This window comes from Mustela nivalis, assembly GCF_964662115.1.
Source record: "Mustela nivalis genome assembly, chromosome: 14".
NCBI classification, from domain to species: Eukaryota; Metazoa; Chordata; class Mammalia; order Carnivora; family Mustelidae; genus Mustela; species Mustela nivalis.
This window is the reverse complement of record NC_139033.1, coordinates 4,523,605-4,794,687: the sequence shown is the minus strand read 5'-3', so window position 1 is coordinate 4,794,687 and position 271,083 is coordinate 4,523,605. Positions and strand designations below refer to the sequence as shown.

The 271,083-nt window shown below is 44.0% G+C and overlaps 2 protein-coding genes and 1 long non-coding RNA gene across 27 annotated transcripts; 2 read left to right on the top strand and 1 right to left on the bottom strand.

Moving 5' to 3' along the window:
- Positions 1 to 28,836: 28,836 nt before the first annotated feature.
- PRKAB1 (protein kinase AMP-activated non-catalytic subunit beta 1) lies at positions 28,837 to 40,558 on the top strand. Its single transcript, XM_082699755.1, has 7 exons — positions 28,837 to 29,359; positions 32,916 to 33,079; positions 34,927 to 35,020; positions 35,304 to 35,418; positions 37,532 to 37,665; positions 38,845 to 38,913; positions 39,195 to 40,558. The coding sequence occupies exons 1-7, from the start codon at positions 29,201 to 29,203 to the stop codon at positions 39,270 to 39,272; spliced, it is 813 nt and encodes a 270-aa protein (XP_082555881.1). The 5' UTR covers positions 28,837 to 29,200; the 3' UTR covers positions 39,273 to 40,558.
- Positions 40,559 to 41,626: 1,068 nt separating this feature from the next.
- On the top strand, positions 41,627 to 55,005 carry LOC309848310. Of its 2 annotated transcripts, XR_014302952.1 has the most exons (5): positions 41,627 to 41,844; positions 47,260 to 47,557; positions 47,772 to 47,872; positions 50,280 to 50,451; positions 52,920 to 55,005. It is a non-coding gene; the product is annotated as an uncharacterized lncRNA (long non-coding RNA). The 2 variants fall into 2 exon arrangements; XR_014302951.1 differs by lacking the exon at positions 47,260 to 47,557.
- CIT (citron rho-interacting serine/threonine kinase) lies at positions 52,140 to 217,595 on the bottom strand. Of its 24 annotated transcripts, none has more exons than XM_082699754.1 (49): positions 217,315 to 217,595; positions 215,938 to 216,183; positions 210,616 to 210,757; positions 203,365 to 203,540; positions 198,568 to 198,669; positions 185,813 to 185,955; positions 184,994 to 185,087; positions 177,905 to 178,108; positions 176,324 to 176,477; positions 153,903 to 154,086; positions 136,243 to 136,348; positions 135,185 to 135,328; positions 133,712 to 133,831; positions 128,394 to 128,564; positions 128,101 to 128,151; positions 127,309 to 127,362; positions 124,388 to 124,528; positions 122,470 to 122,595; positions 119,009 to 119,104; positions 114,296 to 114,412; positions 113,238 to 113,347; positions 112,012 to 112,186; positions 108,042 to 108,239; positions 100,453 to 100,506; positions 93,302 to 93,499; positions 92,628 to 92,848; positions 90,029 to 90,164; positions 87,577 to 87,681; positions 80,274 to 80,414; positions 79,499 to 79,606; positions 77,642 to 77,804; positions 77,199 to 77,363; positions 73,841 to 73,978; positions 72,923 to 73,103; positions 72,148 to 72,239; positions 71,495 to 71,599; positions 71,119 to 71,288; positions 70,355 to 70,399; positions 69,819 to 69,899; positions 69,548 to 69,683; positions 67,375 to 67,514; positions 63,444 to 63,536; positions 61,823 to 61,931; positions 61,593 to 61,721; positions 60,937 to 61,017; positions 59,146 to 59,224; positions 58,833 to 59,012; positions 53,651 to 53,954; positions 52,140 to 52,609 (listed from the first exon to the last, which is right to left on the bottom strand). In XM_082699754.1, the coding sequence occupies exons 2-49, from the start codon at positions 216,031 to 216,033 to the stop codon at positions 52,586 to 52,588; spliced, it is 6,282 nt and encodes a 2,093-aa protein (XP_082555880.1). In that variant the 5' UTR covers positions 216,034 to 216,183; positions 217,315 to 217,595; the 3' UTR covers positions 52,140 to 52,585. The 24 variants fall into 24 exon arrangements, with proteins under 24 accessions (XP_082555880.1, XP_082555859.1, XP_082555858.1 ...); XM_082699733.1 differs by having other exon boundaries at positions 77,642 to 77,759; XM_082699732.1 differs by having other exon boundaries at positions 92,628 to 92,821.
- Positions 217,596 to 271,083: the final 53,488 nt, after the last annotated feature.

Here is a 271,083-nt window from a genome sequence, read left to right as displayed (position 1 = left end):
CATAGACAGTATGCAAATGAATGAGTACGGCTATGTTCAATAAAGTTTTATTTACAGATATCTAGCCCAGGGGCCACAGTTTTCCAACCTCTGAGAGAGGAGCGAGGAGGACCAGTGAAACCCACTTGGATTTGCAATGCCTCGGCCCTGGAGTGACAAATGTCCCTTGGGCTCACAATGTATTAGCTAAAACGAGTCACACAGTTCCACCTCTTCATGAGACAGAGGGAAATGTGGGGGAATCAATGGAATATTAGGATTTTTGCTTGCTCTGCCTTGCCATCCGATCCACTAAATGATTTCATGATTTAGACTACCAGTTCTGCGTCAGGGTAGAAGGGTGGCCACATATTTTTGGTATGGCCAACATGCTCTCATCTCATAAAGAGGCGGCTGCCATTGCTATCTCTCTCCCAATTTGGACGAATTTATCCTCATTTCTCAAGCCAGCTGAGATGGGTTGAATCTGCTACAATCACTGACACTTCCCATTGGAGGCTTGACAGAGGGCAAGGTCATGTGACAGATGACCAAGGCCCAGAAACGACAAGCCCAGATCCATCTCTGTCTCACTGTGTCCCTCCTGGCAGGGAAGATAAGGATTCTGAGACGTTCTTTAGCTCTTCAGCCAGAGCAACACAGTGAGCTGCACACCATTTCCCTCAAGCTGAGAAGGTCAGCCCCTTTGGCTTAGTTTCAGGAAAGGCTCACATGGTGGGCAAGGGAGGAAGGGGACACCCGTGAGCCTGCCAGATGGGCCAAGGCAACCTGGGCAGCCAAGAGGGTAGTGCAATGTCACAGGAGGTCAACTTCCTATCAGACAAGCCAGACCCGGCGGCAATTGGGACAGCTGGATGGGGCGCAGATAGGAAGACAAAAGTGTCACAGAGGAAAAAATAGATGTTTTAGACCAAAGAGAGAAGAAAAGGACAGTGGAACTTCAAGAGAAGCACAAGGTATCTCACCTACAAGACGGAAAATGGACGATGTTGACCTATGAAGATGGTCAGAGAGCAGATATGCACACACTCAACTTCATTCTTTAAGGAAGGCATGGCGTGCTTGTGTGTGAGCACGGGGCTGTGGAGTGCGGAGCTCAAGGTGTTATAGGTATTATAATGCAGGTTTAGTACCAGAAGTCCTGGGTTTCCCCCTCTGCCACTTACTGACAGTGAGACTCTCAGCCAAGTGCTAAACTTCCGTTTCTTCTTCCGTAAAATGGGGATTATAGTAGTATCCTTTGAACAAAGCGATCGTGAAGGTTCGTTAGATGACCAGCACACATACAGCACAGTGTCTGTTCCTTAGTTAGTTCCCCAAAAAGGTAAACCATTTACTAATGCTATTATTACTACTGTTACCAGTTATCAACCTGGCTGGGGGAGGACCTCAGAATTTAAGATGCTTTGTTAAAGCCTTGAGCTCAACAACTGCTCATGAGCTCAGTTCAAAGGATGGTGTTCCAGGGGAACGAGGCCAAGTCTTGGCCTAACTCCCAGGGACTTGGGAAGATACATACTGCCCAGATCAGTGTTGAGCTGGGTTCTAATAATAGCAGCTGACACTGACACAGAATTTAGCCCAGGCCAGCTACTGTCTGAGCTCTTAGGTGAGTTAATCCCCACTGGATCCCCACAGCAACCCCATGAGATGGGTATTGTGGGTATTATGCTCACTTTGCAGATAAGGAAAATGAGACATGCTTGATGTCTCACACCTCACACCTGGTTAGCGATAATGGCAGGGTTGAACCTGGGATAATCTGGCTCCAAGAGCTGTTTAAGCTCTTGTTTAAGCTGTGTTCTTTACCACAATGCCACACTGCCTCTAGGCCAATAACTAGTGTCCATAACAAAAATCAGTGGATAGTACTCGCCTTGTGGCTACCTCCAGAACTGATTTATATGGGGAGGGGGGGTATGGGGAAGCTTCAACTTGAAAAATAAAAAATGTGTGATAAGACAGCACCAAGGGTGGGCGCCTGGGTGGCTCAGTGGGTTACAGCCTCTGCCTTTGGCTCAAGTCATGAGCCCAGGGTCCTGGGATCAAGCCCTGCATCGGGCTCTCTGCTCAGTGGGGAGCCTGCTTTCCCCTCTTTCTCTGCCTGCCTCTCTGCCTACTTGTGATCTCTGTCAAATAAATAAATAAAATCTTAAAAAAAAAAAAAAGGCAGCACCAAGGGTAATAAAATCAAAACACTGCAGGAGGTACACAAGAAACATACATGAATGGAGTGGCCTGGTTGTGGAGCTATAGGGAGTGGTGGAGACTGTGGTGTTCCAGAGCATGGTTCAGCTGATTGTGACCACTTAGAATGCAGACCCCAGGAAGCCCATTTTTCAAAAAAACATTGGAAAGGTTTTTCATCTCAGATCTCCTGGGTTTTGGATCTTGGCAACCAATTCACAGCATTTAAGCATAGGATGAGGGTCAAAAACAAAACAAAAGGGAAAAAAATTACAAAACCACATTCCAGCCTGGACATTATCTACTTTGCAGTCTCTGGCAGGCAATGTGGCTTTCAGAGATCAGTATGTCCATTAGATACCATCCAAGAAGTTTCACAAGGGACCCAGAAGTCCTCATATGTGGGGACTTTCTCCATTCTTAATATTGTTTCCATCTGGAGACCAAGCATCAATGTGGATAAGCTTGGGACTGAGGTTCTCCTAACAATTGTAAATGATTGAGAGGAAGTCGCCCCTTCCATCCCTTCTTGCTAAGAAGCAGTGTTTCACAGCAGTTAGAGCCTGACCCTCATCTCTGGCTTCACCAGAATTCAAATCCTAGTCCCACCACACAGATCATCCTGGCAAGTTACTAAACTCTTGTCAGCCTCAGTTTCCATATCTGTAAAGTGAAGCTAGAATTACTTCCTCACCTGTATGGTTGGTTCTTTTAGATACCCTTCTCTCTCTGTTATCCAAGAAAACAAAAATGTTTTCCAGAGTTAGAATCCCATGGAGAATCTCAAATTTAAAGGCTTTGTCGTGTGTGTGTGTAAGAGAGAGCAAGAAACTAGCCCTTAGAGAATGAAATCAGTTCTATCTTCTTAAGACCAATAACAGGCGAATTTCTCAGTAATCCTTTGAAATAAAATTTCCCAACCCTGGGAGGAACTGAGCAGCAATGTGGAATTACTATGCAGAGGTTCCCAAACTTTGAGCTGCATGCAAGTTACCTGGGGAGATTTAAAAGAAGTGGACATCAGGGCCCCATCTCAAAGTACTGAAAGTCATTAAATCAGCAGTGAGCCCCAAGAATCTGCATTTGCCAGCTCCCCGTTCCCTGGGGGGCTCCCCCTGGGGAACGGGTCTGGATGCAGGAGGTCCCCACCATACTCTGCCCAACCTCCTCCCTCCTGAACCCAAAAGGAAGAATGTGCTAACAGCAAATAGCCTTTAACAGAGGGACCAGTCTTCATTTCCATCAGCAAATTCATCACCCAAAAGGTGTTATGTCTCACTCATTGGCAGGGAAGGGTGTCAAATTATGGCCAAGGAGCGGGACATACCCACGGAAAGGCTCTTTTGCAACAATCCTCAAGGCAGTCAAGGTTTCCGCTGAGGGGATCTGGGGAAGTCTGGTGTTAGCGGAGCCCAAGCCCAGATTTGAGGCAAAAAGCTTTGAGTAGGTAACTTTTCTGAATTTCACTCAAAAGAATTAAGTAAACACTGGCCTTATAAAAACTATGAGGTCCTGCCTTTATTTTATTTTTTTTAAGATTTTATTTCTTTATTTGACAGAGAGAGAGATCACAAGTAGGCAGAGAGGCAGGCAGGGGGTGGGGGAGCAGGCTTCCTGCTGAGCAGAGAGCCTGATGCGGGGCTCGATTCCAGGACCCTGGGATCATGACCTGAGCCGAAGGCAGAGGCTTTAACCCACTGCACCACCCACGCGCCCCGAGGTCCTGCGTTAAAAAAAAAAAAAAAATTTCTTCATCCTAATCAACAACACTGTAACTAATCCCAAAGTCCCTGCCTTTCACGAAAATTTCTCTGTATCCTTATCAAGAGAACTGCAACCCATCTCTTTTCCCCCAGATGATGGAAATTCCAGGTGGACAGACTGGGATCATCTTTACCCAAACTCAGAAAAAAGTCTCATTCATCCTAATTTCACAGGATATCTCTGCAAGCCATGTGGCGGTTGGAGCAAAGAAAAATAGTGTGTCGTGACATGAAATCCACAAGGACTTGGAATCATTGACCCTAAAACATTCAACAGCTTGGGATAGGAAGCAGTGCTCTCAGAAGAGAAGCATTCTGGTGCCGACTGAAGCAGAAATTTGCAGGCTCTCAAAGCCAGAAAATTCCCTATTCTCCAGCTGCTAGGGAAAGAGGAGAAATGAATCGCACAGAGCCCAAACATTTAAATATTGCTGTGCTCTCTCTATTGATCGAATCATTCAAGTTCCCTGCCTAAATCAACCTGTCTACAGGCTTTCGCTTTCTGCTGGTGTCTTGAGGATTCAAGCAAAGTGAGGTTGTTCCCGTCGTGTTTCCCAAAGTCTTGGAACCATCTATGACAGATTTAACTGGGATATTTGTAAAAAATGCAGATTCCTGGTCTCCAATCCAGACACCAAGTAGACCTGAAACTCCCCTCCCAAATAGTTTTAGGTATTCTGAAGTTCTAGAGCCATTCTTCTAGGGCCTCGCATATAATGGAGAACATTCTTGCCTGTGTGAACATATGTCACAAAACAGGACTTTTTTTACATCCTTAAGCCTGGGTAGAAGCTTCAGACCCTGCTGCTTCCTCCCCACTCCCTAGAAACTTTACATGACTCCCAGGTTTGTTCTTCCCTCTCTTCTCATGATCAAGCTTATGGTCACATATCTGATGCCTTATAGAATTCTGTGGGACTTCCTTAGCAGCAAAAACAGTTGACCATGATAAAGCTTGGATATAAGGTAGACGAGTGTTGCCCACCATAAATATGACAGTTGACATTCAGGGCACTTTTATCTTACTCAGGGGAGTGAGGTTCAAATGTCGGGACATCATAGGAACTTGGAGGATCATCAAAATTCATCTTGGAAGCATCCCTAGTGGGATGCCCTCTTAAGAGATTCACACCCTGTATCCTGGTCAGCCCAATACAGCCAATGTTCCCACCAGTGTTGGAAGAGACGACATCCCTTGGGTTGAGCATGGGCTCAAACAGCTGGCTATTTAGGGGTCATGGCATATGTTCAACACTGGAACCAGGCTCTAAGCTCACACAGAAGAAATAGGAATCAAATGCCCATCTGTGCTCGTGAGCACTGACCCTGGTGATGGCCAGAATCTTCAGCGCCATTTTCTTTTGGAGAAACATGAATGGTCCATTCACCATACGTTAAATGCATATACAATGCAACTCCGCTGAACTTATACCTCTGGATGGCCTTGTAGGTCTCTAAATAGCCAAGCATACACTTACCATGTATTAAAAATGCTTGTCTGTCATTCTTAGCAATGAAAGCCTTCGTGCTCCAAAGTTTCCATTAAAGAAGAATGTGACCTCCTAACTGGATTAAGGATCCCATGGCAGTCCCCCATTAGCCCACATAAAGTTAGCAGATGTTAACCCATTATGCACTGGTAAAGCTTAGGTCTTACAAACAAACTGGCATAAGTCCTTTGCTGGCCGCAAAATATCCTTCAGTTGCATTAGGATTGGAAGCAAGCATATGCATCAAGGTGGGCAAGAAGCAAGAAGCTGACCTTTTTGCAAAAACGTAAAAGCAAATCTATCTTCTTTCCTACATGATGGGTTGGAGTATAAAACTTCCTGCATAGTTGTGTCTTCAGATAATTCTTGTGATCTCATGATGAAAAATGGGGAACATTACCTACTTCCAGAAGTCACACCTAAGTCATCATCAACAATGGAAAGATCTTGGCTTTGAAAAGGTTATAAACTGGTGGACTCTGGCAAAGAAATCAAAATAACCATCAAAAAGATGTTTGACCTTCCCAGTAACCAGAACAATACAAGTAAAAGTGACAATGATACACTTCTTTTTTTTTTTTTTGGTCTGCCAGATTGAAACAATTAAAAAGATGGATAACATCAAGGTTAGCAAGAGTGTGCAGAATTAGATACAACACTCTTGGCAGAAGAGTAAACTGGGACAGTGTTTGAGAGGTCAAGTTGGATACGTGTATTAAACTTTAAAATCCATCAGCCACCCACTCAGCAATTCTACTTCTGGATATCCTCCCTAGATACAAGTGCACAAAAAGGATGTAGAACAGTGGCTCTCTTCCCTAGCTACACATTAGAATCGCCTGGGGAGCTTTAATGAACAAACAAAAAACAAAACAAAACAAAACAAGAAACAATGTCCAGGGCCCACCCTGAATCAGTTAAATCAGAATCTCCAATGATAGGGCCGGGCATTGGTAGGTTTTAGGGCTCTCCAGAGGATTCTAATGCAGACAGGGTGGGGACCAAAAATGTACAGGAAAGTTCATTGCAGCTCTGTTTGAAATAGGGGAAACCATGAAACCATCAATGGCCATTGATGGGGAAATGATTAAATCCACAGTGGTTTATTCATAGGATGGAATGCCACACTGCAGCTTACACATGGATAATCTCCCATACTATGGCTTATGAGGCCCCACATGATCTGGCTGCTGCCTCTCTGTCTTCATCTCCCAGCACATTGCCTCTCCCTCCCCCACTTCAGCTACACTGAGTATGCTCCTGCCACAGGGCCTTTGCACTTTCTGGTTCCTCTACCTAGAATGTCCTTCCTCCTAATATCCACATGGCTTGTTCCCATCTTTCCTTGAGATGCTTGCCCCTTTGTTAGCAGAGAGGCTACCACTGACCATCTTCTCTAAAATAGCACCCACAGCCCCGCCCTCCTTCCCCTGGTCCCCTTATCCCAACTTTACTTTTCTTCCTAGTACTTACCACTCCAGGAGAAACCAAATATATAATATAAATTATACATAATTTCTATAATATACTGATATATAATTATCCATTTTATATATTAACATACACATAATCATATATACTTTTATGGTCTCTCTCACCCTACTGGAATGAAAACCAAAAACACTTTCATTGCTGTCACTGTCCATAATAATAGAGCATAAAGCCTCAGGATGTTCACTTTGAAGCTAATCTGTCGGGTTTTAAATGCAGGTCCCACCTCTAAGTAGATGTGTGCTCTTGGGCACGTTTTTTTAACCAGTCTGTGCCTTAGTTTTCTCATCCATAAAGTGGGGATAAAACAGTACCTAGCCCGCAGAACTGTGAAGATAAAATTGTGCCTGACACAGTGCCTGGCACATGGTACTCACCATGTAATTGTGGGACACCTGTCCTCACCAGCATCTAGAACACTGCCTGCCATGTAAATATTTATTGAATAAATTAATGCATGAACATATATATCATATGTATGTTACATTACATACATGACACATACATACAGTATACGGGCATAACATTATCCCATTTAGATAAACGCACACAAGATGAATTTCTGAGTGCACACTTATGGATTTAAGTGCAGAAAAAAACACCTGGAGGGCGTACACCAAATCCTAACGGTGCTACTAGCCCGAGGAGGAGAATGGGGTTCAGAAACGCTCACGAAGCGTTTTGTTGCATCTGTACCATTTGTGGGGTTTTTTTTTTTTTTTTTTTGCATGCACCAAGTGTAAAAGTAAATATGTTTCCAGATAACGATGTTTCTCAAAAAGAAGCCAGTGCTTAGACTCAAAAACACAGATGTGCCGGACTTCTCCTAGAGAGAATGGAAGCCCTTGGGCCAAGAAGGCTTGGGCCTGTGCACGTGCTCTCTCTTTCTCTCTCTTTCTCACTATCTGTTTGTCCCACACAGAGCCTGAGAAGTCAGCAGTCTACTGAGAGCACGGAGGACAGACCTCATCCACACACACACCCACAGGAGTTTCCAAGGAATGGACCCTTGACTTCAAGACTGTGAGATCTCCTCCTCCAGCAATTTCCAGAGGCAGGTCCCTGGCAAATGAACTTTGAAAAAAAGAAAAAGAAAAAGGAAAAAATCTCCAAAATGAAGGAAAACCAAGTAGTACTGCTAGAACAGCCAGTCATTGATTAGAAAAAGAAAAGAAAAACTCAAGTCTCACTCTCTGAGTTTAGTGAAAGCCTCTGTGTCCATTCCTCTCTGCAGAGATGAGCCTCGGGAAATCTCAGTATTCTAATGGGGGGGGCACAGGGGGTGCAGATCTGGTGGGAGGCAGGAGGTCCTAGGAAGAACAACGGGTACGGGTGTCTGCAAAGTCGGGCACAAACACTTGCAGCATGTTTCAAGTTGTCCGACAGAGTGGAATCTGTGCTTTTGTTTTTCCTTTTATTTTTGCCTGTTGGATCTAGTGGGTCCTCCTCCCCATCAGCTGCTCCCCGCCACAACCCCCAGAGTTCAATCGCTCCCCAAAGAAACCAAGGAAAGGGCTTTTTGGCCTTTTGTCCTGACCTCGATCTTCCTACAGTCCCCTCCCTTGCTTGCATCCACCTCTGTTCCCTCACTTCACTTAAAGATTCTGAGAATGTACTTCATGGTCAATTCTAGGTATAGGAACACCTTTCCCTTTCCCAGTTTTGGGAATAAACTGGCTGTGTTTTAGGAATGTGCTTTTTTCAATCTCTTTCTCTCTCTCTCTCTTTTTAACAAGTCTCAAACACGATCTTTGATTTTCCCGGATGCCAACCTGGAAATGCCATGCACTGTATTTCCTTTTTGTCAAAGGTAACCCCTTCAGGTGTGATCGTACTGGTTTAATGATGCCATTATTCTGCCCGCCAAAACACGCCAACCCAGAGTTTCACAGAACACAAGGCATATAGCTAGTGGTACTCAAGATAATTTTCAAGACAGTTCTAAGACCCAACATTAAGTGATACCAATTGCAAAGTATGTTTCCCCTTTCCTAGTCTTGTCCAATGCTGATTGCACCAAAGAGAAAACTTCCATTTAGTGCTCATGGGTCCTCAACACCTTTCCATGACTTTAGCTCTTTTCCCTTCTTCATAAAGAAAGAGCAGGCCTCAGGTTCAAAGTCGAGATAGAACTTAAGAACATAGTCGTGTTTTCGTTGTATTTCTTTTATTAATCGCCTTCTATTTACCGTTTCCCCATAGGGATGGGATCTATTGTTTCTGTTCAAATACACTTACTTAAGGAAAATAAGTGTACTCAAAGAATATATCAAGGAGTTAACACAACGGGTGATATGTATACATGGCAAAAATAACTTCAAGAACTCATATAGAAACACAGTGGTAATGAACTTTCCTAAGCAAGAAAATGGCAGCTTATTCTAAGGAATAAACAGAGGCTGAGAAAACACTTGCATCCCGATGCCTTTTTGCCACTAACTCGCTATGTAAGCTGATTTTAGGCAAGTTTCTTAGCCTCTCTGTGCCTCGAGTTTCTTCACCTGGAAATGGACATAAAAACACCTGCCTACATACCTCAGAGCGTTGTTACAAGAATGAATCATCATCCTCGATGGGAATGCCCCTGGAGGGAGATTCTAAGTGCTATCCAAATACAAAGCATTGTTCTTAGATTACTATAAATCTCAGGCTGTTTGTTAAAACCCTGGACCCTAGCAAAACAATCAACGTTGATGGATGTCAGATACCGCCTGTCCCTTCACCTGGATGTCTGCCAGGAGCCAGCACTTGTCCCAGGAGGAAATGGAATCAGGGCCGTGAATCTCTCAGCACGCAGGGACCCCAGCCTCATTCCAGTGTATTGGGTCCTGACTTGTTTCAGACACCTCGGTTCTTGTCTGTTTGTGTTTGGGTCCCCGATCTTTCACCCAACTCAAATGAGAAGCGTTGCTGAGAGGCAGAATAAAAATGGTTTTAAGTAAGTCTGTTTACCATGGTGTGTAAGTTGTGTTTTCTTGGTGCTCCCAACCTTCTAGAGATTCCCATAACCACAGTGGGCTCCCTGTAGGAAGGAACACAGAGAAGCTGGGGGTGGGGCTCAGAAATGCCCTCCCAGGAGGCGCTGAAACTGTTCCTTCCACTTAAGTCACTAAAGGAGTTCCCTGGGACCCACAGGGGCCTGATTTTTGCTGGGCCCTCAGAACCCGGCAGAGAGCTTTCATACTGATAAAATAAGGTGAAGATCTTCTCCAGGGCTTCCTGCAAGGGTGAGATCATCCCTGCACCACTCCAAAAAGTAGTGAGAAAAAAGACTGACCAAGGGCAGGGGACACGTTCAGCAGCCATGACCACCCCCCCTCCCCCTCAAAAAAAGGCTAGACCAAAAAGTAAAGTTTACTGGTTCCTCTAACTGAAAATTCCAGAAATAACTTCAGGCATGGCTGGATCTCGGCACTCAGCATTAAGAAATTCTCCCTACCTATTTCTCATCTTCAACTTCCTGAGTTCATTTTGGTTTCGTGGTGGCTGTAACGGCTGCCAGAAGCTTCCAGCTTCTCCCACCAGCTCAGCAATGTGAGCTGTCATTCCCCTAAGAGCTACGGGGGTGCGGGGAGCAGGTATGATTCGAAATAATGCAAAATTGATTCAGAATGAGAACCAGTCCATCGGTACGGATACTAGCCATCAACAAACAGGTGTGGCCACCCTTTCAACACAAACAGAATCCGTGACCAAGGGAGTGTGGCACTCTCCCTGGCCTGGCCCGGCTCGTGACTCAGCTAGTATAACCGATGGTGAGGTCAGCTCTGCCCAAACTTTATGGATTGAGTGGGGAGGATGGTTTCCCAAAGGAAACCCAAAGTGCTTTTACCAGAAGAAGGAGAGACAGAAGCTGAGCAGAAGAAACACCACTGTCTGCATTTGGCATGCTGCTTCTTACAGACCTGCCCCAAACAAGGGCAGAAGCAATAGTCATTTCGAAACGTTTCCCCAGTCTGTTGTCTCATCCACTCCCTCGCCTGATCGTTATTTACAGAGCACCTGTTCAACCATGGGCCAGGCTTTGGAGATTCCAGTAGGATCCAGAGAGACCCTGTGAGGAGCAGACACATCGCGTCAACAATGCGGAGAAAACGTGAGGATGCTAAGACAGGCATGAACGGGGTTCCACAGTCACTTTGCAGGACGTGTCACTGGCTGCATCCAAGGCGAGCGGGAGCCTCAGGAAACAAATGTCCCTTTCCCACGGCTCTGTGCCTTGCTCAGGCTGATACGGCTACAGTCCTTGAAGTTGCCCTATCTTTACCCAAGAGTTATGGGCAGAAGCAGATGCAGACATAAATTCGCTGGCCTCAGCTCCTGGATCAGCAAATTATCTCTGGCCTACACTAGGACAGCTGCATTCAGCAAAACAGCATTATGCGTGTATCTTGATATGTAATCCTAGATCCATGCTTCTAAATATAAGAGACGGTTTTGGGCCACTGATTACAAAAAAAAAAAAAAAAAAAATTCTAAGACAGCATCCACCTTCATCGACTACTACCAATCCGTAAAAAACACTCATGGATGTTAGATATTTGAGCCTGGGGAGTTACGCTATAAAAACAGGTCCCTGAACCCACACACTTTGAATTCTGGTTTTGACACAGGCAGAAGGAGGCATCAAGACTATCCAGGCACCACCCACCGTTCCTGGGGAAGCCACAGAAAGAAGACTTCCCTTTCCAATACAGATGTATGTATTATTTATTCTGAGGGAGATTCTTTATCGGGGGTCAGGAGAGGGAAGCAGAGCTGCCGTTGTGTATTCCCCTGGGTCAAGCATCTGCGTTTCATCTGTGTACCTGGTTGGGCCGCCACACCTCGGATGGGCCGCCAGGTCAAACGTGGGACGGTCCCAACTCTCGTCCCTCTTCCGGTCTCAGCGCCCGCTTGCCTGGTTCACTGTCACACCATGGCTCACAGAGGGGCCCTGCCCTTTTAATTTTCTGAAGCTGTCTGCCCCTGGCACTGCCACCAAGTGTCGCTTCCCCCGGGGTGACACAGAATCCTAAGTATGAGGACTGGGTGTACTGCAGAGTGAATATACTGAGAGGCCCTCGGCGGGGGGGTGGGGGGTGGCAAATCCTGCCCCTACATGGGTAACTAGTGGCCTGATAACCAGCATGACAGAAGGCCTCGCACAGGTCTCAACAACTAGTAGGGAAGGTAAAGAAATACTTCTCAAGCCACTCCCAAAGTTCATCTAAACCATTATATTAGTTTTCTTATAGGTCTCACGTGTGTTCTCATTGTGGCTCGGCCTAAAACAAATACTACAAACTCAGTGACTTGAAAACAGCCCACATTGATTGCCCTACACTTTTGGAGGTCAAAAGTCTGAATCAGGGGCGCCTGGCTGGCTCAGTGGGTTAAAGCCTCTGCCTTTGGCTCAGGTCATGATCCCAGGGTCCTGGGATCGAGCCCCGCATCGGGCTCTCTGTCTTAGCGGGGAGCCTGCTTCCTCCTCCTCCTCTCTCTCTCTCTCTCTCTCTGCCTGCCTCTGCCTACTTGTGATCTCTGTCAAATAAATAAATAAAATCTTAAAAAAAAAAGAAAAGTCTGAATCAGTTCTCACAGGGCCAAAACCAAGATGCCAGCAGGGTTGCACTCATTCCTGGAGTTTCTCAGGAAGAATCCATTCCCTTGGCTTCTCCTACCACTCCTGCTCCCTCCCTCTGCTGCAGCCCCGCCCTGGCCTTCTAGCTCTCTCATGCACTTGCCAAGATCATTCCTGCCTCAGGGCCTTTGTATGTGCTGTTGCCTCCACTCAGAACACTGATTCCCAGATTCTCTCTTTCTCTTCCTCCAGGTCTCAGCTTCTCCGAGAGAGCTGCCCTAACTTGCCCTCCCACCGCCCCACCCCTAGGGTCTTCTATTGGCACAGTCACACAGCCCCAGAGCTTGTTAGATACAGTCATCAGTTGTATAATTATCATTTAATGCCTGTCTTTCCCAGCAGACTCTCAGCCCCTGGAGAGCAGGAACACTGTTCACATTTTTCACCTCTGCATTCCCAGGACCTGGCACAAAAAAGGTTTTCGGTAAGAAGAAATAAATAATGAACGAGAATGAGGGTGTAGGGAACAGAGAAATGGAAAAAGAGGACAGAAACAAAAGTTGCTCCAACACCTAGGTCTTATTTTTACATTCTCTGGCGGATTTAAACCTCCTTTTCAAAAGAAGATGTGACTAACCAAGGGACTGGTTCAAAGCCCCGTCCCAAAACATCCTCGTCGTATTCCTTGGTCACTCATCATGATGGTTTGGAAAGAGGAAGTTATGACAATTCACGTCACCCAAAAGTTATTTCAAGAAGATACTGACCCTAATGAAGATCCCCAGCTTGTGGGTGTCTGTGGACCTTTCCCCAAGGCCCCCTTTGAGGCTGGGCTGCCCCCTAGTGGAAGCAGTGGACAAAGGCACCTAAGGTGTTCCCTTTGATGAATGGTACATTCTTTCTGTCTCTCTAACCCTCTGCGCTCTGCAAGGAGATCCCGAAACAAGCTGGAGGGAAATCACACAGCTTTGATAGAGAAAAGAAGCAACAAGCTCAATAAAGTGGAAACGGAGCCAAGGTTCTTTAAGATCTGACATTGGGCCAGGCACCGTACTAATAAGCACTCTGTGTCATATCATCTTTCCAAGATCCAACTGAGGAAATCACTCTTGACTATCCAGTTCGATAAACAAGGAAACTGAGGTGTAGAAAGGATAAGTAACTGACTTGCCCAAAGCCCCATGACTAAAAAGTGGTAGAACCAGGATGTGAACCTTGGTGGGCTGGCCCCGGAGCCTGGGATCCCAACCATGACGGTCCTTGCCCCTAGTCACTGCTTCAAAGCACTAAAGTCCAGTCTGTTGCTTTTGAACCAGATCCTTGACTGATTTCTAGGATAATTTTCAGGCTAGCTCACTCCAAAACTTAGCTATGGCCACAAAATTCTCAAAAGCAATGTAGATACCAAAATTCACATCTTTGTTCCTTAAAAACATCAACGGTAGACAAGATGGTAAAATGCCAGGGCGCCTGGGTGGTTCATTGGGTTAAGCCGCTGCCTTCGGCTCAGGTCATGATCTCAGGGTCCTGAGATCGAGTCCCGCATCAGGTTCTCTACTCAGCAGGGAGCCTGCTTCCCTCTCTCTCTCTCTCTGCCTGCCTCTCTGCCTACTTGTGATCTCTCTCTGTCAAATAAATAAATAAAATCTTAAAAAAAAAAAAAAAAAAAAGGGACACCTGGGTGGCTCAGTTGGTTAAGCAGCTGCCTTCGGCTCAGGTCATGATCCCAGCGTCCTGGGATTGAGTCCCACATCGGGCTCCTTGCTCAGCAGGGAGCCTGCTTCTCCCTCTGCCTCTGCCTGCCATTCTGTCTACCTGTGCCCGCTCTCTCTCCCTCTCTCTGACAAATAAATAAAATCTTAAAAATAAAAAAAAGAAAAAAAGGAAGTGTTTTCTTTAAAAGAAAAAAAGAAAAAAAGATGGTAAAATACCTGGTGATCAAGGAAGGTAAAGTCTGGCTCAGTAGGGCTTGTTCTTCAGTTTCTACATTCTGCAGTTCTAAAACTAGCTCTTTTGCCCCCAAGATACTGTTTAACCATTCTTAAAAAGCAGGTAACTATAATAATAATATTAAGGCATGATGTGCTAACTACCAAGGATTGTACTTTCACACAATCGCTTTTAACAACCCCAGATATAAACACCATGATTAAGTCATCTTTGCCTCTGAGGAAACTGAGGCACAGAGAAGTTAAAGGGTTTTTTCAAGGTCACACATTAGCTAAGTCTGAGAATTTGAGCCCAGGGAGTTTGATTCTAAAATCCATCCATTAATCACATTAACCCAGATTAATCCATTAATCACAACACCGGACTAACTCCCATAAATCACAAACCAGCTCTCATAGTTTTTAGTTCATAACTAAGAAAAAATAACAAAACTATGTTTCACACATAACAGAATAAAAGGACTTCATTGCCTATTCCCCACTTTCCCTAAATAGCCACAAGCTTGATATAAATTTGTATGGGCTGACCTTTTGGAAAAGATCTGTGTTCGTTGTGACACATTTTCTGTTTGGAATCTTATTAGATATTAAAGAAACTCTGAGGGGAGCCTGGGTGGCTCAAGCCTCTGCCTTCGGCCTGGGTCATGATCTCAGGGTCCTGAGATCGAGCCCCGCATCAGGCTCTCTGCTCAGCAGGGAGCCTGCTTCCCCCTCTCTCTCTTTGCCTGCCTCTCTGCCTACTTGTGATCTCTCTCTCTCTCTCTCTGTCAAATAAATAAATAAATAACTTTTAAAAAATAAAGAAATAAAGAAACCCTGAGGTCTCCACTCTATCTCTAAAATTGATTTTCTATATTTGATGACTGACAACCATAGAAGACAAAACAACTACGAGCCCACTGCCTGTGAACAGGAGCTCATCTGTTTGGCTCATGTGTGATTTGGAATGCTGTTGGCTGCAAGCAAGAGAAAATCCAGTCAGCTACCACAGAAAGAGAAGTTACTCATTCTCACAGTGGGAAAACTGCAGACAGAGAGCAAACTTTAAAGTTGATTTGATCCAGCAGATCACAAAGTGAGCAGACTATGGCTGTTTCTCTTTGAGTCTCTGTTCTGTTCTCTTTTGTGTATAAGTTTTTATTGTCAGACTGGCTTCCCTTATGGGAGGAGCTCCTCAGGCTAAAAACTTCATCAGTGTTCCAGAAGATGGAAGGCTTCTCTCCCTCAAACCATCTGATGAACGCCCCACATTTGCACTGTAGGGCCCTGGCTGAATCCAGATTGCCATAGGTCTGGGCTACATGCCCATTCCTGAAGCAACTATGGTAGCAAGAAGGGTGAGATTGTCCAGTCACAACCTGCCCTTGGAGTCACTCAGTAAATATTGGCTCTTACTAATTTTATTATTGCGAGAAATGAGATGTTTCCATATGCAGGTAAAGTAGAAGTAGAATGACCAATAGTGAAAGCTGGTCCGGCTCAGTCATAAATACACAAACACACAGCACAATAATGAGATGTAATTTTTACTAGTCAGAATGCTGAACAAAATTTTAAATGTTATGATGCTCAGTTTTTTCTTTTAAAGATTTTATTTATTTATTTGACAGAGAGAAATCACAGGTAAACAGAGAGGCAGGCAGAGAGAGGAGGAAGCAGGCTTCTCGTGGAGCAGAGAGCCCGATGCGGGGCTCGATCCCAGGACCCTGGGATCATGACCTGAGCCGAAAGCAGAGGCTTTAACCCACTGAGCCACCCAGGCGCCCCATGATGCTCAGTTTTGAAGAAGGTGTGATAAACAGTCATCCCAAACATAACTGCCACCATATTTGGCAATTTCTAGCAAATGTTTTAAAGTATGTACTCTTAGATCTAGTGATTCTATCATTAGGAACTCTTCCCACTCCTTTACTCACAAAACCACACTAGGATATATAGATCGGGCAGTGTTATTTGTGAAAATCCAAAATGGGAAAAAAAAATGTCCACCAATACTGATTAGACTTCTGGTTTCTGATAATGGCAGAGTAACGTACATTGGCTAATCTCCTGTCAATAGCAGCTACCAATGCTGGATAAGCCTTTTTTTTTTTTTTTAAATGAGAGGTTCTTGAGAACAACCAATAGCAGGCAAAACCCGTAAGCAACAGAACCCTTGAAAGAAGAGAATTGTCCACCTTTACCTGGATTTTCCTTCAAGGGGTCTCCAAGCCCACATAACTCACAGAGAATAAATGTCAAGCAGAAAGCAACAGTTTTGCGGGGCTGAGGAATCACAGGTTGGTGTTTGGGGCTCTTGGGCTACCTCAAAATTGAGGGGAGAAATCCCAGAAAAGATAAGAACCATAGAGAAGGGACCCTAAAATCTGAATATAAACTCCTCTCAAATCCTTGGCTGACCCCTTAACTGCATATGTGGAGCCCAGCAGGGAAAAAAGAGAGAGAGAGAGAGAGAGAGGAGAGGGAGAAGGAAAAGGAAAAGGGAGAAGGAGAGGGAAGAGGAGGAGAAAAAGAAAAAAAAGACAGTTGGAAAGCTTAAGGAACTGAACAGAGATTTTAGCAGATCCTCAGGGCTGGCAGGCAGAGTTTGGAGTTTAAGTTCCACCAAATGAGAGAAGATTGGTAACCCCTCAGTAGTTCTACTGAAACTCTAGAAGAGTCACACTTAGCCGTAAAGACCATATCTAAGGACTAAAGTCTAGAATGCACAAAACCAAAATAGACTCACCTGAAAGAAGCCTAAACCCATGCCTCTGCTGGATAAGTAGGGGTCATCAGTAATTTAATTTCACTGCCAGATAAATCAAAACCCAACACTTTTCTGAGGAAGATAACAGAATCCAAGTTCACTACAATACATCATAAACAATGTCCAGAATAAAGTTTCAAAATCACTGAACATGTGAAGAAACAGAGAAGTATTATCATCAAGAGAACAAACAGTTAATAGAAACAGACCAGAAGGAGAGAGAGAGAAGAGAGCAGTAAAAAAAATTTTTAAAAGAAATACTGACTTAAATGTTTCCAAATGTCATTTAAAATATCATCCCATATATTCAAGAGGCTCAAAAAACTCTAATATGGAAATAGTTAAAGAAAACCAAATTGCTGGAAACCAAAGTTAAAGAATAAAATCTAAAAAGCAGCCAGAGGGGGTAAAATAGATTATATACATGGAAACAATGATGAAAATCATTGACTTCTCATCAAAAACAATGGAATAAAGAATACAGTGGAATGACAACTGTAAAATAAACAACTATCAAGCTCCAGTGAAAATATCCTTTGAGTAGAAAATGAAATAAAGACATTTTTGACCAAACCAAAGCTGAAAGTGTTGGTTTCCAGCAGATCTGTAGTACCATAAATGCTCAAGGAAGTCCATTAGGTTAAAGGAAAGGAAAGCCAGATGGAAATTAGTATCTATGGAAAAAAAATTAAAAGTTCTGGAAATGTTAGATGTGTGAATAAATATAAAAAACCATACTCTTCATCAGAATCTCAACAGGACTTTTTGCAGAAACTGATAAGCTGAGTCTAAAATTTAGATGCTATAGCAAAACCCCAAGCATAGTATATTGTTTTAGCTGTTCCAGTTATTTTTTCTTCTTCTCTAAGGGCCTATCATGTGCTCTCCTCACAAATAAAATCTCTGCATCTGGGAGAAATGGAAACAAACAAACAAACAAACAAACAAACAAAATACAACCCAAGCATAGCTAAAACAATTTTATAAAGGAAGAGCCAAGTTATAGGACTCATACTGTCTGATTTCACAACTTACTATACAGCCACAGTTATCAAGAAAGTGTGATATTGGTGATAAGACAGACACAGAGATTAATGGAATAGAATAGGCTCCCAAAAGTAGACCTGTATGTATATGTCAATGGATTTTCACAAAAGTGCAAAAGCAATTTAATGGGGAGAAAATAACTGTTTTCAACAAATGATACTGGAACAATCAGACATCCACATGCCAAAAAAAAAAAAAAAAAAATGAATCTCAACCATGCCTCACATGGTAATATAAATTGACTCAAAATAGATCATAGATCTAAGTGTAAAACCTGAAATGACAAAACTTCTGGAGAAAGCATAAGAGAAGGTGGAGAAACTAGAACCATTGTGCACTGCTGGTGCAAATATAAACTGGTCCAGTATGGCAGTTCCTCAAAGAACTAAAAATAGAATTACCATATGATCCAGCAAATCCAGTTGGGGGTATACACCAAAAAGAACTGGAAGCAGGGGCTCAAAGAGGTACCCACACTCATAGCATCAATAATCGTAAGAGCCAAAAGATGGAAGTGACACAAGTCGACCAGTGAATGGATATGCAAATGAGGTATATACACATCATGGGATATTATTAAGCCTTAATCAAGATGGAAATAACTGGGGCACCTGGGTGGCTCAGTGGGTTGGGCCGCTGCCTTCGGCTCAGGTCATGATCTCAGGGTCCTGGGATCGGGCCCTGCGTCAAGGCTCTCTGCTCAGCGGGGAGCCTGCTTCCTCCTCTCTCTCTGCCTGCCTCTCTGTCTGCTTGTGATCTCTCTCTGTCAAACAAATAAATAAAATATTAAAAAAAAAAGATGGAAATAACTTACAACCTGGATAAGCCCTGAAGACATTATGCTAAATGAAATAAGCCAGTCACAAAAACTCACTTGCAGGAAGGAGTCAAATTCACTGAGACAGAAAGTAGAATAGTTAGTTGCCAGGGACGGGGCGGGGGAGTTGGGGGAAAGAGGGAGTGTAAAGGTATGGTTTAACAGGTATAGAATTTCAGCTTTGCAAGAGAAAAGAGCTCTGGAGATAAATGGTGGGGACAGTTTTGCAACAATGTAAATGCATGTAATGCCACCAAAAGTACACTTAAAAATGATTAAGGGGGCACCTGTATGGCTCAGTCCATTAAGCCTTGGACTCTTGATTTCCACACAGGTCATGACATCAGGGTCAGGAGATTGAGCCCTGCTTCAGGCTTTGTGCTCAGCTTGGAGTCTGCTTATCCCTCTCCCTCTGCTCCTACCCCCGCTCTCATTCACAAATAAATAAATAAATGAAATCTTTTTTAAAAAATCAACAAAAAATTTGTAAAAATAAAAAGAATGAGGGGCGCCTGGGTGGCTCAGTGGGTTAAAGCCTCTGCCTTCGGCTCAGGTCATGATCCCAGGGTCCTGGGATCGAGCCCCACATCGGGCTCTCTGCTCTGCAGGGAGCCTGCTTCCTCCTCTCTCTCTCTCTCTGCCTGTCTCTCTGCCTACTTGTGATTTCTGTCTGTCAAATAAATAAATAAAATCTTAAAAAAAAAAGAAAAAGAAAAAGAATGACTAAGATGGTAAATTTTATTTTATTCATATGTATTCCTCATTTTTTAAAATTTTCTTTTTAATGAGCTTTTTTAGTAATCTCTACACCTGACATGGCCCTTCAACTCATGATCTCAAGATCTAGAGTCAAATACTCTATCAACTGAATGAGCCAGGCACGCCATGGTTTTTTGTTTGGTTGGTTTTTTTTGTTTGTTTTTTGTTTTTTTGCTATACTTTATGACTTTATGACTTCCCAGTCACTGAGAAGACAATGCACCTACCCAGATTAATCTCTTCTGGTAGAAAATGACTTGCCTGGACAATGCAAACCAACCAGTCTGGAGCCCATACTCTGAACCACATCCTCTATCTGACTTTTACACTCCAGAACGCAAAAGTCTTCTGCCCTAAATACCCCAGGGCCCAGTACCAGACAACCAGAGACCATACCTACAGTCCAGAGCTCACCAAAACCAACATAAAGACTTTTGTACCTGCTTTCCCCTCACCCCCACTATCTGTGGCCAACCTGAGTGGCATGCTGTATCCCCTCCTCTTGGAAACTGAGCGGGGTATTTCCATGGCCATCATCTCCTGATCTGTTGGCCTACCCGCACATGAATAAGTCCAAAATCCTCAGTACATTTTACAGCAGTATATTTTAGTCAGTTTTTAAAAGATAAATAATTTTTTAAAGTATTGAGTAAGATTGACGTTTCAATTATGGTACATCTATGCTACCACAGTTTGGTATGGCAGTTAAGGAGGCAAACTCAAGAGTCAAATTTTCTGGGACGCCTGGGTGGCTCAGTTGGTTAAGCAGCTGCCTTCGGCTCAGGTCATGATCCCAGCGTCCCAGCGTCCTGGGATCGAGTCTCACATCGGGCTCCTTGCTCCGCAGGGAGCCTGCTTCTCCCTCTCCCTCTGACTCTGCCTTCCACTCTGTCTGCCTGTGCTCGCTCTCGCTCTCTCTCTGACAAATAAATAAATAAAATCTTTAAAAAAAAAGAGTCAAATTTTCTGCATCCAGATCCTGGCTCTGCCACTTACTAGCCTTGTGATGTTGGGCAAGTTACTTACACACCGTGCTTCAGTTTTCTCACGTGTAAAGTGGGGGTAATGATAGAATGCACCTCTTAGGGCTTTGTGAGTTTTCAATGGGTCCAAACAAGGAAAATGTTTAGGTGAGTGCCAAGTATACAGCAAGTACCCTATAAAGCACTCTATAAAACTATTACTGTAGGGGCGCCTGGGTGGCTCAGTGGATTAAGCCGCTGCCTTCGGCTCAGGCCATGATCTCGGTGTCCTGGGATCGAGCCCCACATTGGGCCCTCTGCTCAGCAGGGAGCCTGCTTCCCCCTCTGTCTCTGCCTGCCTCTCTGCCTACTTGTGATCTCTCTCTCTGTCAAATAAAATAAATAAAATCTTAAAAAAAAAAAAAAAACTATTACTGTTATGGAATCTGCAGCCGTTTAAAAATGAGACAGATCTGTATGTGCTGACATGGAAAGAGACACTAAGGGAGTAGAAATTCCCCACTGTGTCAATTTTCTAAAGGGGAGTCATATAAGCAAATACTTCTTTTGGAAAATGTTACACGGTAACTAAACAAAATATGCCCCCCAAAAAGTGTACTAGAAATGGGGGGAAGGAAATAGAGCTCTGGTAGAAGGTGTAAGGGGAGCTTTTTTTTTATTCAATATCTCCTATACTACTTGACATTCTTACGATGTTTGTTCATACTTAAAAATACAAATATTTAATTTTTTCAGAAGACCGTGGGACTTTCTCAATGTTCTTTATTGCCACCTAGCGGATGCTTGGGGGTATTGCCTGCCATAATCACTGTCATCAGGTTAAACTTATATAATGTAATACTCCTTCTTGATTTAGTATCTTACATCAAGCAATTCATAGCCTCCAATTTTCAGATATAATGAGTTGTGTAACAGTAACAAACACAGATACATATTATAAAAGTCAATAGATGCTAAAAAATACTTTGATTTCCTTTATTGAATGATCATTCTGGCTTTATGTTTATAATCTTAGTTAGACCCATTGGCCTAACTCAATTGATCTCACCCTGTACCCAATTATTTGTCCACAATGCCTAAATTTCTACATAAGTATGGTCACCTGGATCTGAATACGGATTCCATGACGTCCTAGCTGTGTGATCTTGAGTAAGTCACTTGGCCTCTCTGAGCTTCAGTTTCTTCTGTAAAATACAACTGATAATAATAGTAGATCCCTCAAAGGACTCTTGGTGGCCTTATGAGTTGATACATCAAGCACAATGCAAGCCACGTGATAGGGGTTAGTAAACAATTTTCAGTGGAAACACCTACAGACTTCAAACTTCTTCTTAATTGAAACCTCCTCCAGGAAGCCTTCCCTGACTAGGTCACATTCTTCTCACAAGGTTACATTTCTCCTTCCTAGAATTTATCACAGAATACTGTTGGAGTTGTTTGATTAATGTCCATCTTCTCTAAGAAGATCATAAGACTATCAGAAGAGGCCTGGGTCTGGTTTTACCCATCATTCTATCCCCAACAGTACCACAATGCCTGGCAGACAGTTGTGCCATATATAATTATTGACAAAGAAATGAGCCAATGAAATTAGAAAACTGAAAACGTCTAAAATATTAAATGTTAACTACAACAGGTATCACAGACTGGTTAGGGTCTGATGGGCAGAACAGGAGGCCTGGACCAGACGGGCCATCCTACAGGACAGCGTACATAAAATAAACTGGGAAGAGAATAAACTGTTCACCTCTAACATTTGTCCTAGGACCAGCCCTGTTTTTTTCAGTCAAGGTAAAATTCATGTAACATTTAATTAACCATTTAAAAATGTACAATTCAGTTGTATTCAGGACAGTGTCCTGCAACCATCATCTATACTAAGTCCTAAAACACGTTCATTGCCCCCAAAGAAAACCCCATCTCCATTAAGAAGACACTCCCCATCCCCTCTTCTCTCAGCCCTAGGCAGCCACAATCTGCTATTTCTAAGGATTTACCTATCCTGGATAATTCATATGAACAGAGCCATACAATATGTGGCCTTTGTGGCTGCCTTCTTTTACTTAGCATAATATATTCATTCTTTCTTTCTTTCTTTCCTTCCTTCCTTTCTTTAGATTTCATCTAACCACTTGAGAGAGGCAGCACAGGGAGCAGTGGGAGCAGCAAAGGGAGAGGGAGAAGCAGAATCCAGGCTGAGCAGGGAGCCCACCACAGGGCTCCATCCCTGGACCCTGGGATCATGACACGAGCCCAAGGAAGAGGTTTTACCAACTGAGCCATCCAGGTGCTCCGACTTAGCATAAAATGTTCAAGGTTCATCCTCCTTGTAGCCTGTGTCAGTACAGCTAACCCTTGAGTTAACAGCAAAAGCCACAAGGCGTTTATCTACAACCGCCCACCTTGGTCTCCAGCTTCCCAATCCAATGTGACTGGCAGAGACTGCACCTGCTGGCCTCTGAGTCCCCAGGAAGGTCCGCCAATGCCCTCGGCAGCCACTGGGCCAGGACCCCTGGGCAGGGCTGCAGGTCGCCCCTGCGCTGATGACGGAGTGGGGGGCATTCGGGTGGAACACCCCGGCCTGTGAGCTGGAGGCTCTGCTGAAGCGGAGGGACGCGACCAGGGATGGGGCTGGGCAGGAAGCCCCGAACCCCTCGCTGCCCTTCTCCTCCTGGCGCTGGGACTCGGGGCTGAACCAGTCACCGTCCCCTCCTACATGTGGTTGCAACCCCGAAAACTCGCACAGGCCAAGCACTCATATGTCGCCATGTTGCCGCAACAGCCGAAGGCCACCAGCTGGTGTTGCACCTCCAAGCAGAGGGGGACAGCTTTCCTCTGCCTCCGGGTGCTGTCGTTACCAAGCCAAAGCCACCAGTCTGTAGACACCGCCAACCTGAGGCCAGGCACGGAGGAGCCGCTGCAGAGTACCACCGGGCTTATTGGTAGACTAAAAAAGGGCAGGTCGGAAAGTTATACCTGGATTTTCAACAGGGCGGGGCAGAGGGTGGGGCTCCTGCCCCCAGCGGTTCAAAGGTCAACCGTCCTTCTTTCCTTTTTATGCCAGAGTAATATGCCACTGTATGGATTACCCCACAGTTTGTTTCTCCACTCTTACCTTGATGGATGTTTGCATTATTATTGTGCATTTTGCAAATTATTTGCAAGATTAATATTTGCAAATTATTATGCATTATTATTGTTATTGTGAATGGTAAGTGCCAATCCAATGTTTTTTTAAGCCTGCGTGGTCTGTCAGATCATGAAGAATGAAATATCAGTGCCCTGGACCAGAAATGAGGACACAGGGTGGGTCCTGGTGATGACTGACAGCCACTCACTAGTATAACTCAGCAAGCAACTTTACTCCCTCAGCTGTAACCCAAGAGATTGAACCAGAATTTTTGTGTAAGTTATTTATTTGGAAGGTGGGTCTGAGTATTTAATTAGGAGATGATCCCCAAAAGTGACAAAGTTAAGAAGGGAAGAAAGCCAACAAATTTAGTGTGCCTTTAGGATCACATTATTGCACCGGGCAATTAGGGTTGGGTTCCACTGGGGACCTCTGTATCGACACTCTATGGAATAAATCTTAGAGCTGTCTCACCCAGTGGACAAGGGAACTGGGGTATCTATCCACTAACTCCTGTCTGTCACTGGTGAGCACCGTTCACAAGCTATTCACTCTGTGACCCCTTTGGCCTCCCATTTGTGCATGCCAAGAATGCCCTAGATGGTCCTGAGACAGAGTCATGTGTGCTTCCAGTAGGAAACTTTGGGCATACACGCCCTCTGCAGATGAGGTCCAATGGTCATCAAGGATGCATGTTACAGGGATTATCAAACTCTGATCCTCAAATCCCTGGGAGCTCACATTTCATTTTATTTAGGGTTGTTTTTTTTTTTCTTTCAGGAGCTCACATTTTAATTAGAAAAATACAGCCTTCTCTTCTTCTTCTCTTTTTTTTTTTTCCACCTTAGTTGAATCTTTGCCCGAAAACTGCTTTAGTTTGTTTCAATCATCTTCCTGGAAAAGGAAAGCAATATACATCCTTTTCTCCTCCATTCCTTCAAAATTCTTTGAAAGGCAGCAGACTCTGGCTGAACTTTATTAAGACAGATGTATTACCTTGAGCTGGGCACTACTTCCCTCTAGGTCTCAGTTCACCCTTAAAAAATTTTTTTTTATTGAAAATAAATAAATTTCAATTTTTTTAAAAAATAAAACAAAGATATAGGAAATCACACAAAATTAATGTGTGGCCTAGTGAATTATTATAAGGAAAATGATTTTATAACCTCCACCCAGGTCAAGAAATAGAATTTTGCCAGACACCCCACAAGTTACAAAGAGGCTATTTGCCCATTAAGGTCTCTTCCCTGGGAGTCTACACTTCTAAAACTGACAACTCTTGTGTTTTTATAATCAGCTCATTCGTAAGATTCAGCCCTATAGCCAAATTCTATGGTGTTGCCAAATATTGATCAATCCTTATGTGAATAAGATAACATGACTCCCACATGTAAACTTTCCCCTGAATTCCCACTTATTTGGGAGTAAAATCCAGAAATTTCACTTGGGATCACAAGGCCTAAAAGATCAAGCCTTTCCTCCTGTTTTCCAGTTCACTCCAGCCACCTCTATGTTTCTCCAGCATGTAAAACTCATACCCACCTCAGGGCCTTTGCCTGAGATGCTCCTCCCAAACTCTTCTCCCATCTGACTCTTTCTTATCATTATAGTCTCAACTGAAATGCCACCTCTTTAGGGAGGTCCTCAATGACAACTCCATCTAAAGCAGGGTTTTAGGACTCACATAAGTTCATTTGTTTCTTTCACAGTAGTAATCACTCTGAAATTATCCAGCTTATTTATGTTTGTGTGTTTGTTTATGTATCTATCTGCCATGCAGGGCCCTTCAGCTTTGCAAAAAGGATTAACATTGTCTGTTCTGTTATTCCTTGATCCCCAACACCCAAAACAAAGCCTAACATAAATTGGCTCTCCACAAATATTTGTGGACCCAATACCACAGAATGAACTCATTCTCTCTCTCTGCACAATGACATTTGCATCTCAGTAGGGAGAGGATACAAGGATATCTACTGAAAAAGATGGACAAGTCTGCCAACACTGTCAGTGTTATTTACCATCACCTAGGCAAATTTCAGAAGGCCTCATAGAAATCCAAGGTAGACCAACTAAAAAGCAAGCTTATGGGTACCTTGGTGGCTCAGTGGGTTAAAGCCTCTGCCTTCGGCTCAGGTCATGAACTCAGGGTCCTGGGATGGAGTCCCCCATCAGGCTCTCTGCTCAGCAGGGAGCCTGCTTCGCCCCCACCCCACCCCACCTCTGCCTGCCTCTCTGCCTACTTGTGATCTCTGTCAAATAAATAAATTTTTTAAAATACTAAAAAAATAAAAAGCAAGCTTACAACTCTCTCCTAACAGCTCACACACACTATGATCTGTCTTAGTCTGCTATAAAAAAGTACCACAGACTGAATGGCTTAAACAACAGAAATTTACTTTTCCTAGTTCTAGAGAGTGGAAAGTCCTGCGTCAAGGGTCTGGCTGGGTTTGAGCTCTGCTGAGAGCTCTCTTCCTGACTTGTAGATGGCTATGTTGTCCTCACATGGTCTTTCTTCTGAGTGTGCATGGAGAGAGAGAATGGGAAAGTGGGGACATCTGGGACCCATGCTTTTACTGGGTTATCCTCTCTGAGCCAGAGCAGAAGTATTGAAGTTTTCTTCATGCATGAAAACATGTGCATAGCTTAGATAAAGGATCCACAAGTTTTTTTAAGAGAACCCAAAGTTCAACGTCCTCCTGGCCATGGCTTCCTCACTGCTTAATGAGAACAAGAAAAACAGCTCAAAGAAAGTATTTAGGGTTATGCACTGGCTGGGTTTAAGTCCCTTCTGGGCACCAGTAGAACCCCTTCCCTACCTGAATTCTTGCCTTTCTGTGAATCTGTTTCCACCTTTACTCTGTAGGTTCCTTTGGGGCTGGAATCTTGTCATCTATTTTTGTCTTTTTAAAAAGATTCGTTTTTAAATTACAAAAGTAGTACATCCTCACAGTAGAAAAAAATTCAAGCAATAAACAAAAAAGAGAAAGTCCCTTTTGATCAGGCCCTGTTTCCAATCCCTCTCCTCTCCCCAGATGGGACGACTATTAACAGTGTGTTATATATATTTCCAGAACTTTCTATTCACAAGAATAATGATGCCAATAAATGTGCTAACGTTTGTTGAATGTTTACGGAGTCAGGTGCTATGCTAAGCACTTTCCGTGCATGTTCTCAATTAATTCACAAAACAAGCCTATAAAGTCTGTGTTATTCTATTTCCTGTTTCACAAAAGAGAAAGCCAAGGTGGTAGTTACAAATGTGGTAAAGCCAGAATTTAAACCCAGGCAGACTGACTTCAGGGCTCATGCTCTTTACCCTCTAGTCTTCTGCCACTTTCTTTGGGATTTGGAATGTCACAGACACTTCTCCATAGTTACCCACAGAATTCTATTTCTTCCTTTTTAAAAGTTGCTCAGTATTCTATAAAATGAATCTATTTAATTCATTTTGTCATTCCGTTGACACAGGTTTTAAACATTTGCGGTTTTTCATGACTTATTTCATCAAATCTAAGATTCCATTGATTGTCAGAAGCACCTAGTTTCAGAGAGATTAAAATGTGAAATAAAATATGTATTTTTTAAAAAGTGCATCTTAGAGTTAATGTAATACGGCATGAGAGACCCTGCTGCAAATGAACACGCATCCATATAACTGGTATGCGTCTTCAGAAGCTCCCTGGAAGTAAAATTGTGCACTAAAATGTAGGTGCATTTTTTATTTTGATAGATACTACCAAATCCCCTCCAGGAGACCATTTGTCAGTCATCTGTCTTCAACTTACTTGACAAATGCCTGGCTCTTTGTAGGTATCAAATAAATGTTGGCTCAGTAGACAAAATGCACGAGCTGGCCCAGCAAATACCAAAGCGTTTTGAGATATGCAAGAAACAAAACACAAAAAAACAAGAACAAAAAAGTCCCACCACCACCAAAAAAAAAAAAAACCCCACAACAGAGACTGACAGCAAAATTAGAGTATTTTAGGACCACAGTGTATACACAGTTTTTGCTAAAGCACTGGCCACAATAAGTGACAAAAGCTAATAAGTTAAATAATGTCATACAGAATGAGGTGTCCAAAGTGATTATAAAATGCCTTACAAAATTATCTATCAAAAGGCTGTGCGCTCCAGTTTTTAAAAAAATACACTAATAACTCCAGCATTTTATAGCCCCCAATACTAGTGAGAAATTTCCAGAACTCTTACGGTCTGCCATTTCCTCAAACACCTGCAAGATTACTTGCATCAGAATCACCTGGAGTGCTTATTAAAATGCAGACCCCACTCCACAGAGCTTCGGAATCATAATTTCCAGGGATTAGGGCCAGAGACTGTGCATTTTATGCGGTCGGTGCCTCTGAGGCACTCAAAAGCGTGGGAGCTAGCGCATGAACAGGCTTTAATAGGATGAGTCTCTTAATTAGATCAGCACTTTAAAGGAGCTCTTTGGCTGTCGAGTACGGAACCAAGTGGAAGTGGAAGTAGGCAAAGATAGCTAAAATAGGGCGCCTGGGTGGCTCAGTGGGTTAAGCCTCTGCCTTCGGCTCAGGTCATGATCTCAGGGTCCTCGGATCGAGTCCCACATCGGGCTCTCTGCTCGGCGGTGAGCCTGCTTCCCTCTCTCTCTCTCTCTGCCAGCCTCTCTACCTACTTGTGATCTCTCTCTGTCAAACAAATAAATAAAATCTTAAAAAAAAAAAAAAAAAAAGACAGCTAAAATAGTTAATGGCATCCACTCATTCCAGCGCGGGGAGAGGGGCCCAGACCGCCCGCGCGCTGGCACGCCCCCTGTCGGCCTTCAAGCAGCCCGGCCTGAATCCGGTTGCAGCAGCCGACTGCGACTGCGCGCTCCCAGGCCGGCGGAGGCCGCCTCAGGGAGCGCCAGCCGCGCCAATCTGGACCGGAAGCGGAACTGAGGTCGAATTAGACTAAGGCGCTTCGCCGGCCGCCCCCGCCGCCCCCACCCCGGATCCCGACTGACTCGCAGACGCGCCGGAAGCGGAAGTTGCTAAGAGGTGGGGGAGTTGTTGGGAAAGTCTCGGGTTATATTCGGGCTTCTCGGACTAAGTGCGGTTGGGTAACAAGTCTCGTCCTTCTCGCCCGCCTCAGACCCGCTACCGGCCCGGACCCGTCGCCCGAGGGGAGTGGCACTCGGGGCTCCGACTCCATCCCGGGGTCCGTGTGACCCGCTGGTTGCCGTAGTCCCCTGCCCCTTTCCTGGAGCGAAGCACCGTCGGGCTTGCAGGTGTCCCCGCAGACCCTCGCCATGGGCAACACGAGCAGCGAGCGGGCCGCGCTGGAGCGGCAGGGTGGCCACAAGACGCCGCGGAGGGACAGCTCGGGGGGCACCAAGGACGGGGACAGGCCCAAGATCCTGATGGACAGCCCCGAGGACGCCGACCTCTTCCACTCCGAGGAAATCAAGGTGAGGGGGTGGGGGAATCCGGCTCCCCTTGACTAATGTTGAGGGGAGGAGACCTCTCCCAGATTCCCCGCCACATCCCCTCCAAAACTCAGCGTAACTGGGAAGGAAGTGATCCTTAACTCCGTGCACTTAAAAAAGCCAGATGGTCCTGTAAGAGCCCTCATAGTAATCCAGGAACCTGTGTCTAATTACCGATGAGAAAGTCACCCCGAGGGAGGAGGAACTGATTTCGTTTAACATCATTAAGGCGAAAGCAGCTCTGGGACAGCGTTTCAAATTCTTAATTAATTAAGATCGTTGAGCTAGCTGCAGGTGAGCCTCAGTCTCTGCTCTCCTCGTAGGTATAGTTAGTTTCACTGCTTTGAGAAATTTTTCCTCACCTTTACGAAGACTGACACTTGTTGTAGGATCTGGCTTTGCAGTTTGTTGTCGATTTTGGAGATAACCCAGAGCACGTGTGTAAGCAGAAAGTAGAGTTACACAGCTGACTGCTGTTTTCCGAGGTGTTTCATTCTAACTGAAACTTTGGATTCACCAGGCTACTTTAGAGCAGACGTAGAAAACTCAATCCGCTTTTGGAGGTCAGCGGGTGAGCGAAGTGTCAATCTGAAAGGGGGGCAGCCAGGTGGTACTCACGTTTTCTCTCCTATTGTGTACATATGGCTTCAGATTTAAAAGAGACCAAAGCAAAAATTTTTCAGGCCATATTTGGAGATCCTACCCTAGTTTGCTTTAATTCATCAAAACTTTGAAGATAAGCCTCCATGTTGCATCACCACTTCCTCATATCAGGGAGATCATATGATAGTTGTCTTTCCCTGCTTGACTTATTTCGCTAAGCTTGATACGCTCTAGTTCCATCCATGTTGTCGCAAATGGCAAGATTTCATTTCTTTTGATGGCTGCATAGTATTCCATTGTGTATATATACCACATCTTCTTGATCCATTCATCTGTTGATGGACATCTGGGTTCTTTCCATAGTTTGGCTATTGTGGACATTGCTGCTATAAACATTCGGGTGCATGTGCCCCTTTGGATCACTACGTTTGTATCTTTAGGGTAAATACCCAATAGTGCAACTGCTGGGTCATAGGGCAGTTCTATTTTCAACATTTTGAGGAACCTCCATGCTGTTTTCCAGAGCGGCTGCACCAGCTTGCATTCCCACCAACAGTGTAGGAGGGTTCCCCTTTCTCCGCATCCTCGCCAGCATCTGTCATTTCCTGACTTGTTGATTTAGTGGGTAGGAGAAGAATGAATGAAACAAGATGGGATTGGGAGGGAGACAAACCATAAGTGACTCTTAATCTCACAAAACAAACTGAGGGTTGCTGGGGGGAGGGGGTTTGGGAGAAGGGGGTGGGATTATGGACATTGGGGAGGGTATGTGCTTTGGTGAGTGCTGTGAAGTGTGTAAACCTGGCGATTCACAGACCTGTACCCCTGGGGATAAAAATATATGTTTATAAAAAATAAAAATTAAAAAAAAAAAAAAAAAACTTTGAAGATAAGCCTTGGGGCGCCTGGGTGGCTCAGTTGTTAAGTGTCTGCCTGAGCCTGGCATTGGACTCCCTGCTCAGCAGGGAGCCTGCTTCTCCCTCTCCCACTCCCCCTGCTTGTGTTCCCTCTCTCACTGTGTCTCTCTCTGTCAAATAAATAAATAAAATCTTTAAAAAAAAAAAAAGAAGAAAAAAAAAACTTTCAAGATAAGTCTTGATTCCTGCTTCAGCCATATGCCCTTTAGCTACCTGATGGGGTTTTGTGTTTCCCACTCCAGGGCCCACACCTGGGGTCCAGAACCACGGACACTTAGTGGTTCTGGCAGCTGATAAGTGTTGTGGTAGATCCTAAGAAAGGAAGACCTGATCCTTTAAGGACAGTGCAACAGAGTAGGTTTGGGAAAAATCAAGGTGTCTCCCAGCCCAAAATATTCTCTGTTTGTACCTACGCGTTAATCATCATTGCCCATTAGGCTAATTGCCTGGCAACTCATTCCACCTTTACTCATATATTTTCTCAGATGTTGGGCTTGGTGATCACATTATGATCTTAAATCCTCACTTGGATCTTGGCTTTAGGTCTAACTAAAGAATCTTACTGAGGCTTATGTCCTGGGGTATGCACTTGCTTTCTGAATTTGTTGCATTCCTGAGGACCTGTGTGCAAAGTGAACTTTAAAGAATCCTGTTTCCCCGGTGATTTGATATCCTTTTCTCCAGAAATAATTGTGGCCCAGGAGGGCTATTTAAGACACCATAAAAACCAAACTACTCTCTTCCAGAAATGTCTGTTCTATTGCTGTTCCAAAGTTCCTAGAAGAGACGTTCAGCATCTGTGGACAATGATTTTAAATAGTGTCCATTATCACTTCCTCAGAAGTTACAGAAATGATGGAGCAGAGACACTGGATTGAATGCTCTATACTCCCCAAAAAGTCATGGATTATTTTTGCTACACTAATTGACCGTTTTGTCTGTGGTTACTTATCACCTTCTCAGTGGCAAGTGCTTCCAGTCTGTTATTCTTTAATCTCTAGATCTTGTTCAGTCTTAAAGAAAGCAGGCATCATTTAAGATAAACTCTGGTCAGGGTGCCTGGATGGCGCAGTCAGCTAAGCGTCTGCCTTTGGCTCAGGTCATGAACCCAGGGTCCCGGTCAAATCCCATGTCAGAATCCCCGCTTAGCAGGGAGTCTGCCTCTCTCCCCCTCTCTCCTTCCTCCCTCCTTGTGCTCTCTCTCTCAAATAAATAGTCTTAAAAAAAAAAAAAAAGACCAAAAAACTGGTCAGTATTTGAAATGAAGGTCTTGTAGGCTCATTCATTGACACCTTTAAGGGTCTCCCCCAGCCTTGAACTCCTGTTCTTTTAACATCTTTGGCTTACGACTAGGAAATATGTAAAAGATCCAAAAGCACATACATTTCCCCTTGAGTTGGATGTGTTTATTTCTCTCTTAATTTGAAATACTTCAGATACACATCACTTCCCGTGCTTGGAAGCTATTGTTTGCCATACCGAGGGTCATTACAGAATGACCCAGTGCCTGGACAGCTCTTCAGATACCTTTTTCCCTCAGAATCTGGATTTGTGAGTTTTCAGGTTGACAGCTCTGGAATTGTCTTTAACAAATTTCCGTGTACTTCAAATCTTGTTAATTAAGGGGAGAAAATGATGTTTATCTATCTGTTCTTGAAGTCATTGCACCTGCTTCCAAGCAAGTTCTGTAGTTTCTACTAAAATTTTGGTGTAGGTCTCTTTAATAGCAACAGTATTAACAGCTAATAATTATTAAGTAGTATGTGTCAGACACTATGCAGAGCCATTTCAGTGGACCCTCTCAGTCTTTCACAGCAACACTAAGAAATAGTTCCTTTTGTTATCTCTGTTTTCCAAGTGGAGGAGCCAAGGCCCAGCCATTAAGTTAATGAGCTTGAGTATGAACCTAGGGAGTAATCGCTGCCTATTGAGAATGAATTGTCTACCTTAGGGTAACTGGCCATTGTAGGGAGCTCGCTAATGGCTTCCTGTCCCTGAGTAAACTGTTCCATTTCTAGGCTCCAGAAAAGGAAGAATTCCTGGCTTGGCAGCATGATCTGGAAGTGAATGATAAAGCCCCTGCGCAGGCTCGGCCAACAGTATTTCGATGGACGGGGGGCGGAAAGGAAGTTTACCTATCTGGGTCCTTCAACAACTGGAGTAAACTTCCCCTCACAAGAAGGTAACTGCCTGGACAGTATTCACATATTTGTCTCAATCCAGGGATTCTGTGGTTTCTAAACAGGGAGTAGAAAGGGATTTTTTATAAAATAGATGCTGAGGGGCACCTGGATGGCTCAGTGGGTTAAGCCTCTGCCTTCAGCTCAGGTCATGTTCTCAGGGTCCTGGGATCGTGCCCCGCTTCGGGCTCTCTGCTCAGCAGGGAGCCTGCTTCTTCCTCTCTCTCTGCCTGCCTTTCTGCCTACTTGTGATCTCTTTCTCTCTGACAAATAAATAAATCTTAAAAAATAATAATAAAAAAATAAAACGGGGGGCACCTGGGTGGCTCAGTGGTTGAGGCCTCTGCCTTTGGCTCAGGTCATGATCCCAGGGTCCTGGGATCAAGCCTCACATCAGGCTCTCTGCTCAGCAGGGAGCCTGCCTCCTCCTCCTCTCTCTCTCTGCCTGCCTGCCTACTTCTCTGCCTGCCTACTTCTGATCTGTCAAATAAATAAAAATCTTTAAAAATAAAATAAATAAATAAATAAAACGGATGCTGAATGGAAAATAATTTTGCTTAATAATTCACTGGGTTCACATCTCACACCCAGTTAGTCTCTAGGTTCAGAGCACACTTAGAAGAAAACATTTCTCAGTAACAAGTATTTCCTGGACATCTTTGACTTCCGGGTATGCAGCTATGTGTTTGCTTAGGCAGGACTCCTCCTGCAGAAAGAAATCTATTCCCCATGCAGTGGAGAGAGAGCCCTAGGCTGGGAATCTTCAAGACCAGGATTTGAGTCCGCATTGGCTGGGCTAACCTCTTAGTGACACCTGAGTCCCAGTGTTTCTATCTGTAAGAAGGGAATTTTGGACAGATCATCTCTGAGGTTCCTTCTGACTTTGCCTCTCTGTGTATTACTTTTGTTTGGAAGGTACCTGTTCTGTAGGCGTCATTAGCAAGACCATAGTAAAACGTGTGATCAGGAATCCTAGCATGGACTTCCTTCTCAAGCTGTCACTGAGAAAGCTTCTTCACTAGTGAGTGTTCTTGATGAAACAGAGGGAGAGATTGTCCCCTGCTGGGCCAGGCCTGATTCCTGTCCCAGACCACTTGCTTTCCCAGGGCTGATGTCAGATTAGCAAGGAAACAGCATAGTTACAAGTCTTATTAAGTCTGAGGAACAAAACAGAGAGCTTTCCTGGAACCTTGTCTTAGTAGGGAAGCAGGTTTCTTTTTTTTTTTTTTTTTTTTTTTTTTTTTTAAATTATTTATTTATTTGAGAGAGAGAGTGAGAGAGCATGAGAGGGGAGAAGGTCAGAGGGAGAAGCAGACTCCCCATGGAGCTGGGAGCCCGATGCGGGACTCGATCCCGGAACTCCGGGATCATGACCTGAGCTGAAGGCAGTCGCTTAACCAACTGAGCCACCCAGGCGCCCCAGAAGCAGGTTTCTTTAGAGACCTATCTGGATCCTGTGGAATGAGTCCCATCTCCTGCCCAAGGCAGATCGACAAAGACTAAAACTTCAGTTTTCCCTGGAGCTGCTGTCCTCAGCAAGAGGTGTTTTGCATGCAAGCTGAAAAGACACGTGCCCAGTTGTGGATCTTTTGATGGTGGGAAGGCGGGTTATTCCTGTACTTAGCAACATGAGTCCTCCAGGAAACCCCTTGCATTGCTGCTTCCTTATAGCTTTTCTAGATGGATCATTCTCCTGACTTGTCGCAAGTGGTTAAAAGTGTTTATTCCTCCGCAGCTGGACTCTTGGTTTCCACAGGGAAAGATCAGGTTTTGTTCAATGGCAGATTTCGTCGGTAAACTTAGAAGGGCACCTCACCCAGCTAAAATCCCGTGTCCTTTTGCCCTGCAGCCACAATAACTTCGTAGCCATCCTGGACCTGCCTGAAGGAGAGCATCAGTACAAGTTCTTTGTGGATGGTCAGTGGACACACGACCCTTCTGAGGTACTCGTCCACCCGCCCTTGGTCCTCTGCCCGCCTGCACAATCCAACCAGACCGCTTTCCCTTATCAGTTGGGCCAGGTCCCTTTGTCCCGCTGGTAAAAGTCCCTGTGTGTGGCTGAGCTAGATAGCAGTGCTGATTGTCAGACGTACGGGCAGACTTGACGGAGAGGAGCAGATTGGCTAGCCCGGAGATGAGACCTTCCAGCCAGGAAGTCTAAATTTTTTAAAGAATAACTCCAGAGACCTTCCACATTATGATTTCTGCCTGTCTGTCTCTTCCCAGCCAATAGTAACCAGCCAGCTTGGCACAGTTAACAACATCATTCAAGTGAAGAAAACTGACTTTGAAGTATTTGATGCTTTAATGGTGGATTCCCAAAAGTGCTCCGATGTGTCTGGTATGAACACAGTTATTTTATACCACGTGTGTGCAGGTGGGGGCCATGAGTCCAGAAATCCTCTTCCTTCTCTTGCCTCTCACTCTTAAGCTCAAACTGCTGCCCAGTCGGGTGGATGTCTGTAGCTCCCTCAAGAGCCACAAAAGTAATTCCTAACTCTGAGGTCAGGTGGTTGAAATCCAGCCCCAAGGGAGCTGGAAGTCATTTTTTTGGTCATCTTCAGTATTCAGCAGGTCTGCTTAGCCAGAGAGCAGACCGTGGAGACGGAGCCAGAGCTTGATCGCGTGCCCGGGGCAGGGCCCATGAGGCCCTGGAGAGTTGTGTTGGTTTGGTGATGAGCCAGCCCAGGGAAAGCCTGCCGGCTCCCTCCCACTCCAACCCGCTTGGGGTGCCCGCCTAAAGAGCTGCAGCCTGACAGGTGATAAACGGACACCTCCGTGACCTCATGTGGTGTATTAGCACCTTCTCAGAATCCCTCTGGGGGAGACGGACGCTCATCACAGGGAACAGGATAACTGTGTGACCTGCTCAATACCAGCCTCATACCATCTCCCAAGAGTTAACCAGTCATCGAGCTTTCAGTAAATTGCTTTCCATCCAAATCCACAGGAAGAAACATAATATGTAGAATTCAGAGGCAGTGTGGTGTGTTGTAATCTATAGTGTCCGTGCCAGCTTCACTGCCCCTTCTCGCAGGGCCTTAAATAATTCCTAGACCCCATGGGAGGCAGCAAAAAGATTGCCCTGGATTATACCTGATAATCTAACATGATGGGTTCAGTTCCCTTTACAGGATGATTCTTTGTTGTTCCCTGGCTGGGCCTGGGGCTTCTGCCACCAGGATCTCTTACTCTTATTAGTTCAGAAGGCACAGCGGTAAATCGACCATGGCGGGTTTGCTCTGGCTGAAAAGCCAGCTTGTTCAGTAGGAATTGGAAATCCAAAAATAGCATTGTCTCTAGCTAGCTAGCTAGCTAATCTTTTTGAGCAGTCATTTATTCCTTTTTTCAATAGGTGGGAATTAGGGGATGGAGAAAATGCTCAAATATCCCCTTGTTACTGTAACTTAACATGAGGCCACATACCAAAGCTTTTATTCAAGTTTCTGCAGCATAGACCACCTGGGGAAAGAACACTGCCCCCTCACTGCCAGCAAACCAGCATCAGGCTCTGTGTGGATTTCGTATTTAGATACTCACTTTCTTGGATACATCTTTACTCCTAATGACTCAGTTTTCTGCACTTAATGCTTTTCTATTTCCTACTGTCCTCTGGTTGGGTCGTGTGAAGGGAGCTGTACCCTAAAAAATGACATTAAGGGAACTGGCAGAGCCAGAGTGCATCAGGTTTATTCTGGATGGCCCTGAGGGTCAGGCGACCAGAACCTGCCCCCAGGTGTCCTTTGAACAACCTCTCAGTCCCTTCCAGCTGGCCCGGCATTGCTAAGTGAGCTGTCTCTAATCTTATGAAACACTGCCCTTCTAGAAGCTTCTTAACATATCTCTGTAATCGAGACACTCAAGTAAGAGTTTGAAAGGAACCTGAGAGTGGTGGAGTCAGAGGATCCCTGTAGAGATCAGGTTTTCAATTTTTTATTTTTGGTTTTAGTTTTGAAATGTGCCCGTGCCTTTTGTAACCTGTTTCTGCCACCCAGTCTATGTACACAGGCTGCTTTATCTTCTTTTTTATATTCTGGCTGGTGGTGCTCAGACCTGTGGCTTGGCTGCTTAAGCCTCACTTGAAGCCCTGAGCTTCTTGGCGGTATTTGCCAGCCCAGCCCAAGGCAAGAAGCATTATTCTGCAAGGGCGTGTCCGGTTGGGTTACTGTGAGCAGCCTCCTTGTTAGTCTGACCCGGAATCACCAGCTTAGCCACCACCACTGTCTGCTGCCGGGCATCTGAGCTCGCTGCTGAATGTAATGCCAGTCCCCCAGATTCCAGAAGGGTTTTCTCATTGCCTCTACTCTTCACCCAGGGGGGCCTGTATATTCTTCAAGGGAATAGAAATCTTCATTGAGGGGACAAGGAAAACTAGATGATGCCACAAATTCAGCAAGACTGCTTCTAAAACTCATAATTTTCAGTGTAAATATCCTGTCATCATCTCCCAACAGAGCTGTCCAGCTCCCCACCAGGACCCTACCATCAGGAGCCCTATGTCTCAAAACCAGAAGAACGGTTTAAAGCCCCACCCATTCTCCCTCCACACCTGCTTCAGGTCATCCTGAACAAGGACACGGGGATTTCTGTGAGTACACAGGTGTCTGCCAGCATGTTCGTGTTCCAAGGCTCCCCTTTCTGACCACCTCTTGGAAAGCAGTTGATAAAAAGGTCTCCGGGTTGCCCATCGGTGTTAACTGCTGGGGGACCCCCCCCCCCCCCGCTGTGGAAATGGGCTACGAGCAAGATGTTCCCCAAGTGTGGGTGCTGCTTTCCCATCACACGAAGCCTTTCTGAGCTTGTCTTCCTGTGTCTCACTCCTGTCTCAGCCCTACTTGTAAATCATGATGAAATAAATAGCTGCCCCTTCTCAGGAAGCTACTGAATGGAAATCCTCCTCTGGCCCCACGTTTTAGAATCTAATGGAAATCACCACATTGCTTTCAAAAACATTAGTGCTCCTAGATCCAGATTTCAGGAATCTGGGTAATTTACATTTTCTCTGATATTATGCATAAAGAGAAGTGTATAATCTCCTGGATCCAGAAGAGCACCCCATTATTCCCTTGTTAATTTTCCATTCCATTAAAGTAGATATGTGCAGCATGGCCCTAATTCCCAAGAATCTGGGTGTTCCTGTGCTTTGTCCAAGCCACCCCTTAAAATTCACATGTTTATGAGGTGATGAAGTAAGCATGACACTCTCTGGAGGTCACGTACAAGCGGGTACACGTGCACTGTGCTGCAGAGCCGACCCAGGCGTGTGCGCGCAGCCCCCCACAGTGGCCATGGCTCAGTCCCCAGAGACACCACGCTCCCCCCTGCCCCCCCCTTTATCCATTTCATTCTTTGTGCTCCTGAATATAGACAGGAGCTTGCAATCCACTGCTCGGGCAGGTTTAGTACAAATTTATCTTGCTGCTTTCTCTAAAAATGCACTCAGTGGACAGCTCTTCCTTCCTGCCTCCCTTTTTATAAGAGGACAGAGCTGTGACCCACACTTTAGAGGCCAAGGTAGAGCCTGAACAAGACACATACCAGTGCATCCAGTAGGCATACAGGGAGCTGCCCTTAGTTGAAGCAATGAGGCATGACCCCCCGGACCTCATCTGTCCTCTTAGATGAGCCTTTCACTGCCCAGCTTAAGCAGAAAGGGGTATGAGAGCCTGCTTCTTTCCTTTGGATACCCACTGTTGTGAAATAAAGGGGGAACCTTCTTCATTTCCAAATCCTAAATGCTCACCATCTGCTTTTGTTCCCCCCACAGTGTGATCCGGCTTTGCTCCCCGAGCCCAACCACGTCATGTTGAACCACCTTTACGCACTCTCTATCAAGGTAATGACATGTTTGTCTCTGGTAGAGCTGTTTCTCCGCGTACTCTGAGGCCCCCTAGCAACAAAATTACCTGGAGTATTTACCTAAGGAGTACTTACCTAAGTACTTATCTGGAGTACTTACCAGCTTCTGGGCCCTTATGCAGACCCACAGGCTCCAGTTCTGAAGGCAGAACAGGACTCTCTTTATTAAGTCCCTTTGAAGATTCTCAAACGCACACACACTAAAGTTTGAGCCCTTGACTTAGTCCTGCCTTTGATAATTTCCACCCTCTTCCTCAGGATGGAGTGATGGTGCTCAGCGCGACCCACCGTTACAAGAAAAAGTATGTCACCACCTTGTTATACAAGCCCATATGAAGAGCTGGGAGCCGGCGGTGGTCCCCAGGGAACGGTGTGCACCCCCAGCCTCCACGTGTGCATGCTTTCCACTAGAGGGAATGGACTGTAAATTTTTCATTTCACATTCTTTACAAGACATTTCATACCCGCTGTAGTCCTGCTTGAAGGTTTGTTCCAGGCGTGGCAGCTCCCAAAGCGCCTCTGTCTGTAACAGTCCTCTTGGCCCACAGTGGCTATGAGCCTCAGGGCTCACCGGAGCGGAGAACAGAGTGAGGGGACACAGAAGGTCTGGGGCCCCCACACCACGGTGCATGAGGACAGGTGCAGTTCTGAACAGACATCCTCTGAGCTGGTCGTGGAGATGCTTCTTAAGCCAAAAATGAAGCCCAGACCCTTTGCTGGTAAAACCTGGGAAACCGGGACTGAGGCCACACATAATATCTAATCACAAGTGTCTTTGAGGCCATCCCCTTGTCCCTGTCGAGGCCTCGAGCTAACAGCAACAACTGGTCCTCTGAAATCATAGCAATAGGTTGTCTCCTGTTCTCTGCTCCAGGGAGGTATAATTTCTCTAGAAATTAGAACCTGTCTGATTTCCAGGTGAAGATTGACAATTGTTTCTTATGCTTATGTGTAGTAAGTACTTTTGTTTTAAACCAGAGGTGGCTGATTCTGTGGCCTTAGGGCAATTTTAAAACCACCCCAACCAGAATATAGATGATGTGAACTGTATTCAGCAATAATCTGTTTTCAGAACAGACTAAAAATCGCTGCCATATTTCTCCATTAAGCCAGATGATCTGAGGACTGACCACTGTTAGCTGGAGTGTTGTCCAGCTTTTTATTCTAATCGTAACAAGGTGACAGTGTTACTATGAAAACTTTGGAGAAGCACCCTACCCTAGCCTGGCCGCCTTGCTCAGGACCTCCATCTCTACTTAGCAGTGAAGGCAGTCGCACTTGCTCTTGTTTATTCTGGAAGGAATTTAGAACTTCTCAGCAGCCTTCTAAATTTGTGTCGGGAAGACATCCTTTGGACCAAAGCAAACCTTTTTACACTCGGCGTGGTTTCCAGGGAGATGCTGCAGATGTGCCCATTAGCACAGGTTCCTGTCCCCAAGTCCGCAGAAGCTGTCATTACACCCTGCGTTCCTGCTGGGAGATGGAGGAACGAGCTCCCTGGTTTCCAGTATTTATTTGGTAAACCTGAGTCTGGGATACCCTTTTTTTGTTACTGTTTTCCAAACTGAATTATTGTCACATTGACGTACAGGTTTCAATAAAGCTTTGTAAAGATAACGGGACGTGCACTTGGAGGAAGCTTTGATTTTCTTTCCGTCATTTGGAGAAGAGACTGGAACTCTTCAGAGGTTTACTCAGCACAGTGTTTTTTCAGTTTTTATCTCATATCAGCACTCACTGAAAATGGTCACATCCTCGTGGTACTCTGGGGTGAGTGACAGGGCAGCTGCAGCTGCCCCCAGGGCTGAGGAACATTCCCTTGACCCACCCATTCTGCAGGTAGCATTTGGAAGGCTGCTAAGGAGCCCGTAAAATTGAGCTCCTTTGAACCAGTGAGTCAGGAGGGGAAGCTAAGGAGAGCCGACTGCAAAGCCTCCCAGTTTGGGCAGGTTGGGGGCATCCTCAGGTCGGAGGTTTTGTCGCCTCTTGCACATCAGTAAGCACCACGAAGCCTGGAATCTTGACACCTGCTTTGGAAGATACCAGGACATTCTGGAGTCAGAGTTGCGCCCATCAGCTAAAAGGAGCTCTGTTTGTTCTCCCAAAAATGATGAAAGATTACAGATGTGCTTTTAATAAGCCTTTCCTTCCCAGGCATCAGAAAACATTCAATAAATTTATGAGAAAAGGGAACCTCAGTCATTTGAGGTGGAGAGTAGCGTAGAAAGCATCCCTACGTCGGTAATTAGCTAGCTCACTCTGAAAACCCAAGCAATGTGGGAACCCTAGACTTTAAGGACTACAGAGATTATTTAGACTATAGAAACATGCAAAACTCCTCTTTCCAAAACTGGACAAGGTATTTTTAAAATACAATTGAAAATACATACCTAAGCTCGAAAGTATGAAGGGGATCTATTCAAGCACCAAAAACATAGAGACCATTGCCATGTTTGGCAAGCTGTGGACACAGCCCCTAGGTCCGTGATGGGAACGGAAGGTGGCTGGTGGTGGGGCCCCTGTATGAGTTGGTCCAGAACGGCACTGCCCTTTCTGTGAGGGGGTGGTTAGAAAATCTGGCTGCTAGCCTACGTCAGCTCAGAGGAAGCCAGCAGCCCCAGGCTGGGGGGAAACAGCATGAACTTGGATATCTAATGTAAAAATGAATTGGGAGTCAGGAAACCCTGTAAGAGCCCTCAGCAGCCCAGTGGCCACAGAGGACTCCCGAGGGAGCCAGCCCCTGTGGTGGACATGTGGGCACAACCACTTCCTGGAACCATGGTCTCTGCAGTCTACAGCCGTCGATGCATCTAAAAGACTTCCATTTTCTTTAAAAGGTAACACAAAGCAAGTCTCCTGTGGTTTAGAAGATTGCTCACAGGCCCAAGTGAAAGACTCCAAACCCAAGGTAATGGAAATTATTTCACAGATGTGGGAAAGGAGACGCACATCACGGGGGCAAAGCCAAATGTAGAAGTGAAGTGTCCTATGACCCAGGCAGGGCCTTCTCTATTAGCAGTCCCATGATGGGTGAGGGCTGGTGACATGGTTAATGCTTAACCCAAATTGCTTTTTTCTTTTTTTAAATTAACATATGATGTATTGTTTGCTTCAGGGGTACAGGTCTGCGATTTATCAGTCTTAACATAAGTCACAGCACTCACCATAGCACATACGCTCCCTAATGTCCGTCACCCCACCACCCCATCCCTCCCACCCCCCTTCCCTCCAGCAACCCCCAGTTTGTTTCTTGAGATTGAGTCTCTTAAGGTTTGTCTCCCTCCCTCGTTTTGTCTTGTTTCATTTTTCTCTCCCTTCCCTTATGATCCTCTGTCTTGTTTCTCAAATTCCTCATCTCAGTGAGATCATATGATACTTCCCTTTCTCCAATTGGCTTATTTCACTTAGCATAATAGACTCTAGTTCCGACCACATTATTGCAAATGGCAAGATACTGGGCTTTTTTGATGCTACATAACAGTCATGTGTGTGTGTGTGTGTGTGTGTGTGTGTCCCATCTTATTTACCCACTCATCTGTTGATGGACATCTAGGCTCTTTTCATAGTTTGGCTATTGTGGACATTGCTGCTATAAATATTGGGGAGCACGTGCCCCTTCCAGAGTGGCTGCACCAGCTTGCATTCCTACTAACAATGTAGGATTCCCCTGTCTGCATCCTTGCCAACGCCTGTTATTTCCTGACTTGTGAATTTTAGCCATTATGACTGGTGTGAGGTGGTATTTCATTGTGGTTAGGATTTGTATTTCCCTGATGCCGAATGAGGTTGAGCACTTTTTCATGTGTCTGTTGGTCATTTGGATGTCTTTGCAGAAATGTCTCTTCATGTCTACAGCCCATTTCTTGATTGGATTCTTTGTTCTTTGGGTGTTGAGTTGGTAAGTTCTTTATAGCTTTTGGATACTAGCCCTTTTTCTGATATGTCGTTTGCAAATATCTTCTCCCATTCTGCCAGTTTCTTTTGGGTTTTTGACTGATCCTTTTGCTGTCCAAAAGCTTTTGATCTTGAAGTCCCAGTAGTCCATTTTTGCCCTTGTTTCCCTTGCCTTTGGTGATGTTCCTAGGAAGAAGTTGCTGCGGCTGAGGTCGAAGAGGTTGCCATATGTGTTCTCCTCAAGGATTTTGATGGGATTCCTGTCTCACATTGAGGTCTTTCATCCATTTTGAGTCTATTTTTGTGTGTGGTGTAAGGAAGTAGTCCGGTTTCTTTCTTCTGCATGTGGCTTTACAATTTTCCCAACACTTGTTGAAGAGACTGTCTTTTTTCCATTGGACATTCTTTCCTGCTTTGTCGAAGATTAGTTGACCATACAGTTGAGGGTCCATTTCTGGGCTCTCTATTCTGTTCCATTGACCTATGTGTCTGTTTTTGTGTCAGTACCATACTGTCTTGATGATTATAGCTTTGTAATAGAGCTTGAAGTCTGGAGTTGTGATGCCACCAACTTTGGTTTTCTTTTTCAACATTCCTCTGGCTATTTGGGGGTCTTTTCTGGTTCCATATAAATTTTAGGATTATTTGCTCCATTTCTTTGAAAAAAATTGATGGTATTTTGATAGGGGTTGCATTAAATGTGTAGATTGCTCTAGGTAGCATAGATATTTCACAGTATTTGTTCTGCCAATCCATGAGCATGGAACGTTTTCCCATTTCTTTGTGTCTTCCTCAATTTCTTTCATGAGTACTTCATAGTTTTCTGAGTATAGATTCTTTGCCTCTTTGGTTAAGTTTATTCCTAGGTATCTTATGGCTTTGGGTGCAACTGTAAATGGGATCAACTCCTTAATTTCTCCTTCTGTCTTGTTGTTGGTGTATAGGAATGCAGCTGATTTCTGTGCATTGATTTTATATCCTGACACTTTACTGAATTCCTCTATGAGCTATAGCAGATTTGGAGTGGAGTATTTTGGCTTTTCCACATAAAGTATCTATCATCTCCAGAGAGTGAGAGTTTGATGACTTCTTTGCTGATTCAGATGCCTTTTATTTCTTTTTGTTGGCTGATTGCTGAGGCTAGGAGTATAGTAGTATGTTGAATAGCAGTGGTGATAGTAGACAGCCCTCCTGTTTTCCTGATCTTAGGGGACAAACTCTCAGTTTTTCCCCATTGAGAATGATATTCACTGTGGGTTTTTCATAGATGGCTTTGATGATAGAGGTATGTACACTCTACCCTACCCTGTGAAGAGTTTTGATCAAGAAAGGATGCTGTACTTTGTTAAATGCTTCTTCTTCATCTACTGAGAGGATTATATGGTTCTTGTTCTTTCTTTTCTTAATGTATCACATTGATTGATTTGTGGATGTTGAACCATTCTTACAGCCCAGGAAGAAATCCCACTTGGTTGTGGTGAATAATCTTTTTAATGTACTGTTTGATCCTATTGGCTAGCATTTTGGTAAGAATTTTTGCATCCATTTTCATCAGAGTTATTGGTCTGTAATTCTCCTTTTTAATGGGGTCTTTGTCTGGTTTGGGGACCAAGGTAATGCTGGCCTTATAAAATGTGTTTGGAAGCTTTCCTTCCATTTCTATTTTTTGGAACAGTTTCAGGAGAAGAGGTGTTAATTCTTCTTTAAATGTTTGGTAGAATTCCCCTGGGAAGCCATCTGGCTCTGGGCCCCTGCTTGTTGGGAGATTTTTGATTACTGCTTCAATTTCCTTACTGGTTATGGGTCCATTCAGGTTTTCTGTTTCTTCCTGGTTCAGTTTTGGTCATTTATATGTTTCTAGGATTGCATCCATTTCTTCCAGATTGTCTAATTTGCTGGCGTATAGTTGCTCATAATATGTTCTTAAAATTGTTAGTATTTCTTTGATGTTGATTGTGATCTGATCTCTTTTGTTCATGATTTTATTAATTTGCGTTTTTTTCTCTTTTCTTTTTGATAAGTCTGGCCAGGGGTTTATCAATTTTATTGATTCTTTCAAAGAACTAGCTCCTGGTTTCATTGATCTGTTCAACTGTTCTTATGGTTTCTATTTCATTGATTTCTGCTCTGATCTTTATTTCTCTTCTCCTTCTGGGTTTAGAGTTTCTATGCTGGTTCTTTCTCCAGCTTCTTTAGGTATAGGGTTAAGTTGTGTTTTTGAGACATTCGTTCTTGAGAGAGGCTTATAGTGTTATGGACTCCCCTCTTAGGACCACCTTGGCTGCATCCCAAAAGATTATGAATGGTTGTGTTTTCATTTGTTTTGATGAATTTTTTAAATTATTCTTTAATTTCTTGGTTGACCCATTCATACTTTAGTAGGCTGCTTTTTAGCCTCCATATATTTGAGTTCTTTCCAACTTTCCTCTTCTGGTTGAGTTCTAGTTTCAAAGCAGTGTGGTCTGAAAATATGCAGGGAATGATCCCTATCTTTGGGTACCAGCTGAGACCTGATTTGTGACCCAGGATGTGATCTATTCTGGAGAATGTTCATGTGCAATTGAGAAGAATGTGTATTTGTTGCTTTGGGATGGAATGTTCTGAATATATCTGTGAAGTCCATCTGTTTCAGGGTGTCATTTAAACCCCTTATTTCCTTGATCTTTTACATAGATGATCTGTCCATTTCAGTGAGTGGAGTATTAAAGTCTCCTACCATTATTGTATTATTGTTGATATGTTTCTTTGATTTTGTTATTAATTGGTTTATATAATTGGCTGCTCAAATGTTAGGGGCATAGATATTTACAATTGTTAGATCTTCTTGTTGGATAAACTTTGTTTATCCAATCTGTATCAATCAGTCAATCTGATACATTCCATATCTGTAGGTATGAAATAGTGTCCTTCCTCATCTCTTATTATAGTCTTTGACTTAAAATCTAATTTGTCTGATATGAGGATTACTGACCCAGCATTCTTTTGATGTCCATTAGCATGGTGCTCGCTTCGGCAGCACATATACTAAAATTGGAACGATGTCCATTAGCATGGTAAATGGTTTTCCACTCCCTCACTTTATTTTTTTTTTTTTAAAGATTTTATTTATTTATTTGACAGAGAGAAATCACAAGTAGGCAGAGAGGCAGGTAGAGAGAGAGGAAGGGAAGCAGGCTCCCTGCTGAGCAGAGAGCCCTATGCGGGACTCGATCCCAGGACCCTGAGATCATGACCTGAGCCGAAGGCAGCAGCTTAACCCACTGAGCCACCCAGGCGCCCCACTCCCTCACTTTAAATCTGGAAGGGTCTTTGGGTCTAAAATGAGTCTCTTGCAGACAACGTATCAATGGGTCTTGTTTTTTTAGCCAGTATGATACCCTGTGTGTTTTGATTGGGGCATTTAGCCCATTTACATTCAGGGTAACTATTGAAAGAGATGAATTTAATGCCATTGTATTGCCTATAAGGTCACTGTTACTATATATTGTCTCTGTTCCTTTCTGGTCTGTGTTACTTTTAGGCTCTCACTTTGCTTCGAGGACCCCTTTCAATATTTCCTATGGGGCTGATTTGGTGATCACAGATTCTTTTCATTTCTGTTTGTCCGGGAACCCAAATTGCTTTTGAATAAAGATGTATTCTTCCCTCCGGAAATGTATATACAGACGGATTTATAGAGCCAAAGATAAGGCCTTCACATTCCTAACATGTAAAACGGTATTGGGTCAATAGGACCATATGTCAAAATACTGAAACCAAAGATCAAAGGACCCAGGCAAAGCTCTTCCCTTCCTCTGGCTTCACTTATGGGTATAAATGGGAGGGAGGTCAACAGTGCTCTGAAACCAGATCAAAGCCTAACTTCTCACTGGAGTCTGCCATTCCCCGCTCCACCCCTTCCCAGCATGTCAATGCTGGAATGAGATTAGGGATGTTGATCCAGTTCAGGTGACCTTGGGCAGGTCACATAGCCTTTCTTCGCTTGATTTCCTCCCCTGAGAAATGAGAGGGGCTGGACTAGCACTAGATGATCTTCGGGCTCCTTTAGTGTTGGGAGCTCCAAAGCCTTTACAACATGGCTGGGATACGCCACAAACAGGAAGTCAGGAGTCCAGAAAGGAAAAAATGCCGCCCCTCAATTCGCTCAAATAGGAAACTTACAAACTCCAAAAGCCAAGATTAAAAAGCCAAAAACATCACAGTGATCTCATTCATGGTTGAGGTCAGAGACAACCACTTAGGGAAGAGTAAAATGTCATTTGGTTCGACTCTCATTATTTCTAGATGCACAGTTTAATTTCAGAACATGCATTCAGTTTTCCCAGTACCTGATCCTCCACCAGTGTTTACGAACAGTTTGAATGAATTAATGAGGATTCAACTCTATAGACCACTCACATCTCCAGCCAGCTTTTTTTTTTTTTTTAAGGTTTTATTTATTTATTTGACAGAGATCACAAGCAGGCAGAGAGGCAGGCAGAGAGAGAGAGGAAGGGAGGCAGGCTCCCCGCCAAGCAGAGGGCCTGACATGGGGCTTGATCTCAGGACCCCGGGACCATGACCTGAGTCAAAGGCCTCAACCCATGGAACCACCCAGGCGCCCCTCCATCCAGCTTCTAAAGAATCCCTCCTTAGCACCTCTCTCAGAGAGAGAAACAAGGAAGGAGGAACAAGCCAGAGCCTTCTAACCCAGAACACCAAGGACAGTTGTCTTCAGGAGAAAATAAGTAAGTTACAAGCACATGTGCATCTCTTCTAAAGCCTGAGTCATCCTTCCTGTTGTAATAACATCTGCAGGGCTTCCTGAGAGCCAGCAATGCGGTGAATCAGACCCTCGGAGAAGGTCCGAAAGCTGGAACAGCCAGAGCTCCCAGTCTGAGGGGCCTGCTCTGTTTCTGGTCGGCTCCCACTCATAGTCTTTTTTGTCCTCTTTGTCCTCAGTTATGGGCCTTTGCCTGGATGAGGATGCCAGCCCTCATCGCAACCTTTTCTACTGCCCCTGGAATGAATTCACCCATCTCATCTGGGAAATTGTGTGTACTGTGAGTCAACTTTCTTCTTCTTTTTTATGGTTTTCTGAAAGACAGCCTGAGCTGCATATAATATTAAGTCGTTTTCAAAATTCTTTCTTCTACCTCCAACAAGCCCTTCCGGGTAAACAGAGTTCCATTAATCATTGACAGACTCAAAGGAAAGCCAAGTGATCAACACTGTACTGTATTTCCACTACCTCACCCTCCCCAGCTTTGGAAAATAAAGCAATATTTGATTAGGCAAGTGATAAAACACTCATATAAACATTGTGTGCCTGGTGCCACAGTCTCTGTGCTGTAGACATCATAAGCACTGTTTAAACTGCCCAGAGAGAAATCTGACCAGGACAGGCTAAGGTTTCTCAACCTTGGCACTATTGACACTGGGACCCGATAGGAGCCTAGTGGGGGATGAGGGCTGCCCCATACACCATCGGACTGGCTAGATGCCAGTCTTGACCATCAGAAATGTCTGCAGACATTGTCAGATATCCTGAGGGGAGGGGAGCAAAGTGCAGTGATTTAGAACCACCAGAATAGGCCAATTCAGTGGTTACTAGGAGCCGAAGCTTAGCTGTTCCCACCCCTGTAGGCTTACTCTTAATGCTTTAGACTTAAAACTGCATGGACAGTTGCTAGAGTAAATCAGATTCAAGAGGCCCAGTTCTGAGGAAAAACTTCAGTCCCATCAAACAAATTTTATCTCTTTTTGGCCTAAGTCTCCAAATCCTAAAGTTTCATGGTCTGAAATTTGCTATGCAGTCAGCATCTTTAGTCTCATGAAAATTAAGTTGTAAGCACAGAACACATGTCTGATTCTGTTTAAGAAATGGGAGAGGTGGGGCGCCTGGGTGGCTTAGTCATAAGTGTCTGCCTTCAGCTCAGGTCAAGATCTCAAGATCCTGGGATAGAGCTCCGTGTGGGGCTTCCTGCTGAATGGGGTGCCTGCTACTCCCTCTCTCCCTGCCGCTCCTTTGTGCATTCTCTCTCTCTAAACAAAATCTTGGGGGAAAAAAGGAGTGGTGGCAGTATAGAAGGTTGGGCCTCATTTTATGGTGGGCTGAGTAATTGTCTGTTGTTTCCTTGGGGTCATTCCTTAGGGTTCAGAGAAGCTTTCAGGAACATTCCTTTTGGAACCAAACTGTTTATGCTTTTGAAGTATTCCATAGCTGTCAAGAATTCTCATTAACTGAAAAGGTTGGTTGATATTTAATAGACTTTGCCCAGTATTGTAAGGAAAGAAATGTTCCAGCATTTTTACTTGTTTCATCTTCTGAATTATTTCCCTTTTTATTTTATCTTTTTAAAATATTTTATTTATTTATTTAACACATTGAGGGAGAGATACAAGAGAGGGAACACAAGCAAGGGGGTGTGGAAGAGGGGGAAGCAGGCTTCCCCTGAGCAGGGAGCCCAATGCAGGGCTCGATCCCAGGACCCTGGGACCATGACCTGGGCTGAAGGCAGAGGCTTAATGACTGAGCCACCTAGGTACCCCTGAATTACTTCCCTTATTGTTAGGCCCTTTGGCATGTTTTTATCTCTAGGAATAAAGCAGAGCAGAATTGCAACTATGGTTCCTGTAACAAGCCATGTCAGATACGACCCTGCAAGTAAGATTGTGACTGTGGTCAGATTACTTCATTGAAAAATAAAAATCAAGAGGGTAAAAGCAACAGGAACCATGAAAGAAATCACCATTTGCCAAAACTAATGTTTGTCCAGATCAAGCAGAGTTTATACTAACAAGCTAAAAAATCATGGAAAAAATCTACCGCACAGACTCTAAAAATCCATCTAGTTAAAAATAGAAGTATTTACATTTTAAACTACCTTGATCTGAACTCCTCCAAGGAACTCTACATGATTAAAATCCCCAGGGCCTTATAAGAGATGAGAGAGATTTTAAGGTGACCTGTTTTCTTGGTTAGCTGCTAATATTATAGAACTGGATTATAGGTAATCCAATCTCAAGCCTTTCAGAATGGCCTGTTTGCATTCGGAGCTCTCTAGTTCCGCAGTCCTATAAAGTGACCTACCTGCCAAGTTCACGGTTCACTGGAAATAATGACTAAACTTCAACAAGGTCTCACACTTGGAAGAGAATGCTGCCAGTCCGCTTGACGCTAGGAAAGCAAGTGTGCTTGGAGCTCTGTGTCCTTCCCTGACCCCAGAAAAAAAACACCTCCGACCCCACGAGAAAAGGAAGCAAGGTCCCATGCCACGATAACAATCCTGTGGTGACACAGGCCCAAGACTTAGGTTTTTGTGGTCTCTTAAGAAGAGGTCGTTGCACAAAAGCAAACATTTTAGATCATTGCTTTATTTCACTATTGTTTAACAACAAAGTTCATTCCTCTCCAGGTGGATCTTGAATTGTTCTTTTGTGTTCTTTTCCTCATCCTGAATAAAAAAGGTAATGAAGAAAAAGCCTGTACTTTTGGAGACCTAGAATCTTACTTATGCTAATAAGCTTTTGACTGCGGTTTCGTGGTCCGGTATTTCCTGCTGGCATCTGGGTGGTCCCACGGAGCTCCCCACCCTCCAGTGAAGATGGCTGTCCACAACTACCACCGTTGAAACCAAAGGTAAGTGTTGAAAAATGCACCTTTTACAATAAAAAAGTAGAAACCAATTCAATTTCCTTTTTTTTTTTTTTTTTTTTACGAATATAAAGTTTCTTGTAAATATGTACAGTCTTTTGAGCTAGTTCTATAGCAGGAAGCATTTCACAGATGAGACACACGATATACACTTTCCAGGCTCAAGAAGCCCATTTCTCATGGAGATCCTAAATGAAATGCCAAGACTGAAAGACCAATTTTCAGTGACCTTTCCAAATACTTGTGGACCAAGAGACAAAAACTTCAGCAAACATTCAGTCTGATCTGCCCTGGGGAGGGGAGGGATGCAGCATGACCCCAAAGACGCCAAGCAACGCATGAAACAACAGCGTGACACCTGCCAAGGGTGTAACAACATGGAGGGAGGGACACAGGCGTTCCAAACAAAGCACTTAGGTTAAGAGACAAGCAGGAAGGAGCTGGGATTTGGGCCAGGTTGCAATCTGGAAAGTGATCTGAACTGTGGACAACGTGGGGTTGCAATGTGGTCACGTTCACCTGCGGTGGTGGAAACAGGTCTACCTTTCAGCCTACCTAGGATGTGCCTTGGTCGTTCGAGGCATGCCTAAGAGTCACGCAGAATCTGAAGCAAGAGGTGCCTTGTGGGAGATTAAAGGCAGAAGTAAGGCCGCTAGTTAGCTTGCCAACTGCAGAGCCTCTGGGTTGCTTCTTGACCAGTTGCCAGGAATTTTGCCTTCTGGTAGCGGGCGGCAAGAAACCGTGTGAGCTGCGCGGCACCTAAGGGAGGACCTCCCGACCCCGGCAGAGGCAGAGGAGGGGCCGCAGCGCTCTGGAACTTCCTGGTCCTCGGCTAGCCCTAGGGAAAGGCTCACTTGGGAAGTCACAGTTTTGTGGGGTAGAACCGTGCTGGATGTTGTGTGAACACAGAGTCGTCCACGAGGGAGTCAGGGAAGCGTGAGGGTGTGAGGTGTGGTTTGCTGAAATCCTTCTCTGGTCGTAAGGCTTGAGCGTTTGGTTTTTTTGTTTGTTCAGTGCTACAGACTGCAGCTTGTTGTGGCCAGTGAGTTGGCAAGTGGTCAGAGGGTCTCGATTCAGCGGGAGCTATGGTATGTACTAGTACATCGGCAGAGCAACCCAAGGGGGGCAGCCAGGTCGGGGGGCAGCACATGCAGTGAACCGCCATGCAGAACTCCCGGACGGGTCTCTTCGCATCCCAGGGTGGGGAACAACGCACTGTCGTGGACAGGAGGTGGGCACCCCCGGTCCCCTCCCGGACCCAGAGACTCATTAATGCTGGGCTCCGAGCAAGTCTATTGCATGCTTTCCTGGCCAGAGCTACGTGGAAAGCAGGGACAGCAGTCTGGGGAGATGACGCTGAGGGGCAGGGAGGGAGAGCTACTCGAGGTCCCTTGGCCCCAAGTCACTGCCTCCGAGCTGAGGCCCGATGACCTCCGTACATTCTCAGCTGGTGGGAGGGGAAGTCGTCAAGGCCATAAAAGGCAATGAGAACAGTAAACATTTGGCTAAGATGTCACCCTGGTCAAACAGGGCCATCTGCGCGGATGGACTGGGACAAGAATGAACCTATATGAGCGCAGGAGGTTAGCCAACTGGCGGGGACTCTTCCACGATACGTTTCCGGAGCAAAGACCTGATGGTGTGATCTAGCTAAAAATGACTACAACAGGAAATACATTGCTATTCAAATCTATTAAGAATTCTGTTGTCTTTTTTTTTTTTTTTTTTAAAAAAAAAAGAAAAGAAAAAGAAAAAAGGAAATCCAACCAACCCTAGGATCTTAAAGTAGCTATTAAATAGGATTCTAACCACATCGTAGTTAGTGCAGGTTGGTTTCCTCTGATGAACCGGTACAGGCTAGAGCTAGGTATAAAAGTTGATGAATGCTCTGAAAGAGTAACAAAGTGCACAGAGGATGACTGCAGGAAGGCGCTGGCAGCTCGGAAGAGCTCGGCCCCTGCACCCCCTGGATGCAGGCTGTCCGCACGGAGGCGGGTCTGGGCCCAGCTGTGCCTTGGGGTGGCTGAGCAGATGGGTGCCGGGGGCCCCGTCAGCGGAGTTCCTTAGAGTGGTGTTTTCCTGCAGGTTAAGATGAGGAGTTGGTTTTCCTGGCTGAGATTTACACTGAAGACTGGTCCCAGACCTAGGAGCAAAAGGAGGAGTTTTAGCTCAGGGGGCCAAGAGTCCCTGGGCTTGCCCCGCACGATCCCAGCAGGACACGTGCCGTGCGTGGTCTCCTTGCGGCCGGTAACACCGAGCGCCGCCCAGGCTGGCACCAGTGAGCAGAGCCATGCTGCGGAGCTTGGGGTTCATCAGGGAATGAAAATCACAGAAAATTCTCCCAAGCTTTGGATGGATCTCTGTTAAACACACATATGCTGGACCCTTTTTATCGGTAAGTCAGAGGGGCTAAGAAGAAACATTGACAGGCTTTTCCTCCTCTTGATTGGCAGGGGTCCCAACTGTGACCTACAGGTGGCATGAGGAGAATGTGATCCAGAAAACCACCCCCCTCCGCCCCCCCCCAGGGACAGAAAGGTGACTGTGCTGTCCAGAGGGGGCCCCTGGAACTGGCTAGCCTGCCAAGGAGGCACCAAGCACTCAGACCCACCCTCTGCTTATGGGGAACGCCCCCCACCCAACCTTGGCTTCAACACCTCCTGCCATCTCTTCATTCACTAACTTTAAAAGCTACATAGATAATACATGCATATGGTATAAAGATTTCAAAAGGCTCAAAGTTCTAGAAGGCAACCACTGTTCCCAATTTCTGTATAGCCCTCCAAACTAATTCTTGACGTACGTGTGTATCTGTATATGTGCCTGAAAAAAATAAGGCATGAACTTTGTGTGGTACACTACCATTTCTGTTTAAGAAGGGAAGATATATATACATATTTGCTTATATGCATAGAATATCTCTAGAAACTGCTAACACTGGTTGCCTCTGGGGAAGGGAATGATCTACCATCAGGTAGCTGTTCCATTTTGAGGTACACATGTAACATCATGCATTTGCTTAGAAAGGCCTCTTCCGAAATAGGTTTACTTCCTGAACTTGCTGTATGTCCTGAAAAATCAGAATTATGAGTGTCCCTCCCCCCGCCCCCTTTTTTCCCAACAGTGGTCCTGAAGGGCCCTCAGCTCCCTGGGTCACTCCCCTGGCCTCAGGATGGTACCTCACCTTATTGACCTGGGAGAGTGGGGTCCTCACAGCTCCCACAGGCAGCCGGCCCCGGCTGCTGTCTTCAAACAGCCTCCCAGGGGAGCGCTCCCTCCTCGTGCTGAGCATCCGGCCTGGCGACTTCTCCCGCTCCAGGGGGCGGCCCGGAGACTTGTCCCTGCGCAGCTCTGTCCGCCCCTCTCGGTAGCGGTGGGGTGTGCTTGGCTCTCGTGGGTGGCTGGGGCCTTCCGGTGGGGGTGCCGGGCTAGAGGCCACACGCTTGGTGATGTGCTCGTTGTATGTTGGTGGGCCTCGCTTGTTGGGGCTGCGGGCAACAGGGAAGGGAGGTGTGGAGCTGAGAAGTCATAACCCCAAAGAAGCATCTTTCTCCTCTGAGCAGCCCCCAGGCCCTAATCTTTAGTAGAAAAGATCCCACCTGGAGTTCTTGGGGCTTTTTGTTTTCTTCTGGTGGTGAGGACAGGAAGAGAAAGATGACGACAAAAGAAAACCAACTTCCTGGTCTCAGTGCAGGTTTTTACTGAGTACCTACTGTGTGCTAAGCTCCTAATGTGTTCTGAATCTTTAAATCATCTCGTAACAGCTCCACAAACTAGGAACAAGCATGACCCTCACCGTTCAGATAAGAACGTGAGACAGACTGGGGGTTGGCCTGCGCTAAGAAGCTGACACAGGTCAGTTTGACATCCTAATCCCCACCTTGTAATCCTACCGACCTAGTATTCTGCAGACCCTCGAAGGCACAGAAGGAAGTCTTCTCTTACGGGCTGAGGCTACTACGAGACCCTTGATACAAGGGAGCAATTTTGAGAAAGCCTGCACTCATCACTGCCAGCAGCCCTATCTGTCCCCCTCCTGGGCCTAGTGCTCGGTCACCTCTCTTTCCAGGTGGCTTTCCAAGCCTCCTTGGCACCCAGTGCTGAGGTGAAAGGTGTGGGGATCAGACCGGACAGAATCAGAAACCTGAGCAGGACAAATAAAAATGGTACAGTTGGCACAAACGTGTCCCTGGCCCCAAAGGTTGATAGTAATAACCAAACAACTGAAAACACTGCGCCTTTCTGTATGGCCCATCCAGCCTCCACCCAGCTCCAGCTTGGGTATTTCAAACGAAGATTTCAGCAAATACAGCCCTAACCATTCTCTCTGAAGAAGCAAGATCCAGAACAGAACTGAGTCAATTCCTTCCCACTCTAATGAGCAGAAAAAGTACTCAATCCTCATCACCTCCGCACAATCAGGGCTAGGAAAAGGGCTACTTAAAATGGGTACATTTTATAGAGAATATTATTTGGAAAACATATTTTGATTGATTGGGGCTTTATCACAGAAAATAAAGTAGAAATCAGGAAAGTAAATGTATCCTTGTTATTTTTAAAATCTAAATTACAATTGGAATTTCATGCCGATTCTAAGAGTGAGCCAAGCATGAATCACATACTGATTTATCTTGCTCTAATTTTTGCAACAAAACAGTATGCTAATAGGCTCAATGACATACTTTCCATCAATGTTGGACTTTTGCAGTAGAGTCAAAGTCATTTCTTCAAAACTGTTTGAGAGTGTTATTGATTTTCCCAGAGGCCTATCTTAATCCTTGATATTTAAATCCTTCTCTTTGAAAGGTGCCAAACTTCTTGTTGTTGTTTCCTTCAGTTTTTGACCTAACTGCCAGAATCAGTTTTGTCAATGCCCATAATTAGAAACAAGAAAAGCAATGACACCTACTGGGGGAGGAGAGACTCTGTAGAGCAAGCTTGAGGGCCAAATCCAGACAGATGACCCGTTTTTATAAATAAAGTTTTATTGGAACACACCCATGCCCATCTGGTTATGCACTGTCTATAGCTTTCACAGAATAATACCTGAATAATTAAGAGAGGCCATATGGCCCACAGAGCCAAAAATATTTACTACCTTATTTTTTTAAAGATTTTTTTTTTATTATTTATTTATTTGACAGATCACAAGTAGGCAGAGGGGCAGGTAGAGAGAGAAGGATGAGGAAGCAGGCTCCCTGCTGAGCAAAGAGCTGGATCCCAGGACCCTGGGATCATGACCTGAGCCGAAGGCAGAGGCTTTAACCCACTGAGCTACCCAGGCGCCCTGTACTATCTGTACCTTTACAGAAAAAGTTTGCCTATTCCTGCACAATGGTGAAACAGAAAGGTGAGTAGAGATAATTTGATAAGTGATCAGTTCATTGTGAAGATTTTCATGTGACTCTCTGGTTTCCCTGTGCAATTCTAACTATGAAGATTCCAGACAACATATCCAGAAAGCCAGAGCCGCCCCCCCCCACCCCCGTGCATGCTACATGTCCAGTGGAAAAATTTAAGGTAACTGAGATTTCAACATCTTGAAATAAGGCTAATATTCCCCTCTAGTCATGTCGCTTTAAGATGTGGGAGACAAAAATAAATAAATTTCAAGAGGAGAATTACATTAAGCCTATTTGTAATGGAAGGGAAATTATAATGTGTGTCCACAGAGGCCCATCATAAAGCAAGTGAGAAGGTACTCAGTGTCCAGGGGAAGAAGGATGTCTCTAGGAAGACCATTTGGAATGTCAGCTTAGATTAATGGAATGAAAGAAAATACCCATCATCCTAGGCCAAATGGGCAATCTTCCATCTCTGTATGCATTAGTGACCAATGATCTCCCGTGCCAGTTTTATGGGGTTTTTGTTTGTTTTATTTTGTTTTTGCAAAGAGTTACATTTCCTGCTAAACAGACCAGGTCAGTGAGGCCTTGCAGTGACTCACACTCAGCCAGGCCAGGCCTCTGCATCCTGACCTGCCAAAGCAATCTACTATAAGAAGACCATTTTATAGGCCAAGAGATAAGCAAGGACTAACTGCTTATTTTCCGGATGTGTCTGGCCACAGCAGGAAAGCAACAGGACTGTCTCTGCTTCTCGTTCACAGGCACTGGAGAACCCCTTTCAACCACAGAATAAGCAACTTCTTACAGAGAAACTATTTAGTCTCAAAAGAAAAGTGCCTGCCCTCATATTAGTAAGGCAGTAGAGGAAAAAAAATCAAATTACAATACTTTGATTTGTTCTTGACATATTTGGAAATTACTTAAAGAAAATCTGGACATTTGCAGGAGAGAACTATAGTCCTTTGAGCATTTACTTCTGAGGCAGGGTCAAGCCAAGAGTTAGGAACTGCTGGTTATTTCTACTTCTGGCTTTCTAGGAAGTCCCTGGGATTAAAAATTACACTGACCACATATTTAGACTAACGTCTGTATTTCTCCTTTTTGGTTGTTTTTTGTTTTTTGTTTTTTTTTTTTAAAGATTTTATCTATTTGACAGAGAGACAGAGATCACAAGTAGGCAGAGAGGCAGGCAGAGAGAGAGGAAGGGAGCATGCTGAGCAGAGAGCTCAATGCGGGGCTCGATCCCAGGACTCTGAGATCATGACCTGAGCTGAAGGCAGAGGCTTTAACCTACTGAGCCACCCAGGTGCCCCTCACTCTTGTATTTCAACAGAAGAAAAACTATTCATTAGGACACAGTCTCAAAATATTAGATTTATGATGTTCTTTTCCAAGACCTAAGCACCTTCTAAATATTAGAGCTAGTTCCTCCATCATGTTGAGAGTCCCTTAAGAATAAAATCATCAGTGGATCCCCATCCCCAGACACTGTGTCCAGCACATGGTAGGGCTCCACAGAACTCTTTACAGGGTAGACACAGCAGTCCAGAAAATTTAAATCCTAGGTCAATTTAATGTTCCCCTGGGTTAAATCATCTCAGAACTTCTCTGTACACCAAGAACTTAGAGTTACACATCTCAAACCTGTCCATCAACCTGGATCTGGCTCATAGACCTCTGTGTCAAGACAAGATCAGTCCCACTTCCCACGCACTGCTGGTAGGATTACAAATGAATATACTTTAGGGAGGAACACTCAGCAACATCAATCAAAATTACAAATGGACATTCGATGTTGCCCATCAATTTTTTTTTCCAGGAATTTATCGTACAGATAGATTCATAAGCATGCCAAACGACATAAGCACAAAGTCATTTAATTTATTACAGCTACTGTCTGTGAACCACCTAAACATGCACTGATAAAGGAGCAATTAAATAAAGGTCACATGAAGGCATAAATGCTACACAGTCATTAAAAACAACAACAACAATGAAGAAATCCTTCTGATACCAACCTGGAACAACCTCCAAGATACATGAAGGTCCGGAAGAATATATGCAGGGTGCTATCAGCTATATTACAAAGGGGAAGAACGCTTCCAGAATGGTAGAGTAAGGACTGCCGAAAACCCTTTCCTCCATAAAAGCAACCAGAACACTGGCAACGAGTGTCTAAAGCAACTTTTCCAGAACTCCGGAAATTAACCAAAGACTGGCAATGACTCAAACAGCAAGAGCATTTATGTAAAAAATAGCTGAACCTCCGTAAGGACAACAAGCTTTGTGACATGTTAACGTGACCTCAACATTTTCTCTCCAGAGCTGCGGCAGTTTTGAAACCATCAGCCCCGTAACCACAATAGCCACAGTTAGCATCAGGACTGATGCTCCCCACAAAGCCGCAGCCCCAGCAAACAGTTCCCGTCTGACCTGACGCAGGGCTTCCTCGTAAGAAAAGCCCTATCCCCAAATGTTCATCAGAAACAATCAGCAGCAAGTATTTAACCTGGCAAATACTTAAGACAGTGTGATACCATTTGGGGAAGAGGTTGGCTAAAACACTCAAAAGGCGATCTGGGAATAACATGTTGATAAGGCGTTTTGAAATGGTCCCATATATTTGTAGGAATCTAGAAAGCCACACACACACAGGCAAGGCCCTCAGGAAAAATCTGAGAAGGCCTCAGTCTCTCAACTCTGGCTGACTTTGAGCATTAAAGTTTGCCCAACACACACACACACACACTCTCCCTCTCTCTCTCTCTCTCTCTCTAGTGATCCATTCTAGTGCCACCAAAAACACCCAAAAGAGAAAGACCAGACATTTGTGCTCACCTTCTCTAAGAGGGCATTTAAAATTTCTCCTGATTCTCGAGAAGGACTGAGTCAGTGTCATGCTATATAGCTCAAAGAAAGGAGTGGCTTGAGCTTGAAGACCTTTGACCAGCTCAGCACAATTTCCTTCTACTTTACACAACAGCACTCTGCCTCCTGTAACGAAGAGAAGGATGGTACCTGCGGGAGGTGGACGGGCCCCGGTGGTGGTCAGTGCCGGACTCCTTCACGAGGTTTCCTTTGCAGCAAATGACCCTTAATTTATCCTGGTATGACGAGGCCAGGTAAATCGCTCCTGAGGAAATTGCAGGGCCCAAGTAGCGTGGGTTTGGGATTTCCAAATACGCTCGGGCAGGAGTCCTAAGGAGTTCCAGATAAGCGGTTACATTCAGGTTACCTCTGTTGCTGAGTAGCATGGGAAGAAACAGACACTGGGCCCTGACCCCCAACCCCAACAGCTGAGCTTTCTGAAGCCTGAAAGGGCAATGCTTACCCCAGAGAGGAGCGTGCCTGGATCTCAATGACTTCAAGTGAGTTGAAGTGGGTCACAAACAGATAGGGTTCTCTGTAGGCTGCATGGTTACCCCAGAAGAAGAGCATGGAACAAGGAAGGTTTAAAAGAGGAAATCAAAACCAGGCTGCAATGCCACCTTCGACCCAGCAATTGCACCTAAAATAATTTAGCCTACGCATACACCCGTGTGCCAACATAACGAGGTGTGTCCAAGTTTACTGCCATGTTGTCAGAGCAGACGATGGGAACCAAATCCAGGGTATGTTTTGGGGGTCAGTTAAATAAATTATGGTACATCTGAGGGATTCGGCACAGCTGTAAAAACTGCATGAAGCTCTCTATGTACTGATATACTAAAAAACCCTGAGGTGTGTTTTACTTAGTGTGTGAAGCAAAATTCAGAATAAATAATGTGTAAAGTGTGGCAACACATGGGTTAAAAAAAAAAAAAAAGTGTGTGTGGGGGGGTAAGAATATATTTTCTTATGCATCTGTATTTGCACAAAGCACTGGAGGGATAAAAAATAAAAGTTTTCCCCCTGCTTGGGTGAGTGGGGACAGAGAAGTGGGGAGACAGGTTATATGGGTGAGATTTTACATTGTATACCTTTGTAAACTGTTTAATTTTCTTTTTTGAAAATGTGCAGAATTAAAGACTGAGTTCAAAGATAATTAAATATCTCTCATCTTAACACTATATGTTTATATCACAGTATCAATGAAGCTCTAGGATCTGATAGGAGGCTTTTCTGTCTTAAAAGGAAAAGGAGATTATCACTATTCTCCCTTGTGGTAAACTAGACTTTGGTTTTGGACTATGAGTCATGCCTCCTGGTACTCAGGCCTGGCGGAGCCTCCTTGCTTTGAATCTCGGCTGACCCCATGGCTGCTTTAACCAGTAGGTTATGGTGGAAGCAACAAGCCCTGCCAGCTTCCGCTTTTGCACTCCTGGAAGATGCCCATGTGGAGAGCAACCGAGGCCTCCAGCCCCCAGGCCCCAGCCCCAGCTGAGTTCATACCAATTGGCCACCATTTTGTGAGACCATTTTGGATTTTCTAGTTATCCCAGTGCCCCCACTGGTACCACGTGAAGCAGAATGGCCCAATCAAGCCTCAGCATCTTGGGCAATAATAAGTTATTGTAGTCTTGTCCATAACAAGTTCTGGAACTTGTTAGGCAGCAAGAGAGAAACCAAATAGCCTTGATGGGTATTTTTACCATAACAATGTTTCAGAGCATTTACACCAATATGTGTGAACATATTTGTACATACGTGTGTTTATGTACATGGATGTTTTTGCGTGACCCAGCAGCTCCACTTTCAGGGCTTATGAGCAGCAGATTCTACTTGACAAGTGTGCAAAGATCAGTGCAAGATGTTCATCACAGCAGTGTTTACACTTAGGGAAAGAAGGAGCATGACCTACTTGCTCTGCCTGATAACTGATGAAACTGACATGTGTTCAGCTATCCCACGGGATACTCTTTTATTTAAATCTTGAAATGATTTAAATAAATTCACAAGGAACGCTCTCCCTTCTTCCTGAGAACCTGACAAATCTTTCACAAGGCTGGTGGATTTGGCTTATGCAGTTTTTCATCAAGCATCAGCATCTTTGCCCTGAACCCTGGGACTACAACCTGTGGCACTTGGTGTCTAACATAAACCATAGGCATAGTGTGTGAGCCAAAAAGGATTCTACCTGCGGTTCTTTCCTAGGATGTCAGCTGCTGGCAGAATAGAGCCCTCCATACCTTGCTTCACTTACCGAAGGCCAGAGGTAAGCGACTCCACTTGAGATCGTCTGTGCGGCTACGTCTTCCGTAAGAATCCACGAACACCCCAAATTCTGCAAGGAGTTGCATCCCAGGGGCATCAGCCCAGTCAGAGGCAGCAGTATCAATGACACCATACACTTTGCCAGAAGAATAAGGGATTGAGCCCAGGGGACCACCAGCCACATTTAACTGGATCATTAAAACCTGAGGACCTTTGCTGAGCCACATCTCTCAGAAATGTGTTAAAGAAAAGTGGAAGAGATAGGAAAAAAAGAGCAAAGGAAGGAAGAAGAAACAGGAGACATGAAAGAAGGGAAAGGAAAGAAACAGAGACCGAGACACAGGGAGGAAGAGACAGGAGGACCCAGAGATTGCCTGTGGGGACGGGGGGGGGGGTGGGGGGAAGGAAGAAGGAATAAAAAAGAATGAAGAAAAACTTCCAAAAAAAAAAAAAAAAAAACAAACAAAGCCCACAAGAAAGAAGGAAAGGAAAGGGAGAGAAAGCAAGGGGCGGAGAAAGAAAGAAGCAGCTGTTCTCAGGAAAGAATACCGTGGAGCCGGGCTAGGTGAGAGCCCTGATGGGGGTCGGGAAGTCCTGGCACCCGCACGCCCTCAGGGCAGCGGCCGGCAGGGAGCACAGACTCACCGTGGAAGCAGAGCAGGTACTCCTCCCGCTGCCCTGCGCCGTTCACCTGCATGATCGAGACAGGGAAACTGTTGGAAGAGGAGGCAAACACAGCAGGCGCCAAGGAATGGTCATTCTTATCCAGGAATTCTGTAAAGGTAGGTGAGAAGTGGGGCATCAGGGAGAAGTTGGTGGCCAGAGCAGAGTGTGGGCTGGTGGTGGGGGCGGGGCGGGGACGACTTGGGCCCTACCCTCAAGCGTGTACTGCTTCATGTCAATTTCGTAGAATTTATTGGTTCCAATGAGGATACTGTAATTGGTGAAGTGGATGCAGCTGCAGGGCTCTGAGGTCTCTATCTCCTAAGACAGAGGGTAGAAGAAAAGGATGTGAGTTAATACACGACAGCCCCAGGTCCATTGCTCTTCCACTTCCCCGAGCCTTGGAGATGGTCACCTCTGGACTTGTTTGTGTTCTCGGCCACGCAAAGCGCAAACACTTCAATCCTTTCATGCCCCCTATGAAGACTAATAATCCCTTTGCTACCTCTGGGTTCACTGCAACTCCAGATTAAGAAAATATCAAATGGCAGCCAAAAAGAGTCACAGATACCATTTCAATGAAAAGTTTGCATTCAACACCAGATCTTTAAGAAAATAAATTCTTATCTGAGGAAAAAGACTGGAAAACACAGGGCTGGTTAGAGGGAGTTGTTTTAGCTTCCTTCTTTTTGTGAGCTACATTTTACCATGAACCTATATTACCTGTATAATTATTCTCTTCACCATTGTTGTCATCTCTATTAGTGATCAGCTTTCTAATTCCCCTTGTTTTCAGGCCCATCCTAGTATTTTCAAAAACCTAAGCATGCTTATTCAAAAGAATTATAAAAAGCAATGACTTCTGAGACTTTTCCTAAAGCTAACAGTTCAAAATCTAACCCACACTACCACTACTGCTATTTACTGAGGACCTGGTAAATATGACGAAACTTTTAGGCAGCATGATACAGTGAAAGGGAAAAATCAAACCTCAATTTTGGTCTCAACTTCCCAACAGGACCTCAGCCGGCCTCGATGGTCTTACCTGAAAATTGGCGATTACCACGCCTGCATTTCAGAACTGTTGTGAAGTGTTTGGAAAACAGCCAGCTTGGTCTCTGGTACCAGGAGGTGCTCAGTAAAATAAAACAAACAAACTGCCCACCCAGGATGAAACTGTTGCCCTAACACATAATGACCCTTATATAATCATCCCTCATTTCACTTGAGACTAATCAGGAAGGCACCGGAAGTAAATTACGCTTACAACAGGTGGCACTTTCTTAGTCTAGGGACAACGGCCGGCCTCTGGAAACGAGGCCAATAACCTAATGTGCAACTTGTCCACACTGTAGTCCCCTTCCCCCCCCCCCACTGCTCTGCTCCAAGGAGAATCAGCTCTCTAATTACATCTAGGAACACAGCAAGCACTGGCTTTTCCAAAAGTTATTAATAGAAATGTCTAGGATCTGACAAAGATTCTGATAAGTGTCGCCAGGGACTGCTAGCTTCTCGGAGAGATCGCCTTCCTTTTTCGTGCTAATTTAAAAGTGTCTCTTCCACCAGCCTGCTTCCTTTCTCTCTTAACAAAGGGCCGAATCCACTGGGCTGGCTGGAGAGGCAGCTCACAGACAGGAGAAAGACAAGGAGAGGAGAAAAACTGCAGCTCCTCAGGGCTCTGGAGCTTCCTCCAGGAAGGAAGGGTGTGTCTGCTTGTCTGTCTCTCTCTCTGGAGGTCACCCAGGCTGAAGGGACCAGGCACACACTGTTCCCAGAGACAGCACACTTTCCAGCCCAGGCCAGGGCCCAGCAGGCCGGGTGCCCGGGACTTACTTTGCGAATGCAGTACTTGCTGAGGTTTTCGTTGTAGCGGAGAATGACAACTTTGCTGGGCATGGCTGCACAGATGCAGAGCCCGTTCTCAATCTGGAAAGCAATCAGGGAAACAGAGAAAAAAGAGGGTCACTGGTGTGACTGCTGACTCCACAGCAGAACTAGGAACCTAATGCCAGTTTAGAGCAGAGCCCCTCCCCCTTAGTACTACTGACACGAGACCAGGCAATTCTCTGTGGCCAGAGGCTGCTCTGTGCGTTGTAGGATGTTTAACAGCAACCCTAGGCTCTCCCCTCTGGATGTCAGTGGTACAACCACCAGTTGTGACAACCACAGATGTCTCCAGACTCTGCCCAATATCCCCTAGGGGTCAGAACTGCCGCTGGTAAGAACCACAGATTTAACAAAGACCTGGTAAAGGCCTCCGGAAATCACCTGACACCACACACATTTGGTGTTCCTGTGCCTTCTGCTAGAGACAGAGCCTTCTGACAATCTTACCCTGAGGGAGGAGGAAGGCAGTAGAAATTACCTCAAGAATTTAAGGATTATGGTTCAAAGAGAAAAGTTCTTAGCTAAGATCTGTATACGTAGAGTTCTCTTTTTCTAGAATGGCTAAATCACTCTTACTTTACCTCCCAGTACCACGTCTCTGTCATTTCACTAAGGGCAAAAAGAAGCTTCTCCAATCAGTGCCAACATGAAGGTCAGCAGTTAGGGGTGGGGAGTTTTGTGTGTGTGTTTTGTGTGCCTAAAGGAAGCAACAGAAATTTCACCCAGTGAGAGGACATACAGTTTTCAAGGTCAAGGTGGAATGAAATGGGATGGGAGAGGAAAGGAATACACAGGAAAATGGGAAGTGTTAGTAATATTCCAGCTCTTGGTGTGGGTAGTAAGTTTGTGGATGTTTATATTATTAGATGTTATAATTTTATAATGTACCTATTTTTTAGTAGTTCCAACACTGTAAAATGCCCATTTCTAGGTAACTCATCATTCACAGAAAAATTTTAAACTATGTGTAACGATAAAAATTTACAGTAAGATTGTAGTAAGAGGGAAAATGTATGGCCTTAAAGTGCTTACCTTAGGAAAAAAGACCTGAAAATTAATTAGCTAAACAAGAGATTAGAAAGAGAATAGAAAAAAGCCAGAGAAAACTCAAGGAAGGAAAAACAAAGATTAAGAAAAAAGCAAAAATTAATGATAAGTAAGATAATAGCAAAGTAAGAATCAGTACAGCCCAAAGCTGCTCCTTTATAAAGATTAGTAAAATCACTATAAAGCTGATGAAATTAAGACAAATAAGAGATCCAGAAAAAGTAATATTAGGGATAAAAAACGCACAAAGAACAAAAAGCAGAAAAAAGGAGAGACAAAAAAAAAGAAAGAAAGAAATGTTCTCTTTAAAAAGAATTGTTAAAACTGAAAAAGAACATCTTTCCTTCCCGGGCCCCTATCCGGAAATCCTGGGTCCATCCAGCATTGTCCTTTCCCCAGTCCCTAGAGGTTCAGCTCCTCCAAGAACCCTTTGCAAATCCACGCCTTTCTAGGCCAGCCATCCTTCTTCCTTTATATTCTGTCCTCTTTTTATTGTTGCCACAGTTAATCCCAACCATTGTGTAAGTGACTAATAAATAATGCCATCAGCCCCACAGCCAGAAGGTTTCAGAAACCAAAAGTCCTCAAGAACAGTGGCCAAGGCCATAGCCAAGGTCAAGCTCCCCTCAGGAGGTTCCTGTGGCCCACCACACCCCTCCCCTGTTGGTCCTCCTTCACACAACACAAACGCCTCTGAAGGCTCGGTCAAGTACACGGGAGGCGCTAGGTAAAAGCTGGCTAAGAGTAACTAAATCCCAAATACCCAGTGAGCAGTCTTCTGAAAAGGGAAAGGCAGTGGCTTTCAGCAGGAGAACTCCAGCAGACTCTGGGAATCTGCAAATGCTTGATTCAGGTTTCATTAAAATTATCTATGTTCACGTGTGTGCACCCACAAATGCTTTTAATTTTTTTTAATAAAAAATTTTCCTGGGGCGCCCAGGTGGCTCAGTGGGTTAAGCCTCTGCTTTCGGCTCAGGTCATGATCTCAGGGTCCTGGGATCGAGTCCCACATCGGGCTCTCTGCTCAACAGGGAGCCTGCTTCCCCCCTCTCTCTCTCTGCCTAGTTCTCTGCCTACTTGTGATCTCTCTCTCTGTCAAATAAATAAATAAAATCTTTTAAAAAGTTTCCTTACAGCAAAGGAAACAGTCAAAAAAACAAAGAGGCAACCCACGGAATGGGAGAAGATATTTGCAAATGACAGTACAGACAAAAGGTTGATATCCAGGATCTATAATGAACTCCTCAAACTCAACACACACAAAACAGGTAATCATATAAAAAAAAATGGGCAGAAGATATGAACAGAGACTGCTCCAATGAAGATATACAAATGGCTATCAGACACATGAAAAAATGTTCATCATTATTAGCCCTCAGGGAGATTCAAATTAAAACCACATTGAGATATCAACTTACACCAGTTAGAATGGCCAAAATTAACAAGACAGGAAACAACATGTGTTAGAGAGGATGTGGAAAAAGGGGAACCCTCTTACACTGTTGGTGGGAATGCAGGTTGGTGCAGCCTCTTTGGAGAACAGTGTGGAGATTCCTCAAGAAATTAAAAATAGAACTTCCCTATGACCCTGCCATTGCACTCCTGGGTATTTACCCCAAAGATACAGATGTAGTGAAAAGAAGGGCCATCTGTACCCCAATGTTTATAGCAGCAATGGCCACGGTCGCCAAACCATGGAAAGAACCAAGATGCCCTTCAACGGACGAATGGATAAGGAAAATGTGGTGCATATACACTATGGAGTATTATGCCTCCATCAGAAAGGATGAATACCCAACTTTTGTAGCAACATGGACGGGACTGGAATGAAATAAGTCAAGTGACTTATTATGCTGAGTGAAATAAGTCAAGCAGAGAGAGTCAATTATCATATGGTTTCACTTATTTGTGGAGCATAACAAATAGCATGGAGGACATGGGGAGATGGAGAGGAGAAGGGAGTTGGGGGAAATTGGAAGGGGAGGTGAACCATGAAGAGACTATGGACTCTGAAAAACAATCTGAGGGATTTGAAGTGGCGGGGGGGGGGGAGGTTGGGGTACCAGGTGGTGGGTATTATAGAGGGCACGGATTGCATGGAGCACTGGCTGGGGGGGAAAAATAATGAATACTGTTTTTCTGAAAATAAATTAATTTAATTTAAAAAAAATAAGTTTCCTTAAAGAAGCAGGCAAGCAAATGAATATATGTACCAAAATCAATATGCTATTAGCTACCAAAGAATTAACTTGACTTACCAGGAACTGACTTTATATTATATAAATGTCATAAATCAGAATTTGCAAATTTTTAGTAATAAAACATTTTTTCATCAAGTTCGGATGTGGGGTTCTAGGTTAGATTAAAAAAAAAAAAGACTAGGGGTGCCTGGGTAGCTCAGTTGATTGAGCATCTGACTCTTGATCTCAGCTCAGGTCTTGGTCTCAGCAGCCATGAGTTGTGCTGGGCTCCACTCTGGGTGTGGAGTCTATTTTTTTAAAAAAATGAAAATAAAAAAGACTCCATCATAAACACACACACACACACACACTCACGTGTACACTCACTCATACACAGTTTTTTTGAACTGGGGTTCATCCTTTCAGTTTTGTTAATTTTATCCTCATTTTTCTCTGACTTTATAGACTCAAAGCCTGTGCAAATTTCATGGCTATACAAATTGTTTTGTGTGCCTAAAGAAGACAACAGAAATTTCACCCAATGAGAGGAGATAAGAGTTTTCCAAGGTCAAATCAATGAGCCCTGTCGGAAGGAGGGCAGAGCCGATTTCGAGAACACTCCACCTGTGGAGGCCTGGAGGAGAGCTCACCTTGCCGGCAGCAAACAAGTGGCAGCCCTTAACGGCCTCGAACACGTTGGGGGAGATGTCGGGCTGGGCAGGAAGGTGAGCCTGTGCGAGGGACTGCTTCACTTTCTTCACGTCAACAAGGCACAGAGCCCGTTCTTCTCCTGCGGGGGGAGGAAGAGCCTCGAGGTCAGTGTGAGGCAGGGAAGGCAGTTCTACTTCTCCTCCCAGGTAGCCACGCGGGGCCACTCAGATAGACATATTTCCACAGATCCTGTGTACATGGTTCAGGTCCAAGTTTGAGAACAGTGAAAAACATCTGGCCTCTTGGTCAGGATTCTGGGATGAAAAAAAAAAAATTGCCGACGTTGGGGCACCTGGGTGGCTCAGTTGGTTGAGCGACTGCCTTCGGCTCAGGTCATGATCTCAGAGTCCCCGGATCGAGTCCCACATCGGACTCCCAGCTCCATGGGGAGTCTGCTTCTCTGACCTCTGACCGTCTCCCCTCTCATGCTCTCTCTCTCTCACTCTCTAAAAAAATAAAAAAAAAATAATAATAATAATAAAAAAATTTAAAAAAAAATTTGCGGACGTAAAATCAGAGGGCATGAGCCGGACTTTTAAACCTACTCCCCACCAACGCGAAGAGGAGGCTGGGTTAGGCACATGGAGGGGACATTTTGTAAAACAACAGGCTTGGAGGTTTTTCCAGGATGTCAATGTCATGGAGGACAAAAATCCATTCCAGATGATAGGAGACTAATGGGACACTATTAAATACAAGGCATGACCTGGGGCAGGATCACACCTTCGGGGGGAAAAATACTGGAAAGGACATTATTGGAGCCACAGGTAAAATCTGACTCCAGGCAGCTTACCAGACAGCCACATCACAGCAAGGGTTAAAGTTCTTGAACACAAAAACGGTGCCATGTGCCACTGGTGGTGGATCCGAGCCCCAACATGTTTGTCTAAACCCATGGAAGGAATATAGCCAAGAGTGAACCCTAATGGAAATCAAGGACCCAGGGTGACGATGTGTCACTGCGGGTTCATCGGTTATGTCCAGTGCACCCCTCTGGTGGGGATGGGGACAGTGGGGGCAGGGGGCATCCGGGAACTCTCTGTACTTTCTGCTCAATTTCGCTGTGAGCCTTAAACCACTCTAAAGAGTAAAGTCAGGAAGGAAGGGAGGAAGGCGGGGATGGAGAGGAAAGAAGAACGGGGAGGGAGGCAAGCGATCAGAAGGAAAGGAACGAGAGACAAAGAGAGGGAGAATGAAAGACCAAGAAAGGGGCGCCTGGGTGGCTCAGTGGGTTAAAGCCTCTGCCTTCAGCTCAGGTCATGATCCTGGGGTCCTGGGATCGAGCCCCGCATCGGGCTCTCTGCTCAGCGGGGAGCCTGCTTCCTCCTCTCTCTCTCTCTGCCTACTTGTGATCTGTCTGTCAAGTAAATAAATAAAATCTTTAAAAAAAACAAAAACAAAAGCAAAAAAGACCAAGAAAGGCCAGTTCCTGACCGCATTCTTTTCAGCCCCCAGATCCATCCAGTCACATCTGAAACAAGACCTGGCCATGGACGTTTTTGAACACTGAACCAACAAATTATTGTTTTCCCTTTAAAAAAAAAAAAAAAAAGGACCACCAATAAAGAGAGAAAAGGATTTTGCCATGGTTGTGAAAGAGAATGCTCTCATTCTTAGCTGATATGCTAAAGACTTTGGGGTCACAGCTGCAAGGGACTCTAAGTTCAACAGTTAGTGTGTGTGCATGTGTGTTTGTAGAGGAAGAGGGTAAAAATATGACAAAATGTTAACAGTGGGGAACAGCCCAAGGGTCTCCAAGGGGTTCCAGAGAAATAAGAGGACACACGCTAACAGCAGGCAAGCTCTCAGAAGTCCTGGTTCTCGGTGGTGTTGACGTCACCATGATGATGGCATCAAAGGGTCTGTCATTAATGAGACTTTGGAGGCTAATTGCTCTTCACTTGGCATAACAGCTGCACCGGCCACCATGGGAATGAATCTGAGTCGAGAGCGCCATCAGCTCCGGCACCGACAAGGACCCGAGGAAAGAGCCACTTTGGTTGCCATCTGCCACCAGGAAGGCCTAACTTTGTGTTTCAGAGGCAGGACACTTGGCTCTCAAATAGTTTCCCTTGACAATGAAAAGAAAGTGCCACGCCCTTGGCCAACCACCTGCTATCATGAGGAGCTTCTCCAGGTCCTTGATGATATAAATTTGGAAGACTGCTCCGATTCCTGGGACGTGGGTGAGGGAGTTTTTCAAGACATTCAGAGCGTACAGCCCTTCCTCAGTGCCCACCAACACCACCTGCAGGAACAGAAGTCCACAGGTGGGGCCTGAGCATAACCACGTCCCCACAGCCACCCTGCGGAGCAGAAAGAGCAAGAGCCCTTTCTCTCGTGACCATGGGGGTGACAGCCTGGGTCCAGAGGACAGCGGTACCTGGTCGCTGAAGGGCAGCGTGCAGTTCATGTCCAGACGGTCATCACCTTCCAGTTTCAACAGAGAGTTTCCGAGCAATTTCTTTTCATATTGGAACCAAAAAAAAGAGAGAGAAAGAGAGAGAGAGAGAGAGAGAGAGAAAAGAAAAAAAAAGGACACAGTAAATTTGAACTGTTCATGACCAAATCATCCAGAGAGACAAAAGTAAGAATGGAGAAAAGTTTGGTGCCAGGAAGAAAGTAAGGTTCATCTGGAAAATGCCAGAAACACACATTTGCTCTCGGCCTGCCCCATATTCTGATCTGAGTTACTGGTATCTCTGGGGCAGCTGGTAATTAGCATGAGAGTTACGCCTCAGCTTAGATGCGGAAATAAATGAGTGAAGTAGACATTGAGAGATCTTCTGCGGTAGGAGAGACACTGATGCTACATGCAGAGGGTTAATAAGCCACGTGGAAGGCTCCTTCCCCTCCAGGCAGCAGCCCAAGGACAAAACACAGCATCAGCAACGAAGCAGCAAGCCTCTGAATCTTTACCTGAGCCCACGCAGGCAGAAGCTCAGAGGGAATATGGTTGCAACCCTAGTGTACACATATTAACGTGCATTTCAATAAAAGGCTCACACAGATAACCGCAGAACAAGTCATCAAAACAGGTCCACCCAGAGAGCCGAGCTCCTCCCCAAAGGCTTATGGTTAAGAAGTCTGCGCTGCAAATACTGAACGTGTTTACTAGGAGCCCAGTGTTTGGTCTTTGGTGGAGAAAACACCACTGAGCACGGAGCCCTGTTGTATCCTGGAACTTTCCAGGAGGAGTGATGCCAGTCAAGGCACACCCACGGCTCTGCCGTCTTAGGGAGAAGTAGGATCCCAAACCTGCCTACAGAAGAGCAGATCACGTGGAAGCTATGGAGAAGGTTATGAAAAGCCCTCCCCGAGTTGGCATGGTTTCGGCAGACCTCTGTGCTGCTTCCTGGCCAAGTGCTTGCAACTCAAGTCTTCAAATAAACTCATCAGAGTAAACAAGAGAGAGGATCGCCTTATGAGTACATCTGCTGCCATGACCAAAATCCGTCACGCCCCAAGACGTGACTCCCCCATTCTAAAGGGCTGTAGAGGGAGGGCGTGTGATGCCAGACAAGCCAGCGCAGAGCCCGTCTTGGTTCCGAAAGCGTCCCAGTCACGATAGTCTCGGACCATCACCCTTTGGGGAGGCAGCGACAGGGCTCCCAGCACTCAGGTCAGTTCCCACTTCAGCCCGTGTCACAAAGACAAGCTCCTGCACCCATCTTCATACTCACAGCATCGGCTTCTGCTTTTTCCCTAGAAACTCTCCCACCTGCGACAACAGACTCTAAGGCGGTGACCCAGCGCTGTTTGTCGGGGAAGCTGGGAGCCAGCAAGTAGAGCGTCCTCCCGGGCCAGCAGGTGGTGTGTGGGTGAGACTCCATCTTCAGTACGTAGGGAACATCTAGGGGATCGGACAGAGCAGGGGTTGGCTGTGGCTCTCCCTCAATCCCAGCGGGAGGGATGTCCCTGGGGTGTCAGAGATCCCCCGCCAAGCACGCAAGTCCCAGTCCCCACTAAGACGGCGAGCCGAGGAGGGTGGCCCCTTCTACCCCTGCTGCTTGAACAGACCCAGCGTGCCCCCTGGCGGGTTCTGCTGCTTCCCCTCACCTGCTTTGGCTGTATTTGCAAGCTCAGAAGCACCAACGGCGCCATGAATAGATACATCCCCGTCGGGAAGGCACAGCTCAAATTCTTCCACCGGCCTCTGTCCAGCTTGGTGCAAAGAGGAAGGGCAGAAAGAAAACCAAAAGAACAGGAACAAGAACAAGGGGAGAAAAGAAGAAGAAAGAAACAGAGAGAGAAACACAGAGAGAAAGAGAGAGAGAGAGAGAGAGACAGGGCGAGAGAGACAGTATGCGTGGAAAGAGAGGCGCACGAGAACAAAGGAGGAAGGAGGAAGGTGTGCAGAGAAGGCGGAGAGGGAAGATAAAAACAAAATAAAGTGTGTCAGATGAGTAGCACAGTCAAATTTCGGATGACGATGCGGATTTATGGGTTAGTTGACTGAGGCAGAAGTTCTCTGAAGGTGTATTAGCAGGTAGAATCTTCAGGGCAGCGCCCTGCGGTTCTTCAGAGGGGAGACCTATAGACGTGAGTATCGTACCAATAACCTTTAGCCAAGCCATTCGCTTTTTAATTTTCAAAAATGGAAAACCGTAGAAGGCTTGCAACGCAGCCCGAAAAACAAAGCCTTCACGCCGGGACTGGGAGACCTGGGTCAACCACGTGCAACGAAACATCCCCCTGAATTATTAATTTACCTTCTCTGGCTTCATTGTCATAAATGAGGACTTTGGATCCCTCCAGGACAATGTACTTCCTGTCCCAGCCCTGCTGTCCTCGCTTGTTATTCCTGGGAAAACAGGGACGCACAAGAACAAAGGTGTGGAGTCCACAGCACAGTCGCGGGGAGGAGGAGGTGGCGGTGGGAAGACCGAGACGGAGTCCTCGTTAAGAGGCTTCCCACGGAAAGCTCGGGAATGGGAGCAGCCAGGGCCGTTGTGTCAGGGGTGGCAAAGCTTCCTTCTACCCTTGTAGGTTCTGTGGCTGGCCCAGGAATTCCACAGGTAGCAGATAGATGAATGGGGAAAGAAGCATACATTTTTTAATTTTATATGTTCCTGGGAGTCTCCCCCAGACAAGGAAGACCCCAAAAGTGGAGAGGCCTACATGTTTGTACTCTGGCTTGAACAAAGACTAGTAAGTATGAAAAAGCAGCTAAAATGTTACGGGAGGCAAAAGGGAGATAAGGAACTACTTTAACAAGGGTTCTTTGCAGAGTTCTCTCTGCAAGGCTTGAATCCCTGTCTCTGGTGATAGATAATATTCCTTTCCTCCTGGAAAAGGGAGGGCTGCTTTTACACAGGATCGTATCTCCTACTTTCAGAAAGAGAGAGGGGAGGTCAGACTGTCCTTCTGAGACTGACGGTTTGTCAAGTGCCTTTGTCTCCAAATAACCCTTATTCCCAAGTGGACTATGTTGGGGTGGCGTCCTCCCCAGCACCTGCCCCAGCCCGAGGCTCCCTGCCACAGTACCTGGGCACCTTCATCCACCCTTCCAGGTGCAAGCCGCTGCTGGGCTCCTTGGACTGGAGACCTGGGGAGTTCATTTTGTCACGGCAGAAGGCCTCGGTAAAGTGTGTGGCATACTCGGCTGGCAGGCCACAGGTGGCGGGCAAGCACGTGGAGCACTTGGGATGGCACATCACCTGACATTCTGGAGAAAAGCAGGGAACAGCCTGAAAACACACCCTGGCAGATCCTGGCCCATGCGTCCCTCTCAAGTCCCAGCCAGGCCCCAACAGCCAGGTAGTCCCTAAGCGTTCCCAGGAGCCAGGCCCAGAGAGGAAATGAGGGAGCCAAGTATTCTTGACACAATGTTTCCCGCTTCTCCCCAGGCCATCACAAAAGTATGTAAGGGACCTGTTGACACAGTCCAGCTAGAGCCAGCACACAACCTAAAGGTGGGGAGAGAGCAACCTGGACAAAAACAGGGGGCTGGAAACCAGCAAAGCCCAAGGCATTTTGCATAGGGCGGTGGAGACATGAGCTGGAAACACGGATAAGCTCATTCCCTTAAGGGGGGAAAAATAGTGTCCTCCCACTGAAACTGAAAGCTTGAAAATGAATGTACTACAGGATGAAAAATTTCAAAAGGAAAAACACAGGGGCACCTGGGTGGCACAGTGGGTTGAATGTCCAACTCTTGGTTTTGACTCAGGTTGTGATCTTGGGATCATGAGATTGAGCCCTGCGTCAGACTCCACGCTCAGCGCAGAGTCCGCTTGAGATCCTCTTTCACTCTCCCTCTACCCCTCCCCACTCTGTTCCCTCTCTCTCTCTAACATAAATAAATAGATCTTTAAAGAAGAAAGGAAAAAGAAAAACAACAACCCACCCCCATGAGTGGAGACATGCAGGTGCCCACTGCGCATGCACAGCCACTGCTCTTACCAAGACATTTGGATGCCTGGCGCCCAAAGTGCACAGTATCCAGACACACAGCACACTTTGTGGCTCGCATATTCAGTCCTACGTTAAATCGGTGAGGAATATTGTGGTGCATGCGCTCCTTAAGACGCCGACTGAATTCTGAAAAGTTTGAAAAAAAATTATTAGGTTTTACAAATGATCCCATCAAGAAAGTTAAAAAAAAAAAAAAAAAGGAATGGGAAAGAATATTTGTAAATCATCTCTCTGACAAGGGACTTGTTGCTACAATATATAAAAAAGCTCTTGCAACTCAATAACAAGAAGACAAATAACCCAACTTTAAAATGGGCAAAGGATTTGACTAGATATCTCTCCAAAGAAGATAATGACCAAGAAGCACATGAAAAGATGGTCATGAGTCATTAGAAAAACACAAATCAAAAGCACAATGAGATTCCACTTCACACCCCCTTTGATGTCTAGAATCAAAAATGCAGGGGGACACCTGGGTGGCTCAGTTGTTCAGCATCTGCCTTCAGCTTGGGTCATGATCCCAGGGTCCAGGGATCGAGTCCCACTTTGGGCTCCTTGCTCAGTGGGGAGCCTGCTTCTCCCTCTCCCACTCCCCCAGCTTGTGTTCCCTCTCTTACTGTGTCTCCTCTCTCCAGCAAATAAATAAATAAAATCTTTTTTTAAAAATGCAGGAAACAAATGTTGGTGAGGATGTGGAGAAATAAGAACCTTCATACACTGCTGGTGGGAATGTCAAATGGTGTGGCCACTCTGGAAGACAGTTTGGCAGGCCCTTGAAAAGTTAAATTTAGGATTACCCTGCAATGGTAGAGATGTAGCCACAACATACAACATTTACAGCAACATTATTTATAAAGGCCAAAAATTGGAAACAACCCAAATGATTATCAGTGGATTAGGAAACAAGATGCACTCTCCATACAATATAATTTACTCAACCGGAGCAAGTGAAGAACTAATAAATGCTTTAACATGGCTGAATCTTAGAAGGATTATGCTCAATGAAAGAAACCAGACAAAAAAAGCATCCGGTAGGATCTCACTTATGTGAAATGTCCAGAGTAGCAAACCTGTTTGGCTTGGTGGCTGCCAGAGGTCAGGCAGAGGAGAGAACGGGGAGTGTCTGCTATCATGTAGCGTGCTTTTGCGGGACAGAAAAGTTGAGGCCAAAAATGTCCCAAAATTATGATGTGGTGGTTGTACAACCCTGTGCACTTGATAAAAAACATCATACGCTTCAAATGTGTGAATTGTACGGTATGCAGATTTATCTCAATAAAGCTGTTAAAAAGCCATTACAGCAGATTAGTTACAGAGTGTGAAACTACTTTAACACTAACAGATGCATCTAGATTTATAGAACTCAACTTCAAATCTTCATTATCCAGTTATCAGGAGTTAAGTGTTTTTAAATAACAATCTACTGACAGAAGACAGGCTATAAGAAAGCAAAGATGTTTGTGGGCCTAAGTAAACATATGTTTTTAAGTCAAATGTTTACAGGTGCTTTAATCACAGAAGTTTTGTTTTTCAGATGAACCTCATATGTGGAAGTTTTTAGAATTCAGTTTAAAAATCAGTTCTTGGGACACCTGGTTGGCTCAGTGGGTTAAAGCCTCTGCCTTCGGCTCAAGTCATGATCCCAGGGTCCTGGGATCGAGCCCCGCATTGGGCTCTCTGCTCAGCAGGGAGCCTGCTTCCTTCTCTCTCTCTGCCTGCCTCTCTGCCTCCTTGTGATCTGTCGAATAAATAAATAAAATCTTAAAAAAAAAATTAGTTCTTAATTACAGAATTTCTAGTTATTACATACATAAACTGACTGAAGAATTCTCTCCTCATGTCCTGTTCTTTCATGAAGAGCCTCCTCTGGTGAAAAACTCAATGTGTAAGCCTTAAAAATTGAATTCTTACATTTATATACCAGTCTGTTAAAATAAGAAGGTTGCTTCCTGCAACACATCCCCCAACTTAATAAGCCCCCCTCTCCACAGTGACCTAATTAAATACTGCTTTAAACAGCAAAGCTCAGGACCCAAATTTCTGAATCCAAATTCTGCACAGAACATGGCCTCCATCCTTGATCAGAAAACCCTAAGGAATAAATACACGCGCGCACTCTGGCCCGGTCAGTGTGTAGCACACGGGAAGCAGGAGCCTGGGACCCTCAGACCTTCGCCGGCTGCTGCTCTGCAGAGCCCAGGCAACAGACACCACGGCCAGACAGGTTTTCTTCCCCTGTGTTACCATCACCATCACGATGCGTTTAAGAGTAAAGCTCTTTGATTCAAAGTGTTACGGAAACATAGGAAATAAGACGGCATCATCGCTGGAGAGAAACCAATGTTGAAGAAAACCCACCAACACACCAAAATGCCATCGAGATTTGCCACTAACACCCGTTACACTGTGATACTGTGATGCCACCCTGAAGCTCTGCTCTATGATCTCCTGAGACCTTCCAAACCACCTTCCTTGGCCTTTTTTTTTTTTTTTTTTTAAAGCGAGGCAGTTTGCCACAGGCAGCGCCTCATTTGGGTGCGTCTGCAGTCTTAGGGGACACCTGCCTCGCCAGCCAGATCAGCTGAATCAACCCTGGTGATCAACAGGGTGACAGATGTCACAGCCAGATCGCCCTCACAATCTAACCTTTTTTTTTTTTAAAGTCCTTTTCCTCTCTAGGCGAACAGAGTACTTTTAAGTCCACAAAGAAAACTTCTTACACTGTTGGTAAGAATTTAAAATGGATCAAATCTCCGACACTCAACATGCAAATAATCTCTAACGCAAGGAGTCCTTTCCCCAGAGCTAACCCTGCGGCCGCAGCACCCGCAGAGGCGCAGGATTCCACTGCAGGGCGCTCCTGAGAGCGCCCACTGCAGACTGAGCAGGGGCTGGTCTAACGGGTGAGCCACGTACCCATGCCAGTGACTACCATGTAGTCCTCTCAGAGGACGAGGTCCAGGCACAGGCATTCATAAACAATCTAAGATAGGATTTTAAGTGAAACAAAGGTGTTTTGCAGGGTACAGCATAGAATGCTGTGATATTTACAATAGAAAAAAGGGCTGAGGAAAATATGCCTATTTTCTCATACTCTTTAAATATAATTATATAAGACACATGAATACCATGACATGTGCCTATGTGCACGAACTGTTGCAGGAAGAATGCACTGGTGGTCTCCAGCTCAGCGAACTGGCCTGGGACGGGGGAGAAGACAGACTTCTTACTCTTCAGCATTATCACCCTTAATATTATTACTTGTCACTTTCACGATATGTCTGCATTATCTTAGTCGACTAAAAACGATTTTCAGCGGAACTCCGGTGGCTCCTTGAGCACGTACCCTCTGGAGTGGACGACTCCTTTCTGCGGCTAGATGGTGGGGCCAGCAGGCTCATGGCACTGGGCTGGTGCTCGGGTGACCGCACGATGGCGGACATGGCGATCTGCTGCCTCGCGGTGGCTGGCGTAGATGGGTGTGGATGGTCTGTGGCCTTCCGGTGGGCAGCTGGAGAGAGACCAGTCCAATGTCTTTTGGTTAGCTGGGCCACCAAGAGGCCAAAACCAAGCGGACTGCCCCTGGGCTGTCTTTCGAGGACCCAAGACCAAAAGAACATGCATCATGCCGAACGGGCAATGCCGAGGACGCTGTGACTCGTTCAAACTTGGGACGTCTGGACTGAGAGCTTTCGGGCCACCAAGACAGATGCTGAACTAGTATGACCAATCTGCTTCAGGTGGGTCCTCTGCCTTTCCCCACAGACCCGGCATAGCGAGTGCCCCTACCTTCCTCCCGAGCAGACCGGAGCTCGATGCGGGTCTTCTGAAGGGCTTCCTCTAGCTCTGCGCAGCGAGCTTTCTCCTTCTCCAGAGCCACCTTCAGCTCATTGTACTGCAGAGGAACCTGTGTGGGCAAAGCAGGGTCCTCTTTCCGTCGACTAAATAAACCCTAGCAATGGAAACAGAGATATCTCCTAACTCCTGGAAACTGGCACTTGAAACTAGCTAAAGGAACTCTGACTCAAGAGGAGCAAACCACGAAAGCCAGGAGCATACTCACTGTAAGCGGATTTAGTAAAAATGGCATGTGAAGGGGGGAAAGGGGAGACTGAGCCACAGCCCATTCCAGCCGGCTGGAAAAAAATAGGGTTTCGCAAATTTTCAACAAGAGGGCTCAAGATGCTTGAACTGCCACCACCTCTTCCTTTAGCATTCCCAAGAAGGAGAGCCATTTCCTGAGTCTTTACCCTCAAAAAATGGAAGTGGAGGATGGAGTCAGGAGGGATGGTTCGGAAATCACTCTTGCTCCGCGTTTGTCTCATGATGCTTAGTTACAAGACACAGAGATGAGGGTTTAAAAAAAAAAATTTTTTTTTTTAAAAGGAGACCAAAAACCTGACTAGTAAAGTGACATCAAAACAAGGGGCCTACTCAAAAATTAAAAAAAAAAAAAACAATGCAAATGGAAAACACATACTGGACACGGAGGAAAAAAAAAAGGAAAACACAGGGAATAATGGGACTGAAAAAAAACCAGAAATCAATGGAAACACCCTAACTACAGCACATGACACAGTCAGATAACAATCGGCTGTTAAAATAAAAAAAGATTCAATATCATAAAAGAAGATTAAATATCGTCAGCATAACAAGCAGAAACACGGCAAAGAACATTCCTTCCCGGCAGCCCCCAGAGGAGGACACTGCTTCTGAAGGCTGTCCTCGCCCCTCATAGTGCAAACAGCACTGGCACCACAGGCCCCAACTGCCTACCCCAGCCCCCTTTCACGTAATCCAAGTCAGAGGGGGGCTGCCACTGCTCCTCTGGGGCAGGAATGCCTTTGGAAGCAAACTGCAAGCTCCTTAGAGACCTTTTCCAGCTGAGAACACCTAGCCAAACCTCCTGGGGTTGGGGGCAGGGGGGCTCGGTGGTTTAGGGAAGTATGTTTTGGGTGTAGTAAAAATCTTCCCAGGTGCATCTACATAGAACCCTGTCCACAATTGGATTTTTTTAAATTTTCTTTTTGGTCACAGTTTTTCATTTGTTTATCACAATTTTAAAGGGATGGAGCGGCCCTCAGTGGAGGGCCTAGCTATCTAGTCAGGCACTGTAGGCAAGTCACCTCAACTCCCTGGCTCCCGGTGTCACACAGGCCTTTGTCAATCAAAAGGACTGGGCTGGGTAATTTCGAGTCTTTTCTAGAGCCCTGTACCTGTGCCCTAAGAATCCTTCAACAGAACTGAGGACCCCCCTCTCTCTCTGTCAAATGCCGAATCCATGTCCTGTAATCTCTATAGTCCTGTACCTGTGACCTGCTAATCTTTCTGGAATCTTGTACAATGACCTCCATATAAACCTTTCTCTGTGCTGCCCACCCTCCCACATCCCAGCTGCTTAGGAAATCAGATACAGGCACTATAATTTTAAAGGCCATGAACACAGAGCAGTGTGTTACAGTCTTGATTAATGACATCCCTTCTGTAAGGACTGTTCTATCTCAAAACCTCTTTTCAACCCAGTATAAAACAAGAAAATGTGCGTTTTGTTTTCTTTGATGTTTCTCCAATTATCTATCACAGTGGTATCTAATGAATCACAATGGCTGAGCAAAAACTCTCCACTTTTCAAACATGAGGACCCACCTTTTTCTTCTTAGCGGGCTGGTCCATTTTGGCTTGCAGAAAGTCAATGAGTTTGGTTTGTTGAGAAATAGTACCTTCCATTTTCACCTTTTCGTGAGAATAGAGAACCTAAAAATTCATAAAAACAAAAATAAGCTCAGCCCTCGAAAGAAAGATGCTTTTAAATTTGGTACTTAAGGGGCGCCTGGGTGGCTCAGTGGGTTAAGCCCCTGCCTTCAGCTCAGGTCATGATCTCGGGGTCCTGGGATCAAGCCCCACTTCAGGCTCTCTGCTCAGTGGGGAGCCTGCTTCCCCTACCCACCCCGCTCTCTGCCTGCCTCTCTGCCTACTTGTGATCTCTCTGTCAAATAAATAAACTAAAACTTAAAAAAAATTAAAAAATAAAAATAAAAATAAATAAATTTGGCACTTTAAGAAAATATAAAAACTAAGTCACGAGGATACTAGCTTATGAAAATTCAACACAGACCACACTGGGCCAATATTTACTTACTCACTCCTTTTCTTATGGCCAAAAACAAAATTTAAAAAAGGACTGATAGATGGATATGCATACGGGGGAAAAAAAAAAGTCAGGGGTTAATATTAGAATCTCAGAGCTGGTATTACAGGTATGCTCTAACTTCTCTGAAGGTATGGAAATTTTCATAATGAAATGTGGGGAAAAACACGCAGTATAAAGAGATCACTCTGATCATTTCACCAGGTGGCTTTCGGCCATGACGCTTTGCATCCGCAGACAATTTCTAAGTAAATTCCCTCTGCCGGCTCTCACCTGAATGTTTTCTAGCTGGTATTCCAGATCACTCCTTTCCGTCTTCAGCAGATCCGCCCGGTCCAGAGCTTCTTGCAGCCCTTGAGTCAGACGGAAGATGTGGCTCTTCTGCATGTCCATCTGCTGCTGTAATTTGGCTTGCTAGTGGGGGGAAAGGCCAGAGTCTCGATACCACGGACAATATAACTCATGTCCCCACTGTTCTTGTCATCAAACTAATCGCAGGCTTGGCGCCAAATTTCGGCTTCTGAAATCATCTCGTTCCAGAATTGCCGACTGTTTTCTGTCCCCGACAGACGTGTGGCACAGTTAAAAAGAATGTGCCCCAAATCTTGGATGGCCAGCAAGTCACAGGATCCCCACTGTAAGAGGAAGACCAGGCCGCCGTGTCCGCCTTTCCATTCGGTTACAGTTAAGGACACGTGGCCCATCTGAGTTGACATCAAAGATGCTGTGAATTACTGCCATGACAGCTAAGCTCCAGTCTGCCTTAGCTTTGCTTTGTAAGGTCTCAGATGCTATTCTGAGAGATCGCTTTGTTCAGGCAGTGTGGATGTGCAAAGGGGAATCATGTCACCTCTCATTTTAAGGAGTACCTCCTCAGGGTGAGGGACCCCCAACCAGGACACAAATAGCCACAATCACAGGAGATGCTTCTGCAGTATGGGGAGGAAGAGGAAGAGCCCAGATTCAGCACAAGAATCAGTAAAAACCCAGGGGGCCGGTGGAGGCAGGGGGGATCACTTCAGCGTTTTGGAAATAGTTCTGTGCTGAAAATCTCTCCGATTTTTATAATGGAAGTCAACCAGAAAATAAGGCAGGCTATAAAGATGCTGGTTTTATGGCTCTCTTTCCTAAAATGCTTCTGTTTCTAAAAAAGCAGGAGAGAGCAGCTACCCTGATGAGACACCACCTGATGTCATCTGACCCTGGGGTGACAATCTAACCACTGTGTAGGTGGGCCTATTACCCCCTCCCGTGGTGGCCTAGAATCTCTGCAGACTCTAGGACAGAGCTCCCCAGGAGAGTAAACACGGCCATGGGCATTTTCCGACAGGCCACAGCAAATCTTCATGTCCTCAGCCGTAGAAGGCCAAAGGCCACCAACAACTTCAGACTTGGTGACCCTCTTCATTCCATTCGCTTCCTTCAACCTATGTTTTTTATTTCTCTTTCCATCTCTACTCCTCAATGGCCCTTCCTCTTGAGGGGAAGCGGATTCCTTGAGGCATCACAATGTGGTGGGATGAATGTGCGCTTTGGAATGCTACAGACGCTAGTATGAATGAGGACTCTAACATGTACCAGTCATAGGACCATAGGGCAACTCATATTGGCTCTAGAAGCCTTGGTGTCTTCATCTGAAAGTGGGTATAATGATCCCCCTCACCCTGGCGACTGGGCAATGTACTGAGCGCCAGTGCCCAGTGCCCAGTGTACCATAGATGCTAAAATCAAGGCATTTTAGTAGTCTTTCTCTCTTCCATTCCCTCCATCCGGTTCAGACTCCCCTCTCCCTACCCCACTGGCTTCCCTGTGCAGACCTCCTCCACCAGCCTCCCCTCATCAGTCCTCCATAAAGCAAGAGATACTGTCATCAACCAGAGACCACCTGGCCTATATACCAACCTGGAATTTCTGACTCAAACCACAGAAACTCCTAAAATATTGTGGGGGGGAGGGGAGCAGAGAAAACAGCTAAAATTACCTCTTAAAGGGAGCTATCAGTCCCCTACAGCGCAAGTGATTTCCGCAAATTACCCTCTTTAGTTTCTTCCCACTATTTTAGGACAACATTAATTACTAGGCAGGAAGCAGAGAAACAGGAGCTGGGGACAAGAATTGGTTTGGGGACAGCCGGGCCCAAAATATTTCTCTAGAACAAATGCATCAACTGTCCGTTAGCTTTCCAAGAAACAGGCTGCTTATTTACTATAATAAAAAACAAGTAAGAGTGGCAGGTTGGTGCTCAGCGGAACATTTTTTCAAAACCGTTTACCTGCTTCCCAGAGAGGAGCAAATGGGGGCTATTCCCGGGTCAGGGTCCGACCGGAAGGAGAGGCTTAGCTCTGTGCTTCCATCTGTCCGACAGCCTCACAAGGGGGACAGGAGACTGGCAGGACGCACGGAGGAGCTGGACCCCAGAACCAGAGCACCAGACAGCCCTGGTGGCTGAAAGGATGGATCAAAACCAACTAGAGAAAGTTCAAAAGGGCAGTATTTTTAAAAACACGGACTGATAGGGGAGCCGGGGTGGCTTCGTCAGTGGTGAAGCCTCTGCCTTCGGCTCAGGTCATGATCCCGGTGGCCTGGGATCCAGCCCGGTGTGTGTTGGGCTCCCTATTCAGTGGGGAGTCTGTTTCCCCCTCTGCCTCTGCTCCTCCCCGCCCTGCTCATGATCGCTCTCAAATAAATAAAATCTTAAAAAACAAAAAACCAAAAAAACAAAACATTGACTGATAAACATAGAATATAAAGATGTTTATTCAAAAAAAAACCCCAAACCTATGGGACAGTCAGTGGGTATCAATGATGCAACAAAGGTACCCAAAGAGCCCAGGGTAATTGGCAGAGGTTTACAGAGCTTGGAATGGAGCTGGAGATGTCCCACAGTACTCCATGTTGTTCAGACCATGTGGACTTCTAGAAAGTCTCTTTGGAAAGATAAATCTATCAGAAAAGAACATTTCAAACTTGGAGGGACTTGAAATGTTTCTCTTAGGAAAGGCAGGGCAGTCTGGAGTGGGAGAGCGACTTAGATATCTAAGTGACCATCACAGAGATAAAAGAAGTAGTTTTCTCATAGAACTGTCACATAGGAGCCAATTCATGGAAAGTATGCAGAAGGGCACCGGGCACATAGCAGTTGTTAAGGAAACATTATTTTTTAAATTATCCATTAAGTAATTTGATCACTAATCAGCATTAATCTCTTTATTTTGGTTGGAAATATCAGACTGCTCTATTTTCAAATGTTTCAATGAAATAGAACCAGTGGCTGAAAGTTACAAGCTTTAGTTCAAAATGAGACAGGACTTCCTGAGAATTAAATTTACTGGAAAAAGTGGGTTGGCATATCCAAAAACACTGTGCACTCAGGCCGAGGTCCAACCAGGTGCCCTGGTGGGGAATGTTGGGGAAGGGATTCTCTCTGCCTTAAACAGGTTAATTTGACCAGAATTAGCAAATGGATTTTCATCTTTGTCATTACTTCCGATGGACTGATAGCAGCTGTCAAGTGCCATGTGAAAAAAGGTTCTGAAGCCATTTGGGGCCCAAGAGGAAAGATTTAAAAGAAATGTCCATTAGCAAAATCTGCCAGGGGCAGGGATGAAGAGGACAATGGAACAAGGGCTGGAATTTGGGTTGCATGACATAAAAAAACTCTTCCCAATTCTGAGGCCGAGATTCTGGCCCCCTTTACAGGTCCCTGTACCTCATGAAGAGGATACTTGGGTTAAATGAAGAAAGAAAGAAAATTGAGCAAATACAAAATGGGAAGAGAGACAAACAAGAACAAACTGATGGCTACCAGAGGGGAGATGAGTGGGAGGATGGGAGAAATGGGGGATGGGGATTAAAGAGGACACTTATCAGATCTCTCTCTCTCTCTCTCTCTCTCTCTCACACACACACACACACACACACACACACACACACACATTCAACAATATCTCTTGATTTCAAGATGCGTTATAATCAGATGGTCTGGTAACAGAACAAGGAGAGACATGTAGATGACTCTATAACAAGAAAAGTTAACGAGGAGGGCACCTGGGTTAACCCATTGCCTTCGGCTCAGGTCATGATCCCTGAGTCCTGGGATTGAATCCCATATCGGGCTTCCCCTGCTCTGCAGGGAGCCTGCTTCTCCTCTCCCTCTGCCTCTCCCCCTGCTCGTGCTCTTTTTCTCTCTGTCAAATAAATAAAATCTTAAAAAAAAAAAAAAAAAAGAAAGAAAGAAAATTTAATGAGGAAAAGAATCTTTAACAAATGGTACTGGACTAACAGGATAATTCTATGGAAAACAGTGAACCTGTCCTCTCATACCATACATAAAAATTAACTCAAAATACTTCCCAGATCTCCATATGAAAGCTAAAACTATAAAACTTCTAGGAGTACAGAGAGAAGAAACTATCTTCAACTTTACGGTAAGCACAGATTTCTTAACTAGGACACAGAAAACAAACCATTTTTAAAAACTGATAAATCTGACTTCATAAAAATTAAGAACATTTGCACTTTGAAAGATACTGTTTTAAAAGACAAAGCAAGCTACAGACTGGGTGAAAGATTTACCATCCACATATCTGGCAGAGTTAGTATCAAAAAATCTTTGGGGTGCCTGGGTGACTCAGTGTGTTAAAGCCTCTGCCTTCGGCTCAGGTCATGATCCCAGGGTCCTGGGATCAAGCCCCACATCAGGTTCTTTGCTCCATGGGGAGCCTGCTTCCCCTCCTTCTCTCTCTGCCTGCCTCTCTGCCTACTTGTGATCTCTGTCTGTCAAATAAATAAATAAAATCTTTATAAAAAATAAATAAGGGGCACCCAGGTGGCTCAGTAGGTTAGAGCCTCTGCCCTCGGCTTGGGTCATGATCCCAGGGTCCTGGGATGGAGCCCCGCTATTGGCTCTCTGCTCGGCAGGGAGCCTGCTTCCTCTTCTCTCTCCGCCTGCCTCTCTGCCTACTTGTGATCTCTGTCTGCCAAATAAATAAATAAAATCTTTAAATAAATAAATAAATAAAAATCTTTAACAACTTTACTCAGAAGTAATTACCCAAAAGATCTGAACGTACACTTTCCAAAAGAAGATATATGAATGATAAAGACATGAAAAGATACTTATCATCTTTCATTATTTAAAAAATGCAAATTAAAACCACAATGTGATATTGTACTTGATACACTAGAAAGACTAAACAATGCCAAGCATTACAGTTTGGAACTGCTGTTGGGCATGCAAACTGAAACAACCACTTCGTTATCAACCTATACGTGGGATCCAGCAATGCTCCTTCTAGAGGAATGAAAACATATCTACACAAAGATTTGCCCACAAGTTTTCTCAGCAGATTTATGTATAATAACTAAACACTGGAAACTATTCAAAGAATCATCAACAGGGGAGCGGATAGATTATGGTATACCCATACAATGAATTACTGCTTAGTAATAAAAAGCAATGAACTGCTAGTGCATTCACCAACACAGACAAATCCCAAAAAACATGCTCAACTAAACCAAAGAATTGAAGAGCGCTTGGGTGGCTCAGTGAGTTAAGCGTCTGACTCTTGGTTTCAGCTCAGGTCATAAGCTCAGGGTCACAAAATGGAGCCCCAAGTTGGGCTCCAACCTCAATGGGGAGTCTGCTTGAGATTCTCTCTCTCCGTATCCCCTTGCCCCTACCCCACTCACACATACTCTCTTTCTAAAATAATCTTTAAAAATTAAAAAAAAAAAAAAGAATTCAGATACAAGGAGTATATATAGTATGACTCCACTTCTAGGAAATTCTAGAAAAGAAAAGCTATCAGTAGTGACAAAGATCAAGCAGATCTGTGGGTTTCTGGAGCCAGGGTGAGAAGGTATTGACTAGAAGAGGCATAGGGAAATTTTTGGATGATGAAAATGTTTTATATTTTCACTGTGTTGATGATTAATCAGGTGTCTCCACTTTAAAAAAAAAAAGTATCAAAAAAAAAAAAAAAAAAAGAACACTCAGTTTAAGCCCTTGGTCACATGGTTATAAAGTGCAGAGCAGGCCCAGGGGTCCTAGCCACATCCTGAACGATGAATATCATTCTTTGTTTCGTAATGGTTTCAACTGTCAGTGAAATCTGCTGCAAACTCAGTGTCAGCCAGATGTCTGTGCTCAAAACTCTATCTGCGAGGTACAGACTGGGAAGCTGGAAATGTTCTCGTGTCGTTTGGAAGTGAGAAGGAGGGGACTGAATCAGGATCCCAGCCTGCTATTCCAAGACTTGTCACTGAGTCACCATGTAACCTTGGACCAAAGTGTCGAGCTGTCAGAACCAATTCTCTTCCTTCGGAAGGAAAATAGGACCAGGCAACATCACTGATTATTTCTGTTCTGTTTCCAGCATGTGCCTAAGTGGGGGCGTTTGTCTACTCATTCCAGATAAAAGACCATCGTTCTTTACTTGGCCACCAGGTAGATCTTTAAATTTTTATGACAGCGTTCTTAACCCTGCCTTTGGTGAACTTCCCTGTGTGTATATGATTAATTTTGTTGTAAAATCTTTGTTGTGGTACAATATACATAAAATTTACCATTTTAACCATTTTTAAGTGGACAGTTGCTCAGCACCAAGGACATGTTCGGTGTTAGGCAACCGTCACCGTCATCCATCTCCAGAACTCTCCCAAACTCCCACCCATTTTTTTTACAGTCTCATTCTGTAAAATATTTCATACGCACCTGCGAAATTTTTACCACTTTTCAAAGTTAATAGCTTAGCAATGTTATTTCTATCAGCAGGGTCCTTTGGGAGGCATCATATAATAAAACCTCAAGTAACCAGAAAAGGCGACCTGGTTAACTGAACTATCAGGTTCACTATGGGCTAAAGAGAACACTCTTGGAGTCCTGTTTCTCATTAAATGTCTTTAGAAAGTATATTTGTCCTGGTTGGTCAGTTCTAATGAACAAAGCAGAATCATTAGTGATTCAATATATAAGGCAGGGCTTTGGCTGGGAGTGGGAAGTAGTCATCAACTTAAACAGAGACTTTCAGATTTCTGCTAAAAGGTCCAGGAAATAATACAAGGGATGGGTTCAGGAGCTTTCCATTCTATGTCTCAAACGCAGGGCCTAACTTTTTTTAACTGAATTAAATGGATGATCAAAAGTCTTCATGACATTTAGTACATAGCATAAATCTGGCCAAGTCCCTGCCCTGTGCATGAAGCCAATGTGCACAGATGTTTATTAGCCCGAAAACCAAATACACTTTAGATATTAACTCTAAAAGCACAATTTCACTCAGTATTCAGTCACCCGTCTATTTAACAAACTTCCATTTGGCACATACTCATTGGTGCTCAACATTCTTTTAAGCACCACGTGAGCAGATGCAAGTGACAAAGATCTTTTGGCCTTTGTGACACGTTCTTTGAACATGGTAAATGCCTTCAGAAAAGTATTACATGACCACTTTACTCTTTCTTGAAAACTCAAACTTCAAAACAATGATGTCTGATCTGGATCTGACCACTTAACACATCAATTTTCACCTTCAGAATTCCACTTGGCCCGGTTTCTCAGGTGTCACAGACTCACCTCTTCCAGAAGCCTCTGTTTGAGCTCCCGTTCAGTCTCCAGTTTCTGCTGTAAACTGCGGGCGTTCATTTCAAGCATGGCATGTTTCTTCTCCAGGTCATTGAGCTGGGCATTTGGAAAAATTGGCCATAATATTATATTTAGGAATGTCAATGCTGATGACTTTTGCAAATACCCCCAAATTTTCACATGTAAAGAATCAGGTTCTGAAAATCAGAGTATAAATATTGTTTTCTAGGAGTGCCTGGGTGGCTCAGTTGCTTGAGCGCCTGCCTTTGGCTCACGTCATGATCTCAGGGTCTTGGGATTGGGCCCCATGTTCAACAAGGAGTCTGCTTCTCCCTCTCCTGCTGCCTCTGCCCCTCCCCGACTCATGCTGATTCTCACATGCCCATGCTCTCTCTCTCTTGAATAGATAAAATCTTTCAAAAAATAAGTGAATGAATAAATAAATATTGTTTTCTAAAAGTATAACACAAAGGTCCATGTCACAGCTAAGCCTTATATGGGGATAGGGTTATTTCTAAGGCACGGGTCACATAAAGAGCTATGACAAGTTCTAAGACAAGGATGATCACTTTGACTGAAATTAATTAAGTAATCAAATGCTGAATGCTTACTATTTGCACAGCATGATATCAGGGCTCTTAGGGATGAAAAAATGGACAAACTCTCTTAAGAATCTTACATAAAGTCCAAAGGCAGAGAGCAGCCCATAACTAGACATGTACACAAAAAAGGATTGCTTTGTCATGTAATATTTTTGATAAAAGGGGTATGGAGAAGAGAAAGTCTTCCTGAATTACCAGTTGTCTAGAAGAGATTACATCAATGTCTGGAGTCCAGTTTGTTTTTTATTTAAAGTGAGTTCTGCACCCAGCGTGGAGCCCAACTTGGGGCCTGAACTTACAACTCTGAGATCAAGACCTAAGCTGAGATCAAGAGCTGGACACTTAACCGAATGAGCTACCCAGGCGCCCCAATATCTGGAATCTTAAAGGATGGGCAGAACTTTGCTATGGATACTCTAAGAACAATCCAATAGAAAAAATATTCAAGTTCAATCACAAAAGTGTCCCTTTACCTCTAAATAATATACTAATTTCGTAACGGGTTAAAAAAGAAAAAAGTAAGCCAGTATCAAGGAACTCCAGAGTGTTCCTGAGTGGCAAGCTGTAGCCTTGAATCCAATAATTTTATTTCTGTGAAATTTTATTTTTGTAAGAAAATAATCATGGGTATCCATAAAGATTTATAACACCACAACAGAAAATTGAAAGAAGCTCAAAGTTCCAACACAAGTAGAATGATTAAATGATTAAATAGATATTTCCGTGTTGTTGAGGTTTTTTTTAGAACTACACATTCAAAACACTCATCAGTCAGTAACTGAGGAAAAGCCCCTAGTTCTATGGTGTTTTCTTTTTGAAGCTATAAATTTGTTTACATAATAAGAATCTATATTTATTCTGATAGATCAGTGGTGGATTGCCAGTCATCTTTTCCTTTATTTCTCTCAGGTTTCTAGATCTGTCACAATGACCCCAAATAGTTACTTTTAAAATCATGAAATAACAAAGAGTTACACAAAATACGAAATTCAGATTCTTGCTTTATTTTATGCGTGTGTTTGTGAAAAAGCATGTGTGTGTGTAAGCCTGGGTCTATACATGAAATTTCTTTGATCTGCATTCTTGTTATCGGGAACACTGGAGCATCTATTTGAAATCTCTTTCAAGACTTAGATAAACCTCCAGAACACGGCACGTGCCTATTTCCAAAGTAGAATACTGAGGACTCACATGGCCATCAGGACTCACCCTGGCCTCGGAACAGAGAGAGGCCAGGCTGCCCACTGTGGCAGCAACGGAAGGAGCATTAGTCCTTGCCACTGAGCACTTCCCAAGAACGCTCAACATTAAGGCCTGCGACCAACCCAGAGATTAAATCTCAAATCAGGTGCCAGAAAATGAGAAAGCAGTGTGGCCAGATCAGAATCCAGACCTCAGGGGCCCGGATAGTCACCTACAGACTGTGACACACCAGTCCCCACCACGCCTCCCACACTCTCGCCAACCCAGGAGGCCCATATGGAGCCTGACCCTGCGATTTGACAGGACAGAGTAAATGTGCATTCGTGAAATATGCAGACCGTGGATTGCACCTGTCCATGGGTCAACTATGCCTTCTAAAAGAGGGAGTTAGAGGCAACTGGGTGGCTCAGTGGGTTAAAGCCTCTGCCTTCAGCTCAGGTCATGATCCCAGGGTCCTGGGATCGAGCCCCATGTCGGGCTCCCTGCTCAGCAGGAGTCTGCTTCCTCCTCTCTCTCTGCCTGTCTCTCTGTCTCCTTGTGATCTCTGTCAAATAAATAAATAAAATCTTTAAAAAATAAAAAATAAATAAATATAAGATGGAGATGCCCTCCTAAAAGCAGAAGGGATGGGCGCTGACCTTGTCGGAGAGGCTCTCAGCCTTCAGCTTCTGCTCCTTGAGGGCCTGCTGCAGAGCGAGGATCTCAGCCTTGTGCTCCTTCACGGCCAGCTCCACCACCTGGCGGGACTCGGTGATCCGCTGGTCGGCCCGCGCCCTGCCAGGAGAGCACAGGCCCATTTCAGAAGCCCCCCAGTCACCAGTCCAGAAGGAGGAAGTGAGCCCATCTCTGATCTCGATAAGCAACCGAACAGGTTACCGGCTGGAGAGAGGCCCAACCCAGATTCTCAGTTCCAAATTATGACTTACTTTCTGACTGCTTACAGAGCGAAGATTTGACCCACTTTAGACCTTGGGTAAAAATACTCTTAATAGTTAAAGTTCCTATGAGTACTCACTTGGAAAGGCTGAAGGGGAAAAGGCAATTTTCCAAAAACAACTGGACTGAATGGGATGTCGCTAGACTGTCAGAACCTCCCCTGGGAGCAGAAATGGAACGAGGTCCTCCGAGGAACCACAGGAAAACTCAATCAAAGAAACGTTTCCTCTCCTTAAAGTCTAAGCAATAAGTTATATGTTTGGGGTGCTCATTAGGAAACTGAAACTCGAATCTGATGAACGTATCTATAAATAAGGTTAGAAAATAGAAAAAAACAAGAACTAAGCTAGAAGAATTGCTGCCGTTCCCCATTTAAGTGTTGTGTTTTGGTCCTTCCATACCTGGGCTTATACAGTCTCCTGTACTGGCCTGCGCTCTCCTCCCCTACCTCCCCTACCTCCCCTCCCCTGCAAACCCAAATCTTACTCAGCCTTCAAGGATGAACTCAAAAGACCACATTCTCCCTAAAACCTTGCTCAACTTCTCCTCTTGCAAGGAAGCTCTCCTTGTTCTAGATCCAAAGCATAAACGTACTCCTCTCCTGGCACACCCCACTCTCTATTTGAGGTGGTAAATACCCGAATGCATAATTCATCTTCTCCATGAGACTTGCCTCTTGAGCAGAAGAATTAAGAATTATATTTTACTCATCTCGGTATCCCACGTAACACCAAAATAGAGGGGCGGGAGGGTGGGGGGAGAGAAGAAAAGCCAAGATCTTTCACAACTGTCCCTGAAAGTACACATGAAATGTCTTCCTAAGCACAGCCCATAATTATACCTTCCATGTGGAGTTGCGTGTTTCTTGATGCTGAAGTCAGCTTCCGACCCTCAAATTGGTCTCTGCAGCACGGAGAGGAGCTGCACTTGAGGGCAGAAGGGATGGGGTCTGCGTGAAAGCGACTGGAATATACCATGAAGGCTCCGGGGAAAGAGGAACAGGAGGTCTTAAACCCGCAGGCCGTCACCTGGGCAAATACCGCGCGGGAGGATATCCAAAATATGAGTAGGTCTACCGGTGTCTCTCGAAGTGGAAGGAGTCTCATCTTTTGCCTCCAATCTTTTCTAGTGTAAGTGACTTAGCACACATTAAACATCCAACACATTTGGCTGAGTCTACCGTACTGTGGTCAAGTCGATGTGGGAAATGCCAAAATGAGTCCAATGCTATCCAACTAAATGTTTTGTGAGAGATGTTTCCAGGCATAGTTTATCTCGGTTAAGGAGATCAGAGGATCCCAGGAAGGTCAGTCTCAGAGGAAGGTGATATGAGTGAGGTTAAGAGGGAAGGATACAATTCATTTGTGCACACATGGAAGTCATGAGCTAACTCCTGCGTGCACAGTGGAAAATGAGACCTATTCTTCAAGACCATTTATTTCTATCTGCTGGTAAACTGTCATAATAGACCCATTTTGTTAGAACCAAACACTCTGCAGCTGTAAAGCTGTCATAACCAATCTTCCCGTCGGCCATGTCTGCAGTGTGAAAGGCACCCCCCAGGGGTAGGAAGTATGTGACCAGCACTATCATGGCCCCAGTAGGAAGAGGATTCTGACTCGAAATGAAAATGGGAAAGCAGAGGAAAGATCCTGCTTGAACTTATTATTTCCTACTACGAAAGAAAAAAGCTCAACTGTTCTTGTAGAGAAGTTGTTCTTAACCAAGGTTAATGCTGCCCCCTTGGGACATCGGACAATGTCTGGAGACATATTTGGTGCCACACTGTGAGGAAGGGGTTGTTACTGTTATCTGGTGGGTAAAAGCAGGGATGAGGCTCACATTTTTACGAGGCACACGGCGGCCCTCACAATAAGGGATTATCTAGCCCAAACCATCAGTAGTGATGAGGTTGAGAAACCCTGGTCTAGACAGGTGACTAGCTTTACACAGGACCGGGTTTAGAATGGAGATGGTCTTGCTACATGGTCACAATGATAACAAACGCAAGATAAGAGTTTCTGCTAAGGAAGCACTGAGCTATTTGCCCTGCTGACTCCCAGGCCTCCACATGGGGTAAAAGGACACCAGCTTTCAACATAGAATCCAAGGGACACTGGCCATACTTCCAACTAGGATGACGACCCACCGTGGTTTGCCCAAGAGTCTCCCAGCTTTAGCACTGAAAGTCTTGTATGCTAGAAACTTCTCTCAGTCCTGGGCAAGCTGGGACTCTTGGTCACCCTGTTCCTAATGCTCAGGTGATCCCACAAATGGCTTTCTACAAATAGGTAGTCCCACCTGCTTTGCTTTTCGGTGTCCAGCATCCTCTGTAACTCTCGAACCCGACACTCAAACTGGGACTTCTCGTCACCAAGGACGCTCCTCCACGCCTCCCACTGCCGCTCTTTTTCCAGCAGCTCATCGTTCAGAGCTTCCAGGTCCATGACCTGTTCTTCCAGCATCGTGCAAGTGGTCTTCAGAGCCTCCATCGTCTGCAAATCAGTACCACTGAGTTGTGCCTTGTATCAAATGAGGATTTCCTGGATGTTACTTTTGTTGGATCAGTGTCAGCAAAGTACAAGTTTCTAACTACAGTCTGAAACACAGTTTCTATAGACCCAGGGGACCAGACAGGATTGGATAAAGGGCCATTTCTGCCACCATCTTGAAGAAAGAACCCAAAGCAAGCCAAGGGGGAAGAGACTATGCTTAAAAGTAAAGGGACTCGCACTAGGCTCCCAGAACATTCTATTTTATTTTTACTTTTTTAAAAATCCAAATGAAGAGGACAACACACTTCTAAAAGCTACTTTTTCCAAACCCCCAAGCCCTCAAAACAGACATGGTGATGAAAAAGAGCCCATTTAATAGACAAGGCTCAGTCTCGGATGCCTTGGGAGAGGTATACCAGGTGCCCGCTCTAACAGGATCCAAGTGTGCCAGGGATCCCTGACACTGCTCACTGCCCTTACTTGCTTCTGGCTGGTGAGCTGCATCTCCCTCTCCGTGATCTCACGGCGAAGATGATCCACTTCGCTACGGAGCTGTGCTATCTCATCGTTGGCGCCGGAAGCCTCGTCGAGTTGTTTGGACAAGTAGAAATTTTGGTTGTTGAGCTCAGCATTGTCCTCGGTGAGCTGGTTTAGCTGTTCCTCCAGGTCTGTGATTACCTAAAGAGGAAAGGAACCCAGTTCTGCATCGAGCAAGTCCATTTGAAATGGGAACTGCTACTAGAGCCATTGATTTTAGAACCTACGTGACACTAGCAATGCACGTGCCACTTCCGTTGGCTCAGCCAACCCCAGCTGCCAAAGCCGAGCTCCCATGCCCGCCCACTTAGCACTACCACACATATGCTGTGGCGGAAAAAGAAAAGTCTCTGATTCTTTCTCACTCAGGAACCATCTGGAAGACATGGCAAAAGCAGATCAGTCAAAAGTGACTGTCATATGGAAGTGGCAACTTGAAATGAGATCAAGGTAATGGACAATAATATAATGTGGAAAATGCAAGCCAAGGACAGGCGTCTAAGAGAGTAGCATCGCAATCAGCTAATTAAACAGACGGCACCATCCACAGGACATTAGAACCGGAGATAGTCTTAGAAAGCAAAATGAAGTTCTTATCGAGGAGGACTGACTGAGAAGGACACTGAGAGTTATTTTAATACCTCGGCAATAAATTTAATTTCATGCAACAAAAGGGAAAAATTTAAAGGAAGCTCAGAATAATCCTGAAAACATTGTACCATGGCATCACTTTAATGGTTTTTATTATACAGTTAGCTATCAAAAAATGGGAAGGCATGTATATGAAATTGTCATTTTATTGAGAGATTTAATCTGGCTTTGCTAAATTATTTCCCTGCTCAATGGCAGAATGACTTTGATTTCAGTGCATTTAGCTTCCCTATTCTCTTTTCCAAGGTTCAGTATCAGACTTGCAGAGAGCTATTGTATGTAAGATTTTCGAAGTTTAAGGGCAATTTTCTAATAATAGTTGGAATGAGGCACACAGGCAGTAAATTAAATTTTATGTAACAAAAAGAAGTAAATTAAAAGGAAATGCCTTGAAGCCTACAGTTTATTAATTGTTTCCAATTTCCAAACCTAGAGTATACTTAGTTTAAGAAGTGTTGCCACTCTTTCCATGACTAATTCCCTATTTTAACCCCCTTTGATTATCAATTTTTAAAAAATCTTCCCAGGCACATAGAATTAAAGAGCATCAATTAAGGACACTTGTGCAATGTGGTTCAGAAAACAGAGCTTTTCATTTTGTTAACTGAGCTGATAAGCTTTTAATGTAGTTAAGTCGTCTAGGAATCTGTATTTTAATGTTAAAAGCCCTGTTAACTCCTAATGTATTGGTTTGAGGTGCACCCTTGATTACAAGATGGGGAATGAAGGTTATCTGGTTGGGTCCTTGGCTAGGACTCCTTCTTTATCATGGAAAATGGGGGAGAAAAACTCTAAGTTTGTCATTCCTAGTGGGTAGCTATGGCTCAAAGGGATCCTTGGATCACCCTTTGGGTGACATGGTTAAATCTCCTAAAAGCAGAAACAAGGAATAAACGATGCCCGATAGTTCAACTGGTCTCCATCTTATATGTAATAAAGCCATTCCTTAAGATCGTTTCCATGCTGGACTGTAAATGCCTCCATTTAACTATTATGCTTCCTTCTAATGTCCCTGCCTGTCCCCGACCAAAAAAAACAGAGGCAAGCTGGCCTTGGAGCTTGGAGTCTGAAGCCCTAAATCCTGAACTTTGCAGGGCTGGGGTCTTCATTTGTGGTATGGAGGTAAATACTGTATTTACTACCTCCTCTGTTTCTTTCTTTCTTTCTTTCTTTCTTTCTTTCTTTCTTTCTTTCTTTCTTTCTTTCTTTTTTTTAATGTTTTGAATGTTCTTTCATACTGCTCTACCTTAATGTAGACTGTGGAATACAAGGATACAAGAGATAAAAAATTAATGACCAAGACAATGTTTCATTTTAAAAATTATCATGGTGCCTCTTGCAGAGCAAAGAGACTACAGAAAATCTGCTCACATAATACACATGTGGCCAAAACAATTTACTCGCCACTCGAAGATATACCTGAGCCTTTGGGTTCTCACTCCCATTTCTCTGATTTATGGGGGGAAAAAATTGCAATTTATTATTAGCCCATTTCTGCTAACTCTTCTCCCTTCAAAACAGATTATAATGTGCTAAGGAAGAAATGCTTGAAAAGCTCAATGATGTGCCAAGATTATGATTCTCACTTCATCTGCGATGGGCCCACTGGAGTGGGAGGCATCCTTCTAGTCCCCTATTGTCATCCAGTTCTCAAGGGGTCTCACATCTCTGATTTCTACTTACAGTCTGTGGCTGTTGGTTCTATATTCTACCCTCTCTATTTTGCCTGTTTGTCAAGAGGAGGCTTACGTGTTTGTGTGAAGCACCCAAACACTCATTAAAGCATTTTAACTCATCCAGACTTCTTATATATTCCTTCTGCCCAAGCCATAATATGCTTAGCTTGTGATACTATTTTGAGGTGTTGGCGTTGGGGTATTAAGTATTAGCATTAGACACCCCCACACCCATCCACACACACACATTATTGGGTTTACAGATATTGAACTGACTTGGGACACAGGCAGAAAATTAATGGTCTCCACAATTCAAAAAAAATTTTTTAAGTATTATGATAGGCAATCTGTGATGCTGAACCAGGGAATGTGCAAGGAGAATTCTTAGGTCTCCCATGTGTCCGTGGGTGTATCCTCACTACCTCAAGGGCAAATGATACGTTCATTCTATTATGAGTTTGTTAACCTTCTAAGCCTAAGGATACAGGGTAAAGAAGAGAAACTGGAAGGCTGACTCCATCTTAGCAGTGAGAAGAGGAGGGAGACAGCTTCCTAATGCAGGGCCAACAGAGCGCTCTTCTATGCTGCTTCTGCAGATAAGAGATGGTGATGCAGTTCTAAGAGGAAATAAGGATATCAAAACTGATCTACTGTCAGTGTCCAAAAAAGAGAGACAGAGAGAGAGGGAGATCTATTTGGGGCTATATGCTGCTTTTCAAGGAAACCTGACAGTTCTGAGCAAGAACTCCACCTCTCACACCTGACGGGAAGACCAGCAGAGAGAAGGTTACCAGGTAAATGTTCAGTAGCACTCTGGGGGGTAAAGAAATCAGCCAGATGTGGAGCATCAGGCTAAAAAGACACAGGGCTGAAGTCCTACCGGAATGTCTGGTTCCTTCTTGAAGGCAGCTATTTGCATATTATTTATTTTTAATCTTATAGCTGACAGATTGATTCATAATTAAAACTGTGTCATATGTTTGCCCACCAACTCCCCTCCAAAACAGACTTAGGTAGGGCTTTAGGTGCCAGATTGGATCAAATCCTTTTTTTACATCTCGTCAAAATATAGAAATGGTCTGAGCTGGAAAATCTTACTGCTCATGAGCTTTTTAAAAGCTGCTAACTGGAAGCTCCTATCGTTGAGTTATTACAGGAGTTCCCACCAGCGACAAAGATGACGTCTCTGGGCAGGGACAATCTCAGATTGAGCCAGTAAGAAAGAAACACCCATCAAGCCCTCAGAAGTGTCTTTAAGGGCCTTTGAAGTTGAAAAACTGTAACAGGGGTCTCTTTTGCTGCCAAATGCTGTCCTAAAGCAGTGGTTTTCAAACTTTTTAAAGGGGCAGACCATTTCCTAAACAAAAGAATATGTTGTAAACCCAATATAATAAAATATTAATAGTAACCCATACTTTTTAGCACTTTCTATGGACCAGACCCTGTGTAATCACTTGGATGCTTCATCTAATTCTTGCAGGACGCCCATGATGTAGGCATTAGCACCAAACTTCTGATTCTGTGAATTAGTGTCTCCTAAGTTTTACTGTTTCTGAAATGTGAACATATATTGGAACAAAGCAGCTGTGTCTCTGCCCTCACCAAATCCCTATAGAGTAGATGCATAAATGAATTATGCATCTAATAATTGATGATATATTGGAATGGGGAATACACAATGTCAGGCCATTTTACAGGTGAACAGATGGAGGTGTGGATATTTAACATTACAGAGGTTACAAAGAGGCCAATTTCGAATCAGAACTCAATCTGACTCCAGAGTGCATGGCTGGACCACAAGCAACCCAGCAGCTCTAGCTGAAGTATTGGGTGGGGGGTCACTGTTTTGGGTTCTCCCTTCCACTGGGAGAGGTCCCAAGTCTTCTCCACAGAATGCCAGAAGTAAGTAAAACAAGGATTAGAGGTCACCACTCCCCCCTCAAAAAAGCAAATGTGAGGGATCAAGAGAATATAAAAGTTACATAAGAAAATAACTAAATTCTCTCACATACTGGCATATTCTATTAAAAAACAAACCTCTAATTTTTAAAATCTGGGGGAGGGAGGATTACCAAGAGGCAGATGGAAACATTTGAGAGTAACAGATATGTTCATTATTTTGATTGTCTTACTGGTTTCACAACTGTGTACACATTTCAAAACTCTTGAAGTTACTCTACTTCAAGTATAACCTCAATAAAGCTATAAAAATGTTTCTTAAAAAAGCTCTTATGAAAATGAGGCATTCTCTCTCTCACACACACACACACACACACACACACTCGGAATATTACTCAGCCATGTAAAAAGGATGAGATTGTGCCATTTGTGACAACATGGATTGACCTCGAGGGTATTATGCTAAGCGAAGTAAGTCAGACAGAGATAGACAAGTACCACATGATTTCACTTACATGTGGAATCTAAAAAACAAAACAAATGAACAAACGAACAAACCAATAGCAGAAGCAGACCCACAAATACAGAAAACTGATGGTTGCCAGAAAGGGGAGGGGGGTGGAGGGATGGGTAAAATAGGCAAAAGGGAATGGAAGATACAGACTTCCAGTTCTGGGATGATTAAGTTGCAGGGATGAGAAGTACAGCATAGGGAATATAGTCAATGGGATTATCACAGCATCGTACGGTGACAGATGGTAACTATACTTGTGGTGAGCCTAGCATAATACATAGAGTTGTTGAATCACTATGTTATACACCAAAAACTAATGTAATATTGTGTATCAACTATACTTCAATTAAAAAAAAAACTGTTATGCCAAAAGACTAAAAAAAGAGAAAACTCCAGATGAAGGATTAACGATGTACACATTTAAAACGTATCCAAGTTTATATTAGGAAAAAATAGTAATATAAAAAAAATCACGGTCATAAAATGAACTATGTTTTATTCAGTGATCATTTATGAGCATGTAAGTAATATAAGCAAATAACTTGTGCATTAAGAAAAAAAAAGAAATGGAGACAGTAAGATACTGAAAAAGTGGGGGCCCAAGAGTATAGAAACAGAACACATCAGCTTCTCAAGGAAGAGAGGCAGAATGGAGGAAACTGGGAGACACTTGTAAGGCGGGCCTACCACTGAGGCAGCCATTGGCACCGGGAAATACTGACCAAAAATCCATCTGCCGGGTACCTGCTAGAGTCAAACAGAGCATATCTCGTGACCTACTAGCTGCCCCACTCTTGGGTATATCCTCATCAGAAACAGGTGCTTGTGGCCACCAAAGGACTCATGCAATGATGCTTCCTGACAGCTGTGTTCCTTACGGCAGCAATTTGAATCCCACCAGCAGTAGAACTGATAAATAAACTCCAGTTCTATGTGTCTGGGGCAACACTACATCATAATTAATGAAAAGAAACAGATTCTTGACAGACTCCACCACATGGACAAACGCCACAGATAACTCAAGTCAAAAAAAGCTAAGTCCAAGAAAACATACCCTCCATGACGCCATTTGTCTGAAGTTCAAGAACAGGCCAAACTGATCTCTAGTATCAGAGGTCAGAACTGTGGTCACCTTTGGGCAAAGGATGCTGATAAGAAGGGGACATGAAAATGTTCTGGATCTTGACCTATGTGGTGGCTACGCAGTTGTCTATATGGTGTAAGAACTTCATTGAACTGTACCCATAAGATTAGTGTACTTTATGCATTTTACAGTGTGGATTTTGTAACTAAACTAAGGGGGGAAATCATACACTCTTAAGACTTAATGTCCCGGGACGCCTGGGTGGCTCAGTTGGTTAAGCAGCTGCCTTCGGCTCAGATCATGATCCCAGCGTCCCAGGATTGAGTCCCACATCGGGCTCCTTGCTCGGCAGGGAGCCTGCTTCTCCCTCTGCCTCTGCCTGCCATTCTGTCTGCCTGTGCTCGCTCTCCCCACCCCCTCTCTGATAAATAAATAAAATCTTTAAAAAAAAAAAAAAAGACTTAATGTCCCATTTATAAGAGGTGAAGAGGAAAGAAAGAGTTCATTACAAGACAATAAAAGATTTATGTGGGGAGTATGGTGGGGTTGTTTCTGGAAATTCACAGATACAAATAACACAAATGGAGACAAGTTCACTGAGGACTAAGGAGGTAATAAAGCCATGAAAGTACCAAAGAAAGGAGGTGGAACCATGAATAGGATAACAACCTGTCTTCTGAAAGGGGGCCTATTTCAGTCCTTTGTTCTAATGGGAAACAGAGTGAGCTTCTGCTGACCCTACCCCATCATATAACCTGTGTATGATGCTTCTCCATTCACAGAATTTAATTCTCTCCATGTAAATGACATCTCCCAAAGAGCCACAGAGTTTCATTTTGCCCAATAGGAAGTTAAAATTTCTAAGTCCACAGAACTTCTCCAGCAGCAGGCTGGAGAAGCCTTGCGAGGCAACCACTCCCAGCGTCTGCACAGTGTCTGGGACCAGCCTTAGAACCTTCTACACTGGGGCGGAGGAGGGAGCTGCCTTGGGACTTTTGTTGCAGCTACTGAAGCCTATGCAATGAGAACCATTTCCACCTTTTCAACCATCCTTCCCCAAACATAAAGAATGGTTTCAAATTTTTTAAACTGGCAGGAACCCAAGAAACTGGCATTAGCTGGGGCTCAGGAACTCCAAATCAGTTTGACCCCATTACGTGCTTCAGGCTGAGAGTCTGTAAGAGTCAATTGATGTTATAAGAAATGCTCGCTCTTCCCTCTTGGTTTTTAGTCTCGTGTTATTTTAATCACCTTTAGATTTAATACTTACAGTACAGCTGTTACGAAGGGCATCAAATTTGCGTTGGATTTCATCTCTATGTGCCTAAAAGGTAAGGAGTCGATTAGAAATTTTTCATAGTGTAGGATACAATTCTACATGCTTGGGTTTTATAAAGAAAAGAGCAATTTACCTAGAAAGACAAGAAGGTTGTTGCAGCTGCCCAAACATCTGGTTTTCAAAGAACTAATTAATTAAGTCATGTCCAACATCAGAAATTAAAGTTACAGGAATATATGATGTTGTGTCGATAACACTTGACTACTTAGAGCACACATGCATGCCCTGTACAAATATCTTAACATTCATATTAATGCCCAGGGGCTTTGTAAAAAAAAGAAGAAATTCAAGGAGTTAGTTTTTACTCTTGTTTCTTTGTTTATTCCCCATTCTTAACCTTTCCCTCTTCCTTCCAGTTGGCCCCTCCCTAGCCTACTCCTTGAGAGACACACACATGCATGCAGACAAACACACACACACACACAGGACAAGAGCCAAGACAAACAGGGACTTTTTTGTTGTTAATCAAAAGCTGCTGAGATTCAGAAATCTGACATTGACCTTCAAGTAAGAAGAAGGCCTTCTCCAAAGCAAAGCTGCTCTGAAACAGCAGCATTTCAGAATGTTCAGCTGACATTCAAGGACTTTCTGAGTGCACCTGATAGGCCAGACCCTGTGGTGCCATACAGCATAGGTGGAATTACCATCATTCACTGGGGAATGAAAGAAAGTTAACAAGCACATGATTACAAACAGTGACAAATGCTATGAAAGAAACAAACAAGGTACAAGAGAAAAGGAAAAGAGGGATGGAAAGGACCTTATGGGTAATCAAGGAGGGCTTCTCTGAAGAGGTGACATACTGACACCCATAATATGATGAGGAGCCAGCCATACAAAGAACAGGAAAAGGCAGAGGGCAAATATCTTAAAGCAAGAAAGGGTTTCATAATTCGCTTAAAAAAAAAAAAAAAGAAAGGTCTGAATGGCTACAGCAGAGCTTTCAAACTTCAAGCTATGACCCAAGGGCAAACATGACAAATGGTTTTTTTTTTTCTTTTTTGTTTTGTTTTGGTTTAGTCAATGAAATGGAATAAACACAACAGAACAGAAAACAGTGGGATGCAGATGTGCCCTGGATAGTGAAGTATTGTTATAGGAAACTTTTATTTCAAATACCATAATTCATCAGATTTAGGATGCTGTCAACTATAAGCCATGGCAATTTTATGTGACATTAAGTAAAAGGTGCTGTTGACTAAACTGTGACATTAAGTAAAACAAGGTGCTGTTGACCAAACTATGACATGTCCACATGTTTTTATGTCCACATGACTAAAGAGTCATATACCAGATATGACTGTAAGATGCATCCTGATTTTAAATACCTTAGAATCAACGAACTAGAGTATATAGATGCTCCCCTGTATTAGATTGTAAGGTAAACGTATTTTTGGTGGGTAGCAGTCAAACAATTTTCAGCTAAAGCACAGCAAAAGAAGGGAAAAGTCACCCAAGATGATGGTAGAGAGGCAGGCAGGGACCAAGAATCTTAAATGCCCAGAATGGAGTTTGGGTTTCAAGCAAAATACCATTAATTGGAAGCCAAAGGAGATTCTCAGTAGAGTGAAATGATCTGATTGTCATTTTTTGAATGCTGTAAGAACTGATCAAAACAGGACTGAAGGTATAAAGGAGTAGGGAAACTACTGAGGAGGTTGTTGCTGTCATTCAAGGAGGAGATGATGGTGGCTTGGAGTAGGATGGTGGCAAAAGATGGAGAGAAGTGGATGGAAACACAGGTAATAAGACTTGCTACAGATATTGGAAAATGAAGGGAAAATGATGCCCTCGAAAACATTTGTGACTTGAGAGACAGGGTGGGTTGTGGCACCACAGCTTAGCTATGAAAGTCCAAAGAAGAATTTAATTTAAGGCATGGGAAAAAGTGATTCTTCTCTTTAAAAAAAAACAAAACAAACAAACAAAAAAACTAGTCTCTGTTGGGTCTATAAGACAACTAAAGTCAAAAATGTTAGAGCAGTGATGTATCCTCTAATATATCTATTTTGCCATAAATATTATAAATTTGTAACAGCAGATAGACACTGCAGAAAAAAAAAAAAAAGACTACTGAGCTTGAAGACACAGCAACAGAAACTACCCAAAATGAAACACAGAAAGAAAGACTTAAAAAAATGAACAGTGTATCGATGTGCTGTGAGACAACTTTGAACTGCCTCATATGCATGTAACTGGAGTCCCTGGAGGAGAATAGGGGTCAGACAGAAAAGACATTTGAAGAAATAATGGCCACCATAAACCCACCAATGCAAAAAGCTCAAGGAACCCCAGGCACAAGAAACACAAAATTAAGCTAAACCATATTATCAAACTGCTTAAAACCAGTAATAAGAGCAAAAGCTTAAAGCCCGTCAGAGAAAAAAAAAACAAGTTATATATAGAGAAACAAAGAGAAGACAGATTCCTCACCAGGGAATGAGTGGGGGAAGGGGGAAGGGAGGGGGCAAAGCAAGTTAGAAGACAGTAGAATAACATCTTTAAAGTGCTGAATGGAAAAAAACAACAATTGGGTGCCAGGGTGGCTCAGTGGGTTAAAGCCTCTGCCTTTGGCTCGGGTTGTGATCCCAGGGTCCTGGGATCGAGCCCCATGTTGGGCTCTCTGCTCAGCAGGGAGCCTGCTTCCTCCTCTCTCTCTGCCTGCCTCTCTGCCTACCTGTGATCTCTGTCTGTCAAATAAATAAATAAAATCTTTAAAAAAAAAAAAAAACAAACAATAACAAAACCCCAAAACCTGTCAACCTAAATCCTATACCCAGCAAAAATATCCTTCAAAAATGAAGGTGAAGTAAAAGACATTTTCAGATATACAAAAGCAGAAGGCATCTGTCACCCACACTGTAAGAAATGGTAAAGAAAGTCCTTCAGGCAGAAGGAAAGTGACAACCAGAAATATAAATCCACACAAAAGAATGAAGAGCACTGGGAAAATGGTTTAAAAAAATAATTACAAAAACAGACTCACAGACTCATAAATAAAAAGTTATCATCAAGAATCAACTCCCCACATCATCAGTCTGTATTTTTATGGATAACTTATCAGACTCTTATTCCCCCCCCCAAATCAATCTGCTTTATGCTCAAGAATAATATGAGAGATTTATTGATTTAATGGGGCATGAATACCATTTATCCAAAGTAGGAATATCGCACTACTACTGAAATCAAATGGCAATCCTCTTTGAAGGTAAAATGTAATGGAGTACCATCATTTTGGCTTTTGATTTATTACTGACTACATTTTGTCAAAATGTAGACAAAATGTAGAACAGATCCTGTTATGACTGCTGGAAATTCTATAAGCATTTAACAATTACTGAACTGATCTGAGCAAGAAAATGTCAAGAAACATGTTTTATGTTTCTTTGAAATACGTTGTGAAACAAGGGCACAAAAAAGCTAAAGTTTACACAATAGTGTGTATAAAGATAGTAAAATGTGTAAGATAGTCTTTAGATACTCTCAATGAAATATCTGAGTGTTCACTAGGTATCAGGTGCTACAGAGAATAAATATTTACACTCTTCAAAGGACCCTGAAGAGCTTTTGTTTATGTGCGTTACATTTATCTATATTTACCACTTTAGAAATTAAAATGGAGACTTTTTTCCCAAATATTTACTCTTTATTTCTTTTAAAACAACACTGCTTTGCACCATCAGTGCAAAGGCTAACACAATGAAAAATGCCAAATGACATATTAGTATTATTATGAAAATAATCTGAATTTGGGGAACCCTCCAGGGAGCCACCAATCTCAATTTGAGAACCGCTGACCTTAGGGTTGGGAGGCAGTCAGGGAGAATGCACAAGCTGCATCCTGAACACTGGAAAGGCACTGTTTTTTGAGGAGTACTTATGTCTTCATTAATGTTAAAGAGAGTTACAAGAGGAAGAAAGAAAGGAGGATTATAATGCAGTCTTGATGAGAGAGAAGTACCTGCAGAACCAGAGAAAGGAAACTAATGTTTAGACGTCTGACCATCTTCTGGGATTCATGATCAGGGTTCTAGGACACTCGGGCTTCCACACATCCACCCCTTTCCCTGTGAATGCGGGTACCAAGCAAGACTGTCACCTCCTATGCCTTAATTTTAGATCTTGCTCATCGTGCCAATGGCTTGCTTAATTAAATACAGACATTGATAGTTATGTAAAACAAATCAGAGTATGCATGACTCATGATTTTAACAAATCAGAGGACAACATTGTGAACCCATGGCCATACCATGCTGGGAGGGTTCCTTTCATTGGTGTCTCTAGCTTTAGACTCTTGGTTACTCAGCATTAATCATTTAACCAAATCAGTAAAAGAACATGATGGCAGGGACCCAGACATGAAGAGAGTGTCCTGGGGCCATGCTGGTATACACAGAGCCTACTACGCCCAGGGCCTCTACCCTATGACCCCGATCCAGAGTGATGTATCATATCAGTGTGCAGAATCGATTCTCTTCCTTAGATAAAGGGATGGAGTCTTAAAATCCTTTCTTCCACCAAGAGGCAATGAAGCACTGTAAAAGCCTGGCGTTTTGTTTCAATACGACTCTCCTGTTGGCCTCCACCTTGATGCATTCTCAGCTTTTGATGGCCAGTGACTCTCTAGGCAAATACAACGGACAGGAGTGGGTAGCAAGAAAACATCAAGGAGATCACAAGCGGCTTCCCAGCGGGCCCGGGCACCCTTCTTCAATGGAGACCATTGACTGAACTGTGCTTCATCTAATTGCTCCAGGGGCAGAGGCCAGGGTAAGTGCTCCCTCCCCTGGCTAGGAGATGGCAGCCTTTTAAAATTCAGCAGTAATAGCCCATTTGATTATTCATTCCTTTTAAATGATAAATCAACCTGTTAAGAAGTTCACAAACCTCCTTGATCATTTTAGATCCACCTGATTTAATATGGCGGATGTTTCTGTGGGGCCTGAACAATGAGACAGAGTCAGGGTACCGCACCTGTGGCCATGTCCTCTTCCTCTCGGCAAAATAAAGTCTCCAGCACAAATTCAACAAAGCCATCCAGCCGCATGCAGTCCATAACCAGGTTTATAAAACAGAATCAAAGGGAGGGGAGAGGAAAACCCACAGCCTCAAAACTGGACTGAGGCAAGTTGATATGGGATTTGGATTCTTGCATGACAAGTTACAAAACTGCAGTGAGACTTTTTTTTCCTGCCCTCCCTTGAAAAAGCCCTATTTTCCCAGGCATCTTCATCTGCAAGAGTGGTAGGGCTCTAGTTTCTAGACTCAGGGAGGTTTGTTTCTTTATTTTTTTCATAAGAAGATGCTCTGAGGCAGTGATCTCATCGGACTAAATTAAGTCGTGACTTGCTGCTGTGAAGGCTTCCAGCAGCCATTAGACACAGCACATTCCAACCAGAAGCAAGACAGGATTTAAAGACTAATTTCCCCACAGATAAACAGCAGTGACACATACTCTATTTTATATCCTCCTCCTTCTGAATGGGCAGGATAAGATGCATGCCGACCCCCCTCCCTCCCAACTCCAACAGAGCAGTGAGATAAATGTGTCCTTCTCTTCTACTCAGAAGTAAAAGGATTTGAGGGATTACAGGCCAACCCCCAGGGGAAAAAAGGCTAAAGACACAGCACTAGGCACAGGGCAAGGACTCATTAAGTATGGATAAGATTAGTGATGTCTCCTTCTTCTTTCAGAGCGTGGCTGGTTTGAACAGGGGGAGAAGATATTAATATACAGTGCATTCAGTTTAATAGTAGCTGGATTTTAGATGCCTCCTTAAGCAGCTAAGAAATGCTATCTGGCTGTCCCTCTCCCCATCCACCCAATTCCAGAAAGCACATACGCCTTCTTGGCATGCATTCTTTTATATTCATTTCATTCCTACCTCCATATTTTTCTTCTCTAGACTTATTTTCTCTTGGCCTTTTCCTTCTTATTTTATCTTGTTATACTGTTTTGTTTCGAAATGGATTCAGAACAGTTTGGAAAGATACAAGGCAGAGGATAAATAAAGAGATATCGTGACTGATTCTTTTCCAAACCATGTATTGGGGGCTCATGGCATAGCACACAGTGAGTGTTCTCACTGAGGAATTAAGGTTGCGATCAATAACAGACCTTGGCATAAGTCCTGGAAAATCAGAGATGCACTTACGCCTTCGGAATTACCCTGTATCCCAGAATCCTGGAAGCCTCCGTGTTCTAGACTAGTCCATAAAGACCCTGGCACTGAGATCATGCTCCCAGTCGGTTCAGATAATGCGCTTCCCAAAACCAAGACTGGGAGGTAACTTCTAAGAATAAGACCGTTTTTAAAACATACATACATATGCATTACTTTTGAACAGGATAAATCATAAGCAACGACTGTTCATGGCCATCTGTAGAAGTAACCCCACTCTACATGCTTAGAGATGTTCACTGATGGAAATGAGGACCGTATCCAAGATGAATCAAAGTGAGTAAGGCCCCCACCTAGGTACCTGATTTTAGAAAACACAAAACCCAATCAGCTGCATTGTGCCCTGCCCACAGAAGAGGGTACCCTGACCAGCAGGCATGACTGTGCCTATCCACTTGGCAAGTACACTGTGTTACTATTAGCAATGGATCTGCTTGGCTGCTACTAGCCATTAAACTCATTCGGTTTTCTGTGCCAAGTCCAGGTCCACCACGCAGCCTTCCAAGAGAAATGAGGTTTTTAAGGAGACTTCTCTGAAGGACAAAAAAAATGGGAAGATGAGCCAGCCATAGCATCCCAGTCAACTTGGTGGTTGTATTTTCCACTGTGAGTTGTTAAGTTGTCATTTTATATGTAAGACTGTCAGTTTTGTTAGCCTGGGTCGGTCCCCATGAGAGGGATCAACCATGGGAAACTGACAAAGTCATATTTTTAGACTTCCAGAAAGAACCAAGGTCTAAATCCAAGGACACCCTCACATACCCACCAAGTTCTACTTCTTTAAACTATGGTTTCAGAAAGAGCAAAGAAGCCAGGTCCTTCTTAGAGAAAAGAATCTCTCATTCAGAACAATCTTTTCCATCCAGAACATACTAGATGCATACATAAGACTTGAAGGAAAATTTACAGCTAAAAAAAAAAAAAAAAAAAAAAAATGTAATGCAAACGAGGTTAACCAGTACAAAAATAGAAATGTGGTAGGAAGAAGACTCAAAGATATAAGACTATTATTTTTTTAATGATCACTGAAAACTAAGCAGAAGATTCAGGTAAATGACCTCTGGTTCAAACTAAAATTTTAAATTTAATGACAATTATTTTTCAAAGAGGGAAGATACCTAAAGAAAGGAGGGACTTTTCCAACATGCTAAGGAAAGGTCAGATGTTAACACTAATTCTCACGAAGGAGAATTCTCAGGGAAGCCAGTTTTCTGGCCCGTAATCCTCTCTGGGGAGATTTTTTGTCTTGGGATTTCTCTGAGTGAGCACATCTCCTCAGTGCCACACTCGTCCCAACTGAGGTCTGGAGGAGCCTGGAGGGACCTGTCCGCGACCTACCGTGAGTGCCTGGATCTCCTCTTCCGCTTCCGCCGTTGTCTCTTCCAGTTCCGTCTTGGCCTGGCGCAGCTGGCTCTCCAGGGCTGCCCGGGCCGCCTGCAGGGCCGTCAGCTGGGACTCGCGCTCCTGCAGCGAGAGCTGCAGCTCTGTGAGCTGGCGCTTTAGCTCCAGCTTCTGCTCCTCGTGCTCTAGACTGACCTGAGAGGGGCAGGAAGAGACACACACAAATGCTCAGTGGACCCCAGCTGGAGACAATGCAGCTCACTAGTCGGATGAGCTAACCCTGGCTAGCAGAGACACAACAGGCTGTTCAACTCACATCTTCAGTGTGATCATGGATTCAAACTCCCACTGCCCGGCTGCGACGGAGAAAAGTGGATCTGCTGTAAAACTGATCTGACTTTAGGAGTCTCAGAAATGACCGGGAGCAAGAACGTGTAAGAGAATGGCTGTACAAACCAAACTTTCAAAGGTCTGGGGAGGCTTCAAAGGAAAAACCACCCAAGATTCCCGAGTGAAAATTGTGCCAATTATTCTTATTAGAAAAGCATTTAAAAGTAAATGGCTATAAATGACATCATATTGGTAACAGGGACCTCTTTACGATTGGGATGAAAATTCTAATTTATTTTAAATGTTCCTGCTCTGGAGTGCCCGGGTGGCTCAGTTGGTTAAGCATCTGACTCTTGGACCATATGATCTCATGGGTCATAGGATCTAACCCTGGGCCAGGCCCTGAGCTCAATGGGGAATCTCATTGAAGATTCTCTTCTTTTGCCCCTCTCCTTGAGCATGCACTCCTCTCTTTCTCTCTCTCTGTGTCAAATAAATCTTTAAATACATACGTACATATATACTCCTGCTCTGATTTGTTCTAATTAGGTAGCCCACATTAATGTCACATTATGAAGGAATCATTCTTCCCTCCATCTGCCCATCTGTCCTTCTATCTACTCAATGTTTCATCCATTCAAGAAAAATGTACTCAGCAACTTCCATATAAAAATGAATTTGAAGATGAAAGTTTCTGCCCTTGAGCTGGAGGAAAAGTGAAAACCAACCATTACCGTATACGTGGTCAAGGGTAAGAGTCAGAAAATGTGGGGATGTAGAGGGAAGACGGTGGAGGGTAAAGGAGGAACAACACTGCATGTGTTTATTGAAGAATTTCTAGGAGCCAAACCAGCAAATAGGAAAGAAAATTCCAAGCAAAGGAACTAAGACATCCAAAGGCATGGAGATGAGGGAGACCCTGTTGACGTAACCAACACTGACAAGGCTGTTCTGGCCACTGGACTCTGTGCCAGTCATTAGGGATGTCAAGCAAATAAGAAGTACCTGCTGCCCTCAGGAAGCTCACTGTCGAACAGGGGCTGCCGACAGGTACACAACGTGATGACCTAAATACACAAGGCCCTGGGGACACAAATGAGATGTTCCATCCCATTTTGGAAGGTCAGAGAAGGGTCCCTGGAAAAGGTGACACCCAAGTCCCAAAAGCTATAAGGGTGAAGAGAACAAGGACTTATAAAAGACAAAAGATTAAGCCTAGAGAACCAACAGGATTTGGGATTAATTTGAGGTGGGGCAAGAGACAAAGGACAGAAGGTGACACCTGAGCTTCTGGCCTGGCGAACTGCGCAGGGAGACCTCTGCCACGCCAGGGAACACGAGAGGAAGAGCCAGTGTAAGAAGAAAGGTAGGAAATTCCTGCTGACGTACTGAACTTGAGCAGCAAGGGAGACATCCAGGTGGAGGTATCTAATGTCTACTGGGACAATGGGTCAGGACCCATGAGAAAGGTCTGGGCTGGCAATCTCTGGGAGCCCTTGGCCAATCAGTGGCAGGTGAAGCCAAGACTGAGCTCTCCCACTAGCGACAATGGCGGCGACACGACAGCTGCCAAGGCAGTCCTCGCTCCCAAGGTGCCAGGCACTCTTTCAGCTCATTCCACCTTCATAACAAGACAGAGAGGGAGGCGCCACTGTCGCTGCCACCCTACACAGCGGCACGCTGTGGCACCAACAGGGTACATGACTGAGCAAATGTCACACAGCTCCACGGTGGCAGGGCTGGCTTCGAACCCAGGAAATCCGGCTTGAGTCCACAGCTTGCTGTTTGTCTTATTAAAATGCCAGCAGTCAGAGCAGGCTGCGACTCTGTCAGTGAGCCAAAAAGCTCCCCTGAGGCCACTTGGCAGAACCAGGGGTGGCAGGGAATGGTGAGTCGTGCAGGGGTGGGCGAGCATGAGGCTGTGCAATGACAGGAGGGCCCCAGAGCCCTGCACCTGCGCAACTCCACACCCCCGGTTAAGGAAGAGCTCACGCTGCACGCACAGGGTACAGAAAGCCTCAAAGGGGAATCAAACCGGAGGCTTGATCCTCTGTCCCCAGTCTCGGGGAGCAGCAGGCAGCAAAGAGAAGGTGGACCTGCCTTGTTATATTTAAAGTTAAGCTCCAGAACTCCCGGGAGTATGACGATCCTGAGCTTCTTACCAGCATTCTAACTCTCTGCCACCTTTCTCGGCAGTGGGGGGGGCAAGCTGTATAGATTCAAGGGGAAAAAAAACAACTTGCTCCCTCAGGGGCATTTTCGCTGCCCAGATGAGCGACAGATGCAGGGCAGGTGCCGAGCTAAGAGAGACATTTGTGGGAAGGGAAGGCAAAACAGCTAGTTGGTGTTCCCACGCTCAAAGAAATCAGTTATTTACACTCACACTCTTAAGGCTGACACTACGGGGAAATGTTGTTAAACTTACAGAACAGTAAAAGTATAGCCTGGATAATAAAACTGAAACCACCACCTAGGGCTTTTGGACAACCCAGAACAGAACCACTGTTGTGGGAGTATGAGAACCACCTGGAGATTTTTCAAAAGGCAGATCCCTGCTCCCCTCATCCCCCCACATCCTAGTTCATTCAAAAACGCTGAGAGAGGAAGAGGCCCAGGAATCCGCCTTTCAACAGACACACGAGATGATCCTAACAGAGGGGTCTATACCTGGACCGGCCCTGAAACACACAAGACAATGCATCTATTTTGGTTTTTTCCTGTCCTTTGGAGGACTGGCCTCATTTTCACACTCCAGCACAAGAACCACGGGCTAAACTTGGTTTAGCCCTCAGACCTCTGTGTGCTTCAGTCTTTTCCTTTACGAGAGACCATGTGCTCTCTGAAGAATCCCGTCACAAATCCCGGACCAGTTCCCACTAGGCTGCAGACGCTGTCTTCCCACCTAGCTGGGATGTCAAGCTTCCGGCAACCGCTCTCCCAATCTCCTCTGTCCAGCCAGCTAACCCTGTGCGCTAGGCGACAGCCCCCAGCATCAAGGATGGGGTCTGTCATCGCCACCACGGAGACAAGCTACTGCCCGGCACACCGCAGGCATTTAATGAATACTCAGTGAGTACACGTTCCGGCACAGCTTCAATCACCCTCGACGTGTCTGCCACCAAATGTGCAAAACTTGGCTACCCTTCCCAGCTTCCTTAAGTCTCTGAAGAGAACCACCTTCCATTAAAACTGTGATTTGTCTCTTCTCTTCCACTAGGAGACCGCTGCCACTGTCAGCAGGCCACCGGATGGTGGATCCCAGGCACTAAAGCCCGAGCATGGACTCAGGTACGTGGCCTGCGCTAAATCTGGATGAGGGAGGAATCACTCTGCCTGCAGTTTGACAAAAGCACCGATGCACATAATCCTCCTGTGACCCTCAGAGGGATCTCCCTCATCGTGGCCATTTGGCCAATGAGGCAACGGAAGCACGGAGAGATGGTAGGCTGCCCAAGGTCATGGAGCTCGCAAGAATTAGAAGTGGAATCCTCCCCCAGATCAGGGTGGCCCGGTCTGCACACTTCACCACCACGCACAGTGCCTCTTGGGTATATGCTGACGGATGCTTGACACCTGGCAGGTTTCGGGGCCCCCGACCCCCAGTGAATCCTCCTGGGCGAGGGCCCCTCACTCTCACCTCCCTCAACCTTGTCTCCAGCTCCAGCAGCCGATTCTTGTCACTGTGGTCTTGGTGGCTGATTTTCTCCAGCTGCTCCTCCAGCTTTCGGTTCTGGGCCTCCAGCTTCCCTGCCTGTGTCTCCAGGTAGAACTTCTGTTGCCTGAGTTCTGAAATCATCTCTTCCTGGGCCTTCCTGGTGGGGGTGGTGGAGGAGCCAAGCAAAAATCACAGTCTCATTAGAGGTGAGCACGTGCCCTCAGCGGGCCGGACAGGAACAGAGTGAGAGGAGTGTCTCTGTTAGCAGGCGTGGCCATTCCCAGGTGGGCTCTGTCCTGATCTGGCCTCGTGTGCCTGATCCCAGCATGGGGACCTGGAACCCATGTAGCCCTCACTGTTCAGAGGCCCTCCTCTATGGGATTCAGGAAGGTCAAGGGGAATGCAAGAGACAATAACATTTCCTTCCTAAGGTAGACCCCCCCCCTTTCTTTGAGCCTGTCTAGGGGCAGAAAGGGGCCTCTACAGAGTACAAGAGTGCCCCAACAGCTCACGGAGTTGGTTCCCCGGGGCAAAAAAGGGCAATGAGGGGAAGAAATGCTGTTCCTTCCACTTCTCCATAGACCTTGCTCCAAGCCCCACCAGACTGCTCACAAGTATCAGAAACTGGAAAAGACTCAAAGACCAAAAAGCGGCCCACTGAGTTGGTTTAAGTAAAAATGGGAAGGTTTTAGAAGATCTCTGAAGAGAGGTACCTAATTTGAGGGTGGGGGGGATTCCCAGAGATGGTAATTCTTTGGGGGAGAAGATTAAGACACAAGCACTCCTGGAACACAGGAAGCCCTTACAAACCTCATGTCCCTGGGCCTAACTTAACAACAGCAGGATGGAGGAGGGTCAACCAGACATACACAAGATCACCTCTGGCTAATCATGGGAGGCAAGTCTGGGGAACAAGGCCCGCAGCTCTCCAAAAGCGAACTATAAATAGCCCTCATTAGAGAGAGCAAAGCACTCTGTCATCTGATGGCAATTGGAAGCATTTGAGAAAACCTAGCTCCAAAGAAAGGGCATGACAGAATGAGACCACTTAAGAGAGGGCAAAATTACACAGGTAGAACAGGGTTCTGGAACAAACTACAGAAGTAATTAAATCTGCTCCGGCTTCATCAGACAGAAGAACGAAATTTCTGCCCCCAGAGAGAAGACCGATGTGTAATCATGCACGCAGACGGCACGTGAGTACTTACATGTTCCTCTGGGTGAAAAGACTGCTGTTCGCCGCAAGTTTGTTGGCTTCTGAGAGTTCCACAATCCTCTGTTCCAGGGATCTGATCTTGGAATCCATAGCATTGATCATCTGAAACACAGGGAGGGCCTTTGAAATCTCACACACAGACGGTTTTACCAGAAGGAGATTAATGGGGGCCGTGGGGCCAGGGTCAAAGGCTCCCCTTGAAATTCAGGCTGTCTGACTAGAGGTACCAGGGGAGTCAACTGCTCTGTAGCCTGAGGGTCACAGGCCTTACTGCCCAGACGGTGGTGCTCAGTAGTTTCTCAGAGATTACACATCCCCACACTACCTAAGTGGCCTGCGTGAAAACCACACAGAAGCACCAACTTAGGAACTGGACATTCTGTGAGTAAGCAGGCCTGCGTCACGTGCATGTGGCCTGGGCCTGCCTGAGCCTCTAACTTGAATCTGCTAACTTCTGTTTCTCAACACCCATGGGGCTCTCATTTCACTACTGTCCTAGATTCTCTACATCAAAGTTTTCTCAACCTAATATATTATAAGAATCGGGGAGGAATCGGGGGGAGGTGCTAATTAAAAGTTCTAACTTCCCAGGACCCTCCCTTTGAGATTCTGAGGCTCAGAGTCCCTGTGGGGTCCGAGACTAGGGGTGGATGAATGAAAATCCCAGGTGAACCTTATGAGCAGAAAGTTCCTGATACCCGGGCCTACCCAGGTGAGAAAGGCAAGAGCGCAGAGAAAGGAGGCCTGTAAGAAAGATGTAGAGCCACTGGCCGTCTTGTCAGGCAGCACTGTGAAGGGCAACGCTGATGACAGACCAGCATGAGTCCTTAAAGAAGAGCACGAAAGGCAAAGTCGGCCACCCTGAGCCACCACCCCTGCTGATTTTAGGAGATGAGGAGTTGCAGAGGGCTTGCTATAGGCAACAAACTCCACAGGATTAAACAGGAAGAATAATTCATCAGCAGGAATGGACTCTCCTTGGGTGTGTGATTCTGGGCACGTTTCACAAGCCCTCCTTGGAAAACTGGCTTTGCGATTCCTTATACCTACCGCCTTCTGCTCACTGAGAATTTTGCCCTTCTCGTGGGCCTCCTCTTCGTGTCTCTGCATCAGATTCTCCAGAGTCTCTTTATCGGCCAGGTCTTTCTTTATCTGGTTGTCCAACACCTATGAGAAACAAAAAAAGTTACTGTCCTGAGTAGCAAAGCTGAGCAGGGAAGGCTAACTGGGGGTTTTTGGGAAAAGCAGGAGAAGCAGTGAAGAGGCCAAGAAAAGTCTGGGGCAAAGAGAGGGACTAGGAATCTGCTTATGAGCCAGGACAAAGGCAAGAAATCAAGCATGACCATCAAATGGCATGGAACCAGAGGACTTGAACTAAGAACTTATTTTAAAATCAGCAGCCACAGTGGGTTAAGCCGCTGCCTTCGGCTCAGGTCATGATCTCGGGGTCCTGGGATCGAGTCCCACATCGGGCTCTCTGCTCAGCAGGGAGCCTGCTTCCCTCTCTCTCTCTCTGCCTGCCTCTCCATCTATTTGTGATTTCTCTCTGTCAAATAAATAAATAAAATCTTTAAAAAAAAAAAAAAAAAAAAATCAGCAGCCAAAAAGACTCAAGAGGTATATATCCTCAGTGGAAGTAGACTCCAGAATGAGAGAAAAAAGATCTGTCTCGAGATCTTACAATGTACAGATGTTACCTGGGGACAACTTTCTCGTAGTCAATGCACCAGTTTTCAGAACCCTGCTCACTCTTAATCTGTACAGAATTAATCTAGATATTTCTAAGGCTGTGTACGGAGGGACAGAAAGCTGAAGACCGAGGACGTCTGTGCAACCAAGGCTGATGTTCAGAAACAGACAGGGACGAGAGGATTCGGCCCACCAATAAAGTAGGTGGAGAGTCAATAGTTTGAAAAAACAACATAAAAGAGAGAGAGAGAAAGAAAGTGCCCTTTTCCTCCTCCGTTCTTTCCTCTGATCCAGCTGGGAAACCAAAAAAAAAAAAAAAAAAAAAAAGGCGCTGGAGAGAGAAACCTTCTCCCAGGGGAAGAGAAATCATGTGTTCTCGGGGCTGAGAACACCACTGCAAGCACCTACTGTTCCCAAGGGGAAAAAATAAAACAGTAATGGTGTCACCAACCACCAGCTTGATCTAATGTTCTGCGAGGCACACACAGCCCTCCCAGCTGCCAAAACAACAAGTAAGAAAGACAGACAGGGGGGAGAAAAGGAAGACAACATCATAACTTGCCCAAGCCTTTGACCACAGACCTGTGTTTCTCATCACAGAGAATCTACTCTGCCTTTTCTGAATGGCACCACCTGCTTCCGATACTGGGAAGATGCTGAAAGAATTGGGGTCACAGAGGGGACTGAAATCTGCCTTTCCCACAATGTCTATTGTGAAGGGACCTTCGTGGCTCATGGGGACATGAGCTCCTAAAAGGAGCCAGTCAGCAGGGAGGGGGTTCACATGAGAGAGAGGAAAGAACAGATTTCAAAGAGGGCTTTAAACTAGAACTGACTGATGAAAAAAAATAGATTGAGAGTCTGTGGAGAACAAAAGGTGGAGGACAGGTCAAGGGAGGAGGGGAGAAGCTCAATGGGATAAGTGGCCTATTCTCTAGGATGTTGGGGCGTGATTCTAAAATTACGAACAAGAAAAGGGCAGAATCTAGGGTATGACCATGATTATTACTAAAATGGCCTTAGGGAGGCTGGAACAGGAAGCACAAGGCAGGACAGGTTCAAAAGCAATGGTTTCATAAAGATTCCAGTAGGGAAGACGGAAGAAAACAAGGCTTTCCGTGGCATTCCCTAGGATCTATAAAACAAAGTTCTTTCCATCTAGAAGGTTATGGAGACCACACAGTACCTGGACCAGGTACGCTCCTTTTTATGGGGTGCTAAAGCAACGAAGCACATTTTCAGGGTGACTCGTGCTCAAAATAAAACCTCAACTTTGGGCTGTTATGGATACCAACAGGAGTTAGAGAGGAACAGACCTCTATCAACAACACACACACCTCCGCTTTAATAGGGCTCAACTGGCAGAAGGACGAACAAGAAGAAAGATGCATGAGAGGGAAGCAAGGAACTTGAAATGAGAGAGCCACTGTAGACATTTATATACCAATTTAAGATGGAACACAGCTTATGGACAGGAAAGTCAATATATTCACCCAAATTACAGAATAAATTTTATGCATGGCTATTTTCATCATGCAAGTGGACTACTGCATATATTCTTGTAACATTCTGGAAGTTGGTTTATTCTAAAGATCAAAGTTGGGAAGCCAGTAAGAATTCAAAGGATCAGTATAAAAAGTTTAAAAATATACTTAGTAGGGGGTCACACTACAACACTTTGAAGTCACTTCTGGGTTATTTTTCTGTTTTTTTTTTGGTTTTTGTTTTTTTTTTGTTTTGTTTTGTTTTTTAATGAAAAATAATCAGAAGTAACACCAGGGGTCAAAAACAAAACAAATTTAAAAACCCTACAAAGGTCCCAGGGGGGTGATGATCATAATGCTGTGTGGGCATATATATGTTTGGTTCTCTAAAAAAGGAACAGAGGATACCAAAAAAATCTATAACAGGATAATCACAAAAATTAAAAGCCTCCTATTAATATTTAGGGGAAGGGGAAGACATACTTAAGATGTAATCACCAATGTCTGACTCTCGGGAACAAGAGAATTGATTAAAGGCTTGGTCCAAAGTCATAATGAAAATGTGATGGATTTTAAAAGGAAATAGATAAGTTGGCATTTTTGCTGATCATTGAATTTATTGATAATAACTGAATTGAAACAATTTTAATTATTGAAGGAATTTCAATAATTGGAATAATAACCGAATTTAGTATTTTATACAGTGGGCTAGATTATTTAGGCCAGTCTTTCTATGGAAAATCATTTAAAATGTTAGATAAAACACAGAAAACATTTTTCCCAAAATTGGCAAGACAGTAAGAAATTAGAGACAGGGGGTGCCTGGGTGACTCAGTCATTAAGCTTCTGCCTTTGGCTCAGGTCATGATCCTAGCATCCTGGGGTCAAGCCCCACATCAGGCTCTCTGCTCAGCTGGAAGCCTGCTTCTCCTTCTCCAGCTTCCCCTGCTTGTATTCCCTCTCTCACGGTCTCTCTCTCTCTCTCTCTCTCTGTGTCAAATAAATAAATAAAATCTTTAAAAAGAAAGAAAGGAAGGAAGGAAGGAAGGAAGGAAGGAAGGATGGAAGGAAGGAAGGAAGGAAGGAAGAGAAAGAAAGAAAGAAAGAAAGAAAGAAAGAAAGAAAGAAAGAAAGAAAGAAAGAAAGAAAGAAAGAAAATTAGAGACTAAAATTCTAAGTGAAAGCAGAAACCTAGAGAGTTTAGATGGGCATAAAACTGTTTTTAACTTGAGGTATTTGCTGAACCAAATAAACTTGAACTTCACTTTTAATAGCTGTAAAGGGTAAGAAGAGAGAGAAGTCTAAGCCCAGGGCCACCCTCAAAGGGGGCACATATTTCCATTCAAAGCCTCAAAGAATTCCCAACAATAATTTTCTAAGGAAAATGAGCAACTGACCAAGCACACAAGAAGACAGCCACCATGAAAAACAAGAAAGAGAAACAACAGAGCAGAATCAGACCTTCAAATACATCAGATACTGGAATTATCAAATAAAGAATATAAAACAACCATGCTGATGTGTTTAAAGAAGTAAGAAAAGCTTAAAAATGAATGCAGAGAATAGAAAATTATTGTCTTACATAATCTAGTAAACTTGGGAAGGAGCCAAATAAAATGTCTAGAAATCAAAAATACAGTAACTGAAATTTAAAACTCAGTGGAAGGGTTTAATAGCATATTTGACAGGTAAGAATTAGTAAAGTAGAAAACCATCCAGAACTTACCCCCAATGTGCATCGCGAGATAAAGAAATGGAAACTATGAAAACAAAAAATCATATGTGAAGCCCATTCAAACTCTCAAAAAGGAAGAAGGAAGGAGAAGGGACAATATTTGAGATTCAGTGACCAATAATTATCCAGAACTGATAAAAGATACTAATATATTTTAAAGTCCTATCCAAGCAAGATAAATAATCAATCTGCATTTAGATATATCACAGTAAAATTTTGGAAAATTAAAGATTGGGCAAAATTTTAAAAGCAGCCAAACAAAAAAAGAGCAATGACTGTCAAAGAAAGCAAAGGTTCAACTGACAGCTAACTTCTCATTAGAAATAATAAGTCAAAAGACAATGGAGTGACACCTTCATAGCGTGTCCTAAAAAGTAAGTGCCAACCCAGAATTTTATCCCCAGGCAGAACATCTTTCAAGAATGAGTATGAAAAAAATATACTTTTAGACCCGCAGAACCGGGACCTTGTCACCAGCAGGTCTTCGCTAAAGAAAGTCCTCAAGGATAGACTTTAAACCAAAGGAAAAGGCTCAGGTCTGAGATGCAGAAAGGAAATTAAAGCAAAGAATGGTGAGTCTGTGGCTAACTTGAAATTATCATGGAATGAATGACAGTGAGGTGAAAAACACATTAAAAATAGAACAGAGATTACTAATTAAAATATATATGTATGTCTTTTTGAATATCCCCCACATGGGTTAATATCTCAACACCTCCCACCATGGCCTGAGGACAGCCTTTACCCCAAACAGGCATTGGGTCTAGCAAGAAGGAGCCCAAAGTGTCCCGGAAGAGAGAAAAGCTAGGTCATGCCAGAGGGAGAATGCCAAAGAAAATCAGAAAGTGTGTTTACTTTAATTTTTTCCTCGTAGTGCTGTTCTTTCTGTTTCAGGTGCACCTCTAGGTGCTGGGCGGAGACCTGGGCCTCGCGGTGCTTCTCCTCCAGCTCCTGGACACAAAGGAACAGACGGTCAGGTGTGCAGAGGGAAAGACATAGTTCAAGTGTGTTCGACATTCACGGGAAACATGACTTTGGCACTGGCACCACAAGCAACAGGCACATGTTCCTTCATGACTAGCCCTAAGGCTCTTGGGAAGGAAACCACCACCAATCCTTGGCCCTGGGGTTTCCGGGTCCAAGTATTCAAACACATACACACACAGCTGGGGGGCTGGGATCAGAACGCTGTCAATGTGACAGGTCAAACAAAGGCACATCTTCATCTGTGCACAGAGAATGGACAGTCACAAGGCAACATTTGAAAGTTTAGTGCAGCACAAAGCCCCTGTCCACTGCCTTGAGCCTCAGGCCATTTTCACTGTCATAACAGCCTTAAATGAAAATAAGTAATTTCAATTTCTTTTAAACTGCAAGTTATTTTATTATGATAAAAAAAAAATTTGTATTTTCCTGATTAGCAACATGATTGCTCACCCTAGGATGGAAAGTAAAGAAATGTTACAATTCAAACACTTTGAGGGTTGAATGATTTTTGTTTTAACTGACTAGTATGTGGAGAAAGTGAGTATCTGGAGATGCTCCTATGGTATCATGTTTATAGGCTACAGTGCTAATAGGAGCAAAGTAGAACATAAAATACACTGATAATAATGACCTAAATATGTATGCATATATATTAAAGATGGGAAGAGAATTTGGAGTGATATAAATAGTTCAGATTTAATATTCCCTTCGTTCTAAGATTTCTGCTTTTAAACAAAATCGTTATTCATTTGAAAATTATACCAATTCATTTGCCAATGGATTATAAACTGATCTTATAAAAGGCAGCATTCAATCTACTGAAACATTCTCTAAATGCAGATCTCTGCATCCACATTAATTCTTATGAATCTGGACCCATTAGTTAATTACTAATATCAAAAGTCATTATCCCAAGTTTTCATCTCTTCACAGTTGTGAAATTTTTCCTTCAAGTGGAAGTAATTATAAAAATTTTGAAGAATAAGGAAATTATACAGGATATGTCGTTAAAACAGGGGAAAAGTAGTTTCAGATTCACATGCACATAAAATGTTACTGATTAAGCTTTTGAAATTCTAAAGCCTACAAGCATTGACTTTGCTTCGGGGGCCAGTAAAGTGTTCAATTTTAAGAACAGGTGCACAAGATCTATTGCAGTCTAACAGATGTGATCTTGAAACGTTGAATGTAAACAGGATTTTAATTAATAAAAACATACTTTAAGGGCTTTATGTGCACTAAAGGATCTCCTGCAATGACTTCTTTCATTAAAGCAAAAGACTTTGCCATAATGAGAATGCCAATTACCTGTTTTGAAAAGGTCTTATCAGAATAGCAAATATTTTAAAGCAAATGACATTTTGGGATCTGTTTCCAAGCACCATCATCATATGGCAGTAGTAAGGACCCCCTTCTGCCCACGTCCTGGGTACTTCACAGTCTAAGCACAGGTTTCTTGAACAAAAGGCACTTTCCAATAAAAAAAAAAGGTAGTCAGGCAGGTGGCAAGATACCCTTCAAACAAAGAAATCTGTTTACTTTTTCTTTAGGTTAGAAATCGCTTGATAATCATCTTGTCTGAGTTTTGGTCCTCCTAATAGAGTACAGGAATGGAAAGCAGAGTCTATAAACAGGTAAAAAAAAAAAAGAAAAAAAAAACTCAGATCCCTGGACCTGATGACTTGAAGACCCAATTTCTGGTCTATATGTGAATGGAAGTTAACAACACAGAATCCAAGAAGGGAGAATGCTCTACTCCTACATTTTAATTGCAAGCAAATCTTTGGAAAAGCAGATATTCTAAATCTGACTTCTTGGTGGTTTGGCATTTTTTGTTGTTGTTGTCATTTTTGTAAAACATTATCTTTTCTCTATGTATCGGATCAAACTCTTCAGTCCTGTTATGCAAACATGGTTCTTCACTGCTACATTTCCAGCTCCTAGAACAGTGCTTGGCACATAGTAGAAGCTCATTAAATATTTGTTGAATGAATGAATGAACACATCACCATTAAACAAAGAAACACTTTGCAACCACAAGAGACTTAACCACTTCGTTTGCACCAAGCAAGGGACAGCGGTGGTGGGATCTCAGTAGGATCTAATTTTACTCACGGTAAAATTCACACACTTGACAGTCGCCAAGAGAAACTTTGATGATGGAACAAGAGAACAGAAAGGGTAGACTAACAGTCACATTTGCCTTTGTGTGCAGACGTATATACAAAGACTGTGTTAAAGCAAAACAATTCAACCAATTTCTCTTTCACCTGTTCACTCAAGAGCATCCATATCTTCATGAATATATGCAAACACAGGTAAAGTTTTGAAGGGTTTGGGGTTTTTTGGTGGGTTTTTTTTTGGGGGGGGGTGGTATTAAGGATAGGTCTGTAAGTTGGCCATTCTTGAGTTCATATAGTCGCAGGTGACCCACTTCCCAGAAGTGATATAGAGAGACACAGAGAGAGATGCACCGGCCTGCGCACCACCTCGCCTCCTTACAGTGGAAAGAAACAATCAACCACTCCAGGGTCTCTCCTAGGGGCAGGGAGAAGGGGGCTATGAAAAGATTCCACGTCATCGCTAAGACTCCCACGCGTGGCACACATTCCTGGCTTTGGGACTGAGATCCAAGGACAGTCCTTTAAAAGTTCACCTGCCTAGGACAAAAACCTCACCACATCCGCAAGTAGCACCCAAGCCGGGCTTCCTTGATGAAGTTAATTTGGTCACCAGAGCCGAAAACAGAATCATGAGGCTTTACAAACCTAAAAAAAGACTTGCTACATCTAAGGAAATTAAGGGGGGGAAATAATACTAATAACCAACTGTAGCAGAGAGAGTGAGTGGGTGAACGCAGATCTATGACAAATACTACTCTGAGAAAAACAGCCCTGCATGACTAATTTCTGTCTTCTCCAAAAGCAAAAATCTGGGTTTGGGTTTTAAAGGTCTAAAGCCCCACCGTTTTGCAAATTGCCATCGCAACGTTAACAGCCATACAAAACTCTGCCAATAGAAGTACATCAATGCTCCTGTAAATATGTATTGGAAATGACAGAGGATGCACGTTCATGTTTTAAAATGTCAGGCGGTAGCAAACAGAGCGGAAAAGTAATATTTACGGATCTGTTACCGGTGCCGAGACGTCCAACATTTGGTTACTCGAGCTATCCTAGCATGGGGCCGACACTGAAGCCGCTTCTCTCCACTCACCTACTCGGTGATACCTCCCCTGGGTGACGGCGTTCCGTTCCTCTTTTCACCCCCTTCCCTCTGTGACCTCTAACCTGTTGTCTTTTAACTTTTCAGCTTTTGTTCCTGCTCACCAGAATTTTATCAGCCATCTGCTGGATCTGTTGGGATTTTGTCTGGATGTCATCCTTCAGTCTGTTTTCTCTACGCTCCATGGTCTCTAGCCTCTTTACCTTGTTCTCCAGAGAATGGCGGCGTTCCTGTAGATCATGAATCAATCAGAGAGTTTTAATGGAGTAACCGCTATGGGCACAGCGCCTGCACCAAGGGAGAGCGCCCTCGAGAAGCATACGCGCAAGGCAGGAAGAGAAGTCTTGGGCGCCCGAAGCAACGGTGAGGAAAAGATTCTAGAATCCAAGTACTTGGTTGTGTTGGGTTACAAGAGTGCATTCATTCATTCAAATATTTACCAAGCACCTACTATCTGCAAAGTATCACACTAGGCATCACGGAAAATACGGAGAGGGAGCCGACAGAATTCCTGCCCTTGGGAAAGATAAGACAAACACAAAGAAACATAATAGAGGTTAAGATGGGTAAGGGCCATACAGAAAATCGGGTTCAGAGGGCGGTGGGAGGTTGCAGGCAGGAGAAAGTCCTTTTCGCCGAAGGAGCCAAAGGGAGAAGTCACCGAGATGTGAGCTTTGGAGAGTGCTGGGATACCCAGGCTGGACTGGGGAGGGCAGGAGGGGAGGGTGGAAGGCCCTTCAGACAAAGGCCGATGCATTAGCACAAATATGGAGGCGGTAGGGAGCTGGTGAGGCCGCAGGAGAAGCCTCCAGCCGCTAGAGCACAAGATGAGTTAGGGGGACAGAGGAGAGAAGGTAAAAGGGAGCACTAGTGGGTCGAATGGCGCCGAGTATCACGTACCAAGTTCAGGGGTGCACACAGGACACAGGAAAGCTCTGAAAGCTCTGGGATGGGGCAGGGGGTGCTGATGAGTCTCTGGCTGAGGCCAGTGAGTCTTATGTCAAACGAGCCAGTGGGGAGGAAGGGAAGATGGAAAGTAGAGGGCCCCGAAATGACTAAGTGTGCTCAGCTAAGGGAAGGAAGGCCTGGACTGTGAGGAAGCCCACAGAAATGGCAAGTAGGGGTGAATGGGGGAGAGAGTGTGGCTGGATTTATAGGACCGAATGGCAGGGAGCAAGGAGGAAAAGACGATGTCAAGGTTTCAAGCCTGGGGTGACCAGATGAGTGACACTGGTCCTGACTGGCATGAGGAGATTAAGAAGGGAGCCCCACTCATGGGGGAAGATACTGAGTTCACTCTAGATTTGATGCACCCGCCAGCACCAGGGCAGGGGAAGGCAGAGGGCCCGGCAATGTTGGGGGGCAGGGGGAGGGTTAAGTCAACTACGATCTGTTCTCTGTGACAATCACCAAAGTGGTGAGGGAGGTGGAGGGGAGTCGGGGGGAAGTGTTACTTTTTATTCTCTGTTCTTCAGTACTGTTCAAGTTTTCTACAATAAGAAGACACTCATGTGTTTCCTGTATAATTATATCAAATATTTCAGCAACAACAACAACAACAAAGAATTGGAGGGAGAGAAAAGGCCCAAAACATGGGTCCTGGGGGGGCCATCGACACACAGGTAACATCTGAAGCCTTGAAAGGTAATGTTATTAAGTCTGTGGGAAGAGGCAAGGAAAAACAGGGATGCGGAGGGAAGAGAAAGAGAAACTTGAGGGAGAGTGTTATAGTTCACGGACTGAAACGTGAATCCCCTGCAGGTTCCTGAGGCCAGAGGAAAATGAACAGAAAAGCAGTGTTCTTATCAGGACATCTTTCTACTTGAAGCTGCTGTGACCAGTCTTTTCTTCCCCTTTGGGGAAAAACACTGCCAAGCCTCTCAGGTTCCAAAGGGATTCGCAGAAGGGAAAGCGGTTCCGCAGTGTCTTCTTCTCGGCACGGCCCAAAGCTGGTCGGCTGCTCGCGGGCGGCCACGCCGGGACCCAGACTCAGTCCAGCACGGGCTGAGGACCCCTGCTCACCTCGGCCTCCACCAGCTTCTTTTTTATGCCTTCGGAGGAGTCCTCCCGGTTCTGCAGCTTCTCCAGCTCACGCTCGGCCCGCTCCTTGGCCTGGCGGATATTCTGCAGCAGCTCGGTGGCCTCTGTGCTGGCTTTTACAGCCTACCCGGGGCGAAGGAACAGGAGAAAGAGGGCCAAAGTCATTCACATAAAAAGATGCTGGTGATCTCCTCAATGGGAAAAGTCAGGCAATACTGAGTGTATACGTACAAGTTCGATTTTCAAAACCCATTCACATTCACTTTATTCTGCATTTCCTCTCCATTAAAGTGCATATATATATGCATACATGTATATATACACACACACATATATACTATATATTATAATATGTATTATATTATATATAATGCATTCTAAATTCAGTGATGTTTATATATATTATATTTAGAATTTAGAATGCATTATATATAATATAGAATTTAAAATGCATTATATATAATACATATTGTAATAATATAATAAATATTATTTATATATGTGTATATATATGTAAACATCACTGAATTTAGAATGCATCGTACAGTTAAAATGGACAGCAGTTTTTCCTTCTTGGGGTGCACAGATAGAGTGTCTAATAATCATTAGTATCTTCGATTCAATGCAACATAGTAAATGCAAACAGAAAGGCCTAGCAGGACTTATCTACCCAGGTGTGAATGTATTTACCCTCAGAGCATTAAGTTTCTCCTTGTTTAGGGGCACTTGGGTGGCTCAGTGGGATTAAAGCCTTTGCTTTCGGCTCAAGCCATGATCTCAGGGTCGTGGGATCAAGCCCCGCATCCGGCTCTTGGCTCAGCAGGGAGCCTGCTTCTTCTCCCTCTCTCTCTGTCCACCTCTCTGCCTACTTGTGATCTCTGTCTGTCAAATATATAAATAAAAATTTTTTTAAAAGTTTCTCCTTATTTAATTATCTCATTTGCTAACTTTCCTACGGGGAATCTGTACTACTTTTATTAAAAAAACAGGATAAAAACTGTAAGCTTTTCTTCAACCTATCAAAGTCTGTAACAACCATAGAGTTCACTGGTAATTCACAAATCCCCGCTTAAAAAGAAAACAAAAGAAAAAGCGACACCTTTTGAAGTTAATTTTCGTTTGGATCCTAATGACACTGCCGCTCTTACAGCATCATAGCACAGATCTGAGAGTAAGAAACCAACAGTCTCACACTTACTGGCTTTGAATTATAATTTTAAAAAGTCGAACTTCAAGAAAACTTCATCTTTGAGACTAGCACTGTCCAACATGGGAGCCACTGGCCCCAGGGAGCACTTGCAATGTGACTAGAAAATTTATTTTTAATGTAACTTATGTTTGATTCGTTTAAAAACTGAAAGAGTATAAATGTTTTAATATCAGATACATGCTGCAATGGTATTTTGGCTCTATCGAATTAAATAGACTGCATTATTCAAATAAAATCACCTGTTTCTTTCTGCCTGTTTAAGGTGGCTACTAGAAGATTTAAAATTACACCAGTAGCTGACACTCGTGGCTTGCATCATACTTCTGATGGAGAACACAGTTCTAGATAGAAACGGGTATCCTCATACAAACATCTAGCTGAAAGAGGGCTAAGAAGGCTTTCATTGGCCATCTCCAGGACAGGTGAGAAGGAGGCGGATGACTGGATGACAATCAAAATGTAGTCTATCCACACAACGGAATATCACACAGACTCCAAAGAGAAGGAAACTCTGCCCCACGGTACAATGTGGAGGAACCTCTAGGACATGATGCGAAACGAAATGAGGCAGTCACGGAAGACCTAATGCTCTATGACGCTACTCCTCAGAAGGCTCTAGAGCAGCCCAAATCACAGAACGAGAACGAAGAACAGTGGTTGACCAAGGGCTAGGGGGAGGGAGGAAGGAGAATCAGCAGGTCAAGAGTTTCACCTTTGCCAGATGAAAAGGTTCTAGAGATCCACTGCACAGCAACGTGAATACATTTAACACGACCAAACTCTATCCTTAAAATGGTTAAAATGGCCAGGGTGCCTTGGTGGCTCAGTTGGTTAAGCATCTGATTCTTGGTTTCAGCTCAGATCATAACCTCATGGGTCCTGAGATCGAGCCCCTAGTCAGGATCCATGCTCAGCAGGAGTCTGCTTAAAGATTATCTTCCCCTCCCCCAACTTGCAAGCACAGCACAGATGCACACGCTATTTCTCTCTCAAATAAATAGATAACTCTTTTAAAAAAAAAAAATGGTTAGGATAGTAAATTTAATGTTGTATGTTTTTCACCACAACTTTAAAACAACAACTACAACAAAAAAGAGTACGAAGAGGCTCTATTAAACCATGCTAGGAAACACAAGGCCGTCTTTGCTGGGACAGGCATATCTCAGAACCATGTCCGTTCTGGGCCATGCATTAGCATTTCCAGAGTTCAGCCAACGGGAGGGTCATTAGCCCCAACTATACAGGATGCCTTAAAACAAACCCAACCCCTCCCCCACCTGGAGATGACTCCCCAGCTCCCCCAGTCTTCGGGTGGACAGTTTCACACTGAAAGCCATCTGGGCCATGAACAACACCTGCTTCTCTTACAAATGTGCAAAACAGGGAGCCTGGCCCTCTGAAGGGAGAGAAGCTGGCCTCTTGGCCTCATGGGTTCTGTCATAGTATAATTAGAACTTTTACTTGAGAGTCTCACACAGCTTGGGTTTTTAAAAATAAACACAGCTGACATGTGTCAAAAAGAAAAACTATATTCAGAACTCTGATATTTTCAGGTAATAGCTCACTCCCCCTTCATTTTCCTCGGTGCAGGCTGACTAATTCTGTCTTTTTCATCTTTTGGGCTCCAGGACAAGGCAAAGAAAAGTATTTGGAAATGATGGGTAAGTTCCCAAAAAAATCACCTCGGGCTTACCTTTTCCAGCTTCTCTTGGAGCTCCTGAATTTTGAGCTGTTGCTCAGCATTGATCTATAATTAAAATTCCGGGAAATAAAGCAAAAAATAAGGTGGCATGAATGGCTGGCTACATTTAGTGCAGTGCTATTGTCTGAAGGTTTCTATGGGGTCTTTCTGTTCTGTTTTCCAGCCCCCACTAATGGAGAGAAAGAATAGAGACCTATCAGAGAAATCTTTGAATGTCCCCATGAAAATCTCCATGCTACTTTCCTAGAACCAATAATACAGAAAGGGCAAGAGAATCAAAGTTGCCCAATGTCTTAAGATTATAGAAATTTTCACCTATGTTTTATTAGGTGTCTCAGTTAGTATGTTACTGTGATCAGACATGATAAAAAATGAGGTATCTTTCATCCCTATAACAACAGTTAAAGCTAAATGTGGTTGCCCAAAGATTGACAGTCAAAATAAACCTGCTAGAGAGTTCTCTATCCACTGCAAGAGTATTGTTAACCAATGTCTGGCAGTGAAGAGTAACATTTAAAAGATTATCAGGCCTCTGCATGGCTCAGTCAGTTGAGTGTCCTACTCTTGATTTCGGCTCATGATCGGTTCTGAGATGGAGCCCTGCATTTGGTCTCTACACTCAGTCCGAGTCTGCCTGTCCCTCTCCCTCTGCTCCTCTGCCCCAGCCCACCCCCATTCCCATATGTGTGAGCTCTCTCTCTCAAATAAATAAATAAAATCTTAAAAAAAAAAAAAGTTTACAGATTGTCTACCAAATATAGCAGGACCAGTAATGGAAAATACCTTCTCCAGTTTGGAATAATCCCCCACTTCAGGCTTCCCTTGATCCTTAGCCTGTAATTTAAGAGATAAAACATATTTTCTTGATCTCTACAGCCAAATGATGATGATGATGATGATGATGATAATAATAACTACATTATCATCTATTAAAAAAAAAAAAAGACCAGGAGCTTTGCAGAGTACTCCCTTATTCCCCAAACATACACTCATTAAGCTAGTATTCCCTTGATTCTTACTAAGATCAGCCAGGAGTTCTACCCCAAAAACAGCCTTCTGAGAGGCGGCTTGGCTACCTTCATTAGTTTATGCTGACATTCTGTCGCTTTCCGCTTGAACTCTTCAGCAGCGAGCCGAGACTCTCTCAACTCCGATTCATAGAGATCACTCCGTCTCCTTGCCGAAACAAGGTCCTCTTCCAACTGATTCATCATCAACCTCATTTCTTCCACTTGAGCCTGGTACTCCTAAAGAGCAGGCAAGGGGAGAAAGGCAAACTTTAGAACTCCTTAAAAAAAAAAGTTAAAAAAAAATAAATAAAAGGCTAGCAGTGAAGACAGAAGACCATGGACCATGGGAGGGAAGACGCACGTTGAAGACAGATTGGCAGGGTGCGGTCCTAGAGAAGAGATGGATCAAAATGGACAGAAAGGAGAGGTGTAGGGAGGGTGAGGAGGGAGATAAGTATATTAAGTCTTTAACTTAATGTAGGTAGGAGCACCTGGTTGGTTCAGTCGGTTGAGTGTCAGACTCTTGGTTTTAGCTCGGGTTATCATCTCAGGATCGTGAGATCGAGTCCTACATCGGGCTCCACACTCAGCATGGAGTCTGCTTGGGATTCTCTCTCTTTCTCTCCCTCACCCTCTACCCCTCCCCTCACGTGCTCTCCTGCTCTCTCAAATAAATCAATAAAAATCTTTAAACTGTTTTAACATAGATTATGTATCATTAGTGACACCATTTGGAACATGTGTACCTGTATCTAATAAGAGCTTTTGAGCAAATAATACCATACAAGCAGCACAGAACCTGAAGGCGTTTGCAACCCAGGAGAGCTTAAAAGGGATGTTCTTTAAACAACCAAGATAAACTGCTTACATGTAGCTTTCTTCCAAGGGTAATCATTTATATAGATTTGTCCTTTAGAAGTCATGTGCTCCTAACACAATTAGACATGGTACTAGTTTTAAAATTAACCTTTCAGATGGCGCAAGGGGGTAATTGGAAATCTCGGTGGAAAGAATCTTGGAAGGTGAAACTCATCATGTCGGTTTCTGACCATTAATTTCTCTGGGACCAAAACTGAATGATGGACTTAACATTGCTCTTGAATGCAAGTCACCCTGAAATTTGGAAGAGTCAGAAATGCTGGCTCTGGTCAAAATAACTTGTGAGCAAAACTCCAGAGAAAGAATTATCTTGTTCCTTCGAGCAAACCTTTAAAGTGATCCAAACAGCCTGACCTTTTCCAAAATGAATTTCTAAAATCAAAACAGAACATTTGAATCGGTTTTTCAAAATTGGATTTACCAAGAGAAATGATTCTGAAAACTTTGGGGCAAAGTATAAAAATATTCTGTTAGCAAAATCAAAAAGCATATGCATATGGGGATTATGAATGAACATGTATCCAATCCAAGGTGACTCAGGGTGGGGGGAAGGAATTAAAATGAAAAGAATAAAGAATTGAGTCAAGACTATCTTTGATATACACAATATACAGTGAAAATCTCTAAGATCTGTTCTCCCAGGAAATCATTAAAGAGGTATCAATTAAGCAAGGACATGTTTTTAACCGGTAAAAATAATAGATTTTTTAAATAATAGGATCTAAAGCAAACCTTTCATCCAACTGTAATAGGCAGTCCCTCAGGAGCACACTAAAGTGGAGGTAATGTTCTTAAAGAAAACTAGATAGTTTTCATGCAAGGACACTTCTCTGTATAATTGGGAGATGAAAATAATGAGCCCTGAGTGCAGCACGGTCTCATTTCGCTGTGCCCACCCATAAGCATACTATTATTGAAGGTCAGTCCCAGAAATTGTGGGGTACCAGGCTGTCTGTGGAGTGCACACAAAGTGGCTGATGCTGGGTTCCAGAACCAAAGGTCTTCACAACCTGCTTACAGTTATCTGAACTGAGACAGTGGAACATGAGGCCGGTTATGTGAAATGACGCATCCTTTACTTGAATCCTTTATTTTCTGTCCCTTTAGGCCAGGGTTGGATTATGACTTTTGTGGCTCTGGGCACTGTGCCTCCCTGGATCCCCTCCTCCATTAAAAAAAAAAAAAAAAAAGCATTAAAAATCATATTTTATGGGGCGCCTGGGTGGCTCAGCCCATTAAGCGTCTGCGTTTGGCTCAGGTCATGATCCCAGGGTCCTGGGATCGAGCCCTACATCGGGCTCCCTGCTCAGTGGGGAGCCTGCTGCTCCCTCTGCCCCTCCCCCTGCTCATGCTCATGCTCTCTCAAATAAATAAAATCCTTTTTAAAAACTTATATTTTACAATGGCATTCATATAGAGACAAAAACATGAGTATTATCTGCAAAAACAGTTTCTTTGACCTAAAAGCTCACTGTTTTTCTTCTCACTAAAAACAAGAACAAAAGACGTGTAAGCCTTTTATGGGTGCCTTAAAGTACTGCTGGCTTGCTCACAGGAACAAACCCTAAGTTCTAGAGGAAGCAAAGAGCTGAGAGAAAATCTTGGGCATCTTTTACCCTCAAGCTCCTTTTTCTGTCTGGAATTTCTGTCGGCAAGAGGGGTAAGTGATTTTTGTGTTTTGTCAAGAGCAAGGACAGAGTGTTGTTCTTTCCCCTCAACATTTCTCTTTCCTGAGCTGTCGGCGCCCACGGGGAGGAAGGCCAGAATCAGACAACATCTCTATCAGCCATCTGAGCTCTTAGGGTGCCCAGCTTGCTACAAGCAGCAAAAGGAATTCTACCTCATCTGTTGAGTCACTGTTATAATACTGCCTCCTTCACGGAAATCCTCTAAATCCAACAGCTGACCAAATCCCTGCTTCAGGAAGAGTATGAGAGAAAATAACTGGGTCTGTTTCCAAGGAGAGCTGAGAGACAGCGGTCGCGTCTTGGCATGGGATGGACTGTCAGTCAGTGCTGAGTGGGATCAAGATGGGGAACCGCAGACACCCATCAAGGTCTGCCCTAAAGTATGTCTTCTGAATGGAGCCTCAGAGTTTTGTGGGAAGAAAGACATACTCTACTCCAACAGAAACCCCAAAACGCCAACACCTTCTGCGTTACTCAAACTTCATTTTCCTTCCTGAAGAAGGGTCAAGGTTCATCAGCCATCCTAGTAATGGTACATGAATCGAGCAATCACCTGAGACTCTTAGTTGTTTCTATCATGAACCAAATGCAAACACTCTTTAGGGGGTGGCTAAGCAGAAGCACAATATTCAGAAAATTAAAAAATGAATAGCTGTGCAGAAATTAGCTTTGGAGAGAAAACGTGGGGGGAATAAATGCCAACTCTGGGAGGAGTCGACAAATCGCAAACTGAACCCTAGGAGTCTGCTGAGAAGCAGGAAATGCTTTTTCCTGGACTGCAGACATCCTGGTCTCCCAAAACTCACCAAAAGCCAATTTAATAAATCCGTCTTCCGATGAGAAAGAAAATCAGAAGCGGAGAAGTTTTCTGCCCCGCCCTCCGCCCCGGTGGAACTTTCAGCAGTCATTAAATCTAAAACTCCACATGTATGCCAACTGTGGTAGGAATCATCAAAGACTTCTCTTTGAACTCAACCACCAGCATGTACCTTTTCAAAATGTCCTGAAAATTCAGTTTCTATGGAAGTCATGGCCACCAGCTGCTCCCTCTGGTGGCCAAATACGGCTTTCATTTCCCCCAGGATGTCCCCAAAAGCAAATCTCCAAACACATTGAACTAATGGGAGAAAAAGAATCCTGTCCCTTGAAACTTTCAGGATGAAAACCTAAGTTGATAAAAGGTACAATGAGTCAACTGTCAGAGCAGATTTTTCCAATTCTATGTTAACCTTCAAAAATCTCTAAGATTGTGACCCCGTGGCGCAATGGTAGCGCGTCTGACTCCAAAAATCTCTAAGATTAATATCCGTGTTCAGAACAGATTGCCAACATTACCTTTGCAGGTTTGTTTATAATGTCTTAGTCAAGCAAGAGGATAGTAACTGATCAGTTTCAAATAGTAAGGTGGTCCACAGATTGTACCAACAAAAACCCTAAAACATTCATTCTTTCTTTAGGGAAAAGTTAACAGATCAAATGACTTGTGGGAGTCTCCTGCATTAGCCCTCTCACCCTTCCCTCCCCACAATGGCTAAGTCTGTGCTACTTGGGGACAAAAATGTTCATTCCCATCACTGCTTCCATTAGATGTTCTGAAATGAATGGGAGTTGCCAGGCAGCTGATAATTCAGCTCTCCCAATCGTTCACTGCCATCTCTTCTTAAAGTTTCTATTTACAGTTTCTTCAAAGGACCAAAAAAACCCATGCTAAAAAGGAAACAATAAAGCAAAATAAAAATGAACCATCCAGAAAGAAAATCCTTATAGAAAGGAAAAAAAAAAAAGAGAGACAGACAGACAGAGAGTAAGTAGGCTTTTTAAACATCTTGATTCTCTTTTCTGAACACTCAGTGGATGGCTTTCTGCACTCAGATTTCCCAGGTTAATTCTGATGTGGCCTTTGCCTCTCAAACGCTTCTTCTCTCCATGTATATACAATTTAAAATATGTAACATCCTGGCTTCAAAGCGCCTGGGTGAGTGGGTCAGTAAGTTAAGTCTCTGCCTTTGGCTCAGGCCATGATTCCCAGGGTCCTGGGACGGAGACTCCTCAAGGAGTGTGCCCCTCCTCTCATTCCTGCTCTCTCTAGCTCTCTCTCAAATAAAGAAATAAAATCTTAAAAAAAAAAAAAAAAGGAAGAAAGGAAGAAAAGAAATAACCTGGCCTCCCTCAAAAACTTAAAGTGCCCCTGAAAAGCTATAACAATATTAATTTTTTTGATGGTCTAAAGCAGAGATAGGCAAACTTTTTCTGTAAAAAGCTAGATAGCAAGTAACTTCTGCTTTGTAGGCCATATGGTCTTTGTCACAACTACCCACCCTTGCCACTGTAGCATGACAAGCAACCATGGACACTACATAAATGAATGGGCATGGCCGTGTTCCAATCAAACTTTATTTATGGATGCTGGAATTTGAATTCTACATAATTTTCACATGTCATGAAATATTCTTCTTCGCTTTTTTCCCCCAACCAGTTAAAAATGCAAAAGCCATTCTTAGCTCATGGCTGTGGAAAACGGGGGGTGAGCCAGATTCGCCCCACAGGCCACAGTTTGGCCACTTCTGTTCTAAAGCTACACCTTTAATTGAAAAGAGTGGCCATGATGGGCTGCAGACTTCAAAAGGAGCTAGAACAAGCACTCCACCATTTATATAAACCGTGGAGAATCCACAGTTTCCAAATGACCTACATAGCTCTCTCTCCGCCCCCACCCTCCTTCCCTCCCCCTGCCCCTCCCGAAACACACCTCCCCTGGAATTAGAGGTCCGAGGGGCCCCGTGGCCCAGCAGCCCCGTGGCCCAGCAGCCGTCATACCTGCTCTTTGATTTCCTGGAGCTTCCGGCTCTGCTCTCGGATATCATGGAGAAGCTGCAGTGCTTTGTCATCCTCCTGGGACACCTCCATCCGTGCTTGCTCCAAACTTCGCTTTAAGCTCTGAGGAAAGCAAAAATTTTAATAGGGGTACCCTGTGGTTCCTGCTCGGTTGGAAAAGATTCATTAAGGGAGCTTGCAAGCTGCTTCGCAGACACCAAGACGCTTTCAGGTGACGGAGCAAAGTTGATAACTTCCAGTTGGTTGCTGGCTCCGGCTTTTTTCATCCTGTAAAACCCCTCGGGTTCAAGAAACATCATCTCAACCTCTGTGTTCTCTCGGGTCCGGCCTGAAACTGCAAACCAGCATCAGAACCTGCCTCCTACCTCTGTCTACCTCTCCTGGCAGATACTTACTTGTGTGTTTGGGATTGAAAACCAGCAGGATCCCTTAGCCTTTCGTTAAACCACCACTGGGAGGGCTACGAAGACTTTTCTGGAATATCGGGGATTAGAGGACTCCCCGGTATAGATCCCTCTTTCAAAGTAGCAATGACTTCCTTCTCGCCTAATTGCCATTTAAGACCCCAAGGAGTCTAATTCCACCTCCTGGCTTACGTTTTCTGGACACCTTTCATCCATAAGTTTCCCTCAACGCTTCAGTGGCACTGAAATACAGATCTGAAACACATATCTGAATAACTTCACCCACCACTGAAAGGCAGCCAAATCTGGAATGGAAACATAGCAGTTATTCTTAATCAGCCACGTTCTATAGATTTCCTCTCCCTTGTGAAAAAAACTGGAAAAATGTGTGATTCAACTTCTTAAGACTGTTTAATTGGCCACATTAAAAAAACACCTGAATGAAAAATTTAACGAGACAATGGAGAAGACAGTCTACTCTTGTGAGGGAAAGGAATTAAAAAAAAACAAAAACAAAACAAATCCAAAAAAAGTCATATGGTAAATAATGCGTGAGAGCCTGGGTTTTTGTTTTTTGGGGTTTTTTTTTTTTCCTTTTGTTTTTTACAGGCTGAGTTTTCTCATTGCTGCACTGGTTCTAAGCAATGGAAAAGAGATCTCGGGCAGATTCAAAATACATGTTCCTGTGCTCATTTAGGAGTCGGGCTCTTGAGGCTACGGGTGGTGGACGAGATACAGGCCAGAGAGGCTGGGATGAGAGGCGCTCGGCCCCTTGGCCGCTCACCACAGTGACGTCGAGGCCCGCGTCCAGTCTCCGCAGCCTACCTGGACTGCTGGAGCCCGGTCCTCACTGTTCTGGGACCTCCCGCCTGGCTCTGGCTACCCTGCCAATCACACAGCTTGCCTGGGAACACTCCCTCCCTCTCTCTCTCTCTGTCTCTACGCTCTGCCATCGGCTGTGATGTGCCTCATGAAGCCGTCACAAAACAGGATGAGACACACACAACAGCAAGGCCGCCTCCAAGGGAAGGGGGCTTTGGGGAAGGCTCACACTGCATTCTGTGATGTAGGTGGCAAGGTCCTGCTCCAGGAGGGATCTCTGAGTCTCAGAGGCCTTCAGCTCCACCTCCTTCTGACTAAGAACAGCCTCCACCTCTGACACTCTCCGATGTAACCGGGTCATTTCCTGCTCCATCTGAAATAGACACATCGACAGGTTAAAAGGGCCCGTGGAGGTCCGTTAGGAGCAATCAAATCTCAAGCAGCCTCCGAAACCACCTGGTGGCTTGGGCTGACACTAAAGCGCCAAAGGTTGGGAAGGAAATACCATTGCTTCTTCGCCCGGGGGGGTGCACAGTTCTTCGTAAGGAAAGTCACCAATGCTAAGTCACTCCTCTCATCCAAGACTCGGTTCACACTTGGTCACTTCTCTAGCCCAGTGAGCAAGGAAGCCACAATCACCATTTTTCACCTGTATGCTTTTTGGGTTTGGTTGGGTTTTTGGCACGCGTCACTTTAATTTTATCCCAAATCCATCTTGATCCCCCCCATCTCCTTGCAAAGATCTAGAGGACCAATCCCGAACAGGGCAAGGAGATGTGTATTCGTCTGCACTCTTAGAGGAGTCCCAGGCAAGGAGTGGGTTTTAGGAGCTTCCAGAGAGCTGCCCTGGGGCAGGAACAGTGAGCGTTAAGAGACGTTGAGCATAATCAACACAGTGGCCGCAGTTACATAAGCAGGAGGCTTAAAGGACTAAGAAGAGAGACTTCGCATCACTCAAAGCAGATGGGAGGCATCGCGGCCACAGGTGAGGACCCACGCCACCTGCCGGAAGAAGCAGACATCGGGCTGGGTCATGCTGAGGAACGGGCCGTTCTAAATCCAGGGCCTCCTCTGGTTAAGATTTAAAGGATTGACGGCAATGTCAAGGCCTGAATTCATCTCCCTCTGAGCTGCTGGAGGCGAGACTTCAGTGAGGGAGGGAGCGCCTCGCCCGCTCGGTATGGGTCAGGTGGCTCAGTGCCAGCAGCGGCCCCGGGCGGCTCCCTTGACATACATTGACGGGAGGATCCTGGAGCAAGGAGGGAGGCCGGCTGCGGAAATAAATACCTTGTGACACTTGTCCTGGGAGTCTTGCAGCTCTTTGCTTTTGATGAGAAGTTTCTTTTCCATGGAGCTAGTCTTGGCAGGGGAGTCCAGACTTGACACGACAGACCTAGATAAGAAGAATGCCAGCGTCAAGGCGGTCAGCAGGTGGTTCGGAAAAGCTACTTTCAGAAACTGCGGCAGAGATAAGGGACCTGCCAGGGTTCTGTGGCCATCCACAGAGCTGGTTCGAGAAGCTTCTGATGACCTCAAGGCCACGAGGCAGAGAGGTGGACGGAAGCAAGAACTCTGGCTGACCTGGGTGTAAACTCAGTCGCCATGGACCTGAGGCAACGCTTCAACCTCTCCGGGCCCTGGTTGCCGTATCTGTGAGATGGGACAATGAAGGGACCTCTCACAGAGGGGAGCGTGAGCGTTAAACACACGGCGTTGTGCCTACCTGGCTTCTTTCACCTACTCATGGAACAGATACCCACTGTGCCCTTGCTCTGTTCCAGGTACTAGAACAGCTACGAACAAGACAGCCAGGGCCCTGGCCCTCCTGGAGTAGAGCGCAGACAGCATGCATCAGGTAACCCACAACCAAAAAGTTACAGACGATGCCAAAGAAGGACACAGGGGGCTATGGTGTGAGAGAAGGAAATGGGTCAGGGACTTGGTCTAAGCAAGGGTCCCCAGGAAGGGCCTCTCTGAGTGGTGACATCTGAGCTGGGACCTGAAGGATAAGAAGGTACTAGCCATCCAAGTTCTGGAAGGAAACATGCTCCAGGGAAGGGGACTAAGATGCAAAGGCCCTGAGGCGAGTGAGCTTACACTGCAAGACCTAACAAACATCATCAGTAACAATACTGATCAAATTATTGGTTCTTCTAGCCCCAAGCTAGCCAATTTGGTTCTGTTCCGTTTTATAAAAACAGCTAAAGCAGGTGGCTGGGTGGCTCAGTCAGTTAAGTGTTTGCCTTCAGCTCACGTCATGATCTCAGGGTCCTGGGATAGAGCCCCACCTTGGGCTCCCTGCTCTGCAGGGAGTCTGCTTCTCCCTCTCCCAACTCACATTCTCGCTCGTTCTGCTCTCTCTCTCTCAAATAAAAAATTTTTTAAAAAAATAAATAAAGACCAAAACCCCAGCTAATGCTTATTATGGTGAGCCAAGTAAGTCCCCCACCCCTAACTTGTCTGTCTCCTGATCCCCGGAACCTGTGAATCCATTACTTGGCACTGAGTCAAGGCACTCAAAAGGGACTTTGCAGAGGGGCTAAGGTAAGAGTTCTGAGATGGGGAGATTATCTTAGATTTCTGGGCAGATGTGATGTTATCACAAGGGTCCTTCAGAGACAAAAGTAGAGGAGGGAAGGCAATGTGACAGCAGAAGTCAGGTGAGGGTCAGAGAGAGAGAGAGAGAGAGAGAGAAAGAGAGAGTCAAAGATGTGAAGCTGCTAGCTTTGAAGGCCGAGGAAGGGGCCCGGAACCAAAGAATCTAGGTGGCCTCTAGAAGCTGGGAAAGGTAAGGAATCAATTCTCCCTTAGAGGCTCCACAGAGCACAACCCTGTCTACACCCTGGTGTCAGCCCAGAAAAACTCATCTTGGATTCGGGGCATCCAGAACTCCAAGGTGATAGTTCATGCTTTTTAAGCTACTTATTTGAGGCAACATGTTACAGCAGCAATAAGAGACTGGTACGCTTCCTAAGCACGGACTACACACAGGGCTCCAGCCTGAAGCTAGCTGGGTCTTAACTCTTTATCCTCTATCATTCTATGAGGCAAGCTGCCAAGTGGCAAATGATCTCTGCTGGTCTCTACGGAGAGCTGGAGGTGAGGACAGGCACACCTCACAGAGTGCCCAGGATGGCATCATGAAAAGAATGCAGCATGGCCTCCCGAGAGGGGGCTAGAAGGAGACCCTCTCCACAGAAAGGAGGCGCTTACCCATACATGTATATGTCACTCACACACTCTGCCTCGTCCCGAAAAGCAGTGAGTTAGGGGTGGAGAGGACACCTCTTACTCAGGGCAGCTGCCCTCAGGGACTGGCACCCTGGGCATGAACCCTGGGGTGGGTGAAGGGTAAGAGGAGAGGAATAGCCAGCAGAGTTCTTGGGCTCAGAGGGACATGTGACAGAGCCCACCACCGTCCCACGTGCCCATTTTTGTTGCCTTGGTAACAGGGTTGCAAGAGCCGGTCATCGGTGAGCACTCACTTCTTACCAGCGAGTGAAATTCTGCTCTGATGCCCCAAACTACTTCCTGGCCTACATGAGGTCTGTTTCCTGCAGCAACTTAGCCCTCTCTCCCTGGCCCAGTGGCAAGGGCTGGCACGGCAGGGCTGGCCGGCTGGCTGTACCCCATGACGGCTCCCTACATTCATGCTGCAGTGGACACCCAGAGGCATGCTGCTCTGTTCAAAATCTGACTCAGCCACTCAGGGAGCCTCAGTCTCCTCATCTGTGAAATGGAGATAATTCTCAACCTATTTCAAAGAGTTCTTGTGAGGGTTAAATGAGATCAGCCAGATATCACCCTTGGTGCAGCGCCTGGCACATTATAAGTGCTCAATAAATGTCAACCATGGCTACCATCATTGTCATTTCTATCATCACAACCCATGCAACAGTGTAAATAAATGCTACATGCCTCACAGGCCTAGAACAGTTGTTTGAAATAGTAAAACTCGGGGGGCTGAAAGTATTCCGTGCTATTATTCACATTAAAACAAATGTTGATTGTTCACAGAAATGGCCAAGAGGGATTGAAATCCAGAAACAAATTTTTTGACAGCACTTTGGGCAAAAACTTTTAATCTAGTTCTAGAGCTCTCACTAGCCTATTATCTATCTAAAATCTAGCCAAAACCCACACACATGCACACTTTTTCTTTTTAATCTGATATGAAATGCGTTGCTTGGCATGACCTTGGGCTGCCTTTGCTACTTCCTATATTCCTCACTTCTCTGTGTTGGGTAGGCTAAAGAAGGAGACCCAAAGCCCCCAAGGAGGGAGGGATGATCCACACATGGGGTCCCCGGTCCTTTAGTAATCAGGAGACACCCACATGTCACTAAGTTACACCCTGACCTAGGTCAGCGACAATAGCAAAGGCCATAGCTCTTTGCACCTGAACACAGCACCTTCTAGAAGAACGATTACAGGGGGTGCATGATGTTGGGGTGGGAAGTGGCCCCAAGACTTGATAACAAATGAAGGACAGGATCCAGCAGTATTTACTTTTTAAAGTGCGTTGCTGTAGGTATAAAAGCTGATTGCTTATTCAAAAAAAAAAACAAAAAACAACAAAAAAAAGCGTTTCTAGGTCACTCATTAATGAGGCCCAGAATCAAGGGGATATGCGCCCCCCACCCACCTGCACTCATGGGAGACCGTCAGACAGCTCTCCTCGCCTCCTAAGGTCCAGGTCCCTCTTTTTATTTTGATAGCTATTTTGATGCTTGACAAATGTTCAGTGTTTAGAAGTTCTAAGTACAGAATTCAGTAAAGTGTCAGGATATAAAATCAATGCACAGAAATCAGTTGCATTTCTCTACACCAACAAGACAGAAGAAAGAGAAATTAAGGAGTCCATCCCATTTACAATTGCACCCAAAACCATAAGATACCTAGGAATAAACCTAACCAAAGAGGCACAGAATCTATACTCAGAAAACTATAAAGTACTCATGAAAGAAATTGAGGAAGACACAAAGAAATGGAAAAATGTTCCATGCTCCTGGATTGGAAGAATAAATATTGTGAAAATGTCTATGCTACCTAAAGCAATCTACACATTTAATGCAATTCCTATCAACGTACCATCCATCTTTTTCAAAGAAATGGAACAAATAATTCTAAAATTTATATGGAACCAGAAAAGACCTCGAATAGCCAAAGGGATATTGAAAAAGAAAGCCAAAGTTGGTGGCATCACAATTCCGGACTTCAAGCTCTATTACAAAGCTGTCATTATCAAGACAGCATGGTACTGGCACAAAAACAGACACATAGATCAATGGAACAGAATAGAGAGCCCAGAAATAGACCCTCAACTCTATGGTCAACAAAGCAGGAAAGAATGTCCAATGGAAAAAAGACAGCCTCTTCAATAAATGGAGTTGGGAAAATTGGACAGCCACATGCAGAAAAATGAAATTGAACCATTTCCTTACACCACACACAAAAATAGACTCAAAATGGATGAAGGACCTCAATGTGCGAAAGGAATCCATCAAAATCCTTGAGGAGAGCACAGGCAGCAACCTCTTCGACCTCAGCCGCAGCAACATCTTCCTAGGAACATCGCCAAAGGCAAGGGAAGCAAGGGCAAAAATGAACTATTGGGATTTTTATCAAGATCAAAAACTTTTGCACAGCAAAGGAAACAGTTAACAAAATCAAAAGACAACTGACAGAATGGGAGAAGATATTTGCAAACGGCATATCAGATAAAGGACTAGTGTCCAAAATCTATAAAGAACTTAGCAAACTCAACACCCAAAGAACAAATAATCCAATCAAGAAATGGGCAGAGGACATGAACAGACATTTCTGCAAAGAAGACATCCAGATGGCCAACAGACACATGAAAAAGTGCTCCATATCACTCGGCATCAGGGAAATACAAATCAAAACCACAATGAGATATCACCTCACACCAGTCAGAATGGCTAAAATAAACAAGTCAGGAAATGACAGATGCTGGCGAGGATGCGGAGAAAGGGGAACCCTCCTACACTGTTGGTGGGAATGCAAGCTGGTGCAGCCACTCTGGAAAACAGCATGGAGGTTCCTCAAAATGTTGAAAATAGAACTGCCCTATGACCCAGCAATTGCACCACTGGGTATTTACCCTAAAGATACAAACGTAGTGGTCCAAAGGGGCACGTGCACCCGAATGTTTATAGCAGCAATGTCCACAATAGCCAAACTATGGAAAGAACCTAGATGTCCATCAACAGATGAATGGATCAAGAAGATGTGGTATATATACACAATGGAATACTATGCAGCCATCAAAAGAAATGAAATCTTGCCATTTGCGACAACATGGATGGAACTAGAGCGTATCATGCTTAGCGAAATAAGTCAAGCAGAGAAAGACAACTATCATATGATCTCCCTGATATGAGGAAGTGGTGATGCAACATGGGGCTTAAGTGGGTAGAAGAAGAATCAATGAAACAAGATGGGATTGGGAGGGAGACAAACCATAAGTGACTCTTAATCTTACAAAACAAACTGAGGGTTGTTGGGGGGAGGGGGGTTGGGAGAAGGGGGGGTGGGGTTATGGACATTGGGGAGGGTATGTGCTTTGGTGAGTGCTGTGAAGTGTGTAAACCTGGCAATTCACAGACCTGTACCCCTGGGGATAAAAATACATGTTTATAAAAAAAATAAATAAATAAAATAAAATAAAGAAGTTCTAAGTACAGCAATTAAGAGCTCTTCAGAATAAAGCTGCTAAAGAAATCTCTCTCTCTCTTTTTTTTTAGGATAAATAAAAATCACACCTAAAAAAAAAAAGCTATGGTAAGAATGCTGGTACTGAACCCAGACTGTACCTAAGGCTGGAGGAATGGAGTAGGGGTAAAGGTCCTCACGGCTTTCTGGAACTTCCCTGGTCTTCAACCGGGCTGCACATTAGAATCGCCTGGGAAGATTTTATAAAATACTGATGCAAGGCAGTGAAAATATTCCATGGGATACTATGATGGTGGGCCCAGGTCCTTACACATTTGTCCAAACTCATAATCCACACACTAACAGTGAGCTCTAAGGTCAACTGTGTGATGATGATTGTGTGCCTGTAGGTTCCGCAACTATAACGAAAATACCCTCTTGGTGGGAGATGTTGATGATGGGGGAGGCTGTGCCCATTTGGGAGTAAATAGGAAACCTCTACACCTCTTGCTACTATCGCTGGGAACCTAAAACTGCTCTCAAAAATATAAAGTCTTATAAAAAACAATAACAACAACAAAAGACCCTGATATACAGGACCCAACTAGACCAATTAAACCAGAGACTGACTGGGAGAGGAGGCCGGGCAGCGCCATTTTATTAAGCTCTTGGGTAATTCTAATGTACAAAAAGGATTGAGAAGCAGGATGCTAATTAGAAGAAAGCACCTGCAATTTCAGGTCTAGGGATTTAAAACTCATGGTATGACTGTCCCCAGCATTCAGCTCGAGGTGGCATTTTGGCCAGGCCACTTGGTACTGGTGCCTTTTGGTCACTCCTTGAGTGGGGACACAATTCTGAAGTTCATCATGGTGGACTATGAATTTCAAGACAATGTGCAGATTTCAGACAGTGATTAAAGATATTCTTACCCTTATTTTTAATACGTCACTATGCCATTTCCACGAATTACTTCTGTAAGAGAAACATACTAGGGACAGGTATGGCTCAACATATTTGTATTCTACTTATTTCTCATGTAGTCTCCTAGTTAGGAAAGTCAGAATTCCCATTCTCAAACAAGCAGCAACGTAGGAGAGAGAATTAATGCCACTACCTTTTTCATCAATAATAGTGTCCATTCATTGAGACTTAACTACGCATCAGGCACTATACTTGTTATAACTTTATGAAACTTTATGAGTTACAAGTTACGTCACTGAACTCACTCAACAATCCTGTAGGATGGCACTGAAGTTAAGGGAATGGCTTTTTCCTATGGCCTCTACATGCTCCTACCCCATTACAATGATGTGGGTGCCGGTGTGGGGCAGCAGAACTAGGTTTTGCTTCAAAGTTGGGTTCTGCAACCCAAGGCCATAGGTTCAAATCCTGACTCTGCTACTTCTCGGCTGATCAGCCTTAGACAAACCCAAGAGAAGCAACCCAAGAACAGCGCTGCAGAGACCCAGAGGAGTGAGCTTACAGGAGAAAGGGAAATGGATCACTCAAAGGAAGGTAACTTCTATCTGTGACTGGCTGAGGGCAATGCTGGAAGGGCAGCTCAAAGGCTGAGTCCAGTGCAGTCCAGGTGCCCAAGAACTTCCATTCAGGTCAGTCCATAGCCACCTCCAGAAACAGCTCAACGCACACACAAGAGCAACTCTTCCTCCTTCATTTGGTGGCTCGAGGGGGGGTAATTAAATAGGAAACAGTACAGACTTCAAGGGCCCAAGCTGGTTCATGCTCGGGGCTCGATGAGATGCAGTACAATAAGGATGCTAATAAAAGAACATGCAGCCTGCCCACACTTTGCTTGCCTACTCCTCCCGGCCACATCTCTGATACACAGCCAGTTAAACCCATGGAGAGAAAAGGCACTTCTGAGCAGCGGGAACATGCAGCCAGCCGCCCACACACAGCAGTGCTGTCTCTTCGAGCACGAAGCCAAGTTTGGGTTTTCCTCTTTTTTTCCAGCTTCTATTTTCTAGAAAAATTTACTCTGAAATCAACATCTCTTCCTGATATACACATCTGCTTTATAATTACAGGGGCCCAAAAAGTATTAATAGAGGTAATGGTATATGACACACCAAGGGAATGTCGGGTGCGGTGGGTTCTGCTGCAGCGGAAAGAGTATTTGCTTAAAATGTGTTAGATGTGACCTAAAAATTGCTTTCCATGTAACTTCAACATTTAAGTACAAATGATAAAATATAGTTTTCCCGGTGTCTATAATAATCCACATGACTCAAAAAAATTCCTTAATAAAGCTACCAAGAGAATGCTTCCTAGCTGAAGAGGAGATAATCCGTACTTCCATCTTCAAGGAAGCCTATGCATTGAGTATCTCTGGTCACTGCTATAATAATGAAGATCATGCTTAAGCCATCAAGCCAACCATTTATTCCCTTGGGAAGAGGAACCTGAGACTGCAGAAGATACCACCAGATCCCAGAGGACACAGATCACAAATCACAGATCTTCTCGAGATAACCAAGAACAGATACTTGAGTCTAAACCCAGGGAATCAAAATTAGCTCAGCTGAGGGCCCTACCTTAATTGTGGCCAACAGCACTAAAAATACATGCAACAGCAAGATGTAATATGGTGCAAAAAATAAAACACTCATCAGCATTCTGTTCCGAAAATATATTGGCTTTTAAGATTGAGCATTCTGAAATTTATGAACTAACTTTATAAGCCCATTTAAAAATACACAAGTGGTGTCCATCATGAACACTTGGAAATATTAAAAATACGGCTCTACTAAACTTTCAGTGTCTAGCTAGCTTTGGGGCACCCTTACGTACCCACTCTCTCCCAAACACACACACAGCAGTGGTCTCCGGCTGAATTAGAGCATTTGCTTGGAACGATTAATATGTAACTCTAGAAGCATTTATTTAAAGTCACATAATTAATGGAAATGTAGCTACTGGTGGGACTTCTCACACAGTCCGCACCTCTAAGCCAGTGCCCCGCTGTGTGGGTTAATGCCATACTTCCTCCTCCTTCCTGGACAGCCGCAGGGGCCTAACTTATCTCGTTGAGTCCAGTTCTTACTGCCTTTCCATCCACCACACTCAGTCAATGAGAACCACACGTATCACGTCCCCACTCAGAATCCAAACCTGAAGGCCCATCCAACCTCAAAACCCAGCTCCCCATGTGCCCAGAAGCTCCACCCTCCGGGTTCTGTGCTCACTGGACACCTGCAGGCTAGTCCTGGCCTCAGGGATCTAGGTGGTCATTCCCCACCCCAGGTTCTAACTTCTTTGCAGCCCTCACCATCATCCGCAAATCTCTTATTTATGAACTTATTTATCCTCTGTCTCCCCCAACAGAAAGCTAGCTTCTTGAGGGCAGGGACCCTGTCTGTCTTGTTCAGTTATGCCGCAAGGCCTAGAGCAATGTATTTGCGGAGTGACTGAATGGGTGAATGAATGGTATGCCAAATATTTCTGTGCCCCAGGCAGCCTCAGTGAAAGGTCACAGTGGACAAAGGAATCCAAAACAATTAGTATGCAGAATCAATGCTGGCACGATAAAGCTTTCTGGCCCTTGCCTGGGAGGTGCCCAGATATACTGGTTCTAGGACAGCAGTGTCATGATGACACACGCACTCTTCCCTCCAGGGGACACTCAAGCACTGGGGGATGGGTGGGAGTACGTGCCACCCAGGTTGGGCATAACCCATTTCCCCAGCACCAAGTTCCAGACCCCACTGGAACTAGATCCCACCATAAGCCTCGAGCATGTTTTATGGAAGGAACCGGTTTAGCCAACACATCACAGACTCCATTCAGAGTAAAAAATTGGATGGAGATATTAGGACATCTGTCAGGAACCCCACGTGGAGCCTGATTGTCTCAATGGGCAGAAACCAGCAAGATGTCTTTATAAACTCTAGCAGGGACAAAGGGAGAATTGAAAGCATCCGTCGGCCCATCCTCACCCCAAAACAAGAAGAATGTGAAACGACACTCACTCTGCTCCAGGTGCTAACACCACATATTCCGTGTGCTCCCCCCAACAAACCTAGCAGGTAAGTGCTCTAACAACCCCTACTCTATACATGATGGGATTGATGCTGGGAGAAGCTAAATGCCTCATTCACGCAGGTGGTGAGCAGCAGAGCCTAGATGGGAACCCACATCTTCGATTCCAAAGCCTGGGCTTTTAAGGAGTGTACCATAGTTTCTGCCCCAAAACAAAGAATACTTATGTCAACTCTAAAGTTAAAAGTTGGAAAAGTTGGCCATTTTTTGCCACATGCAAGGTGCATGAACTTCAAGAAGTAACTCAAGCTTTGGGGCGTCTGGGTGGCTCAGTTGGTTGAGCATCCAGTTCTTGATTTCGGCTCAGGTCATGATCTCAGGGTTGTGAGATCAAGCCCTGCATCAGGCTCTACACTCAGCATGGAGACTGCTTGGGATTCTCTCCCTCCCTCTGCCTCTGCCCTGTCCTGGCTTCTCCCCCAAATAATAAATAAATCTTAAAAAACCCAAGCTTCATGATCAGTTTCCTTATCTGTCAAACAATGGGTGCTTCTGGGTTTAAGCAAGAATGTCAAGCGCTTGAAATAGTGCCATAGTGAATTCTCAGCAGGAGCCACTCTTTCGCCCTTATTATTAGGCGAGCCCGTAGGCCCCACACAATCCAGCCAAGTCACAACTGTTAGAGGCAGGACAGCACAGTGCTCCTGGAGCCAGGGATGGCTCTAAGTCTTCAATGTGTTACTACGTGCAAGAAATCAGGAAAAGAACTCAGTCTGCCTGAGGCTCAAGTGTCCTCCTCTGGAAACAGGGTTAATACCTACTACCGCGCAGTGATGGCCAGAATGGGAAGACCGAGTGAGACAATGCATGTAAGGCACTCAGCACAGCTCTAGGCACACAAGAAGTGCTCGCTAGAGGACAGCCTCCATTAGCACTTGTGCAGAAGGAACTGGCATAATCCCTGGCCACTTACTTCAGTGTACTTCAATTTGACAAATGTTCTTTGAAGACCTGCCAAGGGCAACGCACTGTTTCAGGCAAGAGGTGGAAGACATGATGGTCCCTGTCGTCAGTGAGTGTTGAGCAGTGTGCCCAGACACAGGGGAGGAGGAGGAGATATGAATGAAAAGGAAGGCTGGGGTCTTGGCATACCAGGCTTGAATACCAAGTTCAGGAGCGGCCATTAATTCTGCGCACACTGTGATGCCATTGAAGGTCTGAGTAGGAGAATGACATCATCCAATTTGTGCTTTGGAAGAATTCCACCCTCTGTGGAGAATGGATCAAAGCTGGGAAAACTGGAGGCAGGGAAATTGGTTAGGAGACTACTGCATAAGTCCAAGCAAAGCTCTATGAGGGGTGGCAGTAAGGAACAGAAAGAAAGGCATAAACGCAAGTGTCATCCTAGAGGTCCAGCTTAGAGACAGGACCTGCCAAATGATGGGCTAAAGGGGGAAGATGGAAAGTAGCTTCAGATGACTCTGTTTTCTTGTCTAAAAGGGTTGGGAGAGTAGTAGTTTGATGAAACAAGGAAACCAAACTGGCACCTACTGGCTCACTGAGTGAGCAAAGAAGCCTGTCTGTGTTGGGAGGAAACAGAGGACAGGGACATTGAGAAACTGCTAGAACATCCTGGCCACAATGAACACAGGGCACACAGGGAGGAAAGTCAAGAGGAAGTGAGAGTGTAAGTCATATAAGCAAGACCAAGCTAAAAAGGCAATTCCTGGAACCTGAGGAGATGGTACAGCATTTCAAGAATCCAGAACAGAAGACAACAGCCAGGAAGCAGTGAGACTGGCAGGCAGAGAGGTAGGAGGGAAGACCGAGCTTCCACAACACAGAAGAGAAGCAAGCACAGTTTCAAGACACACGTGGTAAATGACGGTATCACGTGGCAAGGTGGGGATCACTGGCTTTGGAGTTCGGGTGGAATCAGTGGCTTCTCAAACAGCAGTTTCCATAAGGTTGGAGAGATTGGAAAAGAGGCACAGAGTGAAGGCTATTCTTTAATGAAGCTGGTCAGAGACAGGAAGGTGACGGAGGTCAGGAGACAAAAGACAAGTAAAACGGAGAGAATGGCGAGAAATTCACTTAGGCGAAGGAAGAGGTGCCAAACTGGCGCAGAGCTTGGGAACACATAGCACCACTTAGTCAATTACTGTCTTCTTAAGGGAGCCGAGGCAACCATGCAAATTAGCATGTGTAGGCCAGCAAAAAACGCACTTGACAGATCTTTTGGAGCCTAATCTTCAGGATTGGGCTAGGCTCATTTGGATTAGATTTCCTAAAGGTATCTTTAAGATAAACAAGAAGGCGGCAGAATGGTCCTGCCAGGCCCGCGAGGCAAGCACGTACAGTCTAAATAGAGAACAGAATAAGGCAAGTAGAACAAGATGTGCTTGACTAAGGGAAAGAAGAAATTGAATGAGAAGAGAGAACCCAACACAACAGACAGAGGCAAAGATCCGATATCTAGTCTGGATGATGGTAAAAATGGAAGAAACACAGAGACCTGGAGGACAGGAACCATGGGCCAGAGCTAGTTACAGTTGTTTGTTTGTTTGTTTGTTTGTTTGTTTTTTAACATATTTGGGAAGTACAGAAGATGCATACACTTGTGTACTATAGCACATTCTGTTACTGTTGCCGACTATTTAAAAAAACAACAACTCAAAAGACAGATGAGGCTTTTTGCAATAGGGATCTGGAAGTAGCAGGGACAGTAACAGACAGCCCTGGGTTGGACAGGGAAATAAATACAGTTTTTAAGGGAAGACTTCCCCACCCTTCCAAGTATTTCAGTAAAAGAGAAGTAGGACCGCTTCGAGAATTCAGGCCATCTTCTGCTGGAATAAGCCATCCCCAGGATAAATGACAGAAGGCAGCTGGGAGTATAAAACATAGATTTGCATAGACACGGATCATAGAGTCATCAACAAATTGAAAGCTGCAGCCATAAAAATGATTTGGACCAGTTCACCAAATGCTTATTGAGCACTTTGCATATGATCAGCCCGAAGCCTCGGTAGAGAGCAAGGTCAACACAGTTCCCTCAGCTCACCAAGCTTACACTCAAGCAAAAAAACTTCCAGGAGAGAATAACTACTCATGTGTTTATGTGAGCACACACACACCCCAGGGAAGAATCTCCAAATGAGAGGAGGCAGAATTTTTTTTTTAAATGCAAGAGCTACATCATCTACCTACTCAAAAAACTTGCAGAGATTGAAAACAAAACTCAGCAATTAGACTGCCTCTCAGCTCTCATTCCACCCTGCCCCAACCCCACTGCTCATCATTCCCCACAATGGGCCTCTACTTCCGACAAGCATGTAAACCTGGGGACCCCACACAAATTCCCTAATTTTTCCTGTCGGCAGCACTGATACCTAGCGGCATAGAACGGTGGCTAACAGACTCGAGCTGCCACAGCATCTGAATTCAACTTCTAGCTGAGAGGTTCAGAGCTACATGATCCTGGGGAAGTTGCTTATCCTCTCCATGTCTCAGTTTCCTTACATGTAAGATGGGAATAATGACACTATCTTCTTTGTGGGTCATTGTGCAATTTAAATGAGTTCATCAGTGTAAAGTGCTTAGAACAGAGCCTAGTATAGTGATGGTGCCCTGTATGGATGGGCTGTTGTTACCACTTGAACCTACCTGAAATGCTCTCTACGTTTCTCTCCCCTCATCCAAATCTACTGTTTTCTAAAAAGCCAAATATTTTACCTCCAATTAGTGTGCAAACACACTCAGTCTCCAACACAGGTATTTACTGATGGTCTACCATGTCCTATGCTCCAAGGGAACCAGGATGAATCAGACCCAGCCCAGCTCTTGAGATCGGAAATGGAAAGACATTCCAGTGAAGATCATCACTGGAGGTGCCTGGGTGGCTCAGTGGGTTAAAGCCTCTGCCTTCGGCTCAGGTCATGATGCCAGGGTCCTGGGATCGAGCCCCACATTGGGCTTTCTGCTCAGCAGTGAGCCTGCTTCCCCCCTTCACTCTGCTTGCCTCTCTGCCTACTTGTGATCTCTCTCTGTCAAATAAATAAATTTAAAAATCTTAAAAAAAAAAAAAAAAAGATCATCACTGTAACTTGGCAAGAACTGTGAGTTAACATTACCCATTAAGTGACCCTATCAGGAAGGCTGCCTTCCTCTCCTGACTCCTCAAACAGTCAGATACCCCATTTGTACCATGATGTTCTTTAGGAAAGTTGTTTGCCCTGTGTCCTCTGGACTGTTTCACACATATATGCCTTGACCTGTTCAATTTGATGGAAAGGCACCCATTCTAGACTGGGCCTTCTAATTCTATCCCCCAATCCACTCCGCCCCCACAACTGCATTTTACCTGCAAGTATCTGGCCACTGCATATGAGCTTGTGGTCGGTCAGGATGTTTAAGCTTCTCTAGCAGAAAATTCCTGGGATCTGGGAGGTTGGGTTTCTGCTCTGGCACAACTGGACTACTTAATTACTGCTGAGGTCCTTCCATAGCCTTTTGGTATAAACAGAGGGACACTAGACACATACAGACCAGCAAACTAGCAATAACAAAAATAATGACAGTGAACATTTACTGAGAATTTTCCATGTCCCAAGTCCTAGGTCAAGTGCTTTATGGGTTTCATATAATCCTCCCAAAAGCCCTAAGAGAAAGGGATCATTCCCCCCTGCCCTCACTTTGCAGTTGAGGAAATGGGCACGCAAAGGTTCGCCGACAGAGCAAGGAAGAGGTACCAAAAACTGGTTCCCTGAAAATCTGGGAAGCAATGGTGGAAGTCATTTTTTGTTCCTCCACCGTGTTTAGATGGTTGGCTCCCAAATGAAACTTCCGATCACCCAGAAGGAAAAGAAAGAGGCCTGAGCCAAAAGGAAGAGAGAGCCCCCCTTCCTAAAAAAACAGCCTATTCAGACACTGGCATCCCACATATTCCAACCTCATCGAGATCTCTTTGCTCCTCCAAGATTTCCTAGTTCCCCAAAAGCATCAAACCAGCATGTGTAAAACTAACACAAAATATAAAACCGACTGGTTTTTCCCTTCTAGAGTTTATACTGAAGGTTTGCAGAAAGGCATGGTTTCAGCCAGGGCTTAAATGAGACAATATCTCCAATCTAGGAAGAAGAAGGGACCTAAAGAAATGTACCTCTGCTGACAGGGGAGGGAAGGGAGCTGGGATCCATTTTATTTTTAAACCTTTAACATATTGTAAAATTCAAGCAAACAGAGGCTCAGAGAAACACCCAGGCATCCAGAGCTTGGGGATGTGGCCTGGGTTATTGGCAGTTAAAAAGAAAGAGGCACGAGACAGAAACTCCCTCACTCCAGCACCAGCTTCGCCAGAATCCCACCCCAAAGACAACCAAAACCGGTCTTGTCGAATCTCTCCTGCTCCCTCCAACTCAAGCTGCGAGCAACGCCCACGATACTTCAGACACAGAATGCTGAGATCAAGATTCTTGCTAAGCTTAAAATAATGATGCGCTCCATGGCGGGCTTAAAAACTGTCTGGGGTCCCAAAAAAGGATCCTAAAAAGCAACGAACGATCAAAACAATTAAAATCATTCTCACGACCAGAGCCTCTGTGAAAACTCCCCATTCATTCAGCTCCACCTCTGAACATTTCATTCAGTTTGCTGGTAACAGATCTGGGGTCAATTTCCCCAGCGCAGCACCCAGCATCTGCCATCTCCTCGGCAGTGTGAAGAGTGAGTAACGGCACAGGTAATCCCTGTGTGTAAATAAAAACCTGTGATTCTGAGAGTGGGGAGGGGAGAAGGAGATGTTTGGTAAGATGCAGCAGGTTCCCAGTGGCACCCCCCGAAAATGCCTCCTCCCACCTCTAAATGAATTTTGTCTATATGTCCGCAGAACTGCAGAGGCTTCTGATTAATTTTACCACTGCCTCTTTTAATGAATTTCTAAATAATGATAATGCCATTGGTCCAGGGTCATCTACATCCAACAGGTGGAGTGGATTTCTACAAGGATGCGGTAGGCTTTTACCCGCAGGGCTGCCCATGGCCGAAGAGCCAAATCCGACAGCAAGATCACATTCAAAGACACGGGATGAAAGAATTTCTTTCTGATTCCAACCCCAAACTGCCAGGGCAAAGAAATTAAAGTTCCCCAAAAGCAGGAATACTCCAGTCCCATCTTCCAGGTAAGAAATACGTGCTTTTGTTTGTGTGGACTTTTTTTCTTTTTTTATGAGAATCTCATTCAGCATTCTGTTGGGGCACGAGCAGACGCTCGTGTTGTGCTCTAGAGATGTATTGTGAACTATCAAAGGTAAAATAGCCTATCTTCAAATACAATGAGCAGTATAAACACAATCTGGGGGAAAGGATCATGAGCAAATTATACCAACAAATATTTATGGAGTCCCTGGGCCTGAAAACTGAGATGTCCCCCCTGTCAGAGAGCTCCCTAAACTGAGCTTTCTGTGAAGGGCAGATGCAGTTCCAGGCTTCCCGTGTGATAAGCCATTCATCACACACTGCTTCAGATTGATTGCAATGGCTAAGATCCCCCACAGCATTCCGCCTTTGCCCTGAAAAGCGAATTCCCTCAAATCCTCCCTAGTTTTTCAGATCAGTAGCACCCCAAGCAAGCTTTCATTCTGAGCCGGCCAGCCCACTGCTAACCAGAACTGGAACTCCCCACACACCTCCCTCCAGTCCAACGTGTGACCTTCAGGGTGCTGCGCGTGTCCACGTTAAGTTGCCCACCAACCACGCGTCCTTTAGCGCCGGGCCTCCACTTCTGCCCTGTTCTTCAAATGCCCTACTGGGCCATTTCAAATCCATCTGATGGCACATTCAACAGCTAGTTAGCTCTCTGCCTGCTCTCCTACCATCCAGACTGTTTTTGGAGTTGCAGAGCAAATAAGCCAGAAAGGCACAGCCAATGCTACCAAAATCCAAACCCGGATGTTAAACCCAGAGCCCAGGGTAGAAGGAAAGTAGGACCACCTCAGCATATTTCAATACAAAAATCTCTCTCCCATTCACTCGCAGCCCACTACCTTATTTCATCTCAAGCGCCCAGTCCCCCAACGATGGTCTGAAATCTTTTGAGGAACATCAGTGTCAAAATAGCACCCATGGGGAGACACCATCCAAGAACCAACGCATGCCTTCAAATCGATCTCTGAACAGGCACACCAAATCGGGAATGGATGCTGCCAAGGAGAAAATCAAATTCTGCTTGTCTCCTAAGTGGGCAGCAACTAATTACCTAATGTTACCCCCACAGCCTCCAAGTGAGAAAGCCAGGGCATCGGGGGGATAACACAGCCGGTCCAAGACCTTCCCGGGGAACTCGTGCCTCTGAACGCAGAATGTCACAGGATCACAAAACGAAGCAAGACACGGAGCTCCTATATCCACAGAAGCTACTGCGTTTTATAGAAATGCCCGGAGGCTGGAAGCCAGGACCCTCCAGTCCCGGGTGCGGTGTGAATGCGTTTTTCATGAGCTTTTTCAAGAATGGAGAAAAGACCTGTCATGTTGAGAGGTTTACAGTGATGTTTCTACTTCCATTTTCTAGGCTCCGGGTTGGTTTGTTTGTTTTCCCTGTGAAGCCCAGTTTCTGGGAATCAATGGCTCGGCTACATCGCACTCCCTCTCAGTGGCTCTCGGTAACGGGGCTCTCTCTGGCCGCCAGCGCTCCGCCAGCTCAGAGCAGCTCAGCTGCCAGATCCCCGATCTCACAGCAGACTTCGAGTGGAGCCGAGCACCATCTATCTGTTAGAGCGCTGACAGAGCCACTTGCAGCTCGGCGAAGCCCATCAGGAAACCTTTAGCTTATGAGATCTTGTTCAATACAGCCAAGACAGCAACCTCCACCCACCCACCTGCGAGATGGAAACACAGAGGGATAAATAGACGGACGGCTCCTTTGAACCCTGCACGTTTCTCCTTCCACCAAGGATCTGCACTGCCAGATATCCCCCACTCTTTCCTCCCCTCGAAAGAACACCAAACACTGAAAAACTAACCCAAAGTACCCAATGGACGATTATGATGCTGGGGACAGGAGGAGGAACGTTAAACACAGCAAAATGAGAATATGAACCATCCACCCCACCAAAGCCCAGACAGGTAAATTGCTTCCCAAATGCAGGTTGATTAACAGCTTCCCTTCACTGCACTGCCCCCCCCCACCACCCACCCACCACCACCACCACCACCTTTGGGCTCTCTATGCCTCACATCAGTACAGGTCCTTAGAAAGTCAAATCTTCACTTACTCAGATCTACCAAGAATCCCCAGTGCCTTGCTATACGAAAACCCCACAAACGGCAGTTCTTCGCCCGAGAAACCTGAGAGGTTCAGCTGGCACGGAGAGGATGAAACCCACGAATTCTTCTCTGGTTCATCAAAATTGGAGGTGTCATCATCAGACTTGAGGGTGGGAACGAAGGGGGGAGGAGCTGGTTGGAGAAAAACAAGAAGAGAGGGAGAGAAAAATTCAGACGGATTCAACACTGTTGCGGAGAAAATCGTCCTACTCCTTCAGCCTTAGCGATGGCACTGCAGCGCCTGCTTTCAATCTAGCTCACACAGGCAGACCTCGGCTCTTACAGCAACAAGAGATTAACCCCTTCTCTGCCAACATGGCCACCAACTGGCAGACAGACTGCCTTCCCCGTTGGGGTAAACTGAAGGAGAAACTCAAACAGGTCACTTGATGGTACGAAAGCACTTTGGAGAACTCGTGGGAGCCAGCTGCTCCTTCCTGATATTTCCAGAACACTTCGACAGAGCATCAGGCTGGCTCGTGCCAGAGTGCCAACCAATGCACACCTATGTATTTCCTCCTCTGGACAGCTCCAGATCATTAATATTTAATGTTAGTCACAGAAATAAGATGGCATGTCTGCATTTCATGGATTAAGCGGGATGACAGGAAGGAGCAGGAAAGAGGACCTGGGAGGTATGTAACTCATGTTAGGATAGCACTGCAGTCTGGCTCATTCATAGCCAGAAGAGTGTGCTCAGAGCTCTTACCAACCACTTTTTTTTTTTTTTTTTAGTTCATTATCCCTCCTCCCCACCTCAATCATGCCGCCCAAATCCACCGCAGTTTAATCAGCATAATGAAACACCAGCCAAATAAAGTTCTTCCCGATGATTTACAGCATCCCAGCGCACTGATGGTGTAAATGCACCGATGGCCGTATGCGTCCTACCTCGTTAAGGCATGACTCCGGGCTAGGAGCATCTTACATCTTCTCCACTTTCTGCAGACCTACTACACTCTCTCGGTCAGGGAGGAGGACACTCGGCCATCAGTCACCAGGAGGCTGCCCATTGTGGTGGGCTCCAGGGGGTGTAGCGGGCCAGAAGCGTTGCCATGGCTGCAGGCTGAGGCGTCCGTCTGTGGCGAGCCGGCCAGTGGAGTTGGCGAGCCGGGCATCACAGCCCCCGCAGTGCAGGCTTCATGCTCCCCACTCGGTGCGTGTTCTGGCTTTAACCCCACCTGGCCGCCTGCGTGGCAGGGGCCACTGCTGAGCCAAGTGACAGAGCAGCATGAGTCACTGCCGGAGCTCGCTACAGCGCCCCCTAGGACCGTTGTCGCAGCCGGTCACAGTCCAGGCTTCCTTTTTAACTCTTTGTTTTCTGAACTAAGCTGTGCACCAGATAGGAGCAGCAGTCTGGTCTCTGCTTACTGGCTCAAAAGAATTTGGCTATTTGCAAAGTACCCCGGTGACAACCACATACAAGCGGCCACACTGGGGAGTGAATGGAGAGGTGAAGGGGTGGTGTGGGGGAGGGGGAAAGGAAGACACAAGGAGGAGGTCTGGCTGCTCCTGGGAGGTACAAAGGAGCATTCACAGAGCTTCAGGTGCACGGAGATGAGGTGAGAGACTGAAAACGTAAAATGCACTACCAGAAATTCATTTAACACCTCTAAGCTCTCAAGAGAATTTAAATCTTTCCTGGTAGGATCAGAATCTACTTTCTTAATACTTTAAAAATTAGCTGATGGAAAGAAAAATTACATTGAATGCTTCAGCCCACATCCCATGTGTACTTCCACCAACATAGCTTCAAATCCAATTGATTTCAATTACCCAATACTTCCAACCAACATAGCTTCAAATCCAATTGATTTCAATTACCCAATACTTCCTTCAAGAAAAAAAAATTAATGGAAATCATATTTTATAAGAATCAGAAAGAGAAGTTTTCCATCTCAAAAAACTCAGATAAAGACTGAGAAAATGTATGGAAATTCACAGATGATATGAATATGGAAGCATTATGACTGACAGCACATTACTTTGGAATCTGAGTGGGTTCAAATCCCAACTCTACCACTTACCATCAGCTCTGTGACTTCAGGAAAGTCACGTAACCTCTCTGAGCCTCATTTTCAACACAGAGATAACTTCCTCAAAGGGCTGTTGGGAGGTTTAAAAAAAAAATCTATACAAAGTGCTTAACATATTCCTTAGCACACAGTAAACACTGTATAAAAATCACCTATTATTGTTATTCCTCACATGAGATCCATGTTTCCGACTGATCCTGCAGTTAGTGAAGACTAGTGAGATACAATCTCACTGCAGTTAGTGAAGACTAGTGAGATATTCAATCTGTGTTGAATATTCTTCTTTCGTGCTCAAAGCAGGCACACACTCCTGTGGATGTTTGTATTTATCATATCATCTCCTTTCTAGCAGAAGTTTAATTCTCTTTCTACTATATACTAATTTATCTTTGGAAGACTAAAATAGAATCCCATTTCTGAGTGAGGAGTATGATTAATATAGGGGTAGGAGCCACTCTCTGTGAAAGAATTATGATTTAGAAATTCTGTACTATAAAATAAGATTTCTCTTGAAAACTCCATCATGCTGAAAGCTAGCCCATATGGTCGAGATTAGAAAAAGAGCCAGACAATCTTCAATAGAAGGAAGGAGAAATCAACATGAAATACACCAGCTGGTAACAGGTGAGATAGTCACAGGATGGAACAAAAGCCAGGGATATAAACCTCTAGACAAGTAGTCAGTTGAGTACAACAGGAAAGTCTGAAAAGAAGGGCTTATGGGAGCACCTGAGTGGCTCAGTCAGTTAAGTGTCTGATTCAATCGGCTCAGGCCCTAATTTCAGGGTTATGAGATTGAGCCCTGCATTGGGCTCCACACTCAGTCAGAAGTCTGCTTAAGAGTCTCTCCTTCAGCCCATCTCCCTGCTCACAATCTCTCTCTTTCTTTCTGAAATAAATCAATCTTTACCCCCCCAAAAAAGGACTTATATGGGCCATATCTGTGCAGAAAAAGAGCCATAGCCTCAAGCCAAAAAGAAATGGGCAAACTGGAAACTCTCTACCACCAGAAAATGACCAGGATGCTCACATTTGGCCAGGACCCTTTAGTGGGAAAAAAACAGCCAGAGATTAAGACTATAATCCCAGCTAGCATGTCTGCATTTATAGTATCCTGTATAGGGTAGGAACTACAAAACAAGAAATCAACATCAATACTGGCCCAGGATCACTGAGCCCTTAGGGCCCTGGCAGACACAAAAGGAGAACATCTTATGGAAGCATTTTCACAATCCAGGACACACAGGACAGACAAAGCAACAGACACACACACACACCCAGTCCCTACTAGAAATCAGTTCACCAAAAAAAAAAGTAAAAACCAGGAACTATACATAATGAAGAAAAAGAAACCACCCAAACTACACGGAGGATCATCATCATATAAAAGAAATGGGAAAATGAGCCTTCCAAAAACTGCAGATAAGGGGCACCTGGTTGGCTCAGTGGGTTAAGCCTCTGCCTTTGGCTCAGGTCATGATCTCAGGGTCCTGGGATCGAGCCCCGCATCAGGCTCTCTGCTCAGGGAAGCCTGCTTCCCTGCCTCTCTCTCTGCCTGCCTCTCTGCCTACTGTACTTCTCTCTCAGTCAAATAAATAAATAAAATCTTCAAAAACAAAATCAAAAATCTGCAGATAAAAGAACAATCTAAAATGGGCCATAAAATAATTTGATTTAGTATCAAGGTAAATGAGTAGAAACTCTAATAAAAGAATAGAATACTCTGGAAAAAGGACCACACACATTTAAAAGGAACCAGACAGAACTTTAAAAATGAAAAGCATTGTTACTGAATTTGAAGTTTAAAACTCACTGGGTACGGGCGCCTGGGTGGCTCAGTGGGTTAAGCCGCTGCCTTCGGCTCAGGTCATGATCTCAGGGTCCTGGGATCGAGTCCCACATCGGGCTCTCTGCTCAGAGGGGAGCCTGCTTCCCTTCCACTCTCTCTGCCTGCCTCTCTGCCTGCCTCTCTGCCTACTTGTGATCTCTCTCTGTCAAATAAATAAATAAAAATCTTAAAAAAAAAAAAAACTCACTGGGTACATTAAATAGAATATTAGACACAGCCAAAGAGAAAATTAGTGAGGCGGCAGTTAGATATGAAGAAATCATATAGAACCATACTTTTCAAAGTGTGATCTGTAGACTGGCAGCATCAGCATCACCTGGGAGTTGGTTAGAAATACAGAATCTCTGGGGCACCTGAATGGCTCAGTGGGTTAAGCATCTGCCTTTAGCTCAGGTCATGATCTCAGAGTCCTGGGATCGAGCCCGGCTTTGGGCTCCCTGCTCAGTAGGGAGTCTGCTTCTCCCTCTCTCTCTGCCCCTCTCCCCACCTGTGCTCGCTCTCAAATAAATACAATTCAAAAAAAAGAAGAAGAAGAAGAAGAAATACAGAAATCTGGCTCTGTCCCCCATCCACTGAATCAGAACCTGCGTTAAAATGAGATGTGCAGTTGGAGAAGTGCTCATATGGAATGCAGCATAGAGACAAAGAGACCAGACATGAGAGGTCAGGAAACAAAGAATTAGAAGGTTCAATACATATCTTAACAGGTGCACCAGAGAGAGTAAACTAGCTTAAAATCTGGATGTCATATTTTGAAAGGACTATGTGAAACTTAGTCAAATCCAAGATTATGATATGTGGCCACATCTATCTTTGGGGGCTAATTCTCCTCCTTCTTATAACTTATGGAAAATATTCCTTTTCTGACCCTCACAAAATGTAATTTTTCTGGGGCAGCTTGGATGGCCCAGTCAGCTGAGCAGCCGACTCTCAGTTTCGGCTCAGGTCATGATCTCACAACTGTGGATCGAGCGCCACGTCGGGCTCTGCACTCAGCGCGGAGTCTGCTTCAAATTCTCTTTCCATCGCCCTCCTGCTCAATCTCTCTTTCTCTCTCAAATAAATAAAATCTTTTTAAAAAACATAATTTTTCTTCTTTACAAAAGGTATTAATAAGTCGTTGGATTTCAGTCTATGTTGCTGGATATACATGATATACCTGGGAACATAGCACAGTGCCAAGCACACTGTAGGCACACAATAAATATTTGCTAAACAGATGTGTAGAAAATGACTCTTGAAAAGAGAGCACCTAGCATAATAAAGGCCACGAAGAAACTGCTCGATGTTTGAGTTAAATGAAGAGGCTTTAAAAGTGGAGATTGTTCTGTCTGAAAAATATGTTAATGAGTGCCTTTATTAATATTTTCTGATACAGTATTATGAAATCATCTCACCCCCTATACCCACCACGTTCAATAATGACAAATCAGAAGTCATATATTAAGATCTACTGTTCATTGGCAAAAACCATTAGGAAAAACAAGAAAATTTAAAAAAAAAAAAAAAGAAGAAGAAGAAAGAAAGAAAGAAAGAAAGGAAAACAAGAAAATCTTTTCCTATGTATTTTTTTTAAATAAATCAGCCTGTGCTTGAGGTCACATTAGGGCACATTCCCCATAGTGGCAAGGGCTATGCAAGCAAGTTCTGGAGTGTTTCCTGCCCCCCTCCCCCCCGCCATCCCCAATCATAAGATAGATGGCAGAACAAGGTTTTCGGAAACAAAGAGCTATTTTAGGAGCTTTAGTTAATCTCTCTCCTATAAATTCTATCTTTTCTTTAATTCTGACATTCATTAGAAGATTTTGGGGGGAAAAACATAGTGCCTTCAAAAAAAAAAAAAAAAAAAAACAACGGCAAAAAAACAAGGAAAGGAGAAGCAACTGTATTTGTCCTCTTGGCCCTACTTATCTCTGACATGTTCCACTGACATGTTCCATTTACCCCATCCCACTTTTAATTTTTCAGCATACCACACAAACGTTGATATTACAAACATAAAAGATTTTCTAATTTTGGTATAGTGTTTATCCCCCGCCTTCCCCACTGGAACACGAAGTCCGTGAGGGGGAAGATGATGCCATGTTCACCATTACACCCCTAACATCTGGCTGTCCTTAGTCAATGTTTAGCATCTATTCTGTTAAAGGAATGAATGAATAACAAAAACCTTGGATGTGTGATAATTTCTTAAACCTAATGGGCTATTTCGTGCAATGTGCCACTTTAGGAGACCTAGAGTACCCGATTTAGTCATGAGGAATTGGCACATTAAAACACAAGTACGACAACAAAAAGCTGAGCCTAGATATAGCTCATAAAACCCCTATGATTTTTAATCATCACTGTGAGTTACAGACACCGGTGCTGAGTCGCGTGTGGCAGAAACGCAAGATGAATAAAAGCCAACACAGTGTCATAAAGGACAAAGGCACATAAATAAATATTGTGTAATGATATAATGAATCGGGACTGTGCCTGGAACACAGTGGGCATCCGATATTAAATCAAAAACATTTTCGGCTTCATTCTGTCTACCATGATGTCCTGTACCTTAAAAAAAAAAAAAAAAATTTACTTAATCCAATGTCATGTTCAAACCTAAAAGGAAGACAGCCAGAAAAGTAGCAGTCCTCCAGTTCCTTAAATTCTGAAGCAACCAATGTGATCGCACTTATCCGTGGTACAAAGGTAGGACTGCAAAGTAGGTGAAGAGGAGGCTATTTACGTCATCTAGAGGTCAAGGTGTGGGTGTGAAAAGCAGAGATGCATAAATGGAATGCCAGTAAGTCCTGCCGAAGAGGACACGGTGAGTTTTGTGTGTTCCTGTGGGAAAGTGTCACAGAGGTGATTGAATGTCAAGAGTTGGATAAAAGGTATCTTGGCCGGCTGGAGTGGAGAAGAGTACCACTTTAGGAAAGCCACAGAGCAACAGCCCGAGAGAGCCGTGGGTAATAAGGCTGGGAAGGAAGCGAAAGAGAAATCTTGGCCGGACCTTGAAGTGGGGGATCCCTGGATTGAATTGATGGAAGGAATTATTAGAATTTTAGAGCCCTGGGTTGGTGTCAGTGCTGGAGACCACGGCTGCAGGAGCGATGACTGGAAGAAGTCAATGCTAGAGACCTCTAAAAAACAGGTCTATGATAGTCAATGCGACAAATTCTACAGTAAGGAAGCAATAATGGAAACAGAGAGGATGTGGATCAACAGGAGGCAGGCTATGGAAAGAAGGGGAAAATTGTGACAACTGACACAAGAGCAGAGCTTTTAGGAACATCAGTGCCCAGCTCTTAGGATGGGAATAGCTCCGAGAGAAAGAGGTTGCAATTGGAGGAAGAGCAAAAGATCCAGGATCAGAGAGATCCTGGGAATGAGCCAATAGAATAGGTTAGGGGATAGGCAAATACAGCCAGTTACTAAATATACGTAAATAATCCAGGCCATTGGAACGGATTCTATTCCCCAGAGCCTCAGGCAAGTTCTTTACTTTCTCCCTCTGGGTAGGAATTGATCAGGTATAGCTCCTCCAAACAACACATTGTGTAAGAAATACAAAAAGAAGAAAAACTAGACCCAGTTTCTTTTTTTTTTTTTTTAAGATTTTGTTTATTTATTTGGCAGAGAGGCAGGCAGAGAGAGAGAGGAAGGGAAGCAGGCTCGCAGAGAGCCCGACGTAGGGCTCGATTCCAGGACCCTGGGATCACAACCTGAGCCGAAGGCAGAGGCTTTAACCCACTGAGCTACATAGGCGCCCTAGATCCAGTTTCTGATTGACTTAAGTAAATAATATATTCCCCCATGCCTTTGCTTCCCAAAAGAGTCATAAAGAGCCTTTAAGGTGATGCTGATTTGGCCAGTGATCAATTTTTACAATGGTGTCTTCAAAGGAGATGAATAAGGAAGTTAGCATCACTCAAGTGTGCTTTAATCAATCAATCTCAAGAACACTAGGGTCTGGCTGCCAATGGCTAAAAGCAGGTACCTTCCCTCTCTGGTGGCAGATTCGAGATCTCAGCGGAGTTGTGCGCTCGGTCTGAATCTTACCATTCTCAAAAGCTATGTTCCTCCTACCAGGCGGCTTGGCATCAAGTCTTTGGCAAATGACTGACGTTTTCACACAGATTTATACTTTGAGATGTGCTTTCTCTCAATTCTGCCTCATACTTGAACCAGACTTCTAGTAGTATAGCTTTACTTTGTCTGCCCCCCTCCCTCCGGGTCTGGGTCCTCAGCAAAGCTGCAAAACACCTACAAGAGCTGGAAACACTCCGAAGAGAGAATCCTTTCCAACCACAACTAGTCATGACGGCCAGGTTAGGTCTGGATCTAGCCAGTGTGGGGCCCATGTGGAGGCCCCCCGAACATACTTAAACAACAGTGAAGAAGCTAGTTCCTCAGCGTCCATTCCCTAGGACTGGTCTGCTCCTTCCCCCTTGAATTACCTCCACCCAAGAACACATCACATTACACTTGTTCTTTGCTGCCCTCAGGAACGTTGTAGCATCCTTTTCTCCAACATTTTCAATGTATTTTTAAATATTATAAAATATAAAATATTAAAATATTCCACACGCACAGAAGTAGAGAGGTGGTAAAATGAACTCCCACACGCCCCTTCCCCAGCTTCAACAACAAGCAACTCCCATCCCATTCCAATCCCTTCCTGCCTTGTTCGCGCGTTTGTTGATTATTAAAAGCAGAGCCCAGCGCTCGTATTGTTTCACCCAAAACTACTGCAAGAGATAACTGTAAGCAGCATTTCTCAACTGTGGCACCAGGGACATGTGGGAGGGGAGAGGCTCTGCTGTAGGGGGCTGTCATGGGTCTTCTGGGTCATTTAGCAGTATCACTGACCTCTCCCCAACAGATGCCAACAATACCTCAAGTCATGACGACCGAAAATGTCTCCCGACATTGCTAAATGTCCCATGGGGGGGCAAAATCACCCCCAGTTGAGAACCGATGCTCTAACAGATAAGATCTTCCAAAACACTATTACCACAATACCTTCATCACATCCAACAAAATTAATAATAACTCCATAACATTATCTAACACCGTATTTGTGTTTGATTTCTCCAGTGGTCCCCAGAATGTCTCTTTACAGTTGCTTTCATCTCAATCAGGTCTAACTAAGGTTTACAAGCTGATTTGGTTGGTGTGTCTCTTAATTTGTGACAATGATTTTCTTTTATAGTCATTTATTGGGGGGCGCCTGGGTGGCTCAGTGGGTTAAGCCTGTGCCTTCAGCTCTGGTCTTGATCTCAGGGACCTGGGATCAAGCCCCACATCAGGCTCCCTGCTCCGTGGGGAGCCTGCTTCTCCCTCTCCCGCTTCTCCTGCTTGTATTCCTCTCTCACTGTCTCAATCTCTCTGTCAAAATAAAATCTTAAAAAAAAAAATTACTTTTTTAAAAAAAGTGATTTATTGGCCTAAGAAACTGGATCACATGTCTGTAGAACTTCCCACATTCTGGACTTGGGTGAGTGAGTGTATTCTCGTGACATCATTTAACATGTTTCTCTGTCCCCCATGTTTCCGATTAACTAACCAGCAGTTCAGCGAGGCCATTCCTTACATTCATATTCCGTTCTTATGGCAAGAATACTTCCCAGTATTCTGGATATGTCGTCTCCTTAATGCATGACATGTCTGCTTGTCTCCCATCCTGTGATGTTCAGAATGATCCATGGGTTCCAATGACATCAGCCTGATCCCTCCACCATAAAGTTCTCCCTCTTTCACTTAAAGGTTTACAACCCATTGATAAGCATTGCCATGGGCCATTATTTCATGAAGGGCTGCAAAATGGTGGTTTTCTCATTTCACCATTCCTTCTACATTTATTAGCACATCAACAATTTGGTTACCCTGAAATACAGTTCAAATAGGAGGGCAAAACAAATGCTTGGTTCTTTCCTTATATTTAGCAACATTCAGAGTAATGACCTGGAGGCCCTTAGAACTGCCAGAAATGACCGGTGAGATTTCTTTTTGAGTTATCATTAAGAACTCATAAGTTGTTAGATATTTGTGGTTTTTCAAGCCACTGTGGTCTTTTTGGTGTTCATACTGTCCCATCTCAGACAACGAGAAGCCCCTCTATACTAGATATTTTTGCCAGAAAAGTCAAATCAGAATCTATTTTTAGCTTTTGGAACTACCTTCCAGTTTACAGGGGCCAAAAGAACAAGCACCACCAACATCCCTTACTGAGGAAGTGAAGAGACAAAAGTGGGGGTATTCTGTAAGCCAATGACCGTACTTCCCCATCAAGCCAATGGCACAGAAAAAAACAATATACATGTAGATAGGTGCGTATATATGTTTGTGTGTGTGTACACACATATATTTTTAATTTAAAAAATTTAACCTTATCTCCATTGCTGACTATAATCCAAGCTTTGAGTGACTTTGAATCCAACTACTAGGGGTATTGGCAAGATGCGGAGGAACTGGATCGCTCATTCATTGTTGGTGAAAATATAAAATGGTACAACCACTATAAGAAAGTTTGGCAATCTCTCAAAAAGGGAAGCATACCCCTATCACACCATCCAGCCATTCCACTCCAAGGTACTTACCCAAGAGAAAGGAATGCTTATGTCTGTAGACTTGTACACAAATGTTCATAGAAGCTTTATTTCAAATAACCAAAAACTGGAAACAACCCAGACGTCTATCAACAGAGGACTGGACAAACTGTGGTATAGCCATACAACAAACTACTTCTTAGCAGTAAAAAAGAATGGACTAGGACACATGCCACGACATGAGAAGAATCTCACATTGATTACGCTGGATGAGAGCTGGGCAAAATAAGTACGCCTTGCATGACTTAATTTATATAAAGTTTAGAAAATACAAGCTAAACTACAGTGACAAAAGGCCAATCAGTCATTGCCTGGGAACAAAGGAAGGAATGGGGAAGGGTATTGGGAAAGGGCTTCAAAGGGACATGAAGAAACTTCTGGGGATGATGGACATGTCCATGCTCTTAAGTGTCATGATGCTTCACGGGTGTATACATGTATCAACACTTAAACTGTGCACTTAAAATACATGTGCTCATTATACATCTGTTATTCCTCAATAAAGCTCTTTCCAACCATTGGGAAGTGCGAATATTTGGTCTCCCTCCTTCCCTGGTCTGCAGAGCCTCCAGTCAGGCTCCTTTGCCCCATGATGTGAAAGCACTGACCAAACACACCAAGCCTCACCCATCTGCTCACTCCTCCCCCAAGAAGAAGGAGTTAATGTGACTCATCAGAGCTGGACATCACCGGGCGAGGCTTTATTGGAAGGCAGGGTTACTGTGCCTGGAAAGCAAAGATCCAAGCTTAACACTTCCTGTTTCACCACCTATGTCCAGACTTGGCAGGAACTCAGTTAACTGATCGCTTTCATCCTTCTTTTTTTTTCCTTCCTCTGTCCCACCGTGACAAAGCAGCTCTGCCCATGAGGGAAGACCCTCCGTTCTTCTCTGGGAGGATGGGTAAATGTCCTGGAGCCCTGCATCAAGGGTTATCGAGTACTTGCTTCACCAGGAATAAAGCAGATATTTTCATCCACATCTGGCTATCAGTTCCTGGTGTGTATCCTTTGTTTATCAAAATTCTGAAGGACAGGAAGAGTGGGCCTTACACCCCAAACTGCCAATACTGTACAATGAATCTTTTTCTTTCCATCACCAGGGAGCAACAGAGTTGGTCACATTTATTTTCTCTGAAGTGAGACACTAGAAATTGTTTCCAGACCCTTGGTTGTGAACCACCTGGACCTCCTGCTCTTTGTCCTTTGGCTTCTTAATCTCTTTCGATTCCTGCCAGCCACCTTCTTAGTCCTATCCAAGCTTCACACTCAGAAAATGAGCGTAAATGCAATTGCCACACTTCATAGAATTGACTGGAAAATTAGGTCCTGAATATAGTTCCAGATGTTTAATATAATTCTGAATCTTTAGCCAAATCATTTCCCATGTCTGCTTGGTTATAAAAGGTTTTGGGGCAAGTGGGAACTTAAGGGTCAAGGACTCCAATTTATGGGCTTTCTAGAAAAACCTATTTCCCACCTTCCCCCAGGAAAGGCATTAATTTATCTCATCTAGAACTGATTTTACTAAACTAAAATTTAGCATTGCACTGTCGGCTTACACTAAGAGGCACTATAGGAAGCAGTCATAGGGGAAGTGCAAAAGGGTGGCTCAGTCAGTTGAGCATCTGACTACTGACCAGTACAGAATCAGTACAATCAGTACAATTACCCCAGGTCATGACCTCAGAGTTGTGGGATTGAGCCCCATGTCAGGCTCCACGCTCAGAGGGGAGTTTGCTTGAGATTCTCTCCCTCACCCTTTCCCTACCCCCAACAAAGCTCTCTCTAAAATAAATAAATAAATCTTAAAAAAAAAAAAAAAAAAAGGCGGCGGCAGCGGCAGCAGCACTCATATGGAAATCTCCAGAATACATATGGGAGGAATGAGGTCCACAATATCACAAGGAGGTCTCATTTAAGGGGAACCCAGTGATGAAATTCCTCGGGGCTTGGTATCCAGAAAATCAAGTCTTTTCTGAGCAAACCATTCTGGATTTTTTTTTTCTCATGGGACTGAGGCTCTCCTACAGTTGACCCTTGAACAACATGGGTTTGAACTGCGGGGGTCTACTTACACATGATTTTTTTCAATAATTCAGCACAGTACCGTAAATGTACTTTCCCTTCTTAACGATGTTCTTAATAACATTTTCTTTTCTCTATTTTACTTTATTGTAAGAATACAGTATGTAATACATGTAGCATACAACATATGTTACTCAACTGTTTACATCATCAGTAAAGCTCCTAGTCAACAGTAGGCTGTGAGAAACTTTGGGGGAGTCAAAAGTTATGCACAGATTTTTGACTATGCAGGGGTCAGTGCTCCTAACCCCCATGTTGTTCAAGGGTCATCTGTCACTGTTCATATTTTCCTTTTCGCTTTGGCCGCTAGGAGGCTAAGAGTCCCAAAACTGTCCTTGTCCAGCAACCTGACCGGCACTTCTTTGCTTTTACCTTTAACCCTGACTTGTATTTCTTTACTGGGATACCCTCTTCAACCAGATTCCTACACTTATTTATTTTTATCCTTTTGATATTGCAATTATCTCTAAAATAAGCCATCTCAATTTATCTTGGAATAAAATGAAATACTGCATATTTTTAACATCTCTGGATGTAGCTGCTAAATGCAGACTAGAGCAGGGAAATCCCATAATCCTAATTTATAAGCATTTAGCTCTTCATAGGCTGTTTTCTCCTATCAATAACTTACTTTCTAAAAACAGAACAATCCCCCAAGAGATACATATATATACTCGCCTGTATAGCCCTGTAAGCCTGTGAGAACTACTGACTACATGTCTTCATTATTCCTTGTTTATGTTGGAGCAGAGGGGTGCCCACATGCTCCTGGGCTAGTAAGTTGAATTCCTGCCATCACTACTACAGCATCCCCCCCCCCTCTTCCTCTCTCTCAGGCTGATCCCCCCACAGCCCAGCTCCCCTTCCTCACTGCCTTCTGCCCCTCAAGTCACAGGTCGTTATCCAACAGAGAGATACATATCAGGGCCAACAAAGATGAACAGAGAAGCACATCTACCAACCTCCAGGAACAAGCATAGAAAACAAAGCATGGACAGACACCTGCTTGAATGAGAGAAACCCCAAACAAGCAGACCTGAAAAAGGTCCAAACAAGCCAACACACACACACACACACACACACACACACACACACTTCACAAGCCATTGAGATAATGCTATTGTAAAAGCAGACTGCTAAAATAAATGAATGAAATAATTCAAGTTAAAACCATAAGGGGTTTTCGTTTGCAAAGAAGAGAACACTGCTCACTAGAAATCAAGGCCAGAGTGGCCAATTCAAAGGATAAATATGTTAGGGCATAAAAAGATTTCTTCATTTATATCAATAATGCAGGAAAATCAGCTGACCATAAAAATTCCTGATTTCTTGGGAGGCAGTGTAACTATGTTGTGAAGAATACAGGCCTTACTTGTGTCTATGTTGGTATAGAATATTCTGGAAAATTATATAACTGACAATAGTGGATCGCTTTAGGGAGAAGCCCTGGGCATAGGGTGAGAAAGAGACAATTTTCACTGTTTAACCTCCTGTGTCATTTGGCTTTTTTTTTTTTTTTTTTTTTTTTACCATGGACTGTACTAACTTTTCAAATAAATAAAAGCAAAGAGAAGTTGGATTTGGAGAGACCTGAATTTGACTTCTGCCACTGCCAAGTATTGGCTCCGAGACCTTTGCCAAGAGGCTTCATCTTCTTAGGCCTCAATATCCCCACCTGTACCATGAGACGAATGATAGCACCCAACTCACAGAGCTGCAGTGAGTAAATGGGACAATAATACACATAAAGGACTTTGCAGAACCCTTGGCACATAGTAGGTGCTCAATAAAATGCATGGCAATATAATACAAGCCTAAAAAGTTAATGAAGAAAACTGAATCCATCCTTAACTGAAACCAAATATGGGACACAACAGTAAGCTGGGGGTTGGGGGCAGCGATGGGGTTTGGAAGACATATCGATGCCTTCTTAGAACCATCTATTTGCTATCAGCAGATGAAGATCCAGTTAAGCCACCATCTTGAAAGATAGAAAGGTTGTAAAGCCCATCTGAGAAAAAAAAGCTTTCAATTCCTCAAAAGCAGAGCCTCAAATCCAGCATTTCCAAGCAGTTCCATCTACCGATAGAAGTCCTCAGCCAAAAAGCAGTCTCCCCTTATCCTGGGGCCAGAGAACAAAATGAGGAGGAAGGACCCTACAGAGATGAGCAGGAAAGTCTAAGTCTGACAGAATGAATTTTCACCTCTTCCAGAGCTTTGCAAATGCTAATATGCCCAGGAGTCTTATTTCTGGGGATCTTATTAAAGTACAGCTTCTGACTCAGCAGGTCTGGGGTGGGCCGAGTCTCTGCATCTCTAACAAGCTCCCAGGTGATGTCGAGGATGCCGATGCTGCTGGTCCGCCACCCGCACTCTGCACAACAAAGTCCTCCTGACCCCAAACTATGGTTCCATTGCTCGTTAGCAACAGCAATCTCGAGTGATTCTAATGACTGCAATATTCTCTCTCCCGATAACAACCAGGCCGATTCTTCTAAATCAGTGGTTCTCCAACGGGGGTGGAGATGGCCCCCAACAGAAACGGGCAATGGCCAGAGACATATTTGGTTGCCAAGTTGCACAGGGGAAGGCGCTGCTGACACCTATGATAAAGGCCAGGGGGCTGCTAATATCCTGCAATTCACACACCAGCTCACACCATGAGGAATGATCTGGTCCCACACGCCTTCAGTGCAGAGATGGGGAAAATATGAAGCGAGATCTATCAATTCACCCCAAGACTATATAAACCCCAGGTTTGGAAGTGCATCTTCAATCCAACATTGTTCTTTCATAGGCTAGTTCAGAGGCCCGGGGAGGGGAACAGATTGGCAGGAAGAACTGGATGCTGTATATGGGGAAGGGGTCACCAGGTCATAGTCCATATTTTGCTTAAAACTAAGCCCGTGTGGGGGCGTGTGGGTGGCTCAGCTGGTTAAGCGTCTAACTCTCGATTTCAGCTCACATCACAATCTTAAAGTCGTGAGACTGAGTCCTATGACAGGCTCCACGCTCAGCAGGGAGTCTGCTCGAGATTTTCTCTCCCTCTCATCTGCCCCTCCCCCAAATCATGCGCCCATACTCTTTCTCTCTCAAATAAATAAATCTTAAAAAAAAAAAAAAAAATCAAGCATATGTGGTTTAGTAAGCCAGTGAGTGACCTACTAAGCATTCACCTTTCTATGGTTTTGAGCAATTTAAAAGGAACACAGTTCTAGGTAATAAGAGGACCCAAAGTTTAGACCGTAAGTTCCCTGAGGGCAGGGCTATATCCGAATATGTCCATCAACAGAGCCACAGCTAATCTAGCACAATGAGGAGGAAGGGAGATACTCAGACATCGTGAGGAGCTCTATGGATTCAAAAATTAGTGCAACTCCTTATGTGCTAAACAGACACAGAGATTAAACTACTCGCTCACGTGACATGGCTTATTCAATGTTGTCACCACAGACATTATTACTAACAATGATCTATGCTAAGGCAGGCATGGTTTTGTAGAAAGAGCATGGGCTCTAGAGTCACACAGACCTCAACCCAAATCCAGGTTCTGACTCCTGTATTATGTGACCTGAGATAAGTGAACAGAGTGCAGTGCCCATATCTATAAAATGGGTATAATAGACAAACCATAAGTGACTCTTAATCTCACAAAACAAACTGAGGGTTGCTGGGGGGAGGGGGGTTGGGAGAGGGGGGTAGGGGGGTTGGGAGAGGAGGGGTGGGGTTATGGACATTGGGGAGGGTATGTGCTTTGGTGAGTGCTGTGAAGTGTGTAAACCTGGCAATTCACAGATCTGTACCCCTGGGGATAAAAATACATTATATGTTTATAAAAAATAAAAAATTTTTAAAAAATGGGTATAATAATCCTTACCTCTGATGGAATTGTTTTGAAATAATACAGTGGGCTGTATTTAAACACCTAGTGGTTAGCGCACAACAGGGGATACTTAACCAATATCTCCTACCATATTAGGGACCAGAGTAGAAACCCAATAAGTCACATACTGCTTTCTTCTGCACACCACAATATGTAAGGAGCTCACCTGACTCTAGGGAACCACAAAATCCTCTCCCTTTCATCCCCCAGCTTAAGCAACCACAGGACTGAGCACCTGTAGTTTCATGAGGTCATTCGGAGCCTGGTAGTGCGCAGTGATCATCGATGACAAAAAGGAGACTTAGCAGGGCAACACCGCAGTGTTCATCAGCAAGGGAGCATCCCCAGGTCACTCACTACCAGCAGAAATGAAATGTACTCTCTGCTAACAAACGCTAAGGACCTGAAAACTCACAGTATTTCGCAAGAACTGTGTCTTTCTGAGAACAGTGAAAGGAAAGCAAATCAGGAAAAGCAGCCTGTGTCCTAAGTAAGAGACAATGCGAGGGCTCTAGAACATTCGCCACAGACCATCCAAGATACTTCTACAATTCACACTCGCGTGTCACTTTGTTCACTCTTGGGACATGGCGGTCTTGAATGAAAGGGACAGGCATGCTGGTTCTGTTGACATCACTATGCCTGTGCAGGGAAGATACTTTAACAGATGTGACTAGAAAAGCACACCAGGCAGCAAAATTTCCCCACTGACAGGAGCAGGTGTGTGATGCCAGGAGGTGGGAGCATAACCACAAAAGCATGAATGAAAGAGGCGCTCCAATTGGCCTCAGCTCTCCAGAAGTTCAGAAAATCAGGCCGGGGACAAGCAGACTCTTGCACAATATCGGAAACACTACTGGGACTGCAGAGCCCAGGGCAGCCAGGATGCTTAAGAAGCCTCCTATTGGAACCTGGAAAGCAGCCTTGAAATAATGATAATAATAAGCAGCTGAAAACGCAAGCTGACATCTGATCGTGCGAAACTGGGAACGAACAGCAGGGTAATGGGTGCCTGGTGACCTTTGTGGAGCAGTAACTCATCACAAAGCTTTTGACTTGCTGGGAGACTAAGCATTCCGGAACTGGGTCAGGTTCCCGGTTCGCGTGGTGTTGCCCAGAGCAACCCTAAGAGGCTGGATCCAGGAGGACGCAGATGTTCTGTCTGACCTCAGTGTCAAAGCCAAGGCATGTCCTAGTTCCCCCTCAGCAGCCACTCCCAATTCTGTCATTCAGAAATTTGCCCAGACCCTTCTTAAGCTGCATTTATGTATCTTGCCAGGACCACCTCTTGAGATAATGAGTTTTAGAAGATTATTACCTGCTGTGTTAAGCAGTACTTCCTTTCATTGGTTACAACAAGAAAAAGGAGAATTAGGGGTGAGGCAACAGAGAGGCTAATGTTGCTTTCACCAAGGGACAATCTTGTGTGTGGAAAATGGAAATATTTAATATGTTGGAGCCATAAGGCATTGGAGCAGCAACCATAAACTCAGGAAATCCAGTGGCTGCAAGTGTTTTGGTTGATAAAAACCACTCAACGTGCATTTATGGAAAATACGACTGGACAAAAGCATAATTTCTGTTAAAGTTATATAGTTAGAAAGTAGCATAAACAGCATGGGGTCCAGCAATGTTTTCAATCACACAACCCTGAGTTGATTACAAATATGCAGGGATTGGGAGGTTGGTGAAAAACTGGGAAATCTGCTAGGAGGAAACTCAATGTGTACTGTGGCCCTCTGCATAGTCAGGGATGCCAACAGAACCTTCGGGAAAAGGCGTTACTAGTATTCAGTGGACATGATGATCCTACCCACTGCCTGAGCTACTCAGCCAGGCATAGTTCCATAATTGCAAACACTCTCACTGCAATATGGCACCTTGGACTGATTCCGGGAATGGAACAGAGACATGAATGGGGAAACTGGTGAAATTGTAATAAAGTCTCAAGTTTAATTAATAGTAATGTGCAAATATTAATCTTAGTTTTGACAAATGTGGCATAGTTATGTAAGATGTTATAATATTAGGGCAAACTGGGAGCAGGGTATGTGGGAACTCTCTGTACTATCTTTGCAACTTCTCTATAAATCTATTATTATTCCAAAGTAAAAACTTTATCAAAATTAAAAGACATTTTTTAAAGCAAACATATTTCATAACAGTTTGGAGCCTCTGTACTGGGTGTTGGAAGTCCCTAAAAATCACTAAGATTTTTAAGAATCAAGATTTAAGGCAAAAGACATGAAAAGACAGTTTCAGAAGAAGACATACAGATGGCCAACAGGTGTCTGAAAAGGTACTGAACATCGCTCATCATCAGAGAAATGCAAGTCAAAACCACCACTCCACCACTTTTTGGCTAGTATCCAAAAGACAAGAGAAGGGCATCTCCGTGGCTCAGTTGGTTGAGTGAGCATCAGACTTGATCTCAGCTCAGGTCTTAATCTCAAGGTCATAGGTTTGGGCCCTGCACTGGGCATCATGCCCAGCATGGAGACTATTTGGGGGGGGGAAAAAGCCAGAGACAAGTGTTGGCAAGGATGTGGAAAAAAGGAAATCCTTGTACACTGTTGGTAGGAATGTTAATTGTTACAACCAGTATGGAAAACAGTATGGAGGTTGCTCAAAAACTAAAAATAGAAATACCACTCAATCCAGCGATCCCTCTTCTGGTTGTACAGCCAAGGAAAATGAGATCAGTACCTCGAAGAGGTATCTGTGCTCTCATGTTCACGGCAGCATTATTCACAACAACCAAGATAGGGATACAATCCAAATGCCCATCAATGGATGAATGGATAAAGACATTGTGGTACACAAACACACACACACACACACACACACAAAGGTAATAAGAAGGAAATCCTGCCATTTCCAACAACATGGATGAACCTGGAGGACATTACGCTAAGGGAAATAATATAGGCACAGAAAGAGAAAAAATTGCATGATCTCATTTTCTGTGAAATCTGAGTTAGTGGGCACCTGGGTGGCTCAGATGGTTAAGCTACTGCCTTCAGCTCAGGTCATGGTCCTGGAGTCCCAGGATCAAGTCCCAGGTTGGGCTCCCTGCTCAGCGGGGACTCTGCTTCTCCCTCTGACCTCTTCCCTCTCACGTTCTCTCTCATTCTCTTTCTCTCTCAAATAAATAAAATTAAAAAAAAAAAAAAAGAACGAAAGAAAGAAATCTAAGAGTTAAATGCATGGAAGTAGAGAGCGGCATGGCTACCAGAGAGATGCAGGGTGGGGGGTTGGAAAATGGGGAGGTAGTGGTCAAAGGGTACAAAGCGGGAGTTATGTAGGATGAATAAGTAAATATAAAACACAACATGATGACTATGATTAATTACACTGTATTGAATACTAATAACACCGTATTGAATACGGGCAATTTGCTAAAGAGAGTAGATTACAGGTGCTCTCAACACAGAAAAGGAAAAAATGGTAACTATGTGAGGAGATGGATATGATCATTAGTTTGACTACAGTAATCATTTCACTATGTATATGTACCTCTAATCATCATATTGTGCATCTTAAATATATATAATTTTTGCTCTTTTTTTTTTTAAGTTTAAGTTTTGTTTTTTTTATCTCGAAAGAGAGAGAGCAAGAACACACACACAAGGACAAGTCAGGGGGAGGGCCAGAGGGAGAAGCAGACCCCCCACTAAGCAGGGAGCCTGATTCAGGACTCTACCCCAGGACCCTGAGATCATGACCTGAGCTGAAGGCAAACGCTTAACTGACTGAGCCACCCAGGCACCTTACAATTTTACTTTAAAAAAATAACTTTCAAGAAAAAAACAAAATTCAGGCTTCAGGTGGATGAGAATTCCCTGACATTAAAAGGAGCAGGGGGGGAGGGGGGAGAACAACATATGCACATGTATTAAAAATAAGGAAAAATTGGGTACCTAGCTGGCTCAGTCAGTGGAGTGTGCAATTCTTGGTCCTTGGTCTCCAAGTTGTGAGTTCAAAAAAGTCCTGTACTAGGTGTCAAGAGGGCTTAAAAAAAAAAAAAAAAAAAAAAAAAAGAATAAGGAAAAACTAAGTGGGTATGTGTTAGGACATGGAAAATTTAAGTAGCTAGCCACCGGAGGCAGGGTGAGTCAAATATGGGGGCAGCAAGTGTGAAGATGACCGAAACTCTGGTGACCCATTACGAAATCATCGCATCCCAAAGAAAACCAGGACCTTCTAAAAGATGGGCCTTATTTTGTTTGTTTAAATGTTTAAAGATTTTATGTATTTTATTTTAGAGAGAGATAGCAGGGGAGGAGGAGAGAGAGAGGGAGAGAAAAACCCAAGTAGATCCCACAATGAGCACAGAGCCCAATGTGGAGCTCAATTTCATGACTCTGAGATCAGACCTGAGCTGAGACCTTGAGTCAGACACTTAACCAACTGCACCAGCCGGGCGCCCCTAAAAGATGGGCCTTGTGATGAACAGCATGGCCACAATCTACACTCACATGTATCCTCTATGGGCACAATGTAATTTACAGAACAGGAGTTACAGTTGTAAGTCCAATAAGCTAGAGCCTAAAAAACAGCCTGGAAGAAAAAGACTAGGACAAAACTGGAATTCTGACACCATACCAAAACAACCATACCAAAACAACATCAAGGTATACCAAGACTCAAAATAAAGTTACTCAGGTAATTCATCACCACTCATTGGCTCACTTGAATGAGGTTGTTAAGATAAAATCGACAAGTGCACACATAGAAAAATTAACTGTTCATTCAAGGAAACTACAGAGATACAAAGGCAAGGCAAGAAAAGACTGAGTATGTGAATAGCATCTATAGGAAACTGTATCAAATCTTTCTAAAAGCAAAAAAAAGAAGATAGCCCTGAAAATATACTGTTATTAAAAGTCCCAAACCTTGGAGATTTGGGGGTTGATGCCTGAAGTTTAGAAAAAGTAAGCGATGTCCCTTCCAGGTGAAGAAAAAAAAAAAAAAATGCTAAGAAGTATTTACAAAAAGGTAGACTATTTAAATATTTGGGCAGGTTAGAGAAACCATCACAATGGCTTTCAACTGAGCAACATTGGATCATAACCCAACTCGTATATTATGACAATATGGCTCCGGCTAGAAGCCTGAAGCTGACGCCTTAGAAATGGATTTCACTTCCCACCTCCCCTCACTCACACAGACTAAGTGCTTTCCTACTGGCTCTCCTCTGTGCTAATCACTGGGTTGCACTCAATCAACAACACGTCCAAAAATAAAAGAGTCTTAACCACAACAACAAAATCACCAATTTGTTAAAAACAAAACAACCCAAAAAACCAAGCATTTTGGATATTGTTGATAATAAATCAGATCTCCATTTTTAATGAATTCCAATTGTACTAACTGACCCCAGAGTGACATATGTATGAAAGAATGACTCCACTGTGCACCTACGGTGTCGATTTTACAAGCTTGTGAGCAAAGACAAACATTCTAGAGGAGAACGAACGAACCCATAGAGACATTTCTAGTTTCTGTGCAGGCTTGGCCATTTGCAGAGCAAGCTGGCACTTTGCCTCATTTGAGTCTTTTTTCCTCATCTGTGAAGGATATACCTAGGTCTGCTTTTCCTCTGAGAAGAAACTCTGTCAAAGCAAGAGACAACCCCTGAACCCCCATCAATCCTGACCTCTAATTTACTGAGGGATGATGTTCGGAAGGCCACATAAGCCCAGAGTTTGACAAATGACCCTGTTCTGTGCAAACAATTTTAAAGAAGAATTACCACTTACCGACAGCTCCGCCATTAGCCTTTTTTACCCCCTGTGGATAATTAAGGCCCTTATTTATATAATTTACACCACCTTCTGTGGGCCAGAATAATTTCCGATCATTCTTAAGTGTTTACACTGAATTCCAGCCCCAGAACTGAAGGACTGCGGCTCTACTTACAGTTACGGATGTTATCCCAGTCAATTTTAGAGAAGAAAGGGTGGCAGCAAAGGCCTTCAAACTTCAGTCTCTCTTTCTGGCCACACAGCAAACTCTGAATCAGATCAAGTAATTCACTGCTAACTTTGGGGTCATCGGGAAACTTCAAAAACCGCTATTGCAAAAAATAAAATAAAATAAAATAAAATAAAATAAGCATTTCCTTAGCCGATTCAGCTTCTCATGTTCTAAAGTTAAAATAGTTCTCATATATGCAAGTTTCTCTTTTTTTTTTTTTTTTCTTTTTTAAAGAAGGAAGTTTTGTGCCCTTTTAACTTTGGACCAAAGGCATGTTCCCAAAATAAATGGCCTGTTCACATCAATAGACCTCGTTCCTTTACAAGGGTTCAATATCCTTCATGATTTGACCCTGCTCCTCTCTGTCTCTTGTAGCTGTACTCCCCATCTCGCTCTTTGCTGTCCAACAATGATGAGCTATTTAAAGCTGCCTGAACAAATCATGCTGTTCTCTCTGCCTAGAACACCCTCCCCATCCCGCACCCTCTTCCACCGGATCACTGCCCCCCCATTCCCTCTGTAATCTACTTCTGCACAAACACAGTGCACTGTGATTTCTGTGTGATAACAGGGAGAGAGGACAGACAGAGCCTTCTCCTTGCTCATCACTGGAAACCCAGGACCTAACCGGGCCTAGCGTAATTCACTCATTACTGAACGAGCAGACTGAAATGAAGGAGATAAATTGGACCCAAGAATCATCTAAGGGAAAACTTCCACTCCAGAGGAGACTCAAGAATAACAAGTAATATATGTATGTATTAAGCATATGAAATATGTATTATACATATGAAAATATGTATTAAGCTTTCCAGAAAGAGGAGATTGAGTTAGAAAACCTTGTGAGGTCTCTCTTTTCTCCTTTCAGTTGAAACTAAAACATACATATTTATCATATCCTTAAGAAATGGATTTAACATACTGGAACGTACAGTTATTAGAAAATGGTTTTTATGCTACTTTATATATAATCCTGTAATTCTAATTCCTAGCCCCATTTGATTTTACCACCGTAGCTGACAGCTAAGAGTACTGAGAAAGAGCACAGCAGACTATCCAAGGAAAGGCCTCGAAGCTAGACTGCCTGCTACTCTAGGCAAATTACTTAACCATTTTGGGCTTTGGTCTCCTCATCTCTAAAGGCAAAGAATATCTACCTCTCACATTGTTTAAGGATTATCCAAGTTAATGAGCTATATTTCAAGTCCAAGACTCAGTTATTCCCTTAATAGCACTGAAATCAAAATGCATTTTATAATCAATGAAATATGATAGATTAATTAGCAAGAGTTTTTCTTTTTTAACGGTACCTAAAAGAATGGCGTAGGCTTACAATGACTGGCACCTGGGAGTCAATGAAACACAATTTCTAAAGCGTTTAGAGCAGCTTTTAACACGAAGTGCTTTATAAGCATTTGCTATTGCTATTATCCAGCACTGCTGATTTATATTACAAAACTTCACTCAGACATTTTTAAATGACAGCTCTCCGTATTACCTTGGAATCTACGAATGGCTCTTTACCTGGAAATTCATGATGTTATTGAAGGTTCTGGCTGAGGTCCCCTCAGTGAACGGGGACCTTCCGTAAACCATCTCGTAGGCGATCACACCCACCGACCACCAGTCACAGTCGAGACTGTAGGTGCCTTTCCCATCCCCATTCAGCACAGTCAACACTTCAGGAGCCATGTAATCTGGAGTCCCAATTGGGAGCTTGGCATTCACCTGGAAACCCATAAATAAAATGAACACAGCAAACTTTCAATTATTCTCAAATAGACTGCCAAACAGCCACATTTCAGGCTGCAGGCTGATTTGCCACTGATTACTATTCTCCCAGGCACTTAAACCTTCTGTCAAGTGGCATGCCGTCAGGAAATGCAAACAATTTACTAATTAAATTTAAAAAAAAAAAGAACATGATATAATCCAAAGGCAAAAGGGCAAGAGTTGTTGATGATATACACCCTTTGGCTACACAAATAAGAGTCCGGTATATAACTAGGACAGAAGATATCTTTCCTGATACACGCTGCCCAGAGCTTCTCTTATGAAATCAGCAAAATGATAATAAATCCTAAAGATTAATCTATAAGATCAATCTAGCCGTTATTGAAAACCTGGCAGCTAGCTGGGGCAAAACAATATTTGCAAACTCGTTGTATCTCAAGCTTAAATATCTGGAATCAACAATCCTACTTCGAGCCACCCACAGGAAAAGACATGATAAATATCTTCCACCAGAAGTCCAATGTTAATGAGTTCATTTTCCTCACCCCCAGCTCCTGGTCCTATGGTTCCCTTCCCAAGGCTCAGAAATCCAGAGCCCTCCAATCCAATGGCACTCAGAGCACCTGACCTTGGCAAAGAAAGGCTAGGACAATGTAGTAGGTCTTTTCCTAAAGCTAAATATAACCCATTTGAAGAACTGTCCTTTCTTCTAAGAATTTGTCCTTCTGTTTTAGTGTTTATATGTCCTTTGTTTCTCAAAATGATGTTGATGAAAGGTTTTCTACCCACCCCCCCGCCCCTTCCTAGACAACAGTCAGCCAGCAACCCTTTCAGCTTTGAAAATTGTTTTGAAGTCTTATTGACCCATGAAATTTAAAGGCTAAGAATCACCTCTCTGACTTCTTCCCCATCAAACAGAAAGGGCCTGATGTTAGTCATATCTGTGTTAACCAATAATCCTACAGTTGTCCAATAATCCTGCCTTTTGAAAGGCTTCTCTCACATGAGCAGTTACATGGGCACAAAAGAACCTTCTCCCTATTAAATGATGTTGAGCGCCCCTGAGAGATGTTACAGATTTTATAGGTATGGCCACACATCTTCAAGGCTGGGTTTTATATCTCTTCCCTAGGGATGGACACTCAAGCTCTTCCAGCCTGTAACTTTAATCTTGTCCATCCCTCTGCCCCAATGACCCACGGTTGTAGGAAACAGACTCATTCTTCCTACTCTTTCTCTTTTCACCCCTTCTCTCAAGCCCACCATAGGCTTTTCCAAACCCTAAATCTGGACAGCAGTGTGATACTGGTATTCTTGACACCGGTCATCCATTGCTTTGGGCAACAGAATTTCCACTGAGGGGTCCCTGGCCGGTTCAGTGAAGCATGCAACTCTTGATCTCAGGGGTTGTGAGTTCGAACCCCATAGTGGGTATAGAAATTACTTCAAAAATAAAATTAAATCTTTAAAAAAATTTTTTTTCACTGCCAAGTACACACTGGGAAAACCTAGATGGTCACACTGCGCAAGAAAGCCACAAGCCAGTGCTGATAGACAAAAATGGGGAGAAAAAAGACAATATCTGGTCTATGGGCAGCTTAAGCCGGAGAAACTGAAAGCAGCTTAAGCCATGAGAAAGCCTTGATGCTGGGGAGCCCACACTAAAACTTCTATCTTTTAATATGTGTTTAAATGTTAATGAGCTCAGTACGGGATTAGGATTAAACTACAGGGCTTTGGTAAAAACCCTCAATACTGACAATAATTTTTTTTAATATGAAAACAAGAGAAGAAAAACTAATGTCACCATTAAGTGCTTACCCTCTATGCCTAATTACCTTGCAGAACTGCTACTATGCAATCCTCAAATACACATCTTGGCACTTGTTGGGTTTTATTTTATCATCACATTGGATTGAGAATACTCCATTCTCCCTGTTTGCTGTGCACAGAGTCGAAAGGAACTCGACTGGGCTGTGTTTATCAGCATGACCCAGCATGGGGTGTAAGTCATCAATGCCTCATTTTCAAACTCATGATGAGACTTACCCAAGAGAGTCAGGTTAACTCCCTAATTCCTGTGAGGCATGTGATTATATACATTTATGTTTAGCTACTTTGTAATTTTCTAAATTTTAAGGGAAAATATCCCTAGCTTCCATCATGCACATCTCCTGCATAAAGTACATTAGGTGCTTAATAGCAATTTACAAAGGTTTTTTTTTTTAAGATTATATTTATTTATTTGACAGAGAGAGAGATCACAAGTAGACAGAGAGAAAGCGGGAAGCAGGCTCCCCGCTGAGCAGAGAGCTGAATGCAGGGCTTGATCCCAGGACCTTGAGATCATGACCTAAGCCAAAGGCAGAGGCTTAACCCACTGAGCCACCTCAGAGCCCCTACAAAGGTTTTTAATGACAATTTAATGACTGCTAAATTTCCATTGTTTACTGACCTCCATGCACCTTCAACCAACTGAACACTTAATGTCACACATCCTAACAAGGATTTTGCAAGATGCTTTTGCTCTCCTCTGGTGGCAATTCACAGCCAGTGTGTCTGGGTAAGATATTAAACACGGAGCCATGCACAGGGTACCATCTGACAAGTTTTACTAAACTTTAGTTAATTTTCACTGTATCCACAGGGAGGAAAATACACCAGTTCAGCAGGAGGCAATAAGAAAATGACTAGGAGGGGCACCTGGGTGGCTCAGTGGTTTAGGCTTCTGCCTTTGGCTGGGGTCATGATCTCGGGGTCGTGGGATAGAGCCCCGTGTCGGGCTCTCTGCTCAGCGGGGAGCCTTATTCCCCTACCTCCTCTGTCTGCCTCTCTGCCTGTGATCTCTGTCTGTCAGATAAAATAAAATTTTAAAAAAGAAAAGAAAATGACTAGGAGACAGAAGATGAAGTCCTATTTCAGGAGACAGAGAGGTTAAGAAAAGAAACAAAAAAGGATTAACGGATTCTTTCACAAGCAGATGAGAAGAAAGTAAGAAATCTACTGTCTGTTTCCTCCTAATCCTCTTCCCATAAAATGCTTAAACATGAAACTATTTCAACCTAACTTTCCCCATGTGGCTACGCAGGGCAGAAACATCCACCTGCAGAAGCAGGGCGTGGAATGGAGAGTTGGGAAGGGGAATGGTATCTCATTATGTTGTTCCTCTTGAGGGTAAAGGATTAAATCTTCTCACTTCTAGTAAATGTCAAAAAAGGCTATCTCCTATGGATTTTCAACTGCCCAAGGAGGCTGATTAACACTTAACATGCTATATGGCTCTTTCTTTTTCTTTTAAGATTTTTATTTATTTACTTGACAGAGATCACTAGTAGGCAGAGAAGCAGGCAGAGGGTGGAGGCGGAGGGGTGGGGAAGCAGGCTCCCTGCTGAGCAGAAAACCCGATATAGGGCTCGATCCCAGGACCCCGGGGATCATGACCTGAGCTAAAGGAAGAGGCTTTAACCCACTGACCCTCCCAGGCGCTCCCCCCTTTTTTAAATTACTATTTTTTAAGTAATCTCTACTCCCAGCACAGGGTTCGAACCCATGACCCTGAGATCAAGACTCACATGCTCTACCTACTGAGCCAGCGGGGGGCCATTGCTATATGGCTCTTTATTGACCATCTCCTTCCAAAGGTTTGTGTGACAGCTGAATGAGACAGGTTGGAAGATTTTGCTATTTGCCACTCGTTGAGAGTCAACTAAGGTGAAATGGGTAGCCTTAGGGCACAGAGTGAGTCGATGGCACGATTTAGCTAGACACCCAAACCTCTGGGCAGTACAGTTCCCCACTGTTTTTAAGAATGCTTCAAAGCAACATGCTAAGAAGCCTGAAATAATGACAATGGAAAATGGAAAACCCAATAACCCCAAAGTCCCAAATGGCTAAATTCATAGATAATGTTTGAGAGTAGTAGGGAAAAGATTGATTTTGGATGAGTAACATACATGAGTTTCAGTAAACGTAGATTATATTTCATATATTTTGAGTACAAAAAAAAAAACATTTAGAACTCCTTTAGGCCTATAAGACATTCTACCTAAAAGAGACACATGTTGGGGGACGCCTGGGTGGCTCAGTCAGTTAAACGTCTGCCTTCCATTCAGGTCATGATCCCTGGGGTCCTGGAATCGAGTCCCACATCAGGCTCTCTGCTCGGCGGGGAACCTGCTTCTCCCTTTACCTCTGCCTGCTGCTCTACCTACTCTCTTGCTCTGATAAATAAATAAAATAAAATCTTTTAATTAAAAAAAAGAGAGAAAGTGTGTGAGTGACACATGTTGGGATGCCTGGGTGACTCAGCCAGTTGAACGTCTGAGTCTTGGTTTTGGCTGAGGTCATGATCTCAAGGTGGTGATACTGAGCCCCACAAGGGGCAACGGGCTCTGTGCTCACTGCAGAGTCTGCCTGAGATTCTTTCCCCTTCCTTCTCTCTCCCCCTCTCTTCTTCCCCTGGACACACTCTCTCTCAAATAAAATCTTTAAAAAAGTTTAACCCACTTCCATTGATCAAAAAATAAATGAAACAAGATGGGATTGGGAGGGAGACAAACCATAAGTGACTCTTAATCTCACAAAACAAACTAAGGGTTGCTGGGGGGAGGGGGGTTGGGATAGGGGGTGGAGTTATGGACACTGGAGAGAGTGAGTGCTGTGAAGTGTGTAAGCCTGGCGATTCACAGACCCATACCCCTGGGGATAAAAATATATTATATGTTTATTAAAAATAAATAATTTAGTTAAAAAAATATTTTTAAAAAAGTATAATTCTATATTCATACTTGATTTCATCTAGACTGTAGATTAATCAAAAGGCCTTTTCACTTAAAACAATGTTAAAAAGTCCTTGCTATGTGCTTCTCACATTTTGGCCCTAAAAGCACAAATTTCTGGAGAGGCGATTCTTCCTCCAAGAGAAGAGGAGGTGCACACCTCCCAAGGATGCAGGACTGAGTGGCTTTTCTCCTTCACCAGAATAATCAGGGGTTGAGCAATGAGCTGCAAATAAACCCGAGTGACTCTGGAAGGCTCCACGCCTGAAGTGAAGGTTGTTCCAATTAGAAGAACTGAAAAGGGATAGTCTGAAGCACTGAAAAACAGAAACCTGAAATGAATGAAAGTCCACTCTCTCCACTTGGGGCTCAGAAGAGAGTGAGTGATTCTAGATGCAGGGATGGAACTTACTCCATTACTCCTTTAATAAGCAGAGACTTTGGATCTTAATCTAGTTTTCCAAGTAGGTATTCTTATCGTGAATGCCTACAGCCGGCTCTCATTAATAAGCTGCCTGATGTTTCTCAGTCAACTTGGGATGGTTCTCTAACACGGATGATTTTGTCTCCGATGGAACCTTCTGCCATGCCTGGAGACATTTCTGGTTTTCACAGCTGGAGGAGGGGGTGTTATTGGCATCTAGTAGATAGAGGCCAGGAATGTAGCTAAATATCCTATAATACACAGGATAGCCCCCCTAATAAAGAACTATCCAGGGCAAAACATCAGTGGTCAGTGTCAATGGCATCCAGAGCTGACCATGTATCTATGCTTCAATTATTAGACCATGTATCTATGCTTCAGTTTATTTCTAGATGCATGAGTTTATCAAGGTCACCCATGCAATATACTAGTTTTTGAATCCTAGATGATAACCCTTTCCATTACTTAACTTTTTTCCTGTGCTTTATTCCACTAGATTCAACAACCAAGTTTTCATGCCTGTTTCTGCACTGCCCTTTTTTAAGACATAAAATGTTTTGATCCTATAATCTAATTCTCATTGTAATGATCAAGTGGAATCGATTACAAGAACATAATGGGGTGGCAGGAGAAATAGTGCCTAGAGAGACTGTTTTTCCAAGGATCTGAACACCAAGTAAAAGTATCTCAAGTAGGCCTCCAGTCTGCCAAACAGGGAAGCCAGAGCCTGGAGTGCAAAGAGTTAACATAACCCCAAACTTTTTTCTAATATCAACCTGATAACACCTACCTTTCCTCCAAGAAACCTGAGGAAAAAAAGCAATTTTACATATTTCCCTTTATAAGTACTGAATTTTCAGAGGTTGGGAAGAGGGGCATTTTACAGAGTAACCTCCCTAACCACTTAATTTGTGCATTTTAACTAGAATCAGTATTTTACTGAGAAAGAATGAAAAGCCATGTTCCTAAAAATTTGACCAAATGGGTCAGTTGAAAAATAAGTTTTAAGATCTAAGTTGATTTTTCTATTAGACCTACCAGTGTTTTGAACAAATGACATGACATTTCACTTCAGTATGTACCAATTTCATTAGGGTTTGTTTTTAAATCTATGTACTTTTTTTTTTTACTTTGTCATCTTTTCCCTCAAGTATTCTTGCTCTTGATCTCAGCAGGTACCCTCTTGCCTTCTTATTTAGCATGGGAAATACAGCTTAATTTTTACCAGAGATCCAGGACTTCAGAATGACATTTTGAGCGGTTAGTTCTTAATGCTTAAGGATATTTGGTTCAAATGTGCCAGTGATTTCTTTCAACTTCGCTGAATAGAAAATAGAGATGTGAAATAAATAAGATTACAGAAGACAATCTGTAATAAGGAAAATGAAAAGAAAAACAAAAGTGAGCATTTTTCCCTTTATGTTTTAACCAAACCATAAGGATGCTCCTAAAAATGTTTTGTAGGGTATTAACAGATAGGGTGCCAAGGTCAAGCAAGTCTGGGAAATAGCTCTATGCCCCCATCCCACTTCCACCCCTGGAGAAATCATGTCATACACTCGCAGCTGAAGATTCCAAAACATCACTCAATGTTATCCCATATTTTCCAAACTTATGAGGACCACAGAACCCTTTGTAGCACAATCTCTATTAAGCTATCTTAGTCCATTTTGTTACCATCTTATTTGAGTTCATTTTAGCCGCTGATCCGAAATCCACAAGCTTGATGTGTCCTGTTCGGTCAATGAGAATATTCTCGGGTTTGATGTCTCTAAGAAAATCAGGGCCACAAATTAGTGTTGTCTTCTCCATGCAAATCAGCAAGCAACTGCTAACCTCAGATATTGATTCAGCCAACCATCTCAGTGTCTAGATTCTGCCATATAGACCTCCCTATTTATAGATATAAATAATAAGCAAATATTCTGCAAAAAAAATTTTAAGTAAGAAAAAGGAGGAGGAGAAGGAGGAAGAGAAAGGGAAGGAGAAGGAAAACAAAAAGGATGGAGGGAGGGAAAGGAAGCATTCTCGGGTGTACATAAAACACCATATGAGTGAGGATGTGAAGAGACACTTTTTGACTAAGGATTTGACGGAACACCTTTGTAAATTACTAATGAGTGAGGTCAGAAGTACTATTGCATGGTCTTCCATTCCTCAGTTTGCAGGTTCCTTCTGCAAATCGAATTCGTTTTTTCCACCATATAACTCAAGGAACCCATGCAAGAGTTCTCAAGTCTTATCAGCTACATTCACAGATCTTATTAGCAAACTTGAAAACGTTATAATTCGAGATCTATTTCACTGTTGAATGGGTAAAGCTGAAATGTCTGCCTCTCTGGAAAATATACTTTCAGCCAGTTGCAGTTAAGACAGGTTAAAATTTGGATGGAGCATCATTTTGAAGCTGAATTTATTCATCTATTCACTCCATTGTGGGAATTCTTAGGTGATACGGATAAATTCTCAGTACACTTACCAGAGAGTCTCACTTACCGATGTACATATCCCATCTGATGAACGCTGTGAACAGCCAAAATCAGTTCGGCTAGGTAAAACTGAATCAAATTTTCATCTAATTGGTCCTCATATCTATTCAAAAGTGACAGCAAGTCGCCTCCAGGCTGATATTCCATGACCTGTAGAGAATGCCAGTTATTAATTCTTCATACACCCCCAAAAAAGGAACATCTCAATTAGAGCCTCAAATGCTGCTTGACGCATTATGATTACAATGTCTCCACAAAGCTACCAAGATGTGGGAGACATACTGTAAGCCTTGTAGGGTGAGGTCCCTGCCCTAAGGAAATTATATCTGATACCCAAGAGAATCAATATAATGAAAGACTAATCCCAGACACCATGCACAATGTTTGCAAGGCAAGCTTGAAAAGTTGAATTAAATCCACCCACTCACCCACCCACCCAAGTCGACACCCCAGACATTCCCTAGGATCAGGTACACAGTGTAGATGGAAATTGCTAGAGGGCAACAAACCCTCCAGTATCCTTTTTGCATTTCTCTCAGCACCCAGCAGACTAGAGAAGGCAAGCAATAAATATGATACAATCTTTTCCTGCAACAGTCATCTGACCATTTCTATTAAAAATTTAAATGTGAGCATACTCTCTGACATCATAATTCTACTTCTGACAATTTGTTTTACAGGAACTTATAGTAGTTTGTAGATCGATAGATACATAGATTCGCTGTAGCACTGTTTTTAACACAGGGGAAGAAAAGCCTGTGAATCACCCAAACATCCATCATTAAGAAACTGCTGAAATATGGTATATCTTAATAATGGGAGACGTTGTAGATATCAAAAATGAACAGAATCATTCTATTCATACATCTGTGGAAAGCTGCCCGCGATAATAAAAAGCGACATCCTATACGGGATAAAGTACAACCTCCTTTTCGTGACAAAAAAAAATTACGTTTGTTAAATACATACATAGGGATAAGGATAAAGTCCGGAAAAAGAATATAGGGACGCCTGGGTGGCTCAGTCCATTGAGTTTCCTGCTCTTGATTTCAGCTCAGGTCATGATCTCAGGGTCGTGAGAATGAACCCTGCCTTCCGGCTCTGCGCTCAGTGAAGGGGTCTACTTGCGCCTCTCCCTCTGCTCCCCCCACCCCCACGTCCAACGCTCACTCTAATAAATAAATAAAATCTTAGGAAAAAAGAATATAAAGTACAGCCTCAAGGAAAATGTCCGATTAGCAAAAAATTTCTTCCACTCCAAGGAACTGAAATCCTTCCTCCTTCTGATGATAACTGAGTATGATATTCTGAGTCAACAGACGGCGTTGAGGCCAATTTGCCCAGGAGGCTTCAAACCACAGCCTGGTGACTTCAGCTCTCTGCCCTTCAGTGTCACCGGCTATAGAATGGGATGGGACTAATTGTCTCACAATACTGTGCCTGGCACCAAGGAGTTCCTCCACTGCTGGTCAAGAACCTTCCTTTCTCACCCTTGGCTATGTAATCCTTCCCTCTCTGGCTAGGAGAAGCTGGGACACGTTTCGATCATCTTTGCAGTCATGTCAACCCTTACTCAATTCTCTTCCTGTCCTTTGCTCTGATTTCCCATTTTGTGAGCGATGCTATAAATATCTTTTGTTTTAAGTTGTCTCAAATCCTTTCTGGAAAGTGGCAAGATCCAAATAAACATCTTAAAAAAAAAAATACTAAATCTCTCCAACTACTGCATTCCAGAAGCCAATTTTGGGATGTGAATTCTCTCCATCCTCCTCCAAACTCCTGTTTGCTTTTGGTCCAGAATTAGAAGAAAGCTCCAGTCAAGTGAGACACTGAGCATCTGCACATATCCTCAGAGGCCGCAGGCTGGCCCAGTAAAGATTCTGCCCAGCACCAAGTGAACCCCACATCAGAGACCCTTGGGGGAGCCAGGGACCCACATGTCCTCCCGAAGGGCTCTGTATCATCTGGGAGTCTCCCCCATTCACATGACATCCTGCAAGGAGCGGAGAGTCAACCAGATACTGGACAATTTGAAGAGTAAGGTTCCATTTCCACTGCAATTGCAGGAAAAATTTTTATGAACCCACAAGAAGAGACACACTTAGAAGGGGTAGCTGCTAAAATGCAGACTTTATTTCCCCCAAAATTCACAGCAGATTGAAAGCTACCAGTCCCAGCCCTAGAAGAGCCCGCAGGAGCCACCTGGCTGCCTTAAAGCTCACCCACTCATCCCAACCTGGTTCTTTATAGGACCTGGATATGTGGGTGAATGCCAATTTTTACGTCTGTTTTAAATATATATTGCCATCAAAAAGGTCTTAAATATAAAAAAAAAATTCACCAATAACAACAGAAGTACTCGTGCTTTTAGAATGGAAACATCTTAAAATAAGAACAATGCATATTTATGACGACACATCACAGTTATAAATGTTCTAACCTGACTCTATTAAAGATATGTGAATAAGAAATGCCTTGTAAGTCTGAGGATGACAAAGTCAAACAGATAGCACCACTGGCAACATTTAAGAGCTCACAAACTGACCACTATTTAATACTTCACAACTATTCCTGAAGATTCTATTTTGAAGTGACCAGTAAAATAGTTCAGAAAAGAAGAACCATCTCTTAAAAGGCAAAAGATACGTATTCTTTGCTCCTATTCAGAAGGTCCAACTTCCTGAGCTAAAAACCCCCGCCAAAAGTAGATTAGTCTTTTCTGAGTCAAACAACTTTTCATTTCTTCAAAACCAGGGTTGATTGAGAAGACAAGCGACAAAAATTACAACAGCTGCTAGGCAGCAGGCTCCACAACATGGGACAAAATAGACACGAAATGACAAACCTCTAAATAGACTGGGTCCTTATCAAAGACTAATCAAACTTGACCCACCAACACGATTCCACATTACCATACTAAAAATTCCAAGCGCCCGCCATTTGAGAACTTAATCTGGAAATTTACTGAGCAAATTTGTCTGTCCCACGATGTTCACTTCTACTCTAAAACCATCCTACTAGGGTAGAGTTGCCCATTCTGTTATGAACAGAGCCCATGGGGAATATGGCTTTTGTGTGTGGCCAACCCAAGATGACACCATCATCTTGCTGTTGAGCTTAGACATACAGTGAAGAACACGACTTGGACAGTTTCAGAAAATGGCACCAAGTCAAGAGGTTCCAAAAACATCATCAAAGGTCAAAAACTAAGTCTTCAAGTCTTCATTCGATGACTTGCTATGAACAAAATACCAGGGTCAGCAGAACACTATAAACAATTTAGGGCCCAAGTCACCACCCAGGCTATGCCAGACAATTCATTCACAGGACCTGGTTTTGTCCAAAAGCATGACTCCGTCCCAGACTTTAACCACTCAGAGTTGCCTGGTAAGGCGCTGTCCCCCAAAAGTGTGGCTTCTTACCTAATGAACCTGGTAAATCCTCGAGGACAGGGCTTATCAAACCTGCCTGCCCAACTGAATTACCTAAGGAACTACTTTTTAAAAAATAAACATATTCATCTGGGGCGGCCTGGGTTGCTCAGTCAATAAGTGTCTGCCTTCGGCTCAGGTTATGATCCCAGGGTCCTGAGTTCAAGCCCCACATCGGGCTCCCCGCTCAGCAAGAAGCCTGCTTCTCCCTCTCCCACTCCCCCTGCTTGTGTTCCCTCTTTCGCTGTGTCTCTCTCTATTAAATAAATAAAATCCTTAAAATAAAATAAAACACATTCAGCAAAAAAAAAATTGAGTGCCTGCTATGTGTCATGTTCTAGATACTAGGAAAACAGCAGAGACTATTACAAACAAATCTCTGGCCTTCATGGGGCTGGAATTCTAGTGGCATCAACAAGAGTAAACATGAAACAGACTGAAAGGGTAAAGTGTGTCTCACTCCCATCCCAACCATTCAGGGAGCCTGTTAAAAATCCCAGGGACCCTGCGTGAGGTGCAGAAATGTGCATTTTTAGGGAGCACTCCAGGTGATTCTGAAGCAACTAGCACAGTGCTGATGAAGGTGTAGAGACAAAGCTGTTCCTGGATTCCATCCACCAGATGAAAAGTTTCTACAGCAGAGGAGCCCTGAATCTAGCCGACACTCCTGATGCTTGCGGTTTTCTTCAGTGACTACCTGGACATGACAGGACGTGCCTACCTCGCCAGGATCACCGGCAACAAAGGGCCGGAAAGAAACTGGTCCATTGGCCCATTAGCATAGAGGCAACCATCCCGCACAGAAGGATGCGCGGGGTCCCTGCCCACATCGAGCAGCTGCAGGTCACCCAAACGGCAATCACCGAGGCACAGTAATCAAAGGCCGGGGAGCCAGGAGGAGGAAAGAGCCCTACAGTGAAACAGTCCTAAACAATGTGATCACCCTGCAGATGGTGGAGAAGGCCCAGCAGCTGACAGACAAGGCTGGCTTGGAGCTATAACGGACTTGCTCTTTTAAAGCAAAGGCATTCAGGCCAACAGAGACAAACCCTGCTAATGGCACAGCTGCAGATGCTAATTAAAGGGCAAATCTTACATGGGTTCGGTTTTGGAAGGAGCGGCGGCTTCTCTGCGGGTGATCACACTACGCCCCCAAGAACAGGGACGCCAGTGCCCATCAGTTGTGTGGCATTCAAAACAAAGGACAAAACTCTGTGTGTGTGTGTGTACCACATGCACATCCATACAGACTTGCATGCACACATATCCATATGCAGGGAGGGGGTGAGTAGTTAATAGTTCTTGTACTCTACTCCAATCTGCATGGGGTGTCATTAGAGACCCGCTGTGCTGGCCACCCCTCTAGCAGCGTGCCCTTGAAATGCTTGCACTACAATCAGCATGCCTGAAAGTACCATGGAAATGTAACAATGCTATTGGCATCATTCACTGCCCTGCACCACTGTTCCTGATCTTTGGCATTGGAAAGGAAGGAAGGGATCCTCGAAGCGGAGTGATCCCTGACAGAGACCCTAAATTATTCCTCTTGAAGGACAAGGTCACCAAGAGAAAAGGAGAGAAGACCCTTTGTTTCAGAAAATACAAATCCCAGCCTGACTCATTCGTCTATTCAAAAAATCCTCATTGAGTGTGGAATCATCCAGAGCCTTGGCGAGACACAGATAGCACACTCAAACCAGGCAACTGAGGACAGGGTTAATGAAGCATCCGGCAGTGGTGAAGAATCCCCGTGCCAGTTAACAGCAGGGGAATAGGTACCACTCCTTGACCTCAAAGAGTCATGGGCAAGAAACAGGATCTCAGGATCTTCACTACTGCAGACGGAACGAAAGGAAGAAGCAGTACCCAGAAATGAGCTGTAGCTATAGCCACAGGACCAGTGTTTTCTATGTGGGGTTCCCCAGACCAGCACCAGCAGCTGGGACCTGGTTGCAAAATCTTGGGCCCCATCCTAGACTTACTAAACCAGAAACTGTGATCGTGGAACCAAACGAACTGGAACAATGGAATGGAATTGTGACTTTTTTTTTTTTTTTGCGATTTTTTTTTTATAGACATATAATATATTTTTATCCCCAGGGGTACAGGTCTGTGAATCGCCAGGTTTACACACTTCACCATAGAACATACCCTCCCCAATGTCCATAACCCCACCCCCCTTCTCCCAACCCCCCTTTCCCCAGCAACCCTCAATGAAACCAGGAGCTCATTCTTTGAAAGAATTAATAAGATTGATAAACCCCTGGCCAGACTTATCAAAAAGAAAAGAGAAAGGACCCAAATAAATAAAATCATGAATGAAAGAGGAGAGATCACAACCAACACCAAAGAAATATACAGACAATTACAAGAACATACTATGGAATTGTGACTCTTAAAACTCTAAACACATTCACTTGAAATATGCCTCCAAAGAGCAGGACTCAAAAAAACAACCGTTTTGAAGATGCAAAAAACCACCCACCCCCCGCCAGGGCAATAACACACTGGACAAATGACCTGGGGTCAATCAGAGGCATCAATATCTCACTTCGCTAATGAGAACATTGAAACCAAAAAGGCCGATGACTCCAGAGAGACCAACCAAGGAACAGTAATAAAACAAGAACCTATATTCTAGCAACAGCTTCCTTCCGACGGGCAGCCAGCTCCCAAACCCTGGCTTCCCCAGCAACAACATGTGAATATGCTGGTGAGTTTTGAGACGTGCCTGAAAACTGGATAATCTTATCCAAGAGATCAAAACAGCACATGTCTCACTGTCAAAACTATCATAAGCTGCCACATTTCACTAAAATAAACAATGAGGTTCTATTTGTTAACTCTCTCCAGGCTCCCAGTCACAGCATGGGCTGCTGTTTATGCAGGCCACGAGGTCACTGCCTAGAAGGCACTAACCTCCAGATTGTTCCTCACCGGAAGGAGATACCCCACACGTGACTGCGCAACCTTTGGTGGAAAGCGAGACAGGAAATATAAAGAACTGATGCCAAGTAGGACCTCACGGCCAGGGTCAGACTGGCAGTGCTCTGGGGTGTAACAGTGTCATGTAATGGGTACAGGAGATGGATCCTGTACAGGAGATGGATCTAGGGGGCCTGGCTTCAAAACCCAGATCTATCTTTTATTACCTGCAAAACAGACTATAACTTGCGCCCCAAGTCCACTCTTCCATGGATTCCCTTGGCCATGCAGCTAGCTGGCACAGAAATGAGGGCATGTGATGAAGTTCTGGTCCACAAAATAGGAGAGGTAATGATGTGTCCCAATTCCACACCATGCTATGTAAAAGGAGTTTTCTTGTCGTGCTCTCCACCCCTTTCTCCTGCCAGCCAGGGGAAACAAGAACATCAAATGCCCAGCTCCAACCATGTCAAGGGGACAACATCTTAAGGGATAAGGAGCCATAAGATAGAAGGAACCTGGGTCTCTGAATTATCACATACAACAGAACTGCTCCATCGGTCTGGGCTGGGTTTTTGTTCTTTTTGCTATAGTAGCTTAGCCTATACCTTAATTAATACATCCTATGTGCAACTGAGGAAGAAAAATTTGGAATGAACAGAGAGAAGTTAATATAAGGCCACTGTAAGGAAAGAAGATTCATAGGTCAGTTATAGGCTCAGAGCAAGGGCAGCCTGAAAAGACCCACAGCATGAGAGCAAAATAAGTCAATCAGAGAAAGAAAATTATCATATGATCTCCCTGATATGAGGAATTTGAGAGGCAAAGTGGGGGGTTTGGGGGTAGGAAAGTAAAAAAAATGAAATAAGATGGGATTGGGAGGGAGACAAACCATAAGAGACTCTTAATCTCACAAAACAAATTGAGGGTTGCTGGGGGGAGGTGGGAATGGAGAGGGTAGTTGCGTTATGGACACTGGGGAGGGTATATGCTATGGTGAGTGCTGTGAAGTGTGTAAGCCTGACAATACACAGACCTGTATCTGGGGCAAATAATACATTATATGTTAATTTTTTTTAAAAAAAGAAAAAAAAGAAAAAAGAAAAAGACCCACAGCATGAAAAACATCAGTATAAAGCCAGCAACCTTTAAGAATCTCACAAAGCATTTAGATGCAACAATACTACATATAATGAGTTACAAAACAATGTTTTCTTTGTAAAGATCGGCTCCTTCCTGGAAGGACACTGGTGAAGGCATCTGTTATATGGAACTGAACAGATTTCATCATGAACCAGATCAACAAAGCGCTGTTTCTATGGGCTGCCTGCCAGAATACAGAACTAGCCTTGTTATATGGAATCAGACATTAACAATACAATGGGCTTCATAACAATTTTCTTTTTTTTTTTTAACAATTTTCTATATACCAGAAATTGGCAAGATGGTTTCATTGGTATATAATGACAAATAGGAAATTTTTAACCATCAAATTTCAAAGGGATCCAAGTTCAATTTCCTTGCATTGCACTCCCAATTTTGAAAATCCCACTGGATCTAACTTGAATTACATACTTTAGAGAATAAAATTTACACTCTTAATGTGTCATTTCCATAACACAATAAGTTAATCTGTATGTAAATCAATTTCTGTGAAATTAATCATACGTTCTTCCAATAAATGCTTCTTAAGCATTTACTTGGAGAAGCCTACTGGAAGCAAGGGAAACATAATCCCTCCCTTCATGTAGGGAGTAGCCTGGTGGGGGAGCCCAACACCCACCCATGAAGAGGAGGTACAGGGTGCTACGAGTCCACAGCCAGAAGGGCATCCCTCCCACAAGTAGAGGGGTCAGGAAAAGTTTCTGGAAGAAGTGACATCGAGTCCAAGCTCAGAAGGAGAAAAAGGAGTTAGCCCGGGAAATAGGGAAAGAGGGAATGGCATGGAGAAAGGTCAGAGGCCAGTTCAAAGGACCAAAGGAAGTTCAAGATGAATGTAAAGTGCAAAGAGAGGGGTGCCAACGTGGCTCAGTCAGTTAAGTATCTGGCTCTTGGATTCACATCATGATCTCAGGGTTGGGAGATCAAGCCCAGTATCAGGCTCCACAGGTTCCACACTGAGCATTGAGCTGCTTAAGATTTTCTCCTCCCTGGGCTGCCTGCGTGGCTCAGTCAGTTAGGCATCCAAATCTTGATTTTGGCTCAGGTCATGAGCTCGGGGTGTGAGATCAAGGCCCACAGTGGGCTCTGTGCCCAGGGGGAGTGTGCTTGAGTCTTTCTCTCTCCTCTCCTTCTCCCCCAGCCCCACCCCCAGCAAAATAAATAAATAAATCTTTAAAAATTAAAATATATTCTCTTCCTCCTCCTCTGTCCCTCCTCCTGCCCCCAGCTCTCACAATCTCTTAAAATATAAAAGTTAATTAATTAAAATCAAAGGAGAGAAAAGGTAAGCAACAAGCCTGGCAGTATATATGAAAAAGGCCTTGTAAACCACATGGAAGAGTCTGGATTTCATCCAGAGGGCAGCAGGGAGTCTTACAGGGTTTTAACAGTGGATGACTTGGCTGCAGTGTGTAGAAGACCTGGGGGAAGGGCAAGACAGATGGCAGGGAGAACACTTAGGAGGTTACTGCAATAATGCAGACAAAAGAAGATGGCGGCCAGAACTCACTGGGGAGAAGCAAGAAGCAAGAATGGAGAGAAGAGATAGCTTTGAGAAATACATAGGACACCAAATCTGATTTCTTTTATTCATTGATTTTTAAATGTATCTTCAATTACACTGCATTTGCATTACAAATGAATGGTTAACTGCCAGGGAGTTCAGGATGATTTGTATGCTTTCCCTGAATTTCAAAGGTTTGGTGATCTGTAAGGGGTCAATAGGTAACAGTGGGATTCCAGAACTTCATGATGCCGATAAAGACCTACAGTCCTCTTGTGACAGAATGTACTTCCAGACTTAGAGAAGCTGAGATTTTAGAAAGAAAAAATGGTGTGTATACTTTGGATTATGTAACACCCTCGGGTAGGGCTTGGGATATCACCCTGTAATCAAATGCATTCATTTTTGAGGCAAAATGTATGAAAAGTCACTCTAAATGGAATGAAGATGAGATTCAGGTCAGGTTTTGCTACAGAGTTCACGTCAAGTTTTGCTGCCAAATAGTAACAAAAGAACTTGAGGTTATTCAGAACTCTGGGTATTTCGAAATTGTAGATAAGGCATGGTGGATCTATAATCGTATCTTAGTTCCTATGCTGAGTTTGGATATTTATGAGAAAACTGTGCCCTTAGCAAGCATTTTACTCCAAATTACCAACGTACTTGAGAAGAGAATGCAGACAAGGAAACAATTACAAGATTCCATCAGCGATACCCAACAGAGCTACTAAAGAAAGGTGTAAAAATGTCATTATAGCCAGGTATCAATGTGCTGAGGCAACTGGAATTCTAGAAAACAGCTGTTTTAAGAGCATTCCTATCTTGTAAGATGGCGGCTAAAGAACCAGAGAAGATGGGCATTAAGCTCAAAATGCTGATGTCAGTGGTGAAATCCAGATGGAAACCCCACAGTCAAAAAGACCCAATAAAGGAAGCTTCCTGCCCCTGGGAGATGTCTTAGCAGAGGAGCAGCTGACACTCCCAATCCACGAGATATTCCACAAGGCTGTATCCAAGAGGAAGTCCACAGCAGCGAATTCCACAATTAAAAAGAAAGGGAAGTTCCACCAATGGGACAAAGCCAATTGGCAGGGAGAAAAATGGCGGCCCCAAAAAGATTAAAATTTTTGAAATGACCCAGTATTACCCTCTTGAAGATGCACTTTGAAAAGTGTTGTGCCATGAAGAACAAAAATAGAAACAAAAGCTACTAGTCAACACGAAGGAAACTATGAGTCAGTAACACTGCCAGGGCCCCTCCAGGCATCCTCATTGGCCACCATGGAGACAAGCAGTGAGCTCCTTGAAGCCACTGGGCAGTGGCTTGACCAGCAGTTGTCATCAGTTACACAGAATGCTCAGAACTGGTCATCACCTCTACCAAAACTGACTTAAGATTCCCAAGGCATCTCAACAATACTGACTCTGAAGAGAAGGCATGAGCCTGGGCCTTAAGAAGACGAGGCCTTCAACCCAGATGGAGAGGAACACAAGCTTACAGGTCAGCGTGAGGCAAACCAGAAAACTGTGGACTCTCAACATTTGCCAAAAATCAGGGCCCTTGCTAGTTCCAGGACTGCCCATGTTCTGTATTGTCTTGAACACAAAAAGGATTGTTTGCAGAGATGAAGTTAAAACATCCAAAACAACACTAACATACAAATAAATCCCTGCTGTTTCAAGGGATCTTCTTTTCTGAGAGCTAATGAAGAAGTCTGTTAATACACCCAAACATGAGGGACTCTAGAAGACACAGAGAGCTCAAAGCAAATGTTGTGTATGCAAGAAATATCCTAGAATGTCAATGAGTCTGAAACACCCCAAGGTCAGTTATGAAAGTCAGGGATCCAAGCCCCATATCTCAAGGAAAGAAAGGTTCGAAGACAATATTCAAGGAAAGGAACCTTCAGGCCTAAACAACAGGCACAGTGTTGGTCCTCAAGAAGCGTGTGGTTAGTGCAAGGCCAGTCTCTCAACACATCTGTATGAAAACGACCTGCTCAGAAGGCTGGGTAGAGCTTGCAGGGGAGGGGTCTTCTCTACCCAGCACTGGGCTCTCAACTGGTATGAAACCACACTAATCACTGTTTATTATAGGTCAGAGATAAATGCAATAAAGTCCCCCAAAACAATCCCATGGAAGTTCAAGGTAAATACCCTTCTCTCTTTTGTGAGTCTCTATAAAAGATCCTCTCCATTCAATGTAATAGGATAGTCTTGTTTGAAGGGCTGAATCAGGAACAAAAATTGTTTCTGGGATACATTTTTTTTTTCCTTTAGGAATCTAAACCCCCAAGAACCTAAACAGGGCCTCAAAATGAATTTTAGCCTTGTATATGCTATGTTACACATACATCAGAAATACTATGGCATTGTTCAAAAGAATAAGGCAGATCTGGGGGAGGTGGGTAGGGGGGTGGGGTAACTGGGTGTTGGTCATTAAGGAGGTCACGTGATGTAATGAGCACTGGGTGTTCTATGCAACTGATGAATCACTGACCTCTACCTCTGAAACTAATAATACATTATATGTTAACTAATTGAATGTAAACAAAAAATAATTTAAGAAAAGAAAGCTGCAGAAGGGAGGCAGTTCCCCTTCCCAAATTCATTTACAAGTAACTGCAAAATTCTATAACTACCATCTGAATCACATCTAACACTCAAATGTTTAATGATATCAAAGCACGGAATAAACAAAACAAGGTGTGACGTGCCTCCATGTGTCACACTGCCACAGACAAAGGCAAAAATAAATGTCAGAAGTAACAAAATATTGACTAATTTTTAAAAGAATAAAAAAAAAAGAAGGAGGCAGATATGTATGTGTATGTGCTGACATGGAAAGATGTTGCGGGTAAATTGCTGAAAGGCAAAAAGCAAGCTGAAGAGCAGAGTAGAGAGTAATATACAATTTCGTAAAACAAACTATATACATGTGTTATAAATGCAGACATAGAAGTATTTTTTCCATTAGAGTCAGGAAAAACATACATAACCATCAATACATTTCCTTAAGGGAAAGGATTAGAAAGAAAGGTAAAGAACATTCTCTTCTATATCATACATTCTGCCATGTTTGCATTTTCTCAAAATCACAATGTACTGGGGAGCCTGGATGGCTCAGTGGGTTAAAGCCTCTGCCTTCGACTCAGGTCATGGTCCCAGGGTCCTCGGATCGAGCCCCACATCGGACTTTCTGCTCAGCGGGAAACCTGCTTCCCCCTAACCTCTCTGCCTGCCTCTCTGCCTACTTGTGATCTCTGTCTGTCAAATAAATAAATAAAATCTAAAAAAAAAAAAATCACAATGTACTTAGTTTTTAAAAATTAAAAAATTTAATGACTTTCACTAGGTTTAGTGGTGATCATCTCACAACATAGACAAATACTGAATCATTATGTTGTACACCTAAACTATTAAGATATTATATGTCAATTATGACCCCCCCCAAAAAATTAAAGCAAGATTCTAAGCTATTAAAGGTTAAATCCGATTATTCTCAAATAATTGACTTCTCATTATTGCCCTTTAAGCCACAGCTATAATACCCAACAAAGATGGGGCCATCTCTAAATGGACTGGCCGTTAATCTTTAGGACAAAGAGAACAGGAAGATACCTCAAAGTCAGGAAAGCAACTCGACAGATCATATGGGCAAGACCCACATCCAGTTCTACATCTGCAATATCTGAGTGTCAGCCCTGGACTAATTCTAAAGAGATGGATGAAAAGACTCACCAGATAGAGGTTATTTTTGTCCTGAAAGGCGTACTGTAACTGGGGGATCCAAGGGCTTGTGCTCCGAGATAATATGTTCCGTTCTTCCTCAAAAAATGAAACCTAGGGGAAAAAGAAACTCTTTAGACAATTACAATAGCACTGGGGCAGAGTAGGGAGATGCCCTATCCTCTCTCTACAAGCCAAAACCGATGTCTCTAGCTTAAAAAAGAAAAATCATCCTTTAGCCCAGCACTTGACAAATTTCATTTACCTACTTTGCTCACCATTTTTGCCAGATCTGTATCTTATCTGCCTAATTATTGACTTAACACCTCTCCTTAAAGTCAACTCACTTCTTTTAAATCTAAATATCTTTCTCTTTCTCCTCTTCTTCACCTCCTCTCCCTGAACAACTCAGTCCTAAAGCCATTAGATGGAGCAGAACAGGGTAAGCATCCGTGACAGGTGTTAGGGACAGAGGGCCACAGTGGCCCAGAACAGGGTGCCCGACCCAAGCAGGGTGAGGAAGGCAGTGACCATGTATGGGGGCAGTCCAATATCGGGCCCACATAGGGTGAAGAAGGCATCCACGTTTAGGGAATGGCCTGGAACAGGGCATCTGAGCCCACCAATGGGAGAAGCGGCAACAAAGGAGACTGAATGCACACAGATGCATAAATAAGCTAAATATTAGGGGAAGAGAAGAGAGCTACACACACAGAAAGGGTGAACACTAGAATAAACTCGGGGAAGTTGGATGGGACTTGGAGATATTGGAGTGAACACACAGCTGAAACAGAGAAATAAATATAAACGTAAAGTTGTGTGTGTGCATGTGTGTGTGCGCACATGAGGAGGTAGGTGTATTTAGTATTTAGTACGTGTACGTGTATTCCCTGGCTCTGTCCACTGAAAGGGGTCTGGAGGCAGTGGCACTCCAACAGCAATATGGGCACCTAGTGCCCAGATCTTGGCTTCTAAATACCCTCTTACACTGAAAGTTATTGCTCGTCTTTGAGAAGTAACTGATTCCAAGGGTGGGGCAGGCAAGAGCCTGAACCTCTTGTTGTACCAGAAAGCAAGAGACAACTCAAAGATGGGGAAGTGTCAAAAGATACAAAAACCAACCTAAAGAGACTCTCATGGCCCAACTTAGGGGACAGGTGGTGTATAAAAATACATAACGACAATAATGGCTTGTAACTCAATGACTTAAGCAGGAAAATGCAAATCCACGCAGCTATAAATTAATAAACAGAAAGTTATATGAGGAACAGGTACTTCCACAGTTTGAAAGCACCTCCCTAAGGAATACTAACGTAATGACGAAGCAGAAGGGGGTGACCCCACAGTGAAGCATGGCAGATATGTTAAGTGAGCATCAACATGAACATGACAAACTGAAACAAAGTCACCCACTGGGAGGCAATGAGAAGAACAGAGCATCTCGTCTGTGGCATTCCTGCCAAAGACCTAGCACCTGAACCTGAGCAACATTGGACATATCTGTATTTTACAAAATAGCTGGGTCTGTGATCTTCAGAATCACCAAGGTCATGAGAGTCCAGGGAAAACTGAGAAGCTGGTCCAGACTAAAAACACAGGACAACTAAATGCTATGTGGGATCCTGAGCTGGATCCTTTTGTTCTAGAGGAACATGGAATGGCCAGTGGAGCAAGAACGGAGTCTTAGAATGGAGGATTAGACAGTGGTAATGCATGTGGTAATGTATTAGACAGTGGTAATGTATTAGACAGTGGTAATGTATTAGACAGTGGTAATGTAATTTCTTTCCTGATATTGATGGCTGTATCGTGGTTCACAGGAGAGTATCCTTATTGTAGGAAATGCACAATGAAGTCTTCAGAAGTAATGGGGCATTGAGTTGGCAACAGATTTTCAAACGGCTCAGGAAGAAAAAAGTTGTTCGTACTTTCTGTTAGTTTTCCAGGTCAACTTGGCTGGGCTATACCACCCAGCTATTCAATCAAGCAGGAACCTAGGTGTTCCTGGAGAACAACAACCCAATTCCTGTAATCTCCTGCACCTGATCTGTGGCCCTTCTCCTTTCCTGGCATATAAAAGGTGTGCAGAAGGGTGCCTGGGTGGCTCAGAGGGTTAAAGCCTCTGCCTTCAACTCAGGTCATGATCTCAAGGTCCTGGGATTGGGTGTCTGTTCAGCAGGGAGCCTGCTTCCCTCTCTCTCTACCTGCCTGCCTCTCTGCCTACTTGTGATCTCTGTTTGTCAAATAAATAAATAAAATCTAAAAAAATAAAAAAATTTTTAAAAAGGTGTGCAGTGAAGGAGGTTGGCCGAACTGAAAATCCTACATCTTTACTTGCTTGCCACAGACTCTTCGTCTGATCCCTGAAGCTTCCATTAAAATAAATGGTCTCTGAGGACTCTTCTGGTTCTCACCAAGCCCTGGGCAGCTATGCTGGCTCTCCTAAGTGATCTTCCTTACAGGATGTTACCTCTTCTGTCTCCTTCTTTGGCATCTCCTTTCCCTCGCTCCGTGTGCTGGTTTTTCTCTTCTCTGCCCTAAATTCCAAAACCTTGCCATGGCTCAATTAAAGACTCTACTTTCCTTCATAGTCGCTGTCTTAAGGAATGGTTGGGTAACTTTCATTAGCTCCTGTGTGTATCTGATTGTAAAAGCCCCCAGCCCACACAGGGCACCTGGGTGGTTCTGTTGGTTAAGCCTCTACCTCTCAGTCTTGATCTCAGGGTTGGGGGTTCAAGCCCCACGCTGGGCTCCACACCTGGCGTGGAGCCTACTTTAAAAAAAAAATTAAACAGGGAGCCTGCTCCACATCCCCCCCGCATGCTTCTCTGCCTCTTTGAGATCTCTCTCTCTCTGTTAAATAAATAAATAAAATCTTAAAAAAAAAAAAATTAAACAAACAAAATAATAAAAAAATTAAAAAACTAAAAATTCAAAACCCCCAGCCCACACCTCACACAGGGTCATTGCAAGTCATTCACCTGAAGGAAGGAACACCTAGAACATCTCTATTGCTTGCCTGCAGTACAATAGATCGGATTGTTTTCTTTTTAAATGCACCACTTCCCATCTACCACAAACATTGCAAAGTCAGAGCTACGTTTAATGCCTCTTCTCAAGGACCTAGAAGCACAGCACACAGAACAGGTGCTTAGTCAGTGCGTCCTGATGATAGGTGGTGGCTTGGGTATTGGGAGCTTGAGTGAGCATCTTCCATTCCCCCCACTTTCCAAATGATTTGCAACGTCTTCCATTCTCCCCTTTCCAAATGATTTGCAACGTCCTGTCATTTCTCCTTTCGGTGAAGTCACTCATATTTCACTGCTAAACACAGGCTACATCATTCCTGGACTGACAAGCAGCCTCCTGCCCTCCACTGCTCCTTTGACTGGAGGCCACACAAAGTCACGGAGTCCTCAGACTCCGATCCCAACCTCCTCCTTCCAAAAGTATAACACCGATCCCCAACCGCCTCACAAAGTGAACAGCCATTCCGAAAAACAGTTCTTCGGGGAATGGAGAGTTACCATGTAAAAGATACAGAGTTTCTATGTGGGATGATGAGAAAGTTCTAGAAAGAGAGTGGTTATGGTTGCAGGCAACGTTGTAAATGCACTTAAGACCAGTGAATTGTACCTTAAAAAGGATTAAAACAGTAAATGTTATGCTATGTATATTTTGTCACAATTAAAAAAAGGTTCTTCCTATTTCCCACAGATGACCCCCTCCCCAACCAAATGTCTCATTTCTCCCCATTTCCTAGTCCATCTGTTCTAAACCACTAAGAAGGAGGAAAAAAAAAAAATAAAAGACATGCGCGCGTACACACGCACATACGTATCTGTATAGAATTCTAGTACTCATTCCTCCAAAACATCACACACACACAGACACACACACACACTTCCACCTGCCACACTCCCGTCATGCCTCTCTGCCCAGAACCTACATTCCCTCTCAGTGGTGTGAACCTCCCCTGACTGTCCCTGGCTCACCCACATCTCTCCTCACGCCACAGTTGGTGAATTTGCTCCCTGCTCTCCCTTCTGGGATGCTTTGGCTGCTGAGTGCCTGCTTTATACATCTGCATTTTTCCTCCACTTTCCAAAGTTGTTTTTAAAGCCTGTAACTAACAGCCACGGAGCTCCAATTCCTTCTGCAGGCTTCCCACGGAGCTGGGTACATTATCGGACCCACGATGTGCGCTCGGATGTCTGTAACTAATAAACTGCTCTGAACACCAAGGCTGATGACTGTCTCTCTAGCAACCCGGCAAATGAATCAATATGTCTGGAGCAGAAGCCTTGTTCAAAGAAAGAAAAATACCACGATCAGAAAGAGAAGTTCCTACCTGCCTTTAAACAAGCAACACCCTAGCCGCAGAATAATTGTATTTCATTTCTTCAAAATCCTGTTTAAAAATCAAATACCTACAGCACAAATAAAGAAAATGTGTCCCAAAGTGAATGCTGGCTAACCCCACAAGATGCATATCTCAAACACCCAGCGGACGGTCACGAAAGGTCATCTTAAATTTATTAGTTAAAAGGCCATGTTGATTCTGAACAAAATACAACAAGAGAAATGTGATAAAGAAATCAAGGGGAGCTTTTGAGCCTTCCAGATGAGTCAATATCCGTTCAAGAAGAAAAGCTGAGAATGTGAGAGAGCCTTCTGCAACCATCATTAACCAGAGAGTCACCCAGGAAATCTTGGGGGATCCCAGATGCCAATTTCACAGATCATCACCTTTGCAGTGAACATTCTGGCACAGAAAGGGGAAAGGGCGTGGTGTTAAAATGCTCCTACCTGCTCCTGGGCCAACAAGGTCTTCTTCTTCATGACTTTCATGGCATAGATGTCCCCAGTGGCTCGCTCCCTTACCACCTGCACTTCAGCAAAGTGACCACAGCCCACAAGACTTCGGACTTCAAAGTCCTTGGCTGAAGGCTGGAGCTCCTGTAATTCAGCTATGGTGTCGGAATCTGCAAGAGATGGAAGAGTTGCTCCCAGGTAAGGAAAGCATTTCAAATACACGCATCTTTATGAAAGAAAAAAAAAAGAAAGAAAGGAAAAAGTATTCCTATGTGTTCCCTCACTGTCAAAAGACATTTAGTCACTTTCTCATCCGTCATGAATAATTATAAAATCAGCACAAAAGTGTTTTTATATGTTAAGTTAAAATTAAGGACTCCAGAAATTCCAAAGCAGTTTCCATGGTAGCTATAATTTGAATCCTGTAGACTCAGAAAATAGGAGGAGAACATAAATCATGCTTTTCTTCCTCCTCTCTGAAGGCTGCAGGGCAGTGTTCGGTCAAACATGTTTATTAGCACTTAGACTGGCTTATCATGTGACACAGGCAACATGATTCCCATCTCAATCCACTTTGGAGCTGACTTCCAGATCATTCCATGCTCAGTGTGTTCTGTACAGTTTTATCTCAGTAACCTAGGTTTTATCCCACTATCCCATCTCGCTTGGGTGCTAAGAGAACTACCTCCTCTTCCTTAATATACAGCAGTGCTACAAAAACAAACAAACAAACAAAAACAAACAAGAAAATAAAATCAACCAACCAACCAACAAAATAAAGCCCTGACGTTTGCTCTGCAGAGTTGGCAGGTCACACACTTGGAAGGGTTTACAACTATCTTTTTCTTAGCATATAGTTTTCCTCCTTCTCCAAGTGCAGTCTCTCAGTGAGTATCTTAGTCTGCTCAGGCTGTTAAAACAAAATTCCATAGATGAGGTGGCTTAAACAACAGGCATTTATTTCTTATGGTTCTGGAGTGTGAGAAGTCTGAGATCAAGGTGCCGGCAGATTGAAATCTTGGGGGGGAACCCACTTCCTGGCTTACAAAGAGCCATCTTCTCACTATATCCTCACAAGATGGAGTGGGAGGGAACCCTGGTCTCTCTTCTTCTTCGAAGGACAATAGTTCCATCACGAAGGCCCCAGCTTTATGACTTTATCTAAATCTAATTCCTTCCCGAAGGCTCCACCTTCAAATGCCACCATATTGGAAATTAGAGCCTCAACATTTGAATTTGCAGGGGGACACGAACATTCAGTCCATAACAGGTAGAGATCCGCCACATAGTAGGGATTAAATGCATGGCAGATTTGGAATCGATGTTATATTTATTGATGCTCTAAGAACACAAAGCGGGGACATCACTGCATATGCAATGACTCTAAGGGTCTGAAAGAATGGAGTGGAACAGCCGTATCTGACTGGAAAATTCAATCCTTCACATGATAGAGAAACTCCATATAGAGAAACGGGGGTTATGCTCTGAAAGAAGACAAGAGGAACACATAATAATATTATCCTGGAGAATCCCTCAGAGAGGTGCCATGATGAAGACCAAGAGACTCTTGAACTGCCACATGGACACTGAAGTCGTTTGGGCACTAGAGCGGGTTGCCATGTCCATGGTTGGGCACCAGATACAGCCAGGAGGCTACATTCTAGAGTTATACTCAGCTTGGTAAGTTATTCACATAATGAGAAGAAATGAGCCCAGTGAAAGGGAAAACGATTTCATACCTATAGTAGCTGGGCATCAAGCATATTGATAAATTAGCCAATGCAGTTTTAGTTGCTACCCATCCCCTTTCTTTGTGACATGGGTAGATCTGAATTCACTGGGATCAAAGGCACAAATAATGAACTCTACTGCACTGGGTATATTCCCACCCACAGACCACACCTCTCTTTTCAGCCAATCACCCTGAAAACACCTCCCTTCTGTCCCCTGGGGGAATCAGCAACAGTGCTGGGTAGATCCAGAGAAACACACCATGACCACAGTAAAAAATAAATCTAAAATGCCTTTGTGGAGAATTCCATGAGCTGAAAGCTGCACAAGATTTTCCTTTTGCCCTGACATCCCTGTGCCAAGTCCTATCTTTCTTCCCTGCCCTTTTTCCAAGTTTCTTTCAGATCAGGTAGTTTTGAATGATAATTCCCCAAATATGCTGGCTTGCAACTTTCTGGGCTGAACCTAATTTTATTATTGCTTGCACTCAAAGCCAACCTCTCTCGATTCTCTGCTGGGCCTTGGGTCCCTAGGTTGCTTATAGCATTTGTCCAACTTAACTCTGAATCTGTGGCTGGAAACCACCAGGCATTTCAATCATGTAAGCAGACAAACTGCTTCAGGCAAAACCACAAGGATACCCAGAATTCTGAGAAAATATTCCATATGCCTACGTCTTTTTCCAAAGGCTGTGGATTATTAAGGCAAACAGGTCAGATACTAAACTCAAGTGTAGGACAATTAAAAACAAACAAAAACAAACAAACAAAAAACACCTTCACAATGTCCCTTCATCCCAGCAGCTTTTGTGACTCCAAAACCACATCCCACTTCAGCCCTGCATCCTGTTAATTACAGCATTTAAGGACTGAATACTGAGGTGGAAATGGAGACCCAAAGCACTGTAATGAAAATGCAATCAAAGCATGGCCTTGTCAGATAAACATTTGAAACCCAGGGGCAAAAGACAACACAGCTGAGCACAACCCTTCTTCTCCTGAAACTCAGTCAATTCAACATTTCAAATTTCTAGGAATTTGTCCTTCACAGAAACGCTAGCAGATGTGCTGGAAAACAACACACCGAAGTATGCTCATCACAAGCACTGCTTGCAACAGAAAAATAACCAGAAATGACCTACAGGTCCAGGGGCACTCAGGTGGCTCAGTCGGTTAAGTGTCTGCCTTGTTTGGGTCATAATCGGAGGGTCCTGGGATCTAGCTCCACGTCAGGCTCAGCATGGAGTCTGCTTGTCCCTCTCCTTCTGCCTCTGCCCCCAACTCATGCTCTCTCTCTCAAGTAACTCAAGTAAAATCTAAGGAAGGAAGGGAGGGAGGAAGGGAGAAATAAATGACCTAAAGATCCATCAACAGGAAAGTGGAATCAACCTAAAGTCCACCACATAGAAGAATATTAGGCACATAAAGTAGCTCAATCTCCATGAGAATATTCTTTAAGGACAGGGATTTTCTTCTGTTTTGATTGCCACTGTACACCCAGTCCCCCAAACAGAACCTGGCACAAAGCAAGTGCAAGTGTAAATATTTGTTGAGTAAATATATTGCTAAATGAGCAAAGCTAGTAGCAAAATATTACAGACATATATCCGTTTTGTGTAAAATGAAACTAGAGTGATGTTAGAACATACATGGAAAGGCCTGACTGATTGCTACAGCAGGTTGCCTGGTACACAGGAGTTCATTACATGGTATTCTCTTTACCTTGGGACATGCTTGAGAATTTCTATAATAAATATTTTATAAGGACCCCCCAAAATTGCAATATTATGCACCAAACTGGTAACAGTGGTTATCACAGACAGAGGAGATTTTGAGGGATAGTCTCTCATTCTGACCTTTTTTTTAACTTTGTGTCCTGTTTATAATTAGGAAGAAAAAATTCTTAATGTTAGAATTCACCTGTTAAGTACTACAGTTGTTAACATACAGAAGCTCTTGCCTACAGTAAATGTCGCTGAAAGCGCATAGGACCTCAGCTACTGTCAAATCAAAGAACAGTCCAATTTCGACAGCTATTAACACTTTCCATGTTTAATATCAGTTTATTTTTTATGCAAATTCTGTAATACAATGCTTAAGGTTTTCCTACTTGGTTCGCTTGGCAATACAGTCATTTGACCCATATTTACTGAACATCTACCATGTGCCAGACACGGTTTTAAGCACTGGGAATAGAGCAGTAATTAAGAAACAAAAATCTCTTCCCTGGTTCCCAGATCCAGGTTCCCTGCTCCCCACCCTCCTTTGGCTCAAGGCTGGGACACCTCTTCAGGGCTATACTTTCTGTCTGGTTGTGCCCAACAGTCCCCAAAGAAAATCTCCATCTCTATGACAAGATGCAAGAAACTCCTGCAGTAGCAGCTGTTGGGCTCTTTTCCACATGTGAAAGTGAAGCTTATGTTCCAAACAGAAACCCAAAAGAGGAAAACACACACACACACACAACCAGCCATACTAATGTAATTACCCTTTTACAATCACAGCCTCTCGGCCTTACTCGCCAGGAAGCCTCTTCAAAAATACAAAACAATTCCTTGCAAGAGAATTCTATTAGAAAAACCTACATTTCGCCAAGCCTAAGTCCCCGGATTACTGAAGGAATTTAGAAGATCCACTACTTTAAAGTATCCAGAGGGCAGGGGCGCCTGGGTGGCTCAGTTGATTAAACATCTGCACTCTGGATTTCAGCTCAGGTCATGATCTCCAGGTCATGGGATCGAGCCCCCTGTCGGGCTCCTTGCTCAGTGGGGAGTTTGCTTGTGATTCTCTCTGCATCTCCTTGTGCTCATGCTCTCTCTAAATAAATACATAACATTTTTTAAAGAGTAAAAATTAAAAATAAAAAAAAAAGAACCAGGGGGCCGACTCCAGATTGATGACGGTGCCTGTAGATGGCTCGATAAATTCGCCTGCCTCCCTATTTGCCCTCCCCGACCACTCCCTACTTAAAAATTTAAATACTCAAGAAAGTAAGGTGGGGGTTTATTCAAACAGATATGGAATAAAGAAAAGGACCCGAGTACATTTTTAAATTAAAGACACCCAACATATTAAATATATGTTGAGGCTGGCAGCTACCATTATTGGGTTAACATTTATTATCTCGTATGTGTCAGGCAATGTAAGCCTGGTCTGTGCCCTAATTCATTCAATCCACGCACAGCCTTCTTAAATATTATTTTCCCCATCTTGCGGATAAGGACACAGAAGAGACGAGGTACAGGTAAATCGCGAAGTTCATTGTGGTGGCCGTATGATGATTTTAGCTACTCAAAACTCCCAGCTCCTTTGGATAGTTGCACATTCCCCCATTCAATGAGACCCAGGTGATCAGGGTGCCCTGAACCCCTGGGTACCCAGAGGAGGCCCATCACACTTCGCATCCTGGCCCAGTGCCTGCTCAAGGGGTAGGCAGATGACCCAGAGCAGACCTAATTAGAGAAACATTGCACAGGGCATGGTAGCCAATCCCAAAGATGGTGCCCAATGAATCACACGCCTCCTGGAATTCACTTGTGTAGTTCTGGGGCACATGGAATCTGGGCGGCCTATGACTCGCTTCAAATAACAGAAGGAGGCCAAAGAGACCCTCCGTCCCTTCCACACTTCAGCCCTGAGAAGTCCTGGCAGTTTCCACTGGAGCACTTTTGAAAATCCTGAGCTGCCATGTAAGATGTCGATGTCTCTGCTAAAGGGACCAGATAGATCAGAGGTCAGCAACTTTTTGCTTGAAGGGCCAGAGAGTAAATAATTTTAGGCTTTGTAGGCCACGCAGTCACAGACACCACGACTCCAAGGCCACGTCATGAGAAAGCAGTCAGGGAAAGTACATAAACAAATGGGCATGGCTAACACAGTCCATTAAAACATTGTTTATAGGGCGCCTGGGTGGCTCAGTTGGTTAAGCAACTGTCTTCGGTTTGGGTCACTATCCCAGAGTCCTAGGATCCAGTCCTGCATCAGGTTCCCAGCTCCATGGGGAGTCTGCTTCTCCCTCTGACCTTCTCACCTCTCATGCTCTCTCTCTCACTGTCACTCTCTCAAATAAATAAATAAAATCTTTAAAAAAAAAAAATGTTTAAAAAAAAACAAAACAAAAAAAAACCTTTCTTTACAAAACAGGTATCCCATGCTGTTGTTGGCTGACCCTTGATGGAGAGACCACATGGAGAAGCCATGTGGAGAGCAGGAGGCCCTGAGACTTCACAGAGACAGGGAAAGGCCCAGTCATCCAGAGCCCCACCTGAGTCCTGTCTTCCAGGCAACCAGACACGGAGCGGCCATCTTGGACGTTCTAGACCAGGAGAGTCCCGGGTACCTGCAATCTTAGCCACTCTTAGCCAGTCACATGGAGAGGAAAAATCCTCAGCTGAGGCCCATCAACCCGCAGATTCATGAGAGGTAATACAGCGATTACTGTTCGAGGCCACTATAGTTCCAGGGACTTGGTAACACATCAAGGACATATAAGGGACGGTTTCTCACACTTGTCATTACTGAAATTTGGGGCCAGATATTTCTGTGCTGTGGTGGCTCTTCTGTCATTGCAAGAAGTGTTAGCATTATCTCTGGCTTCACCCATTAGATGCCAGTAGCACCCTTCCCCTCCCCCCAAGCTGTGACAACCAAAAATATCTCCAGACGTTGCCAAGAATCCAGAGACGACCAAAATCACCACTGGTTGAAAAACACTGATGTAAGGTAATCAAATACAAAACTGGGACACAGACATTAGCAGCTAACTGCCCCCCCACAGGGCAGAGCTGATCTACACCTTTCATAGGCCCTAGGTATATCTGCCTTTATCAGCCTCTTCCTCCATTTAAAAAAAAAAAAGAAAAAATCAAGGGGTGCCGGGGTGGCTCAGTCAGGTAAGCATCTGACTCTTGATCTCAGCTCAGGTCTTATTCTCAGGATTATGAGTTCAAGCCCGGGGTAGGGCTCCATGCTAGATATGGAGCCTACTTGAGGAAAAAAAACTACTTAAAAAAAAAAGTAAAAAATTATACAGTGACACTGACATAAAGATGCATGTAACCCTAAATCATTATACATTATTACAGTCATATTTTTATCTCAAAATAAAATTAAACTAATGAAAAGTTCAATTTATTAAAATTAAATACTGTGGGCCCTAAGCACTGTGTTTGTTATGCCAGCTAGATTATCAGCTCTGAGTGGATATAAGGACGGAACCAGAGGACATCATTTAAGACTCTGGATACAGCCATACAGAAAGCTTAACCCAACCCTGGATTTCTCAGTTTTACAGAGCCACAAGTTCACTTTTTGGCCTAAGCTAGAGTTGAGTGTCTGTCACCTGCATTTGGGAAACCGGACTTACCTGGCTCCCAACTGCAGCAGGTGGGAACTGACCTTGAAACTGGGTCTGTTTCCTCCGAGCAGACCACCGGCCACTAACTCATACGGCCTCCTGCATCTCTGCAGTTTTGTCTAGCAGAAGAGTTTTCAAGGAAAAGTTCTCCACACTTACACTTCCGGACAAAGTTGCTCACATGCTTGATCTTCATCAGAGCAGGCTGACTGCATTCTCCGAAGAGAACGAAGAGGGCATCTAATATCCCTTCTCGGGAAAGCGGAGACATCTGCTGTTGAGTCAGAAAGGGTGGTTTCCCCTAAAAACAGCAAACAGCAGATGGAGACACTGTCAATAATGAAAAGCTTTGATCAATAACATCCACGCAGAGTAAATTACAAGCCACCAACTCTAACTGCTCACGACACATGCTAACAGCACAATTCTGGGGCTTCGTTCTTTAAAGCAACATCAATTGAGAGTCATTACGTTATCGCTCCTAAGATTCCATTACTGTACGTTCCTTCCAACAGCACCTGGGGAGGAAACTTCACAAGCATGCCATTAATAAGAAAAGGCCCTTTTTGCTTTCCTTTTCTTTCTTTTTTTTTTTTTTTTCAATTTTTGAGAGGGAGAGAGAGAGAGAATGAGCCAGGGTTGGGGGGAAGGGAGGGAGGGTCAAAAGGAGAAGCAGATGCCCGATGAGCAAGAGCCACGCCCTCCCCAATGTGGGACTCGATCCCAGAACCCTGAGATCATGACCTGAGCCAAAGGCAGACACTTAACTGACTGAGCCGCCCAGGTGCCCAGAGTCCTTCTTCCTTAACAGTCTGAGTCTCATCGGGAACACTTACTCTGGACCCTGCTGGTTCTGAAATATTTCCATGTCTCTACAACATAACACTGTGACTGCTACTTGTTTTGAGTGTGCCCAGAGGTCTGTTAATATAACCGTGGTTTCTTCCATTCACTCGAACAATCTAGAACAGTATGAACGGACTGACCATACTAAAGCTGAACTGATTCATGATCTGGACTGGCAGATTATATCTAACCCACAGACAGGTTTTGTTGGGCCTGCAGCATTTAAAAGAATTTGAATTATCTGCCAACATTGAAAAATCAGGAAATTTCTCCCAAAAGAGGGGGTGGAGTTTGGGAGTTCTCCTGAAACACTGGAGGATGGAGCCACATTGCCCCACATTCCTGCCTGGTGATGCTGAGCTGTGGCTGAGTGAGGCTGGCCCTCTGGGTAGTGAATGTGCTCTGCAGTTCATTGCAGACATGACTCCCTGTCTTCCATCTAGCCCATGTAACTCAATCATAGTCACGGCCTGACCACCAAATACATGAGTTTGCTACCTCTGGTCTAGCACAATGATTTCCATGTGCCAGGCTATGGACTGTGTGGAGGTAACCCTGCAAAGGCCCGTGACTCTGTAGGTGCTTGCCACCACTCCCGTCAATAGCCAGCATCTGTTTCCGGTCCCCTCGAATCTGTGCTGTCTCCGTGACTTGCTTCAAGCAACAGGTGGCACAAGTGACACTGTGAGAGCAGAGCTCTAAAGGAATGTAGCAGCTTCTGCTTTTGCTCTTTTGGGAAGCCACTTGCCATGTAAAAAAGCCTAGGCTAGACCTGGGGTCAGCAAACTATAGCCCATTGGCCACTGTGGCCCCTGCCCTGTCCGTTTTTATAAATAAAGTTTTATTGGAACACAGCCATACCCATTCATTGACATATTGTTTGTGGCTGCTTTTGTGCTATGATGGCAGAGATGAATAGCTACAGCTACCCCAAAGCCTAAAAATATTTATTATTTAGAGAAGAAAGTTACAAGACCTGGATTAGACTACTGGCTAATGCAAGACCTCATAGAAAAGTCAGCTGGCGGAACACTGAGATGCCCCAGCCAGCAGTCAGATGGTCCAGCCCCAGCCAAGCTCTCAACACAATATGGCCCCTTCAGTGACCCCAGCTGATATCACAAGGTGGAACAAAAGAACTACATAGCTGAATCCAAACAACCCACAGAATCATAAGAAAAAAATAAATCACTGCTGCTTTCAACTTTGTGAGCGGTTTTGTACACAGCACCGGATACTAGAACTGAACCGGCTGGCTACATTTGAATCACCTGAAGATCTTAGCTGAAAAACAAGTCTCTGGTGCTATCCCTGACCTACTGAACTAGAACCTTCCAGTTTGTCACTGAGAATCTGTTTTCTTAACAAGCTCACCAAGAGATTTAAGCCTCAGCCAGGTATGCGAGATATTGGGTCACAAGCCACCATACCTTCCCCTTTAGTTATAGTTCTGCAACAAATTCTGAAAAATAGTCTTTGTTCATCTGATTTTTACTGAGCTTAGACTAACTAAGCAACAGTTCCCACATAAAGTACTGACACTTCACCAAGTACTCAAGTCTGACACAAAATGAGAAAAATTGAATGCCACATGATGACTGGTGTATAAAGATAAATACATTCAATTTGAAGTGATCTATAGGGGTGCCTGGTGGCTCAGAGGTTAAGGTTAAGCGGCTGCCTTTGGCTCAGTCATGATCCCAGGATCCTGGGATAAAACCCTGCATCCAGCCCCCTGCTCAGTGGGAAGCCTGCTTCTCCCTCTCCCACTCTCCCTGCTTTGTATTTCCTCTCTCCCTGTCTCTCTGTCAAATAAATAAATAAAATCTTAAAAAAAAAAAACAAAAACAAATAAAGTGATCTTTTATTTTAAAATCATGTCCTTCCTCTGTTGGTGTTTCTTAAAAATATCCCTTCTTTATGAAATGAAAGGACCAGAAAATAACAGGCTTTTCTCTATATCGGTTTTGTTACATCCTTCTTACATCCCTTACTTGGCAAAATAAAAAAGCCTATGTTGACCTAACAAATTTGTGAAATTTTCCTGGCTCAAAAAGTCTTCCGACCACCGACACAAAACTCGTTGGGAAGTCAAGAACAATGTTAAGTAGAAATTAAGAACCGGTCCAAAATACTTCCCTGCATGGAAAACAAAATCACTCTTCTATCTAAACCTCATTAAAACAGTATTATAGGGGGCGCCTGGGTGGCTCAGTGGGTTAAAGCCTCTACCTTCGGCTCAGGTCATGATCCCAGGGATCTGGGATCGAGCCCTGCACCAGGCTCTCTGCTCAGCTCCCCCTCTCTCTCTGCCTGCCTCTCTGCCTACTTGTGATCTCTGTCTGTCAAATAAATAAATGAAATCTTTTAAAAAATAAATAAATAAAAATAAAAATAAAACAGTATTATACAGGGAAAGACCAGTATCCATACCTGGTTAGATAAATGTTAGGTGTATGTTATACTTGCACATAATAGCTTTCCTGGGGACAGGGAAGAACTCATCATGCAAAAAAGATGAACTGGGGATTTACCCACAACTCTTGCTATATAATGACATTTAAATATAATACACACTTAATAAATTCTAACACACGCTGGCAGTCTTCCCAATGGTTACATGCCCAGCTTCTGTTGTCAGAATAAAATTGGAGCCTGGCTCTGTCATTTATAAGCTACGTGATCCAGCAAGTCCTTGCTTCCCTCAATATCTGTCTCCTTCCTTTTTTTTTTTTTTTTTAAGATTTTATTTATTTATTTAACAGACAGAGATCACAAGTAGGCAGAGAGGCAGGCAGAGAGAGAGGAGGGAAGCTCTGCTCCGCTGAGCAGAGAGCCCGATGGGGGACTCGATCCCAGGACCCTGGGATCATGTCCTAAGCCGAAGGCAGAGGCTTTAACCCTCTGAGCCACCCAGGCACCCCTTTCTCTTCCTTTTTAAAATGTAAATAAGAAATGTCCTCACATCTGTTACAGAGCTGAAGTGAGATAATCAGGAGCATGCTGGCTCGGTATCCAGCACATTGGAAGCCACAATTATTACATAAGGAGCACATTATATGCCTTTAGCCAATTTTGTAATAAGTCAAAAAAGTTTTGGAATGATAAAACACAGCAGCACTCCGGTCAGCTAACTAGCATTAGGAATAAATTATTCATTTGTGAAAAATGTCTCGTGACTTAAAATGGCGACAGAAGTGGTCCCACAGAACAACCAACCTAAGCTTTCAATCTGTTTCCATTCTCTTCTGTTTGAACATTCCTCAATACCAGTATTTGGGGCGGTGGGGGATAGGGGAGAGTTACCAAGAAAGTATCAGTATTTATCATATAGGTATCCTTGAATAAATACCTTCCTAAATATAATTACTCCTAAGCCTACATAAATTTATCATTTTTTTTAAAGATTTTATTTATTCATTTGAGAGAGAGAGAGATCACAAGTAGGCAGAGAGGCAGGCAGAGAGAGAGAGGGAAGCAGACTCCCCGGAGAGCCAGATGTGGGACCCCATCCCAGAACCCTGGTATCATGACCTGAGCTGAAGGCAGAGGCTTAACTCACTGAGCCACCCAGGTGCCCTTAAATTTATCATTATTATAACTAGTATTATTTCTACACTTAGCATTAATAATAGTTACCATTTATAACCAATGGTTTACCAAGACCTAAGCAAGAAACTAAGTGCTTTACGTAAAGTATCTCATTTCATCCTCATGATAACCCTGTGAATTTGGTGCTATAACCTCTGTTTGAAAGAGTGGCAAATGGATGCAGAGAAGGCAACTGAGTCACCCAAGGTAACACAGCCAACAAGTGCTGGGGCCAGGATTCAAACCCAAATCCTTACCACTATCGGGATTGTTCCCCTGACTTGGGGTTACACAAGTCAAACAAGAATCTCTACATCAACAATGTTTCATCTACATCAAAAACAAAAGAATTAGAAATCTGTTTGGAAACTATTCCCTAAGCTGAAACACTTCTGCAGCCATAGAAACAGGAAGGTTCTTTATCTTGAGCGGAGTATGGGTTTCAAGGTGTGGGTATTTACCAAATCGGTTTTTTTGTTTGTTTGTTTTTTCGTTTTGTTTTAAATAAAGGTCTCTTCAAGACGGCGCCCAAGTGTCTCAGTCGGTTAAGTGTCTGCCTTCAACTCAGGTCATGATCCCAGGGTCCGGGATGGAGTCCCGGTTCGGGCTCCCTGGTCAGCAAGGAGCCTGCCTCTCCCTCTGCCTATCCCTTCTCCCCCGCCCCCCAGTCAAATGAATAAATAAAAAATCTTAAAAAAAAAAAAAAACAACTCTTCAACCAAAAGAAATAGTATTATACCTATAGCAATTTTAGCCAAAAGAATGCCTTTGTCTGTTTTTCTTTAACAAAGGGCAAACCGTAGTACAGATAAGTAAAGTGGGAGAAATGATTTTAAAAATAAATAAAGATCTCCCTTCAAGGACAAGGTTGGCTATCTACTCCTCTGTCTGTACAGTGGTTCCTTTTTCCAATACTATCAGCAAGTATAAAACACCAAATGGGATTTTTCCTAGAAGATTAGCCTCAGTCCTATAATAAGAATAAAAGTGACAAGGAGGTTCCAGGGAAACAAACACAGGTGAACAGAGTTGGCAGCCTGTTACCTGGAAGAAATGATTCAGCCTGGAGGCCCGGGTGGCAATGGATTCAGCAGCACCAGCGTCCAGCAGATTCCGTGCTCCATATTTGAACTTCAGCATCTCTCCAGTGATGAAGAGCTCCAGGAGAAGGTCAAGTGTGTGCAGCCAAACTGAGGAGGAAGCACTTGAAAGATCCTGATCTTCCACGAAGATGTCAAGGATAGGGAGGTGAAAACCAGCCGCCACAAAACAGAACTTGGGAAGTTCAGGCTGACAATGCACATTTTTAAAAAAAGAGGATTTTAACTCACAGCAACAAGAGATCATATACTTATCTGAAATATTCTCTTACAAATCAATTTGTTTTTTTTTTTAAGATTTTATTTATTTATTTGACAGAGAGAAATTACAAGTACACTGAGAGGCAGGCAGAGAGAGAGAGAAGGAAGCAGGCTCCCTGCTGAGCAGAGAGCCCGATGCGGGACTTGATCCCAGGACCCCGAGATCATGACCTGAGCCAAAGGCAGCGGCTTAACCCACTGAGCCACCCAGGCGCCCCCAAATCAATTTGTTTTTTATCTGCACCACCAATACTGTAACCTCCACAAGGGCGGGAGACCCAGCCCGCCACACAGTTGGTGCTAATACTTACTGAATGGATGATTGAAAAAAGAGAATTACAGGGGTGCCTGGGTGGCTCAGCGGGTTAAACCTCTGCCTTCGGCTCAGGTTAATATCTCAGGGTCCTGGGATCGAGCCCCGCATCAGGCTCTTTGCTGGGCAGGGAGCCTGCTTCCCCTCTCTCTCTGCCTGTCTCTCTGCCTGCTTGTGATCTCTCTCTCTCTCTCTCTCTCTCTCTCTCTCTCTCTCTCTATGTGTGTGTCAAGTAAGTAAATAAAATTTAAAAAAAAAAAAAGAATTACATAGTACGTTGCAAAGAAATATGTACTACAAGGTTAAAAAAGAGAAAGCAAGGTAAGGGCAATTGGTGCGTGTGCGCTGTTTTTAACAGCGCAGTCGGAGTAGACTTCACTGAGAAGGTAACATTTGAAGCCAGATCTGAAGCGGGTAAACAGTAATCCTTGCTGAGGGGCGGGGGAGGCAGGAAAAGCGTACCGCTTAGAGGGAACAGCCCAGGCTGGGGCTCTGAGGCAGGACCTGGCCTTCTCGGACAATAGCAGGGAGACGAGAGGGGCTGCAGCAGAGGGAACGACGCGGGAAGCGGGAGGTGACTGACGGAACCGAGGGTGTGAAGTCGCACAAGGCGGATAATAGGGAGCTGCCGCACTCCACCAGACGGAATAATGCAGGTAATGCTGACAAAGAGCGAAGGCGGAACACAACAGGGGACCCCCTCCAGGTTTAAGAAGGGAACTCCTGCCCCGGACATCACCTACAGACCTTGAGGCTCTCTCGGAGGAGGACCTGGGAAGACCCTCGGGCCCCCAGCAACCTGGGGGGCTACACCACCGCCCTCCCCGCAACGGGAGGGAAAGCCGGGACTGGTGTGGGTGGAGGCGGCTCTGCCCCGGGCCTTGCAGAGGGGAGTGAGGGAGAAATGCGCGTGCGGGGTTTGGACTCACGTTCAGCCGACCCGGCCGGTCCGCGCTCTGCTCCACCCCGCGCCTCCCGCCGCCGCGTTTGAACCCGGCGAACATCATGGGCGGGGCTCAGGCGTGTCCAAACCAATCAGAGTGCCCGCTCTTAAAATGACCCGCCGCGTCCCAACCGAGCCCCACCCAAGTCCTTAAAGGGATAGAGGAAGTGAAAGGGAGAACCAATCAGATTGTTTCTTCCTCTGACTCGTGACCAATGGAAAACGGGGAGGGACAAACCCCGGAGGGCCGCTCCTGGAAGTTTGAAATTGGCGGTTAAGCAGGACGCTCCGCTTGTGGACGCGTCTGTTGGTGTCCAGGATCCCTGGGGACGGCGGGGCGCTATCCTCTGCTTTCATGGCCACCTGCGAGGAGGAAAACAGCCAGGCCGCCCTGGTCTTCTTGCTCCGGGCTAAAATCGAAGCACTCGTTATTTGGGGGAAATCGGCTCGTTCTCTGCTACAGCTGGGGCAGGAAATGTTTGGAGCCCGAACTGCCAACCTGCCTCGGCTACTGCAACTGCGGGCTGATTGCCCAACCACCCGCAGGTGAACGTATTGAGGTTGTCTGAAAGGACATTTTAAAATCAAGTAAACGCAGGAGATTTAAATGGGCACTTCACTAAAGAGGAAATCGAAGTGGCCCACAAACGTATACAAAGGTGCTCAACCTCCTACATAATCACGAAATGAGAAAAGTAAAACCGCAACGAGATATAATGCTCACCGCCCCCGTCCCCCCAAAAAAGGGGAGGGGAAGATCTGTTTTTCAGAGATGTGGAGCTTCATTCATTCATACCTAGCTGCTGGGACTATAAATCAGTACAGTCTTGAAAAAAGTTTGGCTCTATTTGGTAAAACTGAAGATAAACACATTCTATGGCTCACATGTACAAGAATGTACAAACAGTATTGTATGACAATGGAAAAAAAAAAAGCCTGGAAGCAACGCAAATGTCTATCAGCAGAACAATGTAGCATTTTTTTAATACTGCAGTGTCTTTATACAGTAATGAAAATAAATACAGCTAAACACAAAGACGTATGAGTTTTGAAACAATGCTGGAAAGGGACATCTGGGTGGCTCAGGTGGTTAAGCGTCGCCTTCAACTTAGGTCATTATCTCCAGGTCCTGGGATCAAATCCCACCTCCACCTCCCGCTTCCAGCTCAGCATGCGGTCTGCTTCTCCCTCTCCCCCTGCTTGTACTATCTCTCTCTCACACAAATAAATCTTTAAAAGAGAGAAAGAAAAACAATGTTGAATGAAGGAAATGACATTAGAATAAGGTATGGTTTCAGTAATATAAATTTCAAAAGCAGACCAAAAACATGTAAAGAGAGGAATGCATGTACAGGTGGTAAAACCATAAAGAAAGCAAAAGTCAGGAGAGTGGTTCCCCGGTGGGTTAAAATGGAGGCCATTCAAGGTGTCAGGGTGTTGCTATGATCTGTTTCTTAACCAGGATGATAATAATATGGATGTTTGTTTCATAATTATTAAATTGGGTGTGCATGTATTTATACACGTGTTCTGTTTATGTATATAAAAAATTTAAAGGAGGAGACGGTCTTTCCTATTCTCTTCTAATTCCTATACTAGATAGAACTGGAGATGTGTTGTCACATGCATCAATGCACACAGACGTGTGTGTATCGGTACGAAAAGTGACAGACTTGCTGAATTCTCCCCCCAAATATAAACTTGCTCTTCCTCCCTGGGACAATAATGAGAGCTATTGTTTATTAAGCCCCCTCCCTTCCCAAGCACTTCATCTCATTTAGTCCTTATCACAACCCTAAGAGAGAGGAACTATAATCCACATTTTACGAATGGAAAAACTGAAACAGAGAAATAGAGTGGCTCGTTTGGGGGCATTCAACTTTTATGTGGTGGAATGGCGTTTAGAACTCCTGGACTGACTCCAAATCCTTTGGTCTTACACAAAACCTGCTTCTCAGAAGACGTTAGAAATTCTCCTAGCCTCTGCATTTGTTATGTTGCAAGGGCTGACCCAGTACACAAAGACGTCAAGCAAAACTAAGAAATGTTTTTGAATGACATGTCGGGGATGGCAAAGTGAGGGGGGATGCAAAGTGTGTTATAGCCAGCTGTTGACTTGATATAAGGGCTTTCAGCAATGCCTGAAGATGGATTCTGATTTTTCTAGTCCAGCCAAACCTGTTAGTTTCCTGACATCAGAAACAGAAGCCTTTACCAGAATCTTGGGACTTGTTCATCCTAAATTAGAATGCAGTGTTAGCAGCACTGTTTTGCACTGCCCCGAATCCTGCCCAGATATCCTAATTTCCCGTTGGAACAATTACCGGCCTCTGCAAATCCCTTGTGAAACAAGACAAGGAATAAAGAACAAATAAAATGAATACAGAAACCTACAGCCAAAACCACATTAACTCTACCAATTTTCTTTCAGGAGTAGTAGCTGCACGGAAAGTGCATGGGGAGAGCAAATAAGAAGAGACCAAGAGTGGATGTGCAGGAAATAAAAGGATAAGACACTGCCAAATAGAACTGTCATAAAAGGGGCTCCTGGGTGGCTCAGTTGTTAAGCATCTGCCTTCAGCTTAGGTCATGATCCCAGAGTCTTGGGATCAAGCCCCACATCAGGCTCCCTGCTCAGGGGAAGACTGCTTCTCCCTCTCCCACTCCCCCTGCTTGTGTTCCCTCTTTTTCTCTCTCTCTCTCTCTCTCTGCTTGTGTTCTCTCTCTCTCTCTCTCTCTCTCTGTGAAATAAATAAATGAATAATCTTTTTTTAAAAAAAGACTGTCATTAAAACTAGACAGACAGGGGTGCCTGTGTGGCTCAGTCTGTTAAGCAGCAGACTCCTGATTTGGGCTCAGGTCATGATCTCAGGTCCTGGGATCAAGGCCCACATCAGGCTTTGTGCTCAGCAGGATTCTCTCTCTCCCTCTCCCTCTGCTCCTTCTGTCTCTCTCTCTCAAATAAACAAATCGTTAAAAAAAAAAAAAAAAAAAAGGAAAACTGAGACTGTATGTTTGTTCTTGTATAAAATGAAACCATGAGCATTCCTATGCTGAACAGGAATCCATGATGCTTATCATAACGAGGACTCTGGCAGAACCCCAGCAGAAGTGAGCCGGAATGAAGGACCCTATGACATTCCTGCATTCGACCACTCATTCATCCAAAAAACATTTCTGGTGCCGAGCACTGGGGGCACCAACATGAAAAAGACACTCTTCTCGTCCGATTTTCAAAGGCTGCGTGTGGTGGGGACGTGGGGCTGTGGGCAGACAATTGTGAAACACTGTGAGAAGTTTCTGTAGCCGTGGGAAGTACAGAGCCGTGGGGGCAATCCCAACAGGGGAGGCAGGAGGTATGTGGCAGCAAATAGACAAAATTTGAATATGGAAGGATTGTGATGGCCTCCACGCAGGCCACTGAAAGATGACACAAGTGGAGCTCCTCCAGGGCCCCTGGAAGGAAAGACTTCAAGACTCAAAGCAGACTTAGTGGTAGCTTAAGAATGATGAGTAACCCTCCCCCAAAGGACAGAAAAAGAATCTGAGGAGCTAACCCCATTCTAGATATAAAGAGATAAATCTATTCTGGTCCCTTTGGCAAGGAAGATTTCCTCAAGCTATTTTAGCCTCAGATAACCAACTACCATTAACTGAGTGCTTTCTAAGAAGCCATAGCCAAGGTGTTGCCTGTTTTCCCAGAGATGTATCCCCACCGCTGGTATAAGGGACACTTTCAAGTCACATTCAAATGTCACTTATTTTTTTTTTTAATTAGACATTTTACTGTGTTAGGAAAAACAGCAAGAGGTTCATGAAACCAGGTGTTATAGGATGTTTAGCAGTATCTTGGCCTCCGACCACTAGGTGTCCCACCCACCAGCATGCATTCCCAGTGGTGACCACCAAAAATGTCTCCAGATATTGCCAAATGTCCCCTGGTAGGGGGAAGGATAGCCCTGGATAGAGATCCACCTGTTAAAACGGCATGATGTGAAATTTCCCAGTGAATACACTCAATGCACTTTATTTATACCAACAGAACTCACAAACATATCAAAATAAGTTTTCCAGATTTTTAAATATTAAGAAAATGTTAAGAGATTGTCAGAAATTTCATTCTGACACCATTGCTTTCCAGATATTTTCTCTGAGTTTGAATGAGGGTTTTTTGGTTTTGTTTTGTTTTGGAATGAGTGATTTTCTTTTCTTTTCTTTTTTAAGATTTTATTTATTTATTTGACAGAGAGAAAGATCACAAATAGGCAGAGAGAGGCAGAGAAAGAGGGGGAAGCAGGCTCTGTGCTGAGCAAAGAGCCCGATGCGAGGCTCGATTCCAGGACCCCGAGATCATGACCCGAGCCGAAGGCAGCAGCCCAAACCACTGATCCATCCAGGCGCCCCGGGAATGAGTGATTTTCAATTTATGTTTTCCTTCTTTGACCTTAGACAGAGCTTCTAACAAGGAAAGATAAAATTTTCAAAGTTCTATTAATTGTCAATTGGACTTCCTATCATTTGATTCTAGACAATTTTTCTATGACGCTTGGGCATGTTAGTTAATTGTGTTTCATCAAACATGCTATAAACTGCTAAACATACCTCTCATTCCTCAGCCCACTATTTCAGGAGTGTTTTATAATCTCCAGTCCATATATAATGCAAGAAATGCAGGCACCTAATTCACAAGAACTGTTTCCTTAGAACAACTAGGGGATAAAATGCCATCAAGTCCCTACAGAGTTCAAGAGAATGAAAACAGAAGCTGCAGCCTGGGAGAAAACATTTACAAAATACACATGTGAGGGGCGCCTGGGTGGCTCAGTGGGTTAGGCCGCTGCCTTCGGCTCAGGTCATGATCTCAGGGTCCTGGGATTGAGTCCCGCATCGGGCTCTCTGCTCAGCAGGGAGCCTGCTTCCCTTCCTCTCTCTCTGCCTGCCTCTCCATCTGCTTGTGATCTCTGTCAAATAAATAAATAAAATCTTAAAAAAAAAATTTGTAAAATACACATGTGATAAAGATCCAAAATATACAAAGAACAATTAAAATTCAACAATAAGAAAACAATCCAATATAAAAATAGGCCAAAGACCCTAAGGGACACCCCACTAAAGAAAATATACAGGGGGTGCCTGGGTGGCTCAGTGGGTTAAACCTCTGCCTTCAGCTCAGGTCATGATCTCAGGGTCCTGGGATCGAGCCCCTCATCGGGCTCTCTGCTCAGTAGGGAGCCTGCTTCCCCACCCCCACCCCCTGGCCTGCCTCTCTGCCTACTTTTGCGCTAGCTCTCTCTCTCTGTCAAATAAATAAATAAATAAAATCTTGGGGAAAGAAAAGAAGATATACAGATGGCAAAAAAGCAAATGAAAAGAGGCTCTCCATCCTATGTCATCAGGGACGTACAAATCAAAACAACAGTGATATACCACTACATACCTATTGGAATGACCAAAATTCAGAGCACAGACACCACCAAAACCTGGTGAGCGGCAGGAACCACCAAAACCACGTAGAGTGGCAGGAGCTCTTGCTCATTCCTGGTGAAAATGCAAAACAGTACGACTACTTTGGGAGTTCGGCAGTTGCTTATAAAACTAAACACTCTTACCGTACAAACCCAGCAATTACCCTCCTTGGTATTTATCCAAAGTAGTTGAAAACTGCTTCATTCATAACTGTCAAAACCATGGAACATTCCAGAAGATGGAATATTTTCAGTGCTGGAAAGAAATGAGCTATGAAGCCATGAAAAGACATGGAGGAAACTTAAAGGTTGTATCAGTAAGTTAAAGAAGCCAATCTGCAAAGACTACACACTATGATTCCAACTATATGACATTCTGGAAATTCCAAAACTATGGAGACAGTTTAAAAAAAAAAAAAAAAGGCTGTGGTTGCCTCCGGTTGGGAGAGTGGGCTGAGGAGGTGGAGCACAGAGGATTTTAAGGGGAGCACAACTGTTCTGTTTGATACCGTAATGATAGATACACACCATTGTGCATTTGTCCAAACCCACAGAAGGTACAGCCCCCAGAATGAGCAGTAATGAGAAGTGTGAACTTTGGATACTGATGACCTGTCCATGTAAGTCCATCAGTTGTAACAAATGTGCATGGTGGGGGAGGTTTAGGATATGGGCATCTTTGTGGGTGGGGCGGGGCACTGTTGGGTCTATCACAACCAGCAAGGTTGAAGACGAGTCAATGCAGACAAGAATAGTGGGAGATTAGGTCAAAGATACTCCTTTTTAACGACTAAAAATGTACTCATTAAAAAGAATTGTCTTTGCAATTTCATCCTTTGAAACTAACTGGGTTGGTTCTTTCCACAGTAAATTACATTAAGTTGCACTTTTCTGCTCCTTCCGCTCTTGGACTGCCTTTATGATGTTCTCTTATTCAACATTGTCTAATAAAGTTAAAACCCTTGGAGAGACTACAGCAGGAATTATTTCAGCTCTGTATATGCGGATGCTGAGACAGGCTGTCCAGTCCCCAAAAGCAGACCTAGCCGAGAGAACTTTGGGAAGAAAGAAAACACAAAACATGGAGCTGGTAGAAAAGAGTGTATTTTGTTGGTCATTAAGATCACTTTGTAGAAAAACCCAGGATCTCTATTTGGGGGCTCATGTGTATTGGGGAAGACACTGGCCAGTCTTGCAGAGTTGTATTTTTTTTTTCATTTATTTTTTGGTTTTGATCAACTACAGAGAACATAAAACTTACCTTCTTCACTATTTTTAACTGCACAGTTCAGTGGCATTAAGTATTTCCATAGTGTTGGGACACCATCCATCTCTAGAATTCATCACCTTGCAAAACTGAAACTCTGCACCCATTAAACACTAACTCCCCATTCTCCACTCCTCCAAGTCCCTGGTACCCTCTGTTCTCCCCAGGTCTACAAATTTGCCTATTCTTGGTGACTCATGCAAGTGGAATTGTACAATATATTTTTAAAAGATTTTATTTATTTATTTATTTGATAGACAGAGATCACAAGTGGGCAGAGAGGCAGGCAGAGAGAGAAGGGGGGAAGCAGGCTCCCCACTGAGCAAAGAGCCCAATGTGGGGCTTGATCCCAGGACCCTGAGATCACCTGTGCTGAAGGCAGAGGCTTTAACCCACTGAGCCACCCAGGCACCCAGGAACTGTACAATATTTATTTTTGTGTATCTGGTTTATTTCCTATAACACGATGTTTTCAGGGCTCATCCACATTGTGGAATGTATCAGAATTCCAGCCCTTGTTCTGACAGACATTCCATTGTATGCCTATTTTGTTCATCTCTGCACCTATTGGTGGACCCCTGGGTTGTTTCCGCCTCTTGACTGTTTTGGAATAATGCTGCTATGAACATCAGCATCCAAGCATCTGTTTGAGTCCCTGCTTTCAAGTCCTGGGGGCATCTTAGGGGTGGAATGAAATTGCACCATCACAAGGTAGTACTGTATTCACTTTCCGAAGAACTGCCAAACCTGCCAGACTACACCATTTTACACCATTTTAGCGATGCACCGGGGTTCCAATTTCTCCATATCTTCACCAATGCTTGTTATTTTCTGTGCTTGTTTTTCTATAAAAGCCATGTTAACGGGTATCAAGCAGCGTCTCATTGTGTCTGTTTATTTGCATTTTCTTTGCGTGAGCAAATGAATCTTTTCTACGAAATGCAGGCATTTCTCCAGGTCACGCTCATAGCACACTGCCTAATAAACACCTATACTTCACTTCCAATAGGCTTTAGGCTCCCGCCTGCAAAACTACTTCACCCAGTGAGTGGCTTCCTTATCTTTCCAGCGCCTAAAGCACCTCGCCTTGTTTTGCATTTTGCCTCACCGAAGCCGAGGCGCTATCTAGTGGCCCAATCAGGTAACTGCAGGTACAGCCCCCTTTCACTCAGGCCTTTGCTGATACAGAATACTTGATTGTATTTTATTTTCCTGGTGATGCCAATACACGCCACGAAAAGTGAAATCCAAATCCGAGTCAGAAAGCGACGTTTTCCCAAAGACTATATAGCAAGACTTTCACCCCAAATGAGGAGTCCTTTTCCAGTGCCCTCTTAATTGGATCCCTTCCTAAAATAGAAATAATAGAGATGCAACTGACATTTTAAATGCAACTGGTTTGTTGAACATGCTTTCCCAAAAAAGACATAATTGAATTTTCTTCCAGTCTCTTCCTTCAGTCATTCTCTAGCCAACCTCCCTTTTGCAGCCTTCAAAGATGAACCTAGCAAACCCTAGTTTTCCGATTTCCTCAAGTTCCCACAGTCCCATCTAATACTTTGACTTCCCCTCCCCTGGAACAGGCCAGAATGAGAAGAGTGGTCCGTCGGGGTAGTTTGTTTGTTTGTTTGTTTGTTTGTTTCCTTTCATGCTCTTTCCCCTCTCCCTTCTTCCTTGAAAACTCCTCTGAATTGGGGGTGCCAGCTGACTTGGTCAGTAGAACACATGACTCTTGATCTCAAGGTTGTGAGTTCAAGCCCTACGTGGATGTAGAGATGACCTAAAAATAAAATCTTTAAACTCCTCCGAATGGACAAAATGAGTGAAGGGGATTAAAAGGTATAAACTTCTGGTTATACACCAAATAATCCATGGAGATACCAAGTATAGGATAAGGAAGTTAGTCAATAATATTGTGACACGCTTATGGTGGTGAGCATTTCATAATGTATATAATTGTTGAATCAGTATGTACTACACCTGAAACTAACTTAATATTACATGTCAATTATTTTTAAAAATTTATTTTTAGATGTTAGGGGAAAATTTAAAAAAAAAAAAAAAAACACCTTCTCTGATGTTCGAAGCCATGACTAGAAATTTTCCCTACGCTCTTTTCTGACATCAGAAATGGACTCCTAGTTGGACTTTTCCAACTGCCCTTAACTAAGTCCCAAGGTGTCCATTTCATTCATTCCTGGCCCACCCAACAGTGAGAGTTGAGGCTGCTTTACTTTGCCCCCTCTTTCTGTCTCTGTGCCTGCACACACCAGCCATCTCCTTCCCATTTTTCTCCCTTTGCTCAAAAGGCACAAGAATAAGAAAAGAGAGTAAATATCACTCATAGAAAAGGAGATCCTGTTATCATCAGGTAGGACTGTAAGCTTAAAAACTCCAAGAGACTCAACTAGGAAATTCTTAGGACCAAAAACACTTATAAAAGAGAATCCAAAATAAGATGAATGCCCAGAGAAATCAAGAGCTTTCCATTATACCAGCAGCAGCCATTGAACTAATGTGATGGAGAAAAGATTCTATTCCAGTAATAGCAAAATATCAAGTTCCTAGAAATAAACTCAACAGGAGAAGAGCAGAGGCCACATAAAGAAAACCTATAAGGCTTGACTACAGACATAAACACAAGACATGAGTAAGAAAATGGAGAGGCTTGGCTTGTTCCTAAGTAGGAAGCATCAACATTGTAAGAAGTCCATTTCTTTCCAAATTAACATTAAAATCAAAAGCAGGATAAATACATGGTGGTCTACCCACATAACAGAATTCCACCCCGCAATAAGAAGGAATATACTATTGATTTACACAGCAACAACGATAAATCTCAAGATCATTATGCTGAGTGAAAGAAGCCAGACACAGAAGAGTAGACACTGTAGGCTTGCATTTATGTAACTTTCTAGAAAGTGGAAAAATGAAAGCAGCTGGGGTTGGGGGTGGAGAAGAGGATTAATTGCAAAAGGACATGAGGGACCTCCCGGAGGCTGATGAGAACATTCTATATCTTGATTGCACTGGAGGTTACATAGTGTATATATTTGTCACAACTTATCTAAATGTATTTCTAAAATGGTGTGTTTATTATATGTAAATTATACCTCAATAAAGCTGCAAGAAAGGAATGCAATTCCAATAGAAATACAACTAAAAAAAAAAACTTTAGGGTTTGGGGGAGAGTTGTGGCAGAGACTTAAGAAACAAAAATAAAGGGGCTCCTGGGTGGCTCAGTGGGTTAAGCCTCTGCCTTCGGCTCAAGTCATGATCTCAGGGTCTTGGGATTGAGCCCCGCATTGGGCTCTCTGCTCAGCAGGGAGCCTGCTTCCCCCCTCCCCACCCCCTGCCTGCCTCTCTGTCTACTTGTGATCTCTGTCTGTGAAATAAATAAATAAAATCTTTTTTTTTTTAAATAAATAAATAAAGGGGCGCCTGTGTGGCTCAGTTGTTAGGCTTCTGCCTTTGGCTCAGGTCATGATCCCAGGGTTCAGCATGGCATAGCGCTTCCTGCTCAGTGGGGAGCCTGCTTCTCCCTCTCCCACTCCCCCTGCTTGTGTTCCCTCTCTCACTGTGTCTCTCTCTGTCAAATAAATAAATAAAATCCTGGGGGGAAAAAAGGAAATAAAGAGAGAGAGAAAAATAAAATTCTTTGTCAAGAAGAAATGCAAGAGATCAGCCAAGAAAAAAAAAAAAAAAAACAAGTATAAGCTCAGAAAGCACATCAACAAGTTTGCTGCCAGGGGCTCCAGGGTGGCTCAGTGAGTTAACCATCTGCGTTCGGCTCCGGTCATGATCCCAGGGTCCTGGGATGGAGCCCTACATAGGGATCCCTGCTCCATGGGGAGTCTGCCTCTGCCCTCTCCCCCAGTCACCTTTCTCTCTCTTTAAAAAAAAATCTTAATTTAAAAAAAAAAATTAAAACTTTGCTGCCCAAATAGAGGGCCACCTGGTCCCCCTGGGGAATGAGATGCCTCTGGTTCCTCCCTATTGGCAGGGAATCTCCATCCCTTCATCTCCAAGGAAGGCTCCCCATGGGGAGGATGGGGAACAATGCCAGACCTTCCCCTACCTCCACTCCCCACCCACTCCCCACACAGCCTGGAGCGCCCCTCTGAGCCAGGCTGCAGATAGCAAAGAAGTTTAGTCCCTTCTTACAGAAGAGGGGCACCACAATTTTCCCTTTTCTCTTTTAAACCTGAGGTCCACAAAGCTTTTTGATGTCCTCCAGAGTCACTCGATTATAAAAGCAATCAAGAGGTGCAAACTCCTTTACAATGCTCCTTATACCATAGATGTCTCCAAAAATATATTGTTTCATGGCCTAAAAAGAAGGCTCACCTATAAAATAAAATAAATTCTAGGGATTTAAGAGGGGAAAGATGCAAACATTGAGTAGGAGATTCCAGTGCACAGGGAGCAGGAAAGAAGAGAACAGGGAATCAACTGATTTTTGTAAACTCCCACGGGGTTGCTGTTACTTAGCATGAAATGCTTTAAGAGGAAGAACAGCGGACTGATGCATCAACATACTTGTGTTCACTGCAGACAAAAGCAAGACAGCGCCTTAATGTGACCAATTTTTCTGGGCCTAAAGATTTTCCACAACCATTAAGACATTTCTCTTTCAATCAGTGCGCTTGATGGTGTATTTTTAGCATTGCAATTTCTTATTAAGCGGTGATGTGGTTTGAAGATGATCACTCTTCTGAGCTTGTTTTCTCTCTGCTCACCATGAGCGGGGTCTAAAAAGCAGACTTTGAAAATAAAAGCTTTGCGACTTCAGGAACATAATTCCCAGCTCACTTTCCTTTGCCAAGTAAAAACCATTTCCAGCACTAACACAAAGGCATTACCTCTGAGATTCTCTACCAGTTTTGCACTCCCTGGAGCTAAGACTGTTCAAGGAACAAGGAATCGTTAAGATCTGAAATTTATTGGAAATATTCATGGCGGCCAGCCCATGACAGAAATTGGGACCCAACTTGCCATGGTAACTTATGGAGATGCACTTTTGTTTTCTAAGCCATTGGAGTCTCTTACTATTCACTGCCACTCAATAAAACACAAACAACCCTATACAGGGCTTCTGAATGCTTGCTGGAAATTAAATGGAGCACCTCACTCAGCTCAGTCTGTATTAGTTATCTAATGCTGTGGAAAAAAAAAAAAAAAAAACATGGCCACAAGCCCAGCAGCTTAAAACAATACACAAGTATTATCTCACAATTTCTCTGGACCCAGAGATAGCTCCTCTGCAAAGATGCAATCAAAGTTTGGCGAGGGGGCGCCTTGGTGGCTCAGTGAGTTAAAGCCTCTGCCTTAGGCACAGGTCATGCATGATGTCAGGGTCCTGGGATGGAGCCCCGCATAGGGCTCTCTGCTTGGCAGGGAGCCTGCCTCCCCTGCTCCCACCCCAGCCTGCCTCTCTGCCTATTTGTGATCTCTGTCTGTCAAATTAAAAAAAAAAAAAAACAAAAACAAACAAACAAACAAAAAAACTTAAAAAAAAAAAAAGTTTGGCCAGGGTAGCGTTCATGTATCAAGGTTAGACTGGGGAAGAGTCTGCTTTAAGCTCACGTGGCTGCAGGCACACTCAGTTCCTTGAATGCTGTAGCGGTAGTTTCTTGCTGGTCTACGGTGGAGGTGGCCCTCAGTTTCTTGTCTTGTAGCCCCATCCTCAGAGTAGCTCACAGGACAGCAGTTTGCTTCCTCAAAGCTGGCAAGGGAGAGTCTTACAGCAAGAGCGATCTTACAATCTGTAAGTAACTTAATCACAGACGTGCTAGCCCATCACTTCTGCCACATTCTCTTGGTTAGAAGCAAGTCACTGGTCCCACGCATGCTTGGAGGAGGGGATCACACTAGGACATGAACATCAGGGTGATGTGGGAAACAGAGGCAGAAGAAAAATTATTAAATTTCCTTACCCACTGACAAGTCCTCGGAAACAGGCAGAGTGACATTCCTCTAGGGACTCTCCACATTAAGGCTTTGCTAAGGGCAAAGGGCAATCCTAGCCCGACGGACCCCGACCCCCAACCAGGATCCTGAAGTCTACTTTAACAGTTCCTTTGGAAACTTTATCTCTAAACCCTCCAAGATAGTATTGACAATCATTCCCAAGCATATGGCCCACTGATAGACAGCTAAAGGGTTTCACATAAAGGTTTGTTTTTTTTTTTTAAGATTTTTTCTTTATTTATCTGACAGAGATCACAAGTAGGCAGAGAGGCAGGCAGAGAGAGAGGAGGAAGCAGGCTCCCTGCAGAGCAGAGAGCCCGATGTGGGGCTCGATCCCAGGACCCTGGGATCATGACCCGAGCCGAAGACAGAGGCTTAACCCACTGAGCCACCCAGGTGCCCCTCACATAAAGGTTTTATTACTGGTAATGAATAACCTTTTTCCCAAATATAGCTAGCCTCTCAAGGTCCTGGAAACCTTGCTTCCAAAATTCCTTAGAGATTAAGTCATCCCTGACCTCCTCCCAACTTGCAAGCATATAATGGACCACTCCTCACAGTGCCGGGGCAGCACTTTCCCCATGCTTTAATAAACCACCGTTTTGCACCAAAGATGTCTCAAGAATTCTTTCTTGGTCATCAGCTCCGGACCTCACCCCACTGAACCTCACTTATAAGACTTCATCAAGGGGGCACGGATAACGGGAGTCCCCTTAGAGTCTGTCTTCCGTGTTGTCTAACCTGACTGCGGACATCACTGTGGTATATACATGGTGATGACTTTGTCCCTGTGATTGACGGTTGGACAGCCCTCTGCCAAGACTCCTTTAATTCAAAAATAGCATTTACCACACAATTGAAGGTAATCTCGGATGATTCTCTTATTTCTTATTTCCTCCTTCTTTCTCCTTTTCCCATCTCCCTCCCCTTGGAATACTGAGAATCCACACTGCTAGTCTACAGGGCAGATCTCCCTGAGTGCACTGCTCAGAGACCCCCTCTTGCCCCTCCCCCACCCCCACCCCGTGGGGACACCCCTGTCTGTGTGTACAAGGAAGTCTCTACCATCACCACTATCACCGACTCAGTAGCTAGTGCTTCTTAAGAGCAAAGCCGAGTGTTAGCCATAAACAGATGATGCGGAGAATAATGAGGCATGATCTCAAGATGTTTACAACCCAGATGGAAACTGCTCTACGGTCTTATACAAGAGAGGGTAAAAGGACCATAAACCTAAAGGACTTAGTCCTTGTTTCCGTCCTATGTGAACTTTTAAATAATGAGCATGCCAGAGTCAAGAGTAACCGTTTGTTATCCTACAGAATCCCAAGCATCCTTTGTGAGAGCCTCCTCCCCCCACATCTTCTCAACCAGAAACCTCAGGTGGGATTAGTGGAATCCCTCCCCCAGAGACTGGCCGCTACCTGACGTCAGCCAATCAGTTTACCCCATGCTTTTCCCCTACAGTGAGTGATTGGTTGACGAATGAGGTAGCGACCCACCCACCCAAGCCAATGAGAAGTTAAGAAGTTTACTGGGGCACGTGGAAAAGAAAATCCCCTCACTCTTGAGGAAATCTTCGGTGGAGTCTCCTCCTCTCCACCAGTGCTATCCAAGAGAAATATAATGTGAGCTTTGCATGTGATTTTCTTTTTTTAAAAAGATTTTATTTATTTATTTGAAAGAGAGAGTGAGCATGAGATAGAGAAAGATCATGGCGGGGGGGTGGGGTAGCAGGGTAGAGGGAACTGGATCCCAGGACCCCAGGATCATGACCTGAGCCAAAGGCAGACCCTTAACCAATTGAACCACTCAGGCATCTTCATATGCTATTTTCAATTTTCTAGTAGTCACATTTGAGAAGGCAAAAGGAAAAAAATGAAACTAATATTAATAATATATTCAATGTCACACAACCTACCTAAAATATTATCACTTCAGTATGTAATCAGTTTAAAAAGTATTAATAGATCTTTGACTTTTTTTCATAGAATCTACTCGTGTAGCACATCTCAATTCAGACTAGCCACATTTCTCAAGGGCCGCGTGTGTGCTCGCCTGGGCAGTAGGGTATGAAGATGCAAAACTAGATCTGTACTCATGGGAGAAAGCTTAGATGACACTGACCACATCCAAGGAAAAGAAGTGGAAATAAACTGGGGAGAAGAAAAAAAAACTGGGTTCTTGGTGACATCATTTGAGTCACCAGATTAAGCATCACTTGAAATTAGCATAACCTCAGAACATTTCAGTTATGTAAGCCAATAAGTTCCTTTTACTATTTAAATTAGTTCAAATCAAAAGTTCTGCCACTTCCAAACAAAGGAACTGATACAGAGGGTAATCAATAAAGTAAAACAATCTATTATGTGCCCAAACTAAAGGACAGTAAGCAAAAAGTGTTCAGAGAAGGGAGAAACTAACCTGGTGATAGTAGAATTTCTCAGTCATTGTACTTTTGACATTTGGGGCAGGATAATTCTGTATTGTGAGGGGATTGTCCTCACCATCTTAGCAATAGATCGGGCCTCTACCCACTAGACATCAGCAGCACCCTCCACCTCCATTGTGGCCAGCAGAAATGTCTCTAGATATTGCCAACTGTCCCCCATTGAGAGCCACTGAGCTAGAGAGGGTATTTGTAATGAATCTGGAAGAATAGGTAGGATGTACTTACATGGGACAGGCATTTCCAGTGGGTACAATGAGATGAATAGAAGAACCAGGTAGAGGGAACAGAAGGCTCATGAGGAAATCAATCAGATCATCGCTGTTCAGCCCCAGCTGTGGCTGCCAACAACAATCAGAGCATTCAATTTTATCTGAAAAACCATTTTTTTCAAAAATTCTATCAGACACTTTTTTTTAAAGATTTTATTTATGTATTTGACAGGCAGAGATGACAGGTGGGCAGAGAGGCAGGTGGGGGTGGAGGGAAACAGGCTCCCCGCTGAGCAGAGAGCCCGATGCGGGGTTCAATCCCAGGACCCTGAGATCATGACCTGAGCTGACGGCAAAGACTTAATCCGCTGAGCTACCCAGGTGCCCCTCTATCATACCCTTTAGTGGAAACCTAAATCAACAGAAACTTTTTCAGAGGGCAATTTGGCAGTATCTTTTAAAATGGCAAATGTTTTCTACCCTTTGTCTCCACAATTCTTCCTCTGGGAGCTTACAGGGAAAACAAAAAACAAAAAACAAAAAACTTTACCTAACAGAAAATAGTAATAATAACTGAAAAGGACAGACAGCCATTCGTAAGGGGTTGGTTGAATTAAGTACAGCAGAACCACACAAATACTATGTATCCATTTTTTAACAATGACTTTGTGTACAGAAAGGAAAATATTGGAAATACCTTGTTGGATTAAAAACAGTATGATATAAACGAGATGAGTCTTGGGGTGCCTGGGTGGTTCAGTGGGTTAGAGCCTCTGCTTTCTGCTCGGGGCATGATCCCAGGGTCCTGGGATTGAGCCCCACATTGGGCTCTCTGGTCGGCAGGAAACCTGCTTCCCCATCTCTCTGCCTACTTATGATCTCTCACTCTCTGCCAAATAAATAAAATCTTTTAAAAAAAAAACGAGATGAGTCGTATAATCTCATACAAATAGCATGAATATCTGTTCATATATATTTTGAGAAAATGAGGGAAATTTATATTCAACTAAATGATGATTATCAGGGTGCATGGGTGGCTCAGTGGGTTAAGCCTCTGCTTTCAGCTCAGGTCATGATCTCAGGGTCCTGGGATCGAGCCCCACATCGGGCTCTCTGCTCAGCAGGGAGTCTGCTTCCCCCGCTCTCTCTCTGCTGCCTCTCTGCCTACTTGTGCTCTCTCTCTGTCAAACAAATAAATAAAATCCTAAAAAATAATAATAATAATAAAGAAATGTGATTATCTTGGGAGCAATGCAAGCTGTGAGAGGATAAAGAAATGAGTCAGGTAAGCATCGACTCTTGGTTTCACCTCAGGGTCATGCGATCGAACCCCCATGTCAGGCTCCCTGATCAGTGCGGAGTCTGCTTGGAATTCTCTCTCCCTCTCCCTCTGCCCCTCCCGCCCCTGCTTTCTCTATCTCAAAATAAATAAATACACCTTAAAAAAAAAAAAAAAAAGAAATGAGAGTTACACTTTCTGTATACATTATATATGTAACAATTTGGAGAAAAGCTCTTATTTTCTTGGCGTCAGAAATTCTCTTCCACCCCCACCCCAGCCCCTGGCACTGCCTTCTGCAGAAGAAAAGCCTATTTTTGTTTGGTAAAACTTTCATACGCGTGTTGCAGGGTGGATGCTGTTGTGTGCTGGTAAATGTTTAAGAACTAGCTCTTTGGGGGTGGTGGGGACCCTGATTTCTAGTGTTTGCCAATTCCGGTGATGTAAACACTCCAACTGTAGCCCATCTCAAGCCACCAACATGATTTCGCTGACTGCAGAACTGAGAAGAGAAACACGCCGTCCGTTCTTCCAAGCCTCAGAGGGCCAGTTCCAGCCCCCACTCCCAACCACTAATCCCAATAATTGATGGGTGTGGAGCAGCTTCCTTCAAAACGGGATCAGAGTCAGGCGAGCCATCCACTGAGCTTTTCTGCCTTTTTGAGTGGGATAGGCAAGTTGAGAGTCAGAAGTGAGTTTGTTCTAAAATCGGGCAGGTGGGGGGGCGCCTGGGTGGCTCAGTGGGCTAAAGCCTCTGCCTTCAGCTCAGGTCATGATCTCAGGGTCCTGGGAGCTCAGCAGGGAGCCTTGCTCCCCACCCCTCCCTGCCTGCCTCTCTGCCTACTTGTGGTATCTGTCAAATAAATAAATAAAATCTTTAAAAATAAAATAAAAACCGAGGGGGAATTCAGGTTGTGAGAGGGAAGAAAGACAGGGAAGGAGGAAGAGAAAGGGAGAGGGAGGCTGACATTTAGAGACGAACAAAGGTGTTTGCAGGAATGTCTGCGAGAAAGCGTTGCCATGTGGTAGGCCAGGTAACCCTCTTCCCCCACCTTCTCAAAACACCTCCAGGAAAGCTGTATTACTTAGTGACATGTCACCACTGGACCCTGTTTCCTAGGATTGCACTTAAGCGCTGAACCTGACCCTGGAGCAGATGCAAGGCAAGAGCTGTGGCTCTCTTGGGAGACTTGCTACCTCTGGGTCACACACATTTTGGTCTTGTTTGGTGTTCTCAGTAGTGAGCATGCATTATTCTAATTCTCAGCAAAAAAAATAGTTTTTTAAAGTTACCTGCACCTCAGACCATGGAGTGGAGAGTTATTCTCTTACCTTCCTCAGCAGAACCCAGCCCAGGGACCTTTGGACTTTGGGGAGAGAACACGAGTCCTACAATGGATTATAAACCAGTCAGGTCAGTTTAGAACTGTATTCTCTCATGGAAAATGAGCTCCCTAAAACTGCTATCTCCTGCCATTGTGTTTTTACTGCACATTTTGGCACAACCTCTTCGAATCTGTTCAGAAACCTCAAACACTGGGGCGCCTTTGTGGCTCAGTGGGTTAAAGCCTCTGCCTTCGGCTCAGGTCATGATCTCAGGGTCCTCAGATCAAGCCCGCATCAGGCTCTCTGCTCAGCCGGGAGCCTGCTTCCTCCTCTCTTTCTCTGCCTGCCTCTCTGCCTACTTGTGATCTCTGTCTGTCAAATGAATAAATAAAAAAATCTTTTAAAAATTTTTAAAAAAAGGAAACCTTGAACAAGCCTCCCCAGACTGGCTGTGAAAAGCTGAGGTATCAGCGCCACCTTGCCCTGTGGTTCAAATTCCTGAGGTAGCCCTGAGCCTGTGAGCTGGAAAGCAAATAGGAAGGCATTAGGGTGTAACATGGTTACAGGATATAAATTAATGGGATGTAAATATGGTTTCCTATTACAGCTCAAGTGGGAAAGTCAAGGTCCAGGGCCCGGACCTCTGAACAGCAAGGTCTTATTGAGGTATGAATCACAGATCATAAAATTCACCCAGTCTGAGTACTTTCTGGTGAATTTTTTTTTTTAAGATTTTATTTATTTGACACACAGAGATCACAAGTAGGCAGAGAGAGAGAGAGGGGAAAGCGGGCTCCCTGCTGAGCAGAGAGCCCAATATGGGGCTTGATACCAAGACCCTGGGATCATGACCTGAGCCGAAGGCAGAGGCTTTAACCCACTGAGCCACCCAGGCGCCCCTCTGGTGAGTTTCTTGAGATGCGCAACCAGCACAATAACCCAGTGTGGGAACATTTTCACCCCTCCAACAAACTCTCTCGTGCCCATTTACAATTAATCCCCACTCTCTCCCACCCCAGCCCCAAGCAACCATGAATCTCTGTCTTTATAAATTGCCCTTTCTGGACGTTTCCTGTAAATAGAATCATGCAATCGGTGGTTTTCTTGTGTTTGGCTTTTTTCAGAGAGCATAAGGTTTTGGAGTTCATCATCACTTCCTTTTGATTGCTAAGCAGCGTGGCTAGCACACATTTTATTTATCTGTTCGCTAGTTGATAGAGTTTGAATTGCTTCCGTGTAGTGGCGATATCTCAACTACCACTGCTGCCGAACATTCTCGTGTGCTGTTGTGTGCGGAGACATGTTTTCTTTTCTCTGGGGTAAATAATGAGGAGCAGGATGGCTGGTGAGGAGTAAGGTTTTCAAGCCACGGTAAGAGGCTGTGTTAAATAGTAGGGCTTTAGGGGTGCTTGGGTGGCTCAGTGGGTTAAGCCTCTGCCTTTGGCTCAGGTCATGATCTCAGGGCTGTGGGATCGAGCCCCACATTGGGCTCTCTGCTCAGTGGGGTGCCTCCCCCTCCCACCCCTGCCTGCCTCCTGCCTATCTGTGACCTCTCTCCCTGTCAATTAAATAAATAAAATCTTTTTTTAAGATTCTTTAAAAAAAAAAAAAACAGTAGGGCTTTGTTGTCATTCAAGACTATTCTAAGGCCCAAGGATGTTGTTACAACACCTGTTCTATCTGGCAATACTAACGCCGTTAAATCAGGGTTTCTTGACCACGACACTATTGATATTTTAAGCCACATAATTCCTTGTGGTTTGGGGGAGAGGGAGATGTACTGTGCTCTGTAGGATGCCAAGCAGCATCCCTACCCACCACCCACTGGATGCTACTAGCATGCCCCCCACCCCTGCCCCACTTGTGACAACCAGAATTGCCTCCAGATATCCCCAAGGGTTCCCTAGGGAGCCAAGTCGGCCCTGGATAAAAACCACCATATTAGACTTTACTTGACAAATGAAAGGGGTTCCAGTCCTGCTTCTGACCTGGGGGTACCTCGGTGGCTGAGCACACGGGCCAGTTCTGGCTTCCACACTCAAGAGTAGGTGTGTGGGTCCTGTCTTGGAATGCTCAGTCTTGACATCCTACATGTTGCTTTATTTAATTTGTTCTAAATCAGTAGTTCTCTTGTGGTTCGGTGTGTATGTGTTTGTTCTCAAATTGGGCCAAGAGAAGAAGTGGAATATTGCAGATGGCACAGCCTGGAGTCTCTGTCTATTTAATTCAGATGCGTCTGTCCTGGCGGAATTTATTCCAAAAGTATGTGTTTAAGACAACATCTAATAGGTACTCAGAGTGTTTACACAGCTCTGCTTACAAGAAGCACAATGCAAAATAAAGTGGTTATTTGTTGGCTTTTTGTGTTCTTATTTATTTATTTGTTTGTTTGTTTTTACGGCTGGGTATGTACTTGTTTTTAACACACAGCACTCTGTTTGCATTTTGAAGAACTTCTCCCTGCCTGCGGGCAGCTAGCTGGTAGAGCAAAAAATCCAGGATGCCCGGTGAAAGACCAAAGGTGGATGAGATTCGTCCTCTTCAGATCTAGGGGGTGAGCATGTGTTTCAGTTAGCTATCTCTGTGCAACAAACAATCCCAAACTTAGAAGCTTAAAATAACAATGATCTATAATTTATCTTGATCCTGTGGGTTAGCCATCTGACAGGTCTTCTTGGTCTTACCCAAGCTCATCTACATGGTTGCCCTCAGTTGGCTGGGCTAAACTGGGCTAGATGATCCAACATGGTCTTCTTCAAGTCTGGCAGTGGGTACTGTCATGTGGAGAACCTCGGTTCTCTTGCATGCATCTTCTCATCCTACAGTAGGCTAGCCCTATGGCATGGTAGTTTTAAGATTCAGGGAGTATGAGAGCAGAGTTTGCAAGGTTTCTTAAGACCTAAGCTCTTAAGACCTAAGCTCATACATCATGTCCATCATGTCCCAAAGCCAACTCCAATTCAAGGGAGTGGAAAAATAAACACAACCCCCCCCTTTTGAAAAAAAATATTTTATTTGACAGAGAGACACAGTGAGAGAGGGAACACACAAGTAGAGAGAGTGGGAGAAGCAGACTCCCCGCCAAGCCTGGTACAGGGCTTAATCCCAGGATGCTAGGATCATGGCCTGAGCTGAAGGCAGACACCCAACCATCTGAGCCACCCAGGCCCCCCCACCCAGATTCCCCCCTTTTGAAGGAAGAAGCAGCTCCATCACAAAAGAGGTGGACAGAAGAAAGTGTGGTTCTTTAAGGGCCATTATTATAGTGATCTAATATTATGATCAGTATTGACCAGCCCACTCCAATTAAATGTTCTCTCCTGGGACTCCAGAGCAAGCTCTGAAGACTTTCTTGGCACTTTAGAGTCACATATCCTCCTTGAACCCCTTCAATGTGTGTGTGTGTGTGTGTGTGTGTGCGTGTTTGGCTTGGATTGACCAGTCACTTGTAACCAAAGAATTAAAATAATATGTGTATCAGGCCTACTGAGTTGAAGACCCTTCCCAGATATTGGCATAAAAGGGCATATGTTCACTTTTCTGTAGGTTATAGTGGGTGGACACCATGTTCTGGAGAATTCTCTTGTCCCCCTATTTCCCAGTCTAGTGGTGGTCCCCTTTGACTGTGTCTGGACAAGGTAATCCTTTGACCATATTTTTTGGGACCAGGAGCAGAAACTGACCCTACTGTGTCCAATCAGATGATTTCTCCCAGCACTTGAAATCAAAACATGAGAGTTCATCAGGTTCTACTAACTCTTAAACAAGGCTATGTAAACTCAAGCCTAAAGATGGTTACCTTCTACTCTATGCAGAAAAAGAAGAGAGACAGTTGACATGCAGGAAGAAAGAAGCAGAGACACTGACAGGAGAAAGTTGAGAGACCATGTAGCATCTGAAAAAAGGAGCTCAAGAGATATTCAACTCCTGAGGGCTTTCTAATCCTTGGTTCTTATCTCCTGACCATACCGATTGGTTCAGGAATCAGCAAAGGCTGGTTTCAGGTCAATGAGCGAGAGAATGAATTCCAGGACTCATGTAAGAGATCTCAGAAGAGACGTTGTTCCTTTCCCTGGATGGTATGGCATGAAAATGTGAAATGTGCTAAAAATAGCAGAATCTGGAACAGTCCTAGGACCATTCGGTAAACCCTGAAGATGATGCCAACACTACAGAGTCAGAATGAAGAGATGAGAAGAAAATGTGGGCTTGGCAGACATTTGAAAGCCATGACTCAAGCCGTACCTGAAGGCAGCCTTGTGTATAGAATTTTAGTTTGTGAGTAAATAGGTAATAAATTCCCTGTTATTGTCCAAGCCATCTGGAGTTAGGCTAATGCCAAAAGCATCCTCATTGACAACTTACTACTTTTTTAGGGGGTAACAGATGGGGAAAATTTAGGCCACATGTCATTGAAGAGGACCTAAGTCCCAAAGCAAGCTTTGCAGGCTCTCTTGGCACATTAAAGGGTATTCATAGATCCTCCTGGTGCCTCTTCAGTCATTGAAACCACATGTGTGAGTCCTCCAACAGACCCTATTAGATTGCCCTGCGTACCTAAGAACTCGGTAAATTTGCTGATTGATTGGAGATTTTCATTTTGATTTAGTCTTTGAAAATCATTCTCATGCTTTGCACCTTTATGTTTGCAGAGGTGGGCCAGAGCAAACAGAGCAAGTGTCTTAGGGCTCATTCTGGGCTCTTCCCACCCACATGAAGCTCAGAAACTCATTTATTTTACTTCTCTGGCCATTAATAAACACAACTCTCCCTGCACCATGTTGACCCAAGGACAGGATTCAGAGATGATATAGAACTTCCAAATATGATCAGAAGAGTGGCTGAGCTTGTGGGAGCTGATCATATAATTCACTTTAATCTCTTTCTGCTGCTAACTTATGAAGGAAGCGTGGGCTCCATTTTGTGGATAAGGCAAATTGAGGCATATGGTTGTGATAGACTCAGCTCTGGGGTGACAAGCTCTAGCAAAGGTACTCACATTTGATGCTGTTCTGAGCTCTTAAATCACTTCTATCACACATTATCTACCTGCCTAGACACCTAAAAATAGAACTGGGGGCTTCAAGGGGACAGGAGGGGCAGGCAAAAAAAAAAAAAAGAAGAAGAAGAAGAAGAAGACAAGAAAAAAGGCCGGGGGCATTTCAAAATTATAAATCTAGTTTAAATGATCAGGACATGCATTATAGTGACACAGTGCAGGGACCTCATTAGTAACTGACTTTTAAAGAGTTATTAGAATTGTCCAAAATGAATACTGATCCTTCTACAATTTCATGGGTAGAATCAAATATCATGAGTAAGTATGCAAATTAGCAGATGCTCACATGCCCAGCGTTTAAAGAAAATAAATCAAGAAGCTATTCTAAGATAACTTGCAATAAATTTTGCTTTCTCCTTTACTAACATTTGGTTCAGTTTCGTTCAGTAAGCACTTATTGAGTACCTACTACATGCACAGCACTGGGCATTTCATTTCCATTTGTGTGATGGTCAGCTGCCACCTCAATTTTCTCTTCCAAGTTGAATATAGTTTCCGTTCCCTAAGGCTGCAGTAACAAAGCACTTTAGACTGAGCAGTTAGAAAAATAGAATTTTATTCTCTCACAGTCCTACAGGCTAATGGTCCCAAATAGAGATAAGCACTGTAGGCACCTCAGAGTCATCCATGTTCCCGCCCAAAGGCTCTCGGGAAGGATCCTTCTCATCCTCTCCCAGCTTCTGGTGGCCCTGGTGTTCCTTAGTTTGTGACTGCTTGAGCACCTCTGCCCCTGTCTTCATGTGGCCTTTGCCAGGTCTGTGTCTCTCTGTGTCTTCTCCTTATTTCATAATGGCACCAGTCATTGGATTAAGGACCTGCCTACTCCAGGATAATTTCTTCTTGAGACCCATAACTAATTATATCTGCAAAGGCCTTATTTCCAAAGAAGGTCACATTCTGAGGTTTTAGGTAGACTGGAGTCTTTGCAAAGTGGGGATACTACTCAACACGCTATGAACACTGTCTCCAGGAAAGCATGAGTGAGCAACACCAATTTCACCAAAGCTTTGGAAAGGGAGGAGGAGGGTTATTTTTTTTTTAAGATTGTATTTATTTATCCGATAGAAGACACAGCAAGAACACAAGCAGGGGGAGTGGGAGAGGGAGAAGCAGCTTTCCACCCAGGATTCCTGGCTCAATCCCAGGACCCTGGGCTCATGACCTGAGCGAAAGGCAGACATTTAATCCACTGAGACACCCAAGCGCCCCGGAGGAGGAGGAGGTCTAGATGACTCACCCCACAACAGATACCTTAAAATCTCTCTGTCGCAGGTTGGGTTCCCAGGAAGCTGACTCTAAGATGGAAATTAGCATAGAGAATGTTTATTAAAGAACGAATGTGCTGTTGGGGTGTCAACCCTTGCAACATGAGGGGAAGTACACAGGCTTTGGGTGGTGAGGCAGCCACAGCAACGGTATGAGTTGGTCACCAGCTAGACCCCAAGAGCTGACCTTTTTTGCTCACATGCTTATATCTAATTGACCATTTCCCCACATTTTCCTTTAACCTCTTCTTTCCAGCTTAACCCTTAACTCAAGCAAAAGACCTGATGGACAGAGCATCTATAATGGAAACTAAAACTACCCCCTGAGCAATAATGACTGCCTGGAAAAAGATCTCTGGCAGCCCAGACCTTCCAGACCTGTTCATTACATGTTCCTCATTATAATATGAAAATCCCTGCCTGAAGAGGAGCACAGTTCTCATTTACATAGCATGCAATATATGTACAGGCATGTTTCTTTAAGATACATGTGCAAGCTTGTGCCTGCCTCGCCCTATGATGACAAGGCTCCGCTTTCTAAATAGTCATCCTAAACTTAAATAAAAGGAACCCACTCACCCTTGCTCAGGGAGCCATGGTTTTGGAAGTTATTCCCCAAGATCTCCTTCTTTGCTGCAAATCAAGTTTTCTTATGTGACAACTCCACCGGGCATAGTTTCCATCCCAAGGACCAAACACACTAGTTCCGTTACACACTGACCCCACAAAGAGCTCTGGAGATGGGATATGCCTTCAGAGCCTTTATGTCACCCATTGGATGTGGGAGTCCCAGGAACGGGGGTGCCCTTGGGTGAAGGTGCTCTGTATAGGAAAGGCAATCCGCCAGCCAGCAGCTGGGGGAGTAAGTCCGTCAGCATTAAGAAGCATCTACCCAGTGCATCACTGTGTCTCCCAGTCCTTCCCTGTCATTTCTCTCTTCCCATGGCCTCTTTCAAACAGGGCTCCTCTTTTCTCCTCTCTCATGGTGCTGAGAGAACCTCACATTCCTCACGTCCACTCTGTGGAAGCTTCTTCCTCCAAACATGTAGATGCAAACCCACCTGCAAAGAAACTGTCTGAGTTACTGTTAGCTCAGATGCAAAGGGAAGCTACTCCAATAAGACGCTGCAAGCTATCAGCAGAAGGGAAGAGGGGAAGGGAAAAAAGCAGGGAAGGAATACGTTTTGTTTTGCAGAACCAACTGTTTCAGCCAAGGAGACAACCAACGAGGCCTTTTACCTCATGGCCTCTTGCTAGGTGTGTCTCCCCTGATAGACCCTTACCGGAGCGAGCTGGAATGGAGCTGAGCACCTGTGCAGAAGCTTCCCTGAATTGTCCTGAAGTTACCTTCAGCTCATTATAATACTAAGATCTCTATAAATGACTATAATCATACTCAGATTTTTCCATCATTTTTTTAAAGATTTTATTTATTTGTTGGACAGACAGAGATCACAAGTAGGCAGAGAGGCAGGCGGGGTCGGGGGGAAGCAGGCTCCCTGCTGAGCAGAGAGCCCGATTCGGGGGCTCGATCTCAGGGCCCTGGGATCATGACCTGAGCCGAAGGCAGAGGCTTTAACCCACTGAGCCACAGGTGCCCACTTTCCACCATTTTTTGAACATACAGTGTATGTTCAGGAAGATAGTACTTGGAGAGCTCTCTCCCTGTCTCCTTACCTGTGACAAGTAATAAAAACGTCTTTGCTTTCAACACTTCCTTCTGTTGTATTCAATATGACCCCAAGTGGCAAACCTCTTGAGTTCAGTTACGTTGCCACTCAAGCTACCTCTTTAAAAGATATCGAAGAGAATAATAAATAGCAATCAAGGTGTATTGTTAATGTTTAGTGCATAATGAAATGAGTGCTGGATGATGAGAAAGAAGACAGAGTCTAACCTCTAGCTCCTGCACTAGAGGCGTAACCTTGGGAAAACTACTAGTCTCTAAAATCTGGCTCAAGGACGATGTCCCTTTTGATTGTCATTGATTATGCACCAGCCAGGCTAGTGCCTTGCATGTAGCAAGCTTTTAGTAAATATTCCTTGAGTACATGAAGGAATGAACCCACTTGTGCCTTGAGCTTTCGTTTCCATGGACTAATACTGAATTAGTAAGGGTAGGCTATGTAATGATTTCCAGAAGGTGGTGCTGCATCAGGAGCAGAAGGATCTCCCAGGAACTTGTTAGAAATGCGCATCACTGGGCTCCATCATACATCTATTGGATCAGAAACATCCCAAGATTTCCCATTAAGAACCACTGGGCTGGGTTAGACCAAAGTAGCAAGGTCAAAATCTTACTGGCTTAAGACAGCAAAGTTTATTTCTTTCTCATACCGACTCATGTTGAAAGAGGTTCATCATGGGGACTCAAGCTGCCATCTTGAAGTCTGTTGGTTTCTATGACCAAAGGAAAAAGAAAGTATGATCAATCATGGATTGGCTCATGAAAGCCCCACCCAGATGTGGCATCACTTCTGCTCACAATTATTACTCAAGGCAAGTCACAAGGATATACTCAACTCCAAGAGAGTGGGGAAGAGCACCACATCTATTTTGTAGGATTGTTGACAGAACCAAGTGAAATGGCAAATAGGTAAGCCTTCTAAGAACTGTTTAAAGCTATCACAATTTAAGAAATTATTTCTGCTACTTCTACTCTGGGTATAAAAGGGTTTGTTCCCTGACTGTTTTGTTCACTGTCACCTTTGTTAAGGGATAGCTCAGACTAGTGGAAATACAATGTTGAGTACTGTTAAGTTCAGAATTTACCAGATATTTTCTTTTTTTTTTTAATCAACTTTGAGAAGACAAAATGATAGATAACTGTAAAAATTATGACCCATGCTATTGGCTCATAAAAGGTATTTGACACATTTTGTTAGGCACATTTTGTGATTTTTTTTCCTCAAAGATTTATACTAATTATTGGGTCTCATGGTTGCAAAGATAGGATAGTTTGGAGCAAGCTTTTTGCTGCTGGTCCGTTAGACAAAGGGTTCATCTGACTGGCTCGTTGGACGGTATATCGAAATCTAACCAGAGTTCAAATCCCAGTTCAGTCACTTATTAACTGGGTGACCTGAAGCAAGCTATTTAAATTTTCTATACCCTTGTTTACTGTTTTTTAATTTTATTTATTTGTTTGTTTGTTTATTTATTTTATTTATTTATTTATTTGACACACAGAGAGAAAAATCACAAGTAGGCAGAAAGGCAGGCGGGGGGCGGGGGGGAGCAGGCCCTCCCCTGAGCAGAGAGCCCGATGTGGGGCTCCATCCCAGGACCCTGAGATCATGACCTGAGCTGAAGGCAGAGGCTTAACCCACTGAGCCACCCAGGCACCCTATGCCTCTGTTTTCTTATCTGAACAATGAGGATAATAATAATACTTGCTTCCCAAGTTCATTGAAATGATGAAATGAAATAATACTTGTAAAATCAGAGTCCTGGGATGGAGTCCTGCATGGGGCTCCTGCTCAGGGGGAGCCGGCTTCCCTCTCTCTCTCTGCTGCTGTTCCCCCTGCTTGTATTCGCTCTCGCTCTCTCTCTGTCAAATAAATAAATAAATAAACTCTTTAGAAAGAAAAAAAAGAACAGGGACCTTGAATGTTTCCTTTTCCACTGGAAGCTAAATTCTTGCACCATACCCAAAGCATAACTCAGTACCCTATAAATGTACATCGAATGAAGGATTAGGGGCTCTGCTTCCCTTTTGAGACACTGGCACTCTTCTCCGTGAGAATATTTTCTCTATAAACTTGAGATGACAATGAATTTCTGCAGCAGAAACATTTTTTTCACATTAAATAGACAGATCCAAAAATGAAGAGCATCTGGGAGCCATGCGTCGAGGAAGGGCCATTTTTAACAAAGGGCTTGCCGGGTCAGCGTCCCAGCTGATCCACTTCCCAGCCTCAGCACAGATGCCCGGCAAAATATTGTACTCACAGCCAAATTATTTTTGCACATTACTATACGAGAGCTATGCACAATGTCCTAACAATTGTGTATAGATTTGCTGAGAGAAAAATAACATTTCTCGTAGGTTTTTAAATTTTCTAATTTCAAAAGAATCACAAGCCTGTCGGAGCAAATTTGGAGGCTAGAGAAAAGCACCAAAACACCAATCTTCCAAACAGTGGACTATTTTGATGTTGGTACTTCCCAGTCTTTTTCCTATGAATGTTTTAAAAACAAGTCTCTACTGGTGCATCTGGGTGGCTCAGTCTTTTAAACATCTGACTCTTGATCTCTGCGCTGGTGTTGGTCTCAAGGTCATGAGGTCAAGTCTCATACTGGGCTCTGCACTGGGCATAGAGCCTACTTAAACATAGATACATACAAGTCTGTACTGTCTAACTTGGCTTGGAGTTAAATTTTTCCCTTAGTAGTATATCATTAATGCACTTCTACCAAATGTTTATATATTATAATCTATTTAAAAATTTTTGAATTGGGGGCACCTGGGTGGCTCAGTGGGTTAAGCCTCTGCCTTTGGCTCGGGTCATGATCTCAGGGTCCTGGGATGGAGTGCGGCATCGGTCTCTCTGCTCAGCAGGGAGCCTGCTTCTCTCTCTCTCTGCCTGCCTCTCTGCCTGCTTGTGATCTCTGTCTGTCAAATAAATAAATAAAATATTTAAAAAGTTTTTTTTGAATTGTATAAAAATATATGCCCGTGGTAAAAAAAAAAAAAATCCAGTAATAGAGAAGAGTAAAAAAGGAAAAAAACAAAACAAAACAAAACTTCGCACTACTCCTGTTGCTGAAGGTTCATTCTGTATCCTTCCAGAATATTCTGTGTGTGTTGTTCAGCAAGCTATTATTTAATGTAACAATATATTCTAGATATATTTCTATGGCCACATGCTGTTCCAATGCATAAATAGGCCATAATTTTTTAACTAGTCTCCACTTGGACACTTGTAATTCTTAGTCCTTTGATATACACAATGATGAAACATGCTTTCTCTGAATAGTGTTTCATTCTGAATAATGAAATGTGATCACTCTGTGACTGTCTCATAGACAGATGTGCAGGCAAGATATCTATCTGCATCTCTTGTAAATGGCTTAGACTAGGGCCCACGTATGCCATTTGGTGAGGTGAGGTGTTTGGGGTTTTTTTTTTAAGATTTTATTTATTAATTTAAGAGAGAGAGCGAGCACAAGAGTGGTGGAGAGAGGCAAAGGTGTGGGAGAAGCAGGCTCCCCACTCAGCACCTGATGTAGGACTCAATCCCAGGACCCTGGGATCATGACCTGAGCGGGAGGCGGACGCTCAACAGGCTAAGCCACCCAGGCGCCCCATCCTGTGTTTCTTAACTTCAGCACTACTGATATCTTGGACCAGATAAACCTTTGTTGCAGGGAGAATTTTTGCTCTGTAGGATGTTTATTTAGCAACATCCCTGACCTCTATCTGTTAGATGCCAGTAGTATCTTCCTTCCCAGGTGTGACAATGAAAAAAGGTCCGCAGACATTGCCAAATACCCCTGAGTCCCAAATGTTCCCTTACCTTCCCAGTCCCCCCCACCGCAGCTGAAAACCACTGATATCTTCTTCTTAAGACCCCCAGTGAATCCGACATGCAAGTAGAGTTGAGAATCACTGGTGTAAATAATGTTACATTAAATGTTTTGCATTTCTTGGTTTTGGTGGTTGTTTTTTTTTTTTTTCACTCTAGTATTTTGGGTTTTTTTTTTTTTTACTTTAGTTTTTTAGATTTATTGAGGTATAATTGATATCCAACATTATATTAGTTTCAGGTATACAAGATGAGGATTAGATATTTCACATATTATGAAATAATCATCCAATAAATCCAGTTAATCTCTGTCACTGTATATAATTGCAGATTTTTTCTTGTGATGAGGACTTTTAGATCTACTGTCTTAGTAGCCTTAAAATATGCAACACAGTATTATTAATGACAGTTGCTGTGCTGTATATTACACTCCCAGGACTTATTTTATAATTGGAGGTTTGGACCTTCTGACCCCCTTCACCAATTTTTCCCATCCTCCAACCTTCTCCTCTGGCAGCCACCAACCTGTTCTCTATATCTATGAGCTCTTTTTTCCCCCCACATTTAAGTGAAATCACACGGTATTTGTCTTTCTTTGCCAAATGTATTTCACTTAGCATAATGCCCTCAAAGTCCATCCATGTTGTAGCAAATGGCAAGATTTCCTTCTTTTTCATGGCTGAGTAATAGCCCATGTAACACACACACACACACACACACACACCACATTTTCTTTATCCACCCATTCATTGATAGGCATCTAGGTTGTTCCTGTATCTCGGCTATTGTAAATAATGCTGTACTGAACATAGAGATACGTATATCTTTTCGAGTTAGTGTTTTCATTTTCTTCATACAAATATGCAGGAGGAATTGTTGGGTCATAAGGTAGTTCTATTTTTAATATTCGGTGGAATCTCCATGGTGGCTGGACTGATTTACATGCCTACCAACAGTGTGCAAGGGTTCCCTTTTCTTGAATCCCCGCCAATACATACATACATACATACATACAGACATATCTCTTTTTCTGACAGGTATGAGGAGAGATCTCATTACGGGGTTGATTAGCATTTCTTTGATGTGTTATGATGTCAGGCATCTTTTCATCTCCCTGCTGGCCATCTGTATGTCTTCCTCGAAAAAATTTACATTCAGATCCTGTGCCCATTTTTAAATCAAATTGTTTAGGGTTTTTTTGTTTTGTTTTGTTTTTTGCTTTTGTTTGCTATTAAGTTGTAAGAGTTCTTTATATGTTTTGAATATTAACCTTTTTTGGATATATGATCTACAAATATTATCTCCAGTTCAGTATGTCACCTTTTTGTTTTGTTGATGGTTTCCTTTGCTGTGCAGTGAATGCTTTTAAGCAAATCATGTGGCATACTGCTCCTTAGGATCAATTCAGAAAGTTTATACTCCTTAAGACTTTTTTTTTAATATTTTATTTATTTGTCAGAGAGAGAGAGAGAGAGAGAGAGCACACAAACAGGAGGAGCAGTAGGCAGAGAGAGAATCGGGCTTCCCCCTGAAAAAGGAACCCCATGCAGGGCTCGATCCCAAGACCCTGGGACCATGACCTGAGCTGAAGGCAGATGCTTAAGCAACCAAGACACCCAGGCATCCCCCTCTCAAGACTTCTTTTTTTAAAATTTTATTTATTTATTTGACAGAGGTTACAAGTAGGCAGAGAGGCAGGCAGAGAGAGAGGAAGGGAAGCAGGCTCCCCAGTGAGATGGGAGCCCGTGCAGGGCTCGATCCCAGGACGCTGAGATCATGACCTGAGCTGAAGGCAGAGGCTTTAACCCACTGAGCCACCGAGGCACCCCACCCCTCTTAAGACTTTTGTCAATTGCCCTTCAGAAATTATACTAGTTACCCTCGACACTGCTTGAGAATGACCTCTTCCACTCCCCCTTGCCAATTCTGAATATTATTTGGAACCAATCTGATAGGTGAGAAATAATATCAAATTTAGGAATTGACATTTCGGAGGCACCTGGGTAGCTCAGTGGGTTAAGCCTCTGCCTTCAGCTCAGGTCGTGATCTCAGGGTCCTGGGATCAAGCCCTCTGCTCAGAAGGGAGCCTGTTTCCCCCTCTCTGCCTGCCTCTCTACCTACTTGTGACCTCTCTCTGTCAAATAAATAAATAAAATCTTAAAAAAAAAAAGAAAAAGAAAATCTAACACAGAATATACTAAAGATGACATTCAGATCAATCTTTTTCATCGTATTTGGTGGTTGGTTCCATCACTTGTAAAAGCCTGAAGTGTTCAGATAAAATTCTGGGCTGACCTAGCACCCATGGTATGCTGGTAAATGCTTAATAACTGTCTCTTTGAGAGCTTAAAAACAACAACAAAAACAAACAAACAAACAAAACCCCAAAACCTGCTTTGTTGTGTTTGCCGATTTCAGTGCTATATAGGCCCACTACAGCCAATTTCAAGTTATTAATGTGATCTCATTGAACATGGAGGTAGGAAGAGAGGTACACAGCAGGCTCTTGGCTAGCAGGAGGGTCTGGCTCCAGCCCACTATAGCCTTGCACAAATGTTTGAAATGAACCTATAACTCAGGTCCAGGTCCTACATCTGATAGTGAGAACTTAACCTATTCTTGTTAGATTGGGTCTGCATTAGCAAAGTAGATAGCGAACAATTAAGGGATGGGCTTGGTCTATGAATTCAACTTGGACCACAAAAATTTTGAAAAAGAACAAGGATGGCAAGTGCCCATTTGGGCTTATGTCATCCAAGATGCTTATTCTGAATGCCCAGTGACCCAGAATACGATCAGCCCACCAGTCTGTATGGTATAACCTGACTTCGGGGGCTCTAGACTTGACTTTGACCCTTGCAAAATATCCAGCCTTGAGCAGCTTCCTTAAAATCTCTGTGCCTTATTTTCTCCCATGACCTGGAGAGGAAAAGGGTATTTTTTTTTTTTCCCACAGGGAGCTGTGCAAAGCAGTCCACGAGCATCAGGTACTCCAGAAAAGCCATCTGCCCCGCTGATTAACGCAAAGCCCCCGAATGACAAGTCAGCCGACTCCAGCTCTGCCCACACTCAAGACAATTTCAAGACTTTAATCATCATCGTGCCCAGCACGGAACAGAATTGCATGACTTGACTCGTTAAGCAGTTTCCCACTGACAGCAGTCAAAACAAGAATGAGTTTTTCTCCTTCCCAACATAAAAAAAAAGCAACATATAAGATCAGATTCCAGAGAAAAAATCACCTCCGAACTGCAGAAAACATTCAGTTCCAGTGTTCGGGGGTTGCTTAACCAGTTTAAGAATTTCCTAAACCGGTAGTTCTCAGGCCTGCCTGCAAACCAGAATCACCTCGGGAGGTTTAAAAAAAAAAAAAAAAATACAGGATCCCACCTGCAGGGATTTTGGCTCAGGTGATCTGGGGTAAAGTCTGAAATCTAAGAATTTTTTTTTTTAACTATCCAAGTAATTCTAATATGCAACCAGGTCAGAAAACCACTCACCTAAACTGGTGGTTCTTAAACTTGAACATGCAATAGGTTCACTTGCGGGAAATTTATTAAGGGTGACTGACCTTGGTCCCTGCCCAGAGATTATAACTGGAGAGGCTTAGATTAGGGGCCCTGGAATCTGAAAGTATTCTGATACTCTTTTTCCTTTTTTTTAAACCTGCCCAGTCATATTTGCAGCGGAAATAGGAAAAGGAAAAGAAAGGGGTTGATATTTGTTTTTTTTTTTTTTAAGATTTTTATTTATTTATTTATTTGACAGAGATCACAGGTAGGCAGAGAGGCAGAGAGAGAGGAAGGGAAGCAGGCTCCCCACTGAGCAGAGAGCCCGATGTGGGGCTCAATCCCAGGACCCTGGGATCATGACCTGAGCCAAAGGCAGAGGCTTTAACCCATTGAGCCACCCATGTGCCCCATGGGGTTGATATTTGAATGCATCAGTTTTGCAGATGCTCCAGAGCCCATTGAGGGAACTGGATGAATCTCTTGACCATAGAAAGGTTTGGGGTAAGCAGCCCAATGCACGTCTCTGTGCTCTTAACCTGGCAGGACACACACATCCACGTGCACGCACGTGGACACATATGTACGCACAGGTACTCGTGCTTCCACACAGTCCCTGCTCTGCAGCCAGTATGTCCACACTGATTGCTAAAATGCTTTCCCAGCTAGCAAATAGCTGCTCCCTTCAAGGTTTACTTCCTGCTCTCCAGCCCATGCTACTATTGAGAAAGCAAGAGGGACTTGACTCCTGTGAAGCCATGAAGGCAAGAATGATGTTTCCATATGCTGGGGCACCTGGGCAACTCGGTTGGTTAAGCATCAACTCTTGATTTCGGCTCAGGTTGTGATCTTGGGGTCCTGGGATCAAGCCCCGCATCAGGCCCCACGTTCAGTGGGGAGTCGGCTTGAGGATTTCTCTCCCCCTGCCCCTCCTCCCTCCCTCTCTCCCTCCCCCTCCCCCCTCTCCCTCCCACCCTCTCTCCCTCTTTCTCTGTTTCACATGGAAAAATAAATCTTCAAAAAACAGTTTCCATAGGCTTAGACACAAATGCCTCCTTCAGGGAAAGAGAACAAAAGAGAGCGAACAGTCTTCAGGGAGTCATGGTTGTTTGGGCAAAATTACAGTTTAGAGCCTGTTTGCACAAGTATTATTTCCCAGAAGCCCTGAAAGAATGTCAACCCCAAGATAGGCAACCTGTGACTGTCTTGTGTCCGGCAAAGAGTAATGACCACACGATTATGACCGTGGGACTAGAGGATGCTTCACCACTCCCATTCCCTCACCCTTGGTAAAAGTGCCTTTATAAGCCTTGCACATCACCCCTTCGGGGAGGGATATTCTTTCTTGCTGGCTCCCTCACACAAAGCTATCTCTTATAAACTCTGCCTTCTTTGTTTCTTTCCAGGTCAGTGTTCATTCCTCCAACACTGAGACTCAAGAACCTGGTCTTGGGGATCCAGGACCACTACTACTCAGTCCTTCCTGGGGTGACTCTCTCCACAAATTAGACACAAGAATGTCTCCTCTTCGGAGTTCTGGTTGATCTGGTCAACGTGTCACACTGTGGTCGAATCTTCCAAACATCCCACCCACTCCCTCTCTACAATGAGAATGTGATTCTCGAAATGTGCACAGAGGGATATGAAGGTATAGAGAATGGAGTGGTTAATTTCTACCAAGAAGTGTCAAAGACAGACTTGAATTAGACCCCAAGAGATGCGGAGGTTTTCAGCAAGTAGAGAAAAGGAAGTATTTTAGACAATGAGCAAAGGTACAGAAATGTAAACTGTAGTGAGGAAGGGGGGTATAAGTGACATCATCAGAATATGGGACAAGAAAAGTTTTTTTTTTAATTAATTTATTTAACAGAGAGAGACACAGGAAGATAGGGAACACAAGCAGGGGGAGTGGAAGAGGGTTAAGCAGGCTTCCCGCTGATCAGGGAGACTGGGGATCATGACCTGAGCTGAAGGCAGATGCTTACCGACTGAGCCACCCAGCACCCCAGGAAAAGGGTTTACAGCATAGATTGGTGCCAGGTCAGGAGGGAAATTGAAAGCCATGTTTTATTTATCTGGTATTGCAATGTTTCTTGAAAGTGTGGTCTAAGGACTGCCCCTCAAAGAACTACCTACCTGTTTGTTGTTTAAAATGCAGATTCCAGATCTCCATCCAATAGGAAATTCATCAGGAGCTCGTCTCTACAATACAATCTGTGGTATTATCAAACTTCCTCTATTCAAGACTCACTGGTAAGTCAGGCAGTGGGGAATGGGTCCAAGGATGGAGCCGTGTTGGGGTGTGATCATCCTGGAACGGCGATGAGCTGACTCTGGAGAGGAGAAAGCCAGGCATAGTCATCAGGGAGCCTCGGGAGAATTCCAAGCAACTGATTCTGGTCTGAAGTGGGTTGTTGGCACTGGGGATGTTGCGTGGAGGCTGGACCTGGGACAGACGTGGGAGGCAAAGGCAGCAGGATTTGGTGACTGGCTAGGGAATAAAGGAAGGAGAGGAAGGAGTCACAGGCGACCCCAAGGTTCCTCCATTCAGGGGGATGGCGGTGCAAGCAGGATGTAGGAGCAAAATCAAATTTGGAGAGAAGAGTGATGCGTTTGGTTCTGATGCACTGGAGATGCCTCGGGGACAGCAGTGTGGATAGTCGGTGAATTAATGGTTGGTCAAGTTCATCATCAGGAGATAGAAACCGGAGCGTCCTTGGGACACAGGTATAATGAAAGAAATGGAAATGAATGAGTTCACTCCCAGCCAACTTCGCCATCAGGCATAGTGTGGCCAGTGCTAGGGGCCCATGAAAATGTTTTAATTGCTTTTAAAAAGCTGAGGAAAAAGAAATGTTTTTAAAAATATATTCCACCTGGATTATATTCATTGTTATATCTCTGCAATCATGGAATGTAATTTTTAGTATCTTTTATGGAGGAGGGGCCCCCAGTGACAAGAGTGCATCAGGCCCACAGACGTCCTAAGGAGTCCTAGACAGAGAAGAGCTGAGGCCAAGCCCAAGGAGCCCTTAGGTTCTGCAAAGGCTTCTTGCCTTTCTTGTGCATGGAGTCCCTTTGTCCTGTGAAGCTGAGGGACCCATCTCAGAAGGTTTATAAATGCCTGAAATAAAACATATAGGGTCACAAAGAAATCAGTTATATTGAAACACATTTATCAAATATTTTAAAAAGTTAATTTGATAAAATCTTTAAAAAAAAAACCCAAAAAGCTAATTTGGGACATAGTAGTGCATATGTGTGTGTGTGTGTGTGTGTGTGTGTGTGTGTCTTTATTAATGCACCAAACAACAAGATCCATCTGGCTCCAACTGGTGAGAGTCACAGGCACTACTAACACTCCTGTGGGTTTTTTTGTGTTTTGTTTTGTTTTTTCCTATGTTCATAATGGAAAGAGATACGCTGATTTCAGTAAGAACTTAGTGAAAATAAATGAAGGGATTTCTTCCCCCATTCAAGTTGTGGAAGCCTGAATGTTATCTACTTCCCCCCGATGGTCTATGGGTGCTGGTTAGGAACTCCTAGTCAGTGAGTGTTGGGGAAGAGGTGACAGAGATCGATCCAAGGAATAGGAACAGAACCAAGAAGGTCATGATCAAAAGGTAGAAATGTTTCATACGGGCTGCGCTGGAAATGTTAAGATAAGGAGTGTGGGGTGGGGGGATCATTGTTCCAACTAAATTATCAGTCCTCGGAGGACAGGGATGGTGTCCTGTGCCATTCCAGGGATGGAAGCTCATACAGTTATCATGAAGATTCTATGAAGTTGATTCGACTCATCGCCAGCTGTAAACAGAAGAAATGTTGCCTTCAGAGCACACACACACACACACACACACACACACAATGAGGACTTTTCAGTTATGCATGGTTGATGTAAAAAATAAAATAAATAAAATAGAAATCTCTTAACTGTCCTTGAATCCTGGTAGCCTTGGGTCACTCTACATTTCCCCACGGGAGTACACTAAAATATGGAGGTCTTCGGGCCATCTGGAGCACTAGAACCTCTATGGCCACGGCTCTTACACACTCTTACACACACTAGCCACCCCTACCTCCTACTAATCCCTGGGGCTCAGCTTAAGCATCGCTTTCCCAGGAGGCTCATCCTGACCCCTTCCAAGATTAAATCACCCTATGACACCACATTTCCAGGTTCTCTAGGTGGATCATATCACAGGTGTAATGAATTCCTTGCCCAATATGTGTCTCTCTCTTTCTCCATGAGGGTTGGAACTGCATCTGTATTCCCAAGCCTGGAGTCAAATGTTTGTTGAATGGGTGATGGCTAAATGGATGGCCCACCTGGGATAGGAACTTGGAGAGAAGTAATCTGCTTAAATACTTCATTGCCTCATCGATTTTCACCGATTTTGCCCAAAATTTACTTCATAAATCCCTTCGGTTGAATCTCCATTACCAAGTCATATTAACTTCAGGCTCTGAACACAAAGATTGCTGTCACTTCCAATTTGTCGCTCAATGCTTGCTTGCTTTTGTAGCATTCTCATGGTGGGATATATGGGTGGGTTTGAAGTAGGGAAGATTTGGGGGGGGGGAGGTTAGTGAATGAAGGGGATCAGCTTGCTAGGGACCAAGGAGAACCACCAGTTACTTTATTCCCCTTCTATAAAAATAAAAAATAATTAAATTAAAAAGACACCTGAGTAGCTCAGTCTATTATGTCCCTGCCTTCTGCTCAGGTCCCCGTCCTGCACTGGTCTCCTTGCTCAGCAGGGAGCCTTCTTCTCCCTCTGCCTGCCACTCCCCCTGCTTTTGTGCACACTCCCCCTCTCTCTCTGACAGTAAATGAATCTTAAAAAAAAAAAAAATTTTTTTTTTCTCCTTCTAAAGCCCTCTTGGGCTGACCAGAGGGAGCCTCTGAGCGGAAGCTTGCTCTTTGCTGCCATCTGGTGGCTTTTATTGGAGCAGTTCCCATAGGAAAAAAAAATCCACCCAACAGTTATGTGGCACCTAGTATGTTCAAGGCTCTGTGCCAGGCACTCTAGAACTAATCCTTATGTTGTTGTGTTCCTTTTCCAATGATGAAGCATTTCCACATGCAATATTTCAACTCATCCTCATAGCCTTGAGCAGGTAAAATTATTTCCATTTTGTGGATGAGTAAACTGAGACTCAGCTTGCATAAGGCATTGTAGCTGGTCAAGAACAGGGTTTAGATGAGGCTAGAACTCAGGTTTTCTGACTCCCAGTTCACTGACTATAGCGAAACTGGTATTACTTCTTTGGTTTTACTCAGGATAGAAGACAAACAACTACAATAACTAAATTCTCCAACAGTGAAGGCGCATAGATCCTGAAAAGTGACAAAGACAAGGGAAATGGACCAAGAAGAGAAGGAAGGAGGAAATGGCATCTCTTGGTTTTCTCCAGTGCTAAATTTATTGATTCCAAGTAATATTCCCAAATGTTAATATTTCAAATCAGTGAGAGACAAATAAGAATCAAGTAAGATAATATGTCCTGGGGATATAACATACAGAATGGGGACTCTAGTTAAAAATACTGTAACAACACTGTAATTGTAACAGTAACAATACTGTAGTGCATATTTGAACTATTAGATCTCTTTGATCTAAGAGAGTAGATCTTAAAAGTTCTCATCACAAGAAAAAAATTATAATTATGTGAGGTGGTGGGTGTTAAGGAAAGGTGCAGTAATCATTTTGCAATATATAAATATATCAAACTGTTATGTTTCCACCTAAAACTAACATAATGTTATATGTCAATTATATCTCATAAAAATTAATAAATTTTTAAGAGAAAAAAAGGGGATGAACTAGTCCTTCACTTGAAGCTTGATATTAGAAGGAACACTGAAATAGCTCTTCCTCCTTTTTTTAAAAGATTTTATTTATTTATTTATTTATTTGACAGAGAGCGAGCAAGAGAGAGTGAGTGCAAACAGGGGGAGCAGCAGGCAGAGGGGGAGGGAGAAGCAGGCTCTCTGCTGAGCAAGGAGCCCAACGTGGGGCGCAATCTCAGGACCCCAGGATCATGACCTGACTTGAAGGCTGACACTTAAGCAAGTGAGCCACCTAGGCACCCCATAAGTCTTCCTTCTATAGCAGGTGTCTTCTATGCAGTGTCTTCCAACTTTACTGTGCACACAAACTCTCTGGGGATTGTGTTAAAATGCAGCTTCTGATGAAGTGGGTCTGGGGTTGGGACCTTAGACTCTGCTTCAAACCTGCCCCCAGATGATGTTGGTGATGTTGGACCAGGGGCCATACTTTGGCTAACAAAGGTCTGGAGAAGGGTCTGCAAGCTTTTCTGAAAAAAACCAACTATTTGAGGCTTTGACAAATCATACAGTCTCTGTGTGACCACTCAGCTCTGCCACTGTAAGTTCTTGATTCTGCCTTTATAAAGCAAAAGCAATCTTAGATAATACATGAAAAATGGGTATGGCTAGGTTTCAATAAAACTTTATTTATAAAAAACAAAAGGCTTGCTGAACTTGGCCCACAGACCAGTTTGCTAACCCTACTCTAGATATTTCTATTCCTAGATGAGTTGTATGTATATATCGAAAAGACTTTGGCTGAGTGGTATGTGGAGTACTGTCCTGGTTGAGATCACATGTTCTTAAACCCAAAGACCCTTAGCACCACTTTATCCTAAGCCATCACCAATCATTTAAACCTTCATATTGGGTGTCAGTCTGACACCAGGTTTCAGTAAAGTAGTAGAGATTTGAAAATAATATTATTCACACTTACATAGTATTTGTTATGTTCCAGGCACTGTTTTAAGTTCTTTATGTACATTAACTATTAGGTTGTCACAACAACCTGAAAAGGAAGTACTATTCATGCCCATTTTGCAGAAGAGGAAATTAAAGTTAATTAAGTCATTTGCCCAAAGTCATATTAATAGTAATTAATAGAGCCAAGATTTGAATCGAAGGAGGCTAATGCCAGAGTCTCTGCCCTCTTTCACCTCTTTATTTTATTTCTGAAAATAAGAAGCAGTTGGTAAGATTAGTTAAGTTATTTTCTGTTGTCCTATTTGCTGAAACCAGACCTGTTAGTGGGGTTTTCTTACAATCTATTTTGTCATTTATTAAGTTTCCTTAAAGATAGGATATGAGTATCCTTTTCCAAAGGTCAGAATAGAAATAAAGCAAACACTGGTAATTCTCACATTCATTTGTAATCAGAGCTATCCCTCCTTTACTACAATGCTTTATTTATTTTGTATTTTTTTAAAGACTTTATTTATTTATTTGACAGAGAGAGAGACTGAGCATAAGGAGGGAGACCACCAGGCAGAGAGAGAGAGGGAGAAGCAGGCTCCCTGCACAGCTGGGCACCTGACGCTGGGCTCGATCCCAGGACCCTGGGATCATAACCTGAGCAGAAGGCAGACATTCAACCCACTGAGCCACCCAGGCACCCTGCTAAAGTGCTTTGAAAAACCACCCTTAAAACGAAGAGGCCAGCAGAGCTTGGAAGATTGAGTTTTCTAAGCAGCGTAGCTGGGTACCTTGAAAACTTTTACCTGCTGTGTTCAGTGCTTTCCTCCCAAGTCAGAAAACAGGACCTCCAGTGTCTCTCAGTACATCAAAACCAGCCATAGAGTGTGCTGCCAAAGTAGAGGCAAGTCTTCTTCTTCTTACTGAGACTGCTTTATACCCCAAAATAAGACCATATATCAGTACAGATCAGGGATTTTCAACCTCAACACTATTGAGATTTGGGCAAGATAATTTGGGGGTTACGGGAGCTGCTATCTGTACATCATAGAAGGCCTAGAAGCATCCTGTCCTCCTCCCCACCAGAAGCCCATAGCTTCTTCCCTGTGGTACAGTCAAAAATGTCTCCAGACATCACCGTTATCCCCTGGATGGGCAAAATCACCCTCGATCAAGAGCCACCAGTATAGATCCATGAGAGTTTACAATTCAAGAATGCCCACCACCATCTGTTTGTGGGAGTATACGTTAGCACAAACCCTTTGAAGAATGATTTTGGAAGTAGGCTTTGGAAAGCAATCATTAAAATATTCAAAATATTTGCATTTGGAAGGAAAGGGAAAGGATTTACTATTTATAGCCCTGAAAATGTAATAGATTCACGAGGCGTAAGGGTTTGACAATGTATAAGACTTTATTTTCCCTGAGTAGTAGACACAGTTCTGCTGCTGCCAGCTCCCCCATGATCCCAGAAGCCCCTGGATTATTGATCCGAGGTATAGGTACCTGGCTTAACTGACATAGTCTAAACAGTATGCCTTGGACTGCAGTGGTCAGTCCAAGGGTGAGCCAATCAGAATATTTCCTTAGGGTTCTTCTAGGGGATATGGTGGGGGAAGGGAGTATCTTATCTCTCTGGTCACAGGGCTATAGAGATGAGAGCCCAGAGAGTAATATGGGTGGCAGCATGGAGTGATGTCAAGTGATGTTCAAGTGTCAAGTTCTGCCCATCCCTGTAGCCAACACCAACCAGGACATTCCCATAGTTTTATTATGTAGGCCAATGTATTCAAGCTAATTCATGTTGGATTTTTGTCTCTTGCAACCCTTAGGTTTCAACTAATACAACCCTACTAAAGATGTAAAGAGAATTCATGTAACAACCAAGAGCAATGATAAAAGTCTGACTTGCAAACGTCCTGAGGAAAGAATCTCTGTGCAAACTGGGTTGTGGGAGACTAAGGGGATGCAAATTCACCTATAGTCCTATTTTTTTTTTTTTTTAAGATTTTAGGACTCGATCCAGGACCCTGAGATCATGACCTGAGCCGAAGGCAGCGGCTTAACCCACTGAACCACCCAGGGGCCCCCCTATAGTCCTTTTTTTTTTTTTTTTTTAATTTCTTTTCAGCGTAACAGTATTCATTGTTCTTGCTCCACACCCAGTGCTCCATGCAATACATGCCCTCCATAATACCCACCACCTGGCTCCCCCAACCTCCCACCCCCCCACCCCCATCCCTTCCCTCAGATTGTTTTTCAGAGTCCATAGTCTCTCATGATTCACCTCCCCTTCCAATTATCATATGGTTTCACTTATTTGTGGAGTATAGTCCTAATTTGTAAATCTTGCAGTGGCTGTTGAAAATTCTCAGCCCATTTGGCTACCTCTTTCCACATCCAGATAGCCTCCACAATGGCTCCCATTCATTCAAAGGTTTTATTCTTCCCAGAGCGTTTGCATTCATTACCTCATTCGCCTTCCACCATAATTCAACCAGACAGGGAAGGAGTCTACCCTCCCTGTTTCCAGGTGAGAAAAATGGGGACACCATGTGGCTAAATGACTCTTTTATGTAATGCAGGGATCTGGAACAAGATCAGCAATTCTCAAATTCAATCCGTCATGAACTGTGTCATGAGTGATTTGATGCTAATGGTTAAAGTACAAAAGCTTGAGAGTGATTCATCTTGTTTAAAATAATACATTATCTCTATAACAACCTAATTCTCTCCAGCATTCAATAAGCTCTCCCAAGTGGGTGAGAAAGGAGCACAGTCACAGCTGGCATATTGGGAATTCCCATGGGGATGTTGGGCAGGTGAATGCCCTACCATGTGCATCATAATAGAAAAAAAAGGTTAAGAGTCAATGGATTAGGGGTGCCTGGGTGGTTCAGTGGGTTAAGCCGCTGCCTTCGGCTCAGGTCATGATCTCAGGGTCCTGGGATCGAGTCCCGCATCGGGCTCTCTGCTCAGCAGGGAGCCTGCTTCCTTCTCTCTCTCTCTGCCTGCCTCTCAGTGTACTTGTGATTTCTCTCTGTCAAATAAATAAATAAAATCTTAAAAAAAAAAAGAGTCAATGGATTAGCCAAGTTCAGAAGTTGCTTCCAGCATCAAAAGTTGATGATTCACCCTAAAGAAGCAATGAATTGTTGGCATTCAAGATCAAAACTAACCACTCTTCTGGTCTGCATGTCTCATTAGGGATCATGCACTTCAAAGCGTGGTAAGACAATCATCAGTTATGCCATCCAAACCAAGACAATTTTCAGAGAAAAGGGGCATCGATAAAATGGAGCATCGGGGCACAAATGAAGCAGGGATTGTGTTGAGAAAACCAGAATCTGAGTCACCCTAAGTACATGCAACTCAAGAGAAGTAAATTTATACAACCGGAAACCATCAGACTTGCCCCTAGGAACATCCCTCAAAAGGGGAGTTGGATAGGTCTTGGTTTCATTAGGTGCAAGTATGTAGTTTATTGGGGAGGTGAAAGCAGTATGTCTAGGAGATGGGGGAGGCGTGTGAAACGAGAGAAGAAAGGCAGCGCTTAAAAGCACATGGTCAAGCCAGATACCGCTGTGGCTGCTGGAACACGGTTGCTGGTGGTCCTCCCAGAGATACGCCGCCTAAATACCCCCTCAGAGAAAGACTTGTTCCAGAAGCAAGGAGTGTGTAGTTAACGGATTGCCCCCAGCTGTTAGCTCCTTCAGGGTCTGCCTCAGGGGCAGAAAGCTGCCTCGTTCAAGGTTATGCCCTTCCCAGAACAGCCTGTACCTGCTAACCAAGCAAGACGAGGCTAAAAGGCTGGCCATTTCCACCTGAGGCGGGACATCTCTGTGGGCAAGCCTCACTCCAGAGCTTCCTGCTGGGTTGGCCGAGGCTTTCTCAAGCCTGTGTTGCAACCAGACTTTTCCTCTCCTTTCAGAGGGGTCGACCCCCTAATAAGCATTTGCATCCGAAACTCCATATGAGCATCTGCTTGAGGAGAACCTATCCGAAACATCCTTCCAGGGAAACTCAGTGTATTGATCATGTGTTGTCTTTTCTGTATCTTTTTTTTTTTTTAAGATTTTATTTTTCTACTTGACAGAGATCACAAGTAGGCAGAGAGGCAGGCGGGGGCTGTTGGTTGATGAGGGGAGCAGGCTCCCTGCTGAGCAGAGAGCTTGGGGCTCGATCCCAGGACCCTGGGATCATAACCTGAGCCGAAGGCAGAGGCTTTAACCCACTGAGCCGCCCAGGTGCTCCTCTTTTCTGTGTCTTATGATGTTTTGATGTTTGCAGAGACTCAGGGAAAGACTGCCAGGACTGCGGCTAGCTAATTCTTGGGAATGGTGGACGGCTTGCCTGGAAAATGTCCAGTCACGTGCAAACGACAGGATTCAGGGCCGTGCCCCAACCTGCCTGCTCTTTGAACTTCCACACATCAAGCCAATATGCCCCTGGCCCTGAATCCTCCCAGAACCAGGTACCAGAGCCCACGGGAATGATTCAGACTAGCCCTGAACTGTTCCTCCTGCCTCACCTTTCCTATTAAACCAGTAGAGCTGGCTTAGGCTCTCCCCTCATTCCTGCTTCTGCCTCCTGACCCAAACCTGACGTCTCTTCTGTGGCTCTGCGTGGCCCCCTTCTTTGGGGAAGGAAAGTCCAAAAAAAAAAAAAAAGAAAGAAAGAAAGAAAAGAAAGCGTTCAATGGCCTTGGCCTCTCCGTGTCATCATTCAATCACTGAGTATCCCCATACCAGCTTTATTCATAATTGCCCAAAACTGAAGGTGACCAAGTTGTCCTTCAAAAGGTGGATAAACACATTGAAAGAAGTTAATCTGAAAAGACTAAATATGGCACAATTTTATGAACATGACATTCCAGAAAAGACAAAGCTATATAAAAAAAAAAAAAAAAGTAAAAAGTATTACAGTAGAAAGAGATGGGAAGAGAACAGTGCTTGCCAACAGTTTGGGGACAGGAGGGAGAGAGGAAGAAGTAAAGCACGGACCATCTTTAGGGCAATGAACAATCCCATCTGGTTCTGTAATCGTGGAAATATGACATTACATGTTTGTCAAAACCCATACAACCACAGAGCACCGAGAATGAACTCTAACGTAAACCTAGGGATTTCAGGGGCACCTGGGTGGCTCAGTTGGTTAAGCATCTGCCTTCAGCCCAGGTCATGATCCCAGGGTCCTGCATCCTGCTCCCTGCTCAGCGGGGAGTCGGCTCCTCCCTCTTCTTCTGCCCCTCCCCCTCCCTCATGAGCGCACACGCTCTCTCTCTCTCTCTTTCTCTCTCTTATTCTCTCAAATAAATAAACAAAAATCTTTTTTTAAAGATTTTTAAGAAGATTTTATTTATTTATTTGACAGAGAGAGAGATCACAAGTAGGCAGAAAAGCAGGCAGAGGGGTTAGGCTCCCCGCCAAGCAGACAGCCCAATAAGGGGCTTGATCCCAGGACCCCAAGATCATGACCTGAGCCAAAGGCAGACACTTAAACCCACTGAGCCACCCAGGTTCCCCAATAAACAAAAATCTAAAAAAAAAAACAACAAAACAAAAAACAAAAAAACACCCTGGGATTTCAGTGAAAAATGTATCAATATTGGTTCATCAGTTGTAACAAATGCATCACACTCACGTATGACCTTACTAAGAAGGCAAACAGAGCAGAGAAAAGAAGCATATGTCAGCTCTGTACTATCTGCTCAATGTTCTGGAAACATAAAACGTTGCCAAGGACAAAACAAAACAAAATTTCAAAGTATGTGGAAGAGGGAAGACAGAAGACAAAACAGAACGTTGGAGGGAATGCTCTGGAACATATGTCTCTGGGCCCAGACAGGACAGAAGAAAATGAAAGCTTTTCGAAAAAGTAACCGAAGTAACCTGTAAGATGCCACTTTACACCCATTAGAATGGCTATACTTCAACGGCCACAAGAATAAATAAATAAATGAAATAAACAGGCACACACAATGACGAGTGTCAGCAAGGATAGGGAGAAATGGAACCCCTTATTCACTGACGGTGGGAGTGTAAAATGGTACAGCTACTTTGGGAAACAGGCAGTTCCTCAAAGAGTTAAACAGAGTCACATTGGACCCTGCCATCCCACTCCTAGTATATACCCAGAGCAAGCGAAAGCAGGGACTGAGCAGACACGTGTATGCCAATGTCCATTGTAACACTCATAATAGCCAAAAAGTCAAGACAATCCAAGCATCTGTTGAGGCATAAAAGATGAATAAAATGTGGTAATATCCATTTGCCAATGGAATACTCGTCGGCCGTAAAAAAAAAAGGAAGTATAGATACACGTTACAACATGGATGAACCTTGAAATGATCACAGCAAGTGAAAGAAGCCAGTCATGAAAGGTCATGTATGGTATGGTTCCATTTATATTGCATTTCCAGATGGAAAATGCAAACGCATCAGAGACAGAAAGTAGATCAGTGGTTTCCAGGATCTGGGAAGAGGGAAGTAAGTGCTAATGGGTACAGGGTTTCTTTTTGGAGAAATGGAACTGTTTTGAAATTGGATAGTGTTGATGGTTGCATAACATAGTGATGGTACTAAAAACCATAGATTATTCACTTTCAAGGGATGAATCTTATATTATGTAAATTTTGTCTTAATTAAAAAACCCATAAATAACAGAAGTGCCAAGCCATCTCTCTCCTCCTTTGCTAAGACCTACGTGAAAATGAGGCTTCCTAGAATAACCTACTTGTGGATAATTGAACAGCAAGAATTTCTCCTTCAAAGGATAGACTTTTTAAGATTTATTTATTTATGTTAGAGAGGGAGCACGTAGTTAAGGGGAGGGGCAGGGGTTTAGAAACTTCAAGCAGGCTCCCCGTTGAGTGGCAGCCTGAGGACCCAGAGCTCGATCCCAGGACGCTGACGGGAGATCATGACCTAAGCCGAAACCAAGAGTCAGACGCCTAACTGACTGAACCACTCAGGCAACCCACAAAGCCTAGACTTTCTAGTTTCTAGTTAGTGCTTTATTAAATAAAGCTACTGCACTTGTTTCTTAAGGGGAAAATATTACAGCTCTAAACTCCAGATACTTACAACACTGTAACCCACCACTTAAAACAATTTCTTTCTAATTCATGGGATATAAAGCAGTCACTCAATTTCTAGCATCTGAGAATCCTGAGAAGCCCAGTTCCCAACACTGCTGGTAGTTCTTTTATCAATAGGGATGTTATGGAGAACAGTTTGCAAGGACGTCTACAAGCAAAGATGATGTTCATTAGCAGGCTGTATTTGAATTACCGTCGGGTGTTTTTAGATGCACGTAATCTGCTGGGTATATATTTTAAAGCACCACCTCTAGATCTATCTTTAGCCCCTATTTTCAAGTTTGTGCTCATGAAAATAAGTACATCCACAGGATAGTAATTTCAAGGGCAACCTTGGCATTATGAAACACACAATTCCAGTATGTTGGTGGATTTCTAACGGGTGGTGTGTGGGAAGCCTTCCTGTATGTAGGTCCTATAAATCTCATTCTTTCGTTTCACAAGTATTTACTGGGCGCCTACTGTGTGGCCGGCACCGTTCTAAACACTGGATTCAAGAAGCAAAAAAAAAGAGACCAGGGAGTCCTATGCCTCTGTGTCTGCGTCTGGTCACAGAGCTGGTTTATAATCAGCCTGTGTTTCTTGGCGCCGTGTGCCATTCTGCAGAGCGATAATGAAATGCTTTCAATGCTAAGCACAAGTGAAAAGGCTCTGTTCCAAAAAGTTCAAAGAAGGGGAGAAAAGGTCAATAAATAAAGGAGAAAATGTTAGACCTCCGTTGCATTTATTTATTTATTTGCAATAAATAAATTCTGCTGTGTTCCAGAAAAAGATTTAAGGCAGCTTACAAGGATACATAAAACATAACCGGATCTCATAATGATAAGAAGAAGAAATGGGGCCAGAAATGAGTGTAACACAGAGATCAACATGATAAATTTCTCTATGTTCACAGCCACTACTGTCGTAGATGCTGTGGGGTCCCAACCAGTGCCCCTCAACCCTCATCTCTACACACCAAAGCATACTCATTGCTACACCTGTGGCTCTCTGAATATGGGCTTTGTTCGGGCTTCTGGGATAGCCCAGAAGTCACAGAGAGTTCATGTTCCTAGAAACAGCCCCACACAGGGAGGGTTGGGAGCTGGTAGTTGAATTGCCCAGCTTTCTCTCTCCCCTCTGAGATAACATGAGACATGTTCTCCCCAGTCTCCCAGAGCTCCCAGAGGCACCCAGCTCCAATTCAGACTCCGACCAAATATTAAGTTGGCTCCACACCCAATGTGGGGCTTGACTTCATGACCCTCAGATCAAGAATCACTTGATCTACTGACTGAGCCAGCCAGGTGCCCTCCCCCTTTGTTTTGAGTCAAATTTTTGTCACTAACTTTGTCTTTCTTTTTGAAGAGCTATCTCCTAGGAGGTCCCTAGGTCCCTTGTGCAAATAGGATCCATGTAAAATGTACAAGGTTTCTTGATATATGAGATTATTACTTAAAATACTGTTAAATATTGGAGGATACCTACCAAAATCAATCAGTTCTTAGTTCTTCCAGCATTAAAGAACAGAACTATTCATTGAAACTACTATTGGATCATCTGTATGAAAAATTCATCGGGGTACTCTTGTGCTCTAAAACCATCAATGGCTCCCCATTACCTTTAAAATAAAATTTATTTATTTATTTATTTATTTATTTATTGTCAGAGAGAGTGAGCACAGGCAGACAGAGTGGCAGGCAGAGACAGAGGGAGAAGCAGGCTTCCTGCTGAGCAAGGAGCCTGATGTGGGACTCGATCCCAGGACACGGGGATCATGACCTGAGCTAAAGGCAGCCGCCTAACCAACTGAGCCACCCAGGCGTCCCAAAATTTAGATTTCTTAATATGGCCAGCTGGCTCTGGCTTGCCAACCCCTTCTGCTATCCCTTTCCCATTTGCTCATTGCATCCTAGCCATATGGCTTTCCTTCCGTGTACTTCAAACACATCAAACTCTTTCCAACCTTGAGGTCTTAGCTTCTGTTGTACCTTCTTCTGCCTCAAGTGTGTTTCCCATGGCTCTTCTGTATGTTTTTTTCTTCAACTGACATCTTGGAAAGATTGCCCAGCTACCTAATGTAACAGAGAAGACTCCCCCTCAACTTCACATCATTTGATAAAAATTACTTTTTATCAAATATGTATATTTTTTTCATAGAACTTATCAGAATCTGTGATTATCATATTCATTTGTTTTCTCCCTCTTTTCCCTGGAACGTAAGTTCCATGAGGGCAGAGACAGGCTTTAGTATATTTGCACTGAAATTCCCAGCATCAGTCATAGTGCCTAGCGGACAATACCCATTACTCATTCATTAGTGAACAGATGTAGTATATGGTATATCGTTAGTATATTGTTAAATTAGGGGTTGAAAAGCAAGGAGGCCAGTACCTATTGTTTATTTTCCCTCATTTAAAGCATTTTAATGCTTTAAAATGATTCAGTTGGGTAAGCATCTACCTTTGGCTCAGGTCATGATCCCAGGGTCCTGCGATCAAGCTCCACCCACATCAGCAGTGTAAGGCTCCCTGCTCAGTGGGGAGTCTTGTTCTACCTCTCCGTCTGCCCGCCCCCCACACCCTGCTCATGCTCTATCACTTTCTCTCTATCTCTTAAATAAATAAATAAAATCTTTGAAAAAATGTTAGTGGTTATAAGACCATTCCTAGTGATTCTGTCTCTCTGAATCTGAGCATCAGTAGCTAGTAGGGGAGGAGAAATGCTTTTCAAATTCTTTCAACTTCATTCATCAACAATTTCTGGCCCAGGCTAAAGTTTAAGGAAAGGTCAATAAAATCAGCAAACATAGTATTCCTAACCAGTCTGTTTTACATGGTAGCAAAAAAACTCTACATAGTAAGGGCTCAAAATAATCTTTTTGAATTAGTGTATAGCCTGAGTTAGATCTTTGACCAGACCAGTACTGTCCAATAGAAATATAATGTGAGCTAAAACAAACTGAGGGTTGCGGGGGGGTGGGGGGTTGGGAGAAGGGGGTGTGATTATGGACATTGGGGAGGGTATGTGTTTTGGTGAGTGCTGTGAAGTGTGTAAACCTGGTGATTCACAGACCTGTACCACTGGGGATAAAAATATATGTTTATAAAAAATAAAAAAATTTAAAAATAAAGATAAAAAAAGAAATATAATGTGAGCTAAATGCATAATTTTAAATTTTCTAGTAGCTACAATGCAAAAAGGGAAAAGAAAACAGTTGAAATTAATTTTAATAGTACACTTCATTAAACCTAATATATCCAAAATATTATCGTTTCAACATGTAATCAATATTTTTTAAAAGAGGCATTTTATATATTTTTTTCATAGTAAGTCTTTGAAATCTGGAGTAAGTGTAATTTTATACTCACAGACCTCTCCATTGGGATGATAAATTTTGGGGAGGAGGATGATAAATTTGAATTAGAAATAATTGCTCTGCATTTAAATTTCAAATATTTAAAGTGGAAAAAATAGATTCACGTACTCAAGTTATTCCAAACATATTTAAAAGTTTTCCAATAGCAGAACTGAGTATGAATTTTTAAATTTAGCATGAAAACCAATTACATTGTGCTAAGTAAAAGAAACCCGACACAGAAGGTCACAGATCGTATGATTCTATTTATATGAAATGTCCAGAATAGGGAAATCCTTATGGGCAGAACAGAGATCCACGGTTGCAAGGGGCTGATGGGAAGAGGAGAATGAGGAGCAATTGCTTAATGGGTTTGGGGTCTACTTTTAGGGTGATAAAAATGTTTTGAAACTAGATAGAGGTGGTGGTTGCAAACCATTGTGAATGTGTTAAATACCATGAAATTGCTCATTTTAAAATAGTTAATTCCCGGGCATCTGGCTGGCTAGGTTGTTGGAGCATGCAAACTCTTGATCTCGGGGTTGTAAGTTTGAGCCCTAGGTTAGGGTGTTGAGATTACTTAAAAATAAAATCTTTAAAAAATAAGTACAGGGGCACCTGAGTGGCTTGGTCAGTTAAGCGTCTGCCTTTGGTCCAGGTCATGATCCATTGGTCCTGGGACCAAGTCCTGCTTTGGGTTCCCTGCTCAACACAGAGTCCCCTTGTCCCTTTTCCTCTGCCCCTCCCCCCTGCTCATGCTCTATCTTTGTCTCTCTCTCTCTCTTTCTCTCAAATAAATAAATAAAATCTTGAAAAAGAATAAATAAAAAACACAAAATAATTAATTTTATATGAATGTCACAATCATTAAAAAATTGAATTTAATAGAATTCAAGTAAAAATACAACTTGGATTCTTCCACCACTTGGCCCCAATCCAAGGGCTTCACAGCACCAGATCATGACTCTGTACAACACAGGACCAAGTAATTCATTCCCATGCGGAGGCTGCAGCTTTTTTAAAACATATATTTCTGTTTTTCCAGGACCTGGATTCCCAGCACTCACTGAAAGCTTTCAAGGTGAAATGTCCCAGTTTATTTAAGCACCACCTAGCAGCCAGTGAAGTGTCACGTTTCCATTTCACGAGAGGTAGCCATGAAGCTGATTGCTACTGTTTCATGTGATTAGCACGTTCTGGGTGACAGATTGTTAGGTTCGCGCACATCTGAGCGTGTTGTGATTCTTCCATCATTTTTCTGAAGGGTGAGGGGCATCCAAAGTTTGCAGTCTGGCCTTCAAGAGCTAAGTTATGAAGGTTTTCCAGCAACCCCTCCCCTCCAGGGAGTTGGAGAGGCACAGACGAGGAATGAGCTCACAGAGAGAAAGCAGGTGCTGGTAGGACCATGTAACACGTGTTACAAGAGTAATTTAAATGATGAGGAGCAGGGGCGCCTGGGTGGCTCAGTAAGTTAAAGCCTCTGCCTTCAGCTCAGGTCATGATCCCAGGATCCTGGGATCGAATCCCCCATTGGGCTCTCTGCTTGGTGAGGAGCCTGCTTCTTCCTCTCTCTCTGGCTGCCTCTCTGCCTGCTTGTGATCTCTGTCAAATAAATAAATAAAATCTTTAAAAAAAAAAAATGATGAGGGGCATACACCGTAAGAAGCCCCCAGGATGATTCATAGGACTCAGAAGGATCTGATGAACTACCTAACCCAGATGGGTAAGAGCTCCCTGCCAGTTTCTCACAACTCTCCAGAGATAAAGACCCACAGTGATCTTGTTGGCTCCTTGCACTGAAATATACATCTTGGGTATCAAGAAGTACTTTTTGAGGGGCGCCTGGGTGGCTCAGTGGGTTGGAGCCTCTGCCTTCGGCTTGGGTCATGATCCCAGGGTGCTGGGATCGAGCTCCGCATCTGGCTCTCTGCTCGGCAGAGAGCCTGCTTCCCTTCCTCTCTCTCTGCCTGCCTCTCTGCCTGCTTGTGATCTCTGTCTGTCGAATAAATAAATAAAATCTTTAAAAAAAAAAAAAGAAGTGTTTTTCTAAGTCTTCCTTATCAAAATCTGTCTTATTAGTTGATCTTTAAACCTCTTAGCTAAGTCTGACATCATTCCATGATGACTGTTCCCTGAATGTCAGGACTTTTTTCCTGGAAATAACCTCTTTAGCATTTTCTTTTCTTTTCTTTTTTTAAGACTTTATTTATTTATTTGACAGAGAGAGAGAGAGATCACAAGTAGGCAGTGCGGGGGGAGGGGAGCAGGCTCCCGCTGAGCAGAGAGCTCGATCCCAGGACCCTGAGATCATGACCTGAGCTGAAAACAGAGGCTTAACCCACTGAGCCACGTGGTGCCCCTCTTTAGCCTTTTCTTATCTTTTTTTTTTTTTTTTAAGAGAGAGAGAGAAGAGTGGTGGGGGGCGGGGTGCAGAGGGAGAGAGTATCTTAAGCAGGCTCACCCAGCACAGAGGCGGACATGGGGCTGGATCCCACCACACTGAGTTCATGACCTAACCTGAAGCCAAAATCAAGTTAACCAACTGAACCATCAAGGCGCCCCTAGCATTTTCTCACTTCTGATGCTTTTCTCACTTTTGATGCTTCTGCATCCCAATATGATTACTCAGTTTATAGATCGCCTGGACTATTTTTTTTCCTTCTCTTTCTTGCTGCCCATTGCCTTTTTTATTGCCTTCCTCATCAGATTGGAGAGAAGGGTAAATAAAATTTCCACCTGCTCATATTTTTTTCTGGCCAGTCCAGTTGGGGAAATGTGTTCAAATTTTATCTAATGTTGAAGCGATAGCTATCACCATAAATCTATACCCCTTTTATTTATTTATAACACAAGTCTTGGGTAGTTTCTTTAGAAAACAACAACAATAAAATATAAACCGTGCTGGCACATTCAATCTCATTGCTACAAAAGTGATGGCTTTTATAGATGCCTCTGAAGAAATGACAAATATTTCCCCAAAGACTTCCTGTCATTTATACCTCTCTCAAGGTTAAACTTGGCTGCATGCAATGTTTTGTTTGTAAGATTTTGATTCCAAGTAAC

Coding starts and splice junctions, on each gene's coding strand:
- PRKAB1 (XM_082699755.1), top strand. CDS start 29,201: ATGGGCAACACGAGCAGCGAGCGGGCCGCGCTGGAGCGGCAGGGTGGC. Junction 29,360..32,915: donor TCCACTCCGAGGAAATCAAG/GTGAGGGGGTGG, acceptor TTCCATTTCTAG/GCTCCAGAAAAGGAAGAATT. Junction 37,666..38,844: donor ACAAGGACACGGGGATTTCT/GTGAGTACACAG, acceptor TTCCCCCCACAG/TGTGATCCGGCTTTGCTCCC.
- CIT (XM_082699731.1), bottom strand. CDS start 217,571: ATGTTCGCCGGGTTCAAACGCGGCGGCGGGAGGCGCGGGGTGGAGCAG. Junction 90,165..92,627: donor GACACCGAAAAGCAAAGCAG/GTGGGACTACCT, acceptor CTCTCCTGGCAG/GGCGCGGGCCGACCAGCGGA. Junction 77,805..79,498: donor AGCCCGCTAAGAAGAAAAAG/GTGGGTCCTCAT, acceptor TTCCATTGCTAG/GGTTTATTTAGTCGACGGAA.